At 38.3% G+C, this 254,095-nt stretch overlaps 18 protein-coding genes, 1 long non-coding RNA gene, 1 other non-coding gene and 2 pseudogenes across 37 annotated transcripts; 10 read left to right on the forward strand and 12 right to left on the reverse strand.

The window, feature by feature from the left end:
• Nucleotides 1–2,345: 2,345 nt before the first annotated feature.
• LOC103701201 (two-component response regulator ARR10) lies at nt 2,346–5,377 on the reverse strand. 2 transcript variants are annotated; one of them, XM_026806778.2, is made up of 6 exons: nt 4,700–5,377; nt 4,383–4,459; nt 4,098–4,155; nt 3,598–3,802; nt 3,033–3,492; nt 2,346–2,930 (listed from the first exon to the last, which is right to left on the reverse strand). In XM_026806778.2, the coding sequence occupies exons 1-6, from the start codon at nt 5,124–5,126 to the stop codon at nt 2,571–2,573; spliced, it is 1,587 nt and encodes a 528-aa protein (XP_026662579.2). In that variant the 5' UTR covers nt 5,127–5,377; the 3' UTR covers nt 2,346–2,570. The 2 variants fall into 2 exon arrangements, with proteins under 2 accessions (XP_026662579.2, XP_008781403.4); XM_008783181.4 differs by having other exon boundaries at nt 3,033–3,495; nt 4,700–5,374.
• A 17,753-nt stretch (nt 5,378–23,130) lies between these two features.
• LOC103720652 lies at nt 23,131–33,628 on the forward strand. Of its 4 annotated transcripts, none has more exons than XR_003384825.2 (5): nt 23,131–24,078; nt 24,366–24,494; nt 24,845–24,940; nt 27,258–27,605; nt 31,804–31,890. XR_003384825.2 is itself a non-coding variant. In XM_008810865.4 (5 exons), exons 1-4 carry the CDS (start codon nt 23,239–23,241, stop codon nt 31,882–31,884), a joined length of 1,146 nt encoding a protein of 381 aa, XP_008809087.2. In that variant the 5' UTR covers nt 23,133–23,238; the 3' UTR covers nt 31,885–31,894; nt 33,213–33,628. The 4 variants fall into 4 exon arrangements, 3 of the variants coding, with proteins under 3 accessions (XP_038986274.1, XP_008809087.2, XP_026658756.2); XM_008810865.4 differs by lacking the exon at nt 27,258–27,605 and adding an exon at nt 33,213–33,628 and having other exon boundaries at nt 23,133–24,078; nt 31,804–31,894; XM_026802955.2 differs by lacking the exon at nt 27,258–27,605 and adding an exon at nt 33,222–33,628 and having other exon boundaries at nt 23,133–24,078; nt 31,804–31,894.
• A 4,254-nt stretch (nt 33,629–37,882) lies between these two features.
• On the forward strand, nt 37,883–41,368 carry LOC103719887 (multiprotein-bridging factor 1b). The gene is made up of 4 exons (XM_008809743.3): nt 37,883–38,148; nt 39,922–40,005; nt 40,823–40,905; nt 40,987–41,368. Exons 1-4 carry the CDS (start codon nt 38,007–38,009, stop codon nt 41,104–41,106), a joined length of 429 nt encoding a protein of 142 aa, XP_008807965.1. The 5' UTR covers nt 37,883–38,006; the 3' UTR covers nt 41,107–41,368.
• Nucleotides 41,369–42,299: 931 nt separating this feature from the next.
• Nucleotides 42,300–47,977, reverse strand: LOC103701192 (tubby-like F-box protein 1). Its single transcript, XM_008783169.3, has 4 exons — nt 47,558–47,977; nt 47,081–47,168; nt 45,393–45,522; nt 42,300–43,034 (listed from the first exon to the last, which is right to left on the reverse strand). Exons 1-4 carry the CDS (start codon nt 47,888–47,890, stop codon nt 42,464–42,466), a joined length of 1,122 nt encoding a protein of 373 aa, XP_008781391.2. The 5' UTR covers nt 47,891–47,977; the 3' UTR covers nt 42,300–42,463.
• A 5,995-nt stretch (nt 47,978–53,972) lies between these two features.
• Nucleotides 53,973–60,076, forward strand: LOC103719134 (annotated as a pseudogene).
• Nucleotides 60,077–62,305: 2,229 nt separating this feature from the next.
• Nucleotides 62,306–64,341, forward strand: LOC103715405 (CBL-interacting protein kinase 5). Its single transcript, XM_008803388.3, has one exon. The coding sequence runs from the start codon at nt 62,416–62,418 to the stop codon at nt 64,075–64,077; it is 1,662 nt and encodes a 553-aa protein (XP_008801610.3). The 5' UTR covers nt 62,306–62,415; the 3' UTR covers nt 64,078–64,341.
• A 3,369-nt stretch (nt 64,342–67,710) lies between these two features.
• Nucleotides 67,711–68,399, reverse strand: LOC103717293. Its single transcript, XR_605686.3, has 2 exons — nt 68,163–68,399; nt 67,711–68,066 (listed from the first exon to the last, which is right to left on the reverse strand). It is a non-coding gene; the product is annotated as an uncharacterized LOC103717293 (long non-coding RNA).
• A 6,846-nt stretch (nt 68,400–75,245) lies between these two features.
• On the reverse strand, nt 75,246–77,269 carry LOC103717833 (annotated as a pseudogene).
• Nucleotides 77,270–85,819: 8,550 nt separating this feature from the next.
• Nucleotides 85,820–88,640, forward strand: LOC103701183 (calmodulin-binding receptor kinase CaMRLK). The gene is given in 3 exon segments (XM_039130350.1): nt 85,820–86,709; nt 86,712–87,144; nt 87,467–88,640. Coding segments are annotated over 3 exon segments (1,959 nt in total). The 5' UTR covers nt 85,820–85,851; the 3' UTR covers nt 88,135–88,640.
• Nucleotides 88,641–92,348: 3,708 nt separating this feature from the next.
• On the reverse strand, nt 92,349–99,969 carry LOC103714588 (mitochondrial dicarboxylate/tricarboxylate transporter DTC-like). Its single transcript, XM_039130349.1, has 6 exons — nt 99,737–99,969; nt 99,161–99,244; nt 96,094–96,155; nt 93,881–94,242; nt 92,826–93,040; nt 92,349–92,716 (listed from the first exon to the last, which is right to left on the reverse strand). The coding sequence occupies exons 1-6, from the start codon at nt 99,854–99,856 to the stop codon at nt 92,660–92,662; spliced, it is 900 nt and encodes a 299-aa protein (XP_038986277.1). The 5' UTR covers nt 99,857–99,969; the 3' UTR covers nt 92,349–92,659.
• Nucleotides 99,970–101,788: 1,819 nt separating this feature from the next.
• Nucleotides 101,789–111,750, reverse strand: LOC103713755 (O-fucosyltransferase 8). Its single transcript, XM_008801140.4, has 10 exons — nt 111,118–111,750; nt 109,108–109,197; nt 108,815–108,911; nt 107,977–108,047; nt 107,143–107,231; nt 106,110–106,230; nt 105,875–106,018; nt 103,498–103,829; nt 103,152–103,392; nt 101,789–102,277 (listed from the first exon to the last, which is right to left on the reverse strand). Exons 1-10 carry the CDS (start codon nt 111,478–111,480, stop codon nt 101,945–101,947), a joined length of 1,881 nt encoding a protein of 626 aa, XP_008799362.2. The 5' UTR covers nt 111,481–111,750; the 3' UTR covers nt 101,789–101,944.
• Nucleotides 111,751–113,285: 1,535 nt separating this feature from the next.
• LOC103712382 (50S ribosomal protein L1) lies at nt 113,286–125,211 on the forward strand. The gene is made up of 10 exons (XM_008799253.4): nt 113,286–113,996; nt 115,842–115,919; nt 118,028–118,069; nt 118,163–118,268; nt 118,808–118,872; nt 118,969–119,013; nt 119,092–119,199; nt 123,066–123,153; nt 123,468–123,514; nt 124,667–125,211. The coding sequence occupies exons 1-10, from the start codon at nt 113,385–113,387 to the stop codon at nt 124,739–124,741; spliced, it is 1,266 nt and encodes a 421-aa protein (XP_008797475.2). The 5' UTR covers nt 113,286–113,384; the 3' UTR covers nt 124,742–125,211.
• Nucleotides 125,212–133,115: 7,904 nt separating this feature from the next.
• LOC103710758 (peroxidase P7-like) lies at nt 133,116–142,799 on the reverse strand. 2 transcript variants are annotated; one of them, XM_008798127.4, is made up of 4 exons: nt 142,532–142,799; nt 141,482–141,670; nt 140,839–141,381; nt 133,116–133,729 (listed from the first exon to the last, which is right to left on the reverse strand). In XM_008798127.4, exons 1-4 carry the CDS (start codon nt 142,739–142,741, stop codon nt 133,310–133,312), a joined length of 1,362 nt encoding a protein of 453 aa, XP_008796349.2. In that variant the 5' UTR covers nt 142,742–142,799; the 3' UTR covers nt 133,116–133,309. The 2 variants fall into 2 exon arrangements, with proteins under 2 accessions (XP_008796349.2, XP_008795235.2); XM_008797013.4 differs by lacking the exons at nt 140,839–141,381; nt 141,482–141,670; nt 142,532–142,799 and adding exons at nt 133,958–134,149; nt 134,667–134,966 and having other exon boundaries at nt 133,116–133,861.
• A 4,149-nt stretch (nt 142,800–146,948) lies between these two features.
• On the forward strand, nt 146,949–158,912 carry LOC103709954 (shaggy-related protein kinase eta). Its single transcript, XM_008795872.4, has 12 exons — nt 146,949–147,124; nt 148,209–148,295; nt 148,388–148,447; nt 148,534–148,806; nt 148,895–148,969; nt 149,064–149,120; nt 151,489–151,629; nt 151,756–151,806; nt 151,886–151,981; nt 154,406–154,489; nt 155,263–155,364; nt 158,368–158,912. The coding sequence occupies exons 1-12, from the start codon at nt 147,035–147,037 to the stop codon at nt 158,461–158,463; spliced, it is 1,212 nt and encodes a 403-aa protein (XP_008794094.2). The 5' UTR covers nt 146,949–147,034; the 3' UTR covers nt 158,464–158,912.
• A 429-nt stretch (nt 158,913–159,341) lies between these two features.
• Nucleotides 159,342–168,120, forward strand: LOC103708598 (probable LRR receptor-like serine/threonine-protein kinase At5g45780). Of its 3 annotated transcripts, XM_008793980.4 has the most exons (11): nt 159,342–160,625; nt 160,729–160,861; nt 160,977–161,048; nt 163,554–163,697; nt 163,789–163,860; nt 163,935–163,994; nt 164,555–164,628; nt 164,709–164,852; nt 164,926–165,261; nt 165,810–166,201; nt 167,499–168,120. In XM_008793980.4, the coding sequence occupies exons 1-11, from the start codon at nt 160,514–160,516 to the stop codon at nt 167,808–167,810; spliced, it is 1,851 nt and encodes a 616-aa protein (XP_008792202.2). In that variant the 5' UTR covers nt 159,342–160,513; the 3' UTR covers nt 167,811–168,120. The 3 variants fall into 3 exon arrangements, with proteins under 3 accessions (XP_008792202.2, XP_038986276.1, XP_038986275.1); XM_039130348.1 differs by lacking the exon at nt 164,926–165,261; XM_039130347.1 differs by lacking the exons at nt 163,554–163,697; nt 163,789–163,860; nt 163,935–163,994.
• A 1,348-nt stretch (nt 168,121–169,468) lies between these two features.
• Nucleotides 169,469–171,727, forward strand: LOC103707809 (pentatricopeptide repeat-containing protein At5g16860-like). Its single transcript, XM_026802314.2, has one exon. It carries the CDS (start codon nt 169,469–169,471, stop codon nt 171,725–171,727), a length of 2,259 nt encoding a protein of 752 aa, XP_026658115.2.
• Nucleotides 171,728–173,248: 1,521 nt separating this feature from the next.
• LOC103707010 (aspartate aminotransferase, mitochondrial) lies at nt 173,249–183,192 on the reverse strand. The gene is made up of 11 exons (XM_008791705.4): nt 183,055–183,192; nt 182,754–182,960; nt 182,485–182,570; nt 181,279–181,485; nt 180,937–181,042; nt 180,245–180,349; nt 179,977–180,149; nt 177,183–177,342; nt 176,894–176,989; nt 173,817–173,911; nt 173,249–173,725 (listed from the first exon to the last, which is right to left on the reverse strand). The coding sequence occupies exons 2-11, from the start codon at nt 182,931–182,933 to the stop codon at nt 173,653–173,655; spliced, it is 1,281 nt and encodes a 426-aa protein (XP_008789927.1). The 5' UTR covers nt 182,934–182,960; nt 183,055–183,192; the 3' UTR covers nt 173,249–173,652.
• A 10,650-nt stretch (nt 183,193–193,842) lies between these two features.
• LOC103705663 (E3 ubiquitin-protein ligase MARCHF11-like) lies at nt 193,843–199,213 on the forward strand. Of its 2 annotated transcripts, none has more exons than XM_008790595.4 (2): nt 193,843–194,585; nt 198,589–199,213. In XM_008790595.4, exons 1-2 carry the CDS (start codon nt 194,152–194,154, stop codon nt 198,740–198,742), a joined length of 588 nt encoding a protein of 195 aa, XP_008788817.1. In that variant the 5' UTR covers nt 193,843–194,151; the 3' UTR covers nt 198,743–199,213. The 2 variants fall into 2 exon arrangements, with proteins under 2 accessions (XP_008788817.1, XP_008788071.1); XM_008789849.4 differs by having other exon boundaries at nt 193,866–194,585; nt 198,606–199,213.
• Nucleotides 199,214–202,410: 3,197 nt separating this feature from the next.
• Nucleotides 202,411–209,478, reverse strand: LOC103704876 (60S ribosomal protein L11-like). Its single transcript, XM_008788736.4, has 5 exons — nt 209,335–209,478; nt 209,127–209,234; nt 208,464–208,506; nt 208,176–208,371; nt 202,411–202,982 (listed from the first exon to the last, which is right to left on the reverse strand). Exons 1-5 carry the CDS (start codon nt 209,335–209,337, stop codon nt 202,787–202,789), a joined length of 546 nt encoding a protein of 181 aa, XP_008786958.1. The 5' UTR covers nt 209,338–209,478; the 3' UTR covers nt 202,411–202,786.
• TRNAE-CUC lies at nt 209,472–209,544 on the reverse strand. The gene has a single exon. It is a non-coding gene; the product is annotated as a tRNA-Glu (tRNA).
• A 345-nt stretch (nt 209,545–209,889) lies between these two features.
• LOC103701368 (SAP-like protein BP-73) lies at nt 209,890–212,938 on the reverse strand. Of its 7 annotated transcripts, none has more exons than XM_008785292.3 (3): nt 212,764–212,938; nt 210,805–211,121; nt 209,890–210,501 (listed from the first exon to the last, which is right to left on the reverse strand). In XM_008785292.3, the coding sequence occupies exons 1-3, from the start codon at nt 212,922–212,924 to the stop codon at nt 210,164–210,166; spliced, it is 816 nt and encodes a 271-aa protein (XP_008783514.2). In that variant the 5' UTR covers nt 212,925–212,938; the 3' UTR covers nt 209,890–210,163. The 7 variants fall into 7 exon arrangements, with proteins under 7 accessions (XP_008783514.2, XP_026658165.2, XP_008782750.2 ...); XM_026802364.2 differs by having other exon boundaries at nt 209,890–210,504; XM_008784528.3 differs by having other exon boundaries at nt 210,751–211,121.
• Nucleotides 212,939–216,050: 3,112 nt separating this feature from the next.
• On the reverse strand, nt 216,051–232,578 carry LOC103721690 (WD repeat-containing protein 53). 4 transcript variants are annotated; one of them, XM_008782664.3, is made up of 11 exons: nt 232,382–232,578; nt 230,491–230,587; nt 230,328–230,389; nt 229,250–229,306; nt 227,056–227,115; nt 224,261–224,317; nt 222,872–222,914; nt 220,553–220,630; nt 219,916–220,234; nt 219,545–219,695; nt 216,051–217,017 (listed from the first exon to the last, which is right to left on the reverse strand). In XM_008782664.3, the coding sequence occupies exons 1-11, from the start codon at nt 232,472–232,474 to the stop codon at nt 216,958–216,960; spliced, it is 1,077 nt and encodes a 358-aa protein (XP_008780886.2). In that variant the 5' UTR covers nt 232,475–232,578; the 3' UTR covers nt 216,051–216,957. The 4 variants fall into 4 exon arrangements, with proteins under 4 accessions (XP_008780886.2, XP_026658095.2, XP_008774989.2 ...); XM_026802294.2 differs by lacking the exon at nt 232,382–232,578 and adding an exon at nt 229,697–229,781 and having other exon boundaries at nt 216,055–216,639; nt 230,324–230,389; XM_008776767.3 differs by having other exon boundaries at nt 216,078–216,639.
• Nucleotides 232,579–254,095: the final 21,517 nt, after the last annotated feature.

Consider the following 254,095-nt stretch of genomic DNA (forward strand, 5'->3'; position numbering starts at 1 on the left):
ATGATAACACGAAACCAATATTACATTTACCTATCAAATCCATCACAAATATGATAGAATAAATAGGAATTCAATTTCATTATCCAATAAATGCAACTAGTTTAGAGCGTCTATAATCAAACATAAAAACTAAATTCATAATCTTTACTATTCAGAAACTCGCAAACTACAATTTGATAACCATCTTCGAGTTTTCCAAGATATAAAACACTAAGAAAATGGCATTCGGCTACTTCCACCATTTATTAACGAGTAATGAGATGCTTTAAGTAATATCAAGTATAATTATGAGAATTAGTCATTATCACAAGTAGTGAGGAAGTGGACCATTGGAAACTACAGAAAGAAAATATGAATTACGCTTCTGGATTAGGAAGGGTTGTAGAGAATTTTGAATGAAAGGGAGGCAGGGATAGCCATCTGGCTTTTATTGAAAAGTGAAAAAAAAAATTATAGGAGAAAGGATGAAAGATTTAAAAAAACTATATTACAGCTGACATATAGAGAATTAGTCATTAAGCGTGCTCGGGCAAAAGAAAATATCAACTAGACGCTCTGCTAAAGATAAATTAAACCATCAATTCTTTGCTGGGTATGACCATTAACATACTGCATCATGACGCTGTCATATTCTTCCACCTTTCTGCTACATATTGTTATCTGATAGAGCAACTCATAGTTAAGGGCAATCACCGTTTCGACTGATTTCCCTTAGCAGTAGAGGAATTTATATGTTCTCACAGAAAAAAAAGACCAAAAAAATTTTCAGGAGCCAATCCGCAGAAAGATATACAATGGAGACGTTTACTGCAGTTAGGATTTGTCAATATTGTTCCACTTGCAGCTATACATTTATTGAAAATGATGCTGAGGAAAGGAACCTAAGGGCTAAATTACATAAAATACATGGAACAATCAACATCAACAGCAGTACAATGAAAAGAAAAGAAAGTGTGATTTTTCCCAGACGGCGAGAGAATTCCTCAAGTCTACCGAGATGCATGCGACATTAGAAAAAAATTGTAGTCTAAAATATCTCTAAGAGCAAGCAGTAATAATTATAGAGCACAGCATTTAATCAAATTTCTGGCAGTCAATATTCTGCGTTTTGATATTGCTGATGCTAAGAGAGATAAGAAGTGGCCTCTTGGCCTCTGATAATTTGGTTCAGCCTTTCAGTCCACTAGTGTCATTCGAGAATTAATTTTGGCAGGGACCGGGTCCAGCACTGTTAACTTTTCTTTTGAGAAATGATCATAAGTTGACATCTAGATTTTCCTCAAAAAAGAAAACAAAAAAAGATATTTAGATCCATTAGCAGTGTTAACTCTTATGCAATTCCATATCATCTTTGAGGACCCTCTTCATTCATCAGATGCAACTATGAATTATATATATATATATATATATATATATATATATATATATATATATATATATATGTATGTATGTATGTATGTATGTATGTATGTATGTATGTATGTATGTATATATCTAGATACAAATATAATTCATATGAGCAAAAAAAAGGGTGAAGTTTCATTATATCGCATTGTAAAAGATGCAGCATCCTGTAGGCATAAATTAAGTATTAAAATAAACATGAGCATGATAATTTAGAATCATGCACTATCATATAAGTTTAGAAAACCTTTTGCAAATCCACTAATTTTGTTCAAAATATCCATTTTAGAGATAAAGCATTTTAGCGAAAAAAGGTCTAGAACTGATCACAGCGAATTAGTTGCAAGTCTTTCAATGTCACATCATGAATACTTCTATTTGGTTACTCCACTAATATAAGTCCTATTTTCTCCCCTTCAAGATTTGAAAAACTCATAACTAAGGAAAATATTTTTGACCCTTTACTTACTGGATCATATCCTTAGGAGTACTAACCGGTTTCTAGGAATCCTAGAAAGTTAATAGATAAAGCATCTATTACAGCTATATCAACAAATGATCCTGACTAGGAGTACGAAATAAAACATCAAGAATTGGGGATGTTATTAACCCAAAGCTATCACATGCCCCAGACAGATTCTCATATTTAGAATTAAGGAATCATCTACAACAAAGCACTGTACGGGCAAGCAATAAGTTAAGCCATCATGTCCTTCATATATATTGCATAAATTAAGCTATTGGATCCACGCTATTGTTAAACAATGTCTTCTAGTGTGTTCTCCTTTTCTTGTTCTTTTTTCTTTTGTTTTTAAGCAAAAAGAAGATGAAAATATTTAACAAAAATCGAAGGTGCAAATTAACAATGTTTGTTGTTTGTGTGTGTGTATGTGTGAGTAAGAGAGAGAGAGAGAGAGAGAGAAGCAAGCAACGCATGATCATGCAAGAACAAGACTAACTCACTATGTTTATCGATATCTTAAATGGTTTCCCCAATAATCCAGATGACAGCAAATCAATTTCAGATATCATAGCACTCGAACACGTAGAATCCAGAGCTACCATTACCAAAAATTCAAGACTTGAAGGAATCATGAGCTAAACCTTATTCGTAGGCAGCATAACTATGAATATTAAAAGGCCTTGAGACAAGTACTTGAAAGATCTCACTCCAATGCCTTAATCGACATGGTCAGATCTAAAGTACTCAGCCCCCGAGCGGCCTTGTTGCTGCTAATTTTTTGTAGGAACAGGATTCCAGGCTTGGCGGTTTCTTCTTGTTGCATGGAAATAGGGGAAGAAAGTGAAAGTGAGAGCATGCTATCGACTTGCTCGTCAGCTTCGATGCCCTTCTTGCTAGTACCCTCATCATTTGCAAAATTTGGTCTCAAGCTTAACTGCAAGTTGGGAGTCCAATCGCTCTCCATCGTCATTCTCATCCTCTTCACCTCTGCGTCATGGGTCTCTCTCTTTGCGAACATCTCTTCAAATTTGGTCATGGGCTTACCCACCCGATGCTTCTGCAGCTGCACCACAAGATAATGAATCAAAAGAAGTTAGAATCTTACCATTGCAATGATGAAAGTGAATTAACCGCTCAAATGGTTTTCAAAGATTTAAAGAATCACCGCAAGTTGGAATTGGTTTTCAAATCGAGGCTCGAGGCTGTCATTGATGACAACTGGATCATGAGAGTTAGGCTGGGTCTTCTTGTTGTTGTTATAGTAGTAATTGCTGCTCCCCTTCCATCCCAAAGAAGAATCAGTGGAGATTGGGTTCGTAGTTACAGCCTTGGAAAGGGGACTTGAGCTGCTACTGATCAAGCTAAAGCTTCCGAGCCCATTGCATTCGAGTCTTTGGTTACCCACCATTTCCCGAGGAAGCCACGTTCTTTCCTCAAGGTATTCGTGTGAGGGTCTCGTGTTCCCGTTTCCAGTAATGGTGTCCCTCTCGTCAAACCGATGAGATGTGGACGGCTTCCCATCCTTCCCAAAGATCATATCATGTATCAAACCCTTTGCTGGACTGTGATTCTTCATGGAGCTAGCTCTCGCTAACACTTGCTGGTTGAAAGCCCATTCTTGATGCCTTCTGAGAGAAGGGAATCAAAGAGGAGATAAAGGTCAAAATATTAGGGTTTATGTGCCTAGGAATATTTTCTCTCAGGAATTTGGGTAGAGGAAAGAGCTTTACCCAAAGTTGCAGCTCCTGAGATCAGACAACTGTTGGGGCTGCAGGCGATGAAGAAGGCCGTAAAGCCGGTCATCGTCATGGATGCCCCTGGATGGGAAGAAGCCTCCACTCTCCATTCTAAAGGACTGGTGTGCACCAGTTCTTTGGTAGAACATCTCATGAAGGCGACCTCCTCCTCTCAGATGCATGTCCATCGGTGAAATTACTGCGATGAGTAAGTATTAGCCCCAAGCCTGTTAGATATCCTTTTCTCGTGGAAAGCAAGAATAGACTAATACAGCCGATTTATCATATCTTAGTTTCACGTCGTGCATATTAATTGATCATTTTACAAAAAAATATTGTTTTCCCCAATCGTTATCAAAATTCTGAACAAATGAAGTGGATCTATAGTGCATGTCGCACAGAACTTTATAATTTGTTAAATTTATGATTATATAGCCCTCACAAATTATCATCTTCTTTAGAGAAAACAAAAAGAATGTGAGAAGCGATCAAACCTGAAGAGATGGCTGACTTTTCTCGCCCAGTATCATCTAGCTTCTTGCTTCGGTACATCTGATCCAAGAAGAGCAGCAGAAAGAATGATCATCAAGGAGGGGAGATATTTATTTAAAGGAAGCACGAACAGTTTCTTTTTCAAGGAAGATTTTTAAGGAAGCAGTAGTTTGACGAAATTGCACACAACCATGAGAGTCGATAGGAATTAGATCCGATTCTCTCTTCCAGGCACCACAAAGTATGTTAAGGAGACATCCTTTTAGTTTTCTTTTCCCTTTTCTTACCTGCAAGTGGCTCTTTACATGGGCAATACTGAGTCCCCTCACATTCATCATCTGAAGAACCAACTTTGGAGTTGCTCCTGCACCATCCATTTCGCCCAGAAAGTAAATACATGACTGAAAAAACGAGAATTAAAAGGCAACAATCTAAAAACGCTGGTTTTTGCTAAGAAGATGGAGGTGAGAGGCAGCCATCATTTCATCAAATTCACGGCCAGATCTCCAATTTTTTTTCCAAATAACTAAGGTTAATCATAAAATTCAGGAAAACGGAGAAGAACTGATGGGGACTTTCGGGATACAAAGAGGAGGAGCTTTACTCTCTTGCCCGCCGAGCCGCTCCACGGCGCGGATGAAGGATAGGTGGAGATCAGGTGTCCACCGAAGCCTTGGCATTTTGGAGCGGATATACTGCCTCACGGCGGGCACTCGCTCGCCGCTCCCTCCGGCTGCACCACTATTCTCCTTATCCTTGTCGCTGCAATTGTTAGTACTGCTGTTGTTGCTGGAGCTCCCTCCTCCCGCGACCTCCGTCGTGCTCCCCCCATCATCCTCCTCATCACCACCTCCCTCCATCTCCCCCTCCTCGCTCCCCTCGGCCACCACATCCTCGTTGAGGTCCAGGGCTGGTGCTGGCTTCTTCCGGCTTGGAGACCGGCAGCTCCCCACGCTTCTCTCAGTACTCTTCTCGCTCTTCTCCTCATCTTCACAGATCTCCACCACCTTCTTCTCCTTCTCTCTCCCCATATTCCCCCTTCCCCCCTTTCTCTCTCTACACTACCATTTGGCTAGATTGACGGATGTGGATGAATAGGTGAAGAAGAGGGAAGACTCTGGGAACAATGGCCAATGTTAAAGGCGGAAGAGTACTTAGAATAGGGTGGTGGAAATGATAAAAATAATGATATAATATGGACGGAAGACATGAAGAAGTATTCCCTACATTGACTAGTTTTCAATTATTATTCCTTTTTTTTTCTTCCGTGTGTGTACCGGCAAAAACAGCGTGTGAAGAGGAAGGGGAAAAGGAGGATATATAGCTTAATTTAGAGGGGAAAAAAGGGGAGCGGGGGTTATCAACTGCCCATGGAGGGAAAAGAGACATTAGCTGTTGACACTTGCCCCCAGGTGACAGCAACGTCTTCCAAGTTCTAGCATATCTGCGGTATTTCCGCCACCCAGGAACCCCGGCCCTCCTTTGGGTTTGGCTGAGCTGGCTTCTCGTCAGCTGTATATATATAATATATGTATGTACCTATGTATATATATGTTGCGAGGATTCTTATCTGCATGGGTCCTAATGTACTCCCTCGTTCGAGTTTTGACATGTTTATCAGGCTAATAGTCCAAATTCAATCAAATCTAATCAGAAGCACAATGATAAATTTGTGGCTTGCAACATTTCCTAATCTATATGGGTTATGGACCGGATCTACTCTTAGTCTATATGAGTTACAGTCTGGGTCCACTTTCATACCTCATCTAAGCTACTTGTAGTCCCTGTGGATCAAAAGCTACATCCATATTGATACCATTTGTAACGCCCCAGTACCTGCTCAAAAGGCTAGTCAAAAGATATTATTTAGATTATTTAATCATGTACAGATATATTGAAGATTTTTTCAAGACATAATTGATGCGAACTAAACCATATACCAATGTGAGTCCAAATATAATTATAACTTATTAGTTTAATACTTTTTTTAATATTTTCTTTTCTAACTAACTTTTCAGTTGTTTACTTGTATGTCCTAATTGACATAAGTAACCATGTAGCATTGCAGTTGCACCTAGACATCAAATATGATTGGTATAGTCCATTACAAGGTCAGATGTACATATTATTATGAAATTAAGAGTGTGGCAATCATCCCTGTAATATATCCCTCACAGATATCGAATAAATTTTAATAACAAGAACAACAAATTCTTGCATAAAAAGCTATATATACATGGCATTCCATCCGTTCAAAATTAAACCTTTATATTGCTTTGCAGATATAACAACATTTTCTTCAATTCTTCATGATAAAAGGCCTAATATTTGTGAATGGAGAAAATACACTACAAAAATGCCGAATCTCAAGAAAGAAGATATAGAAGAAAAAAAATGCAAAACTCCTTGCGGAAATATGATTTATTAAGATTTGATTTTCGGAAGCATTTTAAAAATTTAAAGTTTGAGGTTCAGGTCGAATTTATAGTTTAGAAATGACAATTAACATTTCAGGTTATATAATTTATATCAAAATATATAATAATGACATACCTAAAGAAAATCCACGATATCATGTTGTTGGTTAAAAAAAGCAAAGCCACAATCACAACTAAATCTCAAATATATTTATGACAAGCCCGTGTCCACCTGCCATAGTGGGAGTTTGGATCCTCTGCGTTGTAGCTTTTGCATGTGAGAAACGTGTGCATGCATGATTCCCCGTCATGTTATCCATCTTAGAAACGGAAAGGACTCCCTCATTTTAGAAATTGAGACCACCTTAATTGAATGGCAAATATGTAGGTAGTTTCCTGGTACATTGGATTGGAAGATTGTGCAAGATCCTTTCATTTTCGAGACAGGCAATATTTCGGTGCCAAGAGTACACCGCAGAGGATTCGGCTTTCCAGAATGGCTGACCCTGGAGAACTCGGCCGTCTCCCCTTCCAACCCCTGCAGTGATTGTAACCAGTCACTATTCATTTAGAAAAGCTCTCCACCTCTATATTGTTTGTTGAGGTGGGAAGAGAGGAAGATAGCTTACGACCCACCCGCCCATGCGGCGCCAAACCAACCGTTCCTGAAAAGCGGAAAACGGAGCGCAGAGAATCTGCTTGTAATTTATAAGTCGATGGCGAATTCACACGTTAGCTCTTCAACTTTTTCACATTGTGCCCCCCCCCCCTCTCTCTCTCTCTCACACACACACACACACACACACAATTAACTTGCAATTAATTCCTGGGGGAACCACTTTCCTCCTAGAAAAATAGGTTCGATCTTCTAGGCCAAGCATATATTTAGGGCTCGTTTGGTTCGCGGAAAGCATTTTTCCTCATAGAAAAGACTTTCTCATGAAATGTGCGAATCATATTCCCATGCGAATATAACTTTTCTGCCTCTCTCATTTGAAAACTCCAACCAAACAAGAGGCATCTCATTATTTTCCTGTTGACTACACTTTCCCTCCTTCTTTTCTCGTGAACCAAACGAGCCCTTAGAGAGACTAATGGGGCAGCGGATTGGGTGGCTGTCTAAATGGCTAGCTATTCCATAAGCACCATGTGGGCCAGGAAGGGAGAGTTGCCTCGGACACTCCGTGGTATTTTATTTTCTGACTTTATTAGATGTATTCGTACTCATAATGTACGAAATACCTGTTTTAGTTTAAAAAAAAGGAAAAATAGGTTTGGATTGTATTTTTCGTGCGAAAGAATGATTGATCATCTTTCGTGACATGAACCGTTGAATAGCTTATTGCACATCTCTTAAAGCATTCCAAGTCCTCTTAGTCATTTGTTGCACAGATTTTCAAAACACTATTGCACGATCTAACAGTGGATTCATATGAGAGAAGGTGAATTCTTCTTTCGTGCGAAAGATATAACTTTGGTCTAGAGTCTTGAAGTTTTCCTTGCGATGATTTCCGACATGCAAAATGATGCCTTTTTCTTAGCTGATTAAGTCTACAGAATGCCTCTCACTTTTCTAACTATGGATTGGTGGAATCCATTAATTGATTCATGGAATGCCAAATCACTGCCGCATCAACATGAAAAACTGGCTCCATAAGATACAAGCCCGTAATTCAATTTCCAAACAAGATACGTGTCCAATTTGAATGGGGAGTGATTCCTAAATTACGCCCTAAATGGGTCATGTTTGAGGGTGAGATATCATGTTTCTGAGTACTTTTTTTTTTATGGGGTCTTGATGATAAGATATTGCATGGTACAATATGACATCTTTCTTTTCCTCTGTGTAACTTTCTTAGATCAAGCAAATAATATCTGTTACCGTTCCAACCCTTTGAGCCTATCTTCGGAAGACACGGTTCTTGCATGTGGTCAGTTTTAATATCTTCAAATATATTTTACCTGCAAAACCTGGCATAATTTTCTCACTTCCTAAGTTTTAGCGTGCAGTTCTCACTTCTCTTAACGAATTATTTTAAATATCAAGAAGTGAAACAGAGGTATCATTTGGGCAACTAAAGGAGGTTGATTGTTTGCAAATTAATGATTCCTCATGAGACAAGGGAAACAAGTAAAAGAGAAACAATAAGCTAATATAACTTTTGGCAATGCAAGTGTTTATGATGCTTGCCTTATTTACTCTTATTAATTGCTTCTTGTCTAGATTTCTCTTTTCTCGCCTTGATCTGATCCCATATTCGCGGTTTGCCAAAATTCCCATACTCTCTATATAGTTTTTGCATACTATATGAACTTGCAGTCATATGCAATGCATGGTTATTGAAAAACAAAAGAAAAAGTATGTGTATGGGGATTAGATGCATGGGATCTAATCTAATTTTACCCAAGACGAGTCCGGCTTATTTTATTTATTTATTTGAGAGATCCAACTAATAGAGCTAGGAGGTAGGTTTGGCTTGAGAATGCAGATTTAGACCAGACATATCATTAGGATTGCATACGTTTTGCCAACATTGATAACAAAATGTTTTAAAATCAAATCATTTAAAACTCCACAGAATAGCAACCATAATAGACCAATCAAAGCTCCAATTCATTAAGTAATGTTGCACTTTCAACATCACTCTCAAAACCATTCATCAGAGGCTATCATTGAAGGGGAAACAGTTCATTAAGTGACATGTCAAATTAAATGAAGTATATCGAGTAACGTTTCCTAGTTAACAAATACTATATGTCTATGTCACCTACTCACTCATAGACCCGTGAATAACATGTCCAGTTCTTGCTGATACTAAATCCAAATTTTTTTTTTTTATGTCTTTCAAATATCTTCACTAGTCCTTTTTTTCTCCCTCACGTTCTTCTCTTCCCATTCCATTTGGTCAGCACCCAATTGAATGCAGTAATTACACTTCTGATCACAAAATAAGACCCTCTTCTTCTCATCATGCAACATGAACCATCTCCAACCTCCTCCATGTAGGTTATGCAATGCATGAGAGCATGAAAAAACTACTAATGCCAAAGATTGAGCTGTTACCATCCATGTAGGTTAACACTTTGCTCATGATTCGTCATTTGGATGGCGACATAAATTTTAATCTTCAGCCTATCCGATGAAACGAAAACTAATCTATACTTGCAACTCCATGCAGCATGTTTGATGTGAAGGAAAAAATGGAGTGGGGGAGGGTGGGAGAATCATTTGGTCAGAAGTGGGACGCTGTGCCGCTCGAAACATGAGATGCTTCCGGAAAATACTCCTCCTGTCTCACTCTCCTACTGGCTACCAACTGTTGAGTACTGGTACTTTTGTTCCTTGTCTCGTGGGACAGCTGATATCCTTGGTAAACCGCCGATGGAGCCCGTTATGTTACATAAACTAGTAACCGGCTTTTCATTATTACAACTAGTAATTAACATTGGCATGATCTGATTAAACACTTATTGAAGACAGATCTTTGTATCAGCCGGAGGAAATGAGTCTTCTATTTGGTGAACAATTATTTTTTTAATTATAAACCGTTACTTTCCATTATAATAATTACTTTATTGCCGGTTAATTTTAGTTTTAATCAAGGTTTTGGCCAAAAATGATCTTTGGTGAGTGTTTTGACCATCGGAACCTTGGTAGAAACGAAGAATTTTTATTGAGATAAAATGTGATTCATGGTGAATTGCTAACAAGTATAAGATGGAGGTAGATGGCGAATCTACATGTACCATCATTGTCATCATCGTTATTATTATCAGATAATCAATGGTGTTCAAAAAAACAAAAGGGACAAAATCATATGACTTATCTGCCATGACAGTCTAGCTTTTTGTGTGAGCCCCCTTGACAAGAACAAGAGTCCAAGGACTCCCATCCTGCAATTAGTTTGGCTAGGGATCATTTGTATAAGTCTACATATCGTAGCCTTGGATTCGGTGGCGACCATTTTCAGCATCCCTCCAAGTAACGAAGTGATATCTTCTGGAATTCACATAACGTTCTACAAATGGTTACATCAAAGAAATTAAATTTACATAAAAAAAAACATTCAAATGGGGGGAAAAAAAAAAAGGAACTCCAATTGTCTACTTTTGTGGCCACTTGCTATGATGCAGTGCTAGTGGAAAAATGGAGATTTTTGGTATATTAATTCCAGCAACAAAGGAGCAACGGAGAAATGTATGTTTCTAGCTTGTAAACATGTAAGTCTCTAACTTGTAAAATTGTAAGTCTCTAGAAACTTTATGTTTCTTTCTTTCTTAGGTTAGAGTTGATCGCAGGACTAAGAAAAGAAAATTGCTAGCACGAGGCCAATCAGATCTAGAACTTGTCAAGGACTTGAGCCGACTTGGGAACTGTCAATTCTTGTGTCAACTGTCTCGTGCCAAAACAGCCTCATTTTCTGGTAGGCTTGACTAGTCTTTAAATTATGGTGATGTCTAGATTTTACTTGGTTTACGGTCAAATTTAATTTCACAAAGTAAATAACCTATGGTATACACCTCTCTTCATAAAATAACAATTAGATCTATGCTATGACATCATTTTCTATGTATGCATACACAAATTGTTACTTTTTCTGAAAATAATGCAGTTTTCTACATTGCCATGTGAATGGCAGGTGAGTTGCTATATTTTCTCTAATTATTAATTTCTTGATATGTTATTATTATTTTAGAGAATCAATTTTTTTTAAAAAAATAAAGAATACTGTAATATGAAATCCATTTCATATCATTATTTCCTTCTTCCTTTTTTTTTTCTTCAAGATAATTCAACATCAACATCTACAAACCTTTCATCTAAGTTTTGTTCTTTTCTAACATGGCCGCCATATTGTACTGCAAATGTGAATCAAGAACTTCATTTGCAAATAGCTATTTTGTCATATAAACTAAAACTCCTTAGCATCATTTATTTGGCAAGACTTTAAATTACCTAGCTTTGTGTTGTTGAAAACAAAGAAATTAAAAAAAGAATCATATTGCTTGCCACATTTCAAGGAGAATTAATATTTTACATTGTCTGTACGCACAAATATAGTCGTGTACCACACTAATCATCCGATCTCATTCCTATGGGTCCTATTCATCATACGCCCATCCCGATGATTGGCCCACATAAACAAAATGAGATGATTGGTGCGGTGCACAACCACATTAGCACATGCAGTGCAGGTTATAATTTTTCTATTGCAGGATCTTTTTCTTCTGCTCACGATGCCCAACTTCAGATGGGATCTCAATCGTCTATTATAACCTTTATCTTTTCATACCTAACCACCCGCATTTTACGACCACAATGTCCACCAAAAGATGATAATATGAGCACTTTGGATTCTAATAGTATTTCTATATTTAATGCTTCCGGGTTTCTTTTCTGAAAGTAACCATGCATGCTTCCCAAATTCAAACCTTAGGGAGGTAGACAAATCTGTATCAATCTTCTGCTTTTGAGCAAGCAAACATCTAGATAAATCAGTAACACATCATCTCTCTCTCTCTCTCTCGTTCATGTTCATGAGAGTCCTGGTCATCCAAGTAAGCCCCACTTTAATAATTCTGCTCATCACCAAGGGAAAGAGGGGCTGGTGTAATTAAAAAGTAGATAAAGAGTTCACGGGTTAAGGTAGGATTTAGGAACAAGATACAGAAAGTGCAATGCTGGCTCGGAAATTCCAGATACCCCCTTTGAATAATTAGAACCGATTGGATTCGAGAAGCTCATGTGACCCTTAGCTTCCTTCGTTTCCCTTTTTCTACTTTTTGACAGCTTGTCGTGGATCTAAGTTAACTATATTCCGTGATCAGCTTTATTAGCTGACATCGATTTCTATCTGTCCCAATAAATAGTTACCGTACTGGGTAGTTAAAAGACTTGCATGTTGAAAAAAAAAACATTTCCCCATTCACGTCCACATCCATGGGCGTCCGTACTCTTTTTTACAGAAGTATCCATTTTTAACATTCTATGGACGTAGGCGATGATGCTAATAGACCGGATCTGACATGCTTTGCCTCTTCTGAGCTGATCCATTCAAGATCTTATTAGATTAAATCGGACTGAGAGCCATCGGAATCTAACCATAGCCTTACTTCAGAATTCAGATTCGTCTACGAAAATAGCATATGATTGCCGTTTTCTGAATAAATCTTCCAGCCCAACAATATTACGTCCATTTTTTTTTTCTTCTCTTAAAAATAAGTTGCACATGCATGTAACACATAATGGTTGAATCATATGTTAGCTAGGTTAGATGCCACGGTTGTAAGATAGCTCGCCAAAATTGACCTGACATTGGTGACAAAATTCCTCAGCTTGCACGTTGTCTTATAGTTAGCACGCTAATTTAGTAGGCCAATTTGACCCATTCCCTTACTTTAGATAGGTTCAAACTCTTGACCTTTTAGGATGGTTCAGATCCTCAAGATCTATCTCCTGGGCAACTAAGTCCACCTTTCACGCGCCACATATCTGTGGTAGAAAAAAATTGTTCAAATGAATGACTTATCAAATTTGAACTCATGATTTTTCAAGCAAAAAGTATGCTCTTATTCCGACAATTTGGGGCCAACTTTGTGATTCAACTTTTGACATTGCAATCTTATTAAGACTACTCTATCATGGCCGACAATTTTGAGTCTTTTTATCAATTTATCAATTTGATCCAATCCTTCTTAGCCTTTTAACACAAATCGTTAGCCGCATCATCTCGATGGATGTGGCTTATTGAAAAAAAAAAAGAAAGAAAAATGGAGTAATCCTTCGCAAAATGGTCCAAGTAAGTGTCTCTAATTGAATAGATGACTAATTTGACATTCCTGTGTATGAACTTGACCATCCACCAAACTGGTAGATGGACCAGTTTCTCTCCTTACAGTTTGATAGGGTGCTCTGAAGAGGGTGACGGGCATTCCTTTTGCTTAATTGGCACACTATGGACCACATTCATGTTAACTTTATGTATCTCAATTTTCGTGCAATGCAAGAAACAAAGACTTGATGTACGGGAACAGATCAAGATGGAGTGAAGGAATTAAAGTGGAATGATTTCATGCCACGAGATTTAACAAGCATGAAAATAAAACGGGATGATGTCAACAAATAGCATCAAGAATATAATAATTCAAGAAATTACATGGAGTCGTTAATAACTTGGGAGCAGAAACTGTAGACCCCATTAAAACGTTTCCAAGTATATAAATCGCATTCCCTGCCCCCACCAACCTTTCAATTCAATAATTAGAATATTGGCCAACCTTATAATAACATTTCCTTGGTAAACTAATTATTCGGACATATTTCACACATTATTCAGCCACCACAAAGTTCGTCAATGATCGAAGATTTTTTTAAATGGGAACCAGAAAATTATTCGTGGAGATGGGCTGCCGATCACCAAGACATAATTAAGGGCAAGGTGACCTGGTTTTGTCCTTGGTCTTACGAGTAATATCTAGCAAGGACAAGATTCGAAGTTAGCGCAGATCTTGGATCATGTCACACCAACTGTACGTGGCTCTTTTGCCTCCATTATATTCTAGGTTAGAAGTTTAACTTAGAGCTTAGAATTCCAATAGAACCCTTTGCATTCTTGCCGCAAAATCCATAGCCAATGGAGATACATCGTTTAGTTTCAGTCCATCATGACTCTCAGGGCTCTAAATATTCTTTTTTGAGAAAAGATATAGTATGACCACCACTTGATTTACTCAACACCCCCTCTTGACTCAAGTTGGTCGCATCAATTTCCTTTAATTTTTTTACTAAGCCATACAAAAGAAGCCCAATGAGCATGTTGTCACAAAATAAAAAAAGACATGGCAGCGTACTCGCGAGCAGTCTCCGTATGAGTGGTCTTAAGCTGAAAGAAACATGAGCTCATGATACGTCAACAATTTTGCTTGTCTTGCTGGTTTGGCACCTAACAGTCGATCCACTTCCTTGGCTAACCAACAAGAGATAAGACCAGCCCAGGTATGAATGCATGCATGCCCTCTTAAACAATTGTCATACACATACATATATACATACAGATACATACATACACTCGCACACTTAGCATGTCATGGTCCTCTTTAGAATTATTGGATAGCACATGGAATTGCCAAGGCTATGATAGGTTACGACGTAAGTGGGGATGCATGTCTATGAAGATCTTAGAAGGACCACTGACTTAGTCGCATGACACGAGCCTTGGACTCGCCATGAAACGATGGCTTCATTGGCTACTAATGAATATAAGAACAACGTAGCGTAGAGAGACAGGAGAAGTCATCTTTTTTTAATAAAAGAAGATGGAGGAAGGGGTTGGTCTGGCAGGCATCGGCAGCTTAATTGATATTCCTTGGGTTCATGCTGAATTCCAAGTCCAGATATACTAGAATTTCTCATGAGGGTGATTATTTTAGTGCGTCCACACCTCTCGTCCGTGGACTTGGTGACTGAGACTGGCCACCTCCTATCGCTGCTAACTCTGATACAATATATATATATATTCCCTTGCAGTTACAAATACTGTCAGATTGTGAACTCATATTGTTAGCTTTTAAGTGTCTTCTTGCCCTTAAACCGTCTATATCATGGGTAGATGGCTAGTAAACGATGGAAAAGGGAATATCAAGTTGGGAAGGAGAGGGGTTACATGCCATTGGTGGTAGTATGTTACTATCTCTCCTCAAATTGCTGTCAGTATTTCCTACGTCAACTAAGGAACAATGAGGTGCAATTTAGTAGGGGTAGTCTCGCATGATACTTTTGTCAAGATTGCACTTCGGGTTGATATTGTTACAATATCAGTTAGCATCATAGCTTTAGGTAATGGCAAGGAGATGAAATTGCTTGAAAAAATTACGAGTCAAGATGCCAGAAAGCGGAAAAGATAAAGAGGCTATGGGTTTATTGACACGAGTTCTTATCTTGGATCCATGATTTGAAAATAAAATAATAAACCTTGTACCAAAAAAATAAAGCAAATAATAAACCATATCATGCTAACTGTTGACTAATAGCAAAAAGTTACAAGTGGATGCAAATAATTAATGGTATCTAGCTAAACCGAAACATGGCTGGATATATATATATATGTGTTGTGTATGTATGTATATATGTTTCCTAAACTAGCTCCAATTTGATCAAGTTGAGATAAAAATGAAAAATAAAAAACATGATTTTATGAAAGGAGTAAATTAGGTTTAATTAGACCTAAGAACTAACCCAACTCGAACCAAAATGTGTTGTATAACCCAACACAATTCTAATTGGACGAGGACTTGATACTCAAGCTTAACCTCTTGTTCAAACATATTAATTCTGGAGCATATTTAACCTGTACAGATCCATAAATGGTATACAAAGTAGACACTTGCTTCACTTTACGAATTTAATTCGTACATCTTTCAAGATTCTAACAAGTTGAGCTGATAAACTTATTAGGTGTTGGATACCAATAATTAGGACCCAAATTTGATCCAACCTGATGAAGATATGACTCAGAATTTCTCCAATCCTACTCCTTAAAAAAAAAACAATAATTTATAGCATTTGAACATTTACTTATGCTGTACAAATGAGATCAGTAATCAAACTCATTCATCATTAATATAGATTACAAAGACCATGATCAACTCGGTAGTCTCATCTCAGACAAGTTCACTGCTCAGTCCAGTTGGAAAGTGATGGCCTCAACACTGGATCACATCTTGCATGAGACAGCTTTGCCACTCCCATTTAGATCACCAGAAAATTCACCCTACTTCCTTCCCAGTGACATCATGATGATCTGTGTGGCTTTGTTTACGCTAATTTTATACTCTTTCCGAGTGCAAACAAAGAAGACAGAATACTTCGTGGAAGGAGCCGAGGAAAAAGAAAATCCAAGAGAGAAACGGAGGCAGGCAGGGGTGCGAATGGTTCGTAATAACTAAAGGATGGGAAGGTTTGTCAGTATTAATGGCAAATTATTCCATCGATGTCCCCTTCTCCGTCGTATTCCCGGACGTCCAACTACTTACTTTCCGCGATCCTTTCGCCGGTAGGAAGAGTTCCCGCAGGGAATTTTAGACCGTATGTCGTCGCCCCCAAGATATGGATGGCTTTCCCTCTCATGCAAATTTTTTTTAAGGTTATGATGTCAGCCATCAAGCCAGGAGAAGGCCTCGGGAGAAGAGGAGGTCAACCGTTGCAGGGGGAATCGTTTTAGAGGATTAGGTGACAGGCTACAGGACACCGCAAAACTTTTCTTTTTTAATTTGTCGGGCTAACTTCTTCCCTACTAAAGAATGGTTTTAGGTGCCACGGTCGCCCTCTTCCGATGTGTCCCGAGAGTGGTGCTGATGTGGTGTTCCGTCAATTCTCTGTATTAAAAATGATCCAATCACTCAGGAATCACACCTATGTATTGATCCCTTCCCATGACATCTTGAGGGCGATGGACTTGAGATATGTGGAATGCTTGTTAGCATTAGTGTTATGAAAATTCTTTAGGTCAGGAGTCCAATCTTCATTCCTATATGTATCATTTTTTTTTTGGTTGCTGGTGTCTCTGCAATCTATTACCATTTAACATACTCAGGTGACATTTTGCTCTATAGAGATCAAATTTCCATTGTTCTTTCAAGCAGCCATTTGGCCGGCCTTCTTTGTTTTTGATGGTAGTGTTTAGTCACTCTTCCATTGGATCGATTTAAATATCGAGTCCTTGGGTCAAGTTATTTGGTGATCTCTCGAGAAAATCACTATTTCTATGGTTCATTTTTATTTGTTAGGCTATTCATTTGTCTGGCATGAGATGCTCCCTATTTAGGGTTTGTTTGGATATCTAGCTAAGTTGTATGGATAATATTTGATAAATGTTATGGCTAATGCAGGCGGATAAAGAAATTTTCTATTAAGAAATAGTTTGGCTCAGGCAACTCTAAAAAAAGTTAGAATACCGAAAACTATGTTTGAGAAGAGATTTATTATCCCAATTTATAATAGCTTTTCGAAGTTTTTTATGTTGTTGCCTTCTACCCTTTTTCGTCATCGCTTTTTTCCTTAGTTTTCAAATTTGGAGATTTTATAATAGAATAGCTTGTGTCGGCGTCCAAACGGGCTCTCTAAGCTCTTGTTTTAATTATTTATTTGATAGAAAGGGGACCATACATGGTGGACTATAAAACGAGGGATTCCTAATCCTCAACCTTGATAAAACCACTTGCGAGTCAAACCCAGATCTTTTTAATTGCCTTTTCCAGCCATAATAAATTTTTCTATAAATGACTTTTAGCTTGAGAAGTTTATTGGTATTATTAATTGTAGGAAGCTTATTACAACTTATTTGATAATATATTTGCTTAAAGATACCGGGTCAGATGAGAAGACAAAATTAATGAGGATAGGCTTACCTGGCCAAGATAAAAGTTATTAGACCGGCTACAAGATATTTGGGACCTATTTCTTCATTGAACAACTTAGCCTATTCTCTAGCATATTTCATTTAATTTCTTTTGGTAAAAAAAACAAGAACAGAGCCAGCTGTTGCTTATCATTACAGAGAAATAATATAAGAATTAATTATAACAAAAATATTATGAAGTGCATGACTCCTCCATTTAAAGCATGCATGCAACCACTCAGATGTAGCATAATTTATTACCTCAATAAATCAATTTAAATCATAAAGCATCACTCGCAAGAGATGCAATGATGCTTCGAACGATCCAATACAAAGAAATCAAATTGCGATGGGATGTTAATTTCTTGCCATGATTTAATCAAATAATGATACACAATTAAGTGGATGACACGATACAAAAGTTCCATTGCATGGAGCATATTCGTAGACAAGTCTACTGTGCTTGGTAATTTTAAATGGTGTAAATCTCCATGCTGCTTACCAACTTTTTGGATAAGGCTACATATTCGAGGCATGAAAAATCCTAGATCTGATGAAGAAAAAGTACCAGGTCCTGAAAACCAGAGCTTACATATTTTGGAGAGAATATTGGTTAACGTAGACTACACACACATTATGCTTAGAAGGCTACAAGTAATATATAAACAACATGCTTAGAAGCTTGAAGCATGTACACCTATGAAAGCCTCTTGTGCCACCGGCAAGCATACCCCCCTTTATGAGATTCCAAAAGGCAAAGAGGACAAATATTCCACGGGAAGAAATAATAAACTGACTCCTAGTAGTACTACGACGCAAATATAGTAGTCGTTCTATCTACAGCAAAGAAAATAGAAGTCTCGTGAGAAGGGGGAAGGAAGGGAACTTAAAAATTTCCCTGCAGGCGATGGGTCTCGTCACCATTTTGTCCGGACGTCTGCATGGGAGTTGACGTTGGAGTTTGTTTAATTGGAGTGGGAGAATCTCGGGGGAGAATTTTGGGAGCTTTTTTATTGGGTTCATGGCTTGAGACGTCATCCCATTTGGAAGCTCGTGAAGGTTGCTGCCCGGCAGCAGTCGCCGGGAGGGAGTAGAAATTAGATCTCGGGTCGGATCAAACGTAGGTATTCCATAGAGTAAACTAATGGTGACAGAGATTACAAAATTCTTGAGAATGTTTTTTAAAACTATATGGGATCTCGAGGCTGGTTAGTTGTAGCCCTCTCTTGGGTGGACCAGTGTTTGGCATCATCTTCTAGACCCAGAGGAGGTTGGGTGCGTTTAGGGTGGTCCAGTCTTCAGGGCTATATCTAACCAGATCAAAGTCAGTGAAGGCGGCTAGGTGGGAAGTATTTAATGTGTATAAATTCTGGTTAGCAAAATTTAATATGGGAACCATGCTCTCTTTCTCTCTCTCTCTCTCTCTATCTATCTATGTATATATATATTTGTGTATGTGTGAGTATATGTATGTCTCTGTGAGTATTTGCGCATGCACATGGATATGTAGGTCTTTTGTATTTATGTATCTACATGGATATGTCTATATTTTTATAAATTTACATATATAATCTAATTAATTAAGAAAGTATTCTATAATAGTTTGTAGGATAAAAATTAGTATACCATATATGTGTGCATTTGTGTAAGCGAGAGTGTGTTGGACTGTATACTTTGGACTCATTTGGTTTATGAAAAGGATTTTTTTTTAATAAAATATTCTTTTTAGAAAGTTGATGCCCGAGTATATAATGTATGGAAAACTAATTTTTGTATGTTTGGTTGACCATAACAATGTAATACGTTTCAAAGTGACTTATGTTTGGTTGAGCATTTATTTTATTGGAAAAGTTGTGCAAAATACATGTTATACCCGTAATAAAGAAAAAGATCTTATCTGATTCTTTTAGTTTTAGAAAAAAAAAATTATTCTAATTTTCTATATAGATTTTCTTTCTTATGAAATATGAGAAACTTATTTATATAGAAAAGCTACTTTTCCATCTCTTCTTTAAAAGCTCCAACCAAACATAAAGTATTTCTTTATTTTCTCATTAACGACACTTTTTTTCCCTCCTCTTCTTATAAACCAAACGAGTCCTTTACGATAACCTCTTAGAAAAAGATTAATGATTTCAAAATCAATAATATTGCTCATTCAAATCAATTGCCAAACTATTGAACATTATTTATGCTATTGAAAAACATAGATGCCAAAATTTATAGAGCTCCAACATGTGCATCAGGTCGATATAAAAAAATAAAAACAATGATATGCAGCCTATACATTATCTACACTATCTACATCGTCGGCATGAGAATATGAAAGGCATCAATAATCTCTAACCTACCCATCAAGTCGGTACAAAAAATAAAACATACTAATTACACTAATACGATAAAGTATACGATAGAGTATATAATTTGAAAATCCAAAAAATAAGATTTAGCACACGTTTCTAATGGCACTTCTTAAAATAAAGCAAGTGTTTTAGAGAAAAACAAAAGAGAAACTAATAATCTGGTGCTCTCATGACTCTTCGAACAATTGATATAAATCCAAGGATAAGAGGGGAAACAACCAAATTTTATCCCCAAAAATTCTTCCAAAACAAAAGCTATCCCTTTCTCTTACCCACTTACAAGTCCAAACACAGCAAGACCAAATTGATTGATCACTGGTTCCGATCTGTTAAAAACTTCAACAAGAAGAGACTAGCAAGAAATCCTTCATAAAATTTACAAAATAAAAACAGTCTCCCCACCCTTTGTCAGCTCCAGACTCGGGTCTGGTAGTTTCCATATGACACAGTCTCTGTCCCCTGCTCCGAGAACTGGAGCTCTCGTGCTGTGGCTGAAGACCCGCCGTAAAAGTAGGCATTTTATTCGACCAAACCGCAGTCTCACATGCCTTCGAAACTACTTAACCAATGCTCTCATGTACCTAATAAACAGTGCATAAAACAAAAGGAAATCATCTGCCTTGGGGCTTATTATTATTTCAGGTTTCCTTGGTTAGCTAAAACCCGCTAGCTTAGCAAAGTCTTCAAATCTAATTATCAGGTTATGTTCAAGTCTAAGCATCCGGTATTGTTTTTGACTCTTTTTAAATGTATATAAATCCACTTGACACAAAACATAAAGTATGTGATGTATTTTATGAACAAAGTCAAGTAGCCCTGTTATTCTACTTGAGCAGTGCCATGCTGTGCTGGATCAGCTCAGGAAGGCTACGTGGCCCATCTACGTTTGACATCTCCACTTCGTGAAGGGATGTATCATTCACCATATTTCAGGGTTTTATTCGCAAATGGAAATCATCATTTTTTAGTTGAAAGAGACTAAAACAGAGCACTCCGAAAGTTAATTAATCAGATTGTCAAATTGTGCATGAATAGAACAAGACTGAGCGACTTCATACATTTCCTCTCTGTTTCCTTTTTTTTTAATGCAAAGTATTATGATTGGTAATAGTCAAGACTTTTCGTGGGCCGAGGCAAGATGATGTCTTGGAGGACTCAGCCTAAGCTGATGGTGTTGAGATCCAGCCCATTGACAGGCCTACAAAAGCCACTTATCCATGGTGGGAAATTCAGATGGATGTCAGATATCAGTCCTTTACTATATAGTTCAAACAATAATGGTTGAGAACAGCCCTAAATTCAACAATGAAGTAGAATACTTTATTCCAGTATGTGCACAATGTATGCATCCTGAAAACTTGTAACAAATCAGGCAATGTCATGACCATAGTATGAACCTATAGGATGGCTCTTCATCAAAGCTGTGTTGTGCTACATGAGTCAACGTACATTAGGATGGTTCCCAGAGCCCACTTTGTAGAGTTTTTAATGCATCTCTTATCTCACCTGTGTTTGGAAGGCATCAGCGCCATCAATGGGCCCGGCCCAAGCCAAAAACATCCACATTGTTTGTAGGGCCTGCCCAATTCGGCTCACTCAACGTGGACTTCTGTCCGTGTGGGCCTCGACATTTGCATCCTCTTGAAGTTGGAACCATTAAACAGATGGACGAGATGACTTATATCGGGAACGTGGACTTTGGTCCGTGTGGGCCTCGACATTTGCATCCCCTTGGAACCATTAAATAGATGGACGAGATCACTTATACCAGGAAACGAAGGGGCTCCTACATCACCAAGAAAGAAACGTTATACGCGCGTGCGGTATATGAAACGTTTATGTAAATCGTCATCTGACGGGTGGAAAGAGTTTGGGTTTGGTATTGCAAGCCAGGAGATTCCAAGATATCAGGATTTTGTTCCGAAAAAGATTATCGGTATTATCGGTCATTTTCAGATCTAGAAATATTCCTTCTCATTCTATCTATCATTAAAAATATCTCGCCTATTTATTTTGATGAATATAGTAATTGTTCCACTAACCAACTCATGTAATATTAACTACCATCCCTCCATCCATCCATCTATCTATATATTAATAATTCTTACCAAAAAAAAAAGAGTAAAGACTGAAGTGAGGGAGTCAGAGTCCGGCACCGGTTTAGCACCCAAAAAAGTACCTATATTGGAGTTACAGATTTGTCGGATCCAACCAAAAAAGATACAAATGCATTTGTAAGCATCCATCACTGAATAGTTAAAACGACTAATTCATAATTGGTAAATTCGTAGGTTTAATTTCTGCTGGATGCATGCTAATAAAAAAATAGCAATTTTTTTATCATGCTATATATATATATATAATATTCAATGGGACTTCTTTCATCCAATTTTTTAATAAACTCTTTCTCTTGCAGATAGATTAGGCTCTGTTTTACTGCCATTCACAATAAGAAGCCAAATCTTGTCTCAAAAAGAAAAAAAACATCATGAGTAAGCTTTTTTTTAAAAAAAATTAAAACGGCAAGCATTATTGGCTGTGAGAATTATCAGTCCATCCACGTTACCTGGTCAGCGGCAAGCGTTATGGACGCATAAATATTTATAATCCCAAATCTTTCCCTATGTGGAAGCGCGACACAATTACCAATTGCATCGACAATAAAATATAATCCAAATTCCAAAGGGGCCAATTCAATTGCCCGCCCGGAACCCTCCAGTAACAACCAGGTGGTCCGTGTCACGTTTTGGAGGGTGCTACTTGAGACGCTCGAAGAAACCAACCTGACGAGAGCCCAGTCTTTCCTTCCTGACGTGGCGATTCTTCAGCCCTTTTAACTCTTCCCACGGACCGCCAGCGATTTCCGTCATAACGGAAGAGACTTCAAGAAAGGGTTCCTTCTTGTGAAGGGCGGTCACCATACTGCCGGTCCCTTTCCCTCATCCCCTTCGCCCGTTCCTTTCCGCCATGGACCCAGCCCTCGAGCGCCTCTACATGGAGGAAGTCCTCCACCTCCACTCCCTCTGGCACCGCGGGCCTCCCGGGAACCCTAACCCCAACCTCACCCTCCGGCCGGCCACCGGCACCGCATTCAAGAAGGAAGCCAAGAACAAGAAGAAGTCGAAGTCGAAGTCGAAGTCGAAGTCGAAGTGGGAGAAGAAGAAGCAGCAGCAGCAGCAGCAACAGGGCTCCGCTGCTGCCTCCGACCAGCCCCCGGCCAACCCGCCGGCCAAAGAGGGCGAATGGCCGTGCGATTCCCCGCCAGAAAAGGATGTTGCCCCGGCGACCTGGGCCGATCTTTCCCCGACGCCGGCGGCCACCCAGACACGTCCTCCATCCTCCGCCGAGGAGCAGGCGAGGGCCGCGGCGGATCGGGCGCAGCAGAGGGGCCTGAAGGCCTGCAAGGACTTCTTCGCCAAGAAGGACGGCTCCGACGACGGGGAAGAGGAGGAGGACTCCATGGATGAGGACGAGGAGGTCGGGGAGGGAGATTTCAAGTTCTTCTTGGGGCTTTTCGAGAGCGTTGGGGAGTTGCGGGAGTATTATGAGAAGAACCGGGAGAAGGGAGACTTCAGCTGCTTGGTCTGTGGGGCGATCGGGGTGAAGAAATGGAAGAGGTTCGGGGACTGCGTTGGGCTCATCCAGCACTCAAACTCGATCTCGAAGACGAAGAGGAGGGAAGCGCACCGGGCGTTTGCGAGGGCCGTGTGCAGAGTGCTTGGTTGGGACATCAAAAGACTGCCAAACATCGTTCTTGATTTGGGCAACTCTCTTGGCCAGTCCTTGGCTAAAGCCGACAATCCACAGGTAATTTCACACAACCCACAACACCCCCCCCCCCCCGCGATGACTTTCTGGTTTTGTTCATTTGAATTTTATATGTTGTGCTGCGGCTGTCCGATCTCCCGCAAGCTATCTTGAGGGAAAGTTTCCATTTTGGTGATCTTTTTTCCTAAATTGATTTTCCCCCTAACAATTTGGGTTGTAAAAAGAAAATGTACCGTCACTGTTATTCGTTTTTTGATTGTTTAATTACTCTTATCATCTACTTAGCTTGGATAATTTAATTGCTCCAACTGTTGGGTGAAATGCAGGAGGATATGCAGAAGGAAGATATATCTGCTGAAGTGGAAGGGATTTCTAATGAAGTTGCTGCGGATGCTGGGGCTGATAAAGTGGATTTGATGGACTGTGCTGCAAAAGAAATTGAAGCTTTGCCTGCTGTAAAGATTCTAAACTATCACCTCTCTGTTTTCTGTTGTTATATGGTGGCTATAAAGGATCAATGTGCTTTTCCCCTTCGATGATCAAAAGTGTCTAGGGTCAACCAAAATTAGAAAAGGGCTAAGAGTGTAAATGGGGATCTGTTTATGATATTAAATTTGTATCCAGTTTGAGTTTGACTTTACTATTTTCATATTGCTATAATGCCTGTTTTCATATTGTCGTCATGCCTAGAAGCTTAACTAAGGATTTTATTTGACCTCTCCCTTACCTTTTAGAATATTCAGGTAGCATTGTTCTCCAACGGCTTCTTCTGTATAAATTATTATGTTTGTCGCCCCTGATCCAGGAAAAGTTGCAGAAAGTAGGTGAAATTGATGAGAAAGAAAATGACGAGGAGCCAATGGACTGCATAGAAACAAAAAGGATCACAGAATTACCAAATGTATGTATGTATTTCTTTTAAATGCCTAGTTGTGCTTTGAATTGATAAAATTGTTGTCTGTGGAGCTATTTATTTGTGGGTTTTTGACATATAAGGTCCGCCTTTCCCAATTCAATTTCAAAATATTTGCTTTGCCTTACAGAAGGTATCTACCTCCTCCTTATGGTAAGGGAAGAAAACAATCTCTGCTATCCAACTAATTATTAAATCCTGTATTCTCTTTATATTAAAGGTGCACGTGGATGTAAAAAAAGGTCCTGATCTTTCATGATTTCCTTTTTTTTTAAAAAAAAATTATAAGGAAGGAGGCCCTGATTTTTCATGATTTTCCTTTTTTAAAAAATTAAGAAAGGATTTTATATCACTGGATGCTTGGCTGTGCAATGAAGTTCTGTAAATGCCTGAGTTATAAAATGAAATTTCTACGTTATGGTATGTTATCATTTATGTTTCTTTTCTCCTTATTGTTTTACATTTTTCTACTTTTAGGCATCTTATACAGAAAAAAAAATTCTACTTTCAAAGCTCAAGCTTTAAATCAAGAGAAAAAGACAATCACTATTTGGAAGTGAAGTGCCTCCAAATGCAGATCAAATGATTATTACAACATTATTTTTATCTAAACAAACTAGTAACTACACCACATCTGCACGATGGAGCTGTGGATCAAATCCATTTCTCCCCATGAATCATGTATGTGCATGAATAGAATGCATTACATAAATTGCAATTAAACCATGTTGGTTTTAAGCGAAAAGTGAAAGAACTCTCATAAGAGAATGGTCGATTCACACTAGAATTAGTTAAGCTTATAACAACCATTCAAAAGAAAGAATTTAACACCGCCATCTTTGGTTGGCAGTTAGGAACTATTTGGTCCCATTCACCAAAAATCTAGGCATCGGATTCCTTCTTATAAGAAAGGTAACTGCAAATGTGACACCGAGCCCTGTTTGCATGGGCTCCTCTTTCTATTTCTTCCCCTCCCTGTTTGCTTGGCCTCACCGAGCCCTTCTTCCTCCTGGCGCAAACCTTATGAATTTCAAATTACTGATTAATTTTTAGTACAAAATTATGAATTATATTTGACGTGATTGATCCTGATTTTTCTTAAAAATATAGGAGTAAGCATATGATTGTAAATGTTCCATATTTTTTGGCCAAATGGCATCGTTATTGCATACATTATTGTAAATGAATTATAATTCTGAAAAATTGCATGTTACTATGAAAATGATATATATGGCATGATTATGCATTTTTAAATGAATTATGATTATGAAAAATTGCATGTTACTATAAAAATGATATATATGACATGATTATGCATTTTAAAATTTTGCAATGCTATTTAGCATTTCCAACCTATTTATAAAGATATGATTTATAAAAAATACGAAATGTTTTACGAGCTCTTAGATAGCTATGATCGCATCTAAAAATGGAGGCCAATCGACACTTTGGAGCTAGCATCTAACGAAAACGACCCTCTGCCAACGGGTTAAAGTTGGTAACAAATATGAACTATGAAATTTTGTCGATTACGAAGATGACCCTGACTCGGGATTATAGCGACCGTAGCGTGAAAATCTATGAACACTATTTTGATTAAAAGTATGTAAATGGCAAATATTTGACAATTATGGATATTTTAAATTGCATCACCTTTATGAGCTTGCATGATTTGTGCATACATGATTGGTTTGCTATTATGATTATAAAATATTTTATTTTACAGTATAATTCTACTTTCCAAATGATGTATTAAATCATGTAAAAATTTATACTTGATTCGGTAAGATAGTACATGGTTACTTACTGAGCCGCAAAGATCATTTATCTCTTTATTTTTTTTGTTTTAGATAATTAAGGTTGCTAGAAGCGGGGAAGAATAAATGAATGATGGATGAAAGAATAAAGCTTGAAGCATAGTTGCAAGCTAGTAATAAATGTAGTTATGTTTATGAATTCATATGTTGGATTTAGATGCTCTGTACCTGTTTTTTTTTTTTTTTGCTTAGCAAATGACATTGTACCATTTTTTTTATCATGGTATATGAAATGTCATTGTGGGCAATATCCTATAGTAGCACGGCCATATCATGCTCCGGATCTAGGGCGTGACACTTAGTGGTATCAAAGTAATAGGTTTGATCATGGGTAGAAGTTAGAGCTTGGTAATGGGTAAACTTAAAGTCTAGCAATAGATAGTTAGGTCGCGTTTAGTTTGGTTTTAACTAGTTGAAAGAATAGATAGTTTTTCTTAACCTTATTATTGCTCAGCTATGAAAACTGATTAATGCTAGTATTTTGATAGGTAACAATGAGCAACAGAGAAGAGGAAGTCTTGGCAAATATTGCTGTTAGGAGGAGAGGAGCAAGAGTGAGAGGAGATGCCAACCAACCGGTTGAGCAAGCTCCGAATGCATCAGCCACTCAGGCAGACATTGCTGGGATATGCCAGGCGGTGGCTCAACTTCTTCAGCGGCAGTAGCAGATGCAGGCCGCTCCTCGACCTGCACCACTTCTAGAGTCCTATTATGAGAGATTTAGAAAGCTCAACCCACCAATGTTTGACGGTGGAGCTGATCCTCTAGCTGCAGAGACTTGGATTTGGGAGATGGAGGAGCTGTTTGATGCACTGCAGTATCCCGAGAATGTAAAGGTCAGTATGGCTATACCAATGTCGAGTGGAAATGCTAAATTTTGGTGGACGACTGTTAAAGCTGCAAATGGAAATAAGGATGACCAGTTGACCTAGGAGGAGTTCAAGAGAATATTCTATGATCAATATTTTTCTAAGTTAGTAAAATTAGCAAAAGAGAATGAGTTTTTGTTTTTGAGGCAAATGGACGACATGACAGTACTAGAGTATGCAAATAAATTTAATGAGTTAGGCCGATTCTGCCCCCATCTCATGGAGTTTGAAAGAAGCAAAGCAAACAGATTTGAACAGGGTCTAAGATATAGGATTCGATCTCTTTTATCGTCTCACCTTTTCAGTAGTTATGAAGATGTGTTGAAAAGTGCTCTGAAAGTCGAAGCAGAATTGAAGAGATCAGAGAAGGAAAGGAGTGACAAGAAGTGGCCCCAAACGGTAGGAAATCATAATGGCCGATCGAAGAACTCTGGAGGCAATCCGAGCAAGAAGAAGAAAATTGAAACTTGTGACTAATGTGGCAAGTTTCATGTTGGACCTTGTCTTAATAAGTTGGGAGCTTGTTTCGCCTGTGGTCAGTTAGGACATTTGGCACGAGACTGCCCAAACAAAAAGAAGATTGACTCTAGACCTGCAAAACCTGCTGATCAAAGATAAAAAGGAAGTGCATGGGTTTTCGCACTGACAACAGGATGCCAGTGCCGGTGATAGAGTAGTGGCAGGTATAATTTCCATCAACTCAGTATTCCCATCAACTCAGTAGATACTTCTGTATTGTTTGATTCTGGTTCTACGCATTCTTTTATATCCTCCAAGTTCTTTGCATTCTTGAATTGCATGCCTGAAAAACTAGATGAGCTATTGCATGTTGCAACTTCGTTTAAGAAGACAGTAGTTGTTGATATTATTTTAAAAAATTGCATGATTTGGATAGGAGAAAGAGAATTAGTAGGAAACTTAGTGTAACTAGATATGCATGATTTTGATGTTATTCTTGAAATGAATTGGCTGTCCAAGTATCATGCCCATATTGATTGTTTTGGAAAAATGGTAGTGTTCAGATACCGGATGAGCTGAAATTTTTCTATCAGTGCAATGCACCCATTGTGGAACGCATGCAATGTAAGCCCTCTCTGCACATCATTTCTGCTATGTGTGCAAGGAAGGCGCTAAGAAAAGGGTGCCAGACATTTATAGCCTGTGGTGGATGCTCAAAGAGAAGTAAGGTTAGATGATATTCCCATTGTTAGAAGAGAATATTCAGGTGTTTTTCCTGATGAGCATCCGGGGTACCTCCTGATCGGAATATCGATTTTGAAATCGATATCATGCCGGGAGCTGGACCAATCTCCAAGCCTCTTTATAGAATGACCCTTGCAGAATTGCGAGAATTGAAGGTCCAACTACAGAACTCCTGGAGAAATAATTTATCCGCCCGAGTGTTTCTCCTTGGGGAGCTCCTATCTTATTTGTAAAGAAGAAAGATGGAAGCATGCGGCTATATATTGATTATGGAGAGCTGAACTAGGTGACTCTAAAGAATAAATATCTCTTGCTCTGGATTGATGATTTGTTTGATCAATTGCAAGGTGCTCAAGTCTTCTTAAAGATAGATTTACAGTCTGGTTATCATCAGTTAAAAATAAGAGCTGAGGATGTGCCTAAGACTGTATTCTGAACCAGGTATGGCTATTATGAATTTTTGGTTTTGCCTTTTGGACTAACCAATGCACCTACTGCCTTTATGGATTTGATGAATAGGGTCTTTAAGCAGTACTTGGATCAGTTTGTCGTCGTCTTCATAGAAGCCATACTAATCTACTCCAAGAGCAAGGAAGAACATGAGTATCACTTAAGAGGTGCTGCAAGCCCTACGGGAGGAGAAGCTCTATGCTAAGTTGAGCAAATGTGAATTCTGGTTGGATAGCATTGCATTCCTCGAGCATATGATTTCTAAGAAGGGAAACTCAGCGGACCCAAAGAAAATAGTAATAGTGAACTGGCCTCGTCCTTCTAATGTGACTGAAATCAGAAGCTTCTTGGATTTGGTTGGGTACTATATGAGATTTGTGGAAGGATTTTCTCGGATAGCTGCTCCCTTGACTCGCTTAACCCATAAACGAGCAAAGTTTGAATGGGATGAGAATTGTGAGCAAAGTTTCCAGAAGTTAAAGTAAAGGTTGGTATCTGTACCAATTCTCACTTTACCATCCAGCTCTGGGGGTTTCACCATCTATAGTGATGCCTTCAAAAAAGGATAGGGCTGTGTATTAATGCAAAATGATAAAGTGATGGCTTATGCCTTTAGACATAACTGAAGCTCTATAAGCAGAACTATCCAATGCATGATTTAGAGCTAGCAGCGGTAGTTTTCGCTTTAAAAATTTGGCGACACTACCTATACGGGGAGCCTTGTGAGGTCTTCACCGATCACAAAAGTTTGAACTTTGAAGTATTTATTTACTCAAAAGGAGCTAAACATGAGGCAAAGAAGATGGCTTCAGCTGTTGAAGGATTATGATCTAAGCATTAAATACCATCCGGAAAAGGTCAATATGGTGGCTGATGCTCTCAACAGGAAGTCAAAATGGGCACAACAACTTTGCTTACTACTTAAGATCAAATATTAAAGGATCTTGACAAGATGCAAATTGAGGTGACAGCAAATGGTGCTAGAAGTATGCTGACTGTTTGATGGTGCAACCAACCTTGATAGAGAGGATAAAGACTGCCCAACAGAATGATGCCCATTTATGTCAACTCAAGGAAGATGCAGAAAAGAGGTTACAACCCGAACTCAAAATTCACTAAGATGGTACTTTGCGATTCGAGAATAGATTGCATGTTACTATAAAAATAATATATATGACATGATTATGCATTTTAAAATTTTGCAATGCTATTTAGCATTTTCAACATATTTATAAAGATATGATTTATGAAAAATACGAATGTTTTACGAGCTCCCAGATAGCTATGACCACCTCGAGAAATGGAGGCCAATCGACACCCTGGAGCTAGCATCCAACGAAAACGGCCCTCTACCAATGGGTTAAATTAGTAACGAATATGAACTATGAAATTTTGTCGATTTCAAAGACGACCCTGTCACAGGATTATAACGACCATAGCGCGAAAATTTGTGAGCACTGTTTTGATTAAAAATTTAGATAAATGGCAAACATTTGACGATTATGGATATTTTAAATTGCATCATCAGCTTTATGAACTTGCATGATTTGTGTATACATGATTGGTTTGCTACGATAGTTTGTTATATGATTATGAAATGTTTTATTTTACAGTTTAATTCTACTTTTCAAAGGATGCATTGAATTATGTAAAAATTTTTGCTTGATCCGGTAAGGTAGTGCATGGTTACTTACTGAGCCGCAAAGCTCATTTCTCTCTTTTTTTGTTTCAGATAATTAAGGTTGCTAGGAGTGGGGAAGAATAAATGAATGATAGATGAAAGAATAAAGCTTGATGCATAGTTGCAAGCTAGTAATAAATGTAGTTATGTCTATGAATTCATATGTTGGGTTTAGATGCCCTGTACCCACTGCTTTTTGCTTAGCAAATGATATTGTACCATTTTTTTTAAACATGCTATATGAAGTGTCATTTGTGGGCTTCATGTTATTGTGGGCAATACCCTACGGTAACATGGCCATGTCATGCTCCGGATCTGGGACGTGACAATAAATCCTCTAATGCTCAAGTTGTGGGAAATTCTTTCAACAAATGACCATGGCAGATTTTGACAGGAAACAATGAATCTACATAAGATTCTCCTTCCGTTTAAAACCAGCCTCCTTAGTGAATGGATGCAGGATGGGAGTATGATTCCTACATGATCATAGTTGTAGAAGTTACCACAATCATGGTGCATGGCAAATTTTAGCTGGCCAAATTTTAGAATTCTTTACAATATTGGTTTGTTGAGGATTGGTTGCTTCAGGCCAGGGTCACACAAGCAATAAGAATTCACCATATAGCTGGAGTATTTTCTACCAATCAGGCTATAGGGGATGACTGATGCATATTATGTTCTGGGAATGTGATGCATACTATGTTTTGGGAATGGGTTAGGAAAGGGAGTGTAATGTATCAAAATCCCTTAAGTTTGTGGGTTTATCATGTTTGGGAGTCTTTTGTTCTTTTTTCTTTTGTCCTTTATATTTATCTTCATCATGTCTTGCAGGAAGATGTCATTGACAAAAAGGAAAAGCTATGCAGGGAAATTGGTAATCACGGAGAGAACAATGATGGACTTGATGAATGATTTCTTAAAGGTAAATATTTTTGAGCTACATCACTTCTCTTTCTATCTATCTACCCTCATTTTGAATTCTATCGAACAATGATTTAAAAGACTATAGGTGGCAAGCACATGTCTAGGTGTTAGGCAGATACCTAGACAGGTGCCCAGACATCAAGATGGCTCAAAAATTATTTTTATCAAAAAAGCTAATTGATATAAGGAAAAATGTAAAAATGAAGTTGTAATCCAAGAAAATAAGATTACATATCAAATAATTTAGTAAATAATTGAGAAGTACTAACTTGGTAGTTGGTAGTGAGAAGTACTAAGTTGGTACCATTCAAAATACTAATTCTAAGTCAATCTCATCCTCAACATTTAAACTTGATGCAAAATTTTAGAACAGGTAGCTAGGCAGCTGTTAAGGGTGCCCCACCTTGTCAGCACCTAGACAGCCAAGGCGACAGTTTCTTAAAATATTGCCTGTCTTTATTATGCATGTTCCTTTTGTGTTTGTGTTGTGTTTAAGTGTGCATGCATCTGTGTATGTGTTTCTATGTATGCATTTGTAAACCCTCAGGCTTGTGCTGGTGATTGCATTTGTTTGATTAATCCTTTTTGCACTTTTTTAGTTGTTATCCAAGGTGTGTTTCCATGTTATTGACTGCAAGAATTGATCCCATTGTGTGGACCGTCTTGTAGTTTGAAAGTGAAACTTCTTTGTCCATTAAAGCAAAGAAATGCTTCTATTCAGAGAACTAACACGATGCTCAACTACAGCAAAAACCTTGCAACACAATTGATTTCTCCAAATCCGGTGTGGCAAGATGCTGGGAATATGATTTCCCAGAAACACTCAGATATACATGCAATATGATGTGCAAAGTAATATATTTTTGTTTCTTTTGAAATTGTAATAATCATTGCTATTTATTTTAAGGTAAGATATTGACTGCAAGAATTGATCCCATTGTGTGGACCGTCTTGTAGTTTGACAGTGAAACTTCTTTGTCCATTAAAGCGAAGAAATGCTTCTATTCTGAGAACTAACATGATGCTCAACTACAGCATAAACCTTGCAACACAATTGATTTCTCCAAATCCAGTGTGGCAAGATGCTGGGAATATGATTTCCCAGAAACACTCAGATATACGTGCAATATGATGTGCAAAGTAATATATTTTTGTTTCTTTTGAAATTGTAATAATCATTGCTATTTATTTTAAGGTAAGATGAATTTCATATGCTATTTTTTTTGAACTTCTACAGGTTGCTTTTGTAATACTAACATCTCAATGTGTTTTCCGGAACTCAGTAGCTATCCTTGTATCCTTTATCTTTGTTTTAGGAAGTTCAGTATCATGTCAATGATGGAATCAAAGCAACTATTGCTTGGCACTGGCATCTTTCAAATACAGGTCGATACAAGGGAAGATGGTATCTCATGATATGAGGGAAGACAGTCTTTGTACAATGTTCATATGTGGGGAGGTAGTGTGCTTGAGGTCGGGAACAACAGACTGCATAATGTGATAAATGTACTTACTGCTTTACGATTTTGGCATTTCTCTCTCTTTCTCCATGCAGCACATGTTTGATTTTACCTATAAGGTGTAATTTTATGTTTTCATTGCTGCTTCAATTTTGAGATAAAATTTCCTATTGTGGGGACTTCTCTTCATGTCTCATTAGCTAGTAATTTTGTTATGGACACCAGGATTAACTTTTACATCAATATAGTGTAAATAGTTTGTTGCCTTTGTGCTTCTCTTGTTCTTCTGCTATGCTTAGATATTCTGATGGATGCCAAGAATTTTTGACTATTTATTCACATATTTGAATGACTGATACATTCTTCTTTTCTCTTAGTCTCATTGGGAGTCACATCTAATATAATTGTTATTTTTTTCTCTGAAACATTAAGCAAGTTCTTTTCTAGTAAACCCACCCATGTCCAATCACAATTGCAATATTCGTGATAGTGTGAAATATACCATGTTTGTAATAAAAAAATTATTTTTTAGGTTTCATTGAATTTAAATTAGTGCCTAATGTTAATGGTTAATTTAGAAGCACATGCATGTTCCTCTTGTGCTCTTAATCAAGTTTGGGTGTGTGCAAGTAGTTTGAATAAATGTTGAGCCATATCATTCTTTGCCTGAAGCATCACATCTTTTCTGTTATTGCATCACGGACAATGTTGAGAGCCGGAATGTTATTCATGCAAATTATACTACTTATATAAGACCCTATATAATTCGCTAAATTATGGTCCATGACATGATTTGTAAATTTCCTTTTTGTTCCCTTTTCTTTGATGGCAAGCCATTAACTAGCTCATATTGGATGGGCACCACATCAATCCCAGGAGAACTGCCTCAAATTGTTTGCAGAAGATCTGTCATTTTGTTATGCTGGAAGATCTTTTCCTATGTTTTGGCAATGATCTAATGAGCTGAAGGGATGTAGGAAATGTTCAAGGATAATTTGAATGCTGTTCTGAGCCACTTTGGATAATTGTAGAACTAATAAAAGTCTGGGACCTTATTCAAGGGGATGCCTTTTTACTTATTTGGTCATTCCTCATAAGACCTTAATATTATTCTTTGCTTTTTTTGTTACAAATTTTTGTTTTTTGCTCTCTCTTAATTTCAGTAAAAAAAATAAAAATAAGAAATAAAATGTTAGGAGAAATACAAACAGCATAGAAGAGGTAGAATGTAGAAAGTGTAGCATTGTATGGGATCTTTACCTTCACTATGTTGGGAATTAAGCAGTCTGATCTATATTTGAGAAGTGATATACTTGGTGTAAGGTTTTAGTAAACAATTAGGTCTTTACGTCATCTTGGTAGCAAGGAAACTGCCTTTGCTATTTTCCGGATATTGTTTGGCTTCCTTTTGGTCTTCTTTTATCCTTCAAATAAGAACTGAAATGAAAAGCACATTTTAGTGCATATAATAGATGTAGAAAACAAATAGAAGATTATGTGCTCTGCTATGAAGGGATTTATATTGTCTCACCCTATTTTGGCTTTAGATAGGTTGCACTGGAGAAATAGAGGATTGCATCTCTTAGGACATCTTGATGGAGGAATCGGCTGATTAACTTTGTTTGAAATCATTGTGTATGAGTGAAAGTAAGCTTTTGGAGGAACCAGTTTTTAATTTTGATTTTCTTCATTTGGAGCGTATGATTGTATTAAAATAGTAGCAGTCTAAAAAGGGATTCATATGCAATTATCTCTTTTAGTAGCATTTTCCAGATGATTTATGAAGTTCTGCCAGTCATAGACCATGATTTGAATAAATGTGATATAATGATAGTCTTTTCTGTAAATTTAAAACTGCTTCCATCTCTTGTGGTTCATAGTCCGGATCTCCTTCATGGTCATGTGAGATTGCACGAAATACAGTTGCTATCTAACGATTGGGATGGTGCGCCAAATTAGATATTTGTAATAGCCTTCTGAAATACTCGAGATAGCTTGTAATTGTGTGGATGTACTCATGATAGTGATTTACATATGAAGCGAGAGAAGAGGAAGGGGTGCTTGTTAGACACATGATCCTGATTTAGGTGATAAAGACCGGATGGATGACTTACTATGATCTTGCATAGGAAACCTGAGGAGAAATACAACCTCAGAGAATGCTGACTATAAAGCCTGAGTGGCTTGTGCTTATAAGAACCATCGTGCCTATTGACGTGTCCGCTATCTACTGGGTTCAATTATATTATGAGTCGTCGCCATTCTCCTAGGAAAATTTTATTTGCATTATTCAGGTGGCTAGAGGTTGTCTTCTCCCAAAGATTGATATGACTTATTCATGTGAACTTGGAGGAGCAGGTTTTTTTTGAGCAATCAAAGCAATTTTGGAAGTATCATAAGCTACACCGTGTCTGGATTGAAAGAAATGAAGAGAAAAGAAATTTATTTTCTTTTGTTTGGTAGAAATTTAATAAAAAATAAGAGAGTTAGGATCCCTATTTGGATGATAAATGAAAAGAAATGATCTCTTCAAAAAAAAATTTATAATCTTTCCAGAAGTGGAGTTGGAGCGAAGAAACTGCACTTCTGTTCTCTTCGATTCTTATTTATTTCTCCTTCCCTATCTTCTCTTCTCTTCTCATTTCTTTTGTTTTCTTCTCTCCTGCCTAGGGCGTTTTTGTGTTGAAGGATATCATGTTATGCTGTGTACTGAGCATAAAAAATCCCGACCAAACTATTAGCTAATATAAATCAACAATTTCTTCCAAGGTTGTCGGGTAAGCAACCATAAGGTGCCTTTGAAAAGATATTTTCAGGAGAATTTTTAAGTTTGAAGTGATAACCATGACTCAGGTGTTTTACAGCTTCTTAAGATTTTTGTGTTCCTCTAAATCAAAGTTAGATTCTCTGAAAGGGTCTGCTTAAGATTTTGCCTGTGTGTGCAAGTAGGATCTCTCTTCTGGATCTTTAATTTGACGGTATCGCACTCGAAACCAACTGTTCTATTTAGTAAAGCTCATCCTAGATCTCCGGCTTCATTCAAGCCTGACATTAGAACTATAACAATCTTGATGTGACAGTAGTTTTTTATACAGCCAGATGAATTTTAACTGTTATCCAATTACACGTATACCGTGGCCTTTGAATGTTGCCTCAGCGGAATGCAGGATAGCATTTTATTTTTGAGCACCATAAAAACACATAAATTAGTAATACAAATTGAAGCATCTTTACTGACCAATAGGGCTCGTCCGGTTGACTTTACGGATCAAAGTAGAACCTCGATCACTTTTTCTCTTTTTAATTTAGTCACGGGGAATTGGCTTTTGCAGAAAATATTTATTATATTTAAATTCTTAATTTGGTCGGAGGAAGAAGTGACTCTTCTCAGAATGGAGAGCTACATTCAGGACATTATCTGAATGGTGAGATTCTTCTGAGAATGAATGGAGAGATTCTTCTAACCAGAAGTTTAAAAGGAGATATCCTGACCGTGAAGCAGGATAGAAGAAATGAGGAGCCTGCAGATAAGGGAATCCCAAAGCATAGGGATAATGGATTATTTTTAAAAGATCATTTTTAGCATCCCAATTTCTTTGAGATAATCATATTTAATGAACAACTTATCAAGGCATCCAGATAGGCCTTTCACTCCTAATCTTGTCGGGAAAGATATCTAGTAGTTGTCAATTGTGAAAATAGAACTTATTCCACCACTTTTCAGCCAACCATTCTGGAGTACTTGGATTAAACTAGTTGTTTAGAAGCAAAACAAATATTTTAAAAGTTGGTATATAACCTTTTGCCTTCCAATTATTTATCTCATCTTAATTAAGTTATTTTTAGAGCAACAACCTGTTGAAGTAAATTAACCTATTTACCTTATGCTAACTTATTCCGTTTCTAAATATAAAGAATAAGATATGCCATACATGTAAGGGCATATGAGGAGTAATAATATTTTGCATCAATACTTCATGTTTTAGTGGGCAGAGCCAGACCGTCCTACACGTTTCTACCAGAGAATGGATCAGTATGGGGTACGGGGTTACCAAAACAAAGCGGAAAGAAAAATAGAAAGGAAAGAAGAAAAAATGGAAATGTAGAAAAGAAGGAAAGAAAAATAAGTGGAGAAAAAAATAAGAAAAAGAAAGAAAGTAAAATAAATAAATAAAAAAAGAAAAAGGAAAGATGGAAGAAGTAAAAAAAAAAAGCAAGAAGGAATAAAGTAAAGACAGAAGATTTAAGAAATAAAAATAAAAAGGGACAGATAGAGATGCAAATTGGTCGTCAATTATTATCTCGACGTGTGAAAGAAAAAATAAATAAATAAATAATAAAAGTAATAAAGGAAAGAAGGAGGTGACCGGTGAGAGGGATGGAGATGCCCTACCAGGATAAGGCTGGTTAGTGATATCCATCGAGTTTAGATTTTGTCCGAGATGCAGATCAGACCGTTCGTTGCCCCGGCACGTGACCATGGCCCTCCTAGGCTTTTGAGGCGGTGATAGGATTCGCGAATATAAATGGAGAGACGGATAAACCTTGTCGACCAAGAAACGTAGCAGATCGCCGTTTCCTTCTCCTTCTCAACTCCTTTCTCCAGATCGCTGCATCCTCCAGGATCCGGCACGTTTTGTCGACGAAGAAATGGCCGGAGTGGGACCTATATCGCAGGACTGGGAGCCGGTGGTGATCCGCAAGAAGGCCCCCAACGCCGCCGCGAAGAAGGACGAGAAGGCCGTCAACGCCGCCCGCCGCAGCGGCGCCGAGATCGAGACCCTCAGGAAGTGTATGCCATCATCCCAAACCCACCTATTTCTTCTCCCTATTTTTTCTGTTTTCCATGGGGCTGTCATCATTATCTTCTTTTTCTTTTTGCTTCTGTATTGAAATCTTTCTATCTATTCTTTTTGTTTGGTTTATTCTTAAGCCCTATCTATTATACGCAAGGTATTGTTGAATTAACCAAGTAATTCTGCTGTCAATAGGGCAAGGCCTCTTTAACTGTTTCCTGGTCGATAGTTCCTTGGAATAGAAGTAATTTTCTTAAAATAATTAGCGAAGAGTTATGGGATTGTGCTGATTTAATTGAATGATTCAAACTATGAATCTACCTTTTCTTCTAAAAGAAAGAGAGAAAGGGAGGGAGACCCACCCGCACATATTATTACCTGGATCCAGATTTTTCGAGATGCAACTTTCAAGAATTTAGCATAATTTTGTGGTTTGGCTTGTAGATGATGGATTCTTTTGGTTACGATAAGAGGAAACCAGGATAATTGGAGATTGAAGTGAACTTGGATGTCTTGTGATTTAGAGGAATTTGTTGGTTAGGGTTTGAACGTAGGAATCTTGTCAATTACAAAGAAAGAAAAAAAAAATCTTGTGTGTCGTCAGGAACTGATTTAGACTAAATAAACGATAGAAAGATTTGAAGGCAAAAGGAATTAAAAAATATAAATAAATAAATTTGTGTTACAAAATCTGAGAATTGGTTCATCTCCATGAGGAACATGGCTACAGCTCAATGGGAGAAAAATCAAAGAGAGAGAAAGGGTGGGAGGGATTGGTAGATAGGGAAAGAGATGATGATGATGATGATGATGATGAAAATTGGTTAGTTTACTAATTCTTGAAAAATCAAAGAGGGCGACAGGGAGGGAGGGATGGGTAAAGAGAGATGATGAGGAGGAGAAGAGGGAGACGGAGGGAGGGACGGGTGGAGAGAGATGAGGAGGAGGAGGAGGAAGAAGAAAAAAAATTTTGGTTATTTTACTAATTTTTTCATATATCTGTAGGCAGTGTGAGCTAAAGTTACATAGAATCTAAAGAGATATGCAGCAAATTAGACTGTAGTTGAAAATGCAATGCGTAGTTAGGCATTATGCATGTATCTCTTTAGTCTAGTGAACTTTGTAACTTCGCATATATGCATGACTAAAATCTAGATATGTATGCTACAAATTAGACTTAAAGAACACCATAGAGTCTAAATATACATGCATAAAAAATAACTGGACAGGGGAACAAGCTTTAGGGTTGAAATTTGACTGGCAAAACAATTATCCCACTAAGATATTATGGAGAACATCTCTGAAAGATGACTCTTGTAAAAGAACGAACCAGATTTTGCCACCAGGTGTCAACCTGATATCATTCTTTTGATTGTTTATGAAGAAACAATGTTGTTTTATCTTTTTTTTTGTCTGAGAATCTTGCTAGCCTTATGGGGGTATATGCGGCCTGCTTAACTGCCTGAATGTCAGGCTGCAACAGACACTTACGCCGGCTGGGCCTGTGAGCTCTGACTGCGTTGTTTGCAAATGTAGATAAATATGCTAATCTAAAGTATTTAATAATTGGTTGATATATGAAATACATTGTAGTTTTGTTGCATCTGTCATAGTCACATTTTGACAGTCATGTCCGTTTCGAAATTATAATAGTTGCATCCTGGTTGTGTTTATGCCTTCACTATATTATCAGTCAATTGTCTTATTTGCACAGACCGAATTTGAGGGTTCTGTTTTTTCACTCGTTTTCTTTTTTAAAATTTTTGTAGCTACTGCCGGCAGCAATAAAGCTGCATCTAGCAGCACATCGTTGAATACAAGGAAGCTTGATGAAGAAACAGAGACTCTTGCTCGTGAGTACTGACAACTTGTTGTGCGTTCGTTATTCGATAAACCATATCTTTTTTGTTCTTATAGGAAAGCTTTTCTGTACTTATGATGATTGTGCTTTCTTCATTGATGATGTCAAGCTTTTCAAACACAAGGGCACTGCGTCCTTTCTCAACCTTTGAAATTTTCTTGTTTTCTTTTTGGTTGTTCCTTTTTCTATAAATCCTTAAAAATATACCAAGAAGTCAAATAGAATGCACATAATAAGTAGTTGGGGGCATAATTTTCCCTTCTCTTTCTTGGCCTGTGCATGAGAAAGAAATCAAAATATGTTGCCCTTTCTGTTTCAAAATAAACAAGAGTAACAAACAAAACGACCTAACATGTACATAGTATTAGTACATAATTGCAGACTTAATATTCGGCTTCTTGGCTTGATATGGTTCTGGCCACAGATTTTTTTGTTGAAAGTTTTTCAACCTCTATTCGTATAACCCTTGAATATCCATTTCTTTCTTGCCCATCCAGAACCTGCAAACCTATCATGGTTCCATCTTTCATCTTACAATACCGAGACTAGAGTAACCAATTAGTGCTACACTGTTTAATTTTTGTATAAAACATCACCAAATTCTTGTTATCCTTCAGGTTTTGTTGAATCAGGGAAGCTTTAGCATTACCATTTCCTTGGGGTTTGTTTTATGATGATGTTAAATGTTTATGCAAATTGTTCATGTGCAGCTGCAAAGTTATGGCATCAGCACTTGATATCATGAATTTTGTTGTCAAATATTGATGTGAAATCGGTTTGGTTGCTTTTAATGCAAATTGTGATTTTAGATGAACGAGTGCCATCGGAGCTGAAGAAGAATATCATGAAAGCTCGAATGGACAAGAAATTGACCCAAGCTCAGCTTGCACAGGTATTATTCTTGTTTTTGTATCATCATGTATTAATTTTTGTTGTGGGCCACAATACTCACGAATTCACCATCTTGCGTCAGCTGATCAACGAGAAGCCTCAAGTGATTCAAGAGTATGAATCAGGGAAAGCCATTCCTAATCAGCAGATCATAATCAAATTGGAAAGGGTTCTTGGAGCGAAACTGCGAGGTAAAAAGTAATGCAACAGTTGCCAACTGGTACTAGCCAAACAACCGTGGGAATTCAGACTGTTAGGATCGCTTTGCTATTGTGTTATGCTGGATTGAGTTCTTCAGTTCAGGTGAATGCAAACCAAACGTTAAAGAACATCGTCAAGGAATATGTATCTTCTATGTTGTGGTCTCTTGTACTCATGGAGGTAGACTCCAGACTGTTCTGGTCATTTGCTCTATGTTGAGTCTGCATTTCCTATATATTTCTAGGAGTCCCTCTCTGGATCAATCCACTTCCCTTGAAAACTAATGTGCTGTGACTCGTGCGAACCGTCTATCACGATTCATGGGAGATCCGCTGATCGTGTTTTTTCCCCCCGCCTGGTGCTTAATGCTGCGCTACTCCTTCCCTGCATTTGGTGCAGACAGGTCGGTCCCCGCATGGAATTTCACAGGAAACGTGAAGAATGGACTACTGAAAACAACAAAAAAAATTTAATGGCAGGAGAAAAAAAAATTAAGCGTTCAAACAGGCAAACTGCTGAAAGCTTAATTTAGCGCTAGGTTTCGCTGCGTCTACCAGGCAATCTGCTCCGTAATGGTAATCCCATGGTTCATCACCTGTGATGAGACGTCGTCTTCTACGACCCGGCGGCTCCTTAATTCTCCTCCCCAGGGCAAAACAACGAATAAAATTTAGAACTAAAAAACTGTTTTTCATTATCTTATCTCCGGTCCTTTCTGCTCGGCCTGGGCTCTGTGTCTCTGGACCTTTAACATTTCAAGTAAGTTCTGCCTCCACCGCTTCGCTGCATCTGAACCGTTTACCAAGAGATGACGTTTCCTCTGCTCTCCCGTGCTACACATCACCTCTAATATTTACCTCTTAGGTACGTACTCTTCTGCTACCCCTATGCTTCACAGCAACTCAAAATATTAACCCACTATATAAGAGGGGGTCGTTCCTCGAGGCTCGCCCGTTTCTTGCAGGCAGAAGAGATTTCCTGAACTCGGGACCCTCACCTCGATTGGTCGCCATGGACTTGGACGACCAAACAAAAATTTTGCCAAATCCATCCCCCCTCTCCGCTTGTTTTTTCACTTCATTTGTTGCTGTAGCGTCATCGAATGGTAGGAAAGCGAGGGACCCACATCAGTCAAGTCCACTGATACTTTTGGGCACTCTTGCGCCACTAAATACAGGATAAGGTTCAACCATCTCGCAAGGAATGTAAAATCGTTCCGGCCATAAACACCTATATAGATACAATACAACCTCGACAGAATTTAGGGGTTTCACCGGAAGGAATGTTAAAACAAATGATCCCGTAACATCATGGTCACTGCCATTCAGCATTGCACAATAGGATAAACCCACAACACGCTATTCACAGGCAAATTTCATGCCGAAGCTAGTGAGGCAGATGGCAAATGCCTGGAAGGCTGAGAGAGGCTGCCGGTAATCCATGGTGAACATGTCATCCCCAACTTTCCCAAACTGAAGCAACACGGTCTCTTCATTTCCCATTTCTCCAGGTTGGTTGGGATCTGCTGCTGCCACCAGTTGAAAGTTCTTCACTGAGGCAACTGTAACACGCCCATGGAAGTTCAGGCACCAGCACTGCAAGTGCTCATGCCATCGTGGGGCTTTGTTCTTTAGAACCACCGAACCAGCATGGTTTTCTTCCTTCAACATCTTCTGAGGATGAGGTTCATCCTCCATATTTTCTGGCGCTGAAGGGCACTGGAGTGTGCACAGCATTCTTCTTGGTCCTCTTGATTTGAGAAGGTTGAACTTGTAAGATACTTGACCAATTTCGAAGTTGCCAGCTGGGACTTGTGGGCTGATTTGCTTGCTGGTGAAACGGCGGCCTGCTCGGCTGCTAGATGCCTTTGCACCATTGAATGGCGGCCGACTGTCATAAATTGTGAACTTGGTGCCCAAAAAATCAGATCTGCAACAAATAGAGTTCTGTTTAAATCAAGAAAGGTGCTTTTTTAAGGCATGCATTTCAGACTAGGTAATGTTCAGTAGACATATCTTGATCTTAGAAGACAATGAAGATGCTCTTATCTTTATTCATGACTACAGTAGTGCATACCACAGGTGCCATCCTGTGGATGAATTTAAAAAGCACATGCCCGCACATACACAAAAACATGCACAAAAATATGCGATTCATTCATCGCCCCTTCTCTGTAGTTTTAAGAGCTTAGTGACGTATAGCCATTTAGCACAATGGCCTGCAAGCACCGAAGTCATCCAAATACAGGAAATTTAGTAAAGTATTATTCTAGAATCATATTTAGCATGACATCAATCGAGGGGTAGAGAGAACCAAATTTTTATTTGGTTCTGGTTGCCATGCAGAGAAATATGATTGAGGAGAGAAGCCTATTCGTAGATTAGAAGAATAGGGTCACACTTTGCATTATTGCAATAGGCCATAGTTGCAGTTCCAGCGCCTAACTTCAAGGACATGTGAATGTTTGGACAGAGTGCTCATAATTTATGAACCTGAGAAAAAGCAACAAGGAATTTCCTTGTAGGAAAATAAAGTTGCAGGAGGAGCCCAATAGAGACAAAAGATTTATGAGAGTATTAATGAAGGTTTTGAAGCCTTCATGTTTCGTCCAATTGAAAAATGTATTCCAGCAAATATTCAACGCATGGAGATATTCAAGATAGTCCCTCCAGGTAGTGTGTATGAACAGTTAATGCATAACCAACAAGACTTTCCTGACTATTGGAGGTTAATTCAATATATATTTCTTTGCCCCATATTCATAAAAGATTATTCATCAGCACAACTTACCAAATCTTTTGTTATAATTTCAATGCAAGTACTGCAAAATGTAGACATATCTAAAAACCTTTTTAATTTTGGGCATTTGCCCAGGTGTGGAACCAGGTTTGATCTCATGTGGGGGGTGCTAAATATGCCTTGGTAGTACTACACTAGAATCACTAAGGACCATTGATCTGAATGTAGACAAAAACAGCTACCAACTGATGTAATGATTGCCAATTTTCTTTTTTTAAAAAAAGAATATAATAAACATGTTATCAGTTCTAAAAATCCATTCCAAATGATCAGCATTCTTTGACAACTTAAATGAGTTATTTATGGTTGTTAATTTCCTATGTCCTAAAATTAATCCATCAAGTTTACTTAAATGAGTTAATTTCACAATTAAGTGCAAAATATATAATCAAAATGACCCAAAAATGCAATAGAAATATTAGAAAATATAAAAGATCATTAAAAACATTAAATGATAATGATGCAAAAAAAAGGGTTTTTTGCATGAATATCCTTCTAAAAATTTAAATTTGCATGAATACCCTCTTCAAATTTATATTTATTTCTGGACCTCATAAAACACTATTTGTCCTCAAATACCCCTAATATAACAGTTTTTCTAACACCGTTAATAAAAATTATATTTATTTAAATTAAAAATAAAATAAAATTTTGAAATTACTTTTTTGTCTTCCATCGCGATCGCCTTATAAATGTTGCTTTTTGCACATCTACTCATTAAGGATATTTTAGTCAATTTAATTTGAAACCATTAATTTTTTAACGGCATTAGATGACATACGTACATATACAAAAACAAGGATAAAAAAAGTGTAGAATAGCAAAACAAGTGTTTTATGAGGGTATACGTGCAATTTTGAGAGGGTAGTCATGCAAAATTTGATATTTAAGAGGGTATTCATGCAAAAAATCCAAAAAAATACATAATATAGGCAAACCCTTATTAAAGAATCATCATCCTACTTAAAAATTGGCCCATGCTTTTGAATTAGACTCCAACTGTTCTGGTGAAATTGTCAACTAGGAAGCAAGCATTCGAATGAGCTGATCAAGTAAGATTCTGATTGGCTTGTTCTAGTCAAATTATCAAGATACGCCTCTGATGTTGCTGCTTCGTAGCACAAAAGGTATTACTAGAGGCAGGCTTGTAAACTATGCACTTAAGAGCATTAGAAAAGGTGATCTGTCATCCCTATATGAAATGCAGATGTCACAACACAAAAGCATTACACTTATCACATGTATATACCTTAGCAGATATGTATATACATATACACTTTCATGTGACTGAGATCTAAATTCATCTTGATGCCAAAATTTAAAATTAAAGGATATTAATGGATTCTGATTTACCATAACCGCAAGCATATGTTTTAGTTTAAGATCACTTCAACTAAACTCAAAGAGAATCATAACAAGAGATGCTCTATCAGATATCAAATACTTCACATGCATAAGGGCAGTGCAACTTAATAATCATAGGCTGACCTCAACTTTCCCACATATGCATTACTTCCTTGGGATAGGTCATCAGCATCAAGAGAGATGATATACTCCACATGTGCACCATGCCTAAACCTTCGAGCTGCTAAGAGAAACTTCCCTTTATCCATAAATGCTGCAAGAATCAATAGTGTAAGTCATATTCAAAGAATTCCTCAAGGATATACAAAACAACAAGGCATATTTGTAGACTGGAGAGTCCTGACATATATACACGATGGAGATCATTAAATACAAGAAAGTATCCTTCATCAAGAATAAATATCATACTAGGCACAACAGAGGAAAAACCAAATTGACTAGAAAATTAAAACCAAATATACTTGATTACATAAAACCATAACATCCATAAAGTAGTTATCCAATATGAGATAATATTCCCGTAAATCCACCACAGAATTCTTCTGAATGCCTAAATTAAAAATTTAGCCTTCGCAAGTACCAGGTAAAATTTTTATCTAATAAAATGGATGCTCAATAATAAGAACATGAAAGGACTAAAAGGTGGCCCACCAATTAAATCACTAAATCACTAGATGCAAATATTTGAAGACAGCAACATTTGGGTCAGTAGAATGTAATAAAATACAGCTCAAAGAACTGTTGTCCTCAGAAATCAAAGCCTTTCTTCAGAAGGCTTCTAAAGTGAAAAGGATAAAGGAAGTGCTTAGCCTTTTATAATTTTATCCTTTTCCTTCAGTACCTTAGAAGTCCACAGTCCACAATCTTAAACTGCATATAGCATGTAATAAGGACGAACCTAGTTCTCCAACAATCAGAACCACAATAGTAAGCAGGTTATCACTTCAGAAGCTATGTATTGGGTATTGCATCCTAGACCAGCATAAGCCCACGTAGAACTGGTTTCTTTTAAAAAAGTTGAAAAGAAACACAAGAACTGTGTAATACAACTTGAATTATCCCCTTGAATACCAAGCTAATAAAGACAAAGAACTATTTAAGGAAAAAAACTCTGCATGGCTCTTCAGGGGGAACACAAGGTTGAGCAACAAGTTTGCGCATTTTGTTACTTACTGAACATGGTTAAAGACTTTTACATCTTAGATATCCCAACAGTCATCACTGCCATGACCGGAAATCAAAATGGTAAGCATTATTTTTGGTGTATCATGAAGACTCATGGTTCTGATGCAACCATAGGAATTTTTCATATAGCACTGTCCGGAGGATTGCACAACTTGGAAGTTTTTATTCCAGTCATTATATACACCAACCTCATGCACAATTAATTATCAGTCTGGAATATAAGTTTCAACCTGTAACCAATTCTCATAGCTACTCAGGTTCAAGCAAGTAACTACATCAATGAGCAAAAATGATGGCAATCTCTACAGGATATTACTTTGTGCCATTCTTGTCAAGCAATTTAATAGTCTATAATTTGACTAAGACTCGGAACTTCCATCGGAGCATTGAAATTGATAGCTTTCATCATCACGATTTAGAAATATTGAATGTTCAACTAACTCCATAAGTATATAGCCAGGTCAAAGTCAAGTTCAAACAAATAAAGTCAAATCTTCACCAATAGAGAATTGCGAGCCACTCACTAGCAAGCAAGAAGCGGTCAAAGCATGCCAATCTACTATCAACACCTATTGTACAAGAATATGAAGAAAACTCAATGGAAGATTCAGCTGGCAATTGCTTACTCTTGGCCAAACTGAGGTAGAGATAGAACGTGGAGTTCCTCTTGTTCCTTTTGATAAAACATTGGATCGGAAGGTCACTTGGCCCCGGCTGCATCCAAAAAACATTCACAAAAAAAAAAAAAAAAAAAACTATGCTTAAAATTCCCATATTATGTACATCAACGGAGGAAAAAAGAAACCTAAAAAAAAAATCAAGAAAACTAACAACATGCATCATCCCAACCACGAATGAATACTTTCTCATAAAAAAGTAGTGACAAGATCTGCTCGGCGACGGTACGTGAATCCCCAGAATCAATTCAAAAATATCTCATGGACAACCAAATTTATCGGGCACCGAATCGGATCCATCCCCAACTTCTTTCAAGAAAGGTTTAAAGGGAGAGAAGGGGGATAAGAGAGAACGCAATAGCAATACAATCAAGCAAAATGCCGACAAAAGAACAGGGAAAGAGATGAGAGAAAACCCTATCCAACCTGCTTGAGAGACGAAGGGAATGTGATCTTGCCGGTCTCCCGGGGGTTTCCGATGACGCCGGTGGTGACCTCCCTCCACCGTCGGCAGACGCAGGCGCAGGACACCACGCTCTTCCGTAGCGGCCACCGGTCCTCACTCTTCTCCACCCTCCTCACAATCTCCCCCAACAATTCCGGCAGCATCCTCGACCACCGGTCCTCCGCCGCCGGTTCCTCCTCCCCTACCTCCGGCGCCGGCCTCATCGCCTCTCCGAAGGGCTCCTCCGACGGAGAGACCAAGCGGCAAGACGAGAAACTCTTCGAGAACAGATACGCCCTTCGCCGCGCCGACATCCTCTCTCTCCCCCTCTCTCTCTTCTCTCGGTCGCTCCAAGGAAGAATGGATGGGGATGAAACTCTGCAGCGGTTTTGGCCCCGTCTTCCACTGCTTAATATGGAGTAGTTTTTAAGAAGCAATGATACTTTTACTCGAATCTTTAGATGTTCAGCTCTTTTTTGACGGATAGCCTCGGAGGCTCCCTGCTGAGTGGTGGACGATGGAGGAATCAAACGGAGTGAAGATATCATAGCCGCATCTGTCCTTGGGTTAATCTCGAATTAAATAAATATTAATTACAGTGATGATGTGACGTGTCTCCTTTTTGACTGCTATCGTTGAAAGGAATGGCGTTTAGCCCGTAATTTAGCCGTTAATTGCTGCGTGGCGTTTGTTTTTTTCTTATCGATCCGTCTCGGAGAGAGATCGCTTCGTTTATCGGCGTTGGTAATGCGGTCGGGGCACCGTACGTACGCTTACCTTACTCCCTTGGCTGTTCCGCTATTCCCGGTCAGATGCGCGGTCGTGGTGGGGAACATGAAGGGCCTCCCCATATTGAAGGCATCCCGGAGAATGTGGCACGTGTGAGATCCACCATTCATTCTTTTCTCGTGCCAATCACTATCAGGGATAGAAGGAAAAGCAGATGGACAGGTGGCGGTTGATCGCTCACACCATTGTCCGCCTCCATATATATATATATATTTGTTTTTTTAAGAACTAAATGGGAAAAAGCTTCCCCAAAATTGGTTGAGGCGGGATCCAACATAAATCGTTCGTATCAATATCTAATAACCTTAGTAAACTAACCTAATTCAAATAAGTCTTTTTCTTTCGAAATTTATAGACTTTATTTTACTACCTAGAATGAAAAAAAAGAGAAAAAAATAGGAGAAGAAAATGGAAAACAACAAGGGCTTGCTCAAATTTGGTGGAACTAGAAAATAAAAAAAATCACAAAAATGATTGAAAAATATTGAATTACTTGGTCATTTGTTATTTTCTATTAAGTTATTATCTTTATTATAAAGAGAATTTTATCTATTTGCTTTGGATGTGCAAAAAACTTTTACACAGGTATTCTTTTCAACATTTATCTGTTGTCATATTGACAAAAATGTCAAAATTATTATATATATTGATAATTTAAATATATTTAGAAGAAAAATGTAAAAAAAAATTTACATAAAGGTAGCATTTTTTCCATGAACAGATAATAACGTAGAGTTACTTATTTTGTCTTCTTAATAGGTATTCTTTGACTCAAAGACGGGGTAGGCCTCCACCTCTCTCTCAACCGGAAAAGGGAAAAAAACTTTTTTAATAGAATAAATGGTGATTTGACCACTGTTTTGTCTTAAATTTTAGCTTATACTTTCTCAACGCTAACAACTTTATGCTTGCTCCCGTCCAAAGTGCACAAATCGGTGCCCACACATCAAGAATAAATGTTTAATGCACAAAATTATTGTTTGGAATATAGATAGATAGTTAGGATAGACCATAAATTTTCTTTTCTTTTCTATCCTTTTTCTTTGGACACAAGGAGGCATTCATTTTTCCTTTGCAATTTTATCCTCTCAATTTCCATATTATAAGAGGAAATAAAAGGTGGTGTCCGTCCATGTTATTATAATTTATATATGTTTTTTCAGGAGCCTGAGGGCCTAAGTTAGACTTAATTCGCTTTGGAGTAAATCCAGAGAGATGATGGTCATGATTCATGATAGCATCCATCCATGGTTTCGGAGTAGCTCCGAAGGAAAGACAGGTACAACTCCTCTCTCTCGAGACAGCCAGTAATGAAGCTGTCCCTCGCCATTGTTGTACCCCCGCCGAGCTTTTAGACTGGACGCGAGTAAATGACCGACCATAATAATGACAGCGGCGTTGCAACCTCAGGTAGTCCGTGTAATCGTGGGTGCGTGGGGTTCGTGATATTAAAGTCATTATGATGATTTCCTCGAGCTTTGGGAGCGTGGGGAGCCACTCAAGAAGGCCGGCACGCGAGATTTTGTGGGCTCACTATGTATCTGTTCCTCCGTCGCTGTAAAGTATTTTAGCTAACTCTATTGGCAATGCTCATGCGAAATTAGTATGAGCAGTCGATTTATCTCCTTCAAAAAAAAAAGCTTCAATTGGAGATTCTCAAGACCACCTGCCCTCTCAATGGAGAAATAATATCATGTGCATCATATGATCATGCATCATGTTCATTAATTTGGTTCATTTTTCTCATCTTGGTGATTGATCTATAGGAACAAACTAAAATGATTGGCACGTTGCACAGCTATATTGGTGCATATAGTGTATGATACACTATTTGCTATCAATAGGGCATGTGAGGTCTGGTCGGGCCCATCTTTTCGAATTCATGAGTGGAAGGTCATATTTGATATGGAGGGTCCATTTTTTTTGATCTTCTGATTAGCCTTTTTTTTTTCGATCTTTGTTTTATTTATAGATGATACTTTCTGGGTTTTCATTTAGGTTAGGTTGGCATTAAGTAAGGTCGAAGTTAATTTGGTGGAATCCACATGGAGACTGAGAGAAAATGAGATATCTGATATCTACGTTGGTTGAATATCTAATGAGTCTTGTTTCTTGTACCTTAAATTGTAATACCTGATGTTTAGACTTATGTAAGTCGAATGACATCTCTGGTTTTGGCGATACTATCAAAATTCATTGTGGATACATAGCTGCAAGACTTCATATTTCATGTAATTATTTGTGACATGTTTCTCGAGTTTTTATGAAAACTACTCGGGTGAAACATGAATTTTATAAATTGAAGCTCTCAGCATGTTATGGCTAAAACTTTTCATATAATAGAATGAAAGAGAGAGAACGTGAGGGGAAAACAAAAGGTGGTGGACGAAAGGAAAAAATAGTGAAACGGCTTGAGGACAAAAAGGAGGATGGTACAGAGTTGGAGCGGTGGGTGGACAAAATGAGGAAGAGGAGTTGGTGAAGAGGACGGAGCGGATGGAGGAGAAAAGAACGGAGAAGAGGACATGGAAGGGGAGATGAGATGGAAGATGGGTCTTTCCTGAGATAGGAGCGTGACATATATTTTCCTTTTTCAAGTCTGATTTAATCAATAATATAAAGAATTAGATTTGATAAAAGTATATGGTATGCTATCTATCTCATAAAATCCGATTTAAAATACTTGTTGTACCTAAAACTTAGAATGGTATGTTGCCTACTTAAATAAATAAGCCCTGTCATAATCAAATTTAATAAAATCTTATTTTTTCTGGAATCTAATAGCCAAAAAATCAACATCAAGCATTGAAGATTGACATTGTAAACAATCAACAAATGCAATTTCTGTTATTGTCAACTTTAGTAGTAGTAATAATAGTAGTAGACGAATCTGGTGCTTGATCTCTACGCCATTTGTTTGAACTAGACATAAATACAACTTGAGCTCAATTACCAAACAAATCAAGGTGCATTGTTAACTTAGGGTGGCTTGGGAGGGGAATGAGATATAAAATATAGTTTCATAAGATCGTTCATGTTTGGTTTGAGAGTGATCCTTCTGCTATAGCGTATGGATTAATAGAAAGATGCAAACACTGGCCATATATTCTTGCATTAGCAGCTTCACTAACCTCCTTCAAGTGTTCTCTCTCATCTCCACAGTGAAAGTAATTGATCTTTTATATTGCAGCAAATATAGATATGGATTTTTGAGAGAGTAAATTTGGTCTCTGATTTTGCTCCAGCTATTGCCTATTAGCCTTTGGGGGAACGTATATTTGTGCCAGTATAATTTGCAAACTATTCGTCCTTTGTTTACTAGGAAAATAAGAACAGAAGCAGCAAGGTGCGACCAAGCTTAAGACATTATTATTTAGCATGATTGTAATGCTGGCCAAAAATCCTTCATAAGCGTATGTAACAGTTTATGGTTGGTAGGTAGCCCAATTAATTCCAGTCTAATGCACCCTTCAATTAGTAGTTCTCATTGCCTACATTCATCTGTACATCATAATTGGCCCAAAACTAGCTATTACTTATGCGATGTGTAAGGTACAATTTTTTTTTCAATTATTAATAAAATGTAACATAGAATTTTTATAATAAAATAGATAACAGAAATAGAATATAATATAATAGACATAAGAGCCTAATTATTTTTTAAAATAAAAAAAATATATTAATGGTGTCGATAGTTCTTGTGTCCGTGTGATGAATGAAAAGCTTAGCACAAACTGTATCTTTATTTTAGTTATATATAATAAATAATAGATGTTTTTTTTCAATCATGGCGTACTACAATATAAAAAAAAAATCCTTTCACTCTAGGGTACAAAAAATTTCAATAGGTGCAGGACATTGTCGAAGTTGCACGTGTGAAGCTCATGACTTTTGGTCAGGTTTCATCCTCTAAGAGATGAGTCTAGAATATGCATCTATACAAAGGAGATTCATGCATAGCTAATCATCATGGAAACATAACTTTACACATTCATGGCTCACAATTAAAATAAATTTCATTTAACCCAAATGGTTAGATTTAGGACATTACTGACATCTTTTTGATAGAAGGAAATTATATAGGGCTAATCCTCATCCTCCTACCCTACACTTATCTCACCCATCAAGAGCTAACTCCAGCCAGAATTAAACCTCACCCTCTTACTTAGGTGGCAGGCCATGATACCATCCAAACAAATGCTTCATGAAAATAATATATTTATTATTAAATATTATTAACCGAAATAAATAATTTAGAAGTATAACATATCAACTCTTTTGACGAAATTTATCATGTAAAATAAAAGTATGGATACTCTGAAATTTATGTGAATTGGAGAGCTCCAATCTCCAAATCACTACTATCCATATATTGTTCCATGAGCCATCATAAAATTGATAATCTTTTCTTATGGTAACATATAGGTACGCCCGGTAACATGTGGATGACCGTGACTTAGAGATTAGATATTTTCACCTCATATAGAGATTGGAGAGGACTTGAACCCATAAAATTATCTTCTATTATACAAGAAAAACTATACCATGCATTTAAAGAAGAGGAACATTCTGTTATCTATATATTTTATCTTAGACATTCCAAATCAATCAAATCTGTTTGAGAAAATTTGCATCCATCTCTATCCATATTCCTAACTCATCAGATTTTTTTTTCATTTTTTTTAAAAATATGGATGCTTTTTTTTTTCCGATTCACATATTTATTTTCTTTATCGTTCACTTTTTTATTTTTATTAATTTATTTTTAATATTATATATATATATGTTTGAATATCTGGTATGTATAAATAACCCCAAGAGAGAAAGGATGGCATGGACGTGCCACGCACGATGAGATCGGCCCCACCATGAGGGAGGGGGGGGATGGAGTGGCGTTTACGGGTCCGGTCCCGATGGTTGCCCAGGGCCCACGGGTCTCCAGTCAAACTCCTCCCCACTAAGTCTCGTGTGAATCCCATTTCTCGCCGCTGCCGGCGACCAGTTTTTCTTTTAAAGGAAAAGGGAGGCTGAGCCACCAAATTTACGAGAAAAGTATACATGCGAGTCATATATATATATATATATATATATATATATATATATATATATATATATATATATATATATATATATATATATATATATTAGCCGCCAGTCGTTGAGAAAAAGTAGATAAAATAATAGATAATACAATGAAGAGGATATTGCACCTCAATAGTTAGGAGTTAAGTTTAGCTTCTGTTTTTTTGTTCAATTTAGCTTTCTATTAGAATGCTGCTTTCTTTCCACCAAAAAAAAAAAAAAAAAAAAAACAGTTCTTGAACAGTAGTATATTATATCATCAGAAATTCAGCAAAATTAAATAAAAATATTTTAGTTGAACTACCATCGTGATAATGGCCGTCACCAGCCAGCTAGCTGCTCGTCGCGGCCCGCAAAAATAAAATAAAAAATAATTGATAAAATAACTGAAATCTTATCTCAGTTTTGAAAACTTAAAAACAATAATGAGGACCGGAAAAAAAAAGAAAAATGAGGAAAAGATGGGGATCGGATAGGGGGTTGGGGCTGGAGAGAGAAAACAAGAACCGGGACACCGAGAGGGGGGGGGGGGGGGGGGGGGGGGGTTATGAAATCCGTCGAGCAACTTCGGTAAAAAGTGCAGAGAAGAGAGGAAAAAACGGCAATCCCCACTGTGCTCTCTTTTTTCTTTCACTCCCAACCCTGCCAACCCCCAACCACGTTCGCCTCATGATCCCCTCACCCTCCTTTCTCTCCGGCATTTCATCAGATAACTTGCACCATTCAAAGTCTCCTTCGAATTATTTCTTCCTAAAACAATCATTTCCCCTTCTTCCTGAAGGACCAAGTTAAATCCTAAGCCTTTCTATATATATTATAAAAGACGAGGGACAGAAATCTGAAAGTCACTCCATGGATTGCCCAAGAGATTTCTACGTAGATAGGAGAAAATTTTGGGTACAGCTTGTTGTTGCACGGCGCGATTCCCTCGTCGGCTTCGGGCCTAGGAACCGAGAAGGGAAACGTGCATTGCTGTGAGAGGAGAATCTGGCTATTAGGTTGAGTCTCGACGTTCCGGGGGGTCGTCGTTGCCGCAGCCTTCGGCATTGAGAGAAATGGGAGGAAGAATGGAATCTTTCTGAGCCACAGCTTTACAAGGTCTTGTGGGTTGTCGTGATGCTTCATCTGCATAGTGATGAATGCCTGTCGCTTAATCTCGAAGGTTTATAAGTTTTCTTCAATTTCTTTATAAATATACTTTCTATCACTGACACTAATGCAATCTTTGTCTCCTAGTGTTCGTAATGTGGTTGGAATTGAAGGATTGGCTTTGTTGGAGTTCTGCTCGAAAGTCCAGGTTGATTCTAATGGCGCCCTTGAAAATTGGGATCCTTCGGACTGCGACCCGTGCAAGTGGTCAGGCGTCCATTGCACTGACGGCAAAGTAGAGATTTTGTAAGTTCATTGTCCTCTTTTTCCCCTTTTGGCCCATAAACTTTGAAAAACCTTTTGTCGTTCTTGTCGTGATTTCTATCCCTTTCACTTGGTATTCTCGAAATATTTGCTATTTCACTTGGTTGACATTGATACTCTTGCTTTGTTGGAGCTAGAGAACATGCGATCCTCGATGTGTTAGGGCTAAGGACTAATTAAAAAGGCACATCGCTCATGTTTGCTATTGATAATTGATAGCAGCAGGAGTACAAATCCAGTTCTTTTCTGACTATCAAGAAATGATGCCATAATGAATTGGCAATCCTTAAAAGGCTACTAATTGTTGAATTGAATATTGTATCCATGAAGAGTAGAACAGGCTGATTGTTTGTGCTTTATGTGATTGGGAATTGCAAATATCATGATTGAAATTCTCTATATGTTTGTTTCATCCCAGAACTACTTTCACTTCTACAATAAAGCATCAATTATATGTTTCCATCTGCATGCATGCGTGCATATTCACAAACATACACAAGCACATGCACATTGAGATCTGAATTTCTTCTATCTGCATATAGCTCCTTTCTGCAGTATTCTTTTGTAGATCAAACTAGTATTCATAGAATTGCTACTTTGAACATTTACTGATACATGAATATGTCAGCTTCTGGCATAGTGGTCTGCAACAACTGAAAAGATAACACCTTTATGATGCCACTCAAAAGAATACTAATATGTTTTCTTGACATCTTGTTTTTTGTAGTGGTAGTTGACATCTTGCCTTTTTATGAAACTATCTGGATCTTTCTCTGTATACTCTCTCAATTTCTTTCAAATGTTTCAACAAAGGAAGCCTCCTATTTTACAGGATCAAGTTCAGAAGGGGCTCCCCTGCACATAGCCATGGAGAGAAACATGGCATGAACTTACCAAGTGAGTGTAGATCCTTTTTACTGGTAAAGATAAGCTTCATGGCCATAACCAAACATGCTATATATGCCTTCTAACATTATATTCTTCCATCTGCTGCAGGTTTCACTGAGCAATATCTTGTGGAAAATGTATGGCACATTGTAAATTCTGTTCATCGTAAGCTACTTCAGGATGCTCACACTCCCTGCTGCTCCGTTAAAAGGTGTCATTCCTCAAGAAGTTGTTGACGTTCCATCTACTGGAAGTGGCTCATTTCAGGCAGTTCCAAATAATGGGAGTGGCAAGGACCTACTTGCAGCATTTATTCAGCAGAGAAATGTACCTCCTGCTTCTATTTTACCTCATCCCAAAGGCACGCCTCCAAAAGAAAGCAATACATAGGACAATGACTCTGCACTAAGTGGAATAATAAGAAAGTGGGCACTTGTTCTTGTACTTCCAGGGCTTGTTTTACTTCTTACTATTACTGGAAGCACTGTCATGCGCCACATCCAGGGAGGGGACAAAAAAGCTCCTTGGAAGACTGAACTAAGTGGTCAGTTGCAAAAGGCACTCATTACAGGTGAGTCTTTATTATCTGATTCCATTTTTTAAGACAATAATCTGATTGAATGTTCGACATGCTATTACATTAAATAGAAAATGGAAAAAAGATCCCATATTTCTTCATATATCCAGGTATTAAAAATAAGATTATTATTTATATTAGACACATTTTGGTAGCAGCTGAATGAGAACCTAACAATCAAGAGAAGTAAATGCAAATGGTGATCTGTTCTTATTAATGGAGCCCGAGGTTGCAGTTGTAGGCGACTGAAATTATCAATTCATGACATTCCACACACAACTGGAATGGCTTTACATTGCTGCAGAGATAGATAAGGCAAAACAGATTGGTTAACAAGACATTGTAGAGAGAGATATGGAGACATGGAGACATGGAATGAACTTGATGGTGCTACCTTTGGTTACTCAAAACTTATGTCAGGTTTGGGACTTCATGGAGAGGATTGGTAACTGCTGGAGACAATGGGTTGTTTAATTCCTTGAAAACTATTTGAGAAATTCAGCAATTTGATCTTCCAATGATAGAAGCTATGCGGAGAGTCGACATCAATTTAAGTTTTACTTTACCACTTGTTGAATAATGAAATTGGGAACCTATAAAACATACCATTTATCGCAACAAAGTGGCAGAGTTTAGTGACGCTGACACCCATATGATGAAGACATCTATAGCCAAATTACCTTGTGAAGTATCCTTGTCATTGCGTGATGCTCAACCTTAATTTTGGCAGGAGAGACAATATCATGATTTTTACCCTTTCAACTTCTAAGAAAAATGAAGTTTCTCTCCCAGAAAGGTTTTTAAACTGGGTCCTTCTCATTTTTCGGGGTTTATAATCACAAACAATGATCCTAAAGGAACATACATCCGTCATATAGCATCTAACCAAAAGGTTGCCTGCCCAATCCATCGACATTGGCATGGAGCTGTAGCAAGAGTTTTGTGCATAAATATAGAAGCAAGAAGTGAGAGATGGTGCTGCAGAGGTATGGAATTGGATAAAGTGTAAAATGAAAGGAGAAAGTGATGTTGTGATGTAGGTATGATGTAATATCTGGACTGAATGTCACAAGTGATTCTATAATGTTGGTATCAAATAATTGGTTAGTGCTGCATATGATATGAACTATGTCAAGTGGGAGATTTTGGACCCCACCCCACCCAACGTGACTCTTCATATTAAGACATAGCTACATCATTTATCAGAAGTCACTTGAGTCATTTAGGTTGGTGAAATTTCTGAGTAGTGCTTCACTACAAGGAGACTTGTGGAAATCGCCCACTCAGAAGATCCAAGAACATAGATTGCTAACCTCGATCTTCTATGTCCTTGTGATGTACAAAATTTTCATTGTCTAAATGAGTTGGTGATGGGTTCCCATCTTTAAATCAAAGAAAAGAAAGAAAGAGTATAGACGACCAAAATATTCACTTAACGAGAAAATGTTGCTTTAGAAGGCATTTACAGAAGAACCATTCTTGATGTTGAGAGCAATTTCTTTTTAAATATGAAGCTCAGTTGAGCTTGAGTTGTCAGTGAAAATGGCTTGGTCATATAAACTCAAGGTGAACATGTTATACCGATGACTATACAACAGCACTCAGACTTGATGCATCATATGATCTTACCAACTGGCTTTGTTGACTTGTCAATCTTGCTAAGCATATCAACCCTTGTACATTTTTTCCTATAGTGTAAAAAGTTAGTACTTGATGAGTGCAGGCATTGCACACAGTAACATTGTAAGAGTGTAATTTTAGCAGTAACTACCATGTTCAAAAGTAATATCGAAGACCTTCTTGCCATTGACTTTCGTGGCTTGTTAGGCCCCGTAGCAGTATATTAAGACTGGAGCATTTACCAGAGATATACTGAAGAAAGAGTCAGTCAGCAGTCCACAATTTCCATTCTTATTTTTCGTTTATTCCTCTTATATTCAGTTACTGTTGCAAAATTAATAATAAGCATGACATAGTTTACATGACACAGATGACGTTTATAGCAAGCCTTTTTATTATGACTATGCTGGTTTTAAAGCTTACAGCTTCAACTTTCAACATTCTGAGTTTTTGTCTCCAACTGGAGGTTCCATAATTTATGCTTGTTCTTGCAATGTCAAACATTTTTGAGAAGAAGTGCAGTATAAACATTCAGCTATATCAAATAATAAGTTTCTTAATTTAAATATAGCTTTTCATCATGTAAGTATATAACTTTATAAAATGTGAATATTTCACTTTATTTGCATATCTTCAGGGGTACCAAAATTACAATGATCAGAACTGGAAGATGCTCGTGAGGACTTCAGCAACATTTTAAATTCTTATCCAGATTGCACTATGTTTAAAGGGACGTTATCAAGTGGAGTTGAGATTGCTGTTATTTCTACCAAAATTGCATCTATCAAAGATTGGTCAAGACGTTCAGAAATGCATGTTGGAAGAAGGTTTTTGATTCTTTGTCCTTGTTATTTTATGCATTTTGAACGTAATTTATGTTGGCATATCTCAGCTATATATATATATATATATATATATATATATATATATATATATTTCCTTTATTCATATTGTGTAGATAGACACATTATCACGAGTGAATCATAAAAACTTCGTCAATCTTATTGGTTACTGCAAGGAAGATGAACCCTTTATGAGGATGATGGTGTTTGAATATGCTCCTAATGGGACTCTATTTGATCATCTTCGTGGTAGGAATCCTGATCTGATGATTTAATTGGATTTTGAGAGGATTACAAATGCAAAGAACATATTGACGTTTTCTGGCTTTGCAGTCAAAGTATTTGAACCTCTTGAGTGGGGTGCGAGAATGAGGATTATTATGGGAATAGCTAACTTCAGTACATGCACCATGAGCTTGACCCGCCCGTGGCATTCTCTGATCTGCATTCAAATTGTATCTTTATGATGGATGATTATGCTGCCGAGGTATGTTAACATGTCTCTCTGTGTACTACTTTTCTTCCACACTCTTTGTACGAAAATTGATAATCCTCTACAGATTGCCGATCTCAGTATGTGGAAAGAATTCTGAATCACCTTTCAGTGATCCTTGGACCAATGTTTACAGTTTTGGATTACTTACATTGGAAATCATTTCTGGAAAACTTCCATATTCTGAAGAACAAGGTTCCCTCCTGAATTGGGTAAGACCTGCTTTTACATCCTCGCAGACAATCGCATAAGAAATACACCCATTTGTGTGGCTATTTCTTGTATTTGTCTGCTTGCATGCAAAAGTTTCTGTTGATGCTAGAAATTTGGTAGTCACATTTTTCTCAAAAATCTGTAAAAGCGATGCAGGTTTATTTTCTTGAACATTGTTAAACATATTCTTGCTACCGGTTTATCTAATTTGCTAAATTGACGGGCCATGGAGTATATGAATGATAAGCATAACTTTAGGCATCTGATTGATCCCGTATTGAGGAACTTCAAATACAATGACTTAGATATTGTATGCGACGTAATTCGAGAATGCATTCATCCAGATCCAAAGCACAGGCCAAATATGAAGGAGATAACTGCTCGGTTAAGTGCTAGCGATCTCCCCTGATGCAGCAACACCAAGACTTTCTCCTCGTTGGTGGGCAGAGCTTGAGATCCTCTCAGTGGAAGCAAGTTAAAAGAAAAATTTTGACTGGTTACCCCCATTGTATTCCCCTTTGTAGAATTAATGCAAAATATTTGTGCATGCGGTTGCTTCTTCTCCTATACTGATTTCACTGTACCACCCATTCTCTTCCATATCCCGTCCAGCAGATTTCTCTCTCTCTCCTGTTCTTTTTCCTCCCCACTGGCAATTTCAATGAAGTGTGATCCACGGGGTCATGCGTGGTTTATTTAATCTCCCAACTTACAGGAACTTTGAGAGGGACTGGGATGTGAGAAGTACGAGTGCTTGGATTTGAGGTCTTTCTACAACATATTTATTGCAAATTTTGTAGAATTCTCAATCCTTTTAGTACCACTTAACTTGCTGGCCGTATTTTTCGTCCTATTGGCCAAGTGCTTGAATCTACCGATCAAGTATAACTTCGGCTTGCTGATCAAGTACAATTTGGTTGGCTGACTAAGTACAACTTCAGCTTACTAGCCGAGTACTTTGGGTTGCTGACAGAGCTCTCGATTTATATTTTGGTACTCGATCAAAAGCTGTACTTAGTCGACCCACTGAAAATGTCTTTTTTGAAAACTTACTACTATTCAACGAAAAACCATTCTATGAAAGTCGGCCCACTTCCATTATTTGGCTATTGAACATGTTTAGAAAATGAAACTGGACAGGAGGAAAGAATGTAAGCTATTCTTCAAAATTTGGGCATGATCATAGTTAGAATTTTACCACCATGCCGACCAAAGTTGATAACGACATCATTTCAAGAATAATGGTTGTAGACCTAAGACTATTGTTATGTCAAACACTTCAAAAAGCCTTTCCAGATACATGAAACTAGAACTCACTTCCCTCAAATTCTACAATTATACGTGCATATAGGTAGTAACCTCAAAAATTAATTTGATTTCTTCTTACGAAAGAACTACTGACCTCTATTCAGATGCATGATATCTAGTGGTAGGAAGTCCATCTAGATGGCAGAATAGACTGAGTTGCTACCTAAATCCTTGCTGACAAATTACGCTTGGATCTGGATTGATCTTAATATTCTCGGCTATACGAGCGATGCCGGTCGAAGTCACAACTTCATATATACCAGTCGAAGCCCCTCTTGCCTTGGCCGCTTGATGTATACCCCACAACTCCAATAGGCATCCTTCCATCCACCAATTTCTTTTCTTCCATGACCACAAGAATCTGGAAGAGCTTCCAAGCCCTGTAGTGGCGCCGTGCCATTTTCCTCGGCCAACCTTCTTCTGGGCCACAAATCATCAAGTCTATTTAGATGTTTCAGTGCCGTCACCAGTCCACCCAATTTTCTTAGGATGCCCACACTACGTTGATGTGATACTGCTGAAGTGCTCGTTTAGGCCTCGAGGAAAATCCTAAACGTTGTTACGCCCCACAGCAAAGCCAAAATTCCATAACGTTTGTCCACAATGCATGAGGCCCACTGCAAAAGATTCTATCTTGTTCATGACATGTTGGATTTTGAATGGATACGATGATTGATAGCAACCTAAAGAGGATATCTATTACTGGATTCACCGAGAAAAATCGATAGCCCTCTAAATAATGAAGAGAAGACAAAAAGCCTTCCAGAAATATCTCGTTAAGGGACAATCTTTGCTTGCAGTAAGCTCTTTGAACTGTCCCTCCTCTAGCTGGTGGCAGGAAATATCCCCACGCAAAAGGTTAGTAACGTGGGTCTAAACGACCACGATATCCTACTCCCATCAAGTTTTCTCATGTGTGGCCTGAGATAAGTCTTATTTGTCATGCATCTGTTATAGTTTCCATGATTTTGTTTGTTTTTCGAGTGAGGGGGAACTAATAGCTTTCAAGATATAAGAACATCGGAAAAGAAACAATAATGTCCACAGGATATAATGAGGGAGAACTAAAATATTCATGTGGGAATAGCACCAAAAATATATAGCTTTCAGATATAAGAACATAGGAAAAGGAACAATATTGTCCTCAGGATATAATGAGGGAGAACTAAAATATTCATGTGGTGATAGCACCAAAAAAATGTAGCTTTCAAGATATAGGAACAAAAAAAAAAGGAACAATAATGTCCTCAGAATAATGCACGATAATTTATAACATATACTCCTAGTAGGCTAGTAGTTTGAGGTTCAGCCACCAACGTGGTTAACAGCCATATAAATGGAAGCACTTCTTGTCGTGCACGCTCGAGGCTGGTTAGATCTCAACGAGTTTGCGCGGATTTCTCCTTGCAAAGCTCTCGTTGCATCTAAGGCTCACGAGCCATAGTTTCAATACAACTATCGCTCATGAGCCGTGACGTACCAAAGATAGCACCTTCATAACATCCACAGCCTATGTCCGGAGAATAAGACACAAAATTCCTCACCCGTCTCAGGGTCGGTCTATCTTTAGCCAAGCGATTTCTCCATACCGGCTGGGAAGGAGCTCAGGAGTTTATGGCCTCATACTCAGATAAACAACCTGAGACACCAAACCACCCCAACCCAACCTCTCTCTCTCTCTCTCTCTCTCTCTCTCTCTCTCTCTCTCCCCCCTCCTCCTTGGAGGATCCCATCAAACCTGCCAAAGGGCAAGGTGTTTGGTTCCTCCAATTGCCCTTCTCTCCGTCATGCCATGTCCTTCAAGAGAAGGAGAGATGCAGAGAGATGCATTCAGAATCTCCCAAGCTGATCACCTTGTTATGTGATCAAGGCAATTCCTCAGCGAAAGGCGACCAAGAGATGGAGAAGAAAGGGTCAATCCTGATGCACCGGTACGAGCTTGGGAGGATGGTGGGGCAGGGGACCTTCGCAAAGGTCTACCATGCAAGGAACATCACCTCTGGCCAGAGTGTGGCCATTAAGATCATCAGCAAGGAGAAGGCCCTGCGAGTTGGCATGATCGACCAGATCAAGCGGGAGATCGCCGTCATGCGCCTCGTCCGCCACCCCAACATTGTCCAGCTCTATGAAGTCATGGCCAGCAAGACCAAGATCTACTTCGTCATGGAGTACGTCAAAGGTGGCGAGCTCTTCAACAAGGTGGCCAAGGGGAGGCTCAAGGAGGATGCCGCCAGGAAGTATTTCCAGCAGCTCATAGGGGCCGTGGACTTCTGCCACAGCCGGGGAGTCTACCACCGGGACCTCAAGCCGGAGAACCTCCTCCTCGACGACAATAGCAATCTTAAGGTGTCAGACTTCGGTTTGAGCGCCCTCAGAGACTCTCACAGGCCAGACGGGCTGCTCCACACAACGTGCGGCACGCCAGCCTACGTCGCCCCAGAGATCATCAGCAAGAAGGGGTATGACGGGGCCAAGGCCGATATATGGTCTTGTGGGGTCATCCTCTTTGTTCTACTGGCAGGCTACCTACCATTCCACGACTCCAATCTGATGGAGATGTATAGGAAGATTAGCAGAGGAGAATTCAAGTGCCCTCAGTGGTTTTCTGCTGATGTTCGTAGGCTTCTAATAAGAATCCTAGACCCCAGCCCCAGCACAAGGCTCACTATTGAGAAGGTGGTAGAGGATCCCTGGTTTAAGAAGGGATTCAAACCGACAGTAACATATCCGCCGGTAGATTGCTCGGCCAACCTCACAGATGTGCGTGAAGCTTTCAGGACTAACTGCGAAGATGACGAGGGCGACATAAGAGCTGAAGGATCTCAGACCATGAGACCTACTAGTTTGAATGCATTCGACATCATCTCTCTATCCCCGGGATTTGATCTTTCAGGCCTGTTTGAGAGGGAGAGAAGACAGAAGCCGGAAACTAGGTTTACAACCCAGAAGCCGACATCTACAATAGTGTCTAAGCTGGAGGAGATTGCCGAGAAGGAGCGGTTCAAGGTGAAGAAGAAGGATGGGATTCTGAAGTTGCAAGGGAGCAAAGAAGGAAGAAAGGGGCAGCTGGCCATTGATGTGGAGATTTTCGAGGTCACACCCTCATTTTATGTTGTGGAGATGAAGAAATTGGCTGGAGATACATTGGAGTACCACAAGTTCTGCAACCAAGACCTTAGGCCTTCGCTGAGGGATATTATTTGGACTTGGCAAGGAGGGGATCAGCAACAGCTCCCAGTGCTGCCTCTGGCGCCACCACCTCAGCCTCAACCTTGACAGATGATCTTCCCATCTTGTGGGTCCATCATCCTGATGTTTCAAGCTTCCGTTTTTATTTTATTATAGTATTCCAAGGATATCATAGGTTTTGCTCATTGGAGCAATATACTCTACTACCTTTTTTTTTTTTGTTCCTTTAACTTGCACTTCGTAAGCAATAGAGTTTTTTTTTTTGTGATGAAAAGGGAGGGGGTGGGTACCCACCCTATTTTCATTTAGGTGTAAATGGTATTTCTCCGGCTTCCAGCAGCCGCCCTCTTCGTTGTTTTCTCCTCTGCCTTTCCGCCCTCGTCTATGTAGGGCTCGTTTGGTTCGCAGGAAAAGGAGGGGGGAAAGTGTGGTCAACGGGAAAGTAATGAAATGCCTCTTGTTTGGTTGGAGTTTTCAAAGGAGAGAGATGGGAAAGTTGTATTCCCATGGGAATATGATTCCCACATTTCATGGGAAAGTCTTTCCCATGAGAAACATGGGAAAGTTACTTTCCCATGAGGTGGGAATCACTCCTTTTTTATTTTTTCCCAAAAAGACCCTTCAGCATTAAAGAAGCATTAAAGAGGCATTAAAGACCTAATTTTTATTAAGGGCATAATAGGAATTATACATAACTTTCCTAGGAAAGTGGATGGTCAACCAAACATAAGCACTTTGGAAATTTGTCACTTTCCCATGGTTAACCAAACATGCCAAAAGTACTTTTCTAGGTATCCTCTTCCTAGGAATTTGATTCCCAGGAATCATATTCCTAGGAGGAAAAATACTTCCCGCGAACCAAACGAGCCCGTAATGGAAGTAATCAACTCCGTGATGCCTGTTTTCCATTTTCATGTGTAGTTGAAGAGGCTGGTGCTCGACCATGTGTGGGTGAGTAAGCTTCCAAGTGAAAAAACCCTGCCGTTCTTTTCCTCCCAGAGCGTCCAACATGTAGTTATTCCTTGGTTCCTCCATGCTTGGCGGAAAGGTAGAAATATGATAGATTTGCGTAGGAAGAAGAAATATTCACTTTAAATTACTCAACTCGAATTTTTCAAAAAAAAACCTTTTATTTAATCAATTAATAAAAAATAAGGTACACATCATCTACATGAAATTTGTCCTCACATAATTCGGATTGAATTTTTCTTCCTAATTATAGTAGAACTTTCTTTTCTAAAATAGGCATTAGAAACAAACTGAAAAAAGTTAAAATTTTTCGAAAAATAGATTTCAACTTTTACATCAACTCTGCATTCTGTCGCTTTGTTTGATTCTTCTCGGATAGAAAAATACGTCTAATCAATATTTTACCTAACAATCTAGTTCAGTCGATGCTGAGTTGCAGATCATATCAGAACCAACATAAATGATGTTGCATCTTTAGTAGCCTACAAGGAAACTCTTCCTCATCATAAAATCATTTATTTGAATTATACCTCCTAAAGAATTGAAAAGAAGCAAAAAGAGCAAACATTCTGTAGCCTTAGAACAGGTGAATGACTGCAAGAGGTAGTACCATAAAAGTTACGATAGAAGTGCCCAAGCTTCACCACATCAAGATGCAACAATGATTCACTGTCTCAGCACCCCGGTTTGCATCAGAGGCTGAAACTTTGCCCCCTCGCAAAATGGCTTAGTTATTACAGAAAGAAATCCAGTAGAAGGAACAAGGCAAACAAATATTAACTGCCCCAGTCACATAGCACATAACATATAGAAGGCCTTCATTGGCCAGCAATCATCTTCAGCCCAACCAGCATGAGTCCTCCCTTCCCCAATCAATGCCGATGAAATCAGAAGAGAATACCTGAATTTCAGGAGCATCAAAGGTTTGTACAGGGAGTCAACAGTCCCACCCATTATCGCATAAAACATTATTCTCCACCTTGGAATTTAATTTCGTTGCTATCTTGGCAAATGAGTAATAAAGTTAATGGGGAAAAGGCAACTCTACACCACCTATCTGACTGAAATTTATCTCCAATAATGCTGCTCATCATAAATCAAAGCATATCCAAAGGAGAGTCAAGGTATATATGCCCACTAGCATTATCAACCTTTCTTCATTTTCTTGTTTTCTATCATGACGATAACAAGAGAAGCAGCAGTAAGGACTGCACGATCTCGCAGCATTTCCAAAGGACTTTTGAATCTCCTTGATAGTAGCAAGAATATGAATAGAACCAAGAAAATTTAAGAGATAACATACAGAAGCAAAAAAGGTTTATGTGCTCCTCAAGGACTCTAGCTCTCAGTAAATCATCTTCAACAAGATGAACATCTTCCTAACAAACCTTTGAATCAATAGATTACAATTCCAATTTTTCATTTAGAGTCTACAATATATCTTACTTCTATGAGTGCATCTTGAAATTAGAGATGATTTAAAATAATTGAAGTAGTCTTTGTTGATCAAAATTTTTGAAAGGTCTTATCGTAAACAACAGTTTCACTCATTAGTTTCAAATTTCACAATGTAGCATTGTTTTTTTTTTCTTTTAAAAAAATAATTGGATGAATTATAAACTTTGTTAATAAACACCAATCTCTAAAAGTTCCTTCACCACTTCTGTTGGATCTATGTTAACAGAAGCAGCAAGAAGTACCAAAATAATTGCCCTGTTATTATGAAGAAAATTACTTTCAAGAACGGTGAAGCAAGAAGCACCAAAACAGATCCGATAGATGGAATCACGGAAGGATGCTTGTAGATTGCAGTCACAAAATTGGACCTGCTAAAGTTCACTTTAAGATGAACCTATTATGAAGAAGATTGCCTTTGGAATAACCTAAAAGAAAAAGAAAATAACATAAAAATTTTATGCAGCCATGAAGGATCTTGCTTACTGTAATAATGCCACTTACACTGCTAGATGGCAAACGAATTGAAGCTTTTTTAAGTTACATAACCAATCAATCGCATGTTTCACATTAAGAAGAAAACTCAAACTCTATGCGCTCAGGAAGTGAATTGTACATCAGCTAACTTTTCCAAAAACTAATATGAATGATGTGACATGGAGAAGAAGAGTTCTAGTGTAGATGAAAAAAGTATAAAATGTTATTATTTTAGGCAAGACCAAAACTCAAACATCTTTAACACCAAGGTTCGCAACATTTGCTACAAGCCAATCCTGTCTGTTTAGATTGTGACCCAACCTGTAAAAAGGGGAAGACAGGAGTGACAGTTCCCTATGTAAGAGGGGCTCTTGGTGGGAATTCTCGGATCTTCTAGAAAGAATGGGCAACCTGATCCATATAAGGTACTTTGTCCTGTGGAAAGAATGTGCAAGATATCTAAGAAAGGTCTGCATAATGGTAGGATAAGGATTTTGCTAGAAGCCAAGTTATACAGCCCTCTAAGTGCCAATTCTGATAAAGAAAGCATGTGTAACATACAAGATAATAGGATCCTTTCGAGGGATGCCCATCTACAAAGAGAAGCAGCCAAGAAATATACTTGTTTCTTGAAATCAAGAAAGGCATCCAAGACTCTCAAGAGTTATCAGGATCGCATATGCCAAAACAGATTATTACAAAATTTGCAAGAACTTTAGACAAAAGTACATGATCTTCTTCCATTATGTGAGCCAAATTAATGCCAACCCAATAATCCCATAATATATAGAGCTTCCCTAACTATAGTATAATCAAGAGTTGTAAATAATTCAAAGATTCTTATCAAGAGAATGTCGAGATAAAAAGTCCAATCTTACTCAATAAAAGCGTTATTGCAGTAATTTTTGTACATATTTCAATCCATTTTCCTGATGTCCAGCTAAAACCAGCACGGCCTGACTAAGTTTTATGGAAATTCATGAATGAATTAACATAAACAGAAAGAGAAGATAGAAGGAATCAGGGGCAGAAGGAAACCCTAATCAAGATTCAAGATTTAGGGGTGGCGGCAGCTCCGTTTACCATCTCTGCCGGAGCCTGAGGGGTTTCGGCCGTCTTCATGGCGGCCTTCCGCTCGTAGTCTTTCCAGAGGTTGATCCCCTTGGTGCAGATGACTGAGAGAGAGCGGGGGAAGGATATGTGTTCAATAATACAGTCGGAAAGATACAAGAAGGGAAAGGGGTTGGAGATTTGAGTACAAGAGAGAGTACCTCCGGCGCCGACGAAGTAGAGAAAGCGGACGAGCTTGGTGCCGACCTCGTCGTTGACCATGGCGGGCAACGTCGAGGCTACCTATCTGGCCGAGACTCCGTCCAACGGGGAAGATCCGAAGATCACCTCTCCGGCTACCCTCTCCTTGTGCGCTGCAGAGTTCTAATCCAAACGAGTTCGGAGAGGTCCCGTTGTGGATCACCTACTGTCCGTGTATTGGAGAACGGTTCGTGATTGAGCGGAGTCCACCGTCCATGTCTCCTGATACACGTACGTCATCCCCAATCATCGGCCGTTTTTTCCCAATATGCGGAGCAGATGATCTAAACCGGTCAGCCTGGACCGGAAGAATATCCCACGATCCCATTGGTCATGCATTTTTTATTTTACTTCTCCAAATTTTCTGGATCTACCACTGTGCCAGTGGGGTGGGCGGATATTCGGGCTATGATCCATGGCGGGATGGCCGTGAAGACACAACATGTGTATAGAAAGGCCAACGGAGCAGCGAATTATGTGGCTTCATATGTGGCCAATTATTCTAGAGATACTTTCTGAGCGAGGAAAATGACCTACCTAATGCATTCCAGAACTTATTATTTTTTGATTTTCTTGGTTGTATTTGTATCCGTTATATACGATAAGCATAAGAAGAAAAAAATCTCTAAATTTTAGAAAAAAATATTTCATAAACATCAGTAGGCCTACCATCCATGAGAGTTACAAGAAAGATGGAAAGCTATAATATTTTTTATTTTAATTTATTATACACCTGCATTTCACTTTTGGTAACCATGCCTCTTCTATTTTTTAAAAAAATATTTTATTTCATAAAAAAATGTTAATTATACCAGAGAGTGAAGGGAGAAGCCTTTTTTTTTTTTCAACAAAGCAATAGCCAATTCAATATAGGTGCATTTAGTGAAAATCTATATTTACACATGCAATAAAATAAAGTTAAGAGCTTGATTTGGTCACTAAAATAAGAGCTTGATTTGCAAGTTGCTTACACATGCAGTACATGTGAATTATCCTTACTATGAAAGTAAGAAACTTTTATAAGTCTCAACTCCCCTTTATAGTTGATTTTTTTTTTAACTTACAGCTGGATTATTTTCAGTTGGAGGACATGATTAATAATTTTATTAAAATCCCAATGCAACTGGAAGAGAGAAAGTAAAAGAAAAAAACTAGAATCCAAAAATTAATATACTATATTTCCATAGTTCTCTCAATATAAAGCATATAATTGATATATCACACACGACAGATACTAGTTTGAAGGAAATGAATTACTTGATAGGTAGCAGTAAAAAGAAGTCAAGCTATGAATGGAAATGCAGCGGCAAAGAATTTCTATTGGAAATCTTGATGCAAAAGACTTTGATTGTTAAACATCAATAGAGATTCACCATTTCTGCTTTATGTAGCATTGAGTTAATGAACCTAATTCCATTTCTTATATAGGATGCATCCAGATTGTATCACACTTGCAATTAGCAAAAATAAGGTAAACCTATTCTATCTCTAGGTTGTTCGGGCTCGGCTTGAACAGTGTTTATGCTAGGTTTTAATCTGAAACAGATAGCTAAGAACTACAAAGATTGACCAGCTAGCTATTTCTTGATATTTTATTTTATTTTTTCTCTTTCAGCTTAATCGAGATATATTTTCTGATAAAACAATCTCGTTATCCAGCCTAACCCGATCAATACATAGAACAAGCAATTAGGCAGAGAACCAGCATGCATGTGCAACCACGCTTTGCCTAAGCAAATGATAGTGACACCAGTAAGAGATTGTCCAATAGCAGCTTGGAAAGAATCCAATTTATGCATCAGAATTCTATGTGATGTACAGCCAAACATTATCCATTAGGATATTTCATGGTAATAAGTTAAACCAATGATGATGAAATCCAATGAAATCCAGGTTTTGAATGACTAGAAGCTATTAGCATAGCCAAGTACTCATCTACACTATTTTCAAGTCCCATCAGTAAAGAAATGTCTGCAGCTGACTGGCTAGCCATCCATGGCAGCAGGGAGCAAAGCCTGATTAAAGGGCACTCAACTGCAACTAAATGCTTGCTAATTTCTGAATTGTTACTAAATTACATCTGCATTATAGCATGAGTCGAGGACAGTGGCAATTAAATCCATAGAACTTTCTGATACTGAAAGTTTTGGATTTCCAGCAACTTCTTACCTTTGTTTTCTTGATGAATCGGGAAGAAAAGAACTTAGGAAATACTTCAAAAAATCATAGAGCAAAATCAAGAATGGCTATCATGCGCCATTGTGATGTGAACAGAGGTATGCTAGAAACAGAAGTATCGAGTGCTCATCTGATGAAGTACATGTACAAGAATAAGCGATCCACACAGATTCATTTGTAATACAGGAAATCACAAGACCTATACCTAGTCGGTAGAAAGGAACAACAGAGACCACACATGATTCTACTATTCAAGCAAGCAGGAAAGCAGAAAACAAAAATATTGTCAGCAGAAAACCTCAACGCAAGCCACAGCAGACTTTGCAAGTACCGATGGCTTGCACAAATCCTAGGAATTATAAGTAGGAAAAACTTCTGTTTCATTTATTTGTTTGTAACACCACTCCTGGCATTGCACCTGCAAACACCGGAATTTAGCTTCCGTTGTGTTATAGAAGATCAAAGAGGGAAAACTTGAGGCAAAAAATCTTTACGCGAAGAAAAGGGAAATCAGTATAACAACTTGATAACATATTCCACCTGATAAAATCTTGGAACTTGTGGTGTCCAATGTAATCAAAGAATACCAATGAAGAATATCTCAGAATATATGGTGAAATAGTGTCATTACTAACAAATAAACAAACAAGTTGTGGAACAGAAACATTGAACATTTGTTCATTTGTCTGAAGATTACGACCGTTATGCTCTGAGTTATACAAATTCATTATTTATAGAGATTCAGGCTGCTACATTTCAATTCCTACAAGCTTGATTTTTTTTTTTTTTGTATGACAATCCTCTCAATGCATCTGTTTCGATGTTTCTCATAAAGATAAGTGAAGCCATAATTGGATTTTAGTTGCAGACTTTTCTAAGCATGAGATGTTGACAACCATTAGAACAGATTTCCTAATGTTACAAGGCAAGGCCCTAATCGAAGTATTTTCTCTCAACTAGTACAATCATGACTACCACTGCTTACCGTGCACGATGTTTGCAAATGGAAGGCCAGTTAGGTTTGAAATACTTCCTCATTAGCTACGAGATCATGTATCCTCATGTTTAAGTAGGTAATTCCCAATCATCAGATATCAAACTTTTCAAGTGATTTCCAAGAATTATGTATGGCATATAATAAATAATTTTTAATAGTGTCGAGATGGAAAACCTGAGATGTTGAAAAAATATGCTTCATGTCCTGAAATTCATAGTAATCAGAATAGATCATAAATTAACAGAACCATGATGTTTCATTGCTCCATATATATGTTCAGCAATAAACACAAAGGACAGGATTTATTATATCTTTTAGAAGCGGATTCTAAGCATTTGAAATCACCATTCCATTTAATTCTTCTTAGCCATCCTCTCTTCTGGCTCTTCAGCTTGAATTTGCGACCCCCTTTTAACCGTGGCCATCTTCACCTGTATACAAGTAGTACCCAACCCAATGTAGGTAGTTCTCCATCACTTTAGTATCCACCAGTGCCACTCCTTAGCTTATTCTGATGTTTTCATGTTACACTCAGGCTGATATTATGCTAATGCTGCCTCTTAATAGCCCACTATCCTTGTCCATACTATAAGGAACATCTTAGATCTGTCATGAAATCTGAGATTAGCCTACTTGATGATTATACAGCACCCAAGAGGCTTATCTAAATTTCATCACATGCTTTTTTTCTTTTTTTTTGGTAAATAATAGGAGGGGAGGGGGAGGGGGAGGGGGAGGGGCAGAACCCCACCCACGTAGCAGCCCCGACTGGGCCTCCCTTCCATCAGGAAATGATCGATACGGGTCGCAAATTTCCGCGTGCCCTCCCCAACCTGTGGAAAACCTCACTGGGCCATCCACGTTTGAGTACGTCACCCCAGCGCCACCTAAGTACTGATGGAAGGAAAGCATATCCACACAGAGCCATCCGGGCGTGGGGCATGCGGTCCTCTGATTTAATCGACGCCCGTGCGTTTCGAACCCGGACAACTCGGGTGGGGTTCAAGCCCCCATTAGCCCATCCTCACATGCTTTAGTGTCCTCCATTAGCCCATCCTCACACAACAAAAGCAAGGTACCTTAATGATCTGATAGGATGATTTTTTACCCTCAATTTTGCACCACCAACACTGCATATGTTAACCCCAAGCCTGTGCTGATCCTACTACATTGATTTTTACAGTCTAAAACTTGCAAAAGACTTGAATGAAAACATAAAGGCACGAGAATATTGTCAAAGATATAATATAAACTTTTGAATAGTCCTGAAATGCTGACAACAAATCCAAAGAATTAGATACCACATGTTACAACATCCCGATGTCTTCAATAACTACTTGAAGGGACTTAACTGAAAATGGTTTGCAAATTTGGCAAGATGTGGAAAACAGAGTTTTTGTGAGATTCAATCATGCAAATGGCTTTTTACTCTCCATTTATCCCTTGCAAAGGTTGGAAATGGTGAAAGGTATCAGCTATGGATATCCTAATAGGTGCAACAATGATTTAGTAAAAGGATTTTAACCTTTACTTCTTTACTATATACCTTGTCACACAATTAATGGATGGAAAGTCGGTTAATGCGAAGGAGAAGATATCCACTAAATAAGCTGAACTATATGACATCATTCATATTGATGGCTGTCGTCTATATGGAAAGGATTAAATATTTAAAGGAGGCAAACATGCTATATATGCAAAAAGGTATCTTTGGGAGGCTGTGAAGGAAGGAGACGAGAGAGTTTCGGGTTCTGACAGGATTAGAATAGCTCATCTGAACAGAATTGACTAAAGGGAGTTGACCATCTGTTTTTTCTTTTTCCTTTTTTTTTTTTTTGGTAAGATGGCTACTTTAACAAGTCCCAGTATAAATACAGCCACTAGGGTCAGCCACCAAAATATCATGTAGAAGCCCGGGAATAGTGGAGATAAGAGTCCCAGGGTACAGACCCTGTATGCTTGGCCAGACTCTGTTAAAAAATGATACATATAATATCTGAATTCCACAATTTCTTTTAAAATTATTGTGCATTGCATTAGACAACCTCAATGCCCTATCTCCACCTTGTACTTAGTTTTTTTTTAAAAAAAAAAATCAAAATGTGTATTGCAAAAGTAATAGGGAAAGGATTGTAGGAGTGAGAGGTTCACAGAAAAATGGAGGTTAGAGAGAGGAAGAAGAGGAACCGAAATCATGTATCTGGATAACAAGATAAAAAGAAGGTATTTCTCGTCAAAAATAAAATACAGTAATGGAACTCTAAATTTGTTGACTTGACTTAGATGCAGGTAGAAAGATTTGTAAAAAGATAGCTTTGACAGGTCATCAAGGGAACAATTATTGATGATATTTCTTGTGGATCTGTTATGAACAGGGGAACTGAGGGACATAATTGACCAAAGATAGTTGACTACCTCATTGCGTTCATATAGTGCACTACAAAGCCAAAATCTTTTGTATATCTTGAAATTTGATCAGGTTACATACTTTGTGCTCCTTATTGCAAAAATAATTGGGGCAAACTAGTAGGAATAATGGTTACCTAGAGAAAGGGAGGTTAGAGAAAGAAGAAGAAGACAAACTCTGAATTCAACCTACAAGATAGAAATCATGTAGTTTACCATAGAAAAATAACATAAAATTCAACAATTCAACATAAAAAAGAACCCTAAAAATACTCCTAGTATATCTAAATCTTATCTAACCTATTATATAGTTAACCCAAATCTATATCAATATCACAAAGGAGAGTAGTTCTTCAATAGGAACTGAGAGACAAGTTAAACACAAAAGAATATCCAAAAGATCATCCTCCAAGTGAGGGAGTCACATCATCTATTAGACTATGTTTTCAGAATGGTGTCAAATAAAATATAAAAATACCAAAGCTTTGTTAAAACATCCAAAATTAGGTTAATTAGAGTGAACATTTTCTTATCAAATCTCATAATCATCTTGTTGTCATTGGATCTAAACAAGAAACTGTAAAAAGAACGAGTTAGGACACAAGCGGATAGTATTGATGCTAACACGAAGCTCAAATGAGAAAAGTGAGGATTGATGCCAAGAGATATGGTCCATTAAGAAAAGAGGCAAGCATCAAATGAAGCTACACAATCATTTTTAGGAAAGCACCACAACTCAGCAGTCATCTTAGGGAATAGCAAATGGTCAGCTAGGGTACCATATGCAAGCATCGCAGCAAAATATAACTTAATTATGACAATAATGCAACAGAATGTAAAAATAATTCTGACAAGAAATCAGTCAGGCATACATAGGCAAATTGTTAAATTTTCAATTAAAAAAATAATTGAAAGAAAAGAAGTGGTTTCTGCACCAAATGAAATAAGAAAATGAAGAAATCCTTTTCTGCCCGCTCGAGTGTGGTGCATTGAACAAGAAACAGCAATGATTAATTGCATGAAACCTGAATTCTACACTGCTTGCTCCCATGAACTGAGAAAATGTGAATAATATCTCAGATTGGAATAGGCTCCATATTGACAAATATGGGAGGGGCGACGTGGGAAACTGCAGGGAATAGAGCATGGAAAGATAAAAAGAACTCAGACGTACACCTGAAATTGATGTACTGGTTTACCAATTTAAGCCTGCAACCTTATGCTCTCAAGGCAAAATACCACACTGACTAGATAGATGGACAAGCACTTTTACCTATTATACATCACGCCAGGGAAGCTGAAGGAGAACTTCAGTATCCCCACTGCAAGGAATTCCGGGGCAACTGCTCAAAATAAAGGTATCCTTCAAAGAAGAGCTCATTGAGATCAATAAGAGAGGATTCACTTTAATAAAAGGACTAACATCTCAAGGACGAAAGAAAGTAAATCTGAGAGGGCATAGTTTATCCATCCTTCAGGAGAGTAAAATTTCGACTTGGTATAAGCATTCCATGGTTGCATACAAGAAAGTACATAAAGTTACATAGGTTTAACTAACTTCCCTAATATATCTTTGAGAAGTTATTGTTGCAAATACAGTAAGGAGGATCTCGATCTCTGCTCTTAAATACATAATGGTGCCCAGGAGGTAGTCACATAGTACACTACACTGAAAAAAGAACATATATGCAGGTATGAACAGAACGGAAGATTAATGGAGAAGATGAGATGAGATGTTACTTTCTCGCTATTGCTTCTCTACTCAGAATCAGAACCAATATGAGCAGCAGCAGCCGACTTGTCGTACATGAGGTTCTGCAACCCAGGCTTCAGCTCCCTATTGCAGAACTCCTCGTACTCCCCTTTATCCCCTGCCTTCTTCTTGACCTCGACAACCACCAGCGACGGAGTTAACTCAAATATATCCGCCCCAACCGTCAGCGGCCCCTTCTCCCCCTCCTTCGTCCCTTCTAGACTCAAATGCCAATCCTTCTTCCTCACCGTAAAGCTTACCACTTGGGCAATCTCCTCCAATTTTGATATAATCTTCGATACCGGCTCCCCTGACACGAACCTAGCCTCCTCCCCTGTTTCCTCGAACAGCCCGGAGAGGTCGAACCCCGGGGAGAAGGATATGATGTCGAACGCATTTAAGCTCATCGGCCTCGGCAGCCCCAATTTCGGCCGTTGGCCATCCACCAAGGAGGAGGATGACGAGGTGCAGGCTTCGGTTTCGGAGTCGGAGGTCTCGTCGGGCGGCGTTGGCGGCGGGGAGAAGTCGAGGTCGTCAAAGCTGTGAACTTTATCGTTCTCGATGTAGAACCGGATGTGCCGGAAATTCTTCTTGAACCACCGGTTCTCCATGATCTCCGGGATGGTGATTCTGGTGTTGGGATTGGTGTCGAGGAGGCGAGAGAGGAGGCGGACGAGGTCGGAGGAGAACCATCGGGGGCAGCGGAACTCGCCCTTATGGATTTTACGGTACATGGCCATGAGATTCTGGTCGTGGAAGGGGAGGTAGCCGGCCATGAGGACGAAGAGGATGACCCCGCAGGACCAGATGTCGGCTTTGGCGGCGTCGTAGCCTTTCCGGGAGAGGACCTCGGGGGCGACGTAGGCCGGGGTGCCGCACAAGGTGTGGAAGAGGCCGTCGCCGGCGAGGGCCCTGGTCGGAGACGGCGCAGAGGCCGAAGTCGGAGACCTTGAGGTCGCCGCGGTCGTCGAGGAGGAGGTTCTCGGGCTTGAGGTCGCGGTGGAAGACGCCGCGGGCGTGGCAGAAGGCGACGGCGGAGATGAGCTGCTGGAAGTAGCGGCGGGCCGTCTCCTCCTTGAGCCGGCCCTTGGCGACCTTGGAGAAGAGCTCGCCGCCGCGAACATACTCCATGACGAAGTAGATCTTGGACTTGGTAGCCATCACCTCGAAAAGCTGGACGATGTTCGGGTGGCGGACGCGCCGGAGGATGGCGATCTCGCGCTTGATATGGGCAACGAGGCCGCCCTTCAGGATCTTCTCCTTATCCAGCACCTTGATCGCCGCGCTCTCCCCTGTCCTCAGGTTCCGGGCGTGGTACACCTTGGCGAAGGTCCCGTGCCCCAAGAGCCGCCCCACCTCGTACCGGCCCATCAAAACAAGCCCCTTCTTGCTCGTGTCCTCCGGGTTTCTGCTCCTTGTTGCTCTCGCCGCCGCCATTGGATGAAGAAGAGACAGCTTTCCCCCTGGACACAACTAATTGGGAAAGGAGAGAGCTTTGAGCTCCTGGTGTTTGATATGATTTGATGATAAGAGTCGATGGAGAGGGAAATAAAAGGGAAAATTTGTGGGGATGTTAGGCTTCGTTGCGGTGTCATATAACGTGATGAGATAGACGGACTGCTGGTTGCTTGGTGGATACAAAGTAAAAGGAAAAAGTGGCTTCTCCCAGTCGCTTGCGGGAAAAGAGACGGTAATGAAGGCTGCACTGCCGACGGTGACGGATCCCGATCGTTTCTCCGAAAGGCGGTGGATCACGTGCTACATTTGACTGTTCCACATATTTGCGCGACGCGGATGTGTTTAATCTCCGTAAAGCTGCTGCCTTCAATCGGGCGGATGTGCTTTATCTATCTCCGTAAATTTCGGTAAATCTAACGGTTAAAATCGAGATCTCGTTCGGAGAGACCGGAGCGTGACACGTATAATTATTCCAAGGCTGGTCTGAAGCTTGATCGAAGCTACTGCAACACTAGCGAGAGCATTGACTTTGTCGGAATCTTTTGTGTTTAGTCTTTCGAAAATGGCAGGTGGAGCGCGGGAGGACAGTGAAGGGCGACACGATGCCGACCGTAAAATTCCGGGCCGGCGTGGCGAGTAATATGCTGATGATCTAGGAGGGTCGATACTGGTGGATTTGTGTGTAGTTGACACCTGGCCTATGTGCCGTTTCCGGACCTTGGTTTCGTGTTCGGTACCGCTATCCTGAACGAGACCGAGTTAACCGATATAAATCAGCTGATTGGCGGAGAGCAGTATTTCATGGCACCGTGGGTATAATTTGTTGACACGTAAAGGAATGCTGGAAGTTGTATGACCGAATTGCTTGATAGGTGATAAGCTTTGAAACCAACGACAGGTGATATGGCAAACCTATGAACAAAAACTTGCCACAAAGCCTCCGACCGGCTAGTCAAAGCTTGTTTTATAGTTGATCTAAAGGCGTGCAGAGAATACTTCGAATTTCAAACAATCTCTCCAGCTAACAACAGATCAACCACGATCAGCGAATGATTTCTGTTGTGGTTCAAATTTGGCCCGAGGGTGACCACGCCGGTGGAGTCCGAGAAAACCGTCGGCGGTTAAAGGAGAAGACGAGAGCCACCTCCTGCTCGATGGCCGTGGATCTGCACAAAGCCTCACTGATGTTTTCAGTGAGGGCCCTCCGACGATCAAGTTAGAGTGGGGTAAATTTGGTCCAGCCAAAAAATTCCTTAGAAGTTACCTGACCAAGTATTTATAGTCTTGGTGGAGTAGCCCAGATAGCAGAGGCATTGTCAGCCCTCATCATGAAGGGACGTAGCTTTGAGCCGGATAGCGCGCAGCTTAGGTTGATTGATGGCGTGTAGTACTGCCTATTTTTGAGAATGGTAGGGTGTTGACAATCACGGCAGGGTATGGCCAGAGTAGTCAAGGTGTTGTCTGACTGTTGAAGGCCGGATATGGAGACGTAGCACGGTAGTGTTGTAAAGTACGGCCACGCAAATAGGCGTAGGCACGCACATGGGTGCGGTCGTTGGCGAGGTTGAGCTTGTTGAAAGGTCGCGTCATGCGTTTGACGAGGTTGACTTAATAGGTGCTGGGAGTAGCTCGGCTTTCCGGGTTCTGAAGTGTGCTTAGTGGAGCGTTTCGAGCTTGAGGGTCGGAGCGTACTACTGAGGTAGGCGCCCCGAGCTTGGTCGGGGCGGGTCGGCGAATATTGGAGGCACCTCGAACTTGATCAGAGGAGTCGGCGAATGTCTGAAGTTGGTAGAGCTTTTGGCGGAGTCCCGAAGTCGAGCTGACTCTGGGCCGAAGTGTGGATCCAACTGGTTGGTGTTGATGTTTATAGGACCGAAACTGGGCGGCTTTTTAGTTGTAGCCCGAACGATCCATTTTACCCCCCATCAGTTTCCATAACCATGTGGCCAATGAACGAGATGCACAGAATAAGATGCATCGAGCAAGACACACGCATGCGATTTTCGAACGTGCGATCAGTTACAAAAAACGACCGATCTGTATATCCGAATTTTTTGGCTGCAGGCACCGACCCTTGCCTATATAAACTACTCCCGAGAGATCCTCCAGATAAGTGCTCTCGAGCCTTTTTACTCTATTTTGCTGCCACTTTACAGCTCTCACAACACCTCTGCTGCTTCTTGAGAGTCCATCTAGCTTAGACGTCGAAGGATCCCTCATCGGAACTCTTTATTTTTGTTGTTTTAGGTTAGATTCAGCATTAGAGTTAAGATTCGAACACAATCTCCACTATCGAACACTACATCGGGATCGATCAACATCGAAGCCATCAACCCTGGAGTGTAATGGTTACCACTTTGCCACCTCGAAGACATATTACGATCTTCGGCCGATCTTCACAATCTGAGCAGCCAACTGTCCAAGCACTCTAGTAGCTAGAGAAAAGGCTGTGATCCTACCGTTGGAGATTTCACTAGAACATACACCCATAAAGTCTCAAAAAGCAAAAGCAATACTCTTGGCTGCCTAACAAGATGTACCTATAGGGTTTGATGGCTTCCTACAAAGCCCTTGGAGGGTTTCGTCTCCATCGGAACCGCGCGCGGCACCAACTTTTCCTGCCTCACAGTTTGAACTCCTCACACAACAAATTCAGATGCCAACTAACAGTCATCCAAAATCTGCAGCAAAGTACCACCACCAAACAGCAATAGCAGGTGGATCATGAGCCAAGCAACGGCAGACTCCCAGCCCAACCGAACCATCACTTCTCTCCTCAAGCCCAGCGGCAGCGGCAGGTTTTATTCAAAGTCGCATCCAGTTTTGGTTTTGTACCTCAAAATTTCTAATGCTTGCACGCGTCAGTGCCTTTGAAGTTAATGATGGATATAATTTGTAGCCAAGAAAGTAGTTGGAAGAGGGCCATGCCTTTCCATAACTCAAGCCTTGTGCCATGCTTAAAAATTTAATTAGATAAATGGCATTCCTAATTCCTAAAGCCTCTCCACTATATTAAATTGAATTTGCCAGCAGGTCAGTTTTTTCTTTTATTGAATAATGAATGGCTCTCGAGTGGATCATGAACCACTTCCATCTATGTTGGATTTTCTCTGGAGCTGCGTTTCAACTTTTTCTGTGGCCGAGCCTGGACAACTTCAACTTTAAAACTTAAACGCCATTGAACCATGCGCATATGAACCGGATCATTTCTAAATTGACCCTAAACAACTACCGAACCACACAGGGTTAAAAGCAGGAAACAAGTAGGCACGCCAGTTGTATAAATTATGTCGTTTATTTTTTCATATGAGTGTTATAGTTCACATGAAATATAGAAATTATCAACAGAAAAAAAAGGTCACGAAGAAAAAGTGCCGCTGCTGAAAGATTTAATAACATGTTGGATCTCCATTTCTTCTGGAAAAGAGTAAGCAAATGATACATCTGAGGTAGGAGGACAGCTAGAAATGCCTTTATGAGCAAACATAATTTATTTAATTCTAATAACAACATTAAAGTTATGTATCATATTTCATGATCTCAATGATATATAGATATGCCTTGCACATGCACGTACACTCATACACACCAAATAAAAGAAAAAAGAAAGAAAGAAGAAACTGAAAGAGATCCCTTTCAAGATATCATTTATAGCCAATCACTATATCCTATGCATGCATGATTTCTTGCACAGAACTCTTTAGCTAAGACATTTACCAAACAACTAATTAGCTAGACTTTGCAACAAATTGAAAAGTTTAGCCTTATGTCTAAAATTGCCTTATGATCACTTGTATATAGATGAATTTGATATTATATCCGTAGATTACAACTCTACTATATCAGCTTCTGTTGATCTTGATTTGCACCTGCGCCTGACAATTCCAAGGCTTTTATTCCAGGGTCTCGATATAAAAATCAGATTGTTTGTAGGTATTCTGTTGAGTGGACATTCTTTATAAGTTTTAATTTTATAAAATTATATGTCTTGATCTATCATCTCAATATGTTGTTTAAAAGATTTAATGCAAAAGCTAATTAAGATTCAATTAAATATCACATAGCTATATATCTTATTCAATTAATTTGTAATTGGTGATGCTCCAAGTGGTTTGTTTGATTTTTTAAAAGAAAGAAAGAAAGAAGGAAGGAAAGAAAGAAAGAAATCACCCCAACATTGGATTGCTATAAAAATGTATTGGGTCATACTTTGGTCTCGCTCACCTAATTTATTCATGTCAATGCTTCTCTTTTATAGAAATATTGCCTCAACCATCGACATATCCAATTCTCAAGATAATATAATATAATATAATATGAGCCACAGAATATTACAGACCTTTACAATTGATGAGGAGGAATAAAGAGACGTCACCAGCTATTTTCAGTTTCTGAAATGGAGCCCCCGAAAAAAGAAAAGATAATTAAAGATTATCCAATGCCAAAACATGCAAAAAAAAAAGATCTACTTAATTATTAATTTTATACAAAAGTTTGATTTTTTTGAAAAAAAATTATTGACTCAGAGATTTTAGATAACCTTGTCCTAGATATGAAAATGAGAGAGCATCTGATGTACATATTTTGAATGTACAATAAAAATTATTCAGACTATTGCCTATCTTATACTTAGACCCATGCATAAAATTATCCAAGAATTCTTAGATATGTATCATTTTGTAAATAATAATAGCCATCTTGTTTTTCTTGCAAAATTAATAATCAAGTAGATTTTATGTGAATTTTTTTTTTACGCTCAAGATTTTTTTTTAGCTAAAACGGATAATTCATACAATTATAATACGGACACATCCAAAAAATCAAAAAATAGCAAATAACGGAGCGCTCTGGCAGCTCTCTCTTTTCAACCTGCAGGATTTTCTCGGATTGATTAGCCACATACAAGACTATCCAGTCCGTAGCTCCATCAGCCTCTCTATAGAAATGCTTCGCATAAAAATTATCGATAAATCAAATATAATGCAAAATATGAATAATATAAATATGAGTTATTTTTCTAAATAAAATGTGTTTTTGTTCGAAAAAGCTAAACCAACGGTAAGTGGAAGATAAGTTGATATTCGTGTTAACCCTCGCAAATTGGATTCTCTCCACTTTTTTTTTTCGCTAATAGAGGCATCATATCCGACGGAAACGGATACATCCAATAAAGTTAAAAAAAAAAGAAAAAAAAAGGGAGGAGATTCTCTCCTCCCTTCTCCGGTCGTAGCGTCTAAGAAATCGAGGGATGCAATGTACGAAAAGGGCCGCTGCCATTATAACACACGAAGTTTGGCAACCAAGGAAGCAAGTGGCAAGTTTCCTGCACCAACACGGATGCACTTTATTGACTTTGTGGATTCTGAAATCCCTATAAATGGTAACCGAGCATTGGATCGGTGATGCACCCTCTTGCTTTCAAGTGAGTGGTCAAAGGTCGAGTCACAAAATGACGTTCTCTCGAGACTTTGATCCAGTCCTATCCACTAACCTTCTCCAGAGTATAAAACCTTGGCCCCCCGAGCAATTAATGGATCTTGGACCGCAATGGGGAGATGGCTCAGGCCGCCCCAATCTCATAAAAGAGAAATGGCTATGGGGACCTCAGCACCAAACAAAGGCTAGCATGAAATCAGGATCCCAATCCATGCCCCTTACCTTATCTGCTCAACCGTCTAAAGCCTAACCGACTTGTAGCAAGTTGTAATGCTTCTACCTAAAAAAAGTTAAAAAAATCGAGTCTGAGTACTACTAGTTCTCTATTATTTTTGTCTATGAAAAAATCAAAAATTTTATTGTAAAACTCATGCAGGCGTATGTTTAGTCCCACATCAATTATTTGCTGGATAGATCTTGAATATTTATATAAGATCGAAAAATCTAAATAATATTTTATAGTTAGCTTTTTTTTAATGAAGGTCTAGGTTGTTACAAATGGTATCAGAGCAAATCGTTGATTTGAAGAATATAGTGGTGAATAGTAAGAGAATCGTTCAGCCGGGCTTGTTCAAGGGAAAAAAAAAAAAGGCAGTTGCAACCAAATGGGTTCCAATAAAGAAAACAAAGTAGAACAACAGACCTTATTGGACCTGCGTTGGATGGCCTTCAAATGGATAGCATCACCTTCCTTTTTTGTTATTTTGCCAAATCTAGCAAAACTTCTCATCAACGGCGGTGGTGATTGGCAACTCATAAGTTGGTGATTGTGATCAAGGACATCAGCTGCACCCATAGTATGTCGTACTAGTCTAAACCGGACGTACCATATCAGTTTGGTATTGATACTTAATATGAGTGGCGTACCGATATCTAGTTAAAAAAAAAACTCTATATATCGTACCGTATATCGATACTATACTAATATAGCATCGGTACGAGATTCAGTACCAAAATGATAAATTATGATTATATCATTATTTTTTTTTGGTAATAGCCATTTTGGAAGGAAGAGACTAGAAAGGAGAGCGAGGAGAGGAGGACGGAGGTGGGATAAACAGATAAAGAGGATAAAGTGGAGAAGGGACGTCGACCACCGACTGTCTTTCAGAGGATGGGTTGAGGACGTTGACCACCACTAATTTAGAGGGGACGGGGTTCAACGAGGAGTGGGGTAAGTGGGCGAGGGAGTAGGAAGGAGCGGAGGGAGTTGGAGTTGCTGGGATTCGGTCTCGGAGATGAGGTGCTACGTAAGATAACGCTGCGTTAGTTAGATGCTATCATATCAAGGGAATGTTGGATCTAAAGGAAAATATTATAAGTTGGTTTAGATAAAGCATGAGCTGGTTTAGATCTAAAGGAAAATATTAGATGCTCTCATATCAGGGGAATGTTGCATTAGTTAGGAGATAACCTTTTGATAAAGTTAGCTGGGACATTACTATATAAATAGCATCAGGGTGGTTGTCAAAATATTTACTCATGTATGTGTTAAATATCTAATTAAAAAGTTTCAGGAGACCTAGTCGCGCCCCAAGTATAGGACCTCCTATCGCACGTATAAAGCACAAAAAGTAAATGGCATAGCTTACAAGGAAGTATTCAAGTGGTTTCAAGCCTCCAGCATCTTCAAATCTACGAAGACGTCTACTAAGAGATCGCAGTGACGCAGCTCCTGTGATCAAAGAGTCCAGGCAAGGAATGAAGCACTGCAGCTCCTGTAATTTGAATTAAGCCATTCGTGAATCTAACTAATACTGTAGTCTTCAATCAAGCATTAATTCAAATTACTTAAATTATTTCCTTTAGCCATTGTTTGGTTGCAAAACAGTGCTCAAGAACAGTTAAAGAACAAATAATTTGAGGGTGAAAATGAAGAATTAGAAGGAATAAATCTATTCTAATATTTTTAAAAATGATTTTACCCATATTTAGTGAAATAAATGAGTGGAAAACTTTATTGAAAATTTCAAAATTCCCCTTTTGGCATCCACTTGTTATTTCAAAACTGTCCCTCTTCTTTATCTATATATTTTCAAGCACCAAGGGGGGTATTACAGTAGAATAATGCTTTTATTTAGACCTTGCCAAATTTGCAAAAATACAAAATATATAGCCAAATTTAGGCGTACCGGCACTTACCTTTGGATTTTTTGCCATCCATTGATCATTGACTTTCCACATTGGCCGCTAATGACCTCCTTTGATACTTGACCGTACACATGTGGGCTATTAATCTTCGGACAGCCAATGAAGTATATGATATACGTTAAAAAAAATCCCTCTCTACCTTTTTAGGATTTATAAACTTAAGACATACTCAATAAATATTAATATAGATACAGCATAAGTGAAAAAAAACTTTAATTAAAAACCTACAGATTCAAATAGAGAAGATAAATCATAAAAAAATGAAAATTATGGTGCAGCTTATAGCTCAACAGTTGCGCTCCTCCTTGTCGGAGGAGATTGATGTCTGAACCTCGGTGGTCTCATTTTATTACTTGACCTTGTATAATTTAATTGGTGGTTCATGCACTATTACTCCGAAATTAAACAAGAAATAATAACAAAATAAATGCAGCCCGTAAACTCATAAACTCTTTGTGGTTCTGTGCCCTAATGATAGTTATGAGGGGTTCTGTGAAAGGGGGGGGTGGTTCAGTTTCTTCTTTCCAGGCTTTCTACTCTTTTCCTTGTTTCAATTTCCATTTTATTTCCCACTCCTTATTTGTGGGCAAAACAAGCACAACTACATTCCGAAACAGGTGTAATTGTACGTAAAGCTATTAATATATAAGGACTAATCGTTCAATGGCAGAGACAAAAGACCGTGTTTTTGAGTTTCTCTTTTGTTGAGCTCTGATCCGGATAGCCAGTGCTGAACAGAGGGCCAGTGAAGTACTACAGTGGCCTTTAGTTCCGCTGCCTCGGGCCGGGCCTTGGCGACTAAGCGACAAAAGGCTCCAGTCCAGGAGCCGCATCCGTTCCCGCATAAATACTATTAAGAAACCTCCCCGGACCGAACCCTGGGGTCCACCATGCTCCACGGACCGGGTTCGCGTTGCATCGTTCGCGCGAGACAATGATTGATGTTCTTTCTCGACGTAGACCGTTGGATCGCTATTCGCACAGAATTTAAAGCAATACAAACTCCTTTATTAACGGATTGCATGAACCTGTCGATGCATGGTTTAACGGCGGATTCGCACGAAGGAAGGTGAATCTTTCTTTCGAGCGAAAGATACAACCCCTGTCCACGGACTACGGCTGGTGGCGGGCCCGCCGTCACACCTTATATCCAGCAGCCCGTTTGTTTCTCTATTCCCCCACCCCTAACGCCGTTAAGTCTGCCCTCCCAGTCCCACGTATTTAATGACGCCCCCCCGGCCCTTTATCCTCAGAGAACGCAGCCGACACCATGTCACCCTCCTCTCTCCTCCTCCTCGTCCTCCTCCTCCTCCTCACTCTCCCTTCCTTCTCCCACTCCTCCTGCCACCCATCAGACCGCGACCTTCTCTCCCTCGCCTTCAGCTCCGTCTCCGGATTCCAACTCCCCGACCTGGCCCCCGACGACGACAGAAACTGCTCCAAAATACGGCAGATAAGGCTCCCCAATAGGAACCTCAGCGGCACCGTGTCTTGGGTGTTCCTGCGGAACATCACTAGTCTCCAGGTACTCGACCTCTCCAGCAACGCTCTTGAGGGCTCTATCCCCGGCCGCTTCTGGTTCGCCCCGGCCCTCCTCGAGGTCAACCTCGCCGCCAACCGCTTCGGTGGCGCCATCCGGCTCGAACCGGGCCCGTCCGGCACGGCTCAGCTGCCCCTCAAGGTCCTCAACGTCTCCGACAACCGGCTCACCAGCGCGGTGGGCCTCTCCGGGTTCGGCGGCCTCCAAGTGCTCGACCTCTCCCGGAATGATGTCGGCGTCGTGCCGGTGGGCTTGGAGGCCCTCATAGGCTTGAAACATCTAGACGTTTCTCATAACTCTATGGCCGGGAATTTTCCCAAAGACTTCCCGCCGCTCGCTGGCCTTGGCTTCTTAAACATCTCTTTTAATAACTTCACTGGCGTGGTGAAGCCCATGGAGGTCAAGAAGTTTGAGAGATCCGCGTTTATAAAAGCCGGCTCTCTTAACTTCTCTTCTTCTACTCAAGCAGCCGCTGGCCCCACTTCCTCTTCATCTTTAGCTTCTCATGGAAAGAAACGCAAATCAAAGAGCCACGAAGGGGCCCTGAAATTGGGAGTTACAATAGCCGCTGCCTCTCTTGTTGTCTTCTCTCTGTTAGCTTGTGTTTTATATGCCGTGATGAGGAAGAGGAGGAAGAGAAAGGGACGGAAGGATGGGTGGAAGGGAGAGGACCCAGCGGCCGCGGCCTCGACAGTGCAGGCGGCGGTGGGAAGGAGGCGCGGTGGGGAGCAGAGGCGAGGTGGGCGGCGGCGCCTGTTGTGGTGTTCGAGAAGCCGCTGATGGAGCTGACGTTCGCGGACCTGGCGACGGCCACGTCGGGCTTCGGGAGGGAGTCGCAACTGGCGGAGGGCGGCAGGAGCGGGCCGGCTTTCCGGGTGGTGCTCCCCGGAGACATGCACGTGGTGATTCGGGTGCTGGAGGCTGCCCGCGAGGTGGACGAGCGGGAGGCCACGGCCGCCTTCCGCGACCTCGCCCGCCTCCGTCATCCCAACCTCCTTCCCCTCCTCGGTTACTGCATCGCAGGTATTGAGATTTTCTCCTTTTTCCTACCTTTTTCTACTAATCTCTCCCACGCGCACTGTACGTGAGTGTAAGATGGACGGCTGCGATTCCATCTGACTTAAGATATTTTTTACTGTTTATGTAACTTCATAAGCGCACACCCATTTTTAGCTAATGCTTCTGCTCCGCTCTTATTTCTAGCTTATAGGTCAAGGACTGATGTAGTTAAAGCGTAATTATTAAAATAAGTATGTATAAATGAAGTCGTCAGTTATTGCCGACTTTATTATATCGTATTCTTTTCTTTTTTTCTCGTGTATTAATAATTGATTTTTTTTTTAAGGAAGGGAGAAGCTGCTGCTATACGAGTACATCGAGAAGGGAGACCTCCACCGGTGGCTCCACGAGCTACCGGCGGCACGCCCTGACGTTGAGGACTGGAGCAGCGACACGTGGGAGATTAACCACGGCGAGGAGAAGAGGCCGCCGCCGGCGGCACCGGGAGAGGTGGGGAACTGGCCGACGCGGCATCGGATCGCGCTAGGCGTCGCGCGTGGTCTAGCTTTCCTCCACCAGGGGTGGGCTGGCTCGTGGCAGGCCGTGGTCCACGGACACCTCGTCCCGACCAACATTCTCCTCGGCGAGGACCTGGAGCCCCGAATCGCCGACTTCGGGGTGGCAGCAGTAGGCGAGGGCACGGCGGAGGGGGACGTGTACAGCTACGGGGTGGTGTTGATGGAGCTGGTGACGGGGAGGGAGACGTGGTCGGAGGCGGAGGTGGGATGGGCCCGGAGGCTGGTGAGGGAGGGGCGGGCGGCCGAGGCGGTGGACCCCAGGCTGAGGGTATGGCCGGAGTGGGAGAAGGAGGCGGCGGAGTGCCTCCGGGTGGGGTATCTCTGCACCGCCGAGTCGTCGGAGAAGCGACCCACCATGCAGCAGGTTGTAGGGCTCATCAAAGACGTGCGCCCTCCCGCCGCCGCCACCTCATCGTCTTCGTCTTCTTCTCATTAAAGGAGCTAGGCACCGATTCCAACTCCTTTTCTTTTCTTCTTTTAATATTATAGTTCTTTTTTCGATCTCGTTAGGTGATCTATCCTTCTTGTTGTTTTATTGAGGAGGGGTGGGGGAGTGGGCGACAGAGAACAGTGGCGTGGGGAGAAGAAATGGGAGTAGATCACAAAACAACTACTATAACTGGAGATAGTGGGGATTTTGTTGTCGATCAGCGAATCCCACTGGCACGCTATCTTTTAGGTTTGTATAAGAGAGTCCATGGGGGAAAAGGTTTGCACAAAGAAGTTGAGGTCAGTATGTATCAGAAAAAAGAAGAAGAAGAAGTTGAGGTCAGTGATGCAGAAGGAGAAATGAGAGTGCTGCTTGTTTTTTTGCGATCGGCCAGTTAGAGAGAGGGGGCATCTGTTTTTGTTCCTACCTGTTTATTTCTATGCTTTTTGGATGTAGTTTAGTTGCTTTTAGATTCTCAAGACAAAAGGATCCTGGATGATTTCTACCTGCAATTCGATACTATGCTGCCGGGCTGCATTCCCCCTACCAAATAAAGTTGAACAAATACTATAGGCCGCAGCCGGAAATATCGGCCTTGCCACTAGGGAAATTTTTACTATCCCCGCATTTAGATTTATTTGTTTTAGTTAGGATACATGGCAAAATTTTATCGGATGTGCAACTTTGGCCTGCACCCTCTAAAAGTTGTGTGTGTGTGTGTGTGTGTGTGTGTGTGTGTGTTTTAGTACGAAACTTTGGTTTTTATATGAAAGGAAAAGAAAAAATTATCCAGATTTGTTCCAATCCTATCGAAACCTGGCATGATACTAATTAAAAGAATTTCCGGTAACATGGGTTCAGAGGATCATTGCCTCTTTGTTTAATGCCATGAAACTTTTTTTTTTTGGAGGGGGAGGGGTTGGGGCGAGGCACAATTTAGTTTTTTTCATGGCCTTGCATCAATTATCAGTTAGTAATTCTACGAGTCATCGTCCAAGCATAGAAAATGTTTCTTGTGTCGATGTGTAGTTTATGGCGATTGATGCTATTGATGTGATGGGTGAATTATGACACCCACACTAGTGCTAGATTGCAAGAAAGAATTTGCGGCTGGGCAACAAGGGATGCCGATAACATAATTTTCAATAGTACCACAGATATGGATAAAAATTTTATAGGTACATGGCAGGTGCTAAATATATATATATATATATATATATATATATATATATATATATATATATATATATATATATATATATATATATGCGTCATGCATTAGCTGCATCCAACTTCTAACACCATCCTGCAGTTGGATATAGTTGCAATGTATTTGAGAATTGATGTTAGGTCATGATCAAATCAGAAAATTAACTATGACGAATTCTGGAGTTATGGTGATTATATTGTTCCAAAAACTAATTTGATATATTGATTAAGAGTTATATGAAAGTCCATTCCAACTGGCGCAAAAGCACCGGTGGCAAACTCTTAAATGGTATGCGGCCAATTAATTGACTATATTATTTTTTATTTAATTAAAAATAAGTTGGAGAGGAGGAGGCATGGAGAGTGAACCAAGAAACACAACTAGGGGAACAGATTCAATAGAATCTAGAATTTGCATGTATGATCCGTGTGGTGCGCTGTCAATATGGTGTACCTGATGTAGGGTATAATTTTTCATCGGCATAGGGAAAGTGAAGTACAAACTCACATTACCTATTAATTAATCTCTATGCAAGCCAAGTTATGCATATGATGGCGACAGTGATAGACTTCTGCTATAGGCCTCCAAGTTGTTTAATCCAAACTCACCTCGATCACTCGATGGTCCACCCTGGTCATTTTTCTAGTCATCAGCAGTGCCTTTCCGTGATGCAACACAATAAATGCGCACACCCGTCACAATGCTCTCTCCAAATCTCAATTGCGGAATTCACCGTCCAGTCTCCTATTCCATGATCTTTCATGCAGAGAAACTTCGAGCCAGAGTGGCTGCACTGGTGTTCGTGTTGAAGATCTGTCCTCCCTGATGAGCATCAAGCACAGGGAGCCTCATGTCCCAATTTCTGCAATTACGTACCAAGGCTTAGGCAATCACAAACAGTCAAACCAACAGTTTGAGATGAGCATATCAGGCCAGCATGGGTTATGGACTAGGCCTGAACCCTAGACAAAACTATACGCCCCAATCCACAGCTAGGTCCTCACCTATTAAATATTAAACGACAGGCACAGTTCTATAAAACCAGAGCATCCCCCCCAACCAATGCATGCCTCTCATTAAGACTCTGGGCCAGGGAGGAGGTAAGTAGTAAATGTTCCGCCCGTCATAATTTTGAATAAGGCGAGCCAACTGCCTCATTCCTAAGGCTCCCACACACTCCACGGGCCTAGGCGGGGATCTAGATATTTCTCTCGCTCTCTCGTGCTAGTATTAAAGTTGTCGAGTTGAAGGGGGAGTGCTTGTGTCTCTTTCGTCTCCGTGTCGAGTGTCAAAGTCGGGCGTTTTGTATGGTTTCTTGCAGGCCAGGGGGGCAGGCCATATGGTTGACCGGTCAAGCGCGGAAGAGCAGGTGTCATGGGGTTGTCCCTCGCAGCCGCCGAGGGCGACGAAGGGCTCGGGGAAGAGATTTTTTTTTGGCTCGTCCGTGTCACCGTGTGCTTGTTTTAGGAATCCTTGTCCACCGCCGCTGCTTTTAGCTCATTCCAATTTTCACCGGGCTGTCTGTTTGCTGCTTGATCCGATTAGGCTTTGTGGAATCATCCCAAGTCTTACCCGCATCTAGGCCCCCTGGATTCTGTTGGCTTTGGGATTGATCCATATCAAGCCGATCAAGCTGTATTGCTTTTGGCACTGAGCTGGAATGGAATGTTTTTTTTTTCCTTTAGTTAGATCAAAGCAGAATTAGCTTTGACATGGCATGAATCGACTCTGATTTAGGTGCATGACCTTCTATGTTGCAGAACAACCCCTTAAGACATTATCCATTACAATCCCGTGTGAAGTTCTCTTTTATTTGCTGATCACCTATCACACGCGCCTAATAGTAATACCCAAATGGTGGACATGTACAAAGGCATCAATCTATCAACGAAAGCTTAGCATTCGTCACCAACGCAGATTTTAGGACGATACAATCTCCAATAGCAGAAATTGTTGTCTGAAAGAAAAGTACAGGTTCAATTGATGTGACCGATTGACAGATTGTTAAACCAGATTGAAAACAGGTATAAATTTTGAAAAATCTGTGCTAATACCATAAAAGGACAAGAGCAGCATGACAACTGGATTGGCTAGAGGAAATTTTCGCTGAAAGGATTTTCTCGCGAGTGCTGTCCTAGAACAAGAAGCCAATTCAATCGCAAATTCTAAATGCATAAAAAGAATCGTCAAGTTTCCTGTCTAAAGCATCCCCCCCCCTCCCACCACCACCATAATTGGGGGGAAACAAAAGCCAAATTCTACGGATATTCGGAAAGATAATGATGAAATATGACATTTGGAAAGTAATGAAGTTCCAGACCGTTTGGGAAAACAGGGATTTTACGCTAGCAGCTAACACTAGTAGCATATTCGCCCCTCTGTAAATCACCAGCAACAACAAGAACAAAAGCTTAAGAACTAAAGGAAAGAATATTTATCAAACAAAATCCAAGCAGTCCAGTTCATTGGGATCACAGCCGTATATCAAATGTGACTTCCTCCTGAGAAAACCAAAAAACGCATCTGCCCAGCTAAACAGAAATTAACAACAATCTCTTGACCTGCTGTTCACAGTTTCCAAAGTCATACGTCAATAATCCACATGCATCAGTCAAATTATTTGCATCATAAAATTTCAAATATTTCGTACATATTAAACATCACACCATACACATAATTATAACAGTAAAATTAAAAAGCAAACAAAATAACTCTTTCATTGATATCTAGTCAAGATACCTGTTCTCCAACAAGTTCCAGTCTCAACAGTTTCCACCTTTACCTCTGATACTCAGCCTAAATAACTCCTCCATCTCTGATACCCGTAACCTTATTATTACTGCTGGTCTATGAACTGCAGAGTACTGCCACCGATCACCCATCAGATCACTGAGTTCACCGGGATGATGTGGCATATGATACTCCAAAGAATTTTGTAATACAATCAAGCACATAAAAAATCACCAATACAAACACCATCCACCAGAGAAATCTAGCCAGAACAGAAAAATACCGATAATTCAAAGAGAACCTGTAACTGAATTCTTAAATCCCAGTCGGTAACAGAAAATGTTGTATGGAATTCTGTTGTGCTGCCAAACACCTGGCTGCAGTCTCTGCCCAAAAATTTAATCGGGAATGCCTCCCAAATACAACAAAAACAGATTATTACATCGACCAATCATAAAGCATCATAGTCTAAGAGTGATTAAAGGATGTCATGATATCAAAACCAGCCCCTATTACAGATTCAAGAGCCAGAAACTTATTATGAATAATTTGAAGTCAATTCATATTGAGATCACCAATAGATAAGGATTCCTACAATCCCACAGACTTCTCAATCTTCTGGATTTGGTTCAAAAATATCCAGGTCATCTGCACAAAATCCCATTCAAACATCAACAAAAAAGAAAAAAAAGAGAGATAAGACTTCTAAACATAACAGAGCAAATTAGATTAGAAATCTGAGGGATCAAAGCTTTACCATGACATGGGGAGCAATCCTCACACAGTAAACAGGAAATCCAGTGTAAAATTTGAAAGGTCCGCCACTTTTCAAAGTCTTCACAGCACAGTCCAAAGACCCAGTATATGGATATTTCCCAGTTGCATCTGGCTGCATCTTCTGTATTTGTGTTTTAACATAGTCAAAAGGTAAGCTGCAAGCTGAGGCGAAGAATCCTGAAACAGCACTAGCCCCTGCAATAAAAAGATAAAGAAACATCAAATCAAGCTACACCAAATAGAGAAATAACTTTCTAATCTTGCCAATTCGTATAATATTTTGATTTTTGTCACAGGTCATATCCATGCAATTCACAATTAAGTCTTCCTACTACGAAAGGCACAATCAACTTATGGCAGCAGATCAAAGGCAGAAAATGATAAAGGCCGTATGATTGACGACCACTTGGAAATTTTCTTTAGTGATTAATTATACACATAACCAGAAGATCACGATCAACAAGAATACAAAAACATGCCCATAGGCTTATAAGACCTGTAAACAGTTAACCTTTCAAATTCTACGAAGGAGATATTGCAAGAAGAATCCTAAGATGGAAACAACTGATGATATCAAACTAGAAAAGCCAACATAATATAGCCAGACCGACCTAGTCTTCCTACTACAAAAGGCACAATCAACTTATGGCAGCAGATCAAAGGCAGAAAATGATAAAGGCCGTATGATTGATGACCACTTGGAAATTTTCTTTAGTGATTAATTATACACATAACCAGAAGATCACGATCAACAAGAATACAAAAACATGCCCATAGGCTTATAAGACCTGTAAACAGTTAACCTTTCAAATTCTAAGAAGGAGATATTGCAAGAAGAATCCTAAGATGGAAACAACTGATGATATCAAACTAGAAAAGCCAACATAATATAGCCAGACCGACCTAGTCTTCTCCAGATATTTTGGTCACGCACATCTTATCAAACAAAATCCACAATATCAACAATTTTCTGTTGGTTGCTATAAGAATGACTCTAGCTCCAAAAGAAAAGGGCATAATTGCCAAGAATCTTACCAAATACGGTACTAACTTCCCCTAAACCAAGTGAATCTCTGAAAAACTCAACGCTCTGATCATATGAGGCAAGCATGCCCATATTTAATGCCATTGCTCTAACTACAGTAGGACCGGCACCTTTCCAAAGTGCTAGAACCCCTTCATCAGCAATAATACGATAGAGTGCATGGAAAGCATTTTGATAGTTTCGCCTCTGTGCTGGAGGTAAAGTTGCATCAGCCTGCATTCGGATGAGTGCCAAATCTGCTGGATTACCAAAACATGCTCCAATTGCTCCAGCTGTCAGCCCAATAAAAGCTTTCTGTAGTAGAGGTAATGGCTTCCCATCATTCGCCTCAACTGCTTTGCTTGTCAACACCCTAAAAAAAACAGAAAACAGTCAGTAGCCAACATAGTATCGCATTAGGATACTTATTCTTACCTAAACACATTTTTATCAACCATACAATTCCAAAACAATAGCATAGTTGGTCACTGGGCCAATTTGATGCTAGTTGATGTGATATGAACTTAAGCATGCTCTTAGACCAGCTCAAATTAGATACATTACAGTGCAAAACTGTCAGTTCAATAATAAGGAGACTCAGAGAAAGGAGTTCAATTTTGCTCTCTCTGAGAACAGAGTAACTAGCGCCCGATCTGGCATGCGGAAGAGTAGAACACACTCAAGTCATGTATATTTGACACTTCATGACAGATGGGTAAAATTTCACATGGCAGCAAAAGAAAGGCTCCTATGCATCCCATTCAATTAAGCAGCCTCCTCCTAGATGAAGGCTAGTCTTAACTCCTTGTAATCTAACCATTTGATGATTCTACATATCAGGAAAAGTTTTCAATTACATTTGTTGAGAAAGAAATGAAAATGTCTTAAGATGCGAAAAAGAAGAAATCCACAACCTTACTGTAACAGCAACTACAACAAAAAAGCCACACGTACCTTAAAAGGTGGATTCAATTTATTAATCCTAAATGATATCAAGTACTAGTTGTAGTCTGCATCCTCCATTATAACTATCATCTTTAAACTATTTCTTAACACTTATTAACCCAGACTAAGCCCCTTCCTTGACAGAGCTGTGTTTAGCTTGCACTGAAAAAAACACAAGTATAAGCTAGGTTCCTTGTCTTTCACAAGGCTTGTTTTAGGCTTCCTTGGATGTAACTATATTTGAGAAAAAAGCGTAGACAGAAGAAATGCTATCTAATTGTTACAGGATATACACACTGATAAATAAAAGTCAATTACTCCTTAGCTGCAATCATCTCATGTAATGCGTGTTGCTTAAGTCTTGGGTCATCCGGACTGCAGGCCCATCTTAGTTAAGGTAAAAGTGATTTAGAAGGAGCATCTGTAGCAACACTAATACAAGCACTAAAAAAAACCAGGAGCATCCGTAGTAGCAGAAGGAACAAGGCCCAAGAGCACATCAATTAGAAAAAAGAATTGAGCAAACTAATCATTAATTAGAAAAAGGATCCAACAAACTGGTCATAATTTCAGAAATAAATGATATGATATTGAAACAAGCTTACCATGTTCAGATAGTGATGGACTTTTGGAGGTTGTAAAGGACTAGCTTTTAGTTGATAATCAAATTATGTTTGTCATAGGCAGTGTGTTGGCCCCTTCTAAAGGTAAAGATGTTGCAAGCATTGATATAGCAGGCCATCATAAAAATTACAGAACATTTTGGGCATTCATGCAAATAAGAGCTGATTCATAAAGGTTAATCCACCCAAACAGAAATTCGACCATCAGGATCAACCTGAACAAGACCAAACCCCAGCTGGATGGTGCCACTAGACAATACCCACTTACAGCTTGAACTCCAATACCCAGCACATATCACTCAATCACATTCCCATCTGACCAAATTATGAGAAGGATTGCTGCCAAATTGGTTCAAATCAATAAGGCAGCATCTTGATTCTTTCAAACTAAACTGCCTTGGCCCAGGAAACCCGTACCAACGAACTGAAATGATTTTTAAAAGTTGGTACGAGCTCGGCAAATTTTAGTTTGAAATTAGAAGTGCCTGTCTTGAACCCAATCTGAGCTGGAATTTAGATAATCCAAACAGGACCAAGGAAGGAACAGTAGTTAGTTTAACAATTCGGATTGTCCTCGCATCTGCATTATTTTAGTCCAACATGTATTATTCATGAATATGTATTGAAATAAGTAATTATGATATTATTATTCTTACCTGAAGGATCCTAGTCGTGCCGTCGTGTAAGTAGCTTGTCTTAGTAAACCAGCTGACAGTCCCTGCTCCAGAACATTAAATCAGACACAAAAAACAGAAAGGACCTTTGGAAACAACAAAGAGAAGACTTAAAAAGAATAATCCAATTAGTTACAATTTTTCACAAGGCAATAAGTGGGTGCTTTCAGTCATATCCAACATAATTTGGGGGAGGGACAACTGACCATGCAAATGGCATATTTTGCAAGAATCAACTAATCAATGGGAATCCAAATGATAAACTAAAATATCATTCCTAAATTAAATACAAAAAACCTTTAATAGATGTTGTATCGCAGAAAAACAAAAAACAATTTGACGATTACTAGTGTTGGCAAGAAAAAATAAAAGAAAACTACATGAGATTTTTAAGTTTCTAGTGCACTATATATTCATAAGTCACAAGAAAATTCATTGTTAAGAAATTGTGTAAAGTGGACATGATCTTACATGGTTAAATTTCACTTATGTGTCAACCTACTTCATTATGATGACACATCATAAGAGTTATTTCTCTACTTCACACATGCATATGAATGTAAAAAGGCATGAAATTAGACTAAGATTGCAAGACACCTGTATTAGGTCAAGAATAGTTTTAGCATAAGATTAACCCGTCTAAACTCTAAGGTTCAAATTGTTGTCGCACATGAGGGAAAACATGCAATGAAATAACACAATATTCGAAAACAGTGATTACTTAGTAGGCTCAATTATTGGTTCGGACAGAAAAGAAATTGAAGAAGATAGAATCCACACCCAACAGAAGATCAGATAGACCTTTCAGGGTCCTGTCCAATACATACAACTTCCTCTTGTTCCATATTGATGATATAATAGGAGAAAAAGAAAGAAAACCTATCTAATTACTTTGGATGGAAGATTTAGAATAGATAAGCAGGCAAGCAACCCAACGACCCCCACACTCAAGCCTGCATGCACATGCATTTGTGCGTGCATGCATGTGTGCATGCATGGGGGGGGAGCAAGGGAGGGAGCGAGAAGAGAGTGCTATAGTGTAACTTCACATATGATTTACTTGCTCAAATTGAAATTTCAAAATTATGGAAGACATAAAGAAAGAAAGCAGCTTCCTTGACAGGCAATAGAATAAGAAAACTAAACCAGAACCTTTTCAATAAGACATGAGTTAGATTTGATAGAAAATATCAGAGTGGTGTTTATTGTTCAAATACTTACATATGAAGCTAAATATAGAATATCAAACCCCTATTAACCTCAAACTAATCCAATTCTGACCATTCTAGCTGAAACTTATATTGCATCATTCATTTTGATCAGAACCAGCACTATTTCATGCCATAAATGAAAAGAATTGTTAGTAATATGAATGGTTAAAAAAAGTTGAATTTCATTTAAATCAACATGAAATAGACAATGAGACACCACACAGTACTCTGTGAAGCAAAACAACTAAATTTAAACTCAAGCTAGAACAGCAATAATTTGGTTATATCTAGCAGAATTTTGATTGTAACCTCAGTAGCATCAGGTCCATGTGAAGGGAGAAAGCATTGTTCTTACAAAAGAGGAAAGCAAAAGCAGCAAAGAGATAGATGCATTAAATTATATAAAAGAGTACATAATAGCAAATGATCTAGTTTCTATAAAGCATAACTGCTAATTAAATATACAAAATCAACTCGAAAACTTTTGATTAAACTAGGATCACTATAGATAACAACAAAACAAATGAAATTGAAGATGAGATTAGAAGTATCAAGAATGCATTGCCTAAGTAGCACAACATTCCAAGTAAGTACAAAACATATGGCAAAAAATTGGAACTATTAGGATCAAGACTTGCCCAAACTCATTTTGAGTGATTTGAACCCTTTCTTTTTAAGTAACCATTCCATAATCGCCTAGAAGAGCACTAGTATGCATGATCATGAAATGTTTTTTTTTTGGCGTTTACGATTGATTGAAAAATTAACAATTTTCAAACTTCCAAACCAACTAAAAGTTTTTATTCTTAAAAAAATCAAAAAGAAATCTCCAAGAGGTGGGAAAGACAGAGAAAGCACAATGGGAAACATCTTCTGCTAGGAAAACCAGAAAACGAATTTATCTATCACAGTAGATTTAGGGGGCTAAGATTTTTTATGACCAAGTTCATGGAACTTAGGAGTTAAACAATCTGAGAAGCAGACACTTTCCACAAGGATTTATAAAAGCAGCATGAGAAATCGTAGAAGAAAACGGAAGAGGGATGGAATTGAAGATTGTTCTCAGATAAATAGTTCGGGCTTTATATTGCAATCTAATATAGCAATTCTTTTGGTCATTCTCCTTTAGTACATGCTGATGATTGCCAGTAAAAAGAAAACAATGAGGAAAGGATTGTTAAAGGTGGATCTTTGCTCACTAGTTCATTAATTGTCCATCAAAAAGCTCAATTGGTGTTGAGAAAGAAAGGAAATTTCAAGTTAAAAGAAATTTTGATATATGACATAGATAAAGGGAGAAGTGCTTATTATGCCGATATAGGGTTCCAGGGCCTTCAGTGTCATGTTGCTTTGTTTCTTCATTTGCTCGTTTTATTGTTCTTGGACACGTATCAGCACATACTAGTTTCTTTATGACCCTAATAGTAAAAGGGTTCTAAATGTACAAGAAACATACAGATCGACACAAATAATTCCAAATTCAAAAGTTTTTCCTTAATTGCAATATAATATCTTGCTTTATTTGCCGTTCCATTTCTCATTTCACTTAAATGTTATAATTGTGGCAATATGCAATACAGTTGTATATTTTTCCATGTCATAGAATGTTGTGTTCTGCATTCCAGAGTGCCATGTCCATCAACCAATATTGAGACTATAACAACATTAAAGCAAAACGGGCAACAACAAGCTTGCCAAAAGAAAAAACAACTTATTATACATCTCATGAAATTTCAAAAAGCTTCAATTGGAATAAGCGACGAGCAAAAGCAAACCACCTCGGAGAAACAATAAAAGGGAGATTATGGTGGAGGCTGTAACATAGTTGAAGAGCAAACCTTGTAAAGGGAGCCAAAACCCTCTTTGGCAAGCATGTTCTTCGTCACTTGGACTGCCGATCCCTGACCCAATTGGATCCTCACCTACCAAACAAAGATTCACCAAAACATATGCATCACAACACTGAAGAGGGCTATGTTACAATATATCTTGGATCCTCCTAAGAATAGATCTCAGATCCACCAAAAAATCATTAAACAATCCAAGAAAAAAAGGTTTTTCTTTACACAACAGACATCCACTCATTGAATCAAGAAATAAGAACCCGCCATTTTCTCGGATCTAGAACAGAGAAAACAAAACCCATCCAAGAAGAGCTCTCAGGTCCCATAGAAACCACTTTTACATCGATATAAGAAAATTATACAAATAAAACAGCCCAAAATTAAACTCATTGCCTCGAAAACCACACAGAAGAGAAAGAACAAGAAGCCTGCGACTCCTCCTCCAAGACCTAATCTATCTTTTTTTTGTTTTTTTTTTTTTTTTGGGGGGGGGGGGGGGGGGGGTGAAACACATCAAAAATCCTTCAGGTGATGCGAAAAGGATCGGGGAAGGAAAAGGGAAGATCTCACCTTGACCATATCGATCGGCTGGATGACGCAGGTGGCGAGCATCCCAGAAACCCCGCCATTGGCGAAGGGCTTGACGGTTCCCCAAACTCCGGTCGGGCTCTTGGGCTTCGCCTCCGCCATTTCACCGGAAATGGCCGAGAGAAAAAACGAAGGGGAGAGGGAGGCGCAAAGGAAAAAACGAGAGGAAGCGACCAAAAACCTAAGTTCTGGCTTTTTTATATAACAGCGCCGACTCCTCGGTTCGACCGCCTGCGGGCATGATTCGGGAGGCCCACCGTCCCCTTCCGGCATGTGCGTAACTGCACTTGATTTCAAGTCACGCGATTACTGATCTTTTTTTTTTTTTTTGGTAAAAGTTACTGATCTTTTCAGGCACCACCAAATCAACAGACCGTTTTTATTTCAGTACCAACTACCTACCCATAGCCTCATGACCTACCCACTATTCTTTCCTTAAGTAACATATTTTTTTAAAAAAATGAAAAATTATTTTATACTAATTAATCAGCTCGATTTTTAAATCCTTCATATTTTAAGACAGAAATGAAAGCTACAAGATTTTCACTAGTTGAGATGGTACTTCATGACTCACATCTATAAGTTTCATAAAAAAAAAAAGTACAAATTTGTAGGAGTTGAAAGGGCATTAGATGATGAATTATGAAGTGGTAAATTTTTAGAATGTATGGTTTGATCGTTAGCAAAAAGATGGTATGAGAGAACTTTTGATGACTTTGGCATAAAATGCTCACACCTTTCTAATTGGCAACAAATGATTGTAGGCTCAATTTTTGAGTGGTGCATTTTTTGAAATCTAGGCTTGGATAATTATAATAGAGATAGATCACCTCTCATTCTTTCTCTATTAAAAAAATCGAAAATAAATTATGTGGGTCTATATGAGGGCCTAATACTAAATCTTGATAGGCATAAATTGAATGTAAGTAGTTGTTTTAGAGTTACGATGACTCAAAAAATTAAAATTTATCAATGTTACATAAAAGATACAAATGTGATTTTACCTAATCAATGCTAAAGCTATCTATTAATTGTTCTTTCGTATCTAGAGGCACGACAGTTTCAAATTTCTCAAATGTGATCTTCTTTGATCGTAGAATTATATAAGAATTAACTATTCGCAAACTTAAGTTTATAGAATAATCATAATTTTTAGCCAAAGCCATAGTAGGAAAATCATTAACTTCCATGATGGAGGCATGATGAAGCAAACCCCAACTAATGCTTCAACAACGTCGCCTTAGCGCTAGAGTTCGAGATGAAATGTATCTTTATCACTTTCTTTTTGATATTTTTAATAGAGTAACAAGAGGCACTAAATTGGAAAGTCGATAAAGGTAGCTCTACATGGCTAGAAGAACCATATAAACATGATGTCACGCCTAACTGCCTGGCCAAGCCAATGATAGCAATCTTTTCGGAATGCGGCTTCTTGGTTGGTTGGAAGCGACATTAAGCGAGGATGTGGGTCATGGAACATAGGCAATTAACGAGATTTCTTTTGGCAGAAGCGAATCGTAGAACTCGACGCCGACTTGGAAAACCAGCCCTTTTATTAAGAAAAAAGCAAAGAGAGAACCCAGGTTCCCGGAAGATATGAGAAAAGAGATGCAACAAAAGGAAATGAGTGAAGGTGCCAACTTACCAAGCTCTCATCGAGTAACCCATTGTCTTCGGATCTCTTCTATCAAACAAAGAAAACACTGTATTGCCTAGGGTCTTTCATAATGTTTTGTTTTTTAATTTTTTTTGCTGTACCTGTATGATACTTTTATTTTTAGCAAAAAAAAAAAAACACCGTTTTTCTTTACTCGAATGTTCTCAGCTTTCAACAAATAAAAACCTATATGCCACGACGGATCAGACTCTGGATTGTGTTAATATTTAAGGTTGCTTCAGAAAAATAATCAATTTCTCAAATGTATAGACGAACTTTTGCTAGAGGCCATAAAGCTCAGTCTCAGGCACTTCTCATTGGGGAGTGTGTACAAATTTTCTTGCCAGATAAAGGTAGAACAGCTTGAGCGATTAAGATACTGGAAGCTAAAATCCACTTTATATCATTTATACCTGATCTATATTAATGGTCAGGGATTGCATAATTATGTTAATCAGAAGAACAGAATGATCAAGCCATGGAGCAAGGCCAAAGAAAAAGAATAGTGAAGGACACAAATTAAATGCAAAATTTTATAACAATGTTGAGGGGATCCGGTTAGGGGCTTGGCACATGCACCCTGGAGTCCTTGGCTGTCGATAAATACTTCTACCTCTACGCCTGACAGTTACCCTTTGATTTTCTTCAATCATCTTCCTCACTCTCTCTTCAAACTCATTCCATTGTATAGTTCTATTCTCCGACAAAATTTTGGCAAATCGCTTCTTGTTGGGCCTCAATGTTGGAGCATTTCCCCTGCCATGGTAAGTACGGAACCCTGTCACCAAAGATGAAAGCTGGCTTCCGGAGTCGGTCATTGCAAACACATCAGAAGTTGCACAGGCTATGAAATCCAGCGCTGCTAACTGCATTATCACAAGCTTTCAATTTTAGAATCTGATAAAATAACTAATAGAGCTAAATTTCTATCCACTCTAAATGCAAACAGGGAAAAAAAGAAAGAAAAACTTATAAAGGATAATATGTGATGAAGAAGCATACAAAATAAAAGAGCAATCTAATTATGCAGATGGAGAGCATGTCCATGACTGCGAGTCTGCACCCACAAACAATGCACCCAGAGCCCAAACATGTCATGGCTTAAATGCCATTAGGGCTTAGCATACCATTTTAAAATGGGTTTAGCATTCTGCATGTTGCCATAGAAACTGAAGATCGGCACTAACAAAGTTATAAGGTTCTTAATTTTCGATGGACTAAAAAGCATAATCATTCCCACGCTTCATTCAATTGCTCCTATGTAATGCTCGTGCATGTGGATGTGTGCCTTTTTCTTAACTCTGCAGTAATTGGAAATCCAGTTTCATGTGATGGAACATCTGTTGAAATGCAAGGTCCTACTGAAAGGATCCCCATCAAAACATGGTGTATTACAGTACAAGTTGATGTCATTATGCCACCCATGATACAGTTTTTATTTTCACTTGCATATACTGCAAAATATGGAAGGGAAAGAGACCTCCAATGCTCAAAGTCAATCATAGTGAAAGTTCTTAAATTTGTTATATATAAGTGTGATGAATTTTGAAAAAGTTTGAAACCAAATAAGCAGCAAATAACATGCTTCTCAAAACCCATACCGAGTACTGATACCGAATTGGTACGGTATGGTACGCTCTATACCATCCGGTTCAGGCTGGTATAGCATACCGTGCTTGCAACTTTAAAATGCGGGTAATTAGTAATGCTAATGATGTTTATTTTAAAGTTTAAACTTACCTGAGAAGAAAAATTCCTGAAAGGAGCAAGTTCACTAGGAGAGAGAAGATCTTCTTTCGTAATCAGATTTGGATAGAGCCTGGTGAACGGAAGCATTCTGGATTGACCTCCATAAATTTGAGATCCAGCAAGATATATGTAAGTTTCACGTTTAAAAGCAAGGGCAGAAAGCAAGAGTGCTGCTTCTTCTGGCATCAGTGGACATCTTCCCAAATTCCTTAATTCTTCTGGAGAAATGGAGCTGAAATGTATTAATGAAAAACAGCGAGACGTTAGCCAAAAGAAGCAATGGTATTTGAGTGCCTGGAAGATTTTTTTTTTAAAAAAAAATATAATGCTGGCTTACTTGTTTCTGATTCGCATGATGAGTGTAGGAAAGTGAATCTCCCTATATGCTTGCAATTCTCTTCTCTCTGTTTCACCACCACCAAAATCGCATAAAGAGTATGCCACCATATCCATTTCGAACCTCATATGTAAAGCAAGATATCTGGCTGGTTCTCCAGAAATATTATGCCCTTTCGTAGGGGCATCAGGCATATAGCTTCCAAGTAAATATTTGTCCAACTCGGTCAACCCTGACTCATACTTGCGAATTCTTCTGACCAATAAAGAACCAATTTCTTGAATTCTGGGCACAAACTTTAATGCATGAAAATTGCATTTGCATCTTAGTTTCTGCAAAAGAAGTTAAAGATCAAAATGATGTGTATGTTAGTAGAAATTTGAGGGTCTTTTGGAACAGGCAATAATGCAGTTCTCGTCCTTACTAAAACATCAACAAAAAGAAGATATGCAATGTGTCCTCAAGAAAAGTTGCACATCATCCAGATCAACTGAATGTAGTTTATCTGGGGTCTTAATAGTTCGGTTGCAATACTATTACTTTTTAATGTATGCAGTGGTGAGGATGTGTTCATGTAGTGAGTGGTGAATGCAAAGCTATAAGTAGGTGAACAAATGCAAAATATGTGTATGTATCCTGTCACAAGTAATGGGTCATAAGAGGGTCATGAACACTTCAAGAGTTTATTAATGAAATACAAATGGTAGCTGTCTAACAAGCTATAAAGGTTCAATAAGAGCAGCCCCAAAGGACAAAATAATAGTCACTAAAGAGCGATAAAGCGCAGTCAAATGTCATAACACAGTGACATTAAAGGTACCATCTAACCAAAAGTCTACGAATTCATGAAACTTGATTTGTGGTAGTTCAAGAGTCATGAGTTCATTATAAACAGGGGTTGTTGAAGTTGTGCAAAAAGAGAATCAGTTGAGTTACATGAACAGTCTCTCTAACCCCCATTTTTTTCTGTCTTCTCTCATCTTCCTTCTTTTGTTTCTCTTCTCTCTTCAAAGTTTTAATTCTGTTTCAACGCTTCTCTAGCCTTTTTTCCCCTTTTATTTCTCCTCTCATCTACAATACACTTGTCTGTTTTTTAAAAGGGGACGTAAGTCTATCTTCTCTCCTATTCTTACCTCCTTTCTTATCATTTCATATTGAGACTTTAAAATGCCCCTTTCTTCTCCATCTGGCAGTGCAATCCTGTCTTTTTTTTGGGTGCATGTGCAGTCCTGTCTTTTCTTGCCTTTTTTTCCATATTAATGACTTTTTTACAATGGAGAATATCAAAGATAGTATATGTCCAAATGCAAAGGATTGCAAACTATCTTCTCATTTAGACTGGTACGATAGCAAATTGTCAAACAGTGATGGAAAAACAAATTAAGCTCAATAAATCCCTCCTAAGCATTAATTTAACATTATAATCAAGATTAGCCTCTATGTTGATAATGTGGTCTGTCAGATAAGCAGAACATATGGTTAAAAGTCAAGCTAGAGCAAATCTCAAACTAAAAGCAAAGCACTTAGGATTCCTAATCAACATCTCATTGCTTTTGGTGATAATTTGATCATCGCTTAATGAAATGAAAAGCCTAGAAGGTCAACATGATCATAACTAAGCTGTGTTCCAATTTTTTCAATACAACATAAGTGAACAAAAGTGAACAAAACTGAAATTCTAGACAGAATCTTACTGATATCTTTGTCCATGACAATGAAAAAACTTCACAATAAATAAACAAGGCACACAAAAGATGGTGATTCTAACATGAAAGAGTGAAACTAGGATTTTTCTTTTTAAGGCAGTCTTTTTTTTTTGAAAAAAAAACTAGATAGTGTAAGTGAATATCATTCTTTCATGTTCCAAGGTGTTTATGTACGGCAGATAGCATTTTTGCATGTACATCCTCACTTAAAAGTAAATATGACTCTCTTTTGTTAATTTTCTCCAACTCTACAAATTCCTTGTCAAGGAAAGGAAAGTAGAATTGGTCTTCATGATTTCACTACACTAATCTCTGAGTACAAGTAACTTTTGAGGTCGGTGTATGAGATTCAGATCTACACTTCCATGCTACAGATATTCAGGTCAGAATCTCGGAATACTATAGGTAAGAAAGCATGAAATGAACAATAGAACACAGTTATTTTTTTCTCAACTATGATATGTGGCAATGCAAATACATAAACACAAACATAGACATATTGTTTGAATATTATGTTTATAAGTTAGGTAGTTCTCATAAATGTGCAACATTTGGTACCTCCTTGATATTCACAACTGCTATCTATAGCGCAGGGCAAACAGAAAAGGAAAAAACTGTTAAATACTTAAATCAATTTATAAATCAAAATATCCCTTTGAATTAATATGAACCTGCAGATTGGAAGGTAACGGGTCAAAGGCAAGGCGATTTCCAAATCCAAGGAAATGAACAACATCATTTTTTAGTAGGAGAGGAAGTACAACTTTGACAAAATACATGGGTTTAGCCTCTTTCATAATATCCATGTCGGTGATCTGGGAAAAGTAAATAGGAAAATGATTATTTATAAGATGATTCCAAATCATATACCTAAATGAATTCTATCAAAGAGAACAAGAACCATACTTGGCTACCAATTGCTTCAATATCAAGGAACTGCAGATGAGAAGGCAACTCTTTTACAATATTTACATCATCCTTCAAATAATTTATGAAATACTCTTCTTGATATATATCACCAAACTGGCTGCAAAACATAAGTACATTAATTACTAGGTATTTGACAAAAGATCAAAACTGTATTAGATGTGGCAACCAACGTACATGATGTTTAGACTGCAGAAATGGCATTGGAATAAATTCATGCATTTTTATCTTTCATATACAGTAATTTGAACATTTTTTTTCCTTATCGAAACATAAATCCAAAAAGTCCCCCTTCCACATGATACAGGCACATGAATGATATAATTATTTTGATATATTTTGAAGGTTAAAAATTTAGAAGAATCTTCAGTTCACTAGTAACACCACTCCGCATGAGAAAACTATCTTCAACTGAACAAGGAAAACGGTGAGTTCGCTATCTTGGTCTTGTATTATAGAGATATTCAAATACCCTAAATTGGTCATGATAATAACTACCATAAAATTTAGGTATGAAATATTGGTTTAAATTCATGGTTTCTGCCAGCTGCAAACTGAATGGTTTGACTGAAACCAATCTGATGCGACCAATTGCATTGGAAACATTTGAAGACCCGGCATATGATACAAGAAAAAAGATACACTAAGACCTGTCGTCACCCATAAAAAGAAAATTTAAGTACTTTAAACATGTTTAAACATCACATACTTGATGAATAGGTCAAAAGCTTCTGAAATATTTGATTTTCTGTTTTTAGGTGTAAGTGACTGCTTGGATTCTAAATTTACATAGCTTATCAATCAATCCCAAACAAGATTTAGACTCAGATTCTCTTGCTCTCTAAACTTGCATGTCAAAGTACTAAAACTTGATCAAATCAGAAACCATACATTTAGAGATCAATTATATAATAGTAAAGCTTCATATTAAAGGTGACATCAACATCAAGAAGAATAAACATATAAAGGTAGATGTATTTTGTCATGGGTATAAGAATTTATGATAGCAAACCTAGTGTCCTTCCAAACACTGCTGTAAAGAAATTTAGGAAGAACCAGAGTGGCATTGAGTAAAGCAGCAACAGCAACAGCATTGCACACCTGTGAAAATATGATGAAAAGTCCGTATAAGAAAATAATTATAACAGTGATCATGAAGAAGATGTAGAGGATGAAGATAAAAACAATGAGAATTGCAGTTCTGGTGATGGCAGTTGTCAGAAAAGTAATTAGTTCTTAATGTAATACTTGTAAGCACAAAAATAAAGCTAACCTTGATTAAACATGTATTTAATAACTTGCAACCAGGAAATCCAAGATCAAATCTTTCTATAGTTTTTCATGACCTTGTTTGAAGCTTCCTACCATACAAAATGAGAAGTAAAAGTAATGTTATTAAGTCTCATTGCATAAATCTAATTAAGTTGTTTTAAACTTAATGGATGCTTCAATTAATAAAAATGTTTTGTCATGCTGGTGGTTTTGGCCTGTAGTGAGTGGCTATTGATCTATTGTTTGTACACAAAATTTTAACAAGTGTATGCTTATTTTTAGACCCCATAAACAAGTTTAGCAGAACATTTTTAGACACTGACTAAAGTTTGCATATGATAAAACAATTTTTAGTAAGAAATGTTACAAGCTGATTCTATAAGCTAAGTTTTCATTAACTAAAAGAATGTAACAAACTTTAGCATTATAGACATTGGTGCTGTCAGTAAGTATCATGCATACGGCATACCACATATTAAAGTAAAACAATGTAAAACAACAACAACAATGACAACAACAATAATAATCCTTTTTGAGTGCATAAAAATGTCAAGCTATCAGTTTAGATCCTTACAGCAACTCGTTGTTGGTTCAAACCGCCATTTGCGCTCACCAATATGTAGCCTGTTTTTTTCTTGGCATGCTCTGTTGCAATGACATTACTAATTGTAAGCCAAACATCATACAAGAATTAAAAAATATGATGAGCTACTATTCTCCTGTCTATTCCAATAGGCTCTTTTGTATTTGACCAATTCATGATCAAAATATCTACAAATGGATCATTTTATGTAATAGGATAACTGACTCTCTAAGCTAATTCATGCAGTGGTTGGTGCTCGCTTCATGTTATTCGTTGTTTCCCTGAATCTGGTATATTCTTTAAAAGATGATCATCCTTGCTTATCCTATTTACTATAATAAGCCTATTCCAGATGCCTCTGTATATCTGGATTTCCATGAACATTTCCCTTAGAAAGCTTGTACCAGTAATGCATCTCAAAATACAACTTCTTAGACTTTCCAGAGTTGTTTTCGCCCAAATTTAAATTTTATATCAATCCTTTTCAGCAATACTATAAATTGCAGAAAATTTGTGGAATACATGAAGGTAATATAATAAAAAAAATCCAACAACAAACTCTCCTAGAAGATTTTTCTGTCCACCCAGAAACTTTTCCTGAGACCTATTTATCACTACAGCCAATATTTCCTTTCAATATTTAAAGTACATGAAAAATTGAAAATTCTTTACATCTCCTCCATTACGCATACAATTAAGGAATTATCAGCAAGGTGCAGCTGGGATATTGTTTCTTGTCTGCCACCCTGCAACTCAATTATAAGAGCAGCATAATGATGCCTAGACAGTCCATTAGGAATTCTAAAATGCCATTACGGTAAAAGATTACCCTGATGAACCAGATTCTGTTTATCAGCACAAGGTCTCCATTTGGCTGCTTGTTCTGGCTCCTCCCATTGTGCGAATGAACCATGTTGAAATCCATTCTGTTCCAAAAGAATTATTGATAAAAAAGAATTGTTTTAAAAAGCAGTACATAGAGCACTTGCTCAGATGGTATTAGCCCTTGCCAACTGGGCAAGGGTTGGAGTCGACCCCCAAGGCTGAGGTTTGTAAAGGGTAGGAAGGTGGGATTAGCCCCTCCTGATCTCATGTGACATGGATTTTAATAATCAAACAAACCTTTGCAAGAGCAGTAGAAGCCAAAGATATAAGACGCCCATACATTATCTTTTCGGTCTTCTCCATGTCATCAAATCTACTCCTGACTTCCTTCAAATATACAAGTAACATAAGGCCTCAATGAGTCCATATATATCTGATACCCATGCATGTTCTAACATTTCCATCATAAAGAATGAACAGATCACAAAGTAGGTTCAACAAAGTTCCACTAGAAATAGAAAGGAACATCAATCCCAGTTTATTAAAAAAAAGAGGTGTTAAGTAAATCTTAAAAAAAACCATTATTTGGAGTTATGATGAAAATCATTTTTACATATAAACTACTAGTACTTTGTTGAGTATATCAATATTAAAAAAGGAAAAGGATGGACACTTAATCCTTCTTTTGCATGCAGCAAGTAGTAACAGCTATCAAATTTCCATTAAGGTCATACATGCAAAGCAATTATCCAAATATTATGAGGTAAAATTAAAACTATCAAAGGCAGCTGGACTAAATAATAGACCAAACATTTAGATGTAAGCAGTTGCATAATCTTGTTAAATCCCTTCCCATAACACGGGTGCAAAACTGACCAGAAAAATGCACCTCAGAAGAAAAGTCAGAAAGGAATAACAAAAACAAGGGGCTGAATCCAGCGAATTTCAATTTTAAACTAATCACTCAATTCTCCTCTTTCTGAATGAAGCTTTCTAATCATTACATTTCCCTTGAGGCCTCCCATAGTACAACATATAAAATAGTTAATTCTTAAATTTTCCTAATCCCTTAATATTATGCAGGCACGGTTCCAAAATTCCTATATACATTAAAATCACAAGCCTTTTCATATATTGTTTCCAAGACTGGATCCCTGAATTCTTCAACTGTTCCTTATCTGTCTAGACATCAACATGCCAATCTAATGCACAGAGATAGTCCAATTCAAGAGATAGAATCTGAAACATCTATATGTTTAAATCAACATTCACCAATCACCACCTAGGCTTCAATTATCCTCCAAAATTTCTATATACCTTGCAATCACAAGCCATTTATATATAATTTCCAAGACTGGAGCCCCCAAATTGCTTCAATTGTTCTTATCTATAAGGGTTAATCCACCAAATACCCAGAGATACTCCTGTTTGAGAAAACTTGAGACATCAACATGTCCAAAGCAACATTCTGCACATAAACATTAATTATTCCTCTACACTGACAAAAGCCCCCTCACCTTACACAGAATGTTTAGTCACTAACAAGTAACAACTGTAAAGATGCAAATCAACAGTTTAGTCACCAGCAACTTTGTTGCCCATTGACAACAAAGTGGAGATAATATGATTCCATTGACAAACTTTGTGAGACGATTATGTTATAGCCAAAATTATAGAAGTGAAGATGCCTTAATTTCTCCAAGTGGATTCAACTTGCATCAAGCCAAGAGAATAAGAGAACAAATATCCCTAGTCAAGATACGTGCACATGTCTGATTCCTAAAAATATCCTGAATAGGTTAAACATCATTAGTTATTTAACTATATATAGAATGAAGAAAGTGATTCTTCAGGAAAAATGATAGAAATACATCGTCAGCTGTTTCTGATAAGATGTCACAAAAGATATTAAGGAAGGAAGGAAACAACCTATGAATTCATAATTACCTAAAAACTCTATAGATATTTCAGACTTTGTTTGATATGCAAAAACTGTTACGAAGTAATTTATCTAAACAAGCAAAAACTAAGTAAATGAAGCTGAACAAAAAGTTGAGAACTAAAAGGCACTGAGTGATCGAAGTTGAATCAGGTTTGCAATAGCACAACAATCCCATTAATTACGGAATCAGCTTTCTCTAAAGCAATATTTAGAATAAATTCTGCAACAAGTGATATGGTATCAATCTATCACAACATGTTCGCACACCTAAATCGCCACTGCTGCCTAAGCCTTATGTCATGACACACACCAATTCACTCCACATGCAACACGGGGCAGAAATAATCAGCAGATATAATGCGTACCTGAGGCACCTTTGATTTTCTAGGACCCGGGCCATTATGAAAACTAATGTGATGAATCACAGTAAGCATCAGGGAATCAAGGAGAAAGAAAGAACACATCAACCCAACGACAAAAGCAACCATTCTCAAATGCTTGCATATAACCATTTGCCTCTTCATGCACGGCATGGCCTTGGACGTCCCAAAGGAGGCAGGATCATTCTTCATCCCGTGAACAAGTAAACCATTAGCCGGCGAAACATATCTACCCTGATAATTCTTCTTCGTCCAAGAAGCCTTAGCATTGGCAGAACCATCCACATGGCTTGGGTGGTATAGATTTCGAGCCGAACCCTCCTTTCCCATGTCAAAGATCAGCAGCATACACTCTCGAAAAACTGGAACCAGTCATCCGGTTTGTCCAGATCTTATTCCATTAACAGGACGTCTCAAGCAACAATCTCAGACACAAAACATCACTTACCAACAACCCCTTGAATCTTTCCTTTTTTTATTTACACGTTTTGGAGACAAACCTACTCATCGACCGACTAGGATAGACGAGGCACAACGAGATTTTGACAGAAGAGTTTTTAATGTTTCTCTTTCCTTCTTTCTTTCTTTCTTTTATTTTTTGGGCCTAGTTGTTGGGCGGCAACAATCTCTAATATGGTAGTAGAAAAATACAGAGGATTGGAGGGGAAGCTAAGAAGAACTGTGGGAGAGGGTTGACGTGAGAGGGAAGGGAGAGAGGGACCGGAGAAGGGAGCTGACCTCTCAACTGCTGATGAGAAGAAAGAGAGCGTCCCCACTGTACGCCTACCAAACTTGATGGTTCCTTCGATCTTTCGGAGATTCTCCATAGCGGAGGAGGAGAAGGAGGAGGAGGAGAAGGCTTTGCTGCGAAGCAAGAAGAGGCGAAGGGTGGGGTTTAGGAGAGAGGAGGGCAACGGCTAGCAGGGGATCCCAACCGAACGCGAGATGGTTGGCGCTTTCAGTAGGTAAAATAAAGTTCCGGGCTCGCCGCCCGGCGATCGCGACGGGGCAAAGCAAAGTCGGCTGCTCTAAGTCCCGGCAACGCGTGACATTGGAATGCCGAATTCTTAAAATAGCTGCCGGGGTCAGCCCACATACGAATATACGATGCGATTTAGCTTCCAAGTTGCCGCAAATTGAACACAACCATGCGACAGAATCGTGAATTAGATTTAGTGGCCTCGTGGTAACTCCATACGTGTCTTCAGATCTGCACCTGTATGTGAGTCTGCAAAAAAAATATATTAATAATTGCATCCTCCACAACCTATGAAGTCATCAGAATGCCTGCCCTCCCGTTACAACATGTAGTTTCTAGTGAGCTAATAAATATACGCAAAGTTTCAACCAAGATTTTCAGGAGGGGCTAATAAAATATTTGTGAGATGTATAGAGAGTGATTTTTGTTTAAGTTAATTAGAGATATATATTGTAGTTGTGTTTGGGATTTTTCTTAGACCTCGAGCATTTTGCTTGATCTATTTAATTATTTATCTCTTAAGTATTATTTATAAGAGAGAAAAAAAAGAATGAAAAGAATTTTTTATCTTATTTAGCTGAGAAAAATATAAAAGAAACAGTGTTGCACAAGAAGCAATTGATTTATGGATAGCTATTCTAGCTTACTACTTGCATATTGCTAATTTCTCCTAAGTCTATGACTATCTAAAGAGAGGAGAAAAAAAAAGATTTGGCTTGATGCTTTCTTAATTTTATTTACCTGATAATCTTTTCAGTGCAAGAAAATAATCTTGTATTTTTCCCTATATTTTTCTAATCTCTTGTTTAGTGATCATGTGAAGTTTAACGAACTTATTACGAATTAGATGCATAGTATCTTTTAGAAAATAAATCCTATAATTTGAAAATATTACTTACACGATAAATAGAGTTTTATATTTTGCATGGTTGTAGACTCATAATTTTGTACTTGATTACCTATTGACAAGACAGCAAGGAGTGAATTAGCTCTGTGATGGTCATATGATGCAATCTTAAGATCGGGCTAACAGTGACATATTGATCAATCAAGTAAATCGTAGGACTTGATTGTAAATTTTTGGAGTCACAGGGAACGTTTCAAAGATTGCGTATATTCTAACGTTCCATATCCCGCTCATATTCGTACTAACGGCCCATCCAGCCCAGCCATCAGGCCCGCTCGGTCGGTCCGATCTCTCCCTAAAACCCTCGCCGTTCGCGCACTCCTAAAAGCCAGACGCCGCCCGTTTTCGCCGTCACCCACGGTTCCGATGGCCCGCCTGGATACCCTCATATCCCACGCTCGCCGCCATTGCCTCCGACCTTCGCACGTCCCGCGTATCCCCTTCTCCTCTCCCTCCCCATTTCTAGGGTTCTTGAGGTCTCTCTCCTCGTCGTCTCCCATCAAGCCGGTTTCTTACCCCATCAAACCACATGATCCCTCCGCTCCCGAGGAGGAGGAACCCAAGACCCCTCCGCGCCCGCCGCAGAGAAGGCAGCGCGAGGATCTTCGGGCCGACTTCCAGCCTCAAGAATCTGGCCCGGAACCCCAGGCTAATGCGGGATCCCGGCCCTGGACTCGAGAAGACGCCCGGTTCGTGAAGGATATTCCGGTGATATCTTCAGTTTCCTATCCGTCCCGAGTGGCGCCTCTCCCTGAAGACAGGACAACAGCTCCGGCGGAAGAGGGAGCGGAGGAGGACAAGAATGGGAAAGATGAGCAGCTGCGAAGAGAGGCGAGGAGGATCGAATCGGATGCCCGTGGGAGGAGCTTTTTTGCTATTCAAGAAGAGGAGAAGATTCCCTTCCCGACGCTCATCAAGCTTGAGAAGAGGCCACAGAAGGTTCCTATGGATCTGGTGGAGGCCATTCGGGGAGTCAAGGTCAGTATATGATTTTATTTATTTTTTCCTTTGTATTTTGGTTAGGTTATGACGTTCTTGCGGCTTCAATTTCTTCTATCCACAAGCTTTAAGCTGCAAAGATCCGAAGAATTGTTCGGTAACTTCTTGCAGTACGGCATACTCTCGTTTGATTGTTTTGTTTGAACGTAGTTATAGCACGAAACACGATTGCATTAAAGAAAAAGCGAAACAATGTTCGTTGTTCTTTCTCTGATACGATTCTTGATCTTGACATGTCCATCTTCCCGGCTTGCAGTAAAAATGCCACCTTTAATCACGAGCAACAAACAGTAAAATATTCAACTAGTTTCTATGAAACAAAGAATGCAAGCAATTGTAGCTTGTTCGAGCAGTACATGTTTTTGAGCATTGCTTGTTGATTTACTTGGACAGTTCACATGACTAAATTAGTGCCCATAGTCCTCAACACATAGTCTAGACATCGCTGCTCTCTTATTATCAGCTATAGAGGCTAAAAATTTATCATGATAATGTGATCGTTAGCTTTTTTTTTTTTTTTTTTGGATTCCAATAAATTGGGTGGCTTAGCCTCCGCTTACGTCAGGAAAAAAAAAAAGATGATATGATCTGTAGCTTTTTCGGAATCCTTTAGATAGTTCTTTAAAGAGTTATTGCATGCACAGGGCAAATCATCTATAATTGAGGACTGAACTGATCTGTTAAAAGAATCTCCATTCGTGTAATTCTTTGGATATAAACAATGCCTTCTTCATGACCTGAATGGAAAGTCTGTTTGGAGTTTGACTCCTTTTATTATGCTAACCAATGTATAGCCCCTGAATAGGAAAGCTATGTGTGCTCTCCATTCTTTTTGAATTTAGGGTCTTCGACTCTATTGCTAGTTCTTATGCTTAACTTCTGACAGCATGCTTTCTGACATTTTCTTTGCCCACTGTTCAACGTAAAGCCCAGAGGAGAAGCTACACAAGCAAAAAGAAAGGAAAAAAAAAAGAAAGGAATAAAGAAAAGGAAAAAATAAATAAAGCATGTTTAATAACAATGATTATTGTAGATACTTGAGTTTTAATTCTGATTGATAGGTAATTTGAGTTTAAAATGAAATTAGACTTTGTCATCCCACTTTGAGGATGGCTTGCAAGTTCATTCTTTTTTCGATTGTCATTATAATGTTTGTGGTTGGTTATTTATTTTGTGTTTTTCAATAATTCAAAGATTTTGCTGACTGAACAGTAGACATTGAATTTGTGATGGCTAGAACATTGATTTTTTAGCATGAAGGGATGTGTATCTCATTGTGCATGGGTTACAGGGTACATTCTGACACTAATTGCATGTTTTGTTTCTTAAATGGACAAAATTGAGTCATGGATTATTTGTAGAAAAGGATTAAGAGAGAACATTAGTCTGATCTAATAGTTGCTATACTCATTTGGTCATTGCCATTATTTGTCTATGTTATTCAACCACAAAATATCAAGAGGAACTATGGGAAAAAATATGAGGAGTTTGTTCATACATTTAGGACTTGTTTGGGAAATCCAGCAGGAAATGCCGGACAAATCCCATTGGATACATGAATCGGACAATCATTTCCGGCCAGCCCACATCAACATGCCTCCCCATGCTCTCCCTTCCCTTCTTATGCTCTTTCCCTTCCCTCTCACTTTTCCAATGCATCCTGCCAGATCCTGGAAGATCCGGCAGGATTTTCCCAAACAGGTCCTCAAAAGATTTCTTGACTATTTTTATCTTTTTAAGCTTTAATCTTATCAGTCTTTTTTTTTGTTGTTGTTGTATAAATGCAGTTCTCATTGTTCTCTGTGACTTCTAGTCATTTTTCAGGCCAATGCAAAGCGCAAATTTGTTGAAACGGTTGAAGCTCATGTTAATTTGGGTGTTGATCCACGTCGAGGTGACCAGGTCTAGTCTACTAAACTACTTATTTTTGACTTCTTATCATGCTTAAATTGTTTAATAATGCATTAAGCCCAATTTGCTGTGCTTGTGATATGAGACCATTGTGTTTTGTAGTATACAAAATATTCCTACTTTTTTTTCATGGTTCAGGACTTATGCTTTAATAAGTAATATTGTCATAAAATCTGTTGCAAGAAAGTAAATTTTTAGCTGGTGTTATGATCGTCTCAGCCATGGAGCTAAAGTATGAAAATTGGCAAACAGCTTGAGAGTTGGGTAAACATTAAAACTAGTACCTTATAAAATATTGATAGATATTGAACAACACAAGGCTAGGAATTGCCTTTGCTTCATTTTACTGGAGGAAATGCTGTTGCAGTTTATATGAGAAAACGGTTTAATAGTTCAATACAATAATCAAGTATAATATGTGATGTTGCATTATTTTCAGTTTGAATCCATATGATGATTGTATCCATGTGTCTCATCACTGAAGGATTCAAGGTAAAGATAAACTCATTTATACTGTAGAGAATTTTTTAATTCCTGTACTTTCATGCTTGTTATCCATACTACCCTGGGACCATTTCCAGGCAGTATTTTCTAAATCAATAAACAAAAAATTAGTTGATAATACCCTGGGGCATGAGAAAATATGGATGTCAAACTGAAAGGGCTGAAAGATACAAATGTCAAAAAGCCTGAAGCTAAAGATATGCCTTGTCTAAAATCAGAAAAAGTCCATCAAAGAGTGATGATTATGGGAAATTTTCTTTTTAAGCAAATTCTGAGGAAGACTTAGTTTATGTAATGGAAGAGTGATGCCATACTACATGGATTTTTAGCATAGATGCAAATTCTCCAGTATAGTGTTTGGCCTGCTAAGCTCAAAAACTTAGCATTAGTATAATCCGTTCAAAACTGATGTACATGTATGCATGTGAATTTGTTATTATTAGTTTTGATGTTTATGTCTTTGTGGTGCAAGCATATATTGTAACTAAAATAGAATATCCACAAATATAGAGTTTTACTAAAACTAATTTGTAGTGGCTAGATGTATGATATTTGTTAGTTGACCACTCTTGGAAAGAGTAAGAGCAATCTTTGTTTTGTAAAATGCAGCAAGTTTGCTTATTTTAACAGAAACAACCATTGAAAGGAAAAAAAATATGTCATCTTTAGTTGTCAGCAGATTATATTAAATACTTGACACACATTGGATTATTATGGCATTTGTTGAATAGATAGATATGCAGTAGGACTATTTATAATGTGAAAAAAATGTTTTTTACAAGCACGAATGGTCAGGTGAAAAGCTTTATCTGGCATTTATTTTATGAATACACATGTTAGTAGACATCGAACGGAAGAGTATCTACAATAGCTTCTATATTGTTATTTACTCATAAGAGACTGAATAGCAAACATCACAAAAATGACCTCAAGTTCACATTTCTTTATGAAATGCATGGTTAGTCTTCTACACATCAATTTTTTACTTTTTATTTTCTTTTGCAAGATATTTCCCCCGTAAGTTCGAGTATTTAATTACTTTACATTTCAATGCTGTGTTCATAATGATATTTGATTTGTTGAGCCATGATATATAGCTATCTAGTAAGTAAGTTGTATGGTAGCTTTGTACGTGTTGATGTGCCATGTTGTGTCATGAATTGCCAAGTAATGTTGCTGTCAAGGTAACAAGGAAGTTGACATTTCATGGGCTAAGAACACAGAAGTGAACGTCATCTGCTGAATTATGATATTCGTGGCCAATGAAATCTAATTTTAAGTAACTTTTGTTGTGTCATTGATCATCCAATGGACAAGCATCCAAAAATGTTGGCCTTTCTGGTAGTCTGGTAAATAGGCTATGTAAATCTTCCAATTAGCCTTAATAAAAGTCTTGAATCATGGAAGGAACCTCCCAAGAAAATTGAGTGTCTATATTGATTGATTGTTTACTTTGTCAACTAACAAACTAACCACTTCTAACCTCGGATCAGTTGATTCATATTTAAGTTGCTATGTCATATCAATATATAGCTGTCATAACTAGTTTGCTTCTTCACTGTGCTGCTTTTCACAATATTGATATGGTGTTGCAGATGGTGCGTGGTGCTTTGACACTGCCTCATGGCACTGGAAAGGTACCTTTCAGTGGCAAATAATAAGCCATTCAGTTTACATAAAGTAAATTTGTTTTATTTAGTACTGATAGTTGATCATCTCTTTTTTTTCAGACTGTTAGAGTAGCAGTGTTTGCTGAAGGGCCTGCAGCAGATGAAGCCAGAGCTGCAGGAGCTGACGTAGTTGGCGGCGATGAACTTATTGAGGAAATTAAAAATGGTATTATATTTGCATAATTCTTAATGTGCTAGCTTTGAAGTCTTTTAAGAGAGTCATAAAGGGCTTGATCTTTGACAGAAAGCAAGCCCTTTGTGCATGGTTCTGACATGCCAACTATCTGGTGATATGCATTGTTAGAATTTTGTTGGTTTTTCTGCAGTAACCATTATTTCTCTGTTTATGAATTTTCCAGGATGTCTTTTTGACTATTCAATCTGTGAGCTCTCTTTATTCTGTTTTAATATTATCTGTTTGATGTGTAGTAGTGCTTAAACATATTATCCGTTCTAAAGCCTGCACATCCTGTGACTTATGTTAATAAACTTGCATAATCAAGATAATGTTTTATTGGTAACCATGCAGAATTTTGTGCATGTTTGGTTTGTGCACAACTGCAGTAGCTTGGTCACGTATGGCTATGCAATAGTGTTTGGATTTTTATCTGCTTGTCACCAGATGAAGTGTCATCTCAGCAATTTGATTTCTGCAATACTTCAAATAATTTATTCATCTTATGCTTCTGAACGTAAACCCTGCAGGAGGGGGCAAACTTAACTTTGACAAGTGTATCGCAACTCCTATGTTTATGCCCCGTCTTTCCAAGGTTCATATCATGAAAGTTCTATGAAAAACTCTACTGCATATTTCGATTACTGAGATATCTCAGTTATTCATGGACTTACAAATCTTCCTTTATTAGATTGCCAGGATCCTTGGTCCACGTGGTTTGATGCCGAATCCTAAAGTGAGTTTCTTCAGTTATTTCCATCTAAGCCATGGTAGATATGTTGACAGTGCTGCTCAACTTGTCTTTTTTATACAGCTAGGATCTGTGACAAGTGATGTTTCTGGTGCGGTAAATGCGGCAAAATGCGGTCGGATTGATTTTAAAATTGATAAAACTGCTATTGTGCATGCAGGCCTTGGGAAGGTATGCTACTCGTGTACTTATTTCCTGTGTATGAGAGTAAGATTAAGATAGCAGGCTTACCATACTATAGACTAAATTTAGAAACTTACATGTGTATACAAATTCTGTTAGTCTATATATATCATGAGTAGAATTTCTGTATTGCACAGGCATGCATGGGTATCAGGAATCTCGTCTACCAAGCATGTCTGTTTTATGAAACCTGATGCATGACAAATAAACTTAGTTACTGGATATGAATATTTGCTGTTGCAATCTATTTTTCTGTACATATAAGAAAAAGAATAAATTTGTGATTTTATTCATATTAGAACCATACATTGCTCAAATGTTGGACTTACAAACATCTACACCTTGAAGATCTAGTCAGTAATGTCTGGTAACATGCCTTGGACATGTCTAATATGGTATATGGAGTCTGGAGTGCTATTGTTACAGATGACGAGAAGTAGCAGGAGCTAGAGAAGACTGTGAGTAGCAATTCACAGTTTTATCCTTGAAAAGGATTTCGAAGATAGTGGGCCGAGTGTCTTATTGTTTAAGTATGATGTCGTAGTGATCTACACCCTCGATTCAAGAACATGAGGGTGGTAAAGCAATGAGAAGTTCAGATTTGTACTGATTGATAAAATTCTCGCAGATGGGCATCATGCAATGGTCACTCAGGATTTTTATGTTTGTGGGGAGTCTGCAGGGTCATTAAAATTCTCTGTGCAGGAGATATAGGCATTTTCAAGGACGCAGACCATAGAACGGGAGGATTCTCTACAAAATTGAGTAAACTGGTTCAATGGCTGGGCCATTGTAGTCCCTTGTGATATTAATGAAGTTTATACTTGTTCTATGTGTTGGATGCAAGGTTAAAAATTTTGGTTTGAAGCATGTTCTAACCTAACTTGTGCAATAAGGTTTTGGATGGTCCAGAATAAAAGCAAACTAGAGGATAAAGTTAGGACTAAGAAAATAAATAAAAAAGCATTAGTCATCTTATAGGTATGAAATGAAGATAATATAAAATTTAAGGGCTTCTCAATCAAGATTTTAAGTCCTAGCAAGACGGGGGATGTCTCGGCCATCTCGTCCCATTCCTATGAGAAAATGGGACCTGGATGGGGTCGGGACTCTAAAACCTATTCATGCGAGGAGAGAAGAAGAAAGAGGAAAGAAAGAAGGGAAGGAAAGATTAAGAAAAAGGAAAAAGTAAGAGGAAAGAAGAAGAAAGAGGAAAGAAAGAAAGGAAGGGAGAAGGAAAAAAAAGGAATGAGAGAAGGAAGAAAGGAAAGAGAAAGAAAAAGAAAAAGAAAAAAGAAATAAAGGAATGGATAAGAATAAGAAAGAAAAGGAAAGGAAAGAAAGAAAGGTAGAAGAAAAGGAAAGGAAAGAAAGAAGAAAAAAGAAAAAAGAAAGAAAGAAAAAAAGAAAAGGAGAGAGATTGGGGATATCTACCATAATACATGACCGAAAATGCTGCTGGGATAGGGCGGGACAATAAGATGTCCCGTTCCATGGAGAAACCGGGCACCTCTGTTTTACGGAATTTAAAACCTTGTTCTCAATTATATATTAATATTTTGAAGTTAAGATGTTCCGTTATAAATAGTGTAAACATATTCTATATTTCCTTGCCCCCCACCGAAAATAGAAAATCCACTTGCTAGATAACCGGCGGGCCTCCAAACGGATAATCTCAAACACTATTGACGCCCTCAAAACAGATCATTTCAAAGTTGGCCCTCCCACCTTCCCACTCGGTCTGTTTCCCACTATGTGGGCCTTATCTCCGCACTTTGTTTGGAATTTCATATGTCTATCAAAATTCCTAGTTCAACAATAAAAGAATAAACTGAGTTTCACTGAACAAAACTTATAGTCGCTTGGCTCTATCTTCCATTTCTTATTGTATCTCAATCCCTCTAAGGTCTAATTCCATTTTTAGTGAAGCTCTGATTCGAAAATCAAACAAAATACATATTTTACCTTCATATATAAACAAATATTATTTATTGTCATTTATATATTAATAATTTGGATTTACTTCTAAAAAAGTAAATTGGATTTCATATTTTTATTCTTTCTTAATTTTATATCTTTATCTCTCAAAAATATTAACTTTACAACCTTGTAAGATTACGTTAATATATAGTTTAAATTATTTTGATTTACTACTACAACAATAAAAATTATAATCAAATAATCCCCTTAACACTTGCTCCCCTGCTCCCCACCTTGCTTAGTTCTTTACACCTAACCCTACAATGATTTCCCTAGCAAATTCCATCAGGCTATAATAATCCATTTTTGTTATTCTGATTGAAGTATTTGTTATTCAATATTTAGATCCTTTTATCTTAATTCAATATATGGTTGCTGATATGTCATGTGAGTACCACTTTAACTGGCTGACCACTATAAGTTGTGATGATTTTCTTCCTTTTTTTTTTAATGTGGTGGATTTCATTTCGCAATTAGCCTTGTGATTCTCACTTGAGAAAACAAAGGGAGGAATACTGGTCCATGTACAAATGTGAAAATATAGGATCATGCCTCTAGACATTAGAAGGGGAGAGGCTGCTATGATTTCTCTTATTGCTGGAATATGATATCTGTTTAAGGGCTTACATATAAAGAGAACAAAAATAGAGGTAGGTGAAGACATGTCTAGTAGGGGTAGATTTTGTTGAACTAGAAAAGTGCTTTTGATGTGTCAGATGTGACCAATGCATGCCTTGATGGACGAAGGAAAAACTTAATGAAACAACCAACTATAACACCTGCCAGGTCAAACAATTTTGAATGCTCAGCCATAAAGAATGCTGAGATATATGCAATTGAAGACATTTGCAGAGATGGAAGGCTGATATGAAAATGCAGTAAAGGATAAAAATCATAGAACATGAAAGTGGCACATTAGAGGCATAGGAGTTTTACCAACTGATTATGACAGGAACTAATCTACAACATGCATGTACAATGAAGATTTGACGGGACTTCGGTAGAGTCCTTAGACTTTCATTGGAGGATTAAAAAAGAGGTGGAAGACCTGTAGTCACATGTATGGATGCTGTGAAAATGGATTTGGAAACACTTGCAGTAATGCTGGAGGTAGTGCATAGTAGGAATAGATAGTAAAAGGACTCGAGTTGAACCCAAATTTTTGGACAATTCTGGATAATTGAGGCTATGAATTTCTTTTTATTACAATGTTTTCTCTTCCTTTTTGAAGGATTGAGCTCGCTTGTCAACCATTAGGCTGTAGATTCACCCCGTCAAAAAAAATTCTTAGCTCTTGAACTCTGGGTCTTGTAAAATTCAGTCAAAATCAGATCTAGTTTCCAGTGTATACCTGATCCAGAATCAGGTCTACATCACTGGGGTTGTTTAAAAGAAAAAAAGGATGGCCCAATGCACAAGGCTTCCAAGGGTTAGATGTATGCAGTCTTACCCCTGCTTCCAGATAGGTGGTTTCTGTGTCTTGAACCAATGTCACCCAGGTCATGATAGAACAACCTTATCATTGTGCTAAGTTTCATGTGCGACCTTGCCATTGCATCTCTGAAGTTGTTTAGAAGTAAATAAATAAAATAAGCATACACCATGGCAGTACTTGAGGAGTTGTTTCATGTGCAACCGTACCATTGCATCTTTGAAGTTGTTTAGAAGTAAATAAATAAAATGAGCATACACCTTTGCAGTACTTGAGGAGCCGGCTTGCTTCCATCATGACATGCAATCTATAATAATTATTTGTGCTCTCAAAATTTGGAGCTGAACGCTTTCGATAGTTGTGTATGTAAGCATATGAGCGGTTATAAATCAGAATCATCAGATGAAACTAAAATACTGTTCCTTGATGCGGCCATTTACAGGTGAACTTTTCTGAGGAGGCCCTCCGTGAAAATATTGGAGCTTTTGTACATGCTCTTTTGCTTGCAAAGCCTGTGGGACTGAAAAGAAGTAAGTAGCTTCATGATTTCATTTGTATTTTATGCATTTTTATATTGTTATGGAATGCTATCTGATGTGTATCTTAGGAACATGCAGAAGCTTCAGTATAGTGTGGTTCATAAAGTTCAGAGCAAAGAGCATTGCTCCAGATGTTAAACAGGATCACCATGATTATCATAATAGATGAAAAATGTTCATTTTGCTATCACCATATGAAAGCTAGAACGACTTTTAGGCTTTTCATGCTTTTTCTTCGCCATAAAGTGCTTTATTAAGCATTTTTCAAGTGTATATGTTAATGAATTGTGTTTTGGGTGTTGCAGCTTCCAAATATGCTGGATATGTGAAGAATTTCACATTGAGTAGCACGGTGAGTAAAACTCTTTCCTTTTCTAGGTACCAAGAGTATACACCTAAACTTTACATGTTGATACAGAAGGTCATGGAAAATCAACTATACAGTTTAAATGGCTAGATCTGAGACCAGTGAAAAATACATTGTGGGCCCTCCAAATTTAGATTTCTAGTGTTAAGAGTGACAAAACTTAAAAGCTTGAGCAGTTTCACCCCTACAAATTGAGTTGTTTCAAATTGGACAGCCTTCCGTAATAGCACTGGTGGTTTGCTTTAATTTATGATCATCCAAATGCTCTGAAGTTTGTCAGGTTTTATGATATTAAGACAGGCAGATTATGGTCAGTTGTGTATGGTCTTGATTTATATTGCTCAAGTAATTGCCATACTCATAAAACGTGATGTGAGAACATGTGGAACCTACCATCCACTTTCTGCACATATCAATCACTGGTACGCATGTGTAGCAGTCACCCTCCTGGAGGCAGCACTGGTTGACATGGCAAAAAATTGCTGGTAGCATAAACAATGTGCCCGCTTTCATCCTATTTAGATATACGAATTGCTCATACTGCTGACTGTGATTTTTTTCTTTTTTTAAATCCAGTTTATGTTGATGGTTGTCCTATAGGTATGATTATAGCTTTTGCCCAGTTTACTTAAATAAGCAGGCATCTTCTTTGACTGGTCAGTCTGGTCCTAGTTTGGAACGCTTGTTCATGAAGCAAAAGAATTCTAGATCTGAAATGGAATAATTCGCACTGCCAACTTATGCAAGATGTAATTTACCTTACTCAGTACCTTCTGGTATCTGTTATTATTGATTGAATTTACTACCCTCAAGTATGGAGTTAAAAAGCAAAATTCTCGTTGGGCTAAAATGAAATATAAAAATTCACGCATACAAGAGGGAGGGAGGAAGACCCCAGGAGTTATTCTGTTTGAAAGGGAAAAGAAGGCTACATTTGCTGTAGCTGAATATAGCATGTAACTCTTATAAAACTTATGTCAAATATGTACCACTTGCGATGATCGAGGACCTGTTTCATATTGTTTTCTATGTTCTGATAACTCAAATAATTGTTTCCTCTGTTCATTAAACTTATCTGCATACCTTATGGTTGTTTGTCATCGACCAATCTACTAAAATTCTTCCGTCTTCGTGCAGATGGGACCTGGATTTCCTGTTTCAATACCGTCATTATCTGCGGCTGCAGATCATTATAAGTTACAAGTCAAGTAGTGATCATTTTTTTCATTCGCATTTTCAGTAGAGCTGGCAAGTGGAGTCAGATGCAATTATGCATGCGCTGCCTAATTTTACAGCTACCAACAATCGTATACCCAAAGATTGTAACCTGAACTTCTGAGGTCTAGGTCCTGCCATTTTTGCTCCTCTAAATGATGTTTTGGTTGCGGATTTGGCTATTTTCTCCTTGATGGCAACTGTGGATGCTGCAACAGGAATTGTTGCCATCACAACCAGCTGCGTTATCAGATGCGAGGTGCTTAGGGCTAGTTCTTAAATTGTGAGGCGCCCATTCTTTTTTTAAAAAAAAATTGTGTATGTTAATGCCTACGTCTGCTTATTTCTCTTTCTTTTGCCAGTGATTTCCTTTCAAATTAAAGATTTGCTGTAATGTTGTTGCTGTGAAGTAACAGTCGTGCCAACCCTTCTGGATCGTGTTTCATAAAGTCTAGTATTTTAGCTTCTTTTCTTCTTCTTTTTTCAGTTGATAAATGATACCGTCTGGAAAAATTATTTAGAGGGCCTTTAGAGGGAATTCCATTGTCGCTGAATAATTTTCTATAGTAATCCTTGTGCAATTCTGTTTGCAGTATTGCTCATCTCTCTCTTTAAAATCTGAATCTGCAATGATATGTTTAAGAACTTCAGGACTTGCATGGGGAATCCTAGCAATCAGGTTGCTACCTGTTAAGAGCGGGATACGAAGCAATATCAAAAATTTTGTTTGGTAATGCGCGATCTCTGAACATTAATGAAACATAGCTAGGGTATCCATATCTTTGCGCTAAGCAAGTTTGTATAGAGTTTGCTCTATTGTGGACGGTTGTGGATGACTTCTTTATACCTGTCAGTTATATTAGCATAACTGTATTGCTTCGCAAATTTTTATAGCTTTTACGGTGATTTGGGGTGTTCCATGGGGAGATGTCCTTAGTCTTCCTTGTTTCTTTTCTTGCAGTATAATTGAAGACTTGCTTGATGTACTTTGAGGTGCAATCCAGATGAGAAGTCATATTGCTCCTTGGATTTTCTAGTTTAAAAAAAGACAAAAAAAATCTTCCGCCAGCTGCAGATATGTTTACGAGAGTACTTAGCAATAGCATTAGCTTGCAAGGCAATAATTACACCAGTGATGTTGATAAGGATATGTGCAGAAAATAGGTAATCACTTTAGCTAACCAAAACAGGCAATTAAATAGATAATAATTTATAGAAAATAAGCATACATGTAGTACTAATATATGAATTAAATCTTTTTTAAAATATTAAATTTTAATTTATGGATTCAATTTTTTTAAAAATATTGAATTCATCTTATCAATTTTGAGTTATGCCCATACCTTTCTTGTAGCAGGGCTATAACACTGGCTAATTTTCTTGTAATGAGTTGCGCATCATCTTGCAATATAGTCCTTCAGGACCGCGTATCTGCTTGCGGTATGTTGCTCTTCATATTGGACACAATTTTTAGGACAATTTGTGTGCCAACGTATTAGCCGTCATTGGCGAGATCCTCAGCATAACCAAGTCAAAATTTAGATAGTTCTAGATTTCATATTTTAGTTCTAAAATCATGCGGTGTCAAAATCAATCATATCCATAATAAGATTATATATTGTCTTATTATTCCAAAATAAAATATTTTATAATATACTATCCATCAAATTCATGCATCATGAATAATACCACTCAAAAGTCATGAATATAATAATTTAATAACTACCGATAGATTTAGAAAAAGTGAGAAATCACTTACCACTTTTCTTGTTATTAAAACAAGTCAAACATGCTAAATTACATCAACCTCGTAAGAATTAAAATTATCATCCTCTCAGGAAATAACTTGCTACGTCCGCTTATCCCGATTTTTGTTAAAAATCTCTGAGAAAGAAAGGGGAAAATGAAGAAAGGACGGGGGCCGCTTGCGAGCTCTTGCGCCTTAAACGCGCACCCGGTCCGAGTGCACCGCCTGTGACTGCGTCCTCTTCATTTGTCTCCATGAACTTTATATTATCTCCCGAAAAGCTTTTTCACGTCAAAAAGTTACCGTCCAATCATTGTGGGCACAATCACATTGCTACTTGCAATGCTGCTGCACGACCCAGCTCTTAGTTCAAACTTCAGAGCCCCCTTCCGTCGTTCCCACGGGTTCCAAGCTGATTCGGACATGGTTAGGAAACTTGGAGTCTGTTTTAATATTCTTGCAGGACTCACCTAGCCCATATCATTTAAAAGTCTGTCTAAATCCCAGCTTAAATTTCAGCTTTTAGGCTTATCGGTCCGTAAGAAGAAAAAACCCATAGAGGTTTTCTTTTTTTTTTTTCTTTCCACTGGATTCAGACTTGGGTGTTGGCTTGATATGCGCTATATTCAAATGAGCTTTCTAATTCATGAATTTGTTAGAAAATTCAACCCAAATCTTGTTAGATTGCCAAAAAAAGGCCCTCAATGGAAATAAGGACTCATTCCGAAGAGACATGGAGACGAACAAAGCTTCACCATCAAAGGTTACACCATGTGAAACCCCAACCTTTTAAGTCAAGATCAAGCAGCTGCAAATTACCACCCAGAACCTAGGCACTTGGGAAGGAACCTCTTACTTCATAAAAGGTCTTCCCAAAAGCCCTAATTCCTTGTATCATAAAACTAGATTTAACATCGTAAAGATCCTTCCTGGCGTCCTTGTTAGGAGCTTGAATCAAATTAGATCTAATGTTAGGCTGGTGCAAATCCAATTAAATCCAACCACAAACACTACGATTAGCTTGTGATGAGATGCAAATAAGCCTATATCCCAGTGTCTCTTGATGAACATGGATTATAAATTGGGTCCAGTCTAAGACCATTCATAATGATCCAAGATCTCACCAAAAGGATTAGCCGAAAGAAGGTTACAAATTTACCTCAAAAAAAAAAAAAAAAAAACAAGAAGAAAAACAAGGTGAAGGTGGATCCCATGTCAAGTCACCAAGCCACGCTGGCAGCTTCTTCTTTCTTTTGATGTTGAAAAATAAAAAAGAAAAGAATCCAGTTTATGTAGACAAACATGAAGCTCTGTTGATTAAATGATTTTGTCAGTCAGGAGTGCTGGAACTGAGTTATTTCACTGTTTCTCTTAACGTAGGAAAATTATGTGACAACCAAGCTCTTCAGGTCTTTCATCCTGAATTTAATCTAATCAGACTGCAATTTGCAAGGTCGACATAGCAACTTTAGGGATGCTTCTCACTTGCTCCTTGGAAGTGTTATGCGTGTTGCCATTAACAATTGTGGTCGAGCTATCTCCCACTCTTCGTTGGGTTTTGTCATTAGAGTGGAATTTACTTTGTCTCACACTCTTCGGCCCCATCTCCCATAATTGAGGCAAAGGGGCATCAACATAGAGTTGACAAATTGATATATAGGAGGCACAGTTCATTTGACTACAAAGCCCTGCCTCTGTATGTGATTGAGCAAATTGGTTCAGATATTTGGGATGGTGGCCGATGCGAGGTAGGCTTTCATTGGACTCGGACCATATCTTCGGTCCAAAAGCGAACTGGTCCCAAACCCCCCGAATGACCCCAATAAGGCCCAGACCTTGGTGTCGCCATCCCGGTACACAAACCAAATAGATTTGCAAGAACAGGCCGGCCCGGCCCATATTGAGTCAAGTGCAACCATGTACCCTGGGGGAAGGTGTTGCATATTTTCGTGTGAAGGAGGATTAACTTTTCTTCACGCGAATCCGCCGTTGGATCACCCACGCACAGATCATCCAAATTTAGTCGTTCGGCCTCTGCCTCCATGATCTAATGGTAGATTCGCGTGGCAAAAGATACAACCCCAACCCATCACCGTCGAGCCGATGTAAACCAGGAGCTGGATTCCAGGTGGATCATATGTTACAACTGGCAAAGACATAGCCTTTTTAATCAAAACAATATCAGCAGCATCTAAAAAAATATTATTTTAAAAACATATTTAGTTAGAAAAAGTTGGACTCTGAAATAGAAATGAAAATGAGTGATTTCAATTCCAATATTTTGTTGGAGGGAATCTCATTTCTATTTCAATTCTAAAAAAAAAAAAAGCTCCAATCTTTCAAAATTCAATACGAATTCTCTTATAGTATTTAAATTCCAGTTCGATTAGTTTTTCAATTCTAGTCATGAACTAGATGTATCAGAGAATATGGTCTAATTTTCATTCCCATCTTTTACCATTTTGTTCGTGAACAAACTGTATCCTAACCGTATGAAATAGATAACTACATACATATATATACATACGTACGTACGTACATACATACATATATTCAAATTATGTTTTTTTTTTAAGAGACACACGAGGAGCCGTATAATTTATCGTTACATGTTTTCATTTAGATTTTTATTATGTGGGTAACAAGGTTTGCGCATGGTAAAGTGGCCATTAAAGTATTTCACGTCCTTTTTGGAAACGTACGAGTTTTGCCCCCCGATTTACAGGCACGGATGCTTATGTCATGCATGTGCTGCGTGATGAGGCGCCCGACAGCACATGGGATGCGTCGCGCTCGCCAACGAACCATTCGACCATAGAGCCATAGAGGATGTGAGGCGAACCACCACGTACGCGCCATGTGACGGAAACATGGGAACGCGGAATTGGTTCCGTAGTCAGTGCAGGGTCCCCTAATCGGGGCATTATAATAACATATCAACACGTGACAGGACCAAAAGAGAATCCTTTAGAGACTATTATATAATGACACGACTATCTGTCTTGACCGCGAGTGCTACGACTGTCAAAAAAAAAAACTTTTCTTACTTTGGCTGCTTCACTGCACCCAAAAAATAAATTATATACGGACAGCAAACAATTTTGACTACAAATACACCAATAAATACAATCACCTGAGACCATCGTCAACTATTACGCTTAAATATATAGTTCTCACCCCTTGAATTACTTTCTCATATGTGTGTCAATTCAATCTAATCTGCATTGAATCCAGACAGCGGAGATGTTCCCCAGCTTCGCCATGACCGCTGAGAAGTCATTGGCAAATATTGCATTATAGGTGTTCTAAAGTACAGAGCAATGCTTAAGCTATTTGTTTAACTTGATTTAATACATTAGTTATTTGTTTAGTAAAATAATTAGATTTATGTTCAAATTTTTAACTCATTTAATAAAAAAAATTTATATTGACAATTTTTGACCAATTTTATATTCGAGCCTATTTGTATATGGTCCAACCTAACTCAATTGCTTTTCCTACTTTAATGTCCAACCAGCGAGTCGATAGGTTGATCGTTAAAGAACTCTTGGTTCGATTGAAGCAGGCCATGGTGGACTATAATAAATGTATTATAAAAAGACTAATTTATTATTAACACCTACTAATCATATATTTGAAATTTGACATAATAAGATAGGTTAGAGTTTAAATACTCTCTACTTGATTTTTTTTTGGGATTAAATATATAATCGAGTTTGGTTTTAGGTTTTCCTGTATAGGTGCATCCAAATCCAAGCCAACAGAGTAAAGCTTTGGATATGACTTTGGAACCTAAACCAAACCCAATAGTTTATTAGATTTACTCTTTGTACCTAAACTCTATATTTCAGTTCAATTTTGGATAGGGTTAGCAGGCTGTCGGCCTTTATTGATACTCCTGCACGAAGCCTCTTATTGCGTGCGACGTGCCAACATTGCATATAATAAGAAGTCTAAGCAACGGTAAGTATCGCGAGTGAAATAAGGGCACCAGTCAGCTACTCCAGCTGGATTTTGTGACATGATCTCCTTAATTTGCTACTAGTTTTACTCAGCAGTAACATTTTTGTTAGGATGCATTTACTATTATTTTTTTAAAACATATTGCTAGAAAAATATACATGAGCCAAAATAATGAATATAGTTTTAATAATAACACATGATAAAGTTCAATAGCTGCAAATAATTCATTGTGAATCTATCTTCTTCCACGTAGCAAACTTATACTCTATTTTGCCTTTATTAGTCTAAACTTCCTTCTTTAGAAAACAATATTGCCATTTAGTGTAACCAATCTAAGCCTTAATATAAAGTTCATGTCATTTGACAGTATACATAGTCTCTACTATTTCTTTTGTTCTCAAACGCAAGAAGATGTTAGAGAAATATAGAGTTGGAGAGTCTTAAGCACCCTTGCGAGCCCTAACGATGTACTGGGTTCAGATCGGGTTATAGGGTAGGAAATTCAAAATTGCTTCAAAAATTAAATGGATTGGATCGGATCAGATCAGGTCGAAATCTAGTGAACCTAGATCCGACCCAAAAATAAAATGAGTCCAATTTTAGAATCCGATCTGATCCATGGTTTTTTTAAATTGAGTCAAATCATGTCTAAATGAGTTAGGCCGGATCGGATTAGGGATTAAACAAAACTTATTTGCACTGCTATGGATGATCATGTGACTGATCCTCATAATAATATTTTTTTAATAAATTTTAATATATCACTGAGCCAACTTGCGCATAGATGCGGACAAATGCCATCAACGTTGAGTAGGGTGGGTGACCCATGAGTGACCAGCAAGCAACATCGAGTTCGGTGGGTGATGAGTCACTTACGCTTATAGAGACAGGCGGATCTATTAGTTTTTTTTTTTTTTTTTGACTTCTTATCTATCTGTGCTAATGACGCATGTGCTGGCCATAGTCTTTGCTCCAAAAAAAAAAAAACATATTGACCCAAAAAAAAATAAGAATAATAATAAAAGAAAGTTCACCATGAAAGAAGTCACATGATATAAAATTGGGTTAGATGTCGTCGGTGTAGAACAAGATACATCATATGGTAGAAGGTGATCGTTCGGTGGGCATCCTCCATAATCAACCTAAGATATCTCGAAAAGATAATTTGAAACCAGGAGATGTCGCATATTCTAACCATAGCAGTGGAGATGGCGTTGGCTACAAGAGTAAATTCATGGATTAAATGAGGCAGGGATCAAACGAGGATTTTTTTGGAAATTTAATCTAAACTTGGGATTGTATAATTGAAGAAACAGGATTTTTTTTGCTGTAATATTGCAGCATCAATAATGCTGATGGTGGGATCATGGACAAATGCTAGATTAGTATATAGCTTTTAATGTTAGTCTGATTTAGCACTTGTTATAATGGATTATGAACCTTCATATTGAATTACCATAATTGGGTTATAGGTTAGGATGAGATAAGTCTTGAGATAGTCATTAGATTTAATTAATTAGATAAAAGAGTTGTACTTCGTATCGAGCTATTGCTGAGATATATATACCTAAGATGTATGATAGGATAAGATATTTTCTTTTCTACTTTTGTGTATAATATCCCTCAAATTCTCTCTCCCTCCTCTCATCATCTTCAATGCATATGGGAAAATGCAAATTTGCTTCCACAAAGAGTACCATGAAACTGAAATTTAGTTTCCAGTTGGGACTTGCCAGCCATTAATGGTGATCGAACATTGAAATTCAAAAAAAACTCATGCAATTTTTCTCATCATAGTGGATATAAACTGTATCCATCCACCTTTCTGCATGTCTACCTAGCATTAATCAAGTCGAAACTTAGCTAGAGTTGAGCAACTTTAGCCTTATGTGAGAAAATTAATTGCAACCAAGCAATACTAGCTTCTTGTGCTATCTAACTGATCGTGCAAGTACTCTGCAACGCCTCCTTGGCAAGTTCATAGATTCTTCAGACATGCTTCAAGAAAGGCAACAGCCTATTGCTGCCAAGTGGAAACAGGTACGACCAATTTGTTGCCTTATTATTATTATTATTTTTTTTTTTGTTTCTCATAGCAAGTGCAGCACTACTTTGTTACATTATCTTGTTACTCATCAGCTAATTGAATTTTGGCTGAAGATGGCGCCGATCATGAGTCGGATTTGAGCACATAAAATATTATATTTTAAATAGGCCTAATTTGAAACCCAACTAAAAAATAATAGAGTTTAGGCCAGTGCAATTTAGGGTGTTAGTCTTTTTATTTGTTTATTTATTCTATATTTCCAGCATTTACATGAAACTAACACTATAACCATATTATTTTTTAATTGTCACTGCGGACCAATCTTTTCTAGAGCGCTTCCTGGCCGATCTGAGCCTTGATCAGACTTCAAGCTTCGGTCCCAATGGGCGAATGCCCATTGAATAGGCTAGGTGGGTCGGGCAAAGGGGTTTCAACGGCCCTCGCGCGGATTTAACGCTGCGGTATTATTTAAACTTATCTGGGACTAAATTTTCCCAAAATACCATCGATTCCGGACAGCGCGTGGGTTTGCGACAACTGGGTGCCGATGATACTTTATTTTAGCAAAAAAAAAAAAAAAAGCTACGAATCTTCGCATCAAACAACATTAGAAATTACGAATGCCAGTCTCTTCCGGTTTACTCAAACAGTCAAAATCTCCATTCATTTATTTATTTGTTTTTTTTTTGCTTTACTCCCTAAAATAGCAAAGAGCACAAGTGGCAATCCCTGAGACCAGGGTCCACGACTCCAATTTAAATTCTCTAAATTAATCTTCCCCCAGATCATGTCGAACAATTAGTCGTCATCAGTTAATCTTCCGGCAATTCAATCTAATCTCCCCACTAGTTCCGGTCAGCGGGCTGATGTTGCCCATCTTGACCATGGCCGCCGCGAAGTCCCTCGCAAACTGCGCGGAATCGGTGCTGTACTGCCGGACCTGGGCGTCCTGAGACCCACCGTTGAAGAGCTCCTGGTCTGAGTGCAGCAGCCCCTGCCGAGCCACGAGGTCCTGGTAGTAGGCGTTGTCGAACCGGTCGGGGCTCCGGACATCGAGGGGGGCGAGGTTGCCGTCGCCGCCCGAAGCCGGGCAGGTTCGCTTCCGCAAGGCGGCGAAGCTGGCGTTCACGTTGGCCTCGTTGAAGATGCGGCTGCGGAACAATGTACACCGCGCTTGGCCTATGGTGTGCGCTCCCGAGAGCACGGTCATATCCCGAGCGTTGAGACCCTTGGCCGCGAACATGGAGATGAGGGTGGACAGACTCGAGCTGGGGCCGGGGAGGTTGCTGTTGGCCGCGCTCTGGCTCGCCGTCCTCGCATCCCTGCGGCCCAGTGGCACATTCCAAGTTGGTCCGCCAACCTGCAGGGAATACCGTGTCCGTTAGCTTTACTGATCCGCCATTAATTTGCCTGCAGGCGAAAGAGAGGGGGTGGGAAGGATGTTCCTGATACTGACCAGGGCGACTCCCTCGCGTCCCGCAAGTGCCAGAATGTCGGCGCACGACACAGTTGCTCTGCAAGCGGCTTCGACTTGGGTTTTGATGGCGTCGATGACTTCAAATCCACGGGCGGAGTTTGCGTTTGGGCCAGCGTTCTTCTCGCCGGTGAATGTTGGCGTGTCGTCTAGAAGGATAGATCCATCACATCCCTGATGCAAATAGAGAGTTTGTCGAGAGTCAGCGAGGAGGTAAAAAGGGGAAAGAAAATGGTTGCTCTAATCTTATGTTAATGCCGAACTATATACTGCGTTTTGTTATTTAGAAAGAAAACAAGTCCTCTTCTGGCTCAGCATACATTGTATAGCTTATAGATCAGCTGGATTCTTTTCCAGATATAATTGATAGTGGATCGGGTGAAATGATGAGAAAATTCACGGCTTTGCACGGATCATGAAGTCCAGACTTTTTGAACTTTTCATGTCCAAGTGGAGTTAAGCTATAGACCCATTTACGGATGCGAATGGTCCAGTTTGCGAGCCAAGTTTTGGATCGACCAGTCTTGGTCGTCAGCCTAGCCCTCTAGAAAAATTTGAATATATTGGCTCGGCCAAAGCTGGATCATTTGCATTCCTACTGATACAGCAAAAAATTTGATAGAAAAAACAAAGAAGCAGAACTTATGCTTAGGAGCAAGGGAAACACCGGGAAAAAGGATGGTTGGCTCACATTTACGAAGCAATCATGGAAGACGAGGCGAAGTATGGACGCAGCCATCCTCGACTCCTTTTGAACAGCTTGTGCCATGACCGACCTCACAATGCTCTGCAGGTTTGGGCAGGTACGGTTGTAAAACGTAGGTGACAACTGTCCATTGGCAGCACAAGCTAGAAGAGAGAGGATGGAGAGCACGAGGTAGGTGTTAGAGAACAAGGCCATGGCTCAAGACGGTTTAATGGTGGCTACAGAAGCTTGAGCTTATCCTGATGTGGTTATAGAAGCTTGAGTTGAGGGTGTGATGGAAGAGCCTTTCCACGTCCTTGTATTTATAGTGTCGTTCCATGCATTTCCTGCATAAGAATCGGCAACTCGTGCTGGAATACGGGCTTCGTCGAACCAACGTATGGTTTTTAATATATCCTGTTTTGAAGCATCCACGACGGTGGACGAAAACGCAAACCCGATTCTTTCGACGAGTGTCACGGGAAGCAATGTTTGACTTGTGATAAGATGAAAGCCGAAATCTTGATTGTCGTTTTCTCTTTCCTTTGGATTACGCTACCGAGTGGAGGCCATTCTGATACTTCGGATCTCTTCCAACCACTGGCCCTGGATGTGCCCGGGGCTGGGTAGCGTTGGAGACAAAGTTGTCGGCTTCCAATTTGGTTGCTTGATTTGATCAGCAAACTTTGATCGATTGACCATGTCGAAGTGGCATAGGCTTTTGGAATGAAAATGCTCTTTACCCATCCCAATCATTCATTATGATCGCTACAGGGTTCGCCAAAGTGGCGTAAAAAAAAAGGTTTGCTGACTGTATGATTAATTGATCGACTATGCAAGAAGATTGCGGTGCTCATTATAAGCATCCATACTTATAAGCATTGTCGGAAGTCATCCACCACCACTCCTCTACACTTTTTAGGAAGCGTCACAGAAAGTCAAGCAAAAAACAACGCTAATAAGCATCGCTAAATGCCACACAAAAGATAATGTTAATAGAAAACGTCAGAAGCCATCCGCAAGCAAGACATAAGATGGCGCATAAAAACATCATCGAAAGCCATCTACCAGATGATTCTAATAAGCACCGTCGGAAGCCTGTACTATTTCCAACCAATCTCCTTTTGGACCGATCCGCCAGCTATTTTGACCCGATTCCCTTCTCGCCCTAATTTTCAGATCCCTAATTATAGTGCTCTACCCCCACCCCAATCAAGCTCCTCCGCCATAGATCAATGCTCTTTATCTGTCCTCCTCCTCCTATCTATCTCTAATTGATCTTTGCCCGTCCTAAGTAGATAGATTCTCTTCTTGACTATATATATATATAGTATGTATTTACATATATAGATTGGTCTATAAAAAAAAGTAGAACTAGATCATATTGTATCGGATTGTCTGAAGATTTTTTTTTTCTCATACAAAATAGATTACTCAACTTGTGAAGAGCAAACACTATTATACTCATCTCGTGAGGATCCATGCAGGCATGAGAGCATGTGTTTAGTCCCGTATCGGTTATTCGTTGGGTAGATCTTGGATACTTATATAGGATCAAGAAATCTAAATATTATCTTCCTGCCAGTCATTTTGGGTGAGATCTTAGGTTGTTACAAATAGTATCAGAGCGGACGTGGCCTACAACCTATATAGACCAGGAGACATGTAGCACGGATCTATTGGAGTTGCCACGAGCTGATCGTGGTGCTTGCGATTAGATTTTAATGGATTTGAACCTTTAGTCTTACGAGAACGTCAGGGCTTAAATAGGGAGATTATGTGAGGACCTATACGGGCATGTGAGCGTGTATTTAGTCCCACATAGATTATTTACTGATTAGATCTTGGGTACTTATATAGTATCAAAGAATCCAAATAATACATTTCGGCTAATCATTTTAGGTGAGATCCTGAGTTGTTACACGTTTATTGTAATCTTGTGATAAAATGATTTGAACAACATACCGAGACAAATAGCAAACCACGTTGAAAAATTAGCAAACCATGTTGAAGAGGGCGTCAAGTCCAAGTTGACACTATCACTTATGTATATGTTGATTGCATCACATGGGATTGCATAAAGAATTGGCAAGGCCAGCTGCTCCAGCTGGAAATTGAGGTTCTTGCAAGGACAAGCAGTATAGTATAGCAAGTGTTTGAATAAGGACGCAGGTTGGGCCAGCTGCTCCAGCTGGAATTTTAGATTCTTGCGACGACAAGCAGGAAATGCGAAAGTAATTTAATAAAGATCAAGCAGGAAATTAGTAGAGGGCGCTAAGTAGTACAGTAGATAAAATCATTCCGAGCTAGTACTAACAACCTAGGTTAACTATTTCTGCCCTCATCTGATTTCAACCGGATTTCTTATTGCCTCAAAAAAAAAAAAAAAAAAAAAAAAAAATAGCGAACTAATGATCAAGTCGATCTTTCTGCATATCCTAAGAAATCCAAGAGTTTAAGCCTTGTCTTAATCCTGCAGATCTGGCTAGAATGCATGGTTTCTATTAAGAATGAATATCATATGGGAGGTTTAACCCATATAGAATGAATAATATGAAAAATAAAGTTTAATATAAATAATTGTGTCTCAAAAATGTAAGTTTAAGTTAAATTCAGTTTTGACATGTACATCAAATCTTTTGGTTGGGCTGCCCATGACCAGCTAGCCCGATCAGGATCACCTAATAACCAAATGTCAGAGGGCATAGTTGGGAGGAGAAAAGAATTAATTTGCCGGATAGTTTCTCCTCTCCTCTTCCTCTTTTATCTGCATGCTCCCTTAACACAATTCACATCCAAAATCTCTCTGTTAGAATTTTTAAGTGTTTTAAAGATATAACTCTCTTTCATCTTATTCTTACACCAAAAATATTGGAGCTGCAGTTTTTTGTGTTTTTTTCATTGCAATTGCACGTTCTATATATGTTGAGCATATTTCAGGAGTGAAAAAAATATATGGTTCAACCTCTCAAATCCTAGGAGTTCCATTTTTGCACTTTTTTGAGGTAACTGATAAAATTCGAAATTTTATTTAGTACGCTTTATTATATCATGGGGCTAGCAAATTATCATGCTTTGAAGAAAAAGATATAAAATAAGAATAGGAACTATATATGTCACACATTTGCTTTAAAAAAGGGATTATATCACACATTTACAATTAAGAAATTGCTGAAGAACAAGCATTAGATGGATGCACCCATCATTGGCTCCTTACTGATGACTTGGGCCATGGCTGTCTGAAGGTTTGGGCAGGCACTATTATAAAACGTAGGTGACAATTACCCATAAGCCACGGTATAAAGCAGAAAGAGGAGGAAGAGCATGAAGAAGCTATTAGAGGAGGCCATGACCGAGTTGCTATTGGAGCCTGGCTTAAGATGAGATGAGAGCGTTGTGATGTATGTCCTGCTCTATAGTGTACTATTATGGTGCTTCAACATCGGGAAAGAACCATCGAAGGGAAGACTTTCACTTCATTTATTAAATATAAATAACCCGTACCTTAGAAACAGACTCTCTAGGACTATGTGTCAACTTGTTAGACCTTTCTGAATTGTTAAAAAAGTTTTCTTCTTTCTTTGTCATTTTTTTCTTCCTTCCTCTCCTCCTCGGGGATGCCGACCACTACCGATGGAACGTTAAAATAATAAGCTCCGAGTCTGCCTGCTTAATTAGGATTGAAGGCAGAAGTTGACTTCTAAACTACTTAATTAGCTGGTCCAATGAGATGAACTCTCGATCAATGGACACCACTGCAAGATGGATTGAAAAGAACATAACTTTTACTATTCCTGTTAGAGCAAAAAAGTGACTACATTTCGACTAGAGGCATTATCCATTTTGGAAGAGCACGTACGTGCTTAACATCGTACGTGGCTCAGGACCACTGTAAGGAAAGAGATGGATTCTCCTTATAAAGTACAATCATTTCTGCTACTCTTATGATATGAGACTAAAGTTCTGAGTCCTCCATCCGTCTCCCAATAATTTCCATTCAATCTATTGTTTGAAACCAAATATATCCTTTAGGATGGATCAATATTTCTACGACTTTTGTTTAAAAAATTGGCTATAAGAATAAATTACATCCATTTGTTTCTCGAAGAAGAGCTCGATCTCTGGAAGGAGGGCAATAATTATTAGTTAAAAAGTGTACGTAGGTTCTGCCCGTCACTTCTTAGTATCGGGCCTTGTGCCAACAATGCATCATTCAAAAATATATTTTATATGGATGAAATATCTTCTCATAAAAGCCGGTAGGACTAAAAAAAGCTCAAGATATCATATTCATTTGGAACAAGAATGAGTCCCGTGTATGGATAATGAAACCAACATATTTGCCGGTCAATTTAATGCTTCTTTTGTAGGTTTCGGATCTGAGCTCTGTATTGAATTAAGTTTGAGTTAACATAATATATTGTATACTGGTTAGCAAGCATGTATCCTTAATCTAGTCCAATGTTGCACGCACTTTATAGCGTGCCAGCATCCGGTTAGAATTGGATCCTTCATGCAAAAAAAGGATTTAACCAACTTCATATGAATCTATCATCTGCTGGTCACTTTGAGATGTATGCCGATATAAGCGATGAAATTTTGAATATTTTGAGATATGTGCGGTTAGTGATCTAATGATGGATTCACAAGAACGATGGCTTCTTTGGTGCGCAAGATGCATTCCTGATTCTTTTCTGATTTACTCTAAAGAGGAGGTCGGCAATAGCTTACAACCATCCAAAGAAGATTGTGTTGGATAAAATCATCACAAGACCTGGTTTTCTATTTTTTTTTTCAAGTATCCAAAAAGTTCTACAGTAAATCCCGGTTATGCTATTTATAAATTTGATATTTTTATTATAAATATACTTTTTCATAGGATAAAAAAATCTTTAGCCTTTGCCGCATTGGAAGATCTGTCCTTGCAATATATTGTACGTTGAACCTTACTATCATGCTTCCCTCTTTCCAAATTGCATCTAATTGGCCCGTTGACCTGCTAGCATGTTGATGCAGCGATCACTGGTGAGTTGGGTTGGATTTGTTATATGATGGTCTCTGTTACTAGTGCGATACACGACCCTAATCCAATTTAAATAATTGTGATTTTATTAACCTATATGACAATGCCTTCCTTCTTCTAATATTTTTTTGGTTTGGTGCACGTACGTTTCTCGAGTTTATCTCTTTCTTAGATGGGGAGATTGAGATCTGGTTTTTGGATCAACTGCAGTTTAACATATCTCAACTCTATTCAATGATCATGTTTACTTCTAGTCTATGATTATTTTAGTAATATTTTTTAGTTCTTAGCTTATGCATAAGTAATATACAAAAGATGCATAACAATTTGTAAAAGAAAACCGTATTTTTCTCATAGACTAAAAATAAATGTTTATTCGAAAGAATGAATTGCAAAATGGGTTTTTTTTTTTAAAAAAAAAAGAGAGGAAGCAAGGTATCAAGTTGCTCTTCTAAGCAAGAGGCATGCCGGATGCATTTGTGACAAGGATGATGCCTTGATTTGCTAGGGTTCAAAATGAATTATAGCTACTTGGGAGGAGAAAGTTTGATTATTTGTGATTTCTTAAAGAAATCATGCGGATTGGTTAGGCTAATATCTGACTTGCAGAAGATAATAAATAAAAAAGACTACGATATTGGAAATACTGCACATAACATGAACCTTCCAAATGATCGAGCAACAATGTCCCAAAGCTTAAAATTATTTAGTTTAAAAATTAGTAACTAACTAGAATCAAGGTGGAAAACTTGTGACCTCCGGCAAATATAAGTTCAAATGCTATGTTAACTAACAAATTGATCTCAAAAGTTTAAAAGGATTGCAAAAGAGCCAATAATATATATCATGCTTCATACATTTTTTTTCTTGCACAACGTGTACCTAATTTGTATTCAGGTCGTTATGGCAGGTGGCTTAAGTAGCCTCAATATGATTTATGGATAAAAACAAAAAAAAAAATATTGCTGAAACGGTGGATTAACAATAAGAAGGTGATACATAAGAAAACATGGATCCTATGGTAGATATAAATCTACCATTATTTCAGCTCTAGTGGATCCATTATTGCATATAAGGACATGATGATTTTTCTCATGACAATTTGTTTTCTTACGTTTTAATGTACTCTTGATCCAGCAATCATCATCAATTCACACTTCTACAGTTCAATCTGATCTCCGTGCTAGTTCCATCCAGTGGGACGAGGTTCCCCATCTTCACCATGGCAATGGCGAAGTCATTGAAGAAAACCTGCTGGGGGGCATTGCTGTATTGCAAGACCAACGAATCCTGGGATCCGCCATTAAAGAGCTCCTGATCCGAGTGAAAGAGGCTATGCTTAGCCAAAAGGTTCTTGAAGTAATTGTTGTCAAAGCTATTCTCGCTCTGGTCATCGATTGGGGCCAAGTTGCCGTCGTCGCCGGACAACGGGCAGCTCAGCCTTCTTAAGCTTGCAAAGCTAGGGTCGATGTCGGTATCGCTGTAGATGTGATCGCGAAAGTTGGCGCATCGGCCAAGGCCAATTGTATGAGCCCCTGAGAGTGCAGTCATATCCTGAGCAGTGAGATTTTTGGCTGCGAACATGGTGACGAGGGTGGTAAGGTCGGCCGTCGGGGGAGGCAGGCTACTGATCTGTTGCGGAATCACCGTTCTCGAATCTTGGCGGCCGAGATACACCATCCAAGATGGTCCACCAAGCTGCGAGATACGCCACGATCGATGAACATCATATTTGAGTTACAGAACGGGAGGAAGAAGAAGATTTAAAAAGCATGCATGGGGTGATGTCGATGCTAACCAAGACGACGCTATCGCGTGCTGCGAGGGCTAGGATGTCGGCACACGATACGGTGGCCTTGCATTCTTCTTCGAGTTGAGATTTGATGCTGTCGATGAGTTCAAAGCCACGAACGGATAAATTGGGAGATGCACTTTTCTCGCCTGTGAACGCCGGTGTATCGTCCAGGAGAAGAGAAGCATCGCATCCCTGTAACAGAAGGAAAAAAACGCGATATTTTTCAATTTTTTTTTTTAAAAAAATGATTCTTGATATGATACAAACTTTCTGCTACTCTTAGGTAATTTTCAAATTTATCATACGCGACAAATCCAAATCAACCATGTATGCAAGTTGTACAAATTTGCTCTAATCTGGATGATCTTTTGCTGCAAATAGTGTAATATAGCCCATCAAATGGGATGGCCACCTTTTCTATACGATGGCTATGTTAAGTTCTCTGTCCATCTTCTCTTTCTATATCAACAATGGAGATATAAAAGATTTTGCCATCCTTGAGAGGAGGGGTAATTACCTGGGGTAATCTTAATCCCAATCCTGATGAAATTAAAATTTCAGTCTCAAACTTCTAGTATTTATATAACCATCGAAGATTTTGCCACAGAGCTGTGTATAATTACTAGGAAGTGCCAGAGAACTACAAAATTAGTTTTGTTGAAGAGGATATATATAATATTCCTTCGTACCAGCATGCTGTGGGGCTAGAAGTGAAGAAATTGACCGGAAAATTGCTCCTGCATTTGGACTCTGAGATGTATGCAGAGAATTATTTTAAGCTTTGACAAGCTAATGAGCAAATCAACCAACAACAATAACAATAATAATAATAATAGTAGTAGTAGCAGCAGTAAAATAAAGTTCTAGTTGCACCGCATGTTGCACAACATTGCTTTTAGATCTCGGCCGGTTGGCTTTGATGAAGTGGCACAAGCATTTTAAAGAATTTAGGATGGTTGAGGTACCCATTTAGAAGTCTCTTTTAACACCACTGAGATTACTGGGTAGAATGAAATCTATGAAGTGAAACTAGCTAGAAGGAATATCTCACACATTTACAAAGCAGTCGTGGAAGAACATGCGAAGGATGGAAGCGCCCATCCTTGGCTCCTTACTGATGGCGTCGGCCATTGCCTTCTGCACAATGTCGTGTACCTTCGGGCAGCTGAAATCGTAAAAAGTAGGTGACGAATTCCACCCATGAGCTATACTAGCAAGCAGAGGGAGAAGGAAGAGTATGAGGAAGCTACTGGAGGCCGTCATAGCTGATAGAAGATTAAAGTGGTTGCTGTAGAAGCTTGAGATATGGGACGAAGCTAGAGCTTTGTCATGTTCCAATATATATATAGCAACGTCTCGTGTATTCATGGAAAATGCCTATATATTTTCTTTACCTTTTTTTTTTGGGTTACTGATACCCACCATTAATAAACTGATTTTAGCCACGACTCTTTAAACTGCTCCATAATTTTTGCGTGTAAACTACTTCATGAGTCAACGAACTTTGCGGAACTGGCAGTTGACTTTTAAGAAACCAATGTGGGCTTTCATATTGTGCACATTTTGTTTAGTTTACTTGGAAACCATCAGATTTCCCCGAGGTAAATTTTGATAGAAGCATTTAAATAGAAGTGATTTCGTGCATCTAGCTAGTTTTGTCATAGAGATGCGAGCGGGGGGTTTAGATAGTGGATACTATTGTGCCTATGGCCGAACTACCCTGCTGTATGAAAATATATGCTCAAAAAATTTTGAAGGCATCCCATATTACTTTACAGGAAGATTTATTGACAGTTGTGAGATAGCTTTCTAGTACACTTTTCATAAAATTCAATACCCATCTTATCAAAATAGATTGTTCGCGAATTAGAACAAAAATATATTTATCTGAAGGCTAATAGTGGTGTAGACTGCATGGCAATATATGCAGCAAATTATACTTATTCTACTTTATGGAGAACGGCAAAAGATATTCCTTCTGAATTTTGAAATATTTTATTTTTAGACTCGCATGAATATACTTATTCGAGATTGGTTTAATATTTCCAGTTTATCAAAAGAAAAAACAAAAATGATGGGTCTTTTTTTGACGTTTTTCTTTACAATTTTAGTCATACGGACCACCACTATCTGTAAACCTTGTTCATCATCAGGTCTATATATCTGCTTGCTCAAGGTTCCTGAGGACAGTGTAGATTTGCAATTTGCTTGCTTAATTCAATGAGGATCATCTAATCAACTCATCTTCTCTTTGGTTGACGTTATATGCAGTGAAATTGTCTTCTTCACTCTTTCCATTCACCGATCCATCGTAAGAAACCAAATCCATCTTTGTTGGAAAAAGCATCTTTTTCACTGGTACGAGTGACATCGTAATGGCAAGCAAAGTGGCTTAGATTTTTTTTTCTTGCAGGGATTACAATAATATAGTTTTAGTAGATGAATGGTCAAGAGGTCACATGGCCCTCGTGCCGGCAGCACGACATCCACTAAAAATTACTAAAAAAAGAAAAAAACTTCAACGGTTGTTCTGGATCTAGCTAAGATCTGGTTGACCATGTTTCAGCTAACATGAGAAAGATCTGTGACAACCAAGCGTTTCAAGGATTGCGGTTCGGAATCTAAGCTGATTCTAGTTCAAGGGGGTTTTAAAAAAAAAAAGAAAGAACAAAAAGAGAAGAAGAAAGAGCCAAAGTAGAAACGGGATATTCCCGTTCGGGAGGGTATTTTTGAATAATGCCCGGCTCTCAGAAATAGAAATGGGACATATGATCATGTCTTAGAGCCCGGGTTAGCTCGAGCTTAAAAATGGCCTAAATTCGTTGGGGACCACTCAGGCTCGAGCTCAAAAGTAAAGGTCCAACTACAATTGGGCTGAAATGGATCATATATTCGTATTTATGCTTAATTTTTTCAATAATTATGAATACAAATATGGATATTAAAAAGTTACTAAATTTAAAATTATATTTGTAAGTATATCAACATTTATCCATAGTAGATATAGATACAACTCAGATATTAGTTATATCGATACCTTATCTATCCAAATATGGATACAAAATGGTTATTATTTGAATATAAATCAGATTTTTTTAGTAAAACTCCACGATGAAAAGTAATATTAGTTATATAATCATAAATAATGATAATATAATTCACCATACTAATTGCATGCGACATGAGATAATTAAGAATTTAAGATATTATTGTTAAAATTGCATGGAGACCAATTGGTTTATTAGTATAACATGGTTAAAATTAATTAAAATAAAAAATAATATAAAGTATATTAATATTTTTTATCACATATTTTCATTACTCTTTAATTGTAGCATAAATAAAAACTAATAATGAATTATCTATTTTTCAGAGAGCTTATAAGTAAAATAATATATAAATATGGTAATATATAGAGGTTACTCATACTTATAAATATTTTTAGTCAATAAATTTATGAAAATTTAAAATTAGTTTTTGTTTTTTATCAATAAAAATTTATTTTTAAAATACAAATTATGAATAAAATATGAAATATGATAATATACATGAAATAGTTATTTATCACTTCTCAAAAGTGAAAAAAACCACTTGTATAAATTAGTAGCAGTATTATCGTACGGTGGCTTGCACTTTAACTAAGATATGTTTGATTTTCAAGTTTTATCTAAAGTCCACCATATTATATGGATATCCAGATTTGAATCCATGTCCTAGATAGATTTCTAAACTAAATATCTGAATTTGGTTGGAACTGAGAAATCATCATTCAAATCTAATCCAAAATAGATACAAAAATGGATACCATTTGATATTAGCTGACTCACTTTGAATCTCAGTAGGATAGAAATGAGGACTAAGTGGAGGCAATAGGTGGCAGCCAGTAGGGGCGTGCACGATTTGAGTCAGGTCGATTTAGGATTATGCTTGGAACCAAACCAACTTAAATCAGTTTACTAAAATCGAAACCAAAATTAAGCCAATCTATTAAAAAAATAGTTTAAATCGATCCAAAAAAAATCGGTTCAGTTATCAGGTTGACGTTCAACAAGTTGGACTACATGGATTAGGCTAAGTTTAAATATATATATATTTTTTTTATAGGATTGATATTCAATATGCTAGACTAAATATAAAAATATATATAAAAATAAAAAATGAATATACACACACACATATGGGTCCAATCGAATTGGTTAAATTAGTTTTTTGAAAACTCAAATTGATAACCCAACCAAAGCGATTTTTTTTTGGGTTCCAGGCTTTTTAAATCAATACCGAACCGAGTTTAAAAAAATATGTATAAACTGAACCAAAGAGACTGGTTTTGACCAGATTTGCGGCCAATTTTTTGCATACCTCTAGCGGCCAGGGTTAGAACGGAGAAGAATGCCGTGTGACTTGGAGGGGATGGGGTTGGAGGCAGAGTAGGTCGGAGGAACGGTGGATGGTGGTGTCCGGGAGAAAGGGAGGAAATCCAGCGGCTTGTAAAGAAGGGCCGAAAGCCCCGAAAGAGGGCGAAAAAGAGAAAAGAAAAGCAACATAAAAAGAAAGGAAGATTAAAACGCTCGAAGCAGGAAGCCCGAGCGTCGGCTGCGACGAGAACCAAGAGCACGTACTCACTTTTTGGGCCTGGCAGATCTCGTCTTGGTCCTCACCCAACTATGATTGAGGCCTATGATTTATAGGCCCGGCCCAGAAGAGTTTTTTTTTGTTTTTCTTGAAAGCGACAAAGATCCAAGTCTGCCACCCTGTGGGTCCCATCCCTGACCTCTTTGTGGGCCCCGAAATCCCTCACGGCACTGATTTCTGCCCGAAAACCCGGAAAATTCCGTGAAGACAGAAAAAAAAAAAAAGGTACTCCCGCTCATCTCTCCGGTCCGCGTGTTTGACTGCCCTACCCTCCTTGACCCCCGTCAATTACGACGGTACCCCCCCGACAAGGCCATTCCCGAAATCCCAAAATACACCCGGGTTCCCGCCGTTCGAAGGCGACCCTGCCGCACCGAACTCGGTCACGAGCCAAAACTGGCCTGTCAAGTCCCCCCAGTCATTTCCCAAGGGCTACTCTGGTCTTTTCCCGGCCCATCATGGATTGGGAAAGTTTGGGGCCAGGGCCGGGAGGAGCCATTCCAAAGACCCTTTGCGGTCAAGCTCAAAATAACGGGCAGTGATGACAGGTAGGACGCATGCTGGGGCCCAATTTTTTTATTCGATCGGCTCCTTGCCCGGAGACCGCTAGCTGTCCCATCTCCAGGGCGTCCTGGGAATATACCTCTCGCCTGCCGCGCTACCAGCCTGGCACCTCGCCACCCCAGGGGCAGCTCCGTTGTTTTCCCAAATATCTTGGGTGGTTATTTTGATGGCTCTGAGAAGAGCAGCTCGAGTTAAAAGTTTCAAAAACAACAGCAACAAATAAATGGTGGGGTTTTAGCGATAATTTGGTAATTAACGAAGTTTTATGGGCACGATCGTGGGTATTTTGGGAATGGCCCGGATGGGAGTGGGAGGAGAAAGTGGGGAAAGAGGGTGGCCGAGTAGGTGGTGCTCTTCCGCATGGCTTCGCGGCCGCTGGGGCCTCATCGTCCCCCCGAGCCTGAGGCTATGACCATCGCTCCTCGCCGGCCAGAGATGGCTGAAGACAAGGTATTCTCCGCCGAACTCCGTCCTGCTCCGGCGACTTTCTGCCGGATTCCGGCGTTTTTTGTTCCTGATTCGTAGGATCATCTTTTGTTCCGATCGATCGGCGGATTCTAGGTTTTTTCTGTTCTTGGTCTTTAGGTCACATTTGCTCGGTCTTTAGAACGAGATCAACTCGGTTTGTAAGCTACTTTGTCCGTTTCTTTTCGATTCCGAAATTTGATTAATCGTTTTATTTTCGTTTTTTAAAGATCCTGCGGCATTTCTTTTTCCCGTTTTTTTTTTTAATTTCTTTAGATTCTTGTTCCAGTTTCTTGATCGAATCGGTTGATGTAACGAGTACTTTGTCTGTTGCTTTCTATACTTGTCTAAATTCCTCCGATGGGGCTACCGAGTTCTCTTTCCAGTTTTAGTAAATCAAATTTAATCTCCCATCACGATTCGGTGTTACGATGGGATAGAGTTGGATTTTTTTTTTCCTTTCTTTTTATCTGCCTATGTTCCTATTTTGCTAAGATTCTTATTCCTAATTTCGATCGTTCTCTGGAGTTTTCAAAGCGTCGGTTGTCATGGGATCTTTGATGCATTCTAGGGTTTTGGTTGGATACTTAACGTGAACTCAAGTTTTGTCTTTTTGTGCATATTTTCTGGATTGCCGTTCCTTTGACATCTCCTTCTTTTGGCCATCATTAAATTTTCTTGGAGCTTGTTGTTCAATCTTTTCTGGGTTGCTTGATGGACATGGTTACGTGTTATTCTCTCTAAACGATGTCGACTGCTAACGGATTCCATGCTCTTTTCTTGCCCGATGCGCAAGCTTTGAGGTGATTGTTGCTTTCTTGGGAGTTATGGGCTGTTAGGGTTCTCTTTCTTTATGCATCGGCCTTTCTTTTGGTTCCGCTGCCGTTTCTTCCTCTCTTCAAGCTCCTCCATAATTTCTTTTGAATGTCATTGTTTCCAATGGTTGGTACATTGATCTTGGTTTGTGTTGGTTCTGATTTCTTTGAGCTAATGCTCATAGTTCTTGCCTCTTTTCCTATGATTTTCTTTCTCATACTGATATTGACACTTTGAGCGAAAATGTCAACAGGAAGCCTCTGTTGTTGAGGGGAATGGTCCAGCCACAGGTCACATTATCTCCACTACCATCGTAGGAAAGAATGGCGAATCCAAGAGAGTGAGATTCTGTAAAATTGCTCTAAAACTGCAGTTAGCTGAGCCACAAAAGATGTCATTTTTAACTTGGATTCCACTTCTCATGTCTTTCAGACCATCAGTTACATGGCAGAGCGTGTTGTGGGTACTGGGTCATTTGGAATTGTCTTTCAGGTATAATTCTAACGTTTTATGTTGGTCTAACTTTATCTGCGGCACAGGTTTGGTAATTGGTTTCCGTTGGTTGCTTGAATACGCAGGCTAAATGCTTAGAAACAGGGGAGACTGTTGCTATAAAAAAGGTCTTGCAGGACAGGCGATATAAAAACCGTGAGCTACAACTGATGCGCTCAATGGATCATCCAAATTTGATTTCTCTGAAGCACTGTTTCTTTTCCACCACAAACAGAGATGAACTGTTTCTCAACCTGGTCATGGAATATATCCCTGAAACTCTATTCCGTGCCCTGAAGCATTATAGCAATGTGAACCAGAGGATGCCACTCATCTATGTGAAACTTTATATGTATCAGGTATCCTCAGTTTTTTTTTATTTCCTTCAGGTGTACAGTGGAAAATTGGTATCGGCATGTATTTAATTCCCTTTATATTTTGATGCAGATATTTAGGGGTTTAGCATACATTCATACTGTTCCAGGAGTTTGTCATAGAGATGTGAAGCCACAGAATCTTCTGGTATGCTTGTAATTTGGGTATAAATGGCTTAACTTGTTAGTCTCTGGTGAATGGTTATTTGATTCTTGTCTTATTGTCAATTATCGTCCTGTAGGTTGATCCTCTTACTCATCAAGTCAAGCTCTGTGATTTTGGAAGTGCCAAAGTTCTGGTGAGTTAGTCGTTCTGAATTTCAATGGTTTTGAATGAAACATAACATTTATATGTGCACAATTTTAGATTTTATAAATGCATCGTGACATATATATGCAGCTTTTGCTGTGGCACCACTAAAGTACTTATTGCTAGCCTTTTAGGAAATATGGGAAGTGTAGTTGCTGTGGCACACGCCCACTCTAATCAGTATGTTGTTACTATGGTTTCCTGTAAACAATGGCATCCAGATTCTGAAAACTCATTTAATATCTGTAGAGTGTAGACTTATGTGACTATTTTTACAATATATATTGCATTCAAATCTGTACAATAATTATGGTGTCGTAATGTATTCTAAATTCTACACAATCATTTTGATATTTTGATGTTTTCTGTAAAATGAAGGCTTGCCTCTGATAATTCTTCAATGAGCATATTCTTTGACTTGCCTCTGAAAGTGTATCCAAAACAGTTACTTTGTTCATTTGTCCTTCTTGATTGATTCTTCCTTATACTTTTTAACTTGTTGGTTGTTGGGTTGGAGAATAAAGGGACCATCTGACATTTTGGACCTTCTGGTGAACAAATGCCAAGGCATATTGATGCTTTTTGGTGATACTTTGCATGCTGACCATTCTTCTTCCTGAAAGTATATGGATATGGACAACAACTTTGCGGAAGTTGAAATTATATAAGGATGAAGAGGATGCCAGAGATATATTATCGCAAAGGACGAACACAATGTGTATTAGAGCTGATCACGGGCCTTCTGGCCCGCCTAGCCCGCCCAGCATGGCCCGAAATTTTTTGGGCTTGGGCATTAAAAAAAAGCCCATGGGTCGGGCCTGGGCAAGAAAAGCGGCCCGACCAAAAAAATCAGGCCGGGCCTGGTCGGGCCATTCTGGCCCATTTTCAGATTCCAAACAAAGAAAAATCGGGCCTGTCGGGTCGGGCCGGGCTAGACGGGCCTAGAACCAGATTTATAAAGTCAGGTCGGGCCTGGACAAAAATTTAAGCCCGACAGTCAGGCCGGGCTGGGCCTGGGCATAGCCATCGGGCCTAATTTCTACTGTAGAGCCCGGCCCGAGCCCGGCCCGGATTTTGATCAGCTCTAATGTGTATTCAAATGGTTACTATTATATCTTGTACGGAAACATTTTAAGTCATTGGTGTTTTAGGCTTAACCATAAGCACATGTTTATATTAATCAACAAGCGGCTATCTGAAGAATGAGAAAGGCTAGTTGCTTGTGTAACTTCAGATGAATGTTTTCATTTGGGCCAAGAGAAAACTGCATAATAATCTTGCCTGTATAAAATCTTTTGGAATTTGTTTAATACTTATTGTATCTTGGAAGGCAGCTTGAGTAGGAGTGAGCATTTTGATTGTGAAAACTAATGACGTCTATAAGCACAGCTAGTCCTGGTCGTGCATTACAAATTAAGGGAGCTTTTCTGTTGGAAGCAAAATACTAAGTGGGTTGAATTTTTAGTTCCAGCATGTGAGTGGTGAATGAACTATTTCATGTAGTGACTTCTTTGAGGTGATTGGTGGACCTTGATGACTCAGTTGGGCTGACAACGATCTTCCTTCTCTCCCTTAGGTCATTTGGTAATGATTTCATGAGTCAAGCATAAAAGAGGTTATCAACTTCTTAAACAGGATATGATTGCAGGAGATTTTTACTTAGCCAGCCAAATGTGTATTTTGCAAATGAGGTGCTAAGTTAGTTAGAAAACTTGAATGGATGATTTGCAGTTTTTGTTTCGCCTTGGATTTATTTGAGGACACGTGGTTAATAGGTTATCAGGATTTATGGTGTACTGAAGAAAAATAGAGTGACCTGTATAAATTTATGAAATGTTGCAAGGTATCAAGGCCTTTAGATCATGAGAGAATCATAAAAGGGGTATGGTCTAAGCTCTTTTCCCTTGCGACTTAGTGTGAGTACAAAATGAGTCAGGATAATACTGTGATTGGGACATCAGACCCCATTAGAACTCTGTACTTATGCATGCTTTGGTGTAAAACTTTGTATGCTTGGTCTCTGAATATGACCTTATGTTGCAATTGTCCATGTTAGCCAAGCAAGAAACGATCATTGTGGTCCATATCCAGTTGGGCTCAAGCATATTGATTACCTTACAATATATTGTTCTTATGTTATATACACATTTCATCACACAATTTTTGGTTTTTCCTAAAAATAGTTTGTCCATCTCTCCACCCATAGTTTACATTCCCATACACAGTGAAAGCACTTTATTTAGCTGTCTTGTGAGAAGTGGCTTGCCTCTTGCTTCCTGAATCTTTATAATCTCGATCTTTTCTCAAAATTGTCTATTTTATATGGTTAATCTTTAAATATCTGTTTGCCACATCAGGTTAAGGGTGAAGCAAACATATCATACATCTGCTCTCGCTATTACCGTGCTCCAGAGCTCATATTTGGTGCAACAGAATATACAACATCTATTGATATATGGTCAGCAGGATGTGTACTTGCTGAGTTGCTTCTTGGCCAGGTGAGTATTTGTTCTTTCATTTCTTTGTTCACTTTCTAAGTCTGCTGTCATAGCAATATTTTTTTTAGCCAGATAAAAGTGTTACTAATCATTTGCCTATCTCTTTCTTGTTTACAATCTCATTAGCCATTATTTCCTGGAGAAAGTGCTGTTGATCAGCTTGTTGAGATAATCAAGGTACAATATAAGCCCTCATCTGTTCAAAACTCCTTGTTTTTGTAGTAAAGTTTGATAATCGATGAGATGCTTGTTTCAGGTTCTTGGTACTCCAACTCGGGAGGAAATTCGATGCATGAATCCTAACTATACAGAATTTAGGTTTCCACAGATAAAAGCTCATCCTTGGCACAAGGTAGATAATACATTCTTCTCATACCATTTCAATTTTTTCTATCATTTGCAGCTTTTTGCCCCTTCTTGATTGTCCTAACTTATAAGATTATATTACTTTTAGGCCACCAAGAATTCACTTGTTTTGAGTACTAAGGTCTGTTGCCTGTATGTCTCTTTCCATAACCTTAAAATGCAGTGCTACCTTGATTGCTTACTTTATATCCTTTTCAAAGCTTCTCAAATCCTTGTATGATGCTCGAACCCAACAAATAGTTGCCGTTAGCTGCTACTTCAAGATATTCTGGTCCATATCCTTTTGCAACATGCCAAAATCATAAAACAAGTTGTTTATTTCTTACAAAATACTTTTCAGCAAGTAAGGTTGTGGTCTACTTTGTGCCTTGCTAGAATCCAACTGTCTGCATTGTTGATTATATAAATTTATACTATATCTCTTGAAGCTCAGATTTATATCTTAGCTGGTTGATAGGATTAATTCTTATGAGTTCTTGGTATTTGAGCTGACTAATTTTTTAGTATATGCCCTTTAGAGTCTTATATTAGCTTCAAGGTGATGTGATATGATTTGTAACCTGGTATGTTGTTTATTTACCTTTGTCAGGCTCTACAAAACCTTCACTCCAAATTGGAGGAAGGTGAAATTTGGGCTGGTCAGATCTGGTTATAGACCAATCCAACTAGTTAAGTATCAAGACCCGACTCTATATAACCTGACCGGATAATCCTAGGCAGGATGATTGGCCTGGCTCAGCCCAAGTCATGTTGAGCGCTGGTTTTTAAGATTGAACTTGATCTGTACCAGATAACAGTCGACTTTGCTCAAGCCTGTCTTAAACTGTAATCAGTTATTGTATACACCACACACACATGCACTCAGATGCTTTAAATATATAAGATATAATTTGGGCTGCCTATTTGTTGAGATGAAAGACCATCATTAGTTCTCCAACTTTTCACAGTCACGAAGTCTGACCTAATCTTGGTTCTCTCTTATATGCATGAATTTTGCTGGCCGTATTTACCTCCCCTCTTGTCCATAAGTATGCATGAAGCATTTTTTTGAGAATTTTGCCAATTTCTTAGTTAAAATGCTTTTATGATGATAACTGATTTGAACTTGAGTTTTAAGATTAGGCTTGGTTTAGGCTTAAGCCATGATGTTTATATTCAGATCAAGCTTGTGTCTGACCCAAAATGTTTATCCTTTTTGGGGCATGCTTAGGATTAAGGTGGCTGACTGGAGTCCAGTTCATTAGCGATCTTACCTAACCGAAGTGCCATCAGACTTTGCTATCAATGAGGACAGAACTAGACTGAAATGGTTTAGGTTAGCTTGAAATGGGATAGTCATATTTGTCGGAGAACTCGAGTAACGTACAACTATGAATAATCCAATAAAGAGTTACACTTTAGATCAAATTTAATAGTGAGGTGCGCTACTTTTATAGCACGTGTAGCTACATATATTACAAGTATATAGTTTGCCATTAATACATGCATTATCAACATTGTAGATCAACTAGGGTTGGTCTTGTATTGGTCTATGTTAAGGGTTGCACTTTATCATTTTGAGTTCGGATTATGATAGGCTTCATTGACTTATAGCCACTAGGCCCTGGAGGTGAACAAATGGGAATATGGATTAATAAAGCATGCACCTAGTAGGTGGAACAACACTTAATGGTTATGGAGTAGGTTGATTTGGTTGAGGGTCGTCAGTTTGGATTTTGATAGGCTTCATTGACTGATAGCCACTAGGCCCCGGAGGTGAACAAATGGGAATAAGGATTAATAAAGCATGCACCTAGTAGGTGGAACAACACTTAATGGTTATGGAGTAGGTTGATTTGGTTGAGGGTCGTCTTGTATGAGCCTTGGTTGCTTAGGTTGATTTTGCAGCTGGGTAAGTGCCTGACTCCAGCACACTCCAAACATAACTTGGGTACATATATGCCGTGCCCCTACTAAAAATTGGTCAACCTGGCCCAAGTTGCATTACTAGTTTAGTGCAACTAATAGGGTGTTGCACAGGTAAAATGAACTAGAAAAAATTAGCAGAGAAGAGCAGTTAGCAGATAAAGTGCAACCCTTTCACCTCTTCAGACGTTGGATACCAGCCTGCAACATAGAGCAGTTAGCAGAGAAGTTGCTAGTACTTTTGGATATAGATGGAAGGCAGCTGCTAGGAGGGACGCTCCCAGTACGAGTCAAAATGCAGATTTTTGGCATACTCATAATGTGATATATTGATCTTAGAGAAGAGCTTATCCTTATGGCTTTGTACTTGGTAGCTACTAACTGGATGCTATATATCATTGTAGCTAAGATTAATCATCATTTAGTTTTCAGAAAGATTCTCACTGTGTATGTTTCTTATTTCTGGTATTTGTGCCTATGAGTTTTAATGAGTTTTATTCATTAGGTTTTCCACAAGGGAATGCCTCCAGAAGCTATAGATCTTGCATCACGTCTTCTTCAATATTCACCAAGCCTTCGTTGCACTGCAGTGAGTTCTCCCTTCAGTTCTGCATCTTATAACTGTAACCCCAGCAAAATCTATATACTATAAGTTGTGATGAGAACATATCGTCCTTCATACTGCTGCATATTCTGAATCAAAATATTTCATTCTTCCCACTTCCCAATTATATGTTTTCAAAATTTTTATGCAGTGATTTTTATATGTAACCCTCTTGATAATTATGTTTCGATAACTTGTATTTTTCAATTAATAGCTATCAGTTAATGTCATCTATCTTTTTCCATTTGATACATGCAGATTTCTTATCAAACTACTTTTTTACATTTGCAATAAGTCTATTTCTGATGCTCGTTAATCTGATATCCTTTTTCTCTTGGTTGCAAGTTTTATTCTTCTTTGCAGTTTTGTATTTTTTTTTCTATATGATAATATAGTTTAACAACTAGTGTTTCAATATGATAATATTTGGATCAGAAATCTCACAAATCTGCCTTCAGCCAATTTTCTATTTGAAGGACAAGATTGAATGGTTATCTAAACTCCCAAACTCAACATTTTAATAGTTCAAACACAGTCCTTTATATTGGTCCCTTTTTAAATCATGGGCACTGAAGAGCAACCACTTCTCCCGCAAGTGAAACTATTGACTGGTGGATTTGTCTTGCTGTTCCTATGCTGTCTGCTGGATCGACTGGCGTATAATTAATTAAAAAATACATGCATAATTACATGAATTGATTTGGAAAAATTAAATCTACATTTATTATGAATTCAATGTCAAATTATTTCTGTTGCAGCTTGAGGCTTGTGCCCATCCTTTCTTTGATGAGCTACGAGAGCCCAATGCGCGGTTGCCAAATGGTCATCCTTTTCCTCCTCTCTTCAACTTCAAACAAGAAGTAAGTGCTCGAGCTCCAAAAAGTGTTGGTTGTTCTTTAGCATGACTATTATATTACTGCTTGGCATGTGCTTGTGGAGATAACCAAGTTTGATGTGGTATGCTAATCTTATGCTTATTGTGCGGCTAAATTGTGCAAAGCATGGAAGCTCCATCCCAGAGATAGATATCTTACTGTGTTTTCCGATTGCATTCATTCTTGGCCAAGGATATCTGGGTATCTTTTCTTTTCATATATATTTCTCTTGTGGATAGCCAACACCATGTAACCCTCATGCCCCTTGTGCCGGAGGCAGATTAACTGATTATATTAGATGTCGCCTTTCCTGCCAGAAATTTCAATATAATTATCTACATTCATAAGTAAATATAGTTTTTCTTTGGAAGTTAATCTGTCTCTAGATTGGTCTATTCATTAAATATCGCTGGCTTGCCTCTCTTGCCAAAATTCATGTCTATGTTCTTTATTTGCAAAGTTGGCTAAGGTTCAATCTTTTCTAGGGCCAGTGCGATTGAACTTTCTGGGTACATGATTTGTTTATTAAACTAATGTTCTGCTTGGATTAATAATATGCATATCCCCTATTGAGTTGACTAAGGTTCAGTCTCCTACAGAGTGAAAGTAATCAAGCTTTCTTTTTATTGTATAATATGTTTCCATAACAAATATCGCCCCATGTAGCTTGGAAAGATGCTAAGTAGCAGCACATATCTGTTCTATGGTCTTATTCAAGCTTGAATTCCATTGTATTAAATTGTCTTTATTAGCTAGTATCAGTGGCAGGATCTTCAGTGTTGCATCATTTAATCCAGTGTGTGTGCTTCCTTACAATCTTCCCCCTTACTGCCACCTGCAGTCCACCTCACCTGCAGCCAACCTTGTTTTGCCTGCTGCAGGCAACATTGCCCCTCTTTTCATCTATCCTTCATCTCTCCTTTTGAAACCCATCAACTAAGTCTTTAGCAAATTCTTTTATCCGTGGTATCTATCTTTTTGTTTAATCCTTAATGTTTTTAATGTTAGAACACAATAAATTGCCAATATAGGATCCAATACATAACAGCTAGAAGTCCATTATTTAACTTTTTGGATGCGTCGTATAGTTCCCGTGCATTATGATCTTCCAAAACCATTGCTTTTCTTAGTTGGCAGGATCAGTTCTTAAATAGATAATTAAGACCTTGAGAAGTCCTGCAAATTGCATACATTTAATAAAATAGAAGTTAATATTGCTCATTTGAAGTGATTTCAGCTCTATTTTTATCAATTAAGTGCTTGTACTGTGACAAGTCGGGCTCTGTTTGGATGCTGGTTAGGAGGTGGTTAGCTGGTGGTTATCCACCTAACCAGCCAAACAAGTGCAAAAAATGGTGCGCTATCTTTATTTGATCAACACCCCAAAAAGCAGCTGAACTGGGTTAAATTTATTTCATGGGCGAAGTCAAATGGATTTAACCACCAGAGCTCTCCTTTCTCCCTCTTTACTTTTTCACTTTTTGCCACAACTTATCTCACAACATCAATGAAACAGCGAATAATGCTGACACATGGTTATCTGATTAGGGGGTGATTACCGATAGTTAAAAGTATCTACCCCCAGATATCTATCTTGGACCCAAATGTGTATTATTTTATTAATTAGCATTAATAGTAGATGTTTGTACGGTTACAGTTCTATAATCCGACTAATGGTATCCTAGAAATTGGATGCTTCCAGTTGCATGATAAAGCTCATTGGAACTGTGCTAATTTACGAAATGAATTATCTATTATCATCATCTATTGCTCTTTTTGATGTTTATGTTCTAGTTTCTACTTGTAAAATTAGATACATGTCATATTGTTGGACATTTAAGACCTTAAAAAACTTATTTACAAAGCCTTAAAGGGGTCTTAGGTATTGATAAACATATTCATGTCGCATGTGTAAGTAGTGAGATATATTTTATGCAGCCATTGTCGGAATGTTGAATCTGGCTTAGGGATGTGTAGTTTCATCTGATTTTCATCCAATGGATAATATGCATGAAATGTTTCTCCTTCCTGGGGTATTCTTACATGTTGCTTCCACTACAAGGAGGCACTTTTCATGCACGCTGAATACAGAAACATGCATGCCTATGAAAAATTCAATAAACCCATTGCACTGGAGCAATACTTGGTATTTAATATGCATGGTCATATCAGCTTAGATACTATGTTCTTGTGTTGCTGTTTGGGAGTTAAGAGGGAACTGCGGCCTGGCTAATTTCAGTTCTTGAAAGCACCTGCATATACTGTTGAAGTTTAGATTACTATCTTTGCCATAAGGGGAAACTAATGTGGGTAACATTAACAGAGCATGAATGGGAAGCCATGGTGAGGAAAGCTACCTGATTTGGGAAACCAGAAACGTTAACTCCTAAACAAAAAACAACATTAGAAATATATAAATATATAATATCGATGTTTTCTAGAAAGAACTAGTTTTCATTGAATTCTCTTGAGCTTCTCAAACGTGGGATGCTTTAATAGCAACCACAAATTTACTACATAGAAAACCCCTTTTTTCGGTATTTGCTATCTTTTATGTTCTGTATGTATTAAGAGAGACAATATGCCTTGATAAGAGGGTTGCCAAATCAACGTTTTTGTATCCAGTCCATTCAGGAAGCTAATTAAACTCTTCATCCATAGGAGACCTAGTTTCCATGGACTACTTTTTCCCTCTGAAAATTCCATGTTTAGTTCCCATGGATTCCCTTCTAAAAATCCCATGTTTCCATCCTCCTCTGAGCCACGCTTTGAAGTCTGTACCCTCTGTGCATGGAATCTGTTTCCGGTTCACGGAACTCCTCTGGGAACAGCGAACATGTTTCCCAGCGAGTATGCTTCACACTACAAAATTTGAGGTACATGTTTGGTTGCTCAGGAATGTATTATTGGCATGTCCACTATTACTTGGAGTTTGCTTTGTTTATTGATGCAATATTGATCGTGCAAGCTTCTGTTCTGTTTTTACAGCTAGTAGGTGCTTCACCGGAGCTCATCAACAAGCTGATACCTGAGCACGTGAGGCGGCTATATGGTCTTAACATTACACGCCCAGCTGGGACATAAGGCAGTAACTAGTTACTGCACTTTCAGATGAATTGCAATCAAATGCGCGCGGGGGCATTCAGGGTTTGAACAAAAATGATGAATGCTGAAAGAGTGAGCTGCTGGTCGATTAACCGATGTGTGCCTCAACCCTACCAATATTGCAGCCTTGTAAATTGTCTTGACTGTTGAGATTAACGTGACTGTGAGGAAATGCTGATGCCGAGTGTTCAGCAAACGGCAAGAAGTGTTGCTGGAGGAATTCTACTTGTGTTACTGAAGCAGATGTTCCGTGGGCCCCGTTCCCTGTCTTTTCTTTGTTTTCCGGTATATTAGTAGTCTAAGTTGGACGCCCCTTGAAGCTGTGTGTAAATGTTCTCGGTCAGGAGTGTCGCTTTGAAGCTGGAAAATAGAATTTTGGTCGTGTCGCTGGTTCTAACACAACGGAAATCCTAGGTGTATTTTTTTTTCGGGTAGCGTTCTATGCTGGTGGGAGGTTGTATCTAGGTTATCAAATTTCTTCCGTCGTTCTTGGGTTTTCTCTGAATATTTGTATCTAGGTTATCATCAAAAATCCTCTCGTCAGGATATATTCCTTTCTTTCGACCGGTAGATTAAAACATACGGACGACTATTGGGGGCCCCAAACCGGTTGATCTACCAAGAACTAAGGCCTCTTTTCCAGTGAGTTGGGCAATTTTTTCTGCACGAATATTTGTGTTGTTTTATGTGCTCCGTAAAATTTATACGGAGTTGCGAAATCGGTATGGATGTGCAGCGACGTGGTACCGTTGCGCATGTCCGGCTGGTTTGACAATTCGGTAGGGTGCTGTGGCTGAACAAAAATTCTCTGATGCGCGTATCAGAGATCCAGAGACCGTATGTATAGATTGGAGAAAGAAAAAAAAAGAATTGAAATTGAAGAGTCAGCTGGATGAAACTTGTTCTACTGATGGAATTCATCTGTCTCGTGATTTATCAAAACAACCATCATTGTTTTTCCATATCCTTCTCTTTTTCCTTGCTAAAAGAATGGACCGGAAGAAAAAGATGGACTAATGAGAAAGAAAAAGAACAATACGGGCAAACACCTCATGGGCAATGCTTCACATTTTTTTTTTATCTTTTAAATCATCCGGTAGATAAATTCCATTAGTAGTAAGAGTTTAATCCAATTTTGACTCTTCAGTTTTTGCTCTAAGATGGTTATGGTAGGATATGCGATAAAAAAGAAAACTGCTCTACATGATGAAGTTGATGCCGTTAAATTTCATCCGACTGTGGGACTGGTCCAGCGAGGAAGCAATCTAGAAGCATGGCAGACTGAAAAGTATGGGGAATTTGGTTTTGACTTAGATGGTAATGTTCATGCGTAACTGGTGTGAGTTGCCAGTGTAAGGAGAGAGAAGAAGAAAGAGAGAAGAAGAAGAAGAAGAAGGTGGTATGGGAATCCAGTGGCAGGGGGCAGCAGCACTCGCATTTCAGTCCAGTACCGTCCCAAGCCGAGAATTGGCGGACAGGACGTACAAGTGATCTTAGTGGACGGTTGGCGATGAAATTGCCCTGTGGGCGGTTCCCGTTTGCCGTTTCGGCGGGACAGCAGAGAGAGGAATCGGGGAGAGGTGAAGGGGACGAAGAAAAAAAGGGGAAAAAAAAGGCAACGCACGCAGCTCATGACGACGGTTCGCCACCCATCGCTCCTATGAAAAAGAGGGCTATTGGCGGACAAGCAGGTAGTCAGACGGCGGGACACGGGGACCATCCGTGTCGACTTACTGGATCTCGAGGCCTTCTCTCCCCTCCAATCCTGGTCCCTGCCCGGCTTTTCGAGCCCTTCCCTTCGTTTCACGAGGATCCCTGTTATTTCTTCCCTTACTTCTCTGCCCCCAATAGTTTATCTAATATTTTTTTTCTCGGAAGGAACCTCCGGATGAGATTCCGAGACGACCTCCAGCTCTGCCTCTAGAAAACCTTTTAAATTAAAATGGCTGAATCATCTGCGATATCCCTGCCGCTGCATCCCCATCGCACTGCTCTCTTCCCCTCTTTCTAGTCTCTCCAGTTCGTTGCAATGGAAGGATGGACTCGGCCGCTGCTAGCGGTCGTCGTCGTCGTCGTCTTTTGTGCGGATCTGGTGGTATCCTCCGATCCGCCACTTTCTCCCAAGGGCGTGAACTACGAAGGTACCTCCCCATCGGTTCGATGCTTACAGGCTACAGTAGTAACCTTGGACTGTTTTTTTGGTTCATTTTTAAGCAATGAGGGGGTTATCAATGGATGGTGCAGTGGCAGCTCTGATGTCGGTGAAGAGCAAGATGTGGGATGAGGCGGGAGCGATGGACGGGTGGGATATCAACTCGGTGGACCCCTGCACCTGGTCCATGGTTGGCTGCTCCCCAGAAGGCTTCGTCATCTCCCTGTATCCCTCCCTCATCATGTTCTCCTTTTCTTTTCGATTTATTTTCTTCTATTCTCTTTCGATTTTGGATTCGATTTACGTCTCATGTGGTTTGATTCTCGTCCTTGGTGGGCAGGGAGATGGCCAGGAACGACTTGTCTGGCACGCTGTCTCCGAGCATTGGGAACCTGAGCCACCTTCAGACCATGTGAGTGCTAAAGATAGTTTTCAGCTTTTTCTCTACCAAGACTCCATTGCTTCGATTTGACCTCGATCAGTAAACACTGGATGGGGGTCCACCCTCGAGTTAGCGTGACCTCTGGCTTCTAGTGAAGCATTGAGATTAATTGATATGATTTGTTTTGTTTCTTCTCGGTTATCCACCTTAGAGCAGGATTTTTTCTCTTTCAGTTATGACGCTGCTTTACTTGTCCTCTTTCGTTTCTTGTTTGGGCGTCTCCTTTGACGCAGAAACAGCGTTGCCGTAAGCATACTTTCACTTCATCTTGACTTTATTCTTCTTTTTCGTTACATGCTCTGTCTCTCTCTCTCACACACACACGGAAAGAGAGAGAGAGAGAGAGAGAGAGAGAGACTAAAAGCTATATAATTATACGTTTGAAACTAATTAGCGATGAACTATCTATTCAGTTTGTACTGGAATCTTGTCCAGGTTAGGAATATAAAATCATTGGTTTGACATGTATACTAGCTGAAGCTTGGACTCCGCATGGATGTGACAATATAAAGAACAGAAAATAGATAAGTTATTGATTGGAGGAAAAGTAAAAAGGAATTCGAAATCCGTGCTCAAGAAGAGAAGAAAACACCGCCTAGGTACCTTGCGTATCAAGTGCCTTTCACTGCTTTTCAGTTAGTACGATGAGATAATATGATAAGAAAGTTGAAAATATTTCTACTAAATATTCTCCTAAATAGGAAGACAATAAGATGAGTTGCTCCTTTTAGGAAAAGGGATGAGAAAAAATAGGCATATGCAAGAAAGAATTAGACAAAAATGATGAAGGGACAAGGGTTAGAGAAAAAGGACTAGAGAAGGGAAAAGGGGATAATTCCTAGGAGTCTATAAAGATGAGATGTAGCTCGCTAACCACACACACTAATTGCAAGTAATGGGAGATCGCATTGGAAGAGACTAGGATGAGTTTGAGGGCTCCCATGGAAGAGAATTTAAGTTGCTAGTATTACAGGCAAGTGTTACTTTGCAGCAGTGTATAAAGATGAAAAATAATATGCCGCCCCACTCCCATCCCTTAATGCGAGAAAAATCTGGGGACATTTTTGAAGGGGGTAAAATGGGAGTTTGCCTCTGATCATAATCCTCCTGCTGAACCAAATTGACAGCACCCCCTACCCTCTTTGGGAATGGGACTGGGACAGTATATCAGTGATCTATTAAGATTTGAGATTCAAGGTTTTCTTATTGAATTTTAAAGCTGTGAGCCTGTGATTTTTTTTTGAGGACATTTTGGCTGATAGACTAGTGCATTTATTTTGGATAGTTTTGATCGAAGTGGGCTAATACCACAAGAATAGGATGTCAAAGATAAAAAAAGGGTAAGAATAAACCTATTAGTATTCATTGAAAAATTTTAAATATCAGGAGTTCAGGACAAATGGATATAAAACTTAAATGAGACTTTCAATTACATTTGTTGTAAGTATATGTACACTAGAAATTGATAGCCAGAGTTATCTGTGAAGCTGTAATGGTGGAAACATTGAAAAGATAAAATAAGTTAAAAAAAAGAAACAAACTAATAAGCTAATTAAAGCTATGAATAACAACTAGAAAACTTATCCAAATATAACTAACTAGAGTCCCGCATGTGCTATGCGTATGCAAGGAATCTATCTCTTCAGGAAAAGAGTTCGGCCGCACATAAAATAATAAAAGGTAGTTTCCTTAAGTTCTTGGATCCAACATGCAAGGGAAATATGGAAAGCAGAAGTTTCTGGATTCCAGAGGGATGCATAAATCCAGGTCATTTTTTTTTTTAATTCTAAAGACATGAGGTATGGAAAGAATAAGATATACAAGTGAAAGTGGACCGTTTTTTCCTTGTCTTTTAGGCATAGGGCCCATGATGAGGCTTCAGGCTCGGAGACCGACCTCATGAAGCTGGCCCCAGGCTTTCTTGTTATATATGTGTTTTCCATGTAAATGGATTGTTTTGCATAGGACAGGTCAAAACAAGGTCAGAACAAGTGATTGATTATTCCTGTTATATACTTTATGTTGTAGCACCAGCCCCCTAGAGAGAGAAAGGATTTGACTCACATGTCTTGTTTCATATATAATTTAAGATGACATGTAACATGATTTTGATGATGTGTCTTGGTTATACAATGTTTTCCCTAAACTGTAGAGAAGTGAATTATAAATATCGGCCCAACCAAACATTACTTTCTCATTTTTGTCTGCTGCAATATTAGAGTTCACAAACATCCCATACGTGACCTGCTGTCTTATGGTGAGCATGATCTTGTGTATGATGATTAGAGGTTGTCATAATATAAAAACAGTTTTTCTGAAATCTGATCTGGTTAAATAATGACTGAGCTTTTGTATATAATATCTGATATCTGTAGGCTATGTCAACAAAGACATGACTATATTCTCTTATTACAAGGATCTGCATAGCATCTACATTGAGGTGTCTTGACTATAAAATCCATACTATATTTGCAGGTTACTGCAAAATAATGAAATATCTGGTCCTATTCCACCTGAAATAGGGAAGCTGTCACAACTCACGACTCTTGACCTTTCTGGCAACCAGTTCATTGGTGAAATTCCAAGATCACTTGGACTTCTGAATCAACTAGGTTACTTGTGAGTTAATCATTAGATTTTAATTTTTCTGATCCCTCAATCAGTAATTTATGTGTTTAATGTTGAAGACTTTCTGTCCTTTATTTTTCAGGCGTCTTGACAAGAACAATTTGTCTGGCCAGATCCCTGAATCTGTAGCTAGTCTTTCAGGTCTTTTATTCTTGTAGGTAACCTCTCAAATGTAATGTATAATTCTTTGGCTTATGGTTTGAAACTTACATATGCAAAATGCTACAGAGATTTGTCATTCAACAATCTAAGTGGTCCAACTCCTAAGATCCTAGCAAAAGATTACAGGTGAGCTAAGTGGGAGGATGTCTCTAAGAGAGATTACTCCTCTTTTTTTCTTTTTCTTTGCTTTTCGTACAAAATATGTCTTTAAAACTAGTAAAGTAACACCGTAAAACCATAAAGACTTAATGTATCAAGTCTGGACCTCAAAATTAGCCTATCTGCTGCAGATACAATCCAACTGTTATAATTGCTTAATTTTTATGTGATTTGGACTTGCAAGGCTTGACAGCTATAGCAGGCTGTGGATCTAATTCCTTGAGACCTGTCATTCACAGCCTTATATTCACACTCCTTGACATGAAAACAAATTGTCTTCAAAAATCTGTTTAATATTATGAAACTTGTGGAGCAAGTGAAACAGAGGGCTCATAGTCTTATCATTCTTAACTTTGGGTCAGATCATTTTGGATTAACTTGATTCTTGCATCCATTGGTCTTGTAGGTTCGATAGCATCAAATCACTCTGTTCCAAAGACTGACTTCTTCTTCTTCTTCTTCTTCTTCTGCACATATTATTTTCTTATTTTATTTTTATGATTTGTAACTTTATATTGCTTCTCTAGTGTTGCAGGAAATAAGTTTCTTTGCAATTCATCTTTCTTGCATGGTTGTGCAGGTGTTCCGTTGCCAATCAATGGTAACTTATTAGCAGATTTAAAGTTATTGCTCTTATATTTGTGGATGATGCTGCTATTTTCATTATTCTACCTTTTGCAGAAACAAAAACATCCAGACGACCAAGCAATCACCAATTAGCAATAGCCATTTCTTTAAGTGTCAGCTGTACTTTAACGGTCTCCATCCTGCTGCTTGTTTATTGGCTACATTATTGCAGATGGCGTTTGCCTTTTGCTTCTGTTGGTATGCTTCAGTGACATTGTTTTGCTATGTATAAAATTTAAGTGAATTTTATCTATTGCTAATTTGGTTGCAGGTCAAGATTATGAATTTGAAATGGGCCATTTGAAGAGGTTCTCATTTCGTGAGCTGCAAATTGCAACTGATAATTTTAATTCTAAGAATATATTAGGTCAAGGTGGATTTGGAGTTGTTTATAAAGGCCATCTCAGAAATGGCACTTTGGTGGCAGTGAAACGGTTGAAAGATCCCAGCTTTACTGGGGAAGTTCAGTTCCAAACTGAAGTAGAGATGATTGGCCTAGCTTTGCACAAGAACCTCTTACGCTTGTATGGATTTTGCATGACATCACATGAGAGACTACTTGTATATCCATTTATGCCAAATGGGAGTGTTGCTGATCGTTTGAGAGGTCAGTCTACTAGGTCCATCTATGGCCACTTATATGATTAAAATTTTCCATCAAGTTCCAGATATGGAATTAACTCTTCTTGTTCATCTTTTTGCTAAGTCAAACTTCAGTTTGTTCTGGTTGGCCAAGTTGTCCACTCCTTGTGAACATCTCTAGTATATTTTAAACAAGAGGCAGAATCTCGTAAGAGTAAGCAAATTTGGAGCCCTTTGCAACTACATTCTTCTTTGTTCAACAAAAGGACTTTTCTTCATTGAATTTTTCTTGGCATTTCATGAGTGACACAGAACCATTCTCCTAGAAACAGAAGCTGCACAGGTCCAACATCTATTGGTATCAGAATCTACATTCCACTCGATGACTGTGGTCGAGTTTACATGAACCTCATAATGTCTATATTAGATCGTTTGAATGAATTGCAGTGCATCTGCTGCGACAAGAAAAAATTTGATCTATTTTCCCTGCATAATTTGTGCAATCCTAGTGAAATTTGTTTTTGTTTGCAGCATGCTTTTAATTCCTTCATGAAGTAATAACACTGTATGCAGATCGTCATCATGAGAAACCATCCTTGGACTGGACCAAACGGATGCGAATTGCACTTGGGGCTGCCCGTGGGCTATTATACTTGCATGAACAATGCAATCCAAAAATCATTCACAGGGATGTTAAAGCTGCAAATATTTTGCTTGATGAAAGCTTTGAAGCGGTAGTTGGAGATTTTGGGTTGGCAAAACTCCTGGATCGGAGGGAATCACATGTTACAACTGCAGTTCGAGGTACTGTAGGACACATTGCTCCAGAGTATCTATCTACTGGGCAGTCCTCAGAGAAGACGGATGTGTACGGATTTGGCATTTTACTGCTGGAGTTAGTAACAGGACAAAAAACCTTGAGTTCTGGAAATGGCAGTGTTCAGAAAGGAATGATTCTCGACTGGGTAAGCATTTTCGTGAATATGTACTTGTAGTTTTCCTATCTAGTATGTTTTCATTTTTTGCTGCATGAGCATGCAGAACTTTCAGCAAATTCTGGGATAACTTCAAAAGGGAAATGTCATCGTTGATGTTTTTCATAGTGGACTGATGTATCAAGACATATAGGAATTCTGCTTGACAATAACACTACTTTCACATTTATCTGCATTACTTTTAAGATGCTTAGGTTTGAATATTGCTTTTCAGAATTTCCTCTTCATTATCAGTAATAGTCTTCGTGTTTTTAGATAGATGTCCTCCTTGAACTGGTTATGTAGTTTAGTAGGGTCTTGAATGGAGATCATGTCCTTTTCATCTGTTGTCAACAAAAGTTTTTGCTCTTTCCAGGATAGAAAGATGACACCATTGCTAAACTGTTTTAAAATCAAGCTTTATAGGTTAGAGCTGGTTGGGCATGTTCCAACTGGCTACAGACATGAAGCTGCTGCAATTCGGGGACTATGGTTCAAGTTTGGGACTAAACCGGAGCCATAGAACCAAGGGCTCAGCAGGCAAGCATGACCATGTTCGTTTATCTACAATATGAAAAGAAAGTTATCTCGATATTTTTTGCCTCTCAGTGACGTTCAGCTGTCAATTTATGGAAGTATTGAATGATACACTCAAAAGGGCTTAGAGAATACAATTGTGTAACTCATTGATTAAAGAAGTCCACCATCTGCATTATCTAAAATTGCATGATATTAGGTAAATGAGTGCATTCAAATAGAAAAAAGGCTGTTTCTACATTTTTGTTATATAATATTGTCTAGATATGCATATTTTTTAAGAGTAAAAATCTTTGATATATGTAGAGACCAGTATTACATGAAAAAAATCATTAACTTAAAAATCACGAAGTTATGAACATTTAACAAATGTAATGTTGTAAATACAACAAGATTGTATTTAGACCAAATTCTACGATAGAAATATTAATATCACTTATTGCATGAGTGATGATGCTGCATAAAAGCATACTAAAGAATCCAGTGATAAGCTAATTATATGAAAGATATGTAAACTTAGTAATCAAATTTCCATGAGAATGTAAAAGATGAAATACTAGAACTGAAGTCTTTAAGTCAATTATGGATGACAAATAGACATACATGATGCACATGGTGGTGACATGGCTCCAAGCTAATTTTATTCATGGTTTCCTGGATAGTTGAGTTTCTTTTCTACTAGTTTAATAGTTGATATTGTGTATGGTTCTCTAGTTCTGATCACCCATTCTTGATTGTTAAAATGATGCAGGTTCGGGTTTTATACGAGGAGAAGCGACTCCTTGAGATGGTTGATAGAGAGCTTCATGATTCTTTTAGTGCAGCTGAACTGGAGAAGGCTGTTGAGGTGGTTCTCCTGTGCACTCAGTCCAATCCTGGTCTTCGGCCAAAGATGTCAGAAGTTGTGAAAACTCTGGAAGCTGGGTTCCAACCAGGAGAAAATACACAGGAGTCAAATGGAGAACCGCTGTATGGAAGATCTTGCAGCGTCTCTAGAAGTTATGATGATAATGAAGCGTCTTCTTTTATTATTGAACCAATCGAGCTTTCAGGGCCCAGATGATAACCAGCTCAAACCGTTGTAGTTTGTATTTTGGCTATTTTGTTCTTAAAGCACAGGAGAGAAGTTTAATCTAATGATGTATGGGAGTCGTAAACTTAGTTGGAAAATCTTGCATCAGTGCAGAAGCTAACGTGATCATTTTGGCTGTTAAAAAGGAATGTTTAAGTGTAAATATCATATTTCACTGTAATTATGTGAAGCCATTGCTCTGAACGTTCTGAGCTAATGTCAGCATGCTTTCTGAAAGCTAATTGCAAATTGTAAACATCTTATGGGGATCAAGAAGAATGCTTCTCAATTAATTATTTTAGATGGAAAATTTTCGTTTTATCTCATAGAATATTCAGATGCGGTTTGGTTTCATAGACTGTATTCGTACATTATCAGGAAAAATTTCATTTCTGCAACCCTGTTTAACATGCTTTTGGAGGGAGATGCAAGCCCCTGCTAAGGTCCTTCCATCAGGCTAATGCATTTTCTTTAGGGGGTCTTTCTAATGTTTGTATGAGCAAGAAAGTTGACAAATAACAAAGGCTGGCAAGTAATAGGACAATAGAAAAAAAAAAATCCCAGCGAAATGACACAGAAGAAAAGAAAATTACTGTAGTTCTGGAAAGTAGTCGGAGATATTACGAAGTTATAGAAATGGAACTAACAGGGTTGTAAATCATTGACGGGACAAAGAGGGACCAATTCAAAGTGAAGAAAAGAATAATTTTTGAAAAAAAAGAAAAATAATTAAAAATAAAAAGGCAAATAAAAAAGAATGGCAAATGACATCATTTTTTTTGATAATTTACGTGTATACCGACCCAGAACTCAGCATGGGGGTGCACGACAGTTTAGTGGGAGTTTAAAAGGAAATAGGCAGCATATTTGGTCATTTATTTTGTTTATTTTTTTGAATTGTCATAAGACCCTGAAAATGGATGAACAGGATCATGCCAAAGTTAGGGATTCCGGCTGTATTTATGGAGAAATTATACTGTTACACTACGTACTGCATCATGCTAATCATTTTGTCTCATTTTTATGGACTCTTTCGTCATGTACTTGGGACTTCATATAATCTATAGAAATAAGACGAGATGATTGGTCTGGCATAGCTCGATGTGGTTGAGGACATAATTTTTTTATTTTACGGTGATTTTTTGTGCCATTTTCTTCTTAACTTAAAAAAAATAAATTCTTTAAAATAATGAAATCTAGAAAGTTATTCCTTCTCTTTTATATATATGTTTTTTAGTTGGGGGTACTTGGTCTGAACTCTGTTTGATCGCCTTACGATGCGGTAGATCAGAATGGGAATAATGGGTAGGATAACTTTATTCCACAACTTTCCACAGAATAATATAATCTCTGAGAAAGAGCGTCGATTCCATGTCTATTTTTGCGATAACACCAATCCATTTTTTGAGAAAAATAACACCGATCCCTCGTAATCCAAAATCCTGACCATCGCTCCAGTGTGCGTATGGTGTACGATGGCTTCTTATTCTCGAATATTTTCAAGAGATGAGGGAGCCAACGAAACCGTGGATTAGAAATTTATTAGAGAAGGATTTAGCCGCTGGGGAAAGGGTGATCCAAGGGAGTCTGAACCTCTTCGTCTGTCCAAACTCGCAAACCTCCCATGTCTTCCAAGGGGATACAAGGTCATGAAACTCTTCTCTTCTCTCACCATCCCCCTCGGAGCTGTCTTCTCCTGTCATCGCGGTATCTCCTCTCCAGCAGCCTCATGGCGGCCCCGCAGATCTCATTCTGGATCAGCAAGCTACCTCCAGTTGCTCGAGTCTTGCATTCTCGACAGGAACCTGCTTCTGGGTTCACAACTTCACTCCAGGATCGTGATTGCCGGGCTCGAGAGTGATTCTTTCTTCGCATCGAAGCTCGTCGCACTCTACTCCCTATGTGGGTATCTCTCGAGCGCCGTGGCGGTCTTCGGCGGCTTTCCGAGTTGTAACGTGTTCCTTCTCAATGCTATGATCAGAGGCTATTCCTCCAACGGTTTGAACCAGGAAGCCATAGATTTGTTCCATCGAAAGAGGAGAGAAGGGATCGAACCCGATTCCTATACTTTCTCGTGTGTTTTGAAGGCCTGTGCTTCTCTGCTGGACCTTTGCCAAGGTAAGGAGCTGCACAAACTGGCGGTGGAGAGCGGGCTTGAGTCGGACGTTTTTGTTTCTAATTCGTTGATTTCCATGTACGCAAAGTGTGGGAGCCTGGAACGCGGCGTCGACGTTTTCGACAGAATGCCCCAACGAGACATCGTGTCATGGAATTCCATAATCTCAGCTTATGCAATGAATGGTTCTGACTTGGAGGCTGCAGAGAAAGTGAGGGAGATGTTTCGCTGTGGGTTCAGGCCAGATCAAGTGACGATCATTAGTCTTCTGACAGCGGGTTCCACTGCTGAGGTTATTAGTGAAGTACATGGTTATGTTTTGAGAGGAGGATTTGAACTTGAGCCCATATCCATGATTTGGAATGCACTTGTTTCTGCTTATGGCAGGTGTGGTGGCATCAAGGAAGCTCGTAGGATTTTTGATAGCTCAACTCAAAAGGATAAAGTTACTTGGAATGCCTTGATCTCTACCTATGCTCAGAATGGGTTATTTGAAGAAAGCATGCAGCTTCTCAGAGACATGAGGCTTTCTGGTCTTGATGTTGGTGTAGTTACCTACAGTGGGATCATATCTTCCTTCTCTCAGGATGATTTGTCTGATGAAGCTGTGGTTGTTTTCAAGGAAATGTTGAATGCGGGGTTGAAGCCGGATGTAATAGCTATTGCGAGCATTCTGCCGGCAATTTCCGGTATCAGATGCTTTGGCTACTGCAAGGAAATCCATGCCTACTCTTACAGGGAAGGTTTAGAATCAGACCGCAGGGTTAGGAATGCTCTTGTGTCAGCTTACAGTATATTTGGTTCTATCCAAAGTGCTGTACGAGTTTTTGAAGCACTTAGAGACAGGGACGTGATCTCCTGGAGCTCGATGGTTACGGGCTATGTCCAGAACCGATTCTTCGTGGAAGCTCTTGATACATTTAGGCAAATGATTGGAGCTGAGATAGAACCGAATCCGATTACCATAACAAGCATCCTTTCAGCATGTGCAGGTGTCTCTGGTCTAAGACTGGGGAAAGAACTGCACTTGTGGGCACTAAAGAACTCGTTCCATGGTCAGTCCTTTGTGGGAAGTGCTCTTTTAGACATGTATGCGAAATGTGGAAGGATCAAAGACTCAAGAAGAGTGTTTGATCTAATGGCAGACAAGAACTTAGTCACCTATAATGTGATGATTGGAGGTTATGCTGTCCATGGACTGGTAGAAGATGCACTTAAAATCTTCCGAATGTTGGAAGAGCCTGATGAGGTCAGTTTTATCGCAGCCTTGTCAGCTTGTAGACATGGAGGACTTGTTGAGGAAGGGACCGAGATCTTTAATAGCATGAAGGCCTTAAAGGTGAGCCCCAGGGAAGGACATTATTCTTGTATGGTGGATTTATTGGCAAGATGTGGACTAATAGAACAAGCTCTTGATCTAGTGAAGACAATGCCGATGAAAGCTAGCAAAGAAATCTGGGGAACACTGCTCGGAGCATGCAAGGTACACTCCAATTTAGACATTGGAATGTACACAGGAGCCCGTCTACTCGAGTCTGGGAGTGATAATTCGGGATATTATGTGCTGCTGTCAAACATATTAGCTGATTTCGGGAGGTGGGATGATGTTGAAGTGATGAGAAAGCTGATGGCGGAGAAGGGAGTGAAGAAAGGTGCTGGGTGTAGTTGGATAGAAGTGAACAAGAGAGTCCACTCCTTTGTTGCCAAGGAAAGAGCACAGCATCCCGAGTCGGAGAGATTATTTTGGCTGTTGAGTGTCTTAAATGAGCAGATGAGGGCTATGAGTTTCTAGCGCAGCATCCCCGAGTGGGAGAGCTTGCTCATGGCTGTCAAGTGTCTAATGAGCAGACGAGGGCTTTGAGTTTCCAGCAGAAGCTTTGTTTACTCTCCCTCCCCCTTTAGTCCTCCCTTGAGTAGGGAACAAACAGCAACATCCCATACAAAACTTGATCCATATATCTCAAACCTTTGGATGCATACGGATGCGAAAAACAAAATCAATGTATCGATTCCAGTTCTTTTTTTTTTTTTTTTTTTTGTAACAGATTTTTATTTTTCTAATGAAGAGGGTTTTCTTCTTCTATTTTTCAAAAAATATAAGATGAGTTTTTGTTTCCTTACCTATATATATATAATAAAAAAAAAATTCTATCTTGACAGGCTTTGCAATTCAATCTGCTATTTCGTTTGCTTTTTATGGCTATCTTTCATGTATAAGGGAACCACATCCATAACACAGGCATCTGATATCCTGTCCTCGTGTATCTCCCTCATGTTTCATAGACGATCCTGGTCCATGCTGTCAAAAGCACCATATCTAAGAGCCATGAAGCTGTTCCAATAGCTATCTTGTTCCCCGTTGGTTTGTATGACATTCACCCAAATCATAGGTTCTGAGACTCACTGGATCGGCATCTTGTGAAACTTTTGTACGGACGTTTTGAGTCATTCGCGATCTTAGCGCATCTTTGAAAACAGAAGTAGAACCTTAAAAATGTCAGATTATAAAACTATTATGCAACAGGGTCTTCAAGTTGTTCGCCCTTATTTCATGAAAGCATATCCATTACATTTTCAAAGTAGGCATCAGTCCTGGACTGCTTGGACCGCAGATAGAAAATTGACCAACGTATTGCACAGTTCTATAAGACAACTGATCTGAGAAACGGCCTAGAGCGTGATCCTTGGCATTCTACTGCAAGAAAGCATAATAAACGGGCCAAATAATCCTCCTATCAAAATCTTTAAAAAACCATAACAAGCATTGCTCCAGGACAATGACAATTATTACCCATTATTTTGCTCAAGAAAAAATCCATATCTTTGCACAATCTTCTCTTTCTTTTCTTTTTTTTTTGCAATCGGCGAACTACCTACGTCACTATTATGGTTCAACAAGTTTCATGCTCAACCTCAGCCTCAAAAATATAATTGCCAGCTCCAAGAGCCTATCAATTTTTTCACTTTTGGTACAAGAATCTATATATTTCAAGGTATATTAAACCCACTGAATTTTCTAGGAAGACATCCACCAGTCAAACACAGAAGATCTTCATTTACATGAGCTATAAGACATTACAGCTATCACGAATACACACACACATACGCATCCATACATACATACACATACGCACACATACATACATACACATACGCACACATACATACATACATACATACACACACATACATGCATGCATATATATCCATACATATACATAAACATATACATATACATACATACATACATAAAACAAGTATCTTGAATAATATTCCACCAATCCTAAAACCAAGGAGGCACCAGGAGTTTATATGTTAAAAGAGGACAAGAAATTGATAGGTTGAACAGGATGTTTATGACAAACCACTGTTAAATTACTCCAAGATTTATTTGATTTCTATGCCCCTGACAGTTGCATGTCAGCTGTAATTTAGTTTCAAATGCATCTGCACTTAGCATTGATGTTACACGAGTATAATTATGACCCAAGAAAAAAAACAAAAGAAAAGGAATTCAGATGTTCAAAATCGGGTAAAGCGAAGGCATTTATTCTGTGTCCCCTTCAAACATGCACGGAAGCTGAATTGCAAAAGCCTCAACATATTGACCTCAATCTGTTGATAACTTATTTCTATAACAAGGATCAGAGGAAGTCGAGAAAAAGCATCATGAAATGTAGTATAAGCCTCAGTTTTCTTTGCCTAAGTAGTGATTCCTCATGTAGATTTAGTGACCTCATGGATAGCATTAGCCAAGTAGGCAACATTGCCCGTAGTCACACCCGCCATACTGCAAAATCAACACCACTGTCAAGATACAATTTTACAAGCAATAGGTGTCAATTTAAGGACATGGAAAAGCTTTGCAACACAATAAATACCTGATTCTGCCATTGCGTGTCATGTAGATATGGAACTCATTTGTCAAGCGATCAACCTGATCAGGGGTCATTCCGCTGTAGCAAAACATGCCAATCTGGGAAACATTCAAGAGATCCACTTATCAGAAGAAAATTCAGATTAATATGCTTTTAATAAAAGGCATCCACACATAACGATACAGAGGTTGTGAAAAAGGGAAAATATAAAGAGTTATGCCTAAATATGTCCTTGAGGGCTGAGACAGTCTTCTAATTTAAGTCTTGATTAAAAGATTGGCTGGTGCAATAATTATAATTTACCCTGAACATAAGAGTTGAAGGGTAACTCTTCAGCTATAATTCTGACAAAAAAAAGAGAGATTCATTCTTGTCACAGAGAAATGAGAACCTTAGAGCCACCAAGTTTGATGCATAAGCATGTCTGCAAACCAAAGCTAAAGATGTCAACTAAATTTGAGGTGCTTAAAACTAATTGATGGTAGGATGCCAATATCTTGGGGGAAGCCAAGCCATCAATAATTATAAGCTTTTTGGATGAGTCGATAAAAAAAAGCATGTCAATGAAATATTCATATGGGAATCCACAAGAACCACCACATACATATCTTCCATCGATGTTGATATATGACGATCTCTCGCCCAGATATTGCCTTGGATGTTCCTAAGAAAGTCAGCCTTTCATGGGACATTCTAAAACATATTGTAAGGTGCACAATTTTTTTATTTTGGAACATGTTTGGTTCTACATTTCGTCAAAAGTTTTCGGCAATTCATTTCATCGAGGTTGATTTATCCAAATGAGTGTATATTAAAAGAAAGTAGAGCTCGAAAGTTACATTTTCTTTGTCAGAAAAATATTATTAAAAAAGGTTGAAAAGAAAATAACTGATGATATCAACATTTATCACTAATATTGGTGGTGGTCTATATTATACTAACCTAAAATACTTGTACCTGGAAAATTGTTACCTACACAGTCAACAAAAAGGAAATGCTTTATGTATATCTGCCACTAGGTAGAATACAGAATAAAGTATCGGGCAAGATTTGCTGTACCGGTCGGTACCGAGCGTACCGTACCCGTATCGATGGGTACCGGTATCGGTACACCAATGTCGGTACGCTTGGCGTACCGCATACCGTACCATACCGACACTCGGTACGCCTATACTAGTGCGGCACCGGTACGGGATTCGGTACCGGTACGGCGAACCTTGGTATCGGGCATTATTAAGATCCTGTAATAATGTCTAAAACAAGGTAAAACAAGCACACACCATTCTGACCCTCTTTTGTTTCAATTGGCCAAAAATATGATGATACATTCTGGGAGGAAATTATGTTTTGGACAAATTCAAACCATAGAATGGTAGATAGGTATACTCTTCTTCCAGCTAGAAAAGACATCTCCTGAACATCGTGTTCCAAATGAAGTTGCCATTAACCAGAAGTGTACATAGTGACCATTTCCAAATTAAAGCCACCCTCTAGAGGCTACGTTAACAAGACTCCTGAGACTCAGTTCCTTCCATAAGTCCCACCAAAAAATGTATCATCGCATTTGCCAAAGGAGTGGCACTTCTCCAGAACATGTTCCTTGAATTTAGAGATGTCTCTGAAATTACATTAAGATATGCTCTTCTTCCAGCTAGAAAAGACATCTCCTGAACATCGTGTTCCAAATGAAGTTATTACCATTAACCAGAAGTGTACATAGTGATCATTTCTAAATTAAAGCCACCTCTCCGGAACATTTTCCTTGAATTTAGAGATGCCTCTGAAATTACATTTACATTTCCATCCCCAAAATCCTTCTTGCATTTCTCGGAGGAATATGTACTCTGAACCAAGATATTGCAAAACAACGATAATCAAGTTATGATTGCAAAGTTTAGTTACCCGTAACACAGTGGTTTGGATAGTCCTAGCATGGCTTCTCAATTTATAAGGGGATATATTCTAATATCATCTGCCCCATTCCAGATGAAGTCATTTTGGTACATCCCTGATCTCTTAGCAATCAAGAGTAAAAACAAAAGGCTACCAAGAGTCATTTTGCTACCTCTTTCAATCCAGATAGATACTTCCAACATTGTATTAATACATCAAGAAAGATACTTAGCAAGATATAACATTATAAATTCATTCTTTCAGTCCATTCCCCCTCTCAATCTCCACTCTTTAATGCAGTTCAAGTTCTGGGCATCGCCTGTCACAAAGGAAAAATAGTAAATCCACTTTATCTCCTCTATAGTGGTTAGTTCTTGTTTCGCTTTGAAATAGTCATCCTCTTTGACTAATTGATTGGACCCTTTTGCGTATTCTAAGTGTTTTCTTCACTGGTCATTAAGTATCTTCTTTTCCAATTTATGTGTCCTTCAGTCAATCTTCACATGCTCCCAGTTCTGAGAACTCTCTCCCATCCAGTAATGGATTTCACAACCCTACATCCAAAATAGGCATAATTCCTGCCACCTCTTTCACATAAAGCCACCAAACTGCATCATTTTTAATTTCAACTTGAGAAGGATGACTGCTATAGAATATGTCATCTGGTAGGATAGGTAGTACTGACCTTTTTTTAATGGCTAGGACCTCTTTGGGAAATAACCATTATAGACTATAAAAAGTTCCATTATCTTTGTCATATAATAAACTCACCTTAATGCTCAAAATTCTAAGCAGCCGACAAGAGGAGCATTATGTTGTAGATTAGCATCTATTTTCAGTTGATGGTTGTATATGGAGATACTCTTCTAAAACCAAGTTTATTAGTATTATAACTGACACAGTTTAAATTTTTGAATTTTAAGAACATAGTACTTCCAATAGATTTTTAACATGTGACCCACTATATTCATTTCCTTTCCTCTTCTAATACTAGGGTTAGAAGCTAACTTGCTGCATGCTGTAAAAGCTTCTTCTTGTTAACCATGTCTGCAAGTGCTTATCTATGTTTATTATATAATTCGACAGAATAAGCCATCACCCACCAGCAAGTGCTACAGAAATGGCTACAGTGTACAACAGTGTATGCCAATGCAATCAGAAATAAAAACCCGTAGTTGCAAGCTCACCTGATTAGTTATATGTTCCCAAGATAGTGGCGAACCCAACTTCTCAAGGTTTTCCCTAAGTGCCTTTCGCATTCCAATGATACGATCAGCCATAACCTGAAACATTGGACATAGGTTTTCCAATGAAATGGAAGAAGCAGCAGAAGAAGAGACAAAAACCCATCCTTTGACCTAATCTGGTTACAGATGTGTAGCACCTATATCCTTGTACCAGTGAAACAGATCTTTCCTACTGCTTTTGGGGTCTACAAAATTTATATGAAAGAGATAGGAAAACTCATTTAATTACCTTCACTTCCTTCAGCCACAAGCTTTTAAGGTCTGGATCACTGAGTATTATTGAAACAATGTGTGCACCATGAAGAGGAGGGTTGCTATACATAGGCCTAGCAATCTGTTGCAACTGACTCTTCACAGCTACTGCTTGCATTTCATCTTCACAGAGAAGACTGCATCAAAAATAAAATAAAATAAAATAAAAGTCGATCAACGAGCATGTGGAAGTCCGCACATCGTTAAATAACTTGCATCCAGGACGAAAAATTCAAGAAAGTGCACAATATACTCTCCAACTTATGTCAGCCAAAAGTATATCATATTGATCTTTAAACTAGATCTCAAAGGCACTCAAATTATGAAATACTAATCCAGTCAAGTGAACCCTTATTATGAAATGACCATTGGGTCTTGGTTATCTATCTTCAATTTTAATAACCTTATAAAGTTTTTTTTCAGGTGGGCAGGTGGGTAGCCAAATGCAAAAACAGGAAGGACTATAAAAATCAGAAAGAACAACTGAAAATGATGAAAAAAAAGAACCAGATAAAAATACCATTTCATTCAAAAATTGAATATGTCATCCAATGTGGACAAGAATGCAGAAAAATAATCCAGCCTTTCGGCCTGGTTTATGGTTCAACAGGCATCAAGGACCTAGTGTTGTTAAAGCAAGAAGACTTTCTGCAGAAAGCTCCTGTGTTGGATGCCAAATGGGAAATTTCCCGAGAAATCCAACCAAGCCACCATTCTTTGTTGCACAGGAAGGCTTTCTATGCTGGGATTGAGCCTTCCACTTTTGTTTGTCATGTCAGGAAGGCTTTCTGCACAACGAAAATTTTGTCAATATTTCCCTTAACAAGTCCAAGGGACCCAGTCAGTGCATATTATGTCAAACTTTAAAACTCCTCTCTATCTTGCAGCCCAGACCTCTATTGCCACAAAGCATTAACTGCAAGCAGCCCAGAAGTCCTACAGCCCTGAATCTGCTTTGCTATTGCAACAAAACTCAATGCTCTGCTCCAAGCAAAAGCTGGCAGAGAAAGTCCTTGTTATCTTTCCAACCTTAACAACCTGTAAGCCCAGGAACTATAATAGTTTCCTTTTGACATAAATCTTCAACTTCTAAAAATATTTTGATAAATCTATTTGGAAGTCCTGCTTGTGGCTTTTCAGCGTCAGGACTTGTATAATCAAATAGGCCATTTCCAAACAGGGCAAGGGTAACTTTTGACCTGTAAATTGAAAAAATCTTCCCAATATTAAAAAAATCAGTGATTGTGTTGCCAAAAGTCTTAAGATTTTCAGATATAGCACAAATGAAGGGCAATTAATTCCTTATTTTACTTACCAGGATAATGGTATAGCTCTTCAAAAGTACATAGCTAGATGATCTCCCAGACATCAAGAACATTGTAACAAGTTAGGCTTCGGAGATTAGGTTGGCCAGGGACAAGGATTTACAGTTGGGAAAATTGCAGAAGCCTAGCCCAATGTAGGTGGAAATGAATATCTAAGAACTAGGGGAAAAAACAAAAATAATAAATGTAAAATTATACAAACAAATGTGAGAACAAGCATAGGGGGGCACCAATCATATATGCTATCAAAAAAGAAATAGATAGCATCAATACTTTGAAGTTCATGAATGTTCTTTGAATGAGTAACAAACAATTCACTGATAAATTGTAGAAATTTGTGAATCGTTCAATAAGCCTTTATTAATTTGAATTCATGAGAATAATTTAAAGCATCATTTAGCATTTAAAAAAAGAGAATAGTTCAAGAATCTTTCAATAATTCAGAGAATGCTGTTCTTATGATTAAGAAAACCAAAAAGAGACAGATCATAGAATATGAAATAAAACAATGAGCAAAAATAATGGACTGAGCACAGATATCAAAGAGACATGGCAAAGGAAACAGATTTTGAAAAGGAGTCAAGAAGCTAGCAACATGAATGCAAATGTTAGGATTAATATAATTTCAGGCTTAAGATTTGATATCAAGGAGATAAACATAACAGAACTAATTGGGGAGACATCAGTAATTATGTCTTGGTACTTTCACAACATTTTCTCTAAGCCACAACCATAGCATCTCCCACTTATTTTCTCATGGATAGGTAAACGTTTCCTTGGTTGAACCTGTTTCCAGAAAAATCAAGTCACGCCACTTATGCATTTCCAAGAAACGCTATACGTGTTCCCAGTAGACATGAGCCAAACCAAACTAAATAATATATCTTCCATTCCAGAAGCTGCTCATACCTCATCTGTTTATAAGACTGTAACAAACAGGGGATGATTCATTGAGATAGTAATGACATGACTATATCTCCAACGTTGTCAATAACAAGAGTTTCAGATAAGTAATAAATAAAACATCTTTCTACAAAAAGGTTTTCTGGTATTAACCACTAATTGATCAAGAATAAGAATTTAAGAAATGCCTATGCTGGTTTTTGCACTATATGTAGCGTATTTGCAAAACAATCTTCATCACCCATCACATATTATTTCTCCATGTACACCAACTAGGCGGACACACTCCTTGTATTTATGTGCATCCTTCTATTATCACCAAATGAGATTTTACTGTGTTGGTTGAAGTCAATTGTCTCAATGAGCACTCAGTTATGTGAAAGTCCCCTTTTATCATGATCAAGTAAATAACAAGCTAATGACAGCCTAATTTCAAGCAAATAAATGGACCTGATGAACAAAAGTTAAGTCATTTGAGACCAAATCTTGAAGGAAAATGCCAATAAATACCTCAAACATCTTTCTAATTAGAGAAACAAATACCTGAGGCATCCAACTCGTTGTCCATAAAGCCCCATATTTTTCGCATATGATTGGGCACAGCCAATCAAGTGCCCATCCTCAAGAAAAATTCTAATTGCCTTTGCATCTCTCTCTGGATCACCACTAGCAAAACCTTGGTATGCCATGTCAAAGAATGGGAAATGATTCTTAACCTGAACACCAAAAGTAGCATTGTTTTGTGACAAACAAATCAGTAACCAGATAGGCCTACATGGTTAAAGAAAATGCACATCCTAGAATTCTTTACCTTAAACAGATGAGATATTTCCCTCCACTGTTCCTCAGAAGGATCCACCCCTGTTGGATTATGTGCACATGCATGAAGCAAGAAGAATGATCCATTTGGAGCATTCTGAACAGAAAAAAGAATTTATAAGATTAGAAAAAGAACTTGCAAGGAGGACTTTGAGAAAGATGAGTCTGCATTAGTGAAATATTATCAATCAGTCAATTACAATAAGTCAGTAACTAGATGGAAGATTGATATCACTAAGTATCATGCCATCTCACTATTGAATATATTATCATTTTAAGGTCTTAACCTTAGATGGATTAGCACATTTTGAGAAAGCATAGGTAATAATGGTGTAATGAATAAGTAGGGAAAAATATTAAGCATGGAGTAAAGCACTCATCGGATAATAAGAGGAAAACAAGTTGCATATAAAATGGATGATTTAGAATGTCTAGGCACATGTTATCGAAAATAGATGAGGACCACATGGAATTTAGAACTTCTGTGAAAAATGGGTCTGACAGATCCTAGAGACCTACTGAGAAATGGCTCGGGATTAATTTCTTTAAAAAGAATCTAAACCTTGTCAGGAGCAACAATAATAGAAGCTTCATAAACTTGACTGATAATGCTTGCCACTTATGGTTATGCTTGAATTATGATGTAAAGTCAAAATCAACTAATATATCATGAAGTCTAATTACCTTAAAATCCTCCATCAGTGAAGCAAAATCAAGTCCCCTTGATTCAGGATGGTAATAACGAAATGTCTGCTGTGGAACCCGAGCATCTCTCCAAATATTATGATGGCTGCAATACATTACATCAGAATCCCAAACCAACTAAAAATTTGTCAAGATAAAAAACACCAGGACCATTTAGCTCTACATATTAACCAGAATCTCAAGTAATTTCAATCAGATATGTTAGCATGCATGGCCAGAGTAAGATACAGATTATTTACAGATCGACACAGGGAAGACAGTCATTAACTGTATATGCAAAAGAAGAACAAAGTCTAATAAGAAAAGCACAAATTAACTCACTTAGCCCAGGTTGGTAGAGGTATATAAATTTGAGAATCGGGCAAGAACCGCTTCTGGAAATCTGCAAAAAGCCGGCATGCACCAGTCCCTGAAAGCGATTGAACTGCTGCAATCCTTTTGTCTTTTATGAACTCAGAATCCTCCCCATATGCTAGCTTCAATGACTCTTCGATCATCTTAATGCTTCCTCCCATTGGAAGATACTCCCTGAATTTTAAAAAACCCACTTCAAAATTACTCAATTTCAATTTGATTTCCATCTAAATGGACATAACTAACTATTTGCACAGACATGCTAAAATGCCTATTCATGCTGTGCAGCAAAGAAGCCATCAACATTCAATATCCATAAACAAAACTAGGGTTTAAATGACATTCTACCATGATAGAGAGATAAAAAAGGAGAAAAAGAATATATCATTACTATGCCTTCAAAGAAATCTCTAGAAGCAGTGCCTGGCTGGTTACACTGGATTTATGAATGCACATAATTCTTAGGTAGCAGTAGAAAACATAGTGAGAGTATGGAGAAAGGATTCGTTTGTACTTGTTGCTCGTCTCTCTATTGTTTTGATGGAACTTTGTAATGACGATGATGTCATCTGGGCATAAAAAAAATAAGAAGAAAATAACCTTAAATTTCTTAATAAAATCATATCGCATTTGATAATAAGCACAGGAGAGGAGTCGTAAAAATCCTTTTATTAATTATATTTTCTTTTTTAGGGGTTGGATTGATGGGGCGGAGGGGCACAAACATTCACCAACGTTTCGAGGAAGGGGTAAAAAGACGTGAGGAGCACAACTTAGGATTAAAAATAACAATGGTAATACGGGAGAATCATCACAGTATAGATTCATTTGGCCACAGGCTCTACAAGTTGACTTAAAAAAAGGACGAGCCTCAACAAATAGATTCCACGGGACCACGACATGACAGTAGGGAAGAAAACAGAAAATTAAAAACCAAAAACCAAAAAAACCCGAAAGCATACCGATGAACACAGAAAGAAAGGAAGGAAGAAATAAAAGAAGAACATGATATAAGAAAGACACGAGAAGAATCAGCGAAAAAGGTTGTGAAACTTTAAAAGTAGGCACCAAATGCATGCCTATCAGTCTATCTCCACAAATATATGCCCAAAATCAAGAAAATTAGATTAAAAATTTAGGAATAAATAGAAGAATGGATTAAAGAGAGATCACATGTTCAGATTCCCGGCGATCCTCCTTTCAGCCTCCCTAACGCATTCGAGGACGACAGGCTTCCCGTTGTCATCCCGATAAGCTCCCTAAAGGTCAGATAAACAACACCAACGTTTCACTAATCTTGATCCATAAAGACGATTTCTTTCAAAACCCTAACCCTAATGATGTGTGGGGAAAAAGAAGATCACAGATACGGAAAGAAGAGAAGAGAACTGCGGTTTTGACGAGCGGATTAGATGAAAGATGAGGGGGAAAGGGGTGCATACAACGCCGACATTGACTTTGTGGGGGCTGGGATCGGCGAGGTAGGCCTCCGTGACCCCGAGGATCGGATCCTTGGGCGCCGGTTCTACGTTGCTCCACCACGACGACATCGATCGAGATCCAATCGCCCACGAGCGGCCCTTCCACATCATCCCTCGGTAGATCGCGGCCCTCGACGCCATAAGAGCAAGCTCTTTCTCGGCCTCCCTCTGTTCGATTTTATGTATCAAAGGCCAAAAAAAATAAGTTTCAGGAAGAAGGAAAGGAACAGAGGGTTTTAGTCAGAAGGAGAGGCAAGAGGACCTGACATGCGGAAGGGGAGCGGCGGATGGGGAGCGGCAAGCGATGAGGTTTCAGTTTTGACACTTCGCGTTGGATTGAAGGGGACTACCACTTTCCAAACCCGGGGGACTGCGACCTGTGGGCGCGCCAGCCGCCCAGTGCCGAATGCTGTTTGATGACGTGTTGGAGCGCTTGCCTTGGCATTGATGGTGTAGGGCCCACCTTCGGTGTCAATCTTGCGGTCTGACGCGTGACTTAGGGTGGCTGCTGTTTTAGATAAGACGGATGATCCACCTATAAGACCTCAGGAGATTTGGGTACCTGGGTAATCCCGCAATGCATAAAGATTTGTTTGCCATAAATCAATCCGTTAGCCTGTACCGACTTTCTGTCCTCTGACATTGCTTGAAAATTCCGTAAGAATTCAGTTTATTAGTCCATCTAACTTATAATTTCTAAAAAAATAGCTAAATCCAACCTTTGGCTTATAGAATTTGGCTGTCAAATGTTCGATTGACAGAGCCATAATTAAATAGACGGTCCAATCTACGAATTCTGTGAAATTTTTAGTTCGTTCCTAAAATATGAGTGTAGTGGATCACATAATTTAGGCTTTGACATATGCAAATTTTACAAAAAAAATATTACTATGATATAACATATTTAATGTATGAGGTATGATTTTTTTCTTATTTATCCAACTATATTTGAAATACAACGTGTCGATTTAAAATTCTTCAACAACTAAAATTCTGTTGTGTAATAAATAATAAATTTTAGTGATAATCAAGTGAATATTCTGATTGTTAATATTGGCATCATTAATATCGATATTCATGTTGTAAACAAAAAAAACACTGCACCTGTCACTAATATAGGCGTGGTTAATATTGGTTCCGTGCAATACACAAGGTATAATTTTTTTTATTTTTCATTTTTTAAATATAATATAAATAAATTATAATAAATGGAATACTTTAATAGCTAAATTTTTGTAGTATATTAAGCAGTCAACTTTAATGATGACCAAGTAGAATTCTCGTTATTGATATTGGCATCATTAGTATCAGTGTTCGAAAACTCTACATATTTGAGCCCTATTAAAAAATAAACTTTAATGATAGACAAGCAAGAACTCTCATCATTAATATGCACATCCACATAATAAACAGAAAATCTGCACAAAAATCTGCAAAGAAAATTTCCATCATTAATACTAATCCTATACAGTGCATGAGATATTATTTTTTCTCCTTTTTTAAATATTCTTGAAATACGGTATAATAATGTAACAATTATAATAATAGAATGCTTCAATAATCAATTTTTTGTTATCCATTAAGTGATAAACTTTAATGATGGCCAAATATATTATTACCTGCACCGTTATTATCTGTTGCATATTAAAGAACGAACTTTAATGATAGCCGATCATACTAATACCCATGTCCACATGGCAAATGAAGAGCTCTGTACACGCTGAGACTCCATTTTAAATATGTACAATAGAAGAATAGATCAGATCAAAATCAAATACAAATTCAACTAAATGTCTATACCCATACTCAATATTAGATCCAAGAAAATTTTGGATAAAAATCACATATGTTAATAAAATAATTTTGATATATGCCTGGATTATTTTTAAAATTATTTAATGCATCTAAAATATTATCTTATAAATGATGAAATAAGAAAATGAGTAATATCTAAAAAGGAGTATCTATTTAATCCAAAAATCCACACATTCCAAAGACATAAAGAATGAAAATGATCCTAAAATAATCAAGGTTAATATAAAAACTAAATTATAATAAATATTTTATAAAATACCGCTACAAATAATATGGATATGAATTTGGTGGGAAAAGATGGTTACAATTTTATCTTTTACTCTATTTTATGATAAAAACAAACAATGAATAGATATACACATAGATGTATGTATAGGTATGTATTTATGTTTGTATGTGTATGTATGTAGATAATCGGATGAGGTTTTGGGTTTTGGGTTTTGGGGTATGGATCTATCTAAATCTAAACCTAACTAAGTAAAATTTCAGGTCTAATTTTGGAACCCAAACTCAATCTAACAGTTTATTAGAAGTGTTTTCAATACCCATGCTCTACGTTCGGGTCCTTTTTGAATCAGGTTGGCAGGTTTATCTGCCTCCATTGACACCATTACCTACAAGGCCTAGTTCAAATTTTGTACCATGAGAAGGAAAACATAATCATAATTGAATGATCATCGATCCTGTTTTTTGTTCTTATCAAAAGAAGATCCTGATTTTTCATAACTTCTCAAAAGTTTTCACTTTAGCTTTTTCCACTTGCTGGTTTTGGTTAATCCCAGTAATAAGGAGATGGCACCAACAATGAATATTGTTGGTCCCACAACAGCATATCATGGATGTCGCATATTAATGGAATGGATGGCCTCAATATGCCCTCTAAAACATGGTAGAGTAGAATTCTGCCAATTGGTCTGTTGAATGCAATGCAACAACCAAAAAGATCCAAACAAATGAAATTGTAGATGCTGGATGATCTATTGAACAGAAAAGTGATATAGATAAATGGGATCCAAAAATCTATTGAATGAACTAAATATTTGATGGCCATCGACTATGGAGAAGTTAAATCGATCTAAATGACTAAGTTAAGAGAAACAAGCATTTGAAGTTCAATATGATTGCACCAAGTCAGTTAATCTTCTTTCCAACCTAGCAGCATAATAAAAAATTAATCCATTTACTAGATTATTAGATTGAATATAGGTGGCATGGTGATCTGAAAATCACCTAAACAAGATATTAACATTGTTTAAGATTACGTATGTAACATATAAAATCCAATCAATCTAAAAATATGATGAGAGAATCAACCTCTTGCTCTCTTTTTCTCTCTCGTTCATCGCAACTCCTTGCCTCCGTCCATCTATCTAGGCTTGCTTCTTTTTTTTAAGCAAACCCCCATCCATAACTCACCATCATCGAGCCTTAAAAGACGAACTTTATTCCTTCTGGGCTCCAACAACACCCTTGCACCACACTTGACTGACGGGAATCGAAAAGAATAGACACGGAATAAGAATAGAATAAGAATGGAAAGCAAAACATTCCGATTCCATCATTGGTTAACGTAGAAGGGAATGCAATGAAAAGGACTAATCGTTCCGTTCTATCGTTTGAAATAATGCAATTGATGCCTTGGTTCAATCATTAAGCTCTAAAATCTTATTATGCAAGGCATCACTGCCACATTTTAAGAGTCTAAAGTTGCAACCGCCTATCACGAGACACATGGATAGATTCCATGTTTTTACAATTGAAGTTGGTGGGAGAGTTGCCGTTCACAAAATTTCTGGGCATGTTTCAAGAAGTCATCGTGGGCCGTGGCCTTTGGAAAGGTCAACCATGCAATGCCCAAGCCTAATTCTTTGGGTTTTTTTACATTGTTTTAGTACATCGGCAGCTCACGTCAACCAGCACGGGGCTACTAGTAGAGTCAAGAGTAATGAGAGGCAGTGTCAGACTATTTTTATAAAACCATTTCTGAATGATAAACAGTAAAGGAGGTAACCTAATCTGCAGCCCTATTCGCCTTTCGGTACACATGTGCAGCTAGAATAAAGTGGCAGCCTATCACCAATCTCTGGATGTCCCTGAACAGTGGGTGGCCATCGCTCTGTCGCTCTACATCACGAATCCACTCAATCATCATCGTAGAGTCTCCTTCCATGATGATGAAGTCAGCTCCCAAAATACTACTCGTATAGGTGATGCCCTCCCATACTGCTCCGAGCTCAGCTCCAATAGCAGTCATATCGCAAGTGCATCGCTCGTCTGCTGCAATCAATCTAGAGTTCTGATTCCAGATCACATTTGTTTGAATCTTTAAGCGGATGGTTAAGAACATCTAATCACTACGCTTTGAGGCAGCATGTGGCTGCTTGTTCCACATCCTTACCTCAGCTTCTATTAGAAAATATAAAATATATAAATAAATCTATCTCATCCTATTAGTTTAAGCTTTTGGGACAAGTGGTGATTTCAACATGATATCAAAGTAGAGTAGAGGTCCTGAGTTCGAACTCTGTCTCCGCACTCTTTAACTTCATTATTAAAAAATCTCGCATGTTGGGCTCATCCATTAAAAGAAAAGTCGGACCTACATATGAGGGGGAGTGTAAAAAAATATAAAATATATAAATAAATCTACCTTGTAATCTTAACTTTCATATCAGAGCAGAGGTCCTGAGTTCGAACCCTGTCTCCGCACTTTTTAACCTCATTATTAAAAAATTTCACACGTTGAGCTCGTCCATTAAAAAAAAGTCCGGCCCACATGTGAAGAAGAGTGTTAGAAAATATAAAATATAAATTATATAAATAAATCCACCTTATCCTATTAGCTTGAGCTGCTCATGCCAATGGGAGACTCTTGGACAGGGAGTCCATGGGCGAGGGCCATCACTTCTGGGCCATCGGAGGAGGGAAAGGAGCCAGCTTGGGTATCGCAGCGTCATGGAAGGTCCGGTTAGTCCCCGTTCCCCCCATTGTCACTGTTTTCACCGTCCACAAGACCTTGGAGCAAGGAGCAATAGGGCCTCGGAACAAAGGGCAGTACATTGAACAGAAGCTCCATTAGGACATAAGAGGACAGTGGAGGCTATGTTCCAAACTTGGTTTCTTGCTGGCGATGTGATGAGGCTCCGCGACATGCTGGGTTTAGAGAGGGAGGACAGCAGAGAGCTGAGTTGGATTCAGTCTGTTCCCCACTTTGCTGGCAACACAAAGTGAGAGACGATGGAGATTCTGTTGGACCGGGGGATGTTCAACTAGGGCAGGTCTGGCTATTATGTCAAAAAGCCCATCCCAGTGAGTGGGTGGGAGGAGATTTTTTAAAGGTTTCTGGAGGAAGGTGCTGCATCCATGCACTTAACTGAGCCCTTCCAGTGGGAGGCAAAAAGACTCCATATCCACGTAGATAGGGCCGATTTGTACAGCATCCACTACCTTGTGAAGCGGCAGGACGGTGGGGTTGGGGCATGCCGACGGCACTTTAGTTGCATTGGGAGGCTGTATAGATTCATGGAGTCCTCGCGTGTCGAACCATCTTTGGCTTACCTATCTAAATTTCAGGGTTCTTGACTTGCACGGAAAAACCCAAACAGAGCCATATGCTTTGAGGGTTGATGTAGAGGTATGTTTAGTTTTATATTAATTATATGCTGCATAGATTTTAAATATTTATAAAGAACCAAAAATCCAAACAATATTTTTTGGCTAGTTTTCTTAAGTGTAGTCCTAAATTGTGATAAATAGTATCAGAGCAGATCCGATTCATTGCCTAGAGGATACTATAAAACGAGTTTATAGGAGCTGACCAATAGATTTGGATCTTTAGCTTGGCTAGGACATTGGAACTTAAACGGAAAAGTATGTGAGGATTTGTGCGAGCATGCGTTTAGTACTATATCGGTTATACACTGGGTAGATATTGAATACTTGTACAAAGCAAGAAATCCAAATAACGCCTCTCAGGACACTACAACACGAATTTATAAAATCACTAGCCGATCATGGTATCTGTGATTAGATTTGAGATTTTGGATAATTATAAGGAACAAAGAATTCAAATAACACTTTCAAATATATTTTTTTTGGATGAGGTCCTCGCCATGGCATATGCTTCTCAAAGGCAAAACCATGACTTCCGATAATACGTTGAGATTGTCAACAGTCACAAACAAGCAGCCGCATGCTGCCTTGTCCTGAATCTCATTGCTATTAGCGAACCTCATCTCCTTGTTGGATGTTCCCCTAACGCTGTCAGCTCCAACTGATATTTAATCTAATATTACTTGCCTGAAGAAAACCCCATGTCTGGGCATTTATCTTGTCTTATTTGCCAAGTGTGGACTCAACTTATTTTGATACCAGTTGGCATGGATGTAGTTATCCAAGCATATGTTAATTGAATTGAATTATCTGGTTATTACAATTCTTTTGCCTCGCCGATTTGGCCAATTAGCCAAAGGACTAGTAATGGTATGCAAATGGATAAAATGAGTACAATTGATAAGATTTCACTATCAAATGAAAGAGTACCATCAATAAAGCTTCATTAAAGGATGATGGATTCGTTAAAATAGCCGTCAATCTGCAGCATTAGTCAAAAATCGCAGAATTTTTAATGAATGTCTGACCTGCCTTTGATGTGATATTTTGTAAAGTTAATATAATAAATACCCTCTGAAAAGGTCTTTTCCAGGCAAAGCGAGATATGCAGATATCATATGTGATTAGTATTTGCATGGCAATGTTCTAAACAAAATTAAACTACCATTGAGGTGGTAACACGGTCGGAACAGAACTAAGATTCCATTGAAGTGGCTCAGGTTCGAAACGTACGGACGTCGATTAAATGCGAAGACTGGATACCTCCTGCCTGGTTTGTACGGTGAAGTCACTATCTGATCTGCCAGTACTTAGATGGTGCTGGTATGACGTACCCACACATGGAGGGGGCTGCCACATTGGTGGGGCTCCTCCGTAGATGGAAAGGATATGAGTAAAACTTGTATACCCGGATCGAATATTCTCCAGCGGGAATGAGGCCTAGTAGAGGTTGCTACGCGGGTGAGGTTCCCTCTCTTTTTTTTTTTAGAAAAAAAAAACAAAAGAAAAGAAAATTAATCTAACACCACTGCAAGTGGATATTACGGCAAGGCCCATGCTATTTCACAAGAAAGCGTTTTATCTCACCATTGTTAATTCTTCCAACTTCCAAGTATAGCTTTCCATGATGTAGTGAGTGGAACCCTACAAACTCTATCTTGGTCTGTCCAACGCAAGCGAAAATATGTGCTCTTTTCTAATGAGAGTTTCATGGTGTCACTTATTTTCCAATCTTATTAGTGATTCAATTCATCTTAATTTAATATACTATACACCTTAAAGCTGCGAGGCCAATGTCTCTGCACCATAAACCAAGGAAGATTTCGATGGAACTTCTTTGTAACATTAAATTAAAGTCAGAATTGATAAATTGACTTTGTAAATTAAAAATTGCCTTCAGTAGTAAGTTGACTTTGCATACATGCTCAAAATAGAATTGATACTGCACATAACCTTATATTACCACCTGCCACTCAAGCAAAGGTATTTTGAAACAAGTTGGATTAAACATCATGCCAATTCCTTTTCCAATACAAAGGCTGCCGCGTCCATTTGATGTGTGGATTGAAGGGGCCGTAGCTATGATAATGACGTAGATCAAGCAAGTTGTGGAATCCACTTCAACGAAGGCTTATTGTATTATATTACATGTTGCTGCTTATTTGCTAGGAGATTGTGATGGTATAAAATATTTATATGAGGATCCGTGCGTGTGTTTAGTCCCACATTGGTTATTCGCTGGGTAGATCTTGGGTACTTATACAGGTTCAAGGAACTCAAATAATACCTTCCGGCGAGCCATTTTGGGTGAGGTCCTGGATTGTTATAAATGGTATCAGAGCGGACACAACCCATAATCTATGTGGACTATGGGATACTGCAGCACGGATCCATTGGGGCTGACCACGGGCCAATCATGGTGTTTGTGATTAGATTTGAACCCTTAACCTGACGAGGACATCAGGATTTGAACGGGAGGAGTATGTGAGGATCCGTGCGGGCGTGTGTTTAGTCCCACATCAGTTATTTGCTGGGTAGATCTTGGGTACTTATACAGGATCAAGAAACTCAAATAATACCTTCCGGCTAGCCATTTTGGGTGAGGTCCTGGGTCGTTATAATTTATGTATCTGCTACAAAACAAAGCTAGCAATTCATATTTTGGTTGTCTAAATTGATTATGGAACATCCAACAAGTATAATTTGGAGCGATCATCTTCCGATGGGCCGAGGTATCTTATTATCACCAACATAAGCCTTTTTTTTTTTTTGGGTACAACGCATAAGCTTTGTGTTCTATATTCTCTGTTCTATATTCTAGGAGTACTTATAATTAGACTTATCCTTTTTATGGTTAAAATAAAGCTTAATGTGTCAACAGCATTGAATCAAGCATGCATCATTATAATAGTCATTTAAATCAATAAATACTATTAAAATAAAATTTAGAATAAATATTGATCTTTTTATAAATAATATCAATGATATCATGGGTTCACTAGAAGTTACTTATGCCGTAGAGAATCCAAACCCATCCTTTTGTAAAGAGCTAGATGTTGTACTATCCAAATGTGTTATGCAAGAGCCTGATCTAAACATGTTCTGTAGACTCAAATGTCTCGTATGAATCTTAGAGTGAGAAAAAAATAAGCTCATGTACTGGGCATGTGAGACAAAAAGAGAAGACTCCTGAAGAGAGCCCGCTTCTTATGGCCAATTCCATTAGAACATGAGTCCTAGGGCTTGCTAGATTTCGATGAAAACCCTAGAATTTCATTTATAAAAAGCTTTCCTCTTATCCCTCTATGCATCTCGCTCACAAACTTCAATTAATCGCCGCCGAGTTCGAGATTTGTTTACGAGTTTCCCTTCCATTTCAGCTGGAAAACTTCATTGTGTCACTGTTGATTTATCATCAAGTTCGGGCATTGACCTATAACTCTTCTTCTCCTTTTCTTTTCAGACCCCAAAACCACCATTGATAGCCTGATTAGAGCCACCGGCCGCCAGATTTCATAGAGCAGGACCTTCCTCTATTTTTCTTTTCTTTTTCTGTCGAGCTGGCTGTCGTCACCGAACATGGCCATGTTTTGGTCACTAAAGGCCGTTGTCGATGCGACTGCCGCCGAGGGTTGCCACCATGGGTGTGGCCGACCCTAAAGCCCTCTTTCCTCCTCTCTTTTGAGAAGAGAACCATGGCTCTCTCTCTCTCTTCCTCTTTTGTTCTTTCTTTCTTTCTCCTACTCTCTCTCCTCTCTTTCTCTCTTTTCTTTCTATATTTCTCTCTCCACATGCCTTAATAGGCTCGAGGAAAGGACCAATACCTTGTAAAGTGGTTGACCCTTGGAGGGGGTCTCGGGCCAGCATTGTGCGATCAGGAGCTCTGAGTCGGTATTGCGTAACCAAGGATCCTGGCTGACATTGTGCGACCATTTGTTGAGATTTATAATTAAATATTAACTATGCTTATTTAAATATTAACTATGCTTATTTATAATTAATCTAAGGATGAGATTTGATCTTGTAGAAAGGCAATCGTCTGGGTAAGAAGGTGTTGAACAGGATATCTTGCCTGCAAGTTCATAGATCGAGAAGTGGATCGATGTTTGTTGTACTTGAAACTGATACTGGCAACGGTAAAAAATATTGTACATAATCTCCTGTATGGATAATATGTATTTTTTTTATTACATATCGATGTTTTTGCATTTTGTATCATTTGCTACATAATTGCCGATCAGTTTCTGGTATAAATATAATTTTTTTTTAATTGTATAGATGTATCAAATATTGGTGATTGTGGTTGCTTGGAATACGATGCTGGTTATTTTGAAATTTTGTAAAAATATAATATAAAATTATATTTTCTCTCGATTGAATGAAATTGAATAATTTGATTGCTGAATGAAAAGATTTGGACTAGATATGTTATAGATTGCCAATCATTGGCCCAATTGTGACACATTGGTTTACCACTATGGACTGAAACAAAGATATTATGGATTTCCATCGTGGGCTAAAGCGCAAATATTTTGGTTTGTCTTTGTAGGTAGAAGCTTGAATATTATGGTTTGCGACCACCAGCTAAAGGGTGCGGATATTATAGTTTGCTACTACAAATCGAAGCGTGAAATTATGGGATACCGGTCACGGCCCAAAGTATGACCATGATAGTCCAAATAAGAAAGAAAATTTATTGATCGTAAACTAGATAATAATAGAAGATATATAAAACCACCGTTGAACAAAAGTTTTAGACTAATAAGATATTTGTATTTATTTTAACTATGTTGAATAATCAATATAAAGTTTTATAATTTTGCCGGCATTTTGATATGGTTTATAACTAAATTTTATTTTAAATTTACTTTATCTATATTTATGTGAGTATGGTATATTCTCACTCGGCTATAAAGCTCACACCATCTTTTTTTTCTTTCAGAGTCACAAAATGCTTAATCTCGGATGGATTGAATATGGAGTTCAAGCGTCGGAGTTATTAGTTAGATAGCTGATTTTCTAATACTAAATGAATATTTGAATCTTTATAATCAACTAAACGATGAATTTATTTAGTTAGACAATTATAGTTAAATTTTATGTTCAAAATAATTATTCAGGTGCCAACAAAAAATTTGTTTATTTTAAAAAATCTTACATGATCTTTGGGACATTATTCTAGAATTTATACAGGTTCTATAAGGTGGTTTACTAAATATCGTTCAATGTCTGAAATATCAATGTAGCATCGAAGCGGTGTGAAACTATTGGGTCCAGGAAGGAGACAGCATGCAACGGTACAATGCTAGTTGCGTGTAGTGAAGGTGGGACAAGATGGACGGCCCGACGTGCAACCGACGCAGCATCGAGTCCGACGGAATCTCCATCATGAACCCTCCATCCCTCCATCGACGGCTGTCTCGTAATATCTCGGCGACTGCAGTCCAATTCAGTCTCCATCCAGAGAGCTGGCTGGGCCAAGCGCACCCATTTTCCACCTGACTTTCCACCGTAAGTACCTTCAGGGACCCCGTTCCGTTCTCCATCACCATCCCCAAAAGTCCAAAGCTAATCCTGCCCTTGACGCATTTCAACTCGACCCGTCGACCCGCTCCTGGTGGCGGCCCCCCCGCCAATAATGCCAGGCCTCCCCCAGCCCTCACCCTATCTGTTTCCGCCTTCCCAAGTACTTCTTTGTCCAAATTCTCTCCTAGGATTACGTGGTCGACCCTCTCTCGGAATCCCTCCAAGTGCCCCTTTTATACGTCTTCTCTTGTGGCTAATCCCTCCACAAAATCTCGCTGTTCTCATTCTACGCTTAATGGCGCGACGAGAGGGCGCCCTAACTCCACCTCGCTCCGTATGATGGTTGCTGTTTCTATTATATAATTACCGTTTCCATTAATTTCTTTCGGGTAAGATGCGGTGAGGGATGACGACGGGACGCGAGGCGCATGATGGAGCACCAGCAGCAGCGTGCGGCGGGGACGCACCTGCGCCACCGACGGCGGCCGCCGCCGCCGGCGTCGTCATCGAGGTGCGCTCCGCCGAGAGCGAGTGCTCCGGCGGGGAGCTGAAGGATTGCAGGGAGGAAGGAGGTAAGGTCGGTGGGGAGCAGGAGGGGAAGGGGGAGACGGGGGTTTCGGGGACGGAGAAGGCCGCCGTTGTGGTGGTCGACGTGAGCGCCGCCGGGGGCGGGGGATGGAATGCGGAGGCGGAGAAGGTGTGCCGGATCTGCCATCTGAGCCCCGATCGCGAGGATTTGGAGGGCTCGGAGCTGATCCAGATCGGGTGCCGGTGCAAGGGCGAGCTTGGGACGGCGCACCGGCGCTGCGCTGAGGCCTGGTTTAAGGTGAAGGGCAACAGGTATTGTATCGCGCGCCTCTTTAATTTAGTTCTCACACGCTGAGCTACTAGTATGTTCTCGTTATAGTGGATGTTCTTGACTTCTTATGTGCGTTCGGTTGCCCTTGCTGCACTTGTTTGTGATAATCTCAGAGAGAAATTTATTAGTTTTCTTCTGTTTTGTTGTGAGAATTGTGGCAAACCACGATCCAACTAGAAATTGATGCTCTATAAGTCTATTGTTACGAATAGTTGCTAGGTTGGATGGTTAAAGGCACCTATTGCTGTTTGTAGGTTGGATGGGTGTGGCTTGAAGCTTTTTGTTGACTTGTGCCATTGGCTTCTGTTTCCAACTAATTTTCGCTCTGTACCCACCGTATATTCCTGGATTCAATCATTTTCAGAGGAATTTGCTCTACAAAGAAGCCTAAAAAAAAATCATCGAGGCCTCCCAAACGTCCACCTTTATGGTTGATCCATGCAAGAAACCTTTTTTTCCCCTTTTTCCTAAGGCGGGTGGATCATACCTGACGAGTATGGATGCACCTAATAAAATCAAAAAACAAAATACCTCGGAGTGCAAGGAAATAGCGCATATATATATATATATGTATGTATATATATATATATGTATGTATGTATGTATATATATATATATATGTATGTATGTTTGTATATATATATATATATGTATGTATGTATATATATATATGTATGTATGTATATATATATATATATATGTATGTATATATATATATATATATATGTATGTATATATATATATATGTATGTATATATATATATATATATATATATATATATATATATATATATATATATGTATGTATGTATGTATATATATGAAGTGTCAAACTCATGAATAATATGGTGGAAAGTTTTGCTGGTGACCTCAAGGTCATGGGGTTGATTCCAGCTGAGCACTTTGAAAAGGAAGACGGTGAGGCTGTATTGCAGTAGGAAGAAAATATCAAGATATATTGCGACGTCATGGACAGGATGACAGAAGCATAATGGGTTGTCAATGTGTGAAAGGAAGCTATCTTCCCTATCAATATTGATGTCCAGCCTTCCATTTCCTGGCAATTTCTTGGAACATGCCCTATGCCATTTTAGAGAAAGGTCAGAACTAGCGTCACTGTTAATCATTGTCTTAATTAGCCTTAATTAGGTGTGCAATTCCCTCAAGAAAATAAGAATTTGAAAGGATGTGGAGGTGCCTGAGTATAATGATGTTAAACAATATAAAAAATAATACTTCTGTTTATGTAGTGCTTGACTACATCTTCAAAACTACTAAGAGGAAAAAAAAAGGCACTTAAACAGTTTTCACAATGACAAAACAAGGAATAATTTAACTAGAGCTTGTCTGAAAAATAAGTGGTAGCTCTATTAGATGTTTTGTTGAATAGGAGTGGGAAGCTTTGAGAGCAAGAGTACCAAGTGGGTTTGCCCCAAGCATGCAAAGATCTGATGTTAAGCTCCAGTGAAATAGAAAGACCTCCATATACAAAAAGACAACTTTTTTTTTTGAATGAAAATGAGCATGGTTTGGCCCAAGGATACCAAAATTTTGAAGAGGATTGCCCCGACAACTTGATCCAAACAATAAAAATAAAATTAGGCCCTGGGCCTGCAAATTTGTTTCATGAAGCCACATGGATATTATGATTTTTGAAGCAAGAATGGATATGTCAACAACTTTAGGTGCAGAAGTAAGGCAGTAACATCAATTTTGTTCTTTTGACAACAATACATGCTCAACCTTCAAAAAATTATGTTTGTGTGAAACAGTAATTCAAGAGTGGAAACTAGAGTTGCTTTAGGTGCCTGAGTAATGCATCAGAAATTGTTATATATTTTAGATAACAAACTGCAATTCATGCCTTATGCACTTACATTTGCAGTCCATTTTCTTTGACTTGTAATAGCATGCTATGATCTATTCTTCAAACTTTTTATTCCTATGGCAACTCTTGCAGACATAATTTTATAACTTAATTAGTATGTCATAAGAAATGAATGTGAAAATATACATCTGTAAATAATCTTAGATCCACTTAAATCCTTAACCATAAAAATGAAGCCACACCCCAACTTCTTGAAGTTGGCTTGTTTAATCCTTTTTCACCACTATTCTATCAAAAGCAACCTCCAATATTGTTACTGTGAGATTTCCCCGCATTTTCTTGTAAAACTTCTGTGCATGTCAGCCTAGTTCTTGCCCTCCCTCTTCCAAGCCAATCAATACAGACTCAGGCATCTCTCTTTTCTGGGTGTTCCTCAAGGTTTGGTGAATGTGCCCACACCATCTCAGCTTGTCCTCCATGTCCTCGTCCATAATTTGTGCAACTCCACACCACTTTAATATCCTCATTCCACACCGCATCCTTTATAATTATACCATACATCCACATCCACATTCTCATTCTCATACAATAATTTGGGGTTTATTGGCTGTTTACAAAAATTTTCATTAGTTGCCGTAGTATACATCAGTCACATAAAAACATATCTCCAGGGGCCTGTATGGTATTGCCTTCATTTTCTGTTTTTGTTTCAGAAATCCAAGATGAAAAATGAACTAATTCGAACAACTTGTATGATGAAACCCTTTTGTTTTTTAATTACTTGTAAAATCTGTTTCTAAAGTGGAGTGAAAATGAAAGCAAGGAATAACAGAACTTTTGTGCAAATTCTATCTTAAATATCAATCACCATGCTGGATTTCGCTAATTTGTGGAGAAACAAAAAACAGAAAACAACCATAATTCCAAACGTGCCCTAAGTTATTCACCTAGATTTGCTTATGTAGATACGTCTGCATCAATCTCTTTATTCTTTTTTGTATCATACCTTTTATCTTAAGCCTACTACATTGTAGTGATCATCAGTTCGGTCAGGATCTCATGTTCAGTTTGATATTCATTAGTAACTGCAGTTGGATACTTGATGGTTTCAATTTTCGTCTTATTCATTTTTGGGCCCTTATACTGAACAACTTTCCTTCATAATTCCAATTTAGCATTTAAACTTGCCTGTTTTTCATCAACTGACACTATATCATTCATAATAGCACAAACCTGGTGCATCTTCTTGAATATTAGCAGTAATTTTATTCACAAGTAGTGTAAGGAGACAGCTTGCTGTTGACCCTTCATGTAAGCCCATCTTGACTAGAAACCTACTCGATTACTCTCCCCAGGTACTCCCAACCCCTATCATTTCCTAACTTGCATGTTCTCAACAATTTTGTACGCTTTTCTTTTTTTGATACCCATTAAATTGCCTTTTTGTACTCTCTTGTTGCTTTCTCCAAGTTTTTAAGGATCACACTTTTCTTCTCTCTCTTTTTCTCTCTAGATAATTTTAGATCTTAAACTGAATTTGATATAGCTTATATCATGTATTCTCTACTATCTTAACTTAGAAAAATTGGAATGTTATTATGTTCAACTTCCAAGTTTTATTAGCTTTCTGACTAGTTCTGGAGTGATAAATAGCCGTGTCTCAACTCCAAGCAAGGGCTTCCCATTAGTCCGGAATTACTTTGCGAACTCTTCTCTAGTAATAACCTTTAATGTAATCCATATTCTCTAACATAGCAAGGTTTTGCAAATGTTAGTATTTGTACTCAATGGTTCTTAATATCTCCTCCCCTGTCCCAGACCTGTCAACCCATAATCAAGCCCCACATAAACCCATAATCCAGCCCCAGTTACTGGGGCTGTCTCTAGCTCTTATTACACTTCGGTGACCCACTTCTGCTGGTCTTTGGTCATCATGTCCATTATTACTGGTATGCTCGTATCCGATTTCCATATTTTCTTTTTTGCTTCTGTGCTCCCTAGTTTTCCCATAGCCATTTTTCTAACAGTCTTGACTCCATTTAAGTTGCTGTTAAGAAAAATATTCCCCTCCATGAGTCCATGCAAAACAAGAAGTAATTTCCTCCACTGAATCAAGGCGATGTAATATTTTATTCCATATAAATAATTTTTTCCAGCTCTGATCATGGTGCAGGTGTTGTGAAATTTGTGGTGCATACGCAAAAAACATCATTGGTGAGGAAGACAACAGTTTCATGGAAACATGGCATGAGAGGAGAATGTTGGGCAACAACAGCAACAGGAGCTCATCAGAGAGTTCCAGTTGTTTGAGGGGTCAACCATTCTGTAATTTCTTGATGGCATGCCTAGTAATAGCTTTCATACTTCCATGGTTTTTCCGTGTAAATATATTTTGACGTAGCTCCTACCTCTTTGTTGTTTGGTCGTGTGATTGGAATGTTGAAGTTTTTTTAGACGTGGCTATTTACCTAGAGAAGGAGGAATAGATAGTTGAGATCATTTAAGTATTTAGTCAGTTATGCGTTTGGTCATACAAAGAATCTTCATGGGGAAACTGCCACATAGAAATCAGTATGGTGTTTAAATTTTTATTAAAAACACTGTGAATCTCTTTAGAAAAGGGAACAGAACTGCGTGAAGTATCATTTCTGGTATGCTGAGAGATATTCAAGATAGCTAATATGTAATCAAGTTTGATTTGTTGATTGTTTTCTGTTTTTTGAGGATGAACAATGTTCGTGTTTATGATTGGATGTAAATTAGCAAATTTTAATCCTGCTATGATCTTTGTGTCACCTTGTGATGTTGGTTGTAGTTAAGCTTCATAGTCTTGCATGAATCGTGACGACCATGCAAGTGGAATTTATTTTATATTATTACCATAATGAAAGTATCTCTGGTGTTTGAAATTTGCACTGGAGTAGTGACGTCAAGAGGAAAAGGCAAGCTTCCATTTTGCCTAGAAGCTCGATGCTGTGCATGCATGTTGTTCTCTAATAAAAGATGATTGTTTCGATTGCATGTCATCGATGGTAATATGTATGATGGTCTGTTAATTTGTATGCATAATGTATCTTTTTGACTATATATCATCATTGAACCGAGGCTTATCCTGTATTCACGCCTCTCTACCTAATGAATAGAGGTTCTAGGTTCGGTTCTTATATGGTGTATACCAAAATATTTGACCTTGGGTAACGATATGGGGCAGTATCCAAAACATTCTATCGTAGCTTGAATAAGTAGGTTTCCCGCAACTTACTAAAAAATGTTGTTTACAATAGTTAGTAACATATTCTGCAATTTGAGCAACAAATGCTGCAACTTCTCCTACGTCTGATATTTCAGTGGGGTTATATTTACCTTAAGTTTGCACGTTTGCTGCAGCTGGGTTATTGTCTTAATTATGGATTTTTCTACAAAATTAGGTTGAAAATTTTGCAAAATTTGTGTATTCGATAAGTACAACAAACAAGATTATAGACTACAAGTTCGGCTAGGCAAAATATGCAAGAATAGCTTTTGAATTTGAGCTGGCCCACTTGAAAGCTATATTTAGGTATTTTATGAATACAACCCTAGCTCAGCTAATAGCCTATGATCTCGTTGGTTCTACTACTAGCCCAATATATGAGTCCTACAGAATTTTCGTCTCTGTTGTATAAAAAAATCCAAACAGACGCTAGGAGTTCCATTGGCCCAAAGCCCGATAGTAGGGTGAATTTTACTGACTTCTAGCTAGCACAACAAACAGTTTAGGCTGTATTTTGCTTGGTGGAAATTGAGACTTGCTGATTTGGTAGGCTGAATTTTGTAATATAAATTTCAATCCATAAAAGATTTTTTTAAAAAAAATTATAGTAGACAAGTCAATATTTATAATTATTGTTTAAGACATCCATTTAGAGAGAGATATAATCATATATAAGTTTCCGTTGGGTGGATGATGCAGGTCAAGTTCTTACATATCAGTGAATAGCAACTGAATAATTGGATTATGTTTATATAACCCACTTGACAAATTTATTCAATTTATTGATAAAGAGGAAATTGAAAGTTATTCGGACTCATTGTCCCTAAAAAACACTGATTTATTAAAGTATTAAAAATAGAGGATGAAATAATTGAGTGAAGTAGGATTATATATTTCTAATTTCGTGAGAAGAGAAAATATTGTGGAGAACAATTGATAGAATCAAAAGATAACAAATAGTCCCCCTATCTGACATTATAAAACTCAATATTTCTATGTCGCTCTCTATAAATGGGTTAAAAAATATGAAACAAAACTTCTATTCCTTTACGACAGAAATTAGGTCTATATTACTTTATACACCTACATTACTAATATACCCAACAGAACAACTTATAGTTCGTTGGATAATGTAGAAAACATATGGGACTTAGAATGGTTATGCCAGATACAAACTCAAATAATTTTAAGTTGAGTTTAACTCTAGGCCTATCATACAGCTACTTTCTATAAGATGCAACCACTTTATAGAGCATTTGTACCGTGTAGATTAAAAGGAAATATTATGATATTTCTCGATTATCCTTGATGAATCTGCTCTAACAAACTTCTTGTTAGGTGATGTTCCTTTTTACTTGATATTCTTTATCTTTTTAAACGTATGATCTTTTTTTAATATTGCAAGTTTGTTTAAGATATTGCATTCATTTGACTCCATCTCAATTAAATAATCACAACATTTGTCATCATAACATTTTTGCTTAAATAACTAGAGTTCTATTAGGTGGAATAGACTTGAAAGCTTGGCTGGATTAAGATTTAAGAAGCAGATTGCTAGTGTATTGAGAGAGAGAGGATTGCTTAGTTTCCACCAAAGAAATGAAAATTTCCAGCTAAGAGTTGATTTGCATTTGTTAAATAGAAATTTTTAAGCTGACACAAATTCTCCTTATAGGTTATTAAAAGTGGATTATGTAACAATAGGCTGTGATATTACTATAGTAGATGCTGGGGTCATGGGGCCATTTTGGTTTGTCTAAATGAAGAAAGGCTTAAAAATTAATTAAAATGATCATTTTTCTTGGGATGTCTCCCAAGAGGCAGAATAATGATTTCCCAAGAGGTGTAGGGTGTAATTTGCCCGTGTTAACAGACAATGCACGTAGCATTACCGCCAACCACCATTTAAACCCAATTCAACTGCACAGCAAAGAACCCCGACTTGTTTCCATCAGCCCAAATAAAAAATTTGACGTTATCTCATTGGCATACCATAAAATGGGAGATTAGTAATAATGGAACAGTTTCGATCTAATATTTGAATAAATTTTAAGTCTGAATTACTTCAGAGAAAACATTAAAAAATCCTGCAATAGACAGTAGTGATCTCATAAAGAATAAGGACCTGTTTTTTTGCGACTGAAAAGCAGTCTTCTAGTGACTTTCAAAGTAAAAGATACATAAATAAATAATAAACATTTCAATATCATTTGAGAAGTGCTTCCAAGGATTTTAAAAGAAATTCGAAAAGCTAAATTTTAAATATGATAATCCATCTAAAATCAAAATTTATAATCACCATACACCACATATATCAAAAAATCACTTTTTAATTAAGAATTTAAATAAATTTGATTTATGAAAATAATTAAAAACACGACACCAAACATTCCCAAAGATAAAACAGCTCATTCTGTTGGAAAACAGAAAACCCCCTAAAAGGCTCTCATAATTTTTTCTTCAAAATTCCCGAGTTACCTGACCCCTAGTTTTGGATGGATGGGATCATCGGCCCAAAACAAAAAAAGGTGCCAAGATTTTCTAGTTTCTAAAGCTAGCAGTTTGCGTGATACAAGAACGGGGCATGTCACGCACATACCTGAAAAGGTCGTGAGCCAATTTGACAATTCCATAATCCCCCTGTTTGGCAGTAAATCCAGCGAGTTGCACCAATCCAGCAATGTGAACTGCTAGCGATAACCACACTGTCAACAGAGTCCCACAATAAGAGCAGCCAAATGCCATCTTAATCATTAGCTCTTCTTTAAAAAATCATTCATCCCCATGCAAAACTTGAAACAATCGTGCGAACTTCAGGACCAAACAAGAATAATCCCATTCCAAACCGCTCTGAATACAGTCAGAAAATATGTAAAAGTTGCCACGAGACTAGCATGGAACTGCCTACCCAGCACTACACCTGTCAACCCCACTTACCGATGGAGAATATTCCCACTGCCTTCATAAACATGAAGATTTGACAGAGCACAAAAGGCAACAAAATAAATTCAAGTGCCTTCAATCAATTTCTCAGGAACGCAAACAAAAATGAAGCAGAAAGTTTTCCCTAACCCGCTACACTGATGGAGAATGGAAGAAGCCTAGCTTGTTGCCTGGCTCTTGTTGAGGATAACACCCTCATATTTGACCTGGAACCACTTCATGGCATCCTCCTTGGTGACCCTGTGCTGTATTCCAACACCAGACTTGCACCGGCGGCGGCGGCCAACACGATAACCAGGCCTTTCCAGAACAACATAAAAATCCATGCCATAAATACCTGTCGAGGGATCATACCTGTAGAAACAACATGAAAAACTAAGCGATCAATTGATGGGTATTTACTAATTTGGAATTCTCAAGGCAATATACTTTACTGTAAGCCACCATCATACCTGTAAAAAGTGTAATAGCATACATGGTTATACATGCCAGCCTTTTCAAGACAGACATGCAATTTCTAAATGCGTAGGGAAACTAGTAGAATGCAGGTCCTATTGTAAACTAAATCACCACAGAAGGTGGAATTACAAACTAAGTCATGGACTTCAATAACTGGTCAGACTACATGGATCACTCTGACAAGATATTCCAATAAAACTTTCTGCCATCTATCTATTAATTCATTTCCAGAAGTCAATTTGACTGAAGAGCCAGATATTGAAAGAAAGCATCTCAAAAGAGGGGAAAATCGGACCATGTATCAGGTGACGTATCAAAAATATATTTATTCTATCAATAGAAGCAAAGAACTATTAATCTATTAAAAACATACAATAGTATGCTGATAACTTGAAATAGGACCCTTTGAGACCTGCCAACAACAGCCTGCAGGGTTCAAACCCTGCTAGGCCATGCAGCAAGGGAAAAAGCTTGTATTTCATCGAAAATTTGTTTATATTACTTGTGCAGACACCAGTTTCAGCTGAAAAATAAAATGGTCCCCCTCCCCTTCACCAATAGTGCACCATGCAGACTATTTTCTCAGAGGCACAAAAAAATAATCACCACCACCTTCTACAACCATATCAAATCTTCCCCACTAGCTCTTGGTCAGCCAATGGAACAATATTTTGTCCATCCTAATTGTTATTAGTTTCTTACTATATTAAAGATTTGCTATATTCCCAGCCTTTCAATTCCATAATTACCCTAATTAGGTTCCTCCCTCATATATATTTAAACCATGCCAAACATTTATTAAAAAAAAGGATCCTACATTGTTGGACTCAGAGAAGGGACCAAGGGGGCAACTCTCCTTAGATTCAGATTTCCATGATTCTATACATAAAAGTGTCCCACATCCTCCAAAATCCAAGCTCATAGTGATTTGTGGGTCATAGCAAACATAAGTTATCCAGATTAAGAATATAATAAACCAAAAAAATAAAACAATTAAAGAACCAAATTCGAATTGGTTCCTGGTCCTGATCAGAAACCACCGTGTTCGTGCAATTTCATAGGGAAGGCATATTAGCCTTCCAAGCTAAAATCTTTTTAAAATTTATCTTGTACCTAATATTTTTAGTAGCACTCACGTGCATTTGTATGTTGCATTAAAAACTAGCAACCACAAAATGGAAGATAAAGTTTCTTACCTTCCCACTTCCTATCACATCGACATCCTCTCTCTTCCTGTCTACCCTATTGCTACTAAATGAAGGTTAAATCCAGACTTCCAAACAACGCAATGATTGCACACTTGAAGCAGAAGGTAGTAGCAATGGTCAGGGTTGTTGTTGCAGCAAAGCAAAATGATGGAGGTGGTGCACATTCAAGGTTCTTAAAAGCAATAACGGTGCGCAGGAAAATAGAATATCACATCGCACCTAGGCAATCTGCAGCCACCTAGCTGTTTGTGTTTAAGAAAAATTATTTAAAAATAAATTTCAGAAAATGTTAGCAAGTTCAAAAATGAAGCAGAGGGTGAAGAATAAAATGGTCCCCCTCCCCTTCACCGATAGTGCACCATGCAGACTATTTTCTCAGAGGCACAAAAAAATAATCACCACCACCTTCTACAACCATATCAAATCTTCCCCACTAGCTCTTGGTCAGCCAATGGAACAATATTTTGTCCATCCTAATTGTTATTAGTTTCTTACTATATTAAACATTTGCTATATTCCCAGCCTTTCAATTCCATAATTACCCTAATTAGGTTCCTCCCTCATATATATTTAAACCATGCCAAGCATTTATTAAAAAAAAAGGATCCTACATTGTTGGACTCAGAGAAGGGACCAAGGGGGCAACTCTCCTTAGATTCAGATTTCCATGATTCTATACATAAAAGTGCCCCACATCCTCCAAAATCCAAGCTCATAGTGATTTGTGGGTCATAGCAAACATAAGTTATCTAGATTAAGAATATAATAAACCAAAAAAATAAAACAATTAAAGAACCAAATTCGAATTGGTTCCTGGTCCTGATCAGAAACCACCATGTTCGTGCAATTTCATAGGGAAGGCATATTAGCCTTCCAAGCTAAAATCTTATTAAAATTTATCTTGTACCTAATATTTTAAGTAGCACTCACGTGCATTTGTATGTTGCATTAAAATCTAGCAACCATAAAATGGAAGATAAAGTTTCTTACCTTCCCACTTCCTATCACATCAACATCCTCTCTCTTCCTGTCTACCCTATTGCTACTAAATGAAGGTTAAATCCAGACTTCCAAACAACGCAATGATTGCAGACTTGAAGCAGAAGGTAGTAGCAATGGTCAGGGTTGTTGTTGCAGCAAAGCAAAATGATGGAGGTGGTGCACATTCAAGGTTCTTAAAAGCAATAACGGTATGCAGGAAAATAGAATATCACATCGCACCTAGGCAATCTGCAGCCACCTAGCTGTTTGTGTTTAAGAAAAATTATTTAAAAATAAATTTCAGAAAATGTTAGAAAGTTCAAAAATGAAGCAGAGGGTGAAGAATAGGCAAAGATAAAGAGGAAAAAGTTATCTGGACTGGAGTTTGTCATTACCACTCATGCAATCTTGGAAGTCCATTCTTGGATTGTAAAGATCTTACAATCCAAGATTTGGATCATATGATTTGAATCAAAATGGCCTTTAGCAATCTGGATCGGATCCTTGGATCAAGATAGGTCAGGAATATATTATATGAATCATGGATTATACTTTGGATCATAAGATATAAACAGTGGTTATTCATTGCATTTCCAATAGAATGCCTATCTCTTGAAATGCATTTATTTCTTTGAGTTTTATAACGATCGATTCGTCATTATTAAGCTTTGAAAACATAAAATTTCCAAGGTTCTCAACTATCAAGACTCAAGATTTTGTTGTTTGGAGAAAAGATAGAGTTAAAATTTCAATCTCTTCTACCATTTTAGAAAGCTTGAGTACTACAAATCATCTACCTCAAAATAGAATTGGCATGATGCATTTAACAGAAAAATACGGTTTTCTGGCTATATAAAAAGTTAGCTTGAGTAAAGGTGAGAGATCCTAATATGAAGATACTACATAAATTCAACTAGTACATTACAAAGGGAGGTCCATTATCTCACGAATTTGTATATGAAATTTAACAATGACAATGGTGATGATGACAGCATATTGTAATATCATTTTTGGAAGTCGGGATTAAGATATCTTATGAGCTTACATGGTGGGATGCAGCTATATTAAATAATTAAACCTGATTTTTTTTCTTGGACATGAAGACATAAAACATATGCACTCATACTAATGTCTTAATCTCTAATGCTTCTAATTTCTTATGTTGCTTTATCCTTTTCTTTTAATGTTTAAAAGATACAAGATAGAGTCTTATGGTTTACAATTTGGTCTGACTCACCTAGGAAGAAAAGTAAGGGACTATATATTGCTCAACAGGCATGCAGCCATACCTGGTGGCCCACATACAGCCTACCTTGCCCATCCTCTACCCTCCTGGACCATATATGCAACCAATTAGGCTTATGCCAATCACCTTGGTGCCAACTGTGTTTCATCTACATATATACCCAACTAGGCCCCACACAAGGAAGCTGGGAGGTTGTTTATGCACACTGGCCACATAGATCACCTTTTAGAATTGTGTGCGCTACGGATAAAAATAAGTAAAAAAGTGTTGAGTGGGCCAAATGCTAAGCATGCCTTGCAATGCTCGTTCAATGTAGGTTGGCTGATTGAAACTCTGCGATGCTAGTTCAATGTAGATAAGCCGGATGAGAATTAGAATGGATAGATTACACAAATAAGACACAAAATTGTTCTTGTATTTGCAAAAGTAAGAAGGATCAGAACTCCATTGGAAAAGAGCAAGGGTGTAACCCTTATATTCCATATCCATGAGCTCACCATGTAAAAGGTCATGAATTCACAAACCCCACGAAACACCATTAGCAAGAAAAAAAATATTATCAATATTCAGCTACTTGAGGATTCTAAGAGAAAATTTGAAAAAATATTAGAAAATGTAAGCTAACTTTAATATTAAGTAATCTGATATCAAAGTAAAACATCAACAGTCGACCACTGTTGTGAAGGTTAATCAACAGGCTATTTGATTATCAATATTGTGAAAAACACCGTTTGTACAATGCTTTACAAAAGATACTATTACCTAGAGTCTTAGACAATAAGAAAATCCTTACTTTGTTGCCTTTTTATCTCCAACATTATAATCAACTGGCATAGAATCTTCATCTATCAAATTTCATGGAATGATGCGCATCTAATCGATGAACATTAGCTGGGTCAAATCACATCTTATCACTGTTAGAAACACTTTTAGCATATAAGAATAGCAAGGTAGTTAAAATTCTACTAGTATCTCTAGACAAACCAAAAAATGCTGTAGACCATGCTCGAATATTCTTCTACCTCTGTGTTGTTTTACACTTGTCCTAATGAGTCAGCATAAAATTCAAAACACTAAAATGATAAATTCCGAACAAAAATCCCAAACAGAGTTCATATATCAACAAAAAAAAAAAAATCCATCAATACTCAAATCTTGATATGATCAAGCTATAAGGTGTAAAGAGGTTCAAGGTCGGTTTCCGCCAGAGCATAATGGAATCTTGACAAAACTTCAATTCTCTAACCAAAACTTAAGCTAGCTCGACAAAATTAGCCTATTGGTTCAAGAGACCATTAAGACAATACACGTGAAAAGTAACTACACAGGTTGGCCAAGAAAATTATTATTCACCAATCTCATATACTAGACATGCTCACTGCAATATGAAATTTGAATCACAACCCTTCCGAGGAGAGATGGATGTGTATCTACTGCAGGATCAAACATCAAGAGATACTAAGGAAAGACAACCATTTCTGTCATATAGATATAAATGCTCGATCAATTTCAAAATTGTATTATTTAATTCAACAGTCAGGAACTGCAAAAATATAATCCTCTCATATTTTTTTGAATGGAATAGATATATGTACACATCTTGTAATAAATAGTTTAAGAAGAGTCAATTAACAAAGAGTAAATTTCACTTACTTAATGCCCAGATCAATATGTTCTTGAATGCCAAAACCAAAACACCCAGTATCACTGAAGTTTCTTCTCAATAACTCATATTCCTTCACTTTCAAACCGCTCTCCAAAAGTTGCATTGCCTTTTCTCCTCTGACAGTGACATAGCACGCAATCTTTTCATTACGCCTAATTCCAAAGGACCGAACAGTATATCTTGCTGCAGAACAAGATCAACCATGACAGAAGGGCAATCAAGGAAAGGAAACCAAAATTACATAGCAAATAGAAACGAAATAAAGAGAATAATACCCTTTGAGAAAACTGGTGTCTGTCCACTCAACTGTTCCAAAACCTGCAAACAGAAGTACATAAAGCATAATACTTCAACCAGATGTCCGTATGAGAGAGAGAGAGAGTAATTATATGACACAACATTGCTAGCTTTCTTTAAATGTAAATATAACGTAATTCGAAGTGATAAGACTACAGTGCAATTCCCTTGATTAAAAATTTTCCAGAAATATTGAAATCACACTTTTTATATTCGTCAGACCATGAACATTCCCAGCCAGATATATTCAGGATTTAAATCATACATGCAAGTTCTACCAAAGCAAAAATAATGCAAACCAACAGAGCTCAAATTTTCAACAATTTTAAACAATAGTAACTTCATTACAAATTTCACGATTATCCATGAAAATAGTCAGATTCTGGTCCTGCTAACCCCAAATTTTAAGCTAAAGAAGTAATCCATAAACAAACATGGAGACCGTCAACAACAGAGATTGAAAAAGCGCTACAAACATTAACTCTTTAAACTCTAAAAACGAATACGAAAAGGGGGAAAAATCCAACGATTTGATACTTGAAACGAAAAGAAGAATAAAATCAAAAAAAAAAAACATGAAGGGATCCATCAAAAGGCTCGATCCGAGAGATCCGATCAACGGAGAGATAGAAGAGTTGTACCTTAGCAGCTCTGGTGAGACGATCACCGCTCTCACCAACGGAGATGTTGAGGACGAGCTTCTGCACCTTGATCTCCCTCATCGGGTTCGACATCTTCTTCTCCGAAGCCTACGAAGAAAGGGAAGAAGACCGCGATGACGTTCATAGAAGAAGGGAAAAAAGAAAAGAAAGCAAAGCGGAACGAGAAAAGAGGGAGGAGGATTCCGACCATGGGGAGAGAACTCTGATGGAGGGTCGGCACAGGAAGAACTCGCTCCGGGAAGCGGGAGAATAAAGAAAACCAAAGGTGCGAGGCCTGGCGCTGCTAGGGTTTTGTCTCAGAAAAATAAAAAAGGCAAAATAATTTTCCGTTGCCGGGAATCGAACCAGGGTCTCTCGGGTGAGAGCTGAGTATCCTAACCAACTAGACTACAACGGATTGGTTCTTGTCGTCCTAATAATATATATACGACAATATCGCGCAAGAGAGGGCATCAAACATCCTGACTTTTTTTTCTCATCAACCAAAACGAAGAGACAATTTGAATCATGATCAGGTATTCTCTTGACATACTTACAAGTAATATAGGCAGACGCACTAGTCCATTGATGGTTAAAAATTAACATAGCAATCCCATAATTAATCATATTGTCCATGTTATCTTAGAAATTCGGTTGTTTGGTTTAAAAGAGAATTCCAATTCAAGAAGAGCGCATCTTTGCTTTATGACTGCGATTAAGACAACATCCATACTGCAAACCTATCTGATATAGCAATCATAGATTGAAGCTTTAAACAATCAGCAGTAATTTTCATAGAAGTTAACTGAATAACTAAGCAAATTGATGAGGTCAAACAGAGTAGCAAAAGACATCTGCAACTCCACCCAGTCACACAAACACACTGGCGAACAAAAGAAAAGAACAAGAAATAAATGTACAACAACAGCAAACAGTTATAGGTTCTTGAACTGTCCTATTCATAGTTTCATAAGACTTCAGCCAGTAAGTCTCTCACAAACGATTTATGTTATTTCATCTCGAAAAGCTTCTGCTCATCAAGAAGATTGCAGCAACCCCTTCAAAAGTTCCAAAAGCTCTCCCTTCTTCAGCTTCGAGTAACCTTTTACCCCTCTTTTTCTTGCTAGTTCTTTCAGCTCAGGGAGCTTCATCTCATCCAGCTTCTGTAATTCTACCTTCTCCCCTGCAGCAACTACTGGCAGACGTTCCTCAGACACCTTCTGAATGCTTTCCAGTTCTAATGAAGGTGGTGGAATGGGTGATCTCTTCGCAAAATTTGAGACAGGCCTTGACATTTTGAACTTTCCAGATGTCACAGCATCTTCTGTTGTTTCATCTCCTGATGACAATGTATCATATTGGCTTGGAACTTTATCTACTGGCATAAAGGATAAGAATTAGAGAGGCCAATATGAATCAAAGACATCAAAACACGTGTGCTCGTTTGCATGCTTGCTCACACACCGACACACACAAACAGTGTGTGTGCGTGAGAGAGAGAGAGAGAGAGAGGTTTACAGGACAGATAAAATATTTTGTCTCCATCGTCAACGAAAAATTTATAAATAACTTAGTAGAAAAGAGAAACAAGAGGAAATTTTTCCTATAATTCTGATTGATATACCTCTTGCTTGTTTCTGTTTTACATACTTTTGTCGAGATCCCAGAACTGATTCACCTGTTTGCTTTTCTTTTGGATTGTTGGGGCTTCTTCTCTTGGAAAGTGCAGATCCTCCTTTTGAAATAGAAGTTTGTATTCTTTTAAACAATGCTATTATCTTCTCCTGACTAGAGGATTTAGATGTCTCATCACTGGTAGTTGATGAATCTTTCAGTCGATTAGCACCCTTTACAGACCTATCTGCAGAGGCATTTCTTCGAGGACGTCCTCTTCTATTTCCTTCAGATCTAATAATTGACACGGATGGCTGAAGTAGGCCTCCTTGGGAAGCAAAGAGTAGAGGCCCATCTGTAATCTCTGCCAAGTTCAATAAGCTGCATCAAAAGATGATATCTCAGTTGCTGGTAGCTGAGATGCAGAGAGAAAAATTTATTTCAAGTAAGGGAAAACCATTTGATTCAAAGAAAGGGAAAATAATAAGAGGCTAACAATAAAACTAACAACCACCTTTATATAAGACAGATTCAGTTACAATATCAGAAATCTGCAACGATATGTAAGAGATGAAATCTCTCCTTTGACTGCCAGAACAAAGATAAGCAAGCAAGCTAGATAGGTATGCACGAGGAGAGCTCCTCGCTTCCATAATTTGGCCATATTGCATTTAGACTATTATTCTTTTATATTTTAACAAACTAAAGAATTACCCTAAAGAAATGAGCTTGCATTCAAGATTGTTAACAAGGAACTTCAATTTATGCTGAAAACAAGATAACTTCAGTAGACTGATCTGGCACATTTACTATGTAATGTCCTCCACTTATTTCAGATGAAAGATGAGTATACTCACAAAGTAACATAATAAGATTGAACGAAGTATTCTTCTGTCTCCTTTGCATCTAAATTTCATTTTCTTTTTTTTTGGAGGAAAAAAAATGTGATTCATTAAGAAAATGACGGTCCTCTATGTCTAAATTTCATTATACTCATTATTTATGCATTTAATAGACATCACTTCTATTAACTCAGAAGAGATTTTGGGATGCAGTCGGCAGTATGAAAGTGCCTTTTCCTCCTCGATATTGATTTTGTGCAATCTCTATACTAACCTAATTCTCTTTACTCTCAGTCAATAGGCTTAAAATTATCTCCAACTTGGCTTGTATTAATTTTTCAGAATCTAGTATACAGCAAACACATCACAGATATGCTACATGAACTTTCGATTTCATACTACCATGTGCAATTCTTGCTCCTTAGATTCATTGCATAATTGACATAATTCTTGTGATGTGTCCTGCCAATCACATATTGCAGACCATTGACTTAAGAGAATCTTTACCTGCTCCTGAATTCAAAGCACATTGACTGATTAATGTCATGCCAGCTAGACATGATAGAACAACGAAATATTATCCTGAGATTTATGAACTCTTTTTCTTTATGAGGTGCTGGAAGTGTCTGCCTATGAGTAAGAAATTTCCAGCTATAATTACAGCCATCGCTTCCAAATCATTGCCATAGCGCACAACTTCAAAACCCCTATACTCTCTCCATTCTATTCTGTTAACACCACAGACTCTCGCCAAGCTTGTCTCCCACAATTATATTATAGTGATTAGCCAAACCCCCTTTCTCTCTGATTGGTCCAAGAATCACGCAAACCCAATGTAATCAAACCACTCAATCCTACCCCTTTCTACCCCCCTAAATCCTAGTGTGGTCGGGCTGTAACATAGGCTGAAAGTAAAAAGCCTTTTTGTTGTTGTACCAATGGAGGAAGTGGTTAAAGAAGCCATAGAAGGAAATCACTAAGCCAGAGAAAATTCAATCGCCAGCAAACCAGAACAAAAAAAAGACGAACTAAGACAAGCTCATTAATTACCTTTACATTCCCACACAAACTGAAACTCGAAATTTGGAACTCAAAAGTACTTGCAAAAGGCAGAGAGAAAGAGGGGAAAAGAAGCTCCTGAAGCATTGCTATTTTAGAGCAAATAATAGGGTTAGGGTTACCTTTCCCGTAGATAGACTTGGCATGACTGTACTTGAGGAGTGGGAAGGTGACAGGCGTGCGAAGGCCGCCATTTGGGAAGAGAACAGCGTGCATCCTCCCCCACCCGTCTCGGTCCCCAGTGGGAGAAAACGGATTGGACTTTCGGCTCTCCCGTGCCCATCCACAGCCATTAAATATACCCCCGAGAGCACACGTGCTTAGCACGTGAAATCGTTTGGGATTATATTAGTTTGAAAAGTTTTTTTTTCTTTTTGTTGAATATTCTCTTTAAAAAAAATCAAAGTAGTTGCAGCGAGAAGCCGGCCGACTTTTGACTCATTAGTGGTGTGTGTCGAGCTCAGAACAGCCTAGGAGGGCATCTTCTATGCGAGGCGGATACTGGATGTGGATCGTATTATTCTTAAGGGCGATCGGCCACAGTGGTTGAGTGGATCCGGAGACGGAGACGCACTGCTAAGGATCGGCCGCTGATCCTTGAGATTTGTAGGTTGATGGAGGAGCACGACTTCCACCAGGCTTCACAAGTGTTCAGGGAGGCCAACAGGACGGCCGACTAGGTGGCCTCCTATGCGGCCCACCACTCCGGTGGTTTTGTTTGAATTGAGAGTGGGTCTGTTTTAGGGTCATTACGTAGTGTTTTATTTTTTAATTTTATTGGCCGCATTCACATCCGCAATATGTGAGCTGCCGTTGCACTAAAAAAAAAATCATAAATATCCTTCTCAAATTAATATTTACATGTACACCCTAGTAAAATATTTATTTTGTTATTTTTTAATACTTATTTTTTATATATACAAAAAATTAATGGTTTCAAATTAAAATAACTAAAATACTCTTAATAGATAGATGTACAGGAGAAATATTTATGAGATAATTATGATGGAGACAAAAAAAAGTAATTTCAAAATTTTATTTTATTTTTAATTAAAATAAGTATGATTTTTATTAACGGTGCTAGAAAAATCGAAGCATTTGTTAATTTTTTTATAAAATATAGAAATAAATATAAATTTTAAAAAAATATTTACATAATTTTAAATTTTTAGAAGGATATCCATCAAGAATAACTCTGGTTTGAATCTCAGAAGCTCGTCGGTATTAGTTTGCCTCTCTAAGCTCCCATCCTCTTCAAAATCCCACCTCTCTATGGAGTTCCGAGTCCTGGAGAACCATTGCGAGAGCCTCCACTTTAATCTATGAGAAGCAGGGGATCGATCTTATGTCGAAATCGGGAAGTTTTGCCAAACTGACAATCTAGAAGAGGCCATGAGATTGATTTATGACACCAATTCGATGGATTATTGCTTCAATTTTGAGACTTTTTGCTCTTTTCTGCAGCTATACGTCGAGGTCGGATCGTTAGCCAACGGAAGCAAAGTCGACGGTGTCATGTCCTCCTCTGGTATCCAAGTCGACACTGTTTTGGTTTGAAACTGATCTTTATGTACGTTAAATGTGATGATTTGAGGGAAGGAAGAAGGGTTTTGATAGGAGATCCGCCAAAATTCACATTTTTCCTTGGAATCGATTTTTGAAAGAGTATGAAGGTTAGTGATTTCAATGAAAGCGTCAATTTTTCAAAGAGATGCAGTTTTCATAAGTCAAAGTTCGATTCCTAAACCTTCTCCCTGATCTTGAAGCGCTTTGCTTCTTTGGGCAGTGTCTGTAATAAGTTCGTCGGTGTCGGATGAAACTGGGCTTCGGTATTTGTAATGCAGCTGAGAATGCTCCTATTGTTCGAAACTATATTGCTAAGCCGTTATTTTATAATAGTATTATTAAAAAATAATTTATTAAAATAAATTTAGAAGATTGAAAAGAGCTTGTTTGGATCGAAGCGTGTGATATACATAATCCTAAAAATATGATTCACCCCCTACGTGCGAATTTGCAGCGATCTTGTCCCTACGGTACGACAACCCGGCTCAGCCCGATCCTCTAACGAGCACGATCACCGGAGAGATTTGATCCGGCCAACTTCTTTAGATGGCCAAAAAATAAAAAAAAAAAAGAAAGTTGAAAGTTGAAAAATAAAAAAAAAATTTATGGGAAGAAATTCTTAGAAGAGTGTGTAGGAGTGAGAGAGATTGGATTAAATTTGGATTATCCTGAAAGAGTTTATTTATGGACTCTATCCGAAAGACCGATACGGTGCAGCGTTTCCAAGGTTGCGATGTTTTAGGCTTTCCTATGAAAACCAAAACCAACTAATATTTTTAAAACATCTAAAATTTAGGGGATAAAGCTGGTAAATTTATTTTTTAAAATTAAATTTATTTATAAGTTAAAACTCCAACAATCTCCCACAAAAGATTTAAATTTTGAAAAATTATATAGAAGAAAATCTAGGCAACTTATACTATGCTATGGATGAGGTATCCCGTGAACTTGAACCTCGGACTTCTATTTATCACGCACAAAATACGAATTAATTGGGTCTTTATACGGTTAGCACCATTTAAAAGTCTTATGCTTAATACATTAATTTTTCATGAGAAGTTTATTAGAATTAGCCTAAACCCCTAGTCGTAGCCTATATGACACTTCTCACGTAGATAAGCCCTCCAAAAGTATTTATGACCTAATACTCTATAGATTTTCTATCTGAAACTTATTAAGAATTTAACTCAACCTTTCCAATATATATTTTGTCACCGATAAAAACACTCATCATAAAGATGGAAAGAGATACACTCAAAAAATATGCTCTAACACGATCACTCAATCAATTTTATTTCTACCACATTGAATCTCCTTTATAATATCTTCGATCATAGAAATTAGATATCTACCATCGGTGACCAAATAATGGACTTAAACTTCATCCCCTTAAATGAATCTAGAACTCGACTCCAAAACAAATTCGTGGTTAATTGGCCTGCCAAATTTTTCTCATACTCAACAAATTTCAAAAAATTAATATTACTTTTTTTAAAGTTGTCTTACAAATTTTGGGTTTAGGTTGGATATAAATTAGTTTAACTACCATGCACCTACCACTTGTCCTTCCACATCTGCTTGTTCAAGAAGACCGGCACAGCCGGTACCAACCTTGGGCGGCTAAACCTGACCTACCTTAATAAAAATGAATTATAGTATCTTTAACCAAAGATGGTTAGATTGCAGTAGTACAAAGAATAACAAGCACTTTACAGCCTAAACAAACCATAAAGAATTAAGCCTTCTACTAATCTAAATAAGGCTCATATAATTGGCGCCATAATCATCTCATAGCTATGCATTTTATCACTATCTATCATGCTTTGCAAAAAATAAAAAATAATAAAAAAAAATCAATGCTTTTATATAATTAACCAAAGAAAAATAGAATAAATAACATTTACAGCCACGTCTCATAAACAAAAACATGACTTGAGCTACCAAAACAACGAGGAGATGCACTCACTAACAGTTTGGGGCCACTGGAGCTTCTATGAAAGAATTCATTGAGAGAATACAATCTAAAGAACTAGGTATATTTCTCATCAAAAGGCAATATTTATATAGCTTAAAATATGATTATACAAACCAATCAAAATTCCCAACATTCGATGAAACAAAAAGCCAAACTTCTCCCACATTAGCGGAGAAAAGGCTGCACTTGAGATAAGCGTGTTGCCCTAGTCAGAACTTGTACCATACTGCAACATAGGTAGCTCAATGTTATGAAATGATATATCGATGCGCCCATCACCGCTCTTATAAATGAGATTTTGAGGATCTTGCAGTTAATTTGAATTTTTTCATCTTCAGCTGATTTCCATTTGGTCAGGCTGTTGTAGTCAAAGGACAGTATAGATTTTCAATACTTTGGATGTGTCGCATACAACAAGGTTTTCTGAATCTGTTGTAGTAGTACACAGCCAATTGACCTGCCAAAAACAAAAGTGCTTTGGTTAGATACAAAGATCTGCTAAGGTTATTTGACCAGTCTTCTAGTTAAGCTGATGAGGCCCAGCTTTTCATCAGATGATGCATGCAGTTTCCCGAACAGAGACACGATTTTGGGTGTGGATCTGGATGGACGTGCGGTTGGGTTGGGAGAAAGGAGGGGGCGCCAATTAACAGCCCAAACCCAAACTTTGTAGTAGGAAACTTCTAACTGAGGTGCTGCATGTATGTAGTTATATAAACTATTTTGCAGATTCACTTCCCCCCAACTGCACCCAGATCCATCTCCTGCAACTGTTCTATATTGAAGTAACTCGATGCACATCTCTCAGCAAAATATCCCGGCACTCTGAGCTGTACTGCAGACATCAAGTATCTCAGAATTCAACACCGATAATAAAAGGCTTCTGATTGGTTTTCTAGGATAAGTTTACCCAACAACACCATGAATTCTTTATCAATAGATGGATGTCTTTGAGTGAATATAAAATATCTGAAGACAAATTTTAAGGTAAAACCTGTAAGCTTAAATAAATAACACCAGAAAAGAGTCAAGGTCTAATATTTCCTCAACAAACCAAATTACCAAGAATGATAATCTTGACGATTTAGTTGCCAAACCTCCACCAATTCTCATTGTCGGAAACAAATCTCCGAAGGGAACTTCTATTGCACTTGAGTAATCTAACAATATCCTGTATAAGACGTTCTCCATGATGGTCTTATGATCTTTACCGGGGCAACCATGGAAACCGAAAATACTCTAAATTCTCTTTGCTCCTTTTAGGAGATATCTTGCAGGCTCCAAAAGCAGAACTTCCTCTTGGAGAAAATCCCGATGATAACAGTGCAGCCCTTGAACATTGTAAAAGTAAGTTTGTTTGGTACATCAGATAATTTTTGCCAGAATGCTAAACTAATAGTTTGGCTAATGTCAGCCATTACAAATGGAAGATGAAACTCCTGTAACATGGAGTGAGAACTTGAACTCAAGCTGTTCTTCATGAGTTTTCATGTGCCAATTACATATAGGGATTTCTAAGAATGCATCAATGATGCATGTTGGTGAATGGAAGCTAGTTTAAAGGTTACAGTTTACAAGGGTTCTTGGTTGGATAAACTCAAGCATGTAAGCTCTGCTTTGTGTGCCAAAACCTGTGGGCAGGGTTACATGCCAAAAACCTGTGGGCAAGGGTTTCAGAGGCTTGGTTCTTCTTCTTCTTCTTCTTCCACTATTTTACAAATTTCAGATGGAACTCCACCTACATGCAGCCAGAGTTTGAACTTAGGTTGTTCTTTATAAGTTTTCATGTGTCAATTATCATATAGGGTTCTGCCAAAAGCCGTGAGCAGGGACTACATGCCAAGTTTCCTCCTCCACCTCCTCCCATTATTTTACATATGGAAGGTCAAAGTTCGAACGTTAGTTGTTCTTTGAGTTCTCAAGTGTCAATTATCATATTCTTCTAAGAATCCATCAACAATATTTACTGGTGACTGGAAGCTGGTTTGGGGATCATAGTTCAAAAGAGGTCTCCCTCTTTTTGTTGATATAGAGAGAGGAAAACCAACTAGATTTATCAATGAGAAAAAAATAATACAAAGTCACCCACCCTAAGGTAGGGCAGAAAGAGAGATGGCAAAAAATAGAGGACAATCGTAGAGGCAGCACAAGCTTGCATCACCAGGAAACAACATTTTATCTCAGAACTTTTCAAAACTCAGGATGCCCATTTGATACAAAACACCGATGAGTCCTTGAACAGGGAAACCAAATAGTAAAGTACATTAAGGTCCATGTAATTTTTGTTGAGAAAAAACTCTAGCAGTGGCACATGGTATTATCTGAACAGGCTATAAGGCCTAAGGACATGTCTTTTCTCATGGCTATGGTTTGGCAGACTATTAAGAGATTATGCAACAATTTTGAACAGGGAAACCAAATAGTAAAGTACATTAAGGTCCATGTAATTTTTGTTGAGAAAAAACTCTAGCAGTGGCACATGGTATTATCTGAACAGGCTATAAGGCCTAAGGACATGTCTTTTCTCATGGCTATGGTTTGGCAGACTATTAAGAGATTATGCAACAATTTTAGGGATTGTGCTGGTTGGTTACCCTCAAAGCAGAAAAACTCCACCAAATCAGCCTAGAAAGAAAATAGAGAGAGAATTCAATGCCCATTCAGCTATTTCACCATCATTCTCAGATATTTCACCATCATCACTTCAGAAGAGAATCACTGAGAACACAATAGGTGGAGGCTTCAGTAGATTGAAGTTGAAAGTGTGGTAGCTTACTCTTCACACAGTATTATGAGTTTGCACATATTGTATCAATTACTCTTCCCTTGAATGGACAGTCGTCCAGTCCTTGTCTATTTTATCTCATAGTAGGCATTCAGGTCAATATTTGGTGAATATGAACAAACAGATGGAACTCCATGTCAAACACCAAGTTCTCAATCGCTCCTAGGTGTATGTCATCAGTTTTTTATTAAAGAATTGAAGAATTGATGCCTGAGCACAATATATTATTGACATAAGAGAACATAAATGTCCAATGAAATTTTAGGATCAAACAAATCTTCTGTACAGAGAACTACTAACATTACGAAAAGAGGATATGGTTTTTCTTTGAAATTTGAATTTGCACAAAAACCTAGCAGTAGAGCTGTAATTATCTTCTTCTAACTGTGTGAAGTCATAGGAGGAGAATTGAGGAAGGCAAAGAAGTACCATTTACATTACGTGCAGTTTTTTTTCAAAATATCGAAATAGCGTATGCAAATGAAAACAACTTGTTGCCTCTTCTACAACCAACAAAGTATGCAAATTTGTTTAACCAACATATGGAAAATATATGGAAATGAAGCTTAGAGTTCACCTTCTTCTTCAAATCAATGTTCAAAATTAAAGCATTATTGCAGCTTGTTTGTTCAGCACAAAAATGTCTAGACCAGTCCCACAGCTTCACGCATGCATCATTTCCCCCTGAAATGAGAAACTTGCCTCTCTCCCCAAACAATGAAAAAGACCTGTGTCAATCATAAAACTATTAGATAGATAAAAAAAAAAAAAGAGAAGCCCAGTGCACAAGGCTCCCATGTACACAACTTTACCCCGCATGCAGAGAGGTTGTTTCTATATTTCAAACCCGGGTTACGATGGAACAACCTCACCGTTGTGCAAGGCTCACCCTCATAAAACAGTCTTGGATAGATAACCTCTATAATAAACAATACATGAATTACTTACACACAAGATACAGCAGCAGTATGCCCTCCCAGACTGTAATCTAGTTGAGTCCTCTTCACTAGATTTCGACCAATTGCATGATTTGCAGCTTGAACATCACTTTTCTTGGATCTCGATTGAAAATTTTTAGACTTCACAGTGGCCAGCTCAGATTCTAGATCAATTACATCAACAACACCATCACCTCTTGCGACAGCACATGCCTTGTTCAGTCCCTGTAACATGTCCATTTCAGGGACTGCTATTGAGTGCACAAAAGCAGGATTGAGACATTGTCCTACATTGCCACAAGAAACAGTGCTGTCCACTTCGGGCATCCCTGCAATAATTGAAAGATAATGTGATCTATTTATTGAAAGAAAAAAATTAGAATCCTTTCTTTGAGGCAGTTTTCAGATTTCAGGCATCAAATAATGAAGAAAATGGTTTGAAAAAATAACACTTCTTCGATACAAAATGACCACATGACTTGTCATTGTACTAAACATGAGATTTAAGGAGTACATATAAATATGCAATGGTTATTCCCCAAGACACCACTAAAGAAGAAATCATGAAATCATACCAGTTTTATAAACTGTCTTGTAGTGAAATAGCAAGATAGTGAAATATATGACAATCACTTGTATATTTATACCATAGTCTATGACATTGTACGTTCGCCCTCTCGAGAAGTCCCACATAGCAAGCTTTGAGTCAAGTCCTCCAGTAATGGCTGCCAAACACATCCATCAGATATTAATAGTGGTGAAGGAAGAACATTTAGAATTTCTAACTGGTCACCAAGATGTAAAACCCATCAATAAACACATGAGATAACTAGTCATATGGAACACCATTGTTTGAAAATGAAAGAAATCTGCGTAACAGATGCAACATATCAGTAGCCAAAAGAAAGATCGCACAGAATCTTTTGTAGCATTCTCAGATTCATTAAAGATGTGTTTGCGCTATTGTTGACAATCACCGCAAAAAAGGAATTTACTGCAAACATAATTGCATCACTGAATGTTTGACAAATACAATTAAAGTTGAAAGAAAAATTTTACAAGTGTCATGCTTTGATGGCATAACTTACATACTTCTTTTCTAAACCTTAACATCCACTAGTGGAACATAAATTTTTAAGAACTTTGATGCAAATAAAGGAAAAATGAAAACTAAACTAGAACAATATGTAGTGATATTACATTAAATAGGGAAAAAAATTGTACACATATATTAGGACCCTGATATAATCTCTAACCTTCTAGGGGGAGGATATACTTAAGCATTTACAGTGAAATTGGGAAAATTTCAAAACCTCTGATTAGCATAACAAATAGCAATGAATGGGGTCAGCTTCAAGTAAACAAATAAGTAATGGCCACCGGACTAACAAATTAAGCGGAGGAAATTGCATCTTGCCATTGAACACATTTGAAGTACCAAGTCAAAGCCCAACTACATTGTGAGGATAAAATGTTGAAACATACTCCTTTGTAGTTTTTATAATGAATTTCAAATCTTAAGTAACCTTTCTAAATTCTGATGTATGTATATTGCATTCAATGATATGTTGCCCCCCCTCAAACCCCTAAACAAAAAAAAAAAACAGGGCGCTCAAACGGTGGTTTTCTTCTCTATGTGAGTTCTCAACAAAATGTCTTGTAATTAGTCATGGCTTACATAATGCAGTATATGTTGATCCTTGTGTAGTTGTTTTTATGCTTTTTGGTTGTTTTCCTTGTACTTCTGTTGATTATGTTTAAATAGCCCAACCTGTATCGTTTCTATAAAAAGTATCTTAGTGCGCGGATAGCATAAGGTAGAATTCATGTGATACTAATAAAGAGTAAAGACCAACAAATATACATGAATGACTATGGGGTAATTGGAAAACTTTATTTGATAAGGATGCCGATACAGATGAACAGCTATAACCAGCCAAAGTGAGATATAGATTTTCCAGAAATCCACGGGAGTTTGAATCACAGATATTATGATGGAAAATCAAGGTACCTTGAAAACCCATAATGAAAAACCAAGTTAACATGCTCAAAGCTAGGTTTAGAGGATGAACAATTCATACTATATGGAACTAGTGACAAATCTATATGGAACCAGTGACAAAGGCCCAGATGACCCCCTAATATAGTGCATAGACTTTGATTAAGTCTATCTGAATGGAGTATGGAGAAACTAGAACAGAAATCTAATCCTATACAAGGAGGATTTGGCTTGTTGGATATGGTCTATTGGAGTATATAGATGACATAGGTCTGGCTATTGAATTAGTGCCAGAAATCAGGTTCCTTATTGCAGACAATCTGGACAAAAGTAGGTGGACTTCCACATGATATAATGAAATGACATTCGACTTTTTAAGGAAAGTTATCAGCTTTATGTAAATCAGGAGGTTGCTTCAGAACATGACACAAAGTCAACACCAACATCATTCTGGTGCTTAAGAAAGGACAAGAGACTTTTAGGACAGTCAAAAGATTGGTATACTTGTTTATAAGATTAAATTAAACAAAAGATGTTCCTTGATCAAAAGAAGCATATATGTGGAGATAAGAGTGATGATAGGAAACATATTATGGCCGTACGCCTAGGAGAACTAATAATGCTACTTTGAAGGACATCAATGAAGGATGTTAAAGTGTATGGTTGCTCCTTAAAAATTGCAGATTCCTCCACATGGTGAAGTTGAAACTTGAGAACACAAAATAGAGGTGCCAAAGTCTTGGGGCATGAAAAGAAAAGCATGACAACAAATTAGTGAAGACTGAAGATACTTGCACGATATCTATGCAGAATAAGAATCCATGATTTGGTGGGTAATAACAATCAGTGAATTATAAGTAAATTTTATTAAATGCTATGAAACATGATGGATTTAATAACTTGATCCTCAGTGAGTTTCCTAAAAGTAACGTATGAAAAGGACTTTGTAAGACAAAAAAAAGGATACCTGTCCAAGGCTTCCAAGAGAGGAACTGTACACTGCTGCATATCTGTCGAAAAAGCAATTAAGGAAGAACAGGTTTTTTTTGGCACGCGGAATTCACAGCAGGAAAAAGATCAGTCAGTGCAATTTATTGAGTAGAATTACTCAAAACCTGATATTGTGCAAATATCCTCAGGCAATCAAATTTTATATTTCAGATAACTATAGTAGATGTCAAACAAATGAACTGATCACTGAGAGACATGCGATCAGCGCACAATGATTTAAGCTATGTTTGGGGGAGCTTTTGGAGGGCCAAAAAACACTTTCTGGCCCTCCAAAAGTACTTTTCGTAAAAAAATGGTGTTTGGTAAAATTTTCGGAAAGCTGTTTCAGCTTTTGCGGAAAGCTGAAAACAGCTTTTGAGGAGAAGCTCCAATTTGGAGGCTTTCCGAAAACGTTGTTTCAGCTTTGTCGGGAAGCTGTTTTTTATACCAAAATACCCCATTTAAATCTCACTTTTTCCCCCCAAAACCCACATCCCACCTCTTCCTCTCTCACCCATCCCCTCCCTCTCCCTCTCTATCTTCTTCCTCTCAACGCCGCCGCCTCTGTTCCTTCTTCCTCTTCTTTTTTTTTCTTTTTTTGTTTTGGGAGCTCGTGGCTGCCCACGGTGGTAGCCGACCCATGGCCAGCGATCCTTTTATATTTCAATAAAATAAAATAATAAATAAATAAATAAATAAAATAAAATAAATAAAAAAATAATGAGTGAGTGGCAAATAATCTGATCTAAATAAATAAATAAATAAATAAAAATATTAGTAATTATTTAACCTATTTTATCACCTAGCTAGAAAATTTGTTAGAGAGATAAATGGTAACTAGAAGGATGAAAAATTAATTTACACTAATAATTATAATATTTTATATATTTATTATTGTATTATACTATAAATATAATATTATATTACATTATATCATAATACATTGATATGTTATGTTAAATAATTTAATATTATATTAAATTATTATTCTATAATACATAATGTTATAATACTATATTATAATAATATTATATTACATTACATTAATATTATAAATTTATATATTAATACATATTATATTTTATTATACTCTGTTGTATAATACTGATAATGTCCTTTATGGTCATTTTATCACACAAAAGTACTTTCTCAGTTTGTTTACCAAATACATGTTAAAGTGCCACAGCACTTTAGAAATGTAGTTACCAAACAGCAAACAGCTTTTTATAAACGCTCTGCTTCAGACAGCTCTACTTCCAACAGCTCTACTTCCAAAACCCCTACTACTAACAGCTCCCCAAACAGGGCCTTAATTCAAGATGTAAGGCATAAAAAAAGATCCAGGTATAATAATTATTCTGGATACACTGGTATGAACCGCTCTTAAGGTTTTGTATAGGCATTGCTGGCTAGTGTCAATGATCTGCAAAAGAGTAAAAGATTTTTAGAGCAACAAATACTGGGTACCACCACCATCTCTGGAAATGTCGAGATTCAAGTAGATGAAAATAAAAATAAAATATTATGAAGATACATGTGAATAAAACAAAATATTTCAAACTTTCGATTGATACAACACTAGCCAAGAAAACACTGCTTCTATCTAAATAATTAAGATGAAAGTAGGAAAAAAAAATTTCTAAATTTAAGGAGCATATTCAGACTGATATCAAAAATAACTAAACCATTGCCCAACATGAACACAAAAGGCTTTTAAAAATACCAGAATAAAGTGCATAAAGTAAATAATTTGTGATCCACTGCAGCAAAATCAAATGTAGCATCTCATGATTCAATTGAAGTTTACCATGAGCCTTGTGCTATATCCGACTCCCTATGATGCGGAGACTTGAGCACTACTACATGGTTTCTAAGTGATAAATAAGTTGAAGTCGATCAAATTAAAGTCAAAGAAGAGACTATGGACTAAAAATGCTAGACGAGTAATTCAATAATCATAACACAGTTGAATAACATTTCACAGGAACATACTGGCATCTCCTCAAAGTGGCACAAGGTTGTCAACAGAATTTAAAATAGAGTAATAACATCAAAAATACTTTCCTATGGAACAAATAACACTGAACAATTTTCCATAGAGGGATTCAAAGGCAGAAGTTATTGGTCAGGATCGCATGCTAGTTTTTTTTTTTTGTCAGGGCTGGTGGTTAAGGTGGGGTGCATAGCAACTGGGAGGTGCCATTATTTTGTTTCCTCTTCTCTTTTTATTTCTAAATTCTTGCTTGCACCATCCCTACCAATTTGTCATACTTACAAATCTGTCAATTACCACTTTGGAAACCTAGTCACATGTTGTAAACCAATATTAAACAATACTAACAAATTTATAAATCCTGACATATGTAAAAGAGAATCCACATCATGGTTTCCTAACACTGGAGGGTAATTTGTATCCCTCAAATAATTTTTAAAAGTTGAAGATACATGCAAACATAGAAACAATCAAAAAACGTGCAAGTGCTCAATCAGCTAAAAACAGGAAGAGCAAAACTCAAGGATCTTACTAGGTTGGTAGTATAACTAAGAGGGTCTTGGCTCCTAGAAAAAAATACAAGAATATGTATTTAGGTTGTACTAACGATTATGTATTTTGTTAACATTTTGGAGTTGACTTCCTCTACTAGGTATAGACTTTGCTAGATAATGCTTAATCTCTCCAAAGCTATGATGCCGTCTTCATTTATTTCTCATATGAACACTTGCAAGTTATACCCTTCATTATTACGATATGGTAGGTCAACTGTTAAATATTTGAATTATGATTGTTTTCCTAGAAAAATATGGAACACTATCTTTTGCACTAGATGTACCTTCACTCAAAGTCTATCAGCATACAGTTTGATGTTGCTGAATTGCACCTTCCTCCTAAAAGGAAGATTCACAACCTTCATCAAAAAATTGCAAACAACACCAGAAGGATTACAATTAGAGGTGGCAATTTATTCCACCCCATCGGGTACCAAACCCGACGATCCAACTCTAATTGGTCGGGTTTTACCTGACTAATTTAGAGTCAACGGCACGGACGGGCCTTCATTCTAAAGCCCGTAGCAGATCCGGGACAGGTGCAGATAATGGCAATGCCCACCCCAAACTCAACTCGATTATATATAAACCTTGATGATTGGGATGATTATGATGATAATGGGGAAGAAAGTATTTTAATCGATTATGAGAAAGATTAATCATATGAAAGGCTACAAGATACATGCTTGGTTGTTCATTTTTTTTGCAATTGATTGCTTTTCTTAGTTAAAGAGACATTTGACTTTCAAAAGAACAATATTTTGGCTTGTTGTTTCTATTATTGTCAAAAGTTTGGTTTGTTATATTCTGAGTCTTCGACTCTTATTTTATTTAATGTTATATGAAGTACTGAGATTCGCTTTTACATTCTTTTTTATTAGTTTGATTTGTATGCAAAAAAAAAAAATTGCAACCTTACCCACCTTGACTCATCCCTACTCACCCTGCCCCCCCTCGAGGTGCGGTAAAAAGCAAGTAGGGGTATGTGGTTCCCAATTGCCGGGTGTGCATACGGGTAATGGCTTCCCCATAACCACCCCGTTAGCATCCCTAGTTACAATTGATGGCAAAGCATCTATGACTTTGATATATGATCTATTCCTTCTCTACATAACCTAAATTCTCTTTTCTAAATTATAAGGGAGACTGATGTGGGATGCAGACAAAAATGTAGTGTTTAATATCTAATCGATTAACATAATTCTCAAGCTACAAATTGCATCGTAGCATTAGGTATGGCAGAGAAGATAAATGAAAGAAAAGAGCATTGTTTCTATCTCATGTTTTCATCTGAATTAATCTACAAACAAAAGGGAAGAAAAACAAATAAAAGAATCAACAGCCTTCACTTTCCTAGTGCAGCTTGCACTATAAATTCATTGTTTCTAGGGGGGGAAAAACACTACCAATACCAAAACCATAGGATCTACAGATATACATATATATGGCCTGCGTTACCATGTACTTCACACGAGCTGCAACATTTCATAAAGTGAAAAATATCCATTTACATAAGTCTTCACAAAAATATAGAAATGTCTAGAGTCAATATAGCTGTATAAAAAAGTATTATCATTGGAAAGCAATTTACCCTTTCACAATGTAATTATGTACCTTAACATCACCACTATCATCGGCAGCAGCAAGGAAATTTGACTTTGAGCTGTATGCAATCTGCAAGAACATTACGGGCATTTAGAATTTCTAGACTTGGACTATTACACTATTAGAGAAATTCCACAATCGTAGAAATATTGAAGCCCAAAATCCAATTGAAATGAAACTTAATTAGGCAATGAACTTGGTATGATAGAACTGCTATCACTAAACAGCAATTTAAGGAAAATTCAAAAAAGATATCAAAAGTCACAATACATTAAATAACTCAAAGTCGATCCAATTATAGAACAATACTTCTTTGATAATAAACTGAGAGTATAAAATGTTAGAAGATTTACAAGATGGTGCTATGGACATCCAAGATGGACAATTGACCTACTTTTAACCCTCTTAAAAGCCTTCTCCTACCACCATCCATAATATAAGACCCACAACCAATCTTCCAAACAATATAGTTACTTACTGAACTCATTCACTCAAGATTCAGCATCACTCTGTGTCAGCATTTCCTACAAGTTCATCAAATCTCAACCTTTAAATCTCTTCTATCTTAACTTTCATCCTCTAAGCTATATATGCAAAGCAAACCTAATTTTGCTGAATGATGCACCAGTCTTTTTTAAAATGAGATGGTCAGTAGGAGGTTATATTAAAAGGATTGGAGAGTTACAAGCACAAAAAGGGTGCAAGGGGGAGGTCAAAGATATAAATGGCTACAATGGAAAAAAGAAGGTTAAAGTGTAAATCAAGAAACAAAGTTTAGAAAGAAAAAAAAAATGGTGGAGAGTAGAGTCATACCCTAAGTAACCTGGTGAAGATTCACATTGATCAAGAAAGGATAACCAACACCTTCTTCATGGCTGATCTGCTGGGAAGTTAGCAAAAACAAGCAACGCGTTGAATGAGAATTGCATACTTTTAAGAACCTAATGACCTTAGTGGGCATGATAGTCAATCTCCAAGACATCTTCTCCAGATAATATTGAACAACATTTTAATAAATCACCTTCAGTTAATGACCACTGTTCATCCAACTTTTGAAGATAAAGATTTTAACAGAGCGAGTATAGTTGGCGTATCTACCTACAGGACATAAGGAGTAGACCAGCAACTCAACTTAATAATACTTCAAGAAAAAGAAGGTGAATTTAAGTTATGTGGATGATTAACAATGTTCAAGGTGAATTTGCGATAATTACATGGTCATCCACATATTTCTCCATAAAAAAAATAATAAAAATGATAGGAAAAACAGTGAGCTCCTATTGGACAAGTATATCTCCATACAACTGTTGACAACCTATGGAAAATGTTTTCAGTGAATCTCTGAGACAAAGATAAGAAAAACACAGGTAACTAGGTTTGCATAAAATATTAGAGCTTCCTTTTAAACCAATGAGACAATAAGAAAAGAGAAAGGTCAAATGTAATTTTAAACCTAACAAACAAAACTACAGAATTGTTATCAACAGTCTTAAAGTATTGGAAGCTGAATCATGCTTAATCATGTTTTCGTCCATGGTTCTAGATATCTCTTGAATAAGTGCAACTTTCCTCAAAATCTATAAGATGCTCGGTGTAAAGTATATAATGATACACAACTAAACAGTTTCCACTACCTTTCTCCGCCACCGTATCATCTCTTTACCTTGTATGCACAGGACAGTAAGTTTTGGATAAGAATCATTTTGCACCAATCCTTATATGATGAAACTTGACAGCAAAATAATGCATCAACAAAATCATCACAAGATTTTTCTACTTAGCTCAATGTTTGACAAGCGTTAATGTGATAAGGAACTCAAGATGTTGTACCCATGCTGACCAGGAAACCACAAAATTCCTTTTGACATTTATGAGAAACAATCAATCGTTTAAAGAGTATGGAGTAATATCACAATCTGGGAAATCTTACATGTTACAGATATCAGCAGTCTGCTTGTGGTATACTAGTTCGGCCACTTATTTGTTTATCATTGAGTATAAGGGAGTTAGCATGGCAATTGTCAGTCAATGTGCTGGAGTCTAAACATGTTATTTTCCGTGCTTGAATTAGATTAACCATCCAGTTGTCTCTATGGATGCAATAATAAGCATGGAATGAAAGAATTCTGAAAGTGCAGCAGTATTTCATTATAGATTAAGAGAACAGTTTGCCAAAAAAACAATCCAAAAGGTAATATATTACCTGATTTATCTCGTCTTTGTTATAGTTGTAGGTCTCCAATGGCTTCCAAGAAGAGACCTTCAGGAGACAAACATTGCAGTATCAGGAGCCAAGAACATAAGATTAGTGAATCATATAGTAGCAGAATTTTTTTCTAACATGGCATTATCTTTGAGTTTTATTATTTGCGGGGCATTATCAAAGAGTATTATGACAGGATATTATGATCTTTTGTCCCCTAAATCCTATCATGCATCAACAATCACAATGTCTGACTTTGATATCTTTCTGTTATCGACAAAAAATTACATTAAGTTTATGTACCTTCTTGCTACTGTCCAGGAAAAAATATATTAAACTATGTTCGTGCTAATATTGACATGCAAATGCACAAATGATGCAGCAGCTTGAGGAAGTTGTGCCCTGGATACACATATATGCATATATACACATATATGAAGAATTTACCTCATCATGCATCCAGCGTCCAATCCTTATTAATATGACATACACTTTAAGTACACCAGATAAGCATGTGATGACCGATAACCTTCTGTTCACATACACAAAGAGCAGCATTTTTTTAAAGAAAAATCCATAGTGCAATTAAACCCAAAAATATGAACGTCCAAACTCCAGCCACTATAGGGTCTAGAAAAGGTCAAATGCACCCAGCCTTATACCCACGTATGGAGAGACTGCTACCATGTTTCGAATCCATAAAGCCCATGTCATAATGGAGCAACCTTATAGTGCCAAGGCTCGCTCTCTAATTAAACCAAAAAAAATACAAAAAACCCAAAAATATGCATAGGGCAGATCAGTTTCAAAATCACAATCAAACTTTGTGGCCAATTATATATGAATCAATCTTTAAAATATTATTACTTATTGTTATGTATCATTGCGTAACAAGCAATATATTGCAATATTCAATAAAATATAGATGTGTTCCCAAGATGCATGAGTGCACATGACACTAATAAATCCAAATAAAGGTACACAACATGCTAGACAGAACAGCAAGGACTAGTACTTTAAACCATGGTGAGAACTCAAGGAAAATAAATAGGTAGGACACGAAAAGATAATTACCTACCATATGAATGTCCAAGCATGAGACTTTAGTACCTGAGGAGGCATAGACAATAGCTTCATTTCCTGACAAGATGGTTGGTGATTTAGCCCAGCTTTAGAAATCAAATCCATTCATTGACAAGTTCAAACATAAAAAAGGCAATCCCAAAATGCATCGCGCTAACCTGCTTTGAAACATAAAGAAGAAATAGGCTGCTCCCCTAAATCAATGGTAAACAGAACATCCTTGCACCGCAAATCAAACCAGCAGATGCGACCATCCTATAGCCAAGAAGATATCAAAGTATGTCACTAGAAGCAAAGTTTATCGAAAAACAAATATAATGAACATTAATTATTAGCACATAACTTTCAGAAGGACTGGATCGTGAACTTTCTTGGACATATGACCTAGGTAGACACTCAGTAGAATGCTAAGATATTTTCTGATAAGACGTCCAACTACCACACTGCATGAGTAGGAAAAGTAATGAATTTTTTCTTTTTACAAATGAGGAACAAAGACAATCCGGGAAAGAAGTGAGTTTGCTCGAGACTTCTCATGTAGAAAAGAATGAGAAAGAAGGTCAGCAATCACCTTGGCATACTAAAAAACAGGTTTGCTTGATACTGGAAGCGGTCATCTAAAAACCAAGCTTTTCTTGGACAAATTTGGCAAAACTTCCTGACAATTTTTCTTGATAGTCTCCCCGAACATTTTAAATAGAGGACGAGAAAATATGTAGGTCCTGGATTGCGTAGGGCCTGTTCGGCATCACTGTTGTTTTTTGGTTTTTGTTTCTCTACAAATTACTGAAATACCACATGGAGATTGATGTTGAAGATAGCATTTGCACAAAACTTCTGCTATTCCTTGCTTTCGCTTCCATTCCTTTTGGAAAAGACAGATCTTTGCTTCCAAAAATATCTAAAGATTTTACAGACAATTTCAAAAAATAAAAGGGTTTCATCAGGCATTTTATTCAGTCTAGTTCATTTTCTTCTTGGGCTTTTGAAAACAAAAACAGGAAAAAAAAAATACCAAACGGGACTTTCGACATCGAGAGAAAACAACACAATCGAAGCTAAAATAGCTGACTCCGGGAAAGAAAAAATTGCTTCAAGACCTCTAAGTTTTTGTAGTAAACACTAATTTATAGCCGGTCGGAAAGGATCATTTACCGGTCACTAAACCAACAAGATTCTTGAATTTTTTTTTCCGGAAAGGATTAAGGAGATTCTTGAATTTTCAGGAACACATGCCAAACGGGACCTTCGACATCGAGAGAAAACAACAAAAATCGAAGCTAAAATAGCTGACTCCGGGAAAGAAGAAATTGATTCAAGACCTCTAAGTTTTTGTAGTAAACACTAATTTATAGCCGGTCGGAAAGGATCATTTACCGGTCACTAAACCAACGAGATTCTTGAATTTTTTTTTCCGGAAAGGATTAAGGAGATTCTTGAATTTTCAGGAACACATGCCAAACGGGACCTTCGACATCGAGAGAAAACAACAAAAATCGAAGCTAAAATAGCTGACTCCGGGAAAGAAGAAATTGATTCAAGACCTCTAAGTTTTTGTAGTGAACACTAATTTATAGCCAGTCGGAACGGATCATTTACCGGTCACTAAACCAACGAGATTCTTGAATTTTTTTTTCCGGAAAGGATTAAGGAGATTCTTGAATTTTCAGGAACACATGCCAAACGGGACCTTCGACATCGAGAGAAAACAACACAATGAGCTAAAATAGCTGACTCCGGGAAAGAAGAAATTGATTCAAGACCTCTAAGTTTTTGTAGTGAACACTAATTTATAGCCGGTCGGAAAGGATCATTTACCGGTCACTAAACCAACGAGATTCTTGAATTTTTTTTGGGGAAAGGATTAAGGAGATTCTTGAATTTTTTTCCGGAAAGGATTAAGGACATTCTTGAATTTTCAGTAACACATGCACCAAAACATGAACCCTAAAACCTTATTGCCCAAGGAATCTTGAAACCCTAACAGGTGGGGGGAGAAGGGGGAGAGAGAGAGAGAGGAAGATGCAGAGGAGTAGAAGGAGAAGATACCTCGCCGGAAGAAGCGATGATCCCGGGACGGGCCCGTGAGGCGATGCAGCAGGCGACCGCTGCCTTGTGGCCTTTCAATCGTCTCGGCTTCATCAGCAGCGAAAATATTCTTTCTAAGCGGCGTCTCTCTCTTTCTCCTCTCAAGCATCGAAGCACGCCCTTTACGGCCTGGTCACCGCTTCTCGGCTACGCAAAATTTTAGGACGGACTGAACCGGGGATAGCTGTTTTATAAGGAAAACCGGGGCACGCTGTCAGTTGCGCCATCTCACTCCCAGGCGGGCACAATGTCTAATAATTTGCGAGCATCCCGGCCCGGCCCATCGCAGCCGTAGGCGGCTCCCAACAATTGATGGGCCTTCGCGCAGCGGAACAAACTTGATGGCCGCGGTCCGATCCGGAATTTCTATTGACCGTTGTCCCATGCCATCATATATAATTATATAAAATTACATAATTATATAGTATAGAGAGGTTTTTCGATAATTTATAATTTTTTTTTTGATCAAAACGGTATTTCATTCATATACCTCTAACGTGAGTACAACCAGACATATCAAAGAAAAGCAAACTAAATAAGGCGTGTGGAACGCCATCTAAACTAGACCAAAAGACCTCCCCAGTGTGCCGGGCAACATAAGAGGCGACCCAATCTGCTGCACTGTTCGCCTCTCGGTAAGCATGGGCAACCTGACAGGAGATCAGCTCCTGCACCAAACTCCTAGTGTCCCGTATAAGAGGGTGATCATCACCATATATATCCACACCACGCAGCCGGTCAATCACCGTAGAGCAGTCACCCTCGAGAACAAGTCTCTCGGCCCCCAGGACTCGTCTCGCAAACCAAACACCCTCCCAAGCAGCCTGCAGCTCTGCTCCCACCGCCGAAACTCCGAAGGTATTCCGTCCCCCAGCAGCAATAAAAGTGCCCCGGTGGTCCCTGATAACGAAGCCTACGCCCCCAGAGGCACCATCCTCCGCCATACCACCGTCAAAGTTCACCTTAAGATAACCAGGGGGTGGGGGTACCCAAGAAAAGAAACTGAACCTGGACGCTGAAACAGCAGTGCAGGTACCCCAGGTTTCCCTAGTCCTCCCAGGTGGTGCCAACGCGGTCATCATAGATATCTCTGCTGCCTGTCTCAAAGCTCTCTCCATCACAACCCGTGGGGTCGGCCGCCCACCCTCGAATAGACGGTCATTCCTGGCTAGCCATATGTGGTAGGCCAGATACGCCACAAGGGAGCCAGTCTCAGCATCACTCGGCCTCCGAATAGACTCACTCAGGAATCGGAGCATGTCCTCCACCGTCTCCCATATAGGCGGCAGTAGCGCCGAGGCCTCTCTCCAACACTGCACAGCCGTAGGGCATCGAAGAAGGACATGGCCAACCGTCTCCTCGGCATCCAGACATACCTCGCAAAGTGAGCCCATCCTCATCCCCCGCCGGGCCAACACGCTACTGGTCGGAAGGCATCCCCAGGCTACCTTCCAAAGAAAAAGCGCCACCCGGGGATGCACCCTCATCCTCCAAATCCATCCACCCTCAATCCGTCTTTCCGGCTCCCTCCTAGTCCACGCATGAATATCCCTGGCACGTACACGTGATCGGCCTGTCGGTAACCAGATCAGTCTGTCCGGCTCCGCCCGGGACGGAATCGGTAATGCCAGAATCCGCTCCACCAGCTGCTCCCCAAAGGTCTTCCGAATGAAAACCATTTATAATTTATCAAAAATTAAGAAATTCATATCTAAAGCTACAACATGGTTATACTGTTGCAATTAAATATTTTTTTTCTAAAATTCTAAAATACCGTAGATAAGGCTATCTCATCCCATGATTTTAATGTCATGCTTCTTCCAAACTAGACCAATTCGGTGCTAAAATATTCATCATTCTAAAAAGATAATTTCTTCTTGAACAATAGTCCAATCCAAACACGAACAAAACATTCTAAAATAGCTCTCGTAATAGTGAGATTTTCCTCTTTTATCAAAGAGGATACGCTCCCCAAAATTTCTGAAACTCGTGGATTTCTTAAAGGTGGATTTTTCAAAAGAATCGGCATTAGGATCGTAGTCGTCCTCCTCTTGGACCGCAGAGACCATACACTTGTGGTTATATTTGAATAAATAGATATGACCTTATATGATTTGAATAAATGGATGTGACCTTATACACAGTAGGCAAAACTAAAATACCAATTTCTAATTGAGACTTCGGACAGCCAAACAGATCTAAGTTTTAAGCGTTACACTACCGAGTAAACTTATTTTTACATGCAATTTAAAAGTATTTAGCATGTATAAAGAAAACCAAGGGAGAGAACAATTATTTAATTTTTTTAAATATATGTACGATTTAGGATGATTTCATTTGAGGTGCTCTGCGTGATCTAATAATCTTTCGTGCATGTGAGGATCTGGCTGGAAATCCCGCTAACGTTCTCCACGTCTCCATCAGGGCCGTCAAATTCAAATCCTCCAGTAGCTTCTTCCGCCATGCTGGATTGGGCCTACCAACCCGCATTACAGGGGACGAGTGCGCCCACACCATTCGGTGGTCCTCGAGGAACAGCGGACGGCGGTTGGCACGTCCATTTCCGGTGTGATGGGGTGATGTATCGCCGGGCTCATGGTGTTTCTATGATGATGAGGCGTTGGGTTTAAGATATCCGGCGGTCTCCCACCTCACAGCCATCGATTGACGTGATTTCACGTTTATTGCCCCATTGGCCTCCACGAGGGGTAAAACTATCATAACTCGTTCTTGCTGGTCCACGATAAGGAAATGATACGATAATATCTTTTTTTAATAGCTTGTAGGCAATGTTAAAATATTAATAATTTAACCTGCTATCAAAATAATGCTACCGTCCTAGTTTTATGGGATGTCCCTGGAGAGACAAAATGATGCCACGGTCCTTCCAACACGAGTTTGAAACCAGACTAGATATTTTTTTTAACATTGTCGGCATACTAGATATTATTTTTGATATAAATTGGAGTAATAGAACTAACATTAATGATACAATAATGATATAGTAATGAAAGAAGGAGAAGGGAACACTATTTAGATGGCATGCAACTTGGATATTAAGATAAGAGTCTAAGATATAGTTATTAAATTTGGAATGGAGATCAGCCCGACCAATGATCGGGATCATCGCGTTACTAGTTCGAAAGTCAAGTCAATCAATTATATCAGATTTTAAAAATACAAGAAATATCTAAAAATAGAATATAAATATTGATAAACTTAGTACACTAAATGCCATCATTTACATTTCATCCATTTATATTCCACATTATTCTTCATTTGCAGCATTAATGGAAAATAATTATGAATAATTTTTTGGGCAATAATACATATAGAGGTTATTGATTTTTTAATTATTTTAAAAATTATTATAGTGATTAAGAAGGTTCGCCAAATAGATACCTAGAAGTTTAATTTGTTGAGGAATAATAGTCCAGCATCATATATGTTAAAAATTCTTATGGTGCTTATATATTCTTGGCCCATCCATCTTAGCTAAAATCTTGATATGGTATCAAAGCCCACTGATCCTTCTTACCTACTGAAACCTTTACACTCCCATTTCCTAATCCACATGTTGTCTCGCATTCCAGATTTTACCCTCAAGCTCTACATGTAAGGGGGGTGTTAAGAAATATTAGGAGATTGATAACCTACTCTCTGTTATGGTAGGTTATCAATCTACCCATTTTTCATTAGACAAAAAATACCCTTACTTTTTATAACTTTTAAGGGTACTTTATGTCTTTTTACAATCTCACATTTACTCACCCTCTTAACCCCTTCAATTAACGGTCTCTCCCTCTCTCTCTCTCTCTCTCATACACATACATACATACACACACACACATACATACATACACATACATACATACATACACACACATACATACATACATATACATACACACATACATACATATATACATACACACATATACATACATACATAGACATACATAGACATACATACATACATACATACATATACATACATGCATACGTATGTATGTACATACATGCATACACACACATACATACACACCGGAGAGAGAGAGAGAGGGAGAGAGCATTAATTGGGGGTTGAGAGGGTGAGTTAATGTGAGATTGTAAAAAGACATAAAGCACCCTTAAAAGTTATAAAAAGTCAGGGTATTTTTTGTCCAATAAAAAATGGGTAGATTGATAATCTACCATAAAAGAGTTATCAATCCCCTATATATATATATATGGGGATTGATAACCTACTCTCTGTTATGGTAGGTTATCAATCTACCCATTTTTTATTGGACAAAAAATACCCTTATTTTTTGTAACTTTTAAGGGTACTTTATGTCTTTTTACAATCTCACATTTACTCACCCTCGGCCTCTTAACCCCTCCAATTAATGCTCTCTCCCCCTCTCTCTCTCATACATATACATATACATATGCATGCATACATACATACATACATACACATACATACATACACATACATACATACATACACATACATACATACATACATACACATACATACATACATACACACATATACATACATACATAGACATACATACATATACATACATGCATACGTATGTATGTACATACATGCATACATACACACACACCGGAGAGAGAGAGAGAGGGAGAGAACATTAATTGGGGGTTGAGAGGGTGAGTTAATGTGAGATTGTAAAAAAACATAAAGCACCCTTAAAAGTTACAAAAAATAAGGGTATTTTTTGTCCAATGAAAAATGGGTAGATTGATAACCTACCATAACAGAGAGTAGGTTATCAATCCCCTATATATATATATAAAAGAATTAAAGGGACCATGACGACACACATTGGTATCTATTTTTAAAGCGTTCTATGATTTGTACCCAGCTGTCTGCAATATTTAATGCAAAATCCTTAGCTCAGCGTTGCTGTAGAGAAAAGTTGGTTGTAATTTGGGTTGACCGGGGTAATCTGGGGCTCTTATTTTGCTCACGTAGCGCCCAGGTGTGTTCTTGACTTATGGGAGCTTCCAAACTCTGGTTTTCTCAAGATGAACTTCGACGGCAGCATTCAGGAGGGTGGCTACTACAGCACCAGCTTTGTCATCAAAAATCAGCAAACCAGATTAGTGGTGGCCGGAGGTCGGTGTATCTTTGATCAGTCTGTCGACAACACCGAGCTTAGAGTAGCATGAAAGGATGTGTCCTATGCGAGACGGATGCTGGGAGCAGACCACATCACCTTTGAGGGGAACTCCATTACGGTGATCGAGGGGATCCAGGGGTTCGAGAGTACTGATGGGAGGATGCGACTGCTTCACGATATTCGCCGTCTGTTAGGGGAATGCGCCTCTCATTGGGCTACTCATGTCTACAAAGAGGCTAATAGTGCAGCAGATTGGGTGACCTCCTATGCGACTCATCATTCAGGCAGTTTATCTAGGTGGATCAGGCTTCTGTCCCGTCTCTTCTACGGTCTCTTTTACTTTCAAATTTTTTGGGCAACGTTCACACTCGTTTTTTGTGAAGGGCCGATGTACCCAAAAAAAAAAAAAAAAAAAAAAAGATGGCTGTAACACAAAGGTAAGGAAGGGAACGAAAACTTCTCTCCTTCGACTGACATTTCTCAGCAGCACATCTACATGCTCTTTGTTGTCTCCACTTTCTATCTTATCAAGAGTTTATGCCATTAAGGAGATCATATTATTTATGAAAATTATTGCCAACAAATCATTTAGAGTTATATATATATATAAAAGAAAAGATCAAAAATCTTTTCAAAGTTGATTTCTTGTTTCTAAAATTAAAGGAAAGATCACAATCAAGGATTTGACTCCTGTTGTTAGCATAAATCACAAGAATGGACTTCTTCCCATTACCTTGGAGGAAGAGAAATACAATTTTCATCCTAACTTTCTTTCAATTCCCTTAAAGATGTCTCCTACGATAGTTGCCGATATGCCTTAAATCCATCATCTGCTGATGTCATCCAACTAGCTAGTGAGAGCTCCCCACGTGGCCCCCAGTAAATGCCCCATAAAATCTTTTAAATCTTCTTTAACAAGCAATGGTTATAGCTCTGCTAATGACTGCGCACAGTTAAACCGACCCACCTAATGTGCGGACGATTACCAAACAGTTAAGATGCATATCTACCTCATTCCGTAACAAACGTTGACCCATGTTCTATATAAATAGTGCCGTAGGACCTCCAAATACCTTTTTCTCACTCTCTCATCCACTCAACACTTTTAAATCTTCATTATTTTTCTAAAATCTCTATCCGACTTAGGCATTAGAAGCTTCTCCACCGGATAAACTCCAACAAGTAAATTTTTTTTTTTTGTTTTCATGTCGGATGGTTAACACCCGGCAACCTTTCTAGTTTGAGCATAACCACAACAAACCTCTTCAGCTCGAAACTTGACTAACCTCTCTAAGTTTAGAGCATAGACGGCAACTGTTACTATCTTTTATACATATATATATATATATATATATATATACACACACATGCACATGCACATGCATATATTAAGGTATAATTACTATTAAAGTTCAATCAATGTTGCCAAAGAATACAGGTTACACAATAGCCTTCGGCTTCTCGAAACGTCAGAATGCAGAAATACCATGTTAATGCTAATCTTGTGTTTTTGATGTTAATTAATCATAAAAGGCAGAATTTGATCACCAAACACAGACGGGTGCTCCCACTGACAACACCACCAACTTTTTCGTTGCTACCCAAATGTCTGAGCAAGGAGAGATGGATGTTAACTTTCTCAAATAGTTTACTTTAATCAACTGAAATAAAAATAATAAAAAAAAATCCTTGATATTTCCGCCGCTATACAACCTCGGCGCTTGGATCATCCAACCTGGACGTCGGCAGTTTATGTACGTATTCGGACCCTCGCTAACTAACCTAGCTCACTCCCAAATGAGACGGTATGAGATAGAAATGGCAGGGATCAGTCCCTCAAAATCAGAGAGAGAGGGGAAAAAAAAGAGGCAAGAAAAGACAAGGACCACAAGCCGATGGGCGGGTCGGAATTATATTTTCGTTCGCGATATTTACAATTAATTCCCAATCAAAATAAAATCAAGAACAAGGAAGAGAGAGAAAACTGGACGGCGGTGATCGGCACGTGATGATCATCGGACGGTGGAGGCGACCGCATGGGCCCAGAACCGGAGGTGGTCCTTTAAGTCCACCCCGGCCGCCGCCGCCGCCGGGATTCTCCAATTCCTGAGCATGTTTTCCTCCTCCTCCTCCTGGGCATCCCACGCCTCCGAGAGGTACGGCCTCGAGATCGCAGACTCGTCGACCAAATCGGAGGCGCAAGACGAGCCCTCCTCCGCAGGTTCCCCGTCTCCGGCCGCCCGCTTCCCCAGCCGCTGGAGCCCGGGCACGATTGACATCAGCCTGGGGTCCGCCTCCGCGTCGGAGAACGTGAAACCCAGATCCATGAACCCCTTCACCTCCTCGAATTCTAGCTCCGATAAGCTCCTGCTGCTCACCCAGCTCCTTCCCCTCCTCCCCCGCCGCCTTCGCGTCGCTGCCACTGTGCAGATCTCGCCGCTGCCGCCGATGGCCCCGTTTCGACGGGCCTCGTCTTCGACGGGAGCTTCTTTGCCGGAGAGTATGGTCTGGAGCTTGGGAGTCTGGATTCGGAGCTCCGCCGAGGGGTCGGCCTCGTCGCTGAGAGATCGACGGTGGCGCCGGAGGTGAAGTGAGGGGCGGGCAGCAGGAGGCGGCTCCGAGGAGTGGGATTCGGCGTCCTCCCGGTCCAAAAGCGGCGGCAGCGGTGGAGGCGGCGGCGACGGCGGAGAAGGGCGGAGGATTTGGCGGTGGAACCAATAGAGATCGAAGAGGGTCAGCACGTGCGCCGCGTTCCCTGCTTCCTCCATCGGCAAACGCGCGAGTGGATGACTGTCGGTTGAGGTGGAGAGAGTATAAATGCGGCCGCGGAGCTACTCGGAAATGACGCTTCTTTGATAATGTATTACGGAAATGCCACGACTTCTCTTTCAAATTTCAACAGACGTGAGTTAGCACGTGATTAATTAAAGGGTTAATTAGGGAAGGTGGAGGTGAGCCTCGCGTGGAAAGGGTGCGTTGCGGTGTTTGGCCGGAAACGTGGGTCGTGGAATGGGACAAAAGGAGACGCGACCGTGTAACGGGTCCCGTGACGGAGTATCTTTCCCGGGTTACTGCTGAGAGAAGAAAGGTGTGACGGAGACGGGATAGCTGTTGAGAATATTACCGGGCCGACGGAGGCAAAGCCGCCAAAGTGGATCCCGTCATTCAGCATTAGTCTAGAGCCGGCAATGATTGGCATTACATCTCTAACGTGGCTGAATTTTACTGGTCATTCGTGTAAGGAAGGAACGTTATTAAAAAAAAAAAAGGCCATAATATATTATTTAGATATTAATATCATCAAAGTATAGGACCCAAATGATATTCACTATATAATCTTACTATTCTTCACATACTTCTCGTGTTGAAATTTTCCTATTCTTATTAGGTTAAAAATCAAAATCTAATTAAATTCAATTATAATCATTGCAAACAACATGAATAAATCTATATTAAAGTTTTTAGTAGTCTAAATAGATGCTAAGTTGGACCTGCTCTGAAATCACTTATAATGATTCAAAAATTTACTCAAAATTAGGTCTTTAATGCCACTTTAATGCTTCTTTAATGCTAAAGGGCTTTTTTGAGAAAAAATAAAAATGGGGTGATTCTCGCCACATGGAAAAGTAACTTTTACATGTTTCTCATGGAAAAGACTTTCTCATAAAATGTGCGAATCATATTTTCATGGGAATGCAACCTTTTCATTTTTTTCTTTTGAAAATTCTAACCAAATAAGAGACATCTCATTACTTTTTCATTGACTATATTTTTTCTCCTTTTTTTCCCGCAAACTAAAGGAGCCCAAAGGAGGAAGAAGCTTTCATGGTTTAACGTTTTATTGTTACCAACGAAATTTGGAGACCGAAGGGTACAAAGCGAGAAGGAAAAAGAGTTCCGAAAGTGATGAGAAAGGATCGAGCCGACAGAACCGTGCAGTTGCGAAGCCCCATCCAAACCACGTGCGCCGTCAGCCTAAAGGATGAAGCTTTTTTTTTTAATATATACAAAGAAACTTCAGATGGCATCAAGACAAGAGTTGATAGTGGAAATATTGGGTGCAGCCGCTGCAGCGACATAACGGAGAGCACGAGTAGAGCGCATGCTTCACGTTCACTGATAGGAAGGCGCTGCTGGCTCCAGTAATACACGTCAAACGGGGTCCTGTTTGTATCTTTTGCGTGAAAGAATTGATTCACTTACTTCAATCGTGGATCATGCAATGATCGCTTCGAGATCCATACAACCCGATAGAAGAAAGATATTGGATTGTGCAATCCAACAGTTGAAGTCATAAAAGAAAATCAATTATTTTTTTTGCACTGGTGACACGACTCGAACCCTATCAAATGTGCTTAGCTGGCTACATATAGGTGATGTCAAGCTTAATCTAGATGCCGGGCCCAAGCTATCTTGTGCATACTTAACCTAACATGTATGGGGCCTAAAGTCAGTCCAACAAATTATAAGTGGATTTTGATCAATCTCATTCCCTGCATATAATTACGTTTATGATTCCAAATCTGTATCGATAATTTATAATCAAACCTTTAGCAGAAGAATGATTCATTAATAACCAGTATCATTATCTATATGATAAATATTTTTAAATTTATATTTTTATTATATTTATTTAATATATGTGTCACACACCCACATACAAGTATTCGTCAGGTTAGACTGGGCTATCGGGTTCATAAACTATTGGGCAAGCTCAGCCAAAAGTCTTTGTAGCTCAGCCCATCCCATACAATCTTGGCCCCATCTTGTTATCATGCAGGCTGGATCAAGTTGAGTATCGGCTAGCCCGGCCCAATATGCATGCTAGCTGGATGCAAGGAGGGTTGTCCTTTTTCTTCTTTCTATACGAGTAGATGGACCTCATGGACGTAGGATGCAACGGTGGAGAAAGTTTCACGTCACCGACAGGACAATCTCACTTCTGGTTGCGTTGTGGTCACGAAATTTGCTATTGAGATGATGGCATAGGCTTCAAATGTTGGTGAGAGGCCTCAATCGCATGCATTGACATTTCGTTTGCATTAGCAAATGGTAATTGTAACAAGTTGAAATAAGAAGGTTGTAGGGGAACATGTAGGTCATATAATGGCCGGACTTTCTAGGTTACTAATAGATCATGCAAAATTTAGTCCACCTAAGGGGACTCAACAAAAGTTAGTCACATAATCAAGTCCTTAAACCTAGACTAATCCTGTAAACAACCGAAAACTGAAGCTAGCTTTAGAGTAATCATACGAATCGAGGTACCCTATAAATGGCATTCCTCGAAGTCTTTTCTCTGTGCATTTAAGAATTGAGGTGCGGGAACCATCTATTAGATTTATAAGATGGAAATACCATCAAACTCATAAATAAAAAAGGCTTTATCTGAAAGACCATGGCTCACTTATTTTGTCTTAGACAAAATGAAAAAAAAAAAAAAACATTTTAAATGTAGAATCGCCGACTTGATGAGCAATATCCTTTCTGGAAAAAATAATCATGAGATCCTTCTGTTTATGAGGTTTGATCTTCTGGTAGTATCTTCCTAACTAGCTTTAGTTTCAATCAAGCGCCATCCTATAAGCTCATCAATGGCAACCAATGGCCTAGCACTCCCAAGCCAGCACATATGATGAAAACAAAAGGTAATGGGCTTCAGAGATTGAATCCGTGTAAAGCCAAAGCCCATCTAACTGAGCCACATGTGCGAACATCCTGCAGCAGACTAATAAGGCAAGAATACGTGGAAACATTCGACAACGTAATAGTTGCTGGTGCGTGTCCCCTGAGATATGCGCAAAGTTGTCTGAAGTCTGAGCCTTTAGGGTCAGGAATAAGGCCCATGTAGTACAGTACTAGGCCAGTGCAGGGCCCACATACGGCCACGTAAAACACCATTCGGTCCTGCTGCTTTCTGGCAACGGAACAAAGCCTGGAATCACGCATCCCAGATCTTGGTCCGGGGGCGATGAAATCCAATTTACACCATAAAGACCAAGTAGGTTTCCTGGTTAACGTTCTTTCACTTTATGCATCAAAAGACTTGGGAATGGAAGCATATCCGACGATAATGGTAATATGCAAGCACTCTGGAGGTGACTTGCGGGGTTAAGCTATTTTGGGCTGTGGGCCTGCCTGCCGAAGAAGTAATTGCGTTGTAAACCGATCCCACTAAATGTTGGGCAGATTTCTGGAGAGAACGGAGAATGCCCGGATCCTTCAAAATCTAAATTCTACTCTCTTCTAGCATTTAAATTTTATTGCTATTCTGATTCTGATTACGAATCGAACACACTAGAGGATATGGCCATTCCGATTTCCATTCCAATCTATCGTGAATCCGATTTCTAGTATGGTCATGAATCATTTCTGTCTTTTGAGTGGGCTTGCAATGGAGTGGATCACTCAGGTGGAAGGGAGAGTTGGGTGCAGGCCCATAATAGCGACATATTCCAAAGTCCAAAAGAAACAACCCATCTCTAGATTTTGGATGCCATGGAATGTCTAGAGCAAAGGGAAATGCTCTTGTCAAAATATTTGCTGAAGAGAAAAACCAAAAAAGAGAGAGAAAAATAATTTTATTTCTCTGTTCTATCATATTTGGTACATCTCAAAGGTTATAAATACTCGTATACAGACTCTATACATGAAAAATAATGTAAGTTGATATAAGATCATACTAATAAAGAAAAATAATACTCGTTGATACAAGTTGTTATGTGATTTCTAAAATTGCTCTAATAAGATCATGCTAACAAAGAAAAATAATACTAATCGATACAGGATCACGAAAATAAAGAAAAATAATATGAGCTGATACAACTTATTACGTAATCTCTAAAATTATGCTAACACCTCTCAATCCAGCTTTTTGTACATGTGGGTCCTTTGCACAGCCTTACCTTGACCCTTGTGAGCCCACCTGGTTCTCATACTACTAAGTTTTGAATAGCCGTTTTACCAACATGATTTTTTTAGGAAAAGAGTAGGTCAAAGGCCTTACCGGTTTTTTGTGTTACGAGAACAAGATGTAAAACAAGAGTGTTATCGATATAATCCGACATTATTTTTCAGATTTATACTGCGGCATTTTAAAAAGACTATGATAGAGCAACGCAGCGGTGCAAAAATAACTCCGGCCTCAATAAAAATCATCTGTTGGGTTAGTTTGAGAAGAACTTTTGACTGATTAATAGAAAATTTTAAGGAATTTTCTTCCCATATTCTCTTCTCATTCCTCATCCTTCTTCGGTTCTTCTTTTCTATAATATGTGAGTTTAGACCTTCATCAATCTATATGTGCGAATGTATGTACGTATCCATGGGAGTGCTGATGTTATCTGTTAGTAGCCAGTAAATATATTTTATCTGCTAGCCTGCAGCTGCTTGCCAACAAATCCATGATTTAATTGTCTTCTCTAAAAAATTTTGGTGCTAAGATCTATTAATTACTGCTGATTATAGTCCCTCTTGCATGATCCTGTAGGAATATGTTGGTGCATCTCTCACCACCTACAACCATTTGATCTTTTGAGAGAGTTAATTTATGCAAGACGAAATCAAGATTATACATTTGACCTAATACTCTCAAGTGGAGATAATCTTCTCTGATTTTTTTCGTGCTCTTAGCAAAAGGAGAGAACAAAGGTTACTGAAAAGAAGGAATATGCGAGAGCATGTTCCTTCTTACTGGTCCCAAGCATCCTTTCTTTCTTAGCTATCAGGCTTTCTACATCATGTGGCTATCAGGTGTTGAGGATCAAAAAGTTGATTCGTTTATGCGGAGCTTCGACATCGCACATAGATATATGTTTACATGCATAGGAATATTAGGAGAGTCTAGATGTAATTTGTTATTAGGAGGTGACCTGCATCAAAACTTTTGCAGAGTTAATCTAGTTCACATCAATGCTTCCTTGGATTTGCAAGTGCTAACAAAGGATTTGATGCTCAACACTTGGTTAGATTGTTAGGTTATTATCTAAACTATTCCTTTTTTACTTTGTCTGGAAGTGCTATATTTTTGCTTCAACCCACGGGACATGTAAGGAGTGTCATTGTGTTCAAGGCAAGTCTCTATTTATAATGTAAAAAAGAAAACCCTTGGGGTGAGACTGGCCTCCAAAAACTTCCATTGCTTGCATATTTTTGAGTAGATGGATAAATGTAATCACTCAGACCCTCCTTTTATCATAATTTACTCTTTTCTCTCATCTTTTTGATTTAAATTTAGATAGGAATGAACTATGGTTGCGGATAGGACTCACATATTGAAATATAATAAAAATATGGTCTAAATCAGAGGAGTGGAATGGCTATCTGCTATCATACATGTATATCATGTGCAAGATTCTAGTTTGATTGAAAATTTTACTCTTAATTAGTCCTTCATTACGATGGCTATTTAATATATAGCCTCTGCATGCTGGTATATATGAACAACAAGAACCTGCATAGAAAAAAAAAACACTTAAGTGTGTGTAAGTTAAGGATTAGACATGAAATGATGACTATATTAGGATCCGTTGTTAAACAATATTTAACCAAAGAACCCACTGCTCTCTATGTTTGGCTTCAAATAAGATCTACTTAAATCAATATATATGAAGCTGAATATGAATTATCGGGGGAAGGCTTGGCCATAGTTATGGATTTATGGTAACAATTAGAAAATTTAAGTGCATAAACAGGCCTGCATAATAGATAGCAATCTTTTTTTCACATGAAATTTTTTGGTTTCATAGCTTTACTTGGATTGAATCAGCATACACTAATTTGATTTGTTCCACATCAAAAAATTCTAAAAAAAATTCTAAGGTGGAGTATGATTATTGAAATTGGTTAACCAGTCCCGACTTGGTTGGTTGGCTGTCTTCTTCACTTGGGAGAAGCCTAGAGTTCAAACTCTTTCGATAGTATTCCTACTATGTTTCCCTAAATTTCTATGAAAAAATAAACTTTGGGTATCCATGACCTCAAATCTAGTCCACCTCGATCGAGATGATGTTCTTCAAGTAACCTTTTATCTTTTCTTTACTATGCTTCTCTTAGGATTTATCTCGTGGTTGTATTGTTAAATTTATCTCTCTGACACATCCCTAGGTCTAGACTAGTGATTTTCATTCCTGGTGGATGGGTGAAAGGATTATTCTCCAGTGAATTTGTTGGTGTTCAAGGCTACATATATATGGTTCACCCCAAACAAAAAAGCTATAAAGGTGACTTAACTTGGGATGAAGCATGTACAATTCTTGTATGCTGCACGATGCATTGATCCATCTTCTGTAACAAGCACACATGTTTCTCCAGAAATTTTATCCATATGAACTTAAAAAATTTTCACATAGTAACCTTATATGCATGAAAGTCGACATTATTTGGACTAGTTTGAAAACTCGCATCGACTATTTACATCACACTGCCTCCTTATCATCTTCTCCATTACAGTTTTTTTCTTCTTTTTTCTTCTTTGGCAAGTGATCCTAGAAACCCTCGATCTTCTAGTAACATGGCATAATCTGAACAAACCAATCCCCAACTTTACTTCCAACTTAATTATGCGCACTTTCATAAACTCTAGTTGATTTCTCATTCAAGATGAATACATCTTCCAAAGTTGAAGTTATATACTGGCCATATAACGCTGATCATATGCATAAAACAAAAGCAAATCAATACTTCAGCATAATCTCAACAAACCAATCCCCATCTTTACTTCCAACTTAATTATGTGCACTTTCATAAACTCTAGTTGATTTCTTATTCAAGATGAATACATCTTCCAAAGTTGAAGTTAATTATATACTGACCATATAACAAAAATATGCATATAACAAAAGCAAATCAATACTTCAGTGCACCCACCTTTAGGAGACTCGGATCCACACGTCTTCTTAGCTGCATGTATCGTTTGATCGGGGCTTCGTTGGGTGGCGGGGGTGTTTAGGCCTTGCGGATGGATTGCTGGGCAAATCTCCTTTGGCAGCGGGTCTGCTCCTCCAGGACCGATACGCCTCACGTACCAAATGGCCGGCGAGCGTACCGCTGCCTCAGGAGAGTTGGCCCGGTAATCCACGCCCGGCACTTCATCGTCGCCGCTGGCCGGCAGGCAGTGCCACTGACCATCCGAGGTTTGCGTTGGGTATTTATAAAGGTCCGGCGTCTCATCAAAGATAAGGATATGGGCATATCCGAAAGTAACAGCAGCTCTGGTTTAGGGTGCCGACGGTGCAAGTTTAGAGGTCTGTGCTCCAGTGCCGGGACCTTTGCTTCAAGAGGGAATATTTGTAGGTCTGCTTGGTGCGCCCTTTCTGTAACCACACTTAGTACAATAATGCAGGACCTTATTCAAAAAAAAAAAAAAAAAAAAAAAGCTTACCGGAAGGTATTAAAAAATTTCCCATACTTTCTTTTTTTAACCTCTAGCGTTCTTGCTAGGCTAAGAATCTATATCCATTCACATCTAATACACACAAGTATTACAAATCCAATCTTAAACATAACAACAAACCTATGATTAGCTCAAATGGGCAGTGCTGGAATATCCTTTATTTTACGTAGGCTATAGGCTGAGTTTGCTTTAATATCATGAGTTACAATAATTTAGGACCTCATCTAAAAAGACTGTATAGAAAGTATTATTGGAATTTTTTGATCCTATATAAATATTCAAAATCTACCAAGTAAATTGCCATGTGGAGCTAAATATATACCCGCACGGGCCCTAACACTTAAGTTTTCGTCATGCGTGCAAAATGCAGAAAACTGAAACAAAAGTCTCTCATGCGAGATGTATATATCTTGCACGTGATGCATACTCTCTCTCTCTCTCTATTTCAAAGTTGAGATAGATTTGACCGTGTGCTATTATCATGGGCTACATGGCATGTTTTGAATGAAAATAGGTTCATGAGTATAATTCTATATTATTTTCGTGCAGTTGATTGGATCTACTCAAAATTTTGGTTCTGTTCGGTCTAGTTTCCTTCATTTTATATTTATACAATGGATGTTACCCCTCACACGGCTAATCGCATGGTTTAGACACAAATTGGGGAGTATGATTGCCTTCTACTCCACATGCGACCATGGACAAACTACTTCTCTTCATACGAGACTTTCAACTATCATGATATAAGCTGATTCACAAGTATGTTACTCAAGGTAGATATTGTCCGCTAGGTTACGTTAAAGTAGTGCATGCATGCACCCAATTTGATTCTATCAAAACTTAATCCACAATCATTCTAGTGCAACTTATAGACTCAGAAAAGGGGCTAAGAACACTTCAATATTTACATTTTTGAATGCCATTTACTTTAAAGAATAGCGTGGAGCTGCCACCATCGATCTTGAGTCCATCTCAGGATCTCTCTGCTGCGATTTGATCTAGGAAAAAAAAATTCTGTTCTAAGCTGACATTGACAGAGGATTCTGATATGAGCACATCCAAGTTAAAGGTATCTCCCATCCCTTAAGACATTCAATCTAGACTGCAGAGAAGAAATTTCATTTATTCAAAAAAATTATTCTGATCATGATGATATGATGACCTGATGTTTCGTGAAGATCACCTAAAGGTGGATCCAATAAGCACTAAACTTTGCCAACTTCACGTGTGTGATCCAATTTGGCTTTATAATAAGAGGCAAGTTTGTTGTTCATCCCCAAATGTTTATTAATGACATATATCTTGATTTTGATGCATTATTAAGTATTCCACTTTTTTTTCTTCTTAAAAATCTTATAACATTTCTAGTGATCTCAAAGCACAACAACATTCTAAAAGCAACATATAACGTGATGATAGAAAGTTAGAAACACTTGTAAACTAAGGCAAATCCATGCATTTTTCAAATGATATAACTTAATTTTGAAGCTCTGCTAGTTTGTGAAGGGTTGTGGATTTCAATACCTTGATGAAAATAAGAGCTATAAAAAGTAAAATATGTAATCATAATGAAGAAATGATTAAGGGTTGTGTATTCTTCCCCATTTGCGTGGGGCATGCTACCTAGCCCACAAGTTGAGCTATAAAAGCAAAAAGTTAAAAATGAGGAGAAAAAAAAAATCTCATGAACTAGGAGATCATGAGCATGATTTGTTGGCAAGAGTGAGCGTCATAATGAACACAAAATGTTGCCACAACGGTTATAAAAATGTTATCTTTACCGAATAATACCAATCGCATCCAAGCTAGCATAGATCTCATGTCCTTTGTGACTTCTCTTCTCCTCCTCAATTCGATGCCAAAAGTCCATGTGTCCAATGAGATGAAACTTTTTGAAAGAATAGTCTTCTTCGCTTCTGAAAAAAAGAGCAGCTGTTTACGTGCTATGCGGCCTTTCGATGGCACCTAGGGTCGTTCTATATATTCCCAATGTCACATCTTCTCTCACGAGTCCCTCACATGCCTATTGCTGGTAATTAAACAAGGAGATCGCCAATATCTTTGCAGGATAGAGGAGAAGAGCATCGAATGGGTAGATCCGGTAGAATGTTCCACTACCAGCAATATCAGGCACAAAGTTAGCTGTGGCCATAATGCCAGATAAAAAGGTGATTCCTTTGAGGTCTATTCAATGCTTTCGTATGCGTGTGTATTTGACGCATTTAAGAAACTACGTACGTCCATGCATACATTAAGGCATGAAGCTAAATGCAAGTCACTAACGTCATATCAGTACTATGAACCCCTCCCAAACCTTCTATTACTACTATACGTCAACTCTCCTGGACAGCTTAAGGAGATTTTGTCAAAAGAGGCTATCTAGACGCATCTAGAACAGAAACTTGTCATTAGTTTAGAGGGCGGGGGTAAATCAAATGGAAAAGTTGGTGAGAGATGAGAAACAGCTATCAACTTTTGGAGGATATTTGCAAGGGAACGAGGACCACTGTAAGGTGCAACTCGAAAAGAGAAAGATGAGAGGAGAAAGAGAAGGAAGCTTCTGAGGAATAGTCTTGAATCACAAGCATAAACTTAGGCATATCCAGAAAACTTTTGCAAGTCGACGCACTACATAAGTTTATACAGTCGCGACTTGGGAGATGCAGTGTCCATCCCATATTTGTCCTATATTTTTCGAAAAATATACCGAGAATGCCTGTACTCGTGTTTGAACCTTAGATCTCTTTCTAAGGGAGAAGAATATGAGCCAGCTCACCCTAAGCTTGGTTAACTTTACCTGTGATATATGACTAGTTGTTATTTTCATTTTTACTAACAGACATGGGAAAGATCTGATCACAAACTTATTTACTAAGGAAATGAAATAAAACAAAATAACAAATTAAGAAGTGCATCAATATGAGGATATCCCACTGCTCCAATCGTCCATCTCTACTGTATGTTAGTTGTAGAGTTTTGATGAGAATTAATGCTATAGATCTGGTACATCACACCCTTATTTGTTATTTATTGAACTTTTACTCATATACTGATGTGTTATGCATGTAACAGCATGTTCTTGCAAACAGCTTCACATCGACAAGAGATATCCTAGTAATTTTTCATATTAAGGGTTCAACCATCATCCAGTAGTTGTTTCTGTAAGCCATAAATGCCATGCAACCTTCCTTCCAAGGGTCTACTGTATCTGACCTCAAATGCAAGATCCTAAGTTTATTGCACTCCAGTCGCTTTGGACATTTGAGAGTCCATTGGAAGATGCGTGCTGACTTCAAGCAGCAGATGTAGATGGCTCTCGATTCGTTACGTTACTCGGGCCTGACCCAGAGCCCAGATGTTTAAGGTTTAGATTGGGCAAGCTTATTCGGCTCACCCAAACCCAAGCCCCACCATCTGGGTGAAAACACCTTACCATGATCGACTCCTGCAACAGCCTTTTAATTTTTCTTCAATATATAGCTAACGTCGCGATGGTTGTGTTAGAAAAAAGAGTCAAAAGATCCTCCTACTTTAAGAAAAACTTCCTCTTTTGTCTGACCTCTCGACCGCTTCTCGTCGAAGAGGCGCAGCTCCTCTCAACTGAGCAGGTTGGTATATTCGACCGGATCTAGTTACATCGTTGATGGTTGGATCTCCCCCAGTTCGCCTGTCTACCATGTTAGAAGGTTTAGATGATAGGGCGCTGCTTCCCTTTTTTTTCTCTTTTTTTATGATAGGTTAGACGCGTTTACCGTTCACGCGAGAGGGGTCAGAGTATATATACAAAGGAGGGAGGGACAACTGGCGTCGAATCCTTTTTATAGGACCAAGCTGCAATGATTACTTAAAAGCTTGATCCAATGACAAAGATGAAGTACACTAGTGGCCACCCTATAACAAATGCAACAATATAATATGGGGCAGTGCTATTGATCACCGTGAGATCATTTGTCTTGCATGGACATCAGGCAAAATTTAGCGTCCTATCAGCAACTATGAATCGTCGTAACAGCAATGGTGAATGGAAAACTGATGTTTACCAGTTTATTACGTCTAGAGATGGGCATCGGGCCGGGCCGGAAGATCATTTGTATTGCATGGGGCAAAATTTAGCATCCTATCAGCAACTATGAATCGTCATAACAACAATGGTGAATAGAAAACTGATGTTTACCAGTTTACTACGTCTAGAGATGGGCATCGCGCCGTGCCGAACCCGGCCCGGCCCAGGCCCACCGGGCCACAGACTAAACGGGCCGTGCCCGGCCCGGCCCGTCTGGCTACCAAAAAATAGCCGTTACGGGCCGTGCCTGGCACGACCCGTCTGGCAAAAAAAAAAAAAAAAAAAAACCGTTGCCATAACGGCTATTTTTGGTTTTTACCCAAAATACCCCTCCCAACAATCATAAAACGGCTAATTTGAGGGGTATTTTGGGAAAACTATTTGGAGTCCTATAAATACCTCTTTCCTCCCTCATTCTCACCACACCAAACCAACTCTTCTCTCCTTCTCTACTGCTACTATTTCTCTCTTCTAGCAATATTTAGCAAGTGCTCTTCTAGCAATTTAATTTTTAGTTTGCATTTAGCAAGTGTTCAAGTGCTACACAAGAGGAGGTTCTTGTTGAGAAGAGAAGGAGGTTCTTGTTGAGAGCACAAGAGGAAGCTCACAAATCTCGGCTCTACCTCTGGTCCTCTACTCAATTCCTCCTTGTGGTTAGTTTTTATTTTTTGCATTCATCAATTTAGATATGTCATCTTTTGAGGAAAGTCATTTTAGCATTCCTCCTGTTTCTGGGGGAGAAGAAACTAATTCCCAACCCCATATTCTAGTTTCTCTAGAACTAGTGAACCGAGTGAAGATCAAACCTCTTCTCGTAAGAGGACTAGTGCTGTATGGAATGAATTTGATAGAATTATGGTTGATGGAGTCTGGAAAGCAAAATGTAAAAAATGTGCCAAACTTTATAGTTGTAGTAGTACTGGGGGAACAGGCCATTTAAAAAGACATCAAGAGAGTCATAGGATGCATGATTCTCGTCTTCAAAGTACCCTTAACATACAAGGGGGATCACTTTTAGGTAATTTTGCATATAATCATTAAAATCAAAGAAAAGCACTTGTAAAATGGATAGTTAAGGATAAATTATCTTTTAGTTTATGTGAATCTTTTAATTTTGAAGAATATGTTCAATTAAACCTACAACCTGCTTACAAAAGAACTAGTAGGCGTACATTTAGAAGAGTAGCTATGACTAACTTTTTAGCAATGAGACAAAGTTTAATTAAAACACTCTCTACTTTAAATATAAAAGTTTCATTAACTTCTGATATTTGGTCAGCATCTGTAGGTAGTAATTGTTTTATTGCTATTACTGCTCATTATATTGATAATGATTGGCAATTAAATAAACGTATTCTTACTTTTTGTGCTTTTGATTTTCCACATTCTGGGCAACAAATTTCAAATGCCATTTATCAAACTGCATGTTCATATAATATTAATGATAAAATTATGTCTATTACTTTTGATAATGCATCTAATAATAATTCTGCTGTTACATTATTAAAGGACTCATTGCATCCCATGTTAAATGAAAATTTATTGCATATTAGATGTGCATGTCATATCTTAAATCTTTCTGTTCAAGCTAGCATGGGCATGATTCAAGATGCCATTTCAAAAATTAGAAATGCAGTTTCTTTTATTCATGCTTCAAGATCAAAACTTCAAGAATTTAAGGAACTATGTTTAAATCAAGGTAAACGTTTTAAAAAATTTAAACTTGATGTAATTACTCGTTGAAACTCAACATATAGCATGATACACGATGCATACCCATATAAAAATTTATTAAGTGCATATATTAATGATCATGGATTAATTAGGCTTTATATTGACTGAAATTGATTGGAATAAAGAAAAAATTTTGGAAGATTTTTTGTTTAGTTTTTATAATGCTACTAATATTTTTTCTGGTATTTATTATCCAACTTTATGTTCATTTTTACAACAAGCATATATGATTAGTCAAAAATTTGCAGAACATAGATATGATGATGTTTTAATGCCTATTATTGAACAAATGGAATCTAAATGGAATGAGTATTGGGACAAGATATGTCCTATACATAACTTAGCTGCTG

Source organism: Phoenix dactylifera, chromosome 9 (genome assembly GCF_009389715.1).
Source record: "Phoenix dactylifera cultivar Barhee BC4 chromosome 9, palm_55x_up_171113_PBpolish2nd_filt_p, whole genome shotgun sequence".
Classification (NCBI taxonomy): domain Eukaryota; kingdom Viridiplantae; phylum Streptophyta; class Magnoliopsida; order Arecales; family Arecaceae; genus Phoenix; species Phoenix dactylifera.

Excerpts from the sequence above, each read along its gene's own strand:
- LOC103701192 (XM_008783169.3), bottom strand. The coding sequence starts at position 47,890 with ATGTCGGCGCGGCGAAGGGCGTATCTGTTCTCGAAGAGTTTCTCGTCT. Across the intron at positions 47,169-47,557 it reads TCCCTTCGTCTCTCAAGCAG|CCGGGGCCAAGTGACCTTCC; the intron begins GTTGGATAGGGT and ends TTTTGGATGCAG. Across the intron at positions 45,523-47,080 it reads CTACCTCAGTTTGGCCAAGA|CATTTATGGATAAAGGGAAG; the intron begins GTAAGCAATTGC and ends TGATTCTTGCAG.
- LOC103710758 (XM_008798127.4), bottom strand. The coding sequence starts at position 142,741 with ATGACGGCCTCCAGTAGCTTCCTCATACTCTTCCTTCTCCCTCTGCTT. Across the intron at positions 141,671-142,531 it reads TCCACGACTGCTTTGTAAAT|GGATGCGATGCTTCTCTTCT; the intron begins GTGTGAGATATT and ends CTTCTGTTACAG. Across the intron at positions 141,382-141,481 it reads CACGCGATAGCGTCGTCTTG|CTTGGTGGACCATCTTGGAT; the intron begins GTTAGCATCGAC and ends CGTATCTCGCAG.
- LOC103714588 (XM_039130349.1), bottom strand. The coding sequence starts at position 99,856 with ATGGCGGAGGCGAAGCCCAAGAGCCCGACCGGAGTTTGGGGAACCGTC. Across the intron at positions 99,245-99,736 it reads AGCCGATCGATATGGTCAAG|GTGAGGATCCAATTGGGTCA; the intron begins GTGAGATCTTCC and ends TTTGTTTGGTAG. Across the intron at positions 93,041-93,880 it reads GGAAGTTAGTACCGTATTTG|GGGCTAGTGCTGTTTCAGGA; the intron begins GTAAGATTCTTG and ends TTTTTATTGCAG.
- LOC103712382 (XM_008799253.4), top strand. The coding sequence starts at position 113,385 with ATGGCCCGCCTGGATACCCTCATATCCCACGCTCGCCGCCATTGCCTC. Across the intron at positions 115,920-118,027 it reads ATCCACGTCGAGGTGACCAG|ATGGTGCGTGGTGCTTTGAC; the intron begins GTCTAGTCTACT and ends ATGGTGTTGCAG. Across the intron at positions 123,515-124,666 it reads ATTTCACATTGAGTAGCACG|ATGGGACCTGGATTTCCTGT; the intron begins GTGAGTAAAACT and ends GTCTTCGTGCAG.
- LOC103721690 (XM_008776767.3), bottom strand. The coding sequence starts at position 232,474 with ATGAAGCCGAGACGATTGAAAGGCCACAAGGCAGCGGTCGCCTGCTGC. Across the intron at positions 224,318-227,055 it reads ATGATAGTGGTGATGTTAAG|ATCATTGACACTAGCCAGCA; the intron begins GTACATAATTAC and ends ACTCTTTTGCAG. Across the intron at positions 216,640-219,544 it reads ACATTGATTTGAAGAAGAAG|GTCAATTGGCTGTGTACTAC; the intron begins GTGAACTCTAAG and ends TGTTTTTGGCAG.
- LOC103707010 (XM_008791705.4), bottom strand. The coding sequence starts at position 182,933 with ATGGCGTCGAGGGCCGCGATCTACCGAGGGATGATGTGGAAGGGCCGC. Across the intron at positions 181,486-182,484 it reads ATCGCCGGGAATCTGAACAT|GGAGTATCTTCCAATGGGAG; the intron begins GTGATCTCTCTT and ends TTTAAAATTCAG. Across the intron at positions 177,343-179,976 it reads CAACGAGTTGGATGCCTCAG|TCTTCTCTGTGAAGATGAAA; the intron begins GTATTTGTTTCT and ends TTTTTGATGCAG.
- LOC103720652 (XM_008810865.4), top strand. The coding sequence starts at position 23,239 with ATGGACCCAGCCCTCGAGCGCCTCTACATGGAGGAAGTCCTCCACCTC. Across the intron at positions 24,079-24,365 it reads CTAAAGCCGACAATCCACAG|GAGGATATGCAGAAGGAAGA; the intron begins GTAATTTCACAC and ends GGTGAAATGCAG. Across the intron at positions 24,495-24,844 it reads AAATTGAAGCTTTGCCTGCT|GAAAAGTTGCAGAAAGTAGG; the intron begins GTAAAGATTCTA and ends CCCCTGATCCAG.
- LOC103701368 (XM_008783781.3), bottom strand. The coding sequence starts at position 212,924 with ATGGGCACGGGAGAGCCGAAAGTCCAATCCGTTTTCTCCCACTGGGGA. Across the intron at positions 211,122-212,763 it reads CAAGTCTATCTACGGGAAAG|CTTATTGAACTTGGCAGAGA; the intron begins GTAACCCTAACC and ends CTTTTGATGCAG. Across the intron at positions 210,505-210,750 it reads AAAACAGAAACAAGCAAGAG|TAGATAAAGTTCCAAGCCAA; the intron begins GTATATCAATCA and ends CCTTTATGCCAG.
- LOC103709954 (XM_008795872.4), top strand. The coding sequence starts at position 147,035 with ATGGCTTCGCGGCCGCTGGGGCCTCATCGTCCCCCCGAGCCTGAGGCT. Across the intron at positions 149,121-151,488 it reads TTGGAAGTGCCAAAGTTCTG|GTTAAGGGTGAAGCAAACAT; the intron begins GTGAGTTAGTCG and ends TTGCCACATCAG. Across the intron at positions 151,807-151,885 it reads AGCTTGTTGAGATAATCAAG|GTTCTTGGTACTCCAACTCG; the intron begins GTACAATATAAG and ends TGCTTGTTTCAG.
- LOC103701201 (XM_008783181.4), bottom strand. The coding sequence starts at position 5,126 with ATGGGGAGAGAGAAGGAGAAGAAGGTGGTGGAGATCTGTGAAGATGAG. Across the intron at positions 4,156-4,382 it reads ATGTAAAGAGCCACTTGCAG|ATGTACCGAAGCAAGAAGCT; the intron begins GTAAGAAAAGGG and ends TTCTTGGATCAG. Across the intron at positions 2,931-3,032 it reads AAAACCAATTCCAACTTGCG|CTGCAGAAGCATCGGGTGGG; the intron begins GTGATTCTTTAA and ends CTTGTGGTGCAG.
- LOC103708598 (XM_008793980.4), top strand. The coding sequence starts at position 160,514 with ATGGAAGGATGGACTCGGCCGCTGCTAGCGGTCGTCGTCGTCGTCGTC. Across the intron at positions 163,861-163,934 it reads CTTTCAGGTCTTTTATTCTT|AGATTTGTCATTCAACAATC; the intron begins GTAGGTAACCTC and ends AAAATGCTACAG. Across the intron at positions 165,262-165,809 it reads TGTTGCTGATCGTTTGAGAG|ATCGTCATCATGAGAAACCA; the intron begins GTCAGTCTACTA and ends CACTGTATGCAG.
- LOC103713755 (XM_008801140.4), bottom strand. The coding sequence starts at position 111,480 with ATGCTGCTGATCTTTGACATGGGAAAGGAGGGTTCGGCTCGAAATCTA. Across the intron at positions 106,231-107,142 it reads AGTGTTTGGAAGGACACTAG|CCAGTTTGGTGATATATATC; the intron begins GTTTGCTATCAT and ends TATGTTTTGCAG. Across the intron at positions 102,278-103,151 it reads TCAGGAATTTTTCTTCTCAG|TTAGCAGCGCTGGATTTCAT; the intron begins GTAAGTTTAAAC and ends GTGATAATGCAG.
- LOC103719887 (XM_008809743.3), top strand. The coding sequence starts at position 38,007 with ATGGCCGGAGTGGGACCTATATCGCAGGACTGGGAGCCGGTGGTGATC. Across the intron at positions 38,149-39,921 it reads GATCGAGACCCTCAGGAAGT|CTACTGCCGGCAGCAATAAA; the intron begins GTATGCCATCAT and ends AAATTTTTGTAG. Across the intron at positions 40,906-40,986 it reads CCCAAGCTCAGCTTGCACAG|CTGATCAACGAGAAGCCTCA; the intron begins GTATTATTCTTG and ends ATCTTGCGTCAG.
- LOC103704876 (XM_008788736.4), bottom strand. Across the intron at positions 208,507-209,126 it reads GTCTCACCAGAGCTGCTAAG|GTTTTGGAACAGTTGAGTGG; the intron begins GTACAACTCTTC and ends TTCTGTTTGCAG. Across the intron at positions 202,983-208,175 it reads CATATTGATCTGGGCATTAA|GTATGATCCCTCGACAGGTA; the intron begins GTAAGTGAAATT and ends TTGTTTCTACAG.
- LOC103705663 (XM_008789849.4), top strand. The coding sequence starts at position 194,152 with ATGACGACGGGACGCGAGGCGCATGATGGAGCACCAGCAGCAGCGTGC. Across the intron at positions 194,586-198,605 it reads TTTAAGGTGAAGGGCAACAG|GTGTTGTGAAATTTGTGGTG; the intron begins GTATTGTATCGC and ends ATCATGGTGCAG.
- LOC103715405 (XM_008803388.3), top strand. The coding sequence starts at position 62,416 with ATGGCCTCATACTCAGATAAACAACCTGAGACACCAAACCACCCCAAC.
- LOC103707809 (XM_026802314.2), top strand. The coding sequence starts at position 169,469 with ATGAAACTCTTCTCTTCTCTCACCATCCCCCTCGGAGCTGTCTTCTCC.